This window comes from Ursus arctos, unplaced genomic scaffold (assembly GCF_023065955.2).
Source record: "Ursus arctos isolate Adak ecotype North America unplaced genomic scaffold, UrsArc2.0 scaffold_12, whole genome shotgun sequence".
Lineage (NCBI taxonomy): Eukaryota > Metazoa > Chordata > Mammalia > Carnivora > Ursidae > Ursus > Ursus arctos.
This window is the reverse complement of record NW_026622786.1, coordinates 6,752,568-7,034,170: the sequence shown is the minus strand read 5'-3', so window position 1 is coordinate 7,034,170 and position 281,603 is coordinate 6,752,568. Positions and strand designations below refer to the sequence as shown.

At 44.5% G+C, this 281,603-nt stretch overlaps 4 protein-coding genes, 2 long non-coding RNA genes, 2 other non-coding genes and 3 pseudogenes across 8 annotated transcripts; 5 read left to right on the top strand and 6 right to left on the bottom strand.

Moving 5' to 3' along the window:
• Positions 1-60,779: 60,779 nt before the first annotated feature.
• On the top strand, positions 60,780-64,356 carry LOC125281922 (uncharacterized). Its single transcript, XR_007189003.1, has 3 exons — positions 60,780-61,000; positions 63,791-63,875; positions 64,133-64,356. It is a non-coding gene; the product is annotated as an uncharacterized LOC125281922 (long non-coding RNA).
• A 15,823-nt stretch (positions 64,357-80,179) lies between these two features.
• On the bottom strand, positions 80,180-100,726 carry LOC125281918 (neuroblastoma breakpoint family member 26-like). The gene is made up of 12 exons (XM_057310744.1): positions 100,644-100,726; positions 99,171-99,346; positions 98,008-98,059; positions 97,014-97,247; positions 94,914-95,147; positions 92,814-93,047; positions 90,684-90,947; positions 88,614-88,847; positions 86,514-86,747; positions 84,414-84,647; positions 82,284-82,547; positions 80,180-80,447 (listed from the first exon to the last, which is right to left on the bottom strand). Exons 1-12 carry the CDS (start codon positions 100,724-100,726, stop codon positions 80,180-80,182), a joined length of 2,511 nt encoding a protein of 836 aa, XP_057166727.1.
• Positions 100,727-101,785: 1,059 nt separating this feature from the next.
• LOC125281751 (neuroblastoma breakpoint family member 11-like) lies at positions 101,786-107,422 on the bottom strand. The gene is made up of 6 exons (XM_057310743.1): positions 107,332-107,422; positions 107,109-107,283; positions 105,228-105,341; positions 104,247-104,461; positions 103,165-103,216; positions 101,786-102,349 (listed from the first exon to the last, which is right to left on the bottom strand). The coding sequence occupies exons 1-6, from the start codon at positions 107,420-107,422 to the stop codon at positions 102,097-102,099; spliced, it is 900 nt and encodes a 299-aa protein (XP_057166726.1). The 3' UTR covers positions 101,786-102,096.
• An 8,240-nt stretch (positions 107,423-115,662) lies between these two features.
• LOC125281741 (ATP synthase-coupling factor 6, mitochondrial-like) lies at positions 115,663-121,204 on the top strand (annotated as a pseudogene).
• Positions 121,205-130,851: 9,647 nt separating this feature from the next.
• Positions 130,852-131,013, bottom strand: LOC125281763 (U1 spliceosomal RNA). The gene has a single exon (XR_007188881.1). It is a non-coding gene; the product is annotated as a U1 spliceosomal RNA (small nuclear RNA).
• A 4,799-nt stretch (positions 131,014-135,812) lies between these two features.
• LOC125281906 (myomegalin-like) lies at positions 135,813-270,012 on the bottom strand. The gene is given in 48 exon segments (XM_057310775.1): positions 135,813-136,880; positions 137,550-137,601; positions 138,345-138,371; positions 138,629-138,675; positions 138,973-139,111; positions 140,165-140,308; positions 141,460-141,686; positions 142,259-142,375; positions 144,783-145,007; positions 148,005-148,129; positions 149,623-149,812; positions 151,435-151,554; positions 152,251-152,382; positions 153,352-153,603; positions 156,856-157,041; positions 158,974-159,004; positions 159,007-159,131; positions 159,783-160,006; positions 161,060-161,111; positions 162,138-162,373; positions 164,013-164,511; positions 165,122-165,171; positions 165,173-165,227; positions 166,108-166,300; positions 167,150-167,585; positions 170,984-171,216; positions 176,594-176,682; positions 187,171-187,298; positions 188,469-188,581; positions 189,400-189,537; positions 189,908-190,024; positions 193,418-193,509; positions 196,439-196,520; positions 196,685-196,852; positions 199,515-199,709; positions 201,560-201,739; positions 202,434-202,571; positions 202,756-202,869; positions 203,783-203,941; positions 204,797-205,009; positions 205,149-205,241; positions 210,529-210,701; positions 228,182-228,329; positions 231,841-231,934; positions 237,704-237,850; positions 241,367-241,460; positions 253,743-269,035; positions 269,926-270,012. Coding segments are annotated over 42 exon segments (6,354 nt in total). The 5' UTR covers positions 210,649-210,701; positions 228,182-228,329; positions 231,841-231,934; positions 237,704-237,850; positions 241,367-241,460; positions 253,743-269,035; positions 269,926-270,012; the 3' UTR covers positions 135,813-136,782.
• Positions 206,412-207,267, bottom strand: LOC125282358 (ATP synthase-coupling factor 6, mitochondrial-like; annotated as a pseudogene).
• Positions 208,281-224,903, top strand: LOC125281911 (putative neuroblastoma breakpoint family member 5). The gene is made up of 7 exons (XM_057310776.1): positions 208,281-209,161; positions 211,121-211,197; positions 219,498-219,701; positions 221,608-221,704; positions 222,471-222,685; positions 223,716-223,767; positions 224,581-224,903. Exons 3-7 carry the CDS (start codon positions 219,524-219,526, stop codon positions 224,831-224,833), a joined length of 795 nt encoding a protein of 264 aa, XP_057166759.1. The 5' UTR covers positions 208,281-209,161; positions 211,121-211,197; positions 219,498-219,523; the 3' UTR covers positions 224,834-224,903.
• Positions 228,319-231,783, top strand: LOC130543493 (uncharacterized). The gene is made up of 3 exons (XR_008958873.1): positions 228,319-228,657; positions 229,435-229,607; positions 230,663-231,783. It is a non-coding gene; the product is annotated as an uncharacterized LOC130543493 (long non-coding RNA).
• LOC125282361 (small nucleolar RNA U3) lies at positions 258,129-258,341 on the top strand. The gene has a single exon (XR_007189527.1). It is a non-coding gene; the product is annotated as a small nucleolar RNA U3 (small nucleolar RNA).
• On the bottom strand, positions 269,042-277,391 carry LOC125282359 (notch homolog 2 N-terminal-like protein A; annotated as a pseudogene).
• Positions 277,392-281,603: the final 4,212 nt, after the last annotated feature.

Genomic DNA, 281,603 nt, shown 5'->3' with positions numbered 1-281,603 from the left:
TAATACGCACCTGTTTAGAAGGGGGGAAGTAGCACAAATACTAGCAAAAGAAGAACCAACATGGAGTTCCTCCTTGCATATTTCCCTCTTCTCCTGAAGGCCTGGAGTGAACCCATAGCATTGCTCTAGAGGTGAGAGAGAAGCACCCTGAGGACACCTCCCCGAATTCCCTCCAAAGAATTAAAAGTGCCCCAGTGCAAATCAGTTCCCTCTATCATAAATATTTATGGATAATAATAACATTTATCACATTAATAATGATAATGGCAGGAAACATTAATGGAACACTGTCTGTTGGGCACTTCACCTGCTTTATTGTTTGTAATGCTCCAACCAGCTTATCAGTAGGTATGATGATTCCCACGTCACAGGCAGAAAGTGAAGCCTGAGAAGTTGCCCAAGAGCACACAGCTGCTAAACAGAGGCACAGCCCAGGTCCATCTGGCCACCTCCAGTGGCACACAAGTGACTTCTGCAAAGTGTATATGCCTGCCCACAGGTCTCTGCCTCAGAGATTCAGTCCCATCCATCGTTTGGACTACTCGCCTGAGCACGGAATAAGTTGTCCACTAATCATTTATTGTAAGCCTGGTTTCCCAAGTTTATTGAAACAAGGGCTTCACCTCATACCTCCTTTGTGCTCCCCTACAGCGTGATGCCCAATCTCTTGCTTGCCAGCCTCCGGCCCTGGAACAACTCAAGGATTTCAGGTCTTTGCCTCTACCACTCGGATGAGAGAAGCTCAAACAATTCTATAGGTTGGTTCCACACTACAACTTTTTATTTTGAAATACTGTCTTCTAAACATACCTAATAAAAGACAAAGGCAGCAGGGAAAGAACCAATTCTATTTATTTCCATATTTTAAAAATACATATATATAATTATATATTTTTATATAAATATAATTTTATATATTTTATATAAATATATAATATATTATATGTAATATATATAATATATAATATATAAATATATATTATTTATATATATTTTTTAAATTAAAGGAAAATCCCCTATAATACCATTGCTAATAACATCTTGATATATTTTATTCAGGTGTTCCTTCATAGTCATCTTTCAGAGTCGTAATCATGATATACATACAGTTTGTATCCTGCTCTCTCAGCTAATTCATATATCATAAATCTTTTCCTGTGTTGCTACATGGTTGTCCTATGTAATATTGTTATTGTCTGCATTATATTCCAGCATTGATGATAGGTAGAACTAGAATGCTTTCTGTGTTGGTATTGGGATCTGTATCCAGTCTTCCATTGCAGAGGCAGTGCCTGAAGACAGTCCATTCATACTGCTTCCCTTGCCAAAGACAGTGGAGTGAATGGGTGGGCCCTGCAGCACCTCTAATGGATCAGCACCAAAGAGTACCCCCCACCCACACTGCTGCTCTCTAACCTCACTACCCCACCTCCTACCTCTAAGGCATGTGCAGGCCTTTACCACTCTCCTTGGGCCTCTTTCCCTCTTTCTGTTCCCTGTTTCCTCCCCAGCAAAAGGCCTCACTTCCCACTTCAATAAATACACCTCCTAGCTCAAATATCCCCTCCCCTGTAAAACTGTCCCTAGCCCTCCCTGTTTCTATACTGGCAGACCAACAAAGAGCTCCCCAACCTCTCTCCTTTAACCTCACAGCTTAGCTCTATGCTCCCACCTTTCCTTCCTGCCCTTACTATATCTCAGAGAAAAGTCTTTCCTTTATTCCAATGCTAATCCTTCTGCATTGGCCATGGATTTCATCCCCTTCTGACTTTCCAAGGCCATCTTGCCATTCATTATCCATCTGCCCCCACTCTCACTGTCATTTATTTCTTCCCCTCTATAGGCTTAATCCTCTCAGCCAGCAATTTTCATCCAGCCTTAATGCACACATGTGTGCACACACACAATTACTTTCTATTGTAGGCTCAAACAAATTTCTCTTTCTTTCACTCATAAACCTCTTAAAAGAGTAGTTTCTCCCTTGCTGCTCTTACTTCCTCAACCCATTACAGCTTTCTTTTTCTACATTTATTGAGCATCTACTATGTGAAAACAATGGGGAAATAGATGAACAAGGCAGTCCCTGCTCCTGAGGAGCTTCTAGCTAGTGGGGAAGACAGTAAATCAAAGAACACAATAAAATAAATGCCATAATAGGGATATGTGCAAAAGGAGCCATAGAAGGCCTGCCTGGAGGAAATTAGAAAGACTTCCTAGGGAGGTGGCATTTGAGTTAGGCCTTGAACAATGAGTTCAGATTTTCCAGGTAGAGACTATACATGTATCTATACAGAGAGAAAGTTGTAAGAGCATACAATTGGTGGAGAGAATAACTTACTCAGAATGCTGAGAAACCATGATATTGATGAGTATTTAGGGCATCAGCTCAATTTTGGAAGAGCTGGTTCCTGATAAGACTGCTTAGAGAAGAGATGGAGAAAGACTTCTTCAGGCCAGTAGTTCTCAAACTTTGGCATGCATCAGAATCACCCAGGAGGGGGCGCCTGGGTGGCTCAGTCATTAAGCGTCTGCCTTCCGCTTAGGGCCTGATCCTGGAGTAGTGGGATCGAGCCCCACATCAGGCTCTTCCCATGGGAGCCTGCTTCTTCCTCTCCCACTCCCCCTGCTTGTGTTCCCTCTCTTGCTGGCTGTCTCTCTCTCTGTCAAATAAATAAATAAAATCTTTAAAAAAAAAAAAAAAGAATCACCCAGGGGGTACTCCTCTCCCAGAGTTTTGTAGTGAGGTATGGGATGAGGCTGGGTAGTTTGCATTCCTAGCAAGTTCCCAAGTGATGCTGATGCCTTTGGTCTGAAGACAACAATTTGAGAACCACTGGCTTAGCAACTTGGCTTCTGCTTAAATTATTCTAGTGAAATTACTTTTAGGTGTCACCAAAGACCTTCAACTGTCAAATGCAATGAACTCCTTCTCAGTCCTCATCCTCCTTGACCATTTTCAGCATTTGACGCAATTGATGATTTTCTCAACTGGTCTTCCAGCTGTCAGTCTCACCTTCCTTTGTACATTCACTATACTGCAGCCCACAGAACGATCCAAAATATAAGTATAATCCTATAACTCTGTACTTAAAACCCACCAGTGGCTCCCATTCCCTGTAATTGGCACCCAGTCTCCATAGGCTGACACAGAAAACTCCTGGCATTCTGGCCACATTTACCTCTTCTCCCTGCCCCAGTGTTGCACAGCCTATGTTCCAAGAACGTCAGACTATAGGCCAATCCCCAGACACACTGTGGGCTCATGTGCTCTTCAGCACTACATAGGCACTTTCCTTTGCAGGGCATGCCCTTACTCCCTTCTTTCCTCCACCCCATTCTCCCCTCGATCTGTGAAATCCTAGCTCTAGGCCTAGCTCAAATGTCATCTCCTCTGTGAAGCCTTTTTCAGATTTGTTGTGCCTTTCCCTGAGTCCCTCTATTGTTGGTTTCTGTGTATTATACACACCATTTAACAATTAGTTGATCATATGACTGTGATATTGGGACTTTGTTGAGTGTGTGGTCTATTTATTATTTTTGTTATTTTCATACAAGACATTCAATATAGATGTGTTGAATGAATGTTGGGTACATAGGACACACTCAATAAATAAGTAGTGATTTAGGTAGGCACCCACTGCCTACCCAGTGGAACCTAGCAGTGGGTAGGCAGGCAAAGAGGAAGAGGACATAAAGACAAACTTTGTTAATGAGCAAGAGTCAAATGTGCTACCTCACAACCACCTGACTCTCTGACCGAGAGGCTGAACCACAGGCTTTTATTTCGCGTGACTCTCTCTTTCTTTGATGACAGGCCAGTTTGTCAGCTCCATGGACTGGGCAGTTATGCAGCTGCCTTTCTTGCTTTTGGCAAAATACTCTCCAAGGGACTTATCCAGAGCTAAGGATCAACATCTGTGGAGACTGAGCAGGAAGCACTTTGGTTACTTGGCTTGGTGAGCATACCACCAGCAGGCAACTATTTACCTTTTATTCCTGTCCTACTGCTAAAGGAATGCTGGAGATTCTCTGCCTTTAGGAAGAAGAGATCCTTTCCATGCTTCTCTCGCTCTTGGTCTCTCTCTCCCTCCTTTCCTTCCTCTCTCTTTCTGTTTCTCCCTCTCTTTCTGCTTTATCCCTGTACATTCTGATCGCTGTGGTGACCAGAAATAAAACAGGCCTGGATTTCTATGTGACCAGCTTGCATTCTCCTCGTTCTCTCATACCATCATGTTAAGGAAGCATCTAGCAGCTAATGAGCTCAGAACCTCCAGGCCTTTTGTCACCTAGCCTTTTCCCATCTCTGGATGCAGATACCCCTATGAGAGTAGCCATTTTTCAGTGATTTGTATGTGCTAGGTGTTTTGCCCACATGATCCCATTAGATCCTCACAACATTCCTGCAAGGTAGGTGTCTTTATCTCCATTTAACAAATAAAGATGTAACATCATGTGTCCAACTACACTCAAAAAAATTTTTCTTTTAAGGCACGCAAATAAGTTAAGCCACTCAAAGAAGTTAAACAAATTATCCAAGGTCAACAAGCTAATAAGCGGTAGGGGTAGGATGAATAAGTGGTAGGAGTAGATGAATCCATATTGTAATAATTCCAAAGTCTCTATGTTTTCCATTATTTATGTCATCTTGGAGAAATGAAAAGGCTATAAGTTATAGAGTCAGCCAATGTCACAGCAGGAATTAAGTTCAGGGTGTCCTGATTTCCAAGACAGCCTACAAATATCTACTATATTGAAGGAATTGTTCAAATGGGTATGTTTGATGTTCCAAGAATTTACAAAACTTAAAAAATATATTGAGGCTATGATGTGAAAATGACCCAGATCTGGAAAAGCTGTCTAATTAGCCACCAGTGTCCCTTGTCTCAATTCTCCTTGTAGTCAATCGTCCCTTTCAGTTGCGAGCACCTAAGGAGACCTGCTTCCCTATCCCCTAAAGTAACATTTACCTGTGGTTCAGACTCCCACTCGAAGCAGTGTTTTAAAAATCTTCCCTTCTTCTTTTCCTTCTGGAGCACAAAGTATGACCAAAAAGGAGGGATAAGACCATGACTACAGGCACAACTAGTTTGACAAAATATAAATGATTGTTTATTTATAAAACAATGCCAAATTCAATAAAACAATGATGTTTCTTTTTTCTGGTCAACTTGACACTTAAAGAGTAGGTTTTCCTGAATATTTTCCTATTCAACTGGTGCTCTTGGCATTGTGAATAAACAGAGCTGATGATAACATCCATCAGAGAGCTAAGCACACAAAGTGGGTGATAAAGTCAACAAGAAGCTGAAAACAAGATTTACCACGGATAAGCTGCCAAGAGTTGGCGCTAGATTCTAAGTGGACACTGTCTCATCCATCTTCCCCCGTCAGCTTTCCACCCCAACAGTGTCATCTCTGCTTCAGCACTCATGACAAGAGAAGGAAAGCAGGAGAGGAGAGCTTAGGGAGTCAAGCACAGGGGATGCATACATAGCATAGACAATCTGACTAAGATAAAATGCAAAGACTTGGTGATAAATTCTTAATGAATTATATAAGAGAACAAAGAAGAGTATTTTAAAACTCAAAACAATCAACCAAATAAAGGTCATACTCTAGGAGAGCAAGTAGACACAAATGATTGCTGGGCTTCCTTTGAGCAACATTTTGTTTCCTGTCCTAGCCTACCTCAAGCCCAGCTAAGGAGGTTTTAGAGTCTGTCTATTGTTCAAAGACTTGGAGTTGTTTTCCTTGGATTATTCCCAATCCTGTATTTTCCTTGCCTCTCTTTTCAAAAGTAGGTTAAGGATGTTCAGATTTCCCTCAAGCATCTTAATGAGTTAGTCATGATTACAATTGCATCTTTTAAATTGCCCAACCCGTTGAAAGGCTGCCATGAAAGGAGCTTCTACAAACACAAGTGGACTGTGTTTTTCATTTTCTTATGTTGCAAAATGTGAATGAGGAGTTACCTCCAAGTGTGTGATTAGCATAAAAGGTGCTGAAGCAGAGAGGAGGTAGGTGGGCTACTGTCTCAATGGAAAATGTTGCTATTGTTCCTGCAGGAAACAGTAAGTTGAGACTCAAATAAGGAGAAGCTTTCTGCTAACGAATGTGAAAGGGTTTCACATAGCTCAGGGCACATACTAAACGCTCAAAATTTGTTTGGTAGGTTGGAATCTTCTCCATGATCTACTCAGTCAAGTAACCAACCTTGACTGTCTCTGTTTCCTCACTATCCACACTTCTTATGTTCCTCTCGTAGCTTGAATTTCAGCTTCATTACCTAACATGGTGTTTCTGAATCTTTTTTTCCCATTATTGCCCTCCTAAAGAGTCTTTTCAGACATTTTTTAATCGCTCTCCCACATGACATTTTAATACCACAGACAAATTGTTTTATCAGTTGATGTTCTGTGTTTATATCTGTACTTTATACATTAAAAAAATTAAGTTGCTTTTCATCCCCTAAGAACCATTCTTACTCCTGTTGAGAATGCATGCCCTGTCAGAACAGAGTAGTTTGATTTGGGACACAACAGAAGCAGATCTCAGAACTAAATGCTAGATGAAATCAATTTGGGAAGAAAATCCAGGAAGATGGCAGACATAAGAGTACGTCTAGATTAAGCTTAGCATGGGTCAGGACAGACAGCTGGCCATAAAGTTTAGCCAAATAGGACATAGGTTGGAAAAGGCAGTTTTGGTGGAAAACAGGAGAACATGGTTCAAGGCAGGCAGAGGCAGGAGAATATTGGTCCACTGGGTCAGAGAATGCCTCATACAGAGAAATCCCGATATCCAGAAAAGCTCCGTGGAAGGGAAGTTCCTCTCAGGTCTGTAGCCAGACTAGACATTTGCCTTTAATTCTAAAGTGCCCTTAGACTGCCAAGCTGAATGTGCCCCATTGATGAAAATCTCTGATTATCATAGGGGAACATGTCAAGTTGGTCCCTGTATTCCTTGAGAACCACCCACATCTCCCAGTACTTTGATCCCTCCATATCAGATGAAAGAACCAAGACTTTCAACCTGACCTGGAACGGTGCTAAGGGGTTTATGTCCTCAGGCATTCATCAGGGTGATCGGATAAGTCTGATTTTCCTTTTCCTCAAGTCATTTATCTTCTGGAGATCCTTCCCCTCCTGACCTAAAATCAGGAGCAGATCCAGGGCCCTGACTAAGCACTCTCGAAGCTGTGCTTCCTAAAGCACTTAGGATCTCTTAAAGGTCAAGTCCAATAATCTTTCTCATTGATTTCCCAGGTCAGCATCTCAGTGGCATTTGGTACAATTGCTCACACTCTCTTCTTTAATTAGAGGTCAGTCATTCTGACTCTGGTCTTCATCACACTCTGCTGCCTTGAGTCTTCTGAACATGCTTTACCAGTGTCTTCTCAGTCTTCTCCTCCCTCCTTCCCTCTACTCAAGAGCATCCTTTATCTTTGGTTCCTTTCTATTGCCTTCTATGCCCATCCCCTCCATGCTTCAATTTAAGTTAATAAACATTTGAGCCCTTGTTATGAGTCTAATACTGGTATAAACAGGATATGGTCCTTGCATACTCTTGTGGAGGAACAGACGTGTATATAACCAAGTGAAACACAATTTGAGATATGAAATAGAGATATTTACAAAATATTTAAGCAACCCAATTGAGGAGGTGATTAATTCTGTCTTGAAGAGATCACAAAAGACATCACAGAGGAAATTTTCTTTTTAACTTTGTGCCTTGAAGAATGAATCAGGATTCATAAAACAGAATAGTTGAAAGAAGAGCATTACAAATGGTTGAGGATGGGAAAGGAATGGCATGATCAAGAGGGGTTAGGAAGTCCATGTGACTTGAAGGGAAGTAGGAGCACGTCATCACAATGCCTAGCACATTCACTTTTTAAAAATAAACATAGCTCGTATTTACTTTATGTCATGCACTGTGTTAGGAGCTAACGATACAAAGATAAATAAGCTTCTCCTTCAAGAGCTCAAAGTATAGTAGGGAGACAGACATGTTCAAAAAATTAATATATGCAATACAAGCTAATCCATGCAGTGATGGTAACATGTATAGGACACAAAATAAACAGTGACTGGCTCTGAGTGGAAGGATTAGCAGAGGATTCTTCAGAAAAAAAAAGCATTATCTGAGCTGAGTTTTAAGGGATGAACTAAAGCTTCATGGTCTGGTAAGCAGAATAATGGCCCCCCAAAGACACCCACATCCTAAACCTATTAATATGTTACCTTACTTAGTGATAAGGACTTTGCAGATGTGATTAAATTCAGGGAAGATGAGGGGCACCTGGGTGGCTCAATCAGTCAAGCATCTGCCTTTGGCTCAGCACATGATCCTGGGGTCCCTGGATCCAGCCCTGTGTTGGGCTCCCTGCTCAGTGGGGAGTTTGCTTCTCCCTCACCCTCTGCCCCTTCCCCGCTCGTACTCTCTCTTTCATGCTCTCTCTCAAATAAATAAATACAATCTTTAAAAAAATTTCAAGGAAGATGGAAAGATTACAGATTATCCAGGTGAACTCGAAGTAATTATAAGCATCTTTATATAAAAGGGAAACAGCAGTGTCTGAGGCAGAGAAGATGTGACAACAGGAGCAGGGGTTGGAGTGACATGGCCATCAGCCAAAAAATAAGAGAAACCTCAAGAAGCTAGAGAAAGCAGAGAACAGATTCTTTCCTAGAACCTCCAGAAGGTGTACAGCTCTGGCAACACCTTGGTTTTAGCCTCATAAGACTCATTTCAGACTTCTGATTTCCAAAAGAGTAAGATAATAGAATTGTGTCATTTTTAAGCCACTAAGTTTGTGGTGATTTGTTACAACAATAAAAGGAAACTGCCACAGATGGAGCAGCAGGCAGGGTGCAGGGGTGGAGAGCATTTCAGGCAAAAGGAATGGCATCAATGAATCATGGAACACATCAAAAACTAAGGATGTACTGTATGGTGACTAACATAACATAATAATAATAATAATACATACATACATACATACATACATACATACCCAAAAAAAGGAATGGCATAAGCAAAGGCACAGAGGCACAAACTATCATGGCACACCCTTGGGGCAGGAGTTGCAAGTAGTTTAGTGTTGCTTAGGTTCAAGGAGCAGAAGAAAAGACTGGAATGTGACGCAAGTACTGGATGATATAGGGCCTTGTAAGGTGCTACCCTACCGTGGAGCTGAAGTACTGCTTATGCTTAGAAGATAAATCAGGAAGCATTCAAGCGTATTAAACAAAAACATAAAAACACCAGATTTTCAATTTTGGAAGAAAGGGTGAATGGGGAAGAGCCTGGGACAGGGTGACTATTTAGGAAGCTGTTGCAAACATCTTGGGGAAAGTGCCCCAACTTGGACTAAAGCAGTGTGAATAGGAGAAGTCAGAATAAAGAGATATTTAAGACTCAGAGAGTGACAGAATACTGGTGACAAAGACAAAGGGAAGAGTCAAGGATAAACCTAGATTTTTGAGTTGCATCTTAGTGGATAGCTGGGCTGCCTACTGAGATGGGAAAAACTGGAGGATCCTCTCAATAATTCTTAGATTCATGTTTTCTTTATTCCTGTGTGCAGTAGGCTGATTAGCCCCATCAACCTATATTTAGACTGTCTTTAAGTTCTCCTAGCCACATTTTCTAATGCTAACCTTTCTCTTCCTTAATCCATTCTGTATGTTATAGTTAGAACAACTAATTTCATATTCAACAGACATTTATTTAATGCCAGGGACTATTACAGACCTTGGGGATATTATAATGAACAAAGCAATTTAAAAAATAGGGGCGCCTGGGTGGCACAGCGGTTAAGCGTCTGCCTTTGGCTCAGGGCGTGATCCCGGCGATCTGGGATCGAGCCCCACATCAGGCTCTTCTGCTATGAGCCTGCTTCTTCCTCTCCCACTCCCCCTGCTTGTGTTCCCTCTCTCGCTGGCTGTCTCTCTCTCTGTCAAATAAATAAATAAAATCTTAAAAAAATAAAAATAAAAAAAATAAACTAGCCTACATTCAATCTAGGAGGTCTTTAGAAGGTAACTTCAGAATTTTCTAGCACTAATTCACATCTTCTGCTAATTTCCCCTGACTTTATATCTAGATTTTTGGGTGTGTGCTCAAGCTGTCAACTAGCTTGTCCCAAGCTAAGTATAAGAAGTCTTACAAGCGGGTTGTGATCTAAAACAGTGCTTCTCATACTATGTGTGGGTTGTTGGGGGGTGGGGGGTTCTTAAACATTTCCCAACTATTGTGGTCTGATACCTGGTCTTCCTGCACATGACTAGTGCACAGGTCATGCACAACCCATGTGACTCCCTGTGTGAATTTCACAGCACTCAAACTCTTCTATACCCACTTGGTGACATGAGTCCACTGATGATGTGCTTATATGTCACAGCATTCTTTATTTGTTCTGAAAACATCTAAGCACTTTTTTGATTTCTGTACTCTCAATTTCAACACTACCCACAGACCACCCTTCAAGTCCCCACATATAGTAAATCCCTTAGTAAAACAGTTTTGAGGAATTTGGAACAAATTATATGGTGATTGCATTACTTACTAGCCCACTGAAACCTATATTTGCCTTGCTAGCTTATAGTTTTCCTAGAAATAGACCCTAGAGTATGTGGAGGTAGGTGAATGAAGAGCTCTTCCACTGCTGTTTGGAACATACTTATTTCCTCTTCTTTTTCATGTTTTCCTTTTACTTCTTTCATCAGCTACCTCCTTAATCTATCCCTAACTCATACATATTAAGAAGAAAATGTGAAAGCTCTTCAATTCTTTATCATGTTCTTGGTGGAGAACCAAGATATAAAGTCTTGGCTCAACCACCTCAATTTCATTAGCCCTAAGTAGATGGAGCTATTTAGCATAAATCCTATGTTAAGTCAACTTCAGGCTTATGAACTGGATGAGACAAGGAAATAGAAGGAACCTTTGTCTCTGATTCACTGGCCCAATGCTGATGCGGCTTATGCTGGATTTCCTCCAACCACCACCAACTACATTTAACAGCCTTATATTACAGCTCTTCCAGGATTCTTTTTCAATCCTCATTATCCTCATCCTTTCTTTGGTTTTGACACTATTAATTCTTTCTTCCCTGTGAATAATCTCTCTTTGCCTATGGCTTCCATGACTCCACGTTGGATTTGTTCCTACTTCTTGGTCTATTCCAGTTTAGTCCTTAAAATCTCCTTCTCCCTCTCCTCCTTTCCCAAGGGCCTCATCCTAGACCTCTTTTACTCACTCTCATGATCTCCAGATGATCTCATCCTCTCCCGTGGACTCAGTTATCAACTAGATATACTCACAACTTCTGAGTATAAGACTCATAATTCCAACTGCTTTCTCAACATCTTCATGTAAGTATCTCACAAATGTCATGAACTCAACTTAATGTTATTTTCCAAAAACCTCTTCTTCCTGCATTCCATATCAGAACACTGCCATCCATTTAAACATTCAAGATAAGTGCTTGAAAGCATCCTTGACTCTCCCCTTTCCCTCATTCTTCATCTTCAACAAGTCACCACTCACTGTTCCAACACTGTTGTGCTTGCCCAATCATTCTCTTTGTCTCCACCTTCACTGCCTTGTTTCAGGCTCTCTCACTTCTCACCAGGACCATTCTCAGTTCTCCAAACCCACATATCAACAATGTCATACCTGGACTCAGAGATGTCAGTCCCACCCTTTCTAGAGCAACCTCTACTCAGTTGCTGCATTGCCCTTTCTCTTGACAGGCACATCCAGTCATTCATACTCTGGAATATTGACTTTCATGTCTCTTCCTTCTCTAGCTCCTTATAATCCAATAAAAATTCCTTTCTGTAATGGATTACCAGGACTTTCACACAGGGGCCCTGACTGACTTTTGTAGACTTTTCTAGTTTAACAATGAACAAATCACCACATATCAAATGTGCCACCTTTTCCACCATTTCTCAGGCCTCTGTACCTTTGTGCATTCTATTCTTGCCAGCAGGTATGAACCAACCCCTGCCCTCTGCCTTGATAGGGTACTGCTCATCTATGACTTGGCACCTATGCTTTCTCTCCTCCAAGCATGGGCTGGTGCACCTTTCATTACATTGCCATAGTACTTTGCAAGGCCCTCTGTGGGAAGTTCCCTCAAAGGAGTTTTTATAGCCAGATGCTGGACTATGTTCTAAAGGTACAAAGAAGATGGTCCTACCATCAAAGAGAGTCAATTAGTAGAGAAAGACATAAGTGTAAATAGCAAATACATTATTGATTTTTAAGAAGTCAATGTTACAAATTGTACAGGTGCTGTAGAAGTATAGACAGCACACAGTGGACAATAAACAAAGGCAGAAATAGCCAATTCTAATTGTGAGATTGGAGATTGGAGGAGAGTAATGTAAGGAAATACATCATAAAAGAGACAACCCTCCTGGAAGATGATGAGAAGAGGGCTTTGCAGGCAGAGGACAGCATGAGCAAAGCCCTGGCAGGACAAAACAGCATGTGCTGTTTAGGGAGAAGCAATTGGTCCTCTATGGCTGATCTTGGGCATCAGCATAGATGCAGTTAGACAGGAGGTTGGAGAACAAGTAAGAGGATTTTCCATATAGGCAAAGAGGAGCTACTGCAGGGACAGACAAAATGTTTCAATTCATATTTTTAGAAAGATCATTCTACCAACAATTTAAAGAGTGCAATATAATGTGCTTTTTTTTCTATTGGATTTGAGCTCCTTGATGTCAAGTATTATGTCTCTTTCATTTTTATCTTCCCAGTGCCAAACGCACACAAGCAAATGGGAGAGAGGCTACATGGTGTTGGTGCTGCAGTGTGAGTCTGAGAGTCAAGGGAACTGAGCTCTGGGTCAGGCTCAATGAGACATCAGCAAGTCACTCTGTGCTTCAATTTCCTCATCTATAAAATGGTGGCTTACTCAAGATCATTTTTCAGTTCTCTTTTGCTCTAATATTCTGTAATGCTATAAGGGAGGTTCCTTTTTTAAAGTTTGCAGTCAATATTTGGCAATACAAATAACAAATCTGTCTCCAGTTTATAGAGGTGAGTGTCAAGAGCTTAGTGCACCATGAAGCACAAGTTGAACCAAAGGTTATATAAACCACTCTCTGAACAGTGGGCAATGATTCCGGTTAAATTGTTCACATGGTAAAAGGGCAGGTTCTTCCTGTTGTAGAGGGGCAGAATTATGTCCTCAAATGTATATTCCTTTTTTAAGGAAAAGAATCAGGACTTACACTACTATTATTATAAGCCTTTGAGTGATAAGATAAATACATTTTGAAAACATTAGAAGCTTGAGGGGAAACCCAATGATTTAATCTACTTTAAATTAGTTGTTCTCTATTAGCCCAGAAGAATACACGAGGCTCTATCAGACTCTCCATGTCCCCTTCATAATTTTTGTATCTCTTTGACTTAGCAGAATATGCTCTGACTTTTCTGATTCATCAGTATCAAACTGATCTCCATAATTTAAAATTCAGGATCATAGCAACAGAGTCAATTTCTATTGAAGAAAAAACAAACAACAACAACAACAAAGCACAAAGGCTTCTCTTAGTCTTCATATTTTTTGATCTTTATCTTGACGAGACTACAGCCTTCAACTCTCTTATAAAATATCTTTTTTTTCTGATATGATTTTATTATCATTTACCCAGAGGTTTTTGTTTTTAATTAAAAAACAAATTTCCTTAATGTATTTCCCTACCATGATCTTTGGAATTCTCCACCACTGATATCGGAATATAATTATTTAAATTGAATTTATTAGAGATTTCATTTTTTAATTTTAAAGTTTAATGTCTTACTAGCTTATTTCTAAGAAATAATGCACTATCTAGTCTTACACTCAAATACATAAGTTATCCAATTTCTTAATACACTATCTATTCAGGGGGTGCCTGGGTGGCTCAGTCATTAAGCGTCTGCCTTCGGCTCAGGGCGTGATCCCGGCGTTATGGGATTGAGCCCCACATCAGGCTCCTCCACTGGGAGCCTGCTTCTTCCTCTTCCACTCTCCCTGCCTGTGTTCCCTCTCTCGCTGGCTCTCTCTCTCTGTCAAATAAATAAATAAAATATTAAAAAAAAATACACTATTCACAAACAGAAAAAAAAATTCTCACTTTGACCATATTCTCATAATAAACAATGTCCATGAGTTTCAGTCTACTGTAAAACACAGCTGATCAATCTGTGCCAGGGCATCATTTTATAGAGTGGCTTGTAAACCAGCCACAGTAATTTGAAGGCACAAATGCTTCAACTGAGGTGCACCTCCTTTATAACAAGCCTTTAGAGAGGGAAAGAGGTGTGTTTATGAGTTTGGTGGACACAAAGTGGTGGCACCACCCTTCCCTTCTTGTCTCACAGACACTCATGCTCCAGGTAGGCAGGTGAAGCCTGTGATGCCAGTAACCCTGTGGGCTTTGACTTAGCTAAGCATGGACTCTGTTTTTAGTTGCTTGGTTTGTTCTTAAGAGAAGAAGCTAACAGGGTGGATTGCGGTCTCAGGATCTCCTCTAAACAAACAAGATGTGTAGTGTAGCAATTCCACCTCTAGGCTCAGCCTCCTGAAATGCTCCTTTCTCCACCCCTCAGCGTGCCCATCCCTGACTGGTCCATCTCTCTGAAGCTGTTATTTAAAACGGGGCTTGTTCTATTGGCTCATTTACCCCCGAACCCATTAAGAGCATCTAATTTTCATTTGTTGAACTGCATATAAAATATATTTGGGGACATAAGATTAATAGTCTTTAGGAATCAAAGTCTTCTGGCTGGGTCACCATGACACAACAGAAAGTTCTCAAATTCATAGCACATTTTGAACCAAAATACACTATCTAAAATTTAAACAGAGTATAATTTATGTCATGAATAAAGTCGAAATAACATTCTTTAGGAAAATTCCCAATATACAGGCTGAACTTGCTGTCCCTTTCCTTATCTCCAAAGTGAGATGATTACAAGAAAAAATTTTGGTACCTTGTGCAAGAAATAATAATGGGAAGAAGAAGTGTTGTCACTGGAGATGAGTTTCTCCTCCCAATCACAGACCCAGAAGCTGAAGAAAAGAGCATGATAAGAGTTACTGCAATGTTAAGATATCATAAATTATTAAATAGTCTGAATGCTTTACCATCCACTTCTTTTTCCCAGTTTTTCCTAAGGGTATCAAGTGTGTAAAAGCTAGTGTTACATCAAACTTGGAAGAAATGAGAGGGAATTATGTACTGATGAGAAAAATGGCAGATGAGAAAAATGAAAGAGGGGCGCCTGCGTGGCTCAGTCAGTTAAGCATCTGCCTTTGGCTCAGGTCATAATTGTGGGATCCTGGGATCAAGCCCCGCGTTGGGCTCCCTGCTCAGTGGAGAGCCTGCTTCTCCCTCTCCCTCCACCGCTCCCTCTGTTACTGCCCCTGCTTGTGCTCTCTTCCTCTCTCTCTCTCTGCCAGATAAATACATAAAATCTTTTTAAAAATTTTTTTGAAAAAAGGAAGAAAAATAAAAGATACCATTTGTCATAGAAGAAGATTTTAGTGCACACAAATAAATTTTATCTTTTCTTCATTGGTGTATAGGTTGCCTTCTCATTACTGGCAACTGATACCTGTTAAGAACAAGGTAGGGCAATGCTGGCCCAGCTTATGTGAGAATGGTCCTCCACCATTTGTCCTCACAGAAGTAACTCTACACTTATTTCATTTCTCAAAAAGTTACTATACAAACAACCATGTCTTGTGGAAAAGAGGGCAGAAAAAGATGATTTTTACCACAAAGCTTGCCATTTTTAGAAACAAAGTTAACAACTTTTAATGAATAATAGGCAATGGCCCACAACAAGAGTACCAAGTATTTAAACATCTAAGAGTTGTTTTAAGAAACCAGGTACTTGGAAATGTGTAGTGGGATGACTAACTGTGCAGAACCGATGGAGCATGGTGACTGCAGCAGTGGCCTCCAAAGTCACGCTGCCTGGGCATGAATTCTGGCCATGAACTGTGTCGCTCACTAGCCGTGAGATCTTGGACACATTACTTACTCTCTGCCTCAATTTCCTCATCTGTAAAATGGAAATAACAATGACATCTACCTCATAGAGTTTTAAGAGGTTTGAGTGAGTTAGTATGTATAAAATGATTAGAAAAGTGCCTGGCATAGAGTAAGCAAATAATAAATGTTAAGATTGAATTACACTGATTGATTCTGCTTTAAAATTCTTTGTAGCAATGAATGGCCTAAATTTTGAAGGGGGTATAGGATTGAGACTGAAATAATACAGACCACAAATCTAGAAACTTTTAAAAGCGACTCCTAAAATCTTCTGTCTCCTGGAATCCTTATTGTTGACATCAAAGCAGAGACTGAAATCTTTTCAGCTAGAACCCATACCTATAATCATATAGCCAAAATTAAAGCCAGTTAAATAGTGAACTTTCATTTGGGCCCCTCCTCTTGTTTAGTTTCCTACTCTTGTCCCCTTTTTCTATGGTGTAACATTTTCTTCGATTAATATAATTTGAGTTCCAGTTATAGTAAAGATGCTGGGTGAGGTGCTATATAGAAATCAACTATACACATATACAGTATTCAGAGTTAGACTATTAACAGAAATCTTCTAATTGTGCCCAACAGTGTTGCTAGGGAAAACACATTCCACTAAAGGCAAAAAATTGAGTATTCAGCTCCATTCTATTAAATAAGTAAAGGGCCTAGGATTGTTGATGACACCAGTTCTGTTTCATCAGTTACCTTCCAGTAACTGAAAGGAATACTCTTACCTGGGAAAACAGGGCTGATCTGGTGAGCCTACTTGCAGGCTGAGTGAAATGGGGTACGCACCCCAACTTGGGAAGTTTATCGCCAGCTTCCCCTTATGAGTTAAGGGCAAGTGTTGTGTCTTAAAGGGTTATGGGTGGGATCATCTCTCCAGACATCTGCACACTGACCTCTACTCTTGTAGTGATTCAAAATCCTTACATTCTACTGTGGTTTCCCCACTATGATTCATAGTTTGGCCTTATAGGAGAGATGGATCATGCCCTCTCCCCTCTTTGCTGCTTCTACTGATGATTTGAAATGCCCTTGTTTTAGGTGATTGTCAAAGGCAGCAATTTAGGCACACTGTTGCTTTTAGGACTGGAAATCAAAAGCCCTCTCCTCCAACCAATGCCATAACTGTGTATCTAGAAATTATTTATAAGAAAACATAAAGTAGTTAATTTGCTTATCAAATATAAGTAAATAGTGCCAAGGCAAGCATAGAAAATAAACACAAATAAAAGTATTGTATCAGCCAGGTCATGCTGTCCCCAACCTGACCCCTCTGCCCAAGCTGATGTCTGCCTCCTACAGATGCAGCCCTGCCCAATCCTTGTGGCAATGAGAGCCAGATGTTATTCTAGTTCTTGCTCCAAAAGAGAGGGGAGAAATCAAGAAATAGTTTATTCATACCTCAATTCCCAGCACCTAGTCCAATGCCTGGCATAGTGCCCAGCACATAAAAAACACTCAGTAAATACTGCTTGAATGAATAAATAGGCTGCCACTCCCATAAACAATATCCAGTGAGTTGGGTTGGACCTATCCTCCTAAGGCTTCTTGGATTCATTAATCTTCAGTTTCCTTACCTGCCTCTCACCATGTATGGCTGACCGTCTTGGCTGGCCCTTCTGATCCAGTCCTCTGACCCTGGTTCCCCTTCCAAAATCCTTGGGTGGATCACAGCATAGCCTGCAACACCAGCTGATGGGCCAGGGGTAGGGGGATGGTGGAGGTGGCCAGACCTTCTTTACCCCTGTCCTACAGCTCCCTCTCCCTAAGCCAAGGCCTGTTGCAAGGGTCTCCTATATTGCCCAGGAACCTCCTGATTAACAACCCTGAGTCGTAACATTGAGTATCCCCTCTCCCCAAGGCTTTGCACTGCTTCCTGACTCATTCCTTGGACACAATTGCCACAGTCTTCTCCATGTCATGACTCAACTTTGACTCTTTTTGCAATAAGTCATCTTACTCTCATCTGTTTTGCAGTTAAAATCCAAATATGAAATCCACATTAAGATAATTTTGTCATGGATTTGCTCAAAGTTGCAAGGACTTGACTTAAGCTGGTCTGTTTCTTTCTTGTTTTTCAACTAGCCAATCTTGTCTTTCTGAAAGAAATTGAAGTTACTTCCCTCTTAGAAGAATTTTCCTGTCCTCATCTGATTTTTATGGGCTCCTTCCAGCAGTGTATTAAACACTCTCTCCCATGCTTCTTATCAATCTGTACAGTTTCTTTCCTTTCCAACCCTTTGTTTTCCGATCCCTTTTCTACCATATCGATTAAGGCTTTCGTTAACTCTTGACTAAGCTATAGAAGGACCTCCTATATGGTCTTCTTACTTATTACCCCAGTTTATAATAAGGCCCTTGACCTTGCTATCTATGGGGTCTGGGCAAGTTCCTTTTGCTCTAATTTGTTCTTCATCTGTAAAATAGGCTTATTATAGTAAATGCATTATAAGGTTATTATAAATATAAGCAAATATCCCAAGTTCTCACAGGCTATAAATCCAGATGCTAATTAAAAATCTTAAAATGGTTCTCATCCTCCCCCAAATATTTTCAGGAAACCCACATAATGGACCAACTCAATGAATATTAAATGTTCTGTGCCAATCACTCATCTAGGCTCTGGGGGACACAGCAATAAACACATGGATACTACTTTCATGGAGTTTACATCCTAGATAGGAAACGTGACAATTTGTTTTAAAAGAAGAAGAGGGAAGGGCACCTGGGTGGCTCAGATGGTTAAGCACCGATTCTTGATTTCAGCTCAGATCATGATTTCAGGGTCCTGAGATTGAAACCATTGTAGGGATCTGTGCTTAGTGCAGAGTCCACTTGAGATTCTTTCTCTCCCTCTGCCCCTCCCTCCTGCTCACTCTCACTCTTTCAAAAAAAAAAGAAGTAGAAGAAATAAGAAAAATTATGGTATGTGAAATGGTGATGAGTGCTGTGCAGAGAAGATTGGGGTGGGACAGCGGGACTAGGGGTGTTCAGTTTTATACAGAGTGGTCTCATTGAGAAGGTGTTGTTTGTGCAAAGACATCGAGTGAGTCATTAGTGCACAGATGTTACCTGTGTTCTTGAATCATTTATTGTCACAGTTAGCTGGACGCCATGATACTGGCTCTGGCAGCACCACCGTGAGCTAGAAGCCCACAGCAGTGCCTCATTCGAGCCTGCATTGTTCCTCTAGTCAATGATGCTTTGAAAAACAGGAAGTAAGAGAGTCCATTTTTGTCAGACTAATTAACGTTCAAGGTAAAGTGTTACTGAGCTAACGGAGGTCACGTACTGTTACCTTACTAACAAAAACTTCTTCTGCCACCATGGTTGGCCCTGTGATGCTAGTTTTGTGGGAAATTTAGAGCTGGATAAGCCCTGTGATGCCTGTCAATATCTTCTTTCCAAGTGAAAAAGGAAAAGCTCTCTTCCTGGAGATGCTACACTCAGTTACCCACCGGGTAATAGGCCCTAGGGCATTACGGAGCTTCACTAAATGACTCTTTCTATTACACAGAGGCCCTTCTTTATTTTCTTCTGGGAAGATGCATACAGGGAAGCTGAATTAGGCCCTACCCCATGACAGCCAGACTGGCCATGACCTTCCAGGACTAAGCCCAGCCTTACCATTGCATACTCCCTGCCTCAACAGGCTGTGCTCTCCCCCCACTATACCTGCCAGTAATCTGCTTACCTCTGGAACTCCCCCTGGACATGTCCATGCATGACTAAAACCCTACCGAAGGCTTTGAGTTTTCCCCTCAGCAAATTTCTCAGCCCTCTTGTAAATCAATGGATACCAGTCATTGCTTGAGGGGAAATGATATTGTCTTTCTCTGTATCACAGACATATTTGTCTTAATTCTGGCCCAGCTGGGACTTTGTATTACACAGTAAATAGAAGCACTATTCATACAGTGACTAGCAGAATTCCTCTATTTGGTAGGTGCTCAAAAATTAATAACTATCATAATTATGTAGGTAGTTAAATTATGAGGGATTATAAATTTAGTCTTTATGATTTTAATTTTTCAAAATGTTTTACAACATTATGTATTATATAATCAGAAGCAAATTCTTAAAATAATAATAAAAAATCCCTCTTGACACCTATCTGTTTTCTTCCCCTCCTTTTCATCTAAACTTCTCAGAAGAATAGTCATATAGTCACTATTTCCACTTCCTCAACTTGCTTCTGTCTGGTTTCTGCCCCAACCATTCCTCTAAAATTGCTCTCACTGAAGCCACCAACTATTTCTTAATGTCATTCCCTCAGGAATATGTGGGTGGGCTGGGAAGGGAAGGCACCCTCAGATAAATGACAACTTTGAGCACAGTGGATTTGGGTAGAGGAGGGGAGTGGCAAGGGAGCAAGAAGTGAGGCAATTTACATCCAAGCTAAAAGCATGATCCAGAACCAAAGTTGAATCCAAACACTCACCATATCCAAGAGTCAAGCAGTCTAGTTGGAAGCCAACTCACCTAAGTAGAAGAAAGAGTCCAAAAAACAAGCCAACTCCAAACAGGTAATAAGCTGACAAACCAAGGTAGTTCCAGAAGGAAGAGTGCAAGGAGATGGCAGGCCCAGAACTCCAAACTCAGCAAGTCACCAGCTGCATTTAGCTGGGCTTTCCTGGGAGTGCCTGATGAAAAGTCCTAACTTACAAAGTCACTTTTCAAAAATGAGAGATGGGCTCCCAGGAGCACTCCTATACTGGATATGTCAACAAAGTGCCTGCCACACCCAACTTCCTCTTCAAGATGAAACTGCCCCACCCACAGCCCCCTGCTCTGAGAAGCAGAGCTAGGTTGTTCTTTACCAAGGGATGGCTCCTGATTGGACCAGGGATTGGCCCCTGACATTAGGGCTGCCCCTCCAAAAATCAGAGCTCAAATGGAAAAGATGAATTGGGTGTATCAGATTCTCTTCTTCTAGGATTTGAATTGGGAAACATGGAAATAATAAGGTCAGTTAGCATGGACTCTGAAGTTGAAAGGATGTCATATAATGGAGTAAGGGCAATGGAGGGTCATACAAACCAAATCTATGAGGAGGCAGAACAGTCTGCTAAGAAAGCAGAATTTATGAATAAGCAGCAATCATGCAGTAGAAAAATACATGAATAGTAAACAGAATTTGTTAGTTGGAATAGGATAGAAGGAAGCAAACCTGCAAAGAGTAGCTCAGAAATGGTGCACCAGTGTTACAAAGATCCTGTCATCTGGCTCAACTAAAAGCCACTTTTCTGCCACCTAGATTTACTAATGCTCCTGTGTTCTTCATCAGGCAGCCCCAACTTCCTGGATTCCTTTGCTAAAGCTTGTTGGGCACCTACTATTAGCTAGGCATGGTTCTAGGTGTTTGGGATCCAACAGTGAACAAAACAGGAAAGTAGTTACAACAAACACCTTATTACTTCAGGTAGGGTCTCTGTTTCAAAGGACCAAATCAAAACAATTCCTCATGCCCTCACTTCTTCCCATGGTCAGTTGGTGACCTCAGTCATGGTGTCATAATGAGTCTACCCCCACTTGGGAATTCAATTCATGTTTATCCTCCCTTGTCATTGGGGTAGTGGCTAGAGAATTAGGAGAAGAGAAAAGAATTGAAGAAGCTGGGAGACTAGGCATGGGGGAAGTCAGCTGATGCTGGCATATGACAATGACAGCAGAGCGGCTGAATGCCCAGGCTTTCAGTTAACTGAGATTGGAAATTTGGCTCTACCACTTACTCATTTGGTAAGGCCAATTTTCTCAGCTGTAGATTGGAGGTAGAACATTATCCTCCTTATTGCGTTATTGTGAGGATTAAGTCAGAAAATATATGCAAAGCATTTAGCACAGTGCATGGCCCAGAGTAAGTGCTCAGTAAGTGACAGCTGTTGTTGCTGGCATTCTTATTATTAGCAGTCCTCCAGGTTTCACATTCAGCAGATAAGATGAATATGCTATGGGAAAGCTGGATGGTATCCTACAGGCAAACCTTCTCTTGAAGTCCGCTGCCAGCCAGAAGTTCGTATGCTCATACGAACGAGCACAAGTTGGTTCACCCCTTCCCGGGTTCTCTCTAGTGTGAGGGAAAAGGGCACAAGAAGATGATAAGGATGAAGACTATTGTTGCACAGAAACGCAGTCCTGGAAGGAGGGAAACAATAAATTCTGGAAGCAAAGTCTGCAGCAGTGACAATAACAGCTCTCTTTGGGAAGCGCAGCTTCTCTTTACTTGAGGTCCAGGTGTCATCATGGTAGCGTACCAAAACACACATCGGACAGGGCCACAGGTTGTGTTTTAGTAGCAGAACAGGTAGGTGGCAAAGCTAATGCTGCATCAGGCTTTCCTGTGGGATGTGCACCACCCTACTCTTACAGAGGCCTTACTAGTATCTTACACCTCTATAAGTTGCTTCCAAGAGGCCCTAGATGTGGATTAGGACCATATGTAGATGTCTGAAAGACAGTTTGGACTGAATGACTGAAATACTCAAGCTAGAATCTTCCAAGGTTGAGTCTCTCTGTTACTCCCTTATACCCAGGCTTACAACATAGACCATCTGCTCTGTGGTTCTGTTGCTGTATGTGTTGCTTGATGGAGCACCCAAGGCTCATAAGATAAGGCAGGCCACCCTGCATAGCATGAGCTAAGCTTCTAAGTTTTTACTAGCTGTTCCAGGATACTGTGGACTGAGTTCTATGCAGACTATCATGTCTTAGGCCCTCTAGGCCTTGGAGACATTGTAACAGCAAGCCATTCTCCTTCCCAAATGAGGATAACAGAGGACAGGCTAGGGCTCCTCCTCAGCAGGATGGCCTCCTCCATCATGTTGGCAGCATTGGTCCCAACAGGGTAAGGTTGAACCAGAGTTAGCTGGCTAGAGTTGCCACACGGGTTAGGAGGACAGACTCTGGATCTGGATTGCCCACATTCAAATCTCGGCTTCTACTTCTGAGCCACTTTTTTACCTGTGTGACCTTAGAGGAATTACTCTATCTCTCTCTCAGTTTCTTCATCTCTAATACAGCAAAAACAACAGCACATGCCTCGTAGGGTTATTATAAGCATTAAATTTGTTAATATAATTAAAGTCCTTAGACAAATATCTAGCACATAGTAAGTGCCTGCTGGTGCTATAATGGAGCAGAGGTGAAGGGAGTCTTGGGTTGTCCAAAAAATAATGCCAAGCTCAGCAAATCAGGCCAACTTCCTTCTCTTCCTTTAGGAGGTCATTACTAGGTCAGTTGCACAGAAAAGGACAAAATGGTATCAAGAATGTTTTGGAATGTTTAGGTGTCCTCAAGTGACCAGAGGATCTCTTACTCTAGAATCATAGACACCTGGCTACACCAAACTGGAGTAGTCTGGAGACTGTTTTGGAGGTGCTAATGCTTTAGGTAACCCAGGATTCCTGGACTAGAGGATTATATGAGGCACAGCTGGGCAGTGTATGTGTGGAGTTGTTTTGAGGATATGTTAGGACATTGTCCAGGAAGTGCAAAAACCTTCCCTAGAAAGTCATGCATGATACTGATCATTTGGTGCTGCCACAGGTCAAGGAGCAACATGATCTCTCCAAACTCTCTGGATACTTCTAGAAAGCCATCTTCCAAATGCAACTGATAAAAGGAAACAAGGTTATAGGCACTCAGAACATCTAATTTCATGGACCCCTAGAGCTGGCCCAGGACTGTGAGGGGACCAGACAGGTTCAGGACCCCAGTAGTCCTAGCAAAGATATATTTCCTGTTTTTCTTTTTTCACAAAGTGCCCCAGTGCCCTCTTGGGAGAAGTAGAGGTCCACTCATCCCAAGCCTATGACTTCCTATTGCGTTTCAGGTTATGGATATTGTGATGCCCATGGGGTTGCCAGGTAAAATACAGGACACCTAGTTAAATTTGAACTTCCAATAAACAGTGAATCATTTCTTAGTGTAAGTATGCACCAAATGTTGTGTGGCTATACTTATACTAAAAATGTATTTGTCGTTTATCAAAAATTCAAATTTAACTGGGTATCCTGTATTTTTATTTAATAACTCTGATAACACTTGTTGGGGGGGGGGGTTGTGATGGATATGCACAAACTCCAACTGACCACAAAGAGCAAGATGCTAGCTGGTGCCCTCACCTCAGAGCAGTTCATTCAGTTCAAGTGTCTGGATACTTAACCACTGTAATGTTGTAGTTGGCTTATTCCATGGACATCAAGGGCAAGAGCCACTCTATGGACACCACTGGGACTTTCTCACAGCCACAGTTGGACAGTTGTCCAGCATCCTGCTTTCCAAGCAGAAAGGAGAAATCTCATTTCATAAGTGTCCTCTTGTGACCACAAATAAATCTTATATCTTCATAAACAGCTGGGGCTGGATTAAAAAGTGTGACAACTTGGAGGCTCACCTGAAGACAGAAAGTCTCTTCTAGGAGGCAACCCTGTCAGGTCCCCTCCCTCTTCAGGAGCTTTGAACTTATTACTCAATAAACTTTGCTTTGCTCTCCACCAGAAAAAAATAAGAATAATAAGTCTGCTCTGACAATAGGCTTTGCAAGGTTTGGCAAGGTCTGACCAGCAACCTATGATCTCAAAACCAGCAGCCCCATTGTCAGTAATTTGCCACATCTACAGAGCAGATACAGTGGCCACCGTCTGAGACCACAAATCCTCATTTCCTCTCTGGAAGCCAAATTACAGAAAATTAGCAGGAGACACAGCCTTATGAATTGAGGGACAGTGTTCAACCTCACTTCATCAAGATGGGAGTAGTAGTAACCAAGAGTAGGGATGTGGTGTAAGGTTGGGTTTTCTAAGCTGAGAGAATCGTCCAGAACCTCAGACAAGTACACACAGGTACGGAGTGTAAAATTCAGGTCACCGAGACCCGGAAACAAAGAACTACCCAAACAGGTCAAAAAGTCAAGGCAGTCTCTGGCGGCAGAGTTCAAAAAGAGTGAGCCAGCAACAGGTTGGTGTTTCCAAAGTCAGCTTGTGACTAGCCAACAGTGGTTCATTTTTCATTCCTGGCATTCCAAGTGGGGAATACAGCTGGTAATAGACACTTCCGTGAGGTTAGTTGTACTGCCAGGGACTAGGCCTAACTGTCAACATCAGTGGACCTTTCTCAGTCCAGCTCTTCAAGTATTCAGCTGTCCCTGTTAGAAACTCTGTTTGGTGTCACTCTACACATTTGGCTTCTGAAGCTTTGTAATCTTCTGATCTCCTCCTACCTGCTCCTTCTCTGCCTTCTTCAAGCGCTCTTCTTCTTTCTGATCCTTAAATATTCATATTTCTCAGGGTCCTACCCTTGACCCCCTGCCCTTCTCTTCCCTTTCTTTCCATAGTGCCTGGATGCTCTCATTTGCCATCATTATTCCAGCTAAGCATAACTGGTTGAAACACTGGTTGTGAAGACAAAGCACCTGGGTACTTTTTTCCTAGCTGTGAGACTTGAGTGAAGTTTTGTGGGTTTTTTTTAAGCTTCTTTAGGTTTAATATCCTTACCTACATAAAGAGGATAAAAAACACCAACTAGCTCGTAGGACTGTAGAATTAAATAAGAAAATTTATTTAAATTGCTTTCTACAGTGCCTGACATAGTAAGTGCTCAATAAACATAATCATAATAGCTATTATTTAGTAATACTTATATACTGCTTAATCTTTGATCTTTGTAGCTCAGTACTCTCTCAGGAGCCATTTCCATATATTCATTTGTCTGCTATAGATTTCTACATGGTTGTTCCAACGACACCTCATGTCCATTGGGTCAAAACAAAAACTGGGCTTTTCTCCTAAACCTTCTCTCCAGGGTGCCTGGGTGGCTCAGTCAGCTAAGCATCTGCCTTCAGCTCAGGTCACGATCCCAGGATACTGCGGTCGAGCCCCGCTTCAGGCTCCCTGATCAGCAAGGAGCCTGCTTCTCCCTCTAACTCTGCTGCTCCCCTTGCTTGTGCTCTCTTGCTCTCTCTCTGTCAAATAAATAAAATCTTTAAAAAAAAATAAACCGGGTGATTGGTATTAAGGAGGGCACGTGTTGTGATGAGCCCTGGGTGTTGTACGCATCTAACGAATCATTGAACACTACACCAAAAAGTAATGATGTACCATACATTGGCTAACGGAACATAATAATAAAATTGTTGAGAATATTTGCTGCCCCTGCCTATGGAGCCTATGGGAGGGAAATACATTTCTGCCCCTTTGATAATCTGGCTTGGCAGTTGACTTGCACTGACCAGTAGAATGTAAGAATATATGACATATGCCGGTTCTGAGTAGTTGTAAGCAATTGTGAGTGGAAGCTGTAAAAGTCATCACATGTTTCCACCATTGCTCTTTTCCCCTCTGCTGTGACACCACCATGTCCCAAATAGGGCCTGCTCCTTTTGCCTAAATCATGAATGAAAAAGATGAAACAGGGCAGCAGTCAATTTGTGATGTATAGGAATGTGAACAAGAAATAAATCTTTTTTGTTGTTATGATATTAGGATCATTTGTTACTGCATCATAACCTAGCATAAACTAACTGATACAACCCCTTTCAGGATTATTCATAGAGTCTTTGAAGCAAATGTATGAAGATACGGAAATCAGCGAGTCATAATGATGTGAGGCACAGTGTTCTCCAGCAAGGTAACAGAGGTAGATGTGTCACCACATCTAGGTAAAGTAAATTGTTGCCATTTTGAAGATGTCAGTAGCTAAAGGAGTTTCCAGAAGGGGCCAAGAAAATTAGATTTAAAAAAATTTTTTTTGATACTTACATAATGGGGGGGATGGGGGTCAAAGCAGGAGCTGACTGAACCGAGAGATATCAGGAATTAATAGAGTTGCATGCTGAAAGGAAATGGCATGGCTGTGAGCTTATTTATGACCTACTTCAACATATTGGAAGAAATGTCAGCAATTTGGAGGTCGGTGACATTGCTTGACAGAAAAACAGCTTCAATTTTCTAACTCTACCACAAGCCCCAAATCAGCCTGACCATTTCTAGGGCACATCTGCTTTGCCTGGCAACAAAAAGAGTAACAATAACAATAGGTAATAACCAATGACTGCATATACTGAACTGTGTTAACGGATTAATAGATGTTAAACAGGGCATTACTTTGCCATTCTATGTGACAAGTGTGTGTATTAACAGGGTCCTTCAAGACTACTTTAGTCAATAGTAAAGCAGTTTCTAAAGCTGAGCCTTTTAGAACAGATCATTCTTTGTTGTAGGGACCGCCCTGTGCCATGTAGGCTGTTCAGCCGCATCCCTCGCCTTACGCATTCGATGCCAGTAGCGCTCCCACAGTTATGACAACCAAAAATGTCTCCCAACATTGCCAAGATGTCCCTGAGGTGTCTTCCTGCCGTAAAGGGAGACTCTAGTGGTGGGAAGTTAGAAACCACGGCAGAGTAAACTGAAGAGATTTTTGAGTGGACAGGCCTTTTGATTTACCTAATTAGTTCAGGTGGTTGATTAGCACTACGTTTTGCTTATAAATCAAGCCAGTCCTGCCCTAATTCCTCACAACAGTACCTACTGTGGATGGTAAATACAATCGGCATAGTCGGTCTAACATGGAGATTAGGCACCTGGCTCTGGTGTCTTACAGCCTGGGTTGGAATCCTGGTTCTGCTCTTTGTTTGCTGTGTGACCTGGGGTCGGTTTCTTTACTTCTCTGCCGTTGAGTCTTTATCTATAAAATGCAATAACATAGCATATATGAAATAACATAGGGTTGTTGAGAATTCAGTAAGTCAATGCACATAAGGTGCTTAGAACTGAGCCTAGGGTATAGAAAGCAGTCAGCTGGTCTTTACTGTTATTCTCAGCTCTGCAACTTAGATGACGTTATCGCCACTTTATGCATATGGAAGCGAATATTCAGGGGAAAATCACAGTTCAAAATCACACAGCTCGGAGGCACATGGCTGGCAAGGAAGAGGAAACAAGATTCAAAAGTCCCAAGACCAAAGTGCTTCTCCCTACACCCCTGCCTGAGTGGAAGACGGATTAAAGCCAGGTTAAACCTGGAAGGAAGAGCTCTCTTTCAGGGATAAAACTCGGAACCTGTCTGCCTGGCTTCTTGTGTTCGCGTGGAGTAACAGAAAGCCCACTGAACAGGAGGTGGGAAAACGGTCTTTACCACTGACTAGCTGTGAGAACTTGGGCAAGTCTGTCGAACATCCTGAGGCTGTTTACTCATCTGCAAAATGGACACAAAAACACCTGCTCTGCATTCTTCACGGGTGGTGGTCAGAGAGATGTGAGAAAACCTACGCAGCAGAGCATCATAGAGCTAGACCGCGCTCCCCAACGTCAGCGGAGCCGCCGCTCTGGGCAGAGCTGTGCTGTGCGTCGGCACGTGTGAGACCTCGTCTGTCCGTGGCTGTGTCCAGCAGCTCGGCCAGCAGCTCTGCGGGAGCCACAGGGCCCCGCAGGCCCCGTGCGGGCGGCGCGCAGGAGGGCTTCTCCCGCCTGGTTCCGGGGCGGGCGGTCTGGGCGGTGACCCCAACCTGGATGCGGCAGCTGCTGCTTATCTGCCGGTAGTCAGCGACCCAGACAGATGAGGTGTCCGCAGCGACCTTCCTGCCTCCCTGAGTGTGGGAACTCGGGGCTTCCCAGGGCTGCGGGGTGGGAACGTAAGCAACACGGGCCTTGCTGACGCTGGGCCCCCACGTCCTACCTGGGCGCTGCCCTCACCCAGGAGGAGGCGCGGGAGGTCACCCAAACACCGCCCGGAGAGTGCCCACGGAGGACAGAAGCCGGGGCCCTGGGGTACCCGGCGGGCTCTACCTCCCGGCCTGATTAGGACGCTTCCTGCCAAAAGTCCCACCACCGCCGCTTTTCACTGTCAGCACGGAGAATCGGAAGTACATCCACCGGGTGGAAACCCTCCTTCCCTCCCTGTGGCCCTCGCGGGCTTATTCCTGGAGTCCCTATGTCTGTAAGTTCCTGAGCGCTTTGTAAAGGCGGCATGTGAGGCAGTTTGGGAGAAAGGGCTCCTTCTCAGCCCCCTTTCCTTGGTCTGCAGAAGGCTGGGCCCAGCCCTGGCCTCTCTAGCATGAACCCCTGCGATTGTTACTCTTCACATTGATTGGCTTCTCCATGCCTTTCGTGTGTGTTGGAGTCTTTCTTAATTCCTTCCACTTGTCTGCTCTGCATTTCCTGGCTCCTCCCAAGAACGCCGCTCAGAGTGATTCTGTGGCAAGATGGAAAAGCATTTTACGTTCACGTTCATGTCTTCTCGTTTTTTTCTTAGTCTTCTGCTGCTGCATCTTAATATTGGCCAGCACCTGCTCTGCATTTAACAGACGGGCCAGACCACAAAGATCCTGAGGATACATCGGCCAGCATGAAAGACAAAGGGGATGACTTCTCTTTGCTTACATTCTGGATATTAGACAAGTATTCCTCAAAGAAGTCAGGGGGCTGTGGGCGCCTGTATCAGTAGGTACAAACCCAGACCAGGCTCAAGAAAGCCTCCTTGAAGCGATGTTTGGGTTGAGCCTGGACACGTGAGCATTGTTCAGGTGAAGGGTCGAGAAGAGGGGAAAGACAGCAGGAAGGAGGACGGCATATGTGAGGGCTCTGAGAGAACACAGCATCTGGGGAAGCAAAAATGAATCGTACAGCTGCGCGTGGTTTGTGACTTGGGCCTCCCCCTCCCCCTCCCCCTTACGCAGTGTTTTGTCCCTAAACACTTCTGCCTACTCACCAACCATAAAACCTGTCGTGTAAGCTCTTTGAGGCTCTGCTTTCTTCCTTCCATGATCGCAATCTCAACCGATAATTTCCTAAAATGGTCTTAGAGCCTGGAGATTTCGATTTTTAACTGAATTCGACCACTTGACTCTACCTACTTATCCTGAGCAAGTGACTTAGCTTCCCTGAGCTGTGGTTCCTCATTGGTAATATGGGCCAGTGACACTTAATCATGTCTGTAGTGATGCTAATCGTAACATTTAATAATGTTTTCTCTGTGCCAGCCCCCAGTACTAAGTGCTTTTTGCAGTCGGTTGCATTTAATCCTCACAAACACCATGAGGTAGGTAATATTTTTATTGCAAAGGATTCTTGGGAAGTCTGAGTGCGATCCCCATCATGAATGTGCTCTGTAACCATTAAGGGTTAATGTAAAAACGAAATAGTATCACCACGGTGTTCGATAAGTGCACATGTAATAAATAAATAAATACATTCATTTGTATCTGTCTCCTGAGCAAACCAAACAAATGCAGTGGCCAGAATGCAGTGGTGTCATCGCGAAACTGCTAAGTGCATGTAATGCCCAACCGCTGAAGGGAGACTTCCATAGAAGTGACCCTGACTCTCCCAAGTTTACAGTCTGACGACCACCACTGCCTGGCACGCATACACAGACCCCTGAGTGAAAGCTCAGGATCAGTTCATGAAGAGGCACTGACATTGTGTCGGACTTACCGCCCACCAAGAGTGAGGGTCTTTCAGGAGCCTGAATGCGCTGGGAGAAATTCATAAGCTTATTGCAAAATTCAGGGTTGGAGCTGAAGCCAATGAGTCTGAGTCTTGGTATTCTCCTTAGTACATGTGTCTCCACTTTCTATCACTTTATCACAGCATTTTCTCTACTCCAAACCTCAACTCTGGGAAATTATTTATTCCCGCTGTATGCACTGGCTTCAGAATGACGGATTCTTAAACTGTCAGTGTCCAAAACCGTGGATGTGTCTAACAAACGCACGTGAATAGGTACTTGTGCGCGCCTGTGTGTGTGTTTATGTGTGTGGGTGTTTGTGTACATGCTTATGAGTGTGTGAGAGTGGCTTCCTACACTTACACTCCCCCACTTGGCAAGAAGCGGCTCTGGCTCCCCTCAGTGCATCCAGTGTGGGAGGGGACCTGACACCAAAACAAATGAGGTGAAAGAGGATAACTGTGGTTTGATGCTCTCAGATCAGATGAGAAGCAATGAATAAGAAAGTCAATGAGCTGAAAATGACTTGAATAGAGGCACCGCCTAGGGATTATGTCCCCTGTAAATGACTGTAATAAACAGTTGGTTAAACTTCATGAAAGTGCTTTGAGCTTTACTATCCACTTTCCCATTCCCAATAGAGGCAGCCTGTCTTGGAGGTTAAGAGCACAGTCTGGGTTCAATATCCAACTCTATCAGATTCTGCCACTCACTAGCTGAATGTCCCTGGGCAAATCGCAATACCTCTATGCCTCTCTTTGTTCACCTCTGATACGGAGAGAGTACTAACTAGTTACCTCGTGGCATTATTACAAGGATAAAGGAAAATGAAATGTGGTCATTGATTTGCAACCAATACTTGATGGTATTTTACAGGTGACAACACACATGCCTAGAGAAGTTAGCTTCCTCTTCTGGGTCCCCCCAGCTAGTGAGTGGTAGTGCCAGAGGAGCCGGGCATCCTATCCCTGTCCCAGGTCCTTTCCATTCCGGCGCGTGGATCGCCTGTCCCACACTGACATAATTGGCAGGTTACAAATGATTTTTCATGCATAACTACCTTGATTTGCACTTGTTTGCCAAATCCACACATTAGCAAGCTCAGAACCCTAGGGAAAATGTTTACATAGGACCTTCTGAAAACTAGTCTAGATCTAGGATGGCCTGAAGGAGACCCAAAGGGTTATGTGGGTGAAGGAAAAAAATGACACCCTGTCACTCCCCCCCCCCTCGGGGACATATGGATGACTTACTTTGTGGATTAATGTGACACAGTAATCCCACGCTGTCTATGCCTGCCGCTCCCTCCACCATGTGGGGCGTGCGTTCAAGCAATGCAAACTCAGCAGTCAGTCTGCTTTTTACACCTGCCACTCCGCCTACTTTTTAAAAATTTCATCCCCCTTGAGCTTTAGAAAAGCAGAGATAAATGTGTTTTCAATGATCGTTGCTCAACTCCCACTATGAAAACAATCGAAAGCCAGTTAGATGAGAAGTCAGGAAGCCAGGGGCTTTCGTCCAGGTAGGACACTGGTCAATCTTGGGCCCTCAGGCACCTTGGGTCGGTGTTTCAGCCTTTGGTTTTTAATCTGTAATACAAAAAGAAGAAAGGAGCATTTACAGAGTGCCTACTCTGTGCCAAGGGCCTTCAATTATGTCACTTTATTTAGTCCTTTAAAAAAAAAACTCTACTTGATAGGAATTTTTATCTGTGTTATGCAATTGAGAAAATAAAGGGACAGGAAAGCTAAAAGAAATGAATTGCCCCAGGCTCAGGTGGCAAAGAGGAATCTGAGCTGAAATTTGCACATAGGACCATCTGACTCCGAACTTTATTTACGCTTGGACTAGTAATCCAATGCAGTCTGTAATGCTCCTTTTTATTCTAATATTATGCTCTTCTGTAAGCACAGTTAATCAATAGTTGCCTGAGTTTGTTACAGTGAGTCATTCCATGGGGTCTTATTCTGAGGAGTCAGAGGCCCTGAGGAGATCCAGTACATCCCTTATTTGGTCACCGTGACATTAGCTAGCCCTCCTGACATTCTAAGAAGTAGTTTTATTGCCATCAGGAGAAATCTGATACTTGCCTTCATCTTACATGCCTCTTCCAATAAGAAAAACATTTCCTTGGAGGCCCTTCACTTATCCTTCCTTAGAAACTTAATGTTTGCATAACTGACTTTACCTTCAATTACTGAAAACTGTTTATCAACGGAGCAAAGATATTTCACTTTATATATTTGAAAGATTCTAACCCACCTAGACTCAGGAAGTAGTATGAGAGGTACTTGCTTGATGAGAAGAGAGACGATGAGAATATTGGTGAGGAAGGAGCCCAGGGCACGGAATAACCAGCTACTCATTATTGTAGTGGAGATTGGTCCTTCCGCCTCCTGTTCACTGAGGTGCCCCTGAAGTCCAACTCAAATAAGAACCTAACAGGCTTCAACTGCAAGCTCACTGTATAACAGCTGGGAGAGGGGGGTACGGTGGTGTGCACCCCACTCTATGGGAGGAGAGACAGGAACACGATGTCTTACCTTTTCTTTTTGTAGTGAGACACGTATATCATCAAGCCTGGTCCTTTTACATTGTACTTATGCTCTTTAAAGATAAGGATGATGTTTATTTTATTTGTTGTTGCATCCTAAGTCTAGCCCCGTGCCTAGTGCATTGTTGGTGTTCGATAAGTATGTGTTAAATAAATGAATGGGCCAATAGGGAAGATAATTAGGGGAATCCAGGCCATCACTGGATTAAATGTTAGTTAGCGAAGCCACCTAAATCATATGATATCAGCTCCTTGAGACCAGTAACCGTGTTATACTCATCTTTGTGTTCCCTAGGATTTAGGCTTGTGGAGTAGGGGCTCAAACATTTCTCTGGAATCGAATCAGCTTTAGAGACCCCTATGATCATGTAGTAAAAACACCCTAGAGAATGATATGGTGGAAGGATGAAAAAAAGGCTAAGTGATCTGAAGTTGAGAGTGATAAGAACAATAACAGCGACCACATAATCAAACTTGGTAGTGACCAGAGGCAAGGACACTCGCAGGAAGGAATGACGCCAGAGCTGGTGACAGAGTTGTCCAGGGAAGGGCTATGGTGGCTGGGTCCTGCATGCCAAAGTAGAGTCCATTCGCATTTGCACTTTAGCAAAGGTGACTCCCCCACACAACACTCTGCTCAGCAGTTGCCCCATCATCTTCCAATGGCCCAAAATAGCATAACCCTCACTAGTCAGGTTATTTTTTCTTTTTCCCTGTTCTCATATGCAGCCACTTCCCAAGTATATGAGCACTAAGATGAATTCCAGCTTCTGCCTTCCTGGACCCAGTACCACATTCCTCTTCCTCTCCAGGGACAACTCACAAAAGGGTCGAGGGGTTCACTATACCAATGACTCCTGAAGATGGCCATGCTCACTGATTCCAAGGGGATTCCCTGTTCTACACTGTGACTGCCATGGCTGACAAACTATGTCTGTTAAAGAGGAGTGAAACATGCTTTTTAATCTTTAGTGGGGCCCCTCCCCTGTTTAAGAGAGCATCTGGTTATATAAAGCCCAAGAGGGGGAGAACAGAGGACTTAGTGATGCTTCATAGGTTTCTGGCAGGAGGGTCAACTTAGAGATTGACTCAAAGCTGGCAGGAATGGGAATGAATTAATGGCTTTTGTGGGGGGTGAGTAAGGCTGTTTTAAAGCCCAGTGGGAGAAGTGAACTACGTGGATGAACAAGACAGACAGGAAATATTCTTGAATGGAACAACAATGCGGGAAATATTTGGATGAGAAAACTGAGACAAAATGAAGAAATGCAGAGAGCTTTTATGTCCATCCTGAAGGTCTGGAGACATAATAAGAGCAAACATGACCCACTCAGCACTCTTCTAAGCTCTTTAGATATTTTACTTTATTTAGTCTTCACAACAAGTCTTTGAGGTAGATATTAGTATTATATCCACTTTACATGTAAGGAAACCAAGATTAAAACTATGGAGTAACTTACCCAAGGCTACATACAACTAAGTGGTAAAGAAAGCTGGAATGTGGGCGCCTGTGTGGCTCAGTCAGTTAAGCAGCTGCCTTCAGCTCAGGTCATGATCCCAGAGTGAAGTCCCAGGATCGAGTCTGCATCAGGCTCCCCACTCAGCAGGGAATCTGCTTCTCCCTCTGACCTTGCCCCATCTCATGCTCTCTCCCTCTCTCTCAAATAAATAAATTAAATCCTAAAAAAGAAAAAGCTGGCATTTGAAGCTTCAGCTCTATCCTATACTAACAGTTATTCAGCACTCTGTACTAGGTAGTATGCTTTAGTCTAGATCTGGGGTGACCCCAGGAGACCTAAAGAGCTATGGGTGAGGGAAAAATATATATCCTGTCACAACCCCTCCAATTAATTAATCTGTGAATTGATGTGACACAATCTTTAATCCTATGTTTGTTTGGGTTTTTTTTACATGTATCCTTCCCACAAAATACTTGTATCTACACATCTAAGTGTGTATATGGTGTGGTATTTATGTACTCCTATGTAATTCACCGTCAGTCCCCAAGATCATGCCTCATTCTTACCTCTAGTTTTTAGCATGGTTTCCATTACCAATTCCTGAGAGGAAATGAGCCAGTCCTTCCAGTTTACAGACGGTGAAAGTGGTTTGGAGGAAGTCATTGGCTTGAGCAAGGTCACAGGTCAAGTTAGCGGCATTTGGCTTAAATCAGGATCAATAACCTCTGTCTCCCCAGCCTGATCCTTAGAGGGGCTGCCTGTCCTGGGACCTGGGCCACATTCCAAATTGGGTAATCCGGTGCATGCTGCCTGTCTGAAATTCCCCTTGTGGTTTTGCTCACATCTGGTGTTTTTCACTTCTCTTTCTAAACACGTGCTTTGATCCTACTGCTGCTACAGCAGAAAGATGTCCATGGTTCCAAGGAGCATAGTTAATCTGCTGAGAGGTGAAAGATACTCCTCTCAACAGGACTTCTAAAAATAAACAATATCAGAGCCTCACTATGTCATGCTTGAAGCACTTCCCGGAAACCCCCACGTTTTGTTAAGTCTACAGTCTCCCTACAGCTCCCAAACCTCTAATGTGCCTGGAGTCTTAGCCTCCCCTCCCCAGGTCCCCTCGAATGCCCAAAAGGTTTGAAGTCTCATGCTGTTCTTCCTTTGGGTCATTCCCAGAGTAGACAAGGGTGACACGTGGTTAAATGTCTTCCATGAGCATTCTGTGGTCGTATTTCTCCATCAGTTAACACACGTTGGGCTAAGAGCTATGTATATTTACTTCCAGAAAACCTTATCTACAACTAGATGACTTGTTTTATTTATTTTGTCAAACTTTGATACTCATTTGCCTCTTACCTTATCTTTGTAAGTCTGTTTCTTAATTATAAAAGTATTTTTCCATTTCATGAAAATCTTTAGGGAAATAGAGAATAAGAAAAAAAATCCAAAATCCTGGTACTCGTAACATAACCATTATTAATTTATTAATTATTCAGGGTTTTTTACTTCCATATGCTATTTTCTTTGTATGTGTGTATGTGTATTTTTTGTTTGTTTTTACATGGCCAGAATCATAATTTACATGCAATTCTTGCATTCTTCTTTTCACTATTTAATATTATATTAAATGTTGCTACATAACTAGCAGATAAAAAATGAAAGAAACATGTAGACTTTGGCAAGGGGAGAGCCAGAAGCCATCCATGACCTCCCATAAACGAATGGATTATGAATATGATTTGTGGGGACACAACTCTTCCCCAAGTTGCTGAGGTTTAAAATGGGGATAGAGAAGGCATAGCTGACCACAAAGAAGCAAAGCAGCCCAGAATTTTTGGAGACGAAGGATTAATTTGAAGTCACAAATGGCCGGATTCAAGATTCAAGACAACCCCCCTGTTAAGTCAGAGGCAAGGCTAAATGCTTTGGTAGCACCTGCCTAGACAGTCTCCAGAAAAGAGCACCTTATCACAGATATGGCCAGAAAGAGGGGTGTTTGGGGAGCACTGCTCCTCGGGAAGGAACATTTTCCCATGCGCTGTGGAAAGTTATAATAAGTAAGTTACATTACCCATTCCATTCCCGGAGAGTTTTCAGAGAAGAAATGAGGAGGCAGGGCATTCTTTATTCCTGCTGGAGGGAATTGTTTGGCTTCCTAGCTGTGTTTCCTACTTTCTCATGCTTCTTCTTTCCTTTTCAATTGCCCCATCAGACCCCCCTACACCGAACTAAGAAATGTTACCCCAAACAGATTAAGCTGTCCTCATGTTACCAGCCTTTCCCCAATCCACCTTCCAACCTCTCTTGCTTTCCTTCTCAGACCCTCCCAAACCCCAGGTGTCCAGCCAGCTCCTCTGCACCGGCTCACTCTCCACATCCACCCCTGCCTCACACAGAGGCCAATGGCAAGTGGCGCCCACATGCCCTGCTTAGCAGCCAGGGTGAAGCCTTCTCGTGAGAACGGAGCTATCGCCTAATGAGAGGTAGGAGAACACAGCTATTATGCCCTGCTTTACTTCTTTGGAGCTGCTCTCTATCCCCATTTTAAACCACACCAACTGACCAGCAGCCAGGCACGTCGGGCACCTCATGCCTCACGACAACGCTGGACGATTGGTATGGCTATTCTCCAATTACAGATGAGGAAACTGAAGCCCAGAGATGTGTGCATGTACTCATATAGAATACTGCAGGGACGTAAGGGAACTGATGAAAAACCCAAAGGTGCAGAGAAAGGTACAAAGCAAAATTACCCATCACCCACCCTCCCCTCGGAGCCACTGTTCACTTCTGTTTTTTTCTTTTTTAAGATTTATTTATTTGAGTGACAGAAAGAGCACAAGCAAGGGGAGAGGCAGAGGGAGAAGCAGGCTCCCCACTGAGCTGGGAGCCAGATGTGAGACTTGACCCCCAGACCTGGAGATTATGACCTGAGCCAAAGGCAGATGCCCAACCATCTGAGCCACCCAGGCGTCCCTGTTCACTTCTTTATATACTTCCTTTCACTGTGTGTGTGTGTGTGTGTGTGTGTGTGTGTGTGTGTGAAAGAGAGAGAGAATAATCCATGACATATATGGGGTTTGTTTTGTTTTACAAAATTGGGATGATACTACTTTTATTAGTTTGCTAGGGCGCCACAACACAATAATGTACCACAAACTGAGTGGCTTAAACAACAGAACTCAATTCTCTCCGGTTCCAGAGGCTAGAAGTCTGAGACCAAGGCATCTGCTGGATTGGTTCTCCCCAGGGCTGTGAGGGAGACTGTGTTCCAGGCTCCTCCCCTAGCGTTGGGGGCTGGGGGGTTCTGGCCATCTTTCCTGTTCCTTGGCTTCTTCTCTGCCTTCACCTTCACCTGCTCTTCTGTCTGCCTGGCTCTCCACATGACAGTATTTTTATAAGGACAACAGTTGTATTGGGTTAGGGACCCACCCTACTCCACCATGACCACATCTTCACTTGAATAATTACAATTACAATGACCCGATTTCTAAATAAGTTGGCGTTCCAGGGAACTGGGGGTTAGGACTCCAACATATCAGTTGGGGTGGGGAGAACACAATTCAACCCATAACAACTATTTACACAATATTTCATCTCTATTTTTTTTCCACTCACCATTCTATTGTGATCATTTTCTGGGACAGGTGCGTTTTTGTCACGGAAGGGGACTGGAAGTTGCCCAGGGCATATGTGGGCAGGGTGGAAGGCCTGGGTGGGGCATCACCCTGGGGAGCAATCTAAAGCCACGGGGGAAGGCAGGAAATGGAAAGAACATATAGAAAGGTCAGGAGAGCTGTGAGAACATGGACCATCATCATGGTTTGCCTACCTCACAGGGTTTTCTAAGTACTTCCCAGAAACAGGTGTTAGAAAAGGAAAGCTGCCAGGACCTCCAAGGCCCTCCAGGCCCAGCTCCCCGCCCATACCCTCATCCTGCCTGGGAGAGCTGCAGAGACGCAGACAAGAGGGAACGAGTGTGAGGAAAGTTCGGGAAGGTGAGTGTACAAGGTCTGTCAGCTAGGAAGCACTGCGGTATGGTCATTAAGAAGTCCCACACAGACTCAGAGAAATGTGTTTTCAAATTCTAGCTCTGACTCTCGTGTTTCTGTACGATCTCGGGCATTACTACTCAGTCTCTCTAAGTTTCAGTTTCCTCGGCTGAAAATGGGCCTGATTATAGTACCTATTCACAGGGTCGCCGTGAGAATAAAAACGAGGTGATACGTGTAAAGGGCTTTCTGGGGTGCCTGGCCTGAAGAAAGCCCCTCATGCACGCAAGCCACAGATACTCCCCGTCTGCGGCTCCTGGGGGCTGCACTGATGCTAAGGACGCAGCAGGAAACGGAAGTGACACAGCTCCTGTCCTCACACAACGTATGTCCTGGAGAGAAAGGTAGATACTGAAGGAAAGAAATACACCCCTGAAGCCTGTCATTAGAAACTAAGTAAATAATTTGAAGGAAAAAATGATTTCTGAGAGAGAAGAGTGGGGAAATGGATTTAGTTTTGTGGGGATGGGAAGGGAAACGCTGAGGCGGGGGCACTCTGAGGAAATGACAGTGGCCGAGACCTGAAAGTCAAGTTGGAAATGGCCAGAGGGAGGGTGGAGGTGGAGGGGCGGGGAAGAGGATCCCAGGTAGAGGGAATCAACCAAAGGCAATGAGAGCTGGGTGTCCTAAAGCAACCCAATGGAACCTGAGTTCCTGCTGGAGACCCAGGCAGATACCAGATCTTGTAGGGGGTCAGGAGATCTCTGTGGCTGCCTGTCCTGCCCAGGCAGTCACAGGGGAGAGGACAGTCAGAGAGAGGGTAGGAGAGGTGAGAACACCAGGAAAGAAGAGGGACAGGGCCCAGGTGCAGAGGGGGGATTTAGAGAGAAGGATTTGACAGCTGAGAAGTCCTGTGAGGCCTCTGACTGAGGTCAGAGTGAAAGCTAGCTTACACGGGGTCAAGAAGCAGCGTGTGGGGAGGAAGTAAAGGAAGAAGAGGAAGTTAGCATATATTCTTTTCAGAAGCACTATGATGAAGGAGAAGAGAAAATGGGGGGTGATAGCTAAAAGGAGAATGGCTTTATTTTTCTTTTAGATGGGGGCATTTTTGAGCATTTTTCTCGGCTGAGGAGAGGGATCCACTGGACAGACCTCCAAGATAGGAAGAGAAAGTAGGACTAAGTCAGCTTTCAGGAGCCCTCATTCCTGCGGCTGTCTTGCCTGCGATCAGAAAGTGGTAGACTCTGGTGTCTTTATAGGGCCACAGACCTAAAACAGTGCAATTTCAGTCAGCGATATGATTAGTCAAAAACTCTGCACACAGCATTTCCGTGGTTTTTTTTTAATTAAAACTATACATTAAAATAGTCATATTTTTAAATTCTGGATTTCAAGGCAATAGGCATTTAAAGTAAAATTTCAGGAAATTCATATCCAGACACAATTAAGAATTGATCCCAATAACACTTTAGTGCAATTCATGGTCCCCTTAATGTAATCTTGGCTTTGGTTTTTAATTTAATAGAATCCTTTCTTTGCATTTACCTTGGATCGCTTCCTTGGGTCAGAACCCTCCAGGGCAGCCCCAGATTTCAGGTCAGTTTGGCACCAACAGCTCTTTTCAATATTTTAAGTCTTAATTTCCCAGTTGCTCAGAATTCTTCTTCCTGCCTTAATGGGAGATGGAAAGACAATGGTCCTGCTGGACTGACGGACCCAAGGAACAAAAAAGTCTCACGTTACCTTCTCAGCTTCTTATCAGCTAGGAAGGATCTACATTCGCCGTCTTACTTCCTCCCTTTCTCAGGCAGCAGAAGAAAAAAGACAAATTACTGATTTTAATTTATATCAAAACTAAACATGCACAAAGTCGACAGAATCGAGTAGTTCTATATTAATAACTAGTAGTTCCCCACTCCACCCTTTCACCACATCCTGGGGATTCCCTTCATCTCTTATGTTGAGTATTCTGGTTCCTGAATTCCACCTCTTCCTCTTTCTTATTCACACCATTGTTTTGGTGGAGCGCATCCTCCAGTAGCTTCCTAAGAAAGAAAGCAGGGAAGACGTAACACACCACCACACCACAAGAGCCCTGTCAATATTCTCCTGGCACCTGCCACATCCGGGCAGTCTAAATTACCAATACAGGGGCGCCTGGGTGGCTTAGTCGGTTGAGCGTCTGCCTTCAGCTCAGGTCATGATCCCAGGGCCCTGGAATCAAGGCCCACATCAGGCTCTCTGCTCAGCAGGGAACCTGTTTCTCCCTCTTCCTCTGCCTGCTGTTCTCCCTGCCTGTAATCTCTCTGCCAAATAAATAAATAAATATCTTTTTAAAAATTACCAGTACAAATGTCTCTTTGTCTGAGGGCTTCTTCTGGACAACAAAGGTTTGCTCATGAAGAGTTAGGGATAATTAACCCCTTCTCCCAGGGAGTAGCTCTTAACCAATGAGCAATGAGGGTTAGCAGAATAAATCCCTCAGCTTGCTCAGCCCTGAGTGGGGATAACTTTGAGCCATGATTTCCATACCGGTCTCCGAGAGTCTCTGCAAGGAATCAAGTTCCAGGTGTTCACAATAACTTGCTGGATATAATAGCTTCCTTGTTTCACTTCCCCATGGTCCTAGAGGTGTTTCCCGGATCATCTCCCAAATAAACTGCTTTTGCTCTTATATCTTCTATCTTCCATGTCTTATCTTTTTGCTGTACTTTCTACTTTTCACATCCTCTGGTGAGTTTTTTTTTTCTGGGATTGTATTTAAATTTCTAAGATTTTTTTTTTGTTCTCTGACTGTTCCTTTTAAAAAATAGCACTTAATCCATTCAACTGTCAATGGACATCTGGGGTCTTTCCATATTTGGGCTATTGTGGACATTGCTGCTATAAACACTGGGGTGCAGGTTCCCCTCCAAATCACTATTTTTGTATCCTTTGGATAAAGAAGATGTGATACACACACACACACACACACACACACAGACACACACACAGACACACACACACACACACACACACTGGAATATTACTCAGCCATCAAAAAGAAGGAAATCATGCCATTTCCAATGATGTGGATGGAACTAGACAGCATCATGCTAAGTGAAATAGGTCAGAGAAAGACAAATACCATACGTTCCCTCCTATGTGGAATTTAAGAAACAAAACAGAGGAACATAGGGGAAGGGAAGGAAAAAGAAAATAAGATAAAAACAGAGAGGGAGACAAACCATAAGAGACTCTTAACTTTAGGACACAAACTGAGGGTTGCTGGAGGGGAAGTGGGTGGGGGGATGGGGTGACTGGGTGATGGGCATTAAGGAGGGCACTTGATGAAATGAGCATTGGGTGTTGTATGCAACTGATGAATCACTAAGTTCTATCCCTGAAGCTAATAATACACTACATGTTAACTAAATTGAATTCAAATAAAAAAATTTTAAAAATAAAAAATAAAATTTAAGCAAATAAAGTTAAATTTAAAATGGCATATAAAATACATATAAGTATAAAAAACTATTTTTAAAAAATAGACTATCCTGTCTCATCTCTCTGAGGATACTGATAATTTTTTGCTTTCTTTTTCTCTCAGAGATGTTGCCACTTCCAAATGATCTTTAGGGAATTTCTCCCCAGTGTGTCGGGTTCTCAGAAAATCTCCAGGCTGGGTGTCGGGGTTACAATCTATGTAAAGGAAGAAGGTAGGGGGTCTGTAAGTAATCTCCTTTTTTCTTCAGTATATTATCCTTCTCACAACTGTGCCTGGTCCTCCTTCTGTCTTACTGTCCCAAAGAATGAAAAAAGCTCCATTTTTTGGCCACTGTGGGGAAGGGTCAGTCCACTTGAGAGATGCAAGGGGAAAGGGAGGGTTGGGGGGACCTCTTTGCTTCTTGAAATTTCAACTCATCTTACTCTTTTTAGCCACAGCTTTATTCACAAAATACCATAGTTCCTGGTGCCACAAATTGCTGAGCACATAGAGAATTCTGAAGTATAAAGCAAGTGACATTAGCTTTCTCTTCCACTGGCTTAGAATTCACCTTACTTGGGTCTCTTGGTTCAGTTACCACACATTCATCTACGTTCCAGGTTTTAAAATTATCCTGCTGTTACCCTTTTCATATTCTCTTTGTCCTTGTAGGTTTAGCCTTAAAAAAAATCCATTTACTTAAATTCTTGTTTGCTTATGTATGCATGAAGTAATTCTGGAGACTGGGGCACCTGGGTGGCTCAGTTGGTTATGCATCTGCCTTCTGCTCAGGTCATGATCCCGGGGTCCTGGGGTCCTGGGATTGGTCCCACATGGGGCTCCCTGCTCAGTGAGAAGCCTGCTTCTCCCTCTCCCTCTGCTGCTCCCCCTGCTTATGCTCTCTCTCTCTCTTGCTTTCTGTCAAAGAAAGAAAGAAAGAAAGAAAGAAAGAAAGAAAGAAAGAAAGAAAAGAAAAGAAAAGAAAAGAAAAGAAAAGAAAAGAAAAGAAATCCCAGAGACACACGTAACAAACTAGTGAAAAGCTTACAAGGGACAGGAAGACAGTGGGACCCAGGCCAATGGGAGACATGGATGAGGGAAACTTTTTTGCTCTGAGCCTTTTTACATTTTTTTTGGTTTTAGAACCATGTGAATATATTACTTAACTTTGGCTTATGTTCTAGGAGGGAGTGGAGCACAATGTGTGTGTCTAATCTGTTCTCTTTACCTGGAAGGTTCAAGTGTTATTCTTCTAAATCAGCATCTTCGGGGTTGAGACCATGCAAAGCTTCCCACCAAAAGCCATTCTAAGCACGTTCGGAAGCTACAAGCAAAAATATGGACAAATTTGACTCTGTGAAAATTAAAGATTTTTGCAAGGCCCCAAACAAAATCAAATGAAATAATGTCAGAAAACCAAAAACAAATCGGGAAAAAATGTTTTCGACAAATATGAAAAAGGTACAGTTTCTTAAAATCTGGATTTCTTACAAAAGAATTAAAAACAGATTGAAATCCAATTGAGAACAATAGACAAAGGAAATCTATAGAATACACAGGTATTTACAAGTACCTTTTTTTTAAAGATTTTATTTATTTATTTGACAGAGGGACAGCCAGCAAGAGAGGGAACACAAGCAGGGGGACTGGGAGAGGAAGAAGCAGGCTCCCAGCAGAGCAGGGAGCCTGATGCGGGGCTCGATCCCAGGATGCTGGGATCATGACCTGAGCCGAAGGCAGACGCTTAACTGAGCCACCCAGGCGCCCCACAAGTACCTTTTAAGTATATGAAAATGCTCCCCCCCACTCATGGTTTAATGAATCAACATTAAAATGAGAAACCAGGTGTGTCTGGGTGGCTCAGTAGGGTAAGCGTCTGCCTTTGGCTCAGGTCATGATCCCAGGGTGCTAGGATCAAGCCCCGCATCAGGCTCCCTTTTCAGGGGGAAAGTCTGCTTCTCCCTTTCCATCTACTTCTCCCCCTGCTTGTGTGCTCTCTCTCTCTCAAATAAATAAATAAATAAAATCTTAAAAAAAAATTAAATGAGAAACCAGGAGCGCCTGGGTGGCTCAGTCAGTTAAGCATCTGCCTTCAGCTCAGGTCACGATCCCAAGGTCCTGGGATGGAGCCCCACATTGGGCTCCCTGCTCAGTGGGGATCCTGCTTCTCTCTCTCCCTCTGCTGCTCCCCCTGCTTGTGCTCTCTCACTCTCTCTCTGTCAAATAAATAAATAAAATCTTAAAACGAGAAACGATTTTTCACCTACCAGAATGACAACATTATAAAAATCTTGTAATACACACTGATGAAGTAAGGATATGGAAAACAGGGAGACTAAGACATTTTTAGTAGGATTAAAAGTTGGTGCAGCCTCTTTATAGTACACTTGGATACTATCTGTCCAAAGTTTCAAAGTTATACCCTCTGGCCCAGCAACTTCACTACCAGAAATTTGTCTTATGTGTATGCTTGCACTGGGCATTAAGACATATCAAAGGCATATTTACAAGGATATTCATTACAGCCTTATTGGTAGTCATAAAAACCCTAAGCAATGCAAATGTTCACAGAAGACTGGCTACATAGATTATGGAATCTTCATTCAGTGAAATACTAAGCAGCCATTCAAAAGAATGAGGCTCCTTTATATTTACGGAATAGTCTCCAACATAGATTAAGTTTAAAAGCAGAATAAGGAACTGTGTGCATAGAATGACCCCACTGGTCTGCATGATGGTTTTTAGAAAGTATTTTTTTTTTTAAGATTTTACTTCTTTATTTGAGAGAGAGAGATAGCCAGGGAGAGCATGAGAGGAGAAGAAAGGGAGAAGCAGGCTCCCTGGCAAGCAGGGAGCCCATTGAGGGGCTCGATCTCAGGACCCTGGGCAGAAGGCAGACACTTCACTGACTGAGCCACCCAGCGCCCCATAAAGTATTGCTTCTTACAGACATTGATAGGTTTACATACACAGAGAATATCTCTGGAGGAATATATAAGAAATTAGCTACTTTGACTACCTCTCAAGAAGGAAAGTGGCACAGTAAGAGGCCGAGAAAGGGAAGGAGATGTTGTTGTTTCTGTCTTAAATATTGTTTTTTACTTGCTCTTTTTCAATCAAGTGTATGTTTTTGAAAAATAATGGACACATTGGTCAGGGGTTTGGGTTGCAAGCAACAAAAACAAACTCCAATTAATTTAAGCAGAAGATGAATTTATGAAGGGATATCGGGTGGTTCACAGGTGCTGCAGGAGGACTGGAGACCCCAGGTTTAGAGGCGAGCCAGAAACGCCTTCTCGGAGTTAAGATCACGGAGGAGTAGGGGACCCCTTTTTCAGCTGGTCCCCTGAGTCGAGTTGAATAGGTACCAGACCAGCCTGAACATCCACAGAACCAGCCTGAGACGCAGGAAGATGCATCTGGATCTCTACAAATGAACATCTCCAGTGCTGAGTATTGAGGTATGAAGTGGGGAGCCGTGAAACCGTGCACAGATATCAGAAGATAAATGGAAGGGGGAGGGAGCCGCCACGTTCGGGCGCCGGGAAGCGGCAGCCACCTGCACGGGGGAGCGGGCGGACTCACCGACGGCACCCGCAAGAGAGCGGACTGAGACCGTTGAGCCGGGAGCACGTGCCACCAGGCATCTCACGGAACTCCAGAATCCCGGTGTGCTCATGGGATCTAGACTGAGACCGGGAGCTCCTGGAGCGCACGCGGGGCGGCTGGCGGCTGGCGGGCCACCTGCACGTGGAAGCGGGCGGACTCGCGGTCGGCACCCGCGAAACAGCAGACTGAGACCCTGAACCGGGTGCGGCCGCCACCAGGCTTCTCACGGAACTCCGGAATCCCGGTGTGCTCACTGGGCATAGACTGAGACCCGGAGATCTGGGAGCACGCAGGGGCGGCTGGTGGCTGGCGGCTGGCGGTGTTAGAAACACAAAGGACAGAGACGCGAAGGCCCAGGAAGTGAGGGCTGGGACGCCGGGTGTGGGGCGCACATCTCGGGAAGCTGCAGGGTTGAGCAGCACCAACAGAAACAGAGTTAAAGTGGCCAGAACATCAGTGAAGAATGGTCCGCGATCCCTCTGTTCTGACACAGAGGCTGAGATTTGGCCACTGCTGCTCTGACTCTCAGAAGAGGCACAGCAAACCGCCAAGGAAAGCTGCCAGAGAACAAAAGCCTGGAAATACCGGCTCACAGGGTGCCCATCCCCATCCTCCCTCGCAGGGGACACGGAGACTCTACTCAAACAGGGTTGCCTGAGTATCAGAGCGGCTGGCCCCTCCCCCAGAAGGCAGGCTGAAAATCAAGAAGCCCACATCCCTAAGATCCCTATAAAACAAGGGCGCACGGCCTGGGTCCCAGTCAATAATTTGGGCTCTGGACAACCCTGCAACCACTCCTCATCAGAATGAGGAGAAGGAGAAATCCCCCGCAGCAAAGAAAAGACAATGAGTTGTGGCCTCTGCCACAGAACTAATGGATACGGATATAACCAAATTATCAGAAATGGAATTCAGAGTAACAATGGTCAAGATGATGTGTAGACTTGAAAAAAGTATTAACAAAAAAGTTAATGAGAATATAGAATCTCTAAGGGCGGAAATGAGAACGAATCTGGCAGAAATTAAAAATTCTATGAGCCAAATGCAGTCAAAACTAGAGGTTCCGATGGCCAAGGTGAATGAGACGGAAGAAAGTATCCGCTAATTGGAGGATGGGTTAGTAGGAGACAAAGCTAAAATAGAATCTGGACTTAAAAAAATCCATGCTCAAGAATGTAGGTTACAGGAGATTACTGACCCAATGAAACATTCCAATGTCAGAATCATTGGCATCCCCAAGGGTGTGGAGAAAAACAGAGGTCTAGAAGAGATATTTGAACAAATTGTAGCTGAAAACTTCCCTAATCTAGCGAGGGAAACAAACATTCGTGTCCAAGAGGCAGAGAGGACCCCTCCCAAGCTCAACGACAATAAACCTATGCCACGTCACGTCATAGTGCATTTCGCAAATATTAGATCCAAGGATACAGTATTGAAAGCGGCCAGGACGAAGAAATTTCTCACGTACCAAGGCAAAGGTATCAGGATTACGTCAGACCTGTCTACACAGACCTGGAATGAGAGAAAGGCTTAGGGGAGCATTTTTAAAACTCTTTCAGAGAAAAACATGCAGCCAAGGATCCTTTATCCAGCAAGGCTGTCATTTAGAATTGATGGAGAGATAAAGACCTTCCAGAATCGCCAGTCATTGACCAATTTTGTAACCACAAAACCAGCCCTACAGGAGATATTAAGGGGGGTTCTATGAAAGTAAAAAGTCCCCAAGAGTGATACAGAACAGAATGTCACAATCTATAGAAACAAAGACTTTACTGGCAACATGGCATCATTAAAATCATCTCTCTCAACAATCAGTCTCAATGTAAATGGCCTAAATGCTCCCATAATGCCACAGGGTTGCAGATTGGATAAAAAGACATGACCCATCCATTTGCTGTCTACAAGAGACTCATTTTGAACCTAAAGATACATTCACACTGAAAGTAAAGGGATGGAATACCATCCTTCATGCCAATCGACCTCAAAGAAAGCTGGGGTAGCAATTCTCATATCAGACAGATTGGATTTTAAACTAAAGACTATAGTTAGAGACACAGAAGGGCACTATATTATTCTTAAAGGATGTATCCAACAAGTGGATATGACAATTATAAATATATATTCCCCCAACAGGGGAGCATCAAGATACACAAGCCAACTCTTAACCAGAATAAAGAGACATATAGATAAAAATATGCTAATAGTAGGGGACCTCAACACTCCACTATCAGCAATAGACAGATCACCTAAGCAAGAAATCGGCAAAGAAACAAGAGCTTTGAAGGCCATACTCGACGAGTTGGACCTCATAGATATATATAGAACACTACACCCCAGAACCAAAGAATACTCATTCTATTCTAATGCCCATGGAACATTCTCAAGAATAGACCATGTTCTGGGTCACAAAACAGTTCTCAACCAATATCAAAAGACTGAAATTATTCCCTGCATATTCTCAGACCACAATGCTCTGAAATTGGAACTCAACCACAAGGAAAAATTTGGAAGAAACTCAAATACTTGGAGACTAAGAACCATCCTGCTCAGGAATGATTCGATAAACCAGGAAATCAAAAATCAATTTAAACAATTTATGGAGACCAACAAGAATGAAAACACAATGGTCCAAAACATATGGGATACTGCAAAGGCAGTCCTAAGGGGGAAATACATAGCCATCCAAGCCTCACTCAAAAGAATAGAAAAATCTAAAATGCAGTTTTTATATTCTCACCTCAAGAAGCTGGAACGGCAACAGAGGGACAGGCCTAATCCATGCACGAGGAAGCAGTTGACCAAGATTAGAGCAGAAATCAATGAATTAGAAACCAGGAGTACAGTAGAGCAGATCAACAGAACTAGAAGCTGGTTCTTTGAGAGAATTAATAAAATTGACAGACCACTGGCAAGACTTATCCAAAAGAATAGAGAAAGGACCCAAATTAATAAAATTATGAATGAAAAAGGAGAGGTCACAACCAACATCAATGAAATTGGAAGGATTATTAAAAGCTTTTATCAACAGCTTTATGCCAATAAATTAAGCAATGTGGAAGAGATGGAGGCCTTCCTGGACACCTATAAACTACCAAGACTGAAACAGTAAGAAATTGATTTTTTAAACAGACCAATTAATTATGAAGAGATTGAGTCAGTGATAAACAACCTTCCAAATAACAAAACTCCAGGCCCGGATGGTTTTCCTGGGGAATTCTACCAAACATTCAAAGAAGAAATAATACCTATTCTCCTAAAGCTATTTCAAAAAATAGAAACAGAAGGAAAGCTACCAAACACACTCTATGAGGCCAATATTACCTTGATCCCCAAACCAGGCAAAGACCCCATCAAAAAGGAGAATTACAGACCGATTTCCCTAATGAATATGGATGCCAAAATCCTCAACAAGATACTGGCTAATAGAATCCAACAGTACATTAAAAGGATTATCCATCATGACCAAGTGGGATTCATCCCTGGGATGCAAGGGTGGTTCAACATTCGCAAATCTATCAGTGTCTTAGATTTTATCTAGAAAGAAAAATGCAAAAATCATATGATTCTCTCAATAGATGCAGAAAAAGCATTTGACAAAATACAGCATCCTTTACTGATTAAAACCCATCAGAGCATAGGGATAGAGGGTACATTCCTCAATTTCATAAAAACCATCTATGAAAAGCCTACAGCAAATATTATTCTCAATGGGGAAAAGCTGGAAGCCTTTCCCTTAAGATCAGGAACACGACAAGGATGCCCACTCTCGCCACTATTATTCAACATAGTACTAGAAGCCCTTGTAACAGCAATCAGACAACAAAAAGGGATAAAGGGTATCCAAATCGGCAAAGAAGAAGTCAAAATATCTCTCTTCGCAGATGACATGATACTCTATATGGAAAACCCAAAAGAATCCACTCTCAAACTATTAGAAGTTATAGAGCAATTCAGTAATGTGGCGGGATACAAAATCAATGCTCAGAAATCAGTTGCATTTCTATACACGAACAATGAGACTGAAGAAAGAGAAATCAGGGAATCCAACCCATTTACAATAGCACCAAAAACCATACATTACCTTGGAATTAATTTAACCAGAGACGTAAAGGACCTATATTCGAGAAACTATAAATCACTTTTGAAAGACATTGAAGAAGACACAAAAAGATGGAAAAATATTCCATGTTCATGGATCAGAAGAATTAACATAGTTAAAATGTCCATGCTACCCAGAGCAATCTACACTTTCAATGCTATCCCAATCAAAATACCGATGGCATTTTTCAAGGAACTGGAACAAATAGTCCTTAAATTTGTATGGAACCAGAAAAGGCCCCGAATCACCAAGGAACTGTTGAAAAGGAAAAACAAAGCTGGGGGCATCACAATGCCGGATTTCGAGCTGTACTACAAAGCTGTGATCACAAAGACAGCATGGTACTGGCACAAAAACAGACACATAGACCAATGGAACAGAATAGAAAATCCAGAAACGGACCCTCAGCTCTTTGGGCAACTAATCTTTGATAAAGCAGGAAAAACATCTGGTGGAAAAAAAGACAGTCTCTTCAATAAATGGTGCTGGGAAAATTGGACAGCTACATGCAAAAGAATGAAACTTGACCACTCTCTCACACCATACACAAAGATAAACTCCAAATGGATGAAAGACCTTGATGTGAAACAGGAATCCATCAAAATCCTGGAGGAGAACATAGGCAGCAACCTCTACGACATCGGCCAAAGCAACCTTTTTCATGACACATCTCCAAAGGCAAGAGAAACAAAACATAAAATGAACTTGTGGGACTTCATCAAGATAAAAAGCTTCTGCACAGCCAAGGAAACAGTCAAAAAAACTAAGAGGCAGCCCACGGAATGGGAGAATATATTTGCAAATGATGCTACAGATAGAAGACTGGTATCCAAGATCTACAAAGAACTTCTCAAACTCAATATGCGAGAAACAAATAAACAAATCATAAAATGGGCAGAAGATATGAACAGACACTTTTCCAATGAGGACATACAAATGGCTAACAGACACATGAAAAAATGTTCAAAATCATTAGCCATCAGGGAAATTCAAATCAAAACCACACTAAGATACCACCTTACGCAAGTTAGGATGGCAAAAATGGACAAGGCAAGAAACAACAATTCCTGGAGAGGATGTGGAGAAAGGGGATCCCTCCTACATTGTTGGTGGGAATGCAAGTTGGTACAGCCACTTTGGAAAACAGTGTGGAGGTCCCTTAAAAAGTTAAAAATTGAGCTCCCCTATGATCCAGCCATTGCACTACTGGGTATTTACCCCAAAGATACAGACGTAGTGAAGAGAAGGGCCATATGCACCCCAATATTCATAGCAGCATTGTCCACAATAGCTAAATCGTGGAAGGAGCCGAGATGCCCTTCAACAGATGACTGGATTAAGAAGTTGTGGTCCATATATACAATGGAATATTACTCAGCTATCAGAAAGAACGAGTTCTCAACATTTGCTGCAACATGGGCGGCACTGGAAGAGATAATGCTAAGTGAAATAAGTCAAGCAGAGAAAGACAATTATCATATGATTTCTCTCATCTATGGAACATAAGAACTAGGAAGATCGGTGGGGGAAGAAAAGGATAAAGATGGGGGGGTAATCAGAAGGGGGAATGAAGCATGAGAGACCATGGACTCTGAAACAAACTGAGGGCTTCAGAGGGGAGGGGTGTGGGGGAATCGGATAGACCGGTGATGGGTAGTTAGGAGGGCACGTATCGCATGGTGCGCTGGGTGTTATACGCAACTAATGAATCATCGAACTTTACGTCAGAAACCAGGGATGTACTGTATGGTGACTAACATAATATAATAAAAAAACATTAAAATAAAAAAAATTGGAAAAACAAAACAAAACAAACATGCCTTCTCAAGTTATGCTGCAGAACAAGGGCGTGAAGGGTAACGCTGCTGGGACGGGACACCCCGAGTCCAGATGCCCATCCCCGCTGCTTGAACCTCCAGCACAGAAAACTACCAATGTCGTCTATATTCGGGGCTGCTTCAAAGCATGACGGGAACTCCAAAGTCATCCAGTCCAACCTCATTTGTGGATCAAGAACTGAAATAGTTCTGGGGGTGGGGGGAAAGCAGGTGGTTAGAGGCTTCACCCAAGATCGCCAAGCCAGGAGAGTAATAGAGCTGGTACTTCTCTAAGACCCGTGCTCATCGCGTTGTGTTGCTTTCTGCAACTTTAAGAGGAAGAGGGAGGGCAGTGTTCTCTTTGTAAACACTCAGATGTTCAGATCACACTCGATTTCTCAGACAGCAGGGCTGGTGCTCCATGCCTGACTTGCTGCCTATGAGCTCTGCCGTGAGGTTTTACTCTTGCCTTCTGCACGCCTTTCTAACCTCCTTTAATTCTTCTTTAATTTTAATTCCGGTAGAGTTAACATACAGTGTTATTTTAGTTTTAGGGGCAATATAGTGATTCAACAGTTCACTGTATCAGTGCTCATCGTGATAAGTGTGCTCTTAATTCCCTTCACCTAGTTCACCCATCCCCCCACCTCCCTCTGCTAACCATCGATTGTTCTCTATAGTTAAGAGAGTCTGTTTTTCAGTTGGTCTCTTTTTTTTTCCTTTGTTCATTTGTTTTGTTTCTTAAATTCCACATATGAGTGAAATCATATGGTATTGGTCTTTCTCTGACTGACTTATTTCATTTAGCATTATCCTCTCTAGCTCCATCCATGCTGTTGCAAATGGCAAGATTGCATTCTTTTTTGTGGCTGAGTAATATTCCATTAACTCTTTTCTGGGACTACCAGTTTTGCACTTTCCAATCTTCTCATGGCAATTTGTATTACTTCTCAAACCTGGCTTTATTACTTGCTGATGTCTTGGGAAAATATTGAATAAGACATAGTATTAGATGGATGACAAAAGGAGAAGAAACAAAGAAAGACAAGTTCATGTAGGTGCCAATCATTTATTTGGGGAATGGTCATTTAATGCTAGATAATGAGGACAAGGGTGAACTACAAATCAGAACTAGATATATTTCTTGCTCTGTAGAAGCTTACTTTCTAGAACAGTTGCTCCAAACTCTTTTCATCATGCCACTCAAGCCAAAAAAAAAAAAAAATCACATACCCAACAACTGCATATTTATTATAAATAATATAAGCTCTACTGTACTGGTTTTTGAATATTGGTAAAGCTTAATTTTCTTAGTATCTTAAAGAATAATAAAAACAAGTGTTCACATATTGTCTTCCCACACCTCAGTATATCACCTTTGGCACCCCCTTGAGCATGGTTCCAATAGGGGAATCAGATGGATACCCCAAAATACTATACCACAAAAAAGTGTGAAGAGGCCTGTCACATCAGAGTGAGCAGAGTATTCTTAGAGGATTGTGGAAGCATTGCAAAAAGAAAGGAAAGCTGAGAATATTCAAGGGCTCCTGACCTAGATCCTGAGCCCAGCTTGGGCCACGCATCAATCCGGGCTTCAGTTCCTTGGCTGGTGTTTGTGCAAAGACTGCTTGATAAAAAGGCTGCGAATGGGGGCCTCTGTCCCCTCTGAAGCATCCATTTCCCAGCACCTCAGGCTGGGAAACATGCCATCCCGTGATGTTAGGGACAGACACGTCTGACACATGGCCCAGAACTACCTTTGACTGTCCACACAATCAACAGCGGAGTGGCAAGTGCCATGGATGTGGAGGCAGGACACTGAATCCTGGCTCTCTTGCTAACCAAAGGTATGACTACAGTCCCTCAGCTTCTCTGAGCCTCAATTTTCTCATCTGTAAAGTGGAATAATAAATGCCTTCTAGGATAGGGTGCCTTAGTGGCTCAGTCTGTTAAGTATCTGCCTTCAGCTCACAGGTCCTGGGATCAAGCCCTGCTTTGGGCTCCCTGCTCAGTGGGGAGTCTGCTTCTCCCTCCCCCTCTCCCTCCCCCACCCCACCCGTGCTCACTCTTGCTCTCAAATAAATGAATGAAATCTTTTTTGAAAAATGCCCTCTAGGATATTAACAACTGCTAACATGTGTTGGGTTTTTCATTGTGCAATACACGAATCATCTCATGAACTCCTCATGACAACGTGATGAAGTAGATGCTATGATCGTTCCCATTTTGCAGGTGTGGAAACTAAGCCCCTACTCTACCCACTGCGCTCCCTGCTGACCGCCCAGTGCTGCCCGGGGGTGGACAACTAGGTAACGTGAACCCTGAGGTACGCACAAGGTACCCTTACACATCGTGTAAGATGTAGTCATTGTCCTCAAGTCTAAATTCAAACTATGCTTCTCTACACAGCCTTGAAGGTCAACAAAGTAGGATCTGGTTGGAAAGAAAAGGTGGAGAAAGAGAACTTTAAAGTTACCCTCGCTATTTTGGGTGTATGAGTCTGGGAAGAGCGCCAGGTGAAGAATAAGGAGACCAGCTCTGTCCGCACTTACACGCTGCGAATCTGGACACATCATTTGAGCCGAGGTTCCTTGTCTCTTAGGGATCCTAATAAACGAGCTCTACAGGGTCTTCTTGTTGACTATTTGCTAAACGCGCCGCAGTCTGGACTCTCCCTGCTGTCGGGGCAAGCGGCTGAGCGCGGCAGGAACACTGGAGGCGCTGCTTGGGTCGGTGGGGGCTCACTCGGACAAGGCCGTATGGAGGCCCCAGTGACAGTGGATGGCGACTCCAGCCAGAGCTCTGGTGGGCCGGGCCGGTAATTACAAGGAAACATTGCAGAGAAAGTTTCTGTTGTGGTTGTTCCCTCTGTTGACTTTGGGCAGTTCTGTCATTTTTGAACTGACCCTTCCCAGATGAGATCGTCCGTTTTCAGCTGGGTAAAGCCAGAGCCTTGCAGCTGATGGGGTATTTGAATCCGCTGTGGCTCGGCCGCTGGAGGGAGGCCAGGGCAGCTGACCCCCCCCCCACCCCAGCTTCAGGGAAGTGAGGCCAGGGCTGCAAACTTGCTGACAGTGGCCAGCGGCCTGCAAACCCAAACATCCTCCTCTCCTCCGCCTCAGGGGGGCAACCCGAAGAAAACCAAACCACTAGCTTTCCAGAGCAGGGAGTCTCCAGCCGAGCCCCCTCCCTTGGCTCACAGCCTCTTGGGGACAAGGTTACAGTTACCAATTGAGAACTGCTGATGTCTCCTTTTTGGTTGTTGCTTTAAAAACAAAACAAAACAAAAACCAAAAAAACAAAAAAAAACAAAAACCACACGTACGCTTTCCTTCATGACTTAAAGCTCACATAGCTGATTCAGACCCAAAGGTATATATTTGCCTGCTTTGCTTTTCTTGTTTTCTTAAGTTTGAACAGTATGAACGCGGCCGTTTAGGAGTCAGAGAGAAGGAAATCTCATCTGCGTAGAACTTTTTCCTAAACTTTCCAGTTTCTTTTGGCCTCTGAAAGCCAAAGAATAGAGTCTTTTATGCCGAAGATTAGAAACATCTGGCCCTCACGTTTGAGCAAGGCTGGGCTGAAGTGCGCAGAGCCAGGTGGAATGGCCTGCCTATTTGAACTATGGAATTTAAAGCCTCGAGAGGACTAAAAGTTACTAAATTCAACCGCCTCGTCTTATAGATAAGGAAACAGGCCCAGAGAGGTTAGGACTTGCTTAATGTCACATATCTTGTGAGTGTCAGAGGTGAAGCCAGACCCGGAGATTAACTGGAGGAAACTTGCTCCCACCGACCGCTGCTTACATAGACCCAGGCACGGGGAGGAAACGAAAACAGAAAGAAAATGTGTATAAATATGCTTAAGCACTCTGTTTAACTATTTCCACTTGTGCCTGCTTCCGCTCAGTTCTCATCCACGGGCTAGCTGTGCTTCCTCAGGAGAAGAAAGGGATTCAGTGTTCCCAGAGCACCTACTATGTGGCAGGTGTTCGCGAGATTATTTCGTGGTGGAATTTTCACAACACCATGAGGGAGGCATTATTATACCTGTTTTGCAGAGGGTGAAACCGAGAGGTTAAGTGCACTTGACCAAGGTCACACGACTCAGAAGCGGTGGGGTCAGGATTCGAATCCAAATCTCTCCAATGCTGCAGCCTCCAGACGGCCTGACACCACATTGCCGTAGTCACTGCGCGTGTCACAGTTTTTACCTTTATACTTTCCCGCTTTCAAAATCACAACCTCATTTTCATAAGTATTACTTTTGTGGACATAATCATTCATGCAACAAATATTTATTAAACAGCTTCTCCACGCCAGGCACGATCAAGACGCTGAGGCTATAGCTGGGAGCATTGTGCACGGATCCCCGCTCCTGGAGAGCACAGCTTCTATGGGCGGATGCAGTCGATAACCCAAATCCGTAAGTCAGTCTAGGTGACAAGTGCGAAGGCGCGAGGCGGGGCAGCAGGGGTGGGGGGAGAACAAAACAAGGCTGGGGAATAGGAAACGTTGTGAGCCGGGGGTGGGGAAGGATAGCAATTCTAAATGGGATGGTCAGAGAAGGAAAGTCTCCTCTGTGACATCTGAGCAGATCTGAAGGTGCTGAGGGAACAAGCCAAATGGGTATCTGGGAGAAGAGGGAAGGGCAAGTTCAAAGTCACTGAGGCAGGAGAAGGCCTGGTGTGTTCAAAAACAGTTAGGAACCCTTAGGGCCGGAGTGGAGTGCGCAAGAGGAAAGAGTATCAGATGGAGTCAGAGAGTAAGGGGGGCCAGATGAGCCAGGGCATGGGACCAAGAAAAACACCAGCTTTTCTGCTGAATGAGAAGGCGGCCGTGGAAGCTTTTGAGTGGAGGATCGACACATTTTCATTTTCAAAACGATCCCTGTGACTACGGCGTTGAGAGTAGACCAGGGGATGGGGAGCGGGGCGGAAGCAGAAAGACACGTTGAGAGGTCGTTGCAATAATTCGGGTGACAGACGGTGTGACCGGAACCTGGGGAAGTGAAGGGTGCAGTGAGGAGCGAGGCAACTCAGGGTGTATGTTGACAGTGGGACCAGGGTGATCACCTCCTGTCTCACGTGCCCGGGTGTCGCAGAGCATCTATTGTGGGATCTAGGTGTCCCAGCGGGCATTATCACAGATCATCTTTCTATTCACATTGCCACTCACACTCTTTGCATGTCTTCTTTCCTTAGGATGAACTCCTGGAGCTGGATCACTGAGTCAGAGAAGGGGACCACTGTTATGCCTCTTGTTCCATACTGTCTCCTCCTTAGTAGGCTCCGCCAGCAGGGCCTGAAACATCCTTCATTTAAGATGCTCCGGAATTCCTCTCCTATCGCCAGCATCTCTCACCCTCTCTCCCACTAGGGTTTTCTTCTTTTTCGCCCTCTCCTCCTTCTCCTTTTGAGGAACTTATAAAGGGGAAGGGTAACAAAGATAGACAAAGTTTAGTGCTCGCTACGGACAGAGGTGAGCAAAGACATGGAGGGATTTCTTCATTTTTTTTCTTCATTTTTCCTCAGGGTCTTACAGCCCTGAGAAAGGGCCAGCTGCTTCCCTCAGTTAGATGGAATCTTCTGTAAGAATCAACAAACTAACAATACTGCTGACTTGGAGACCCCCCCTTTTTTTTCCTTCTGGGGAGATCAATGGACTTAACAATTTCAATTATCTTCCACAATGTCCCCTGGTGCTAGATCAAACTGCCTCCCCTGAACAAACATTCCTCTCACCAGGGTGGGAAGTTCACAAACTTTTTGACTCGGTTTATTCCCCTCCCCCATCCGTTTGGTTCCCCTGTCAAAGGATGCCCTTGCTTTCTAGCATTCCAGAGCGGACTTGCTCAGTCTTCCTTATCCAATTTCATTCTAAGTATGGAAAAAAATTTTCATTATGTATTAGGGGCAGATGCATTCTTATGGACTGCAAGACCAGTTTGTCAATTTCTGCTGGTCCTAAATTTCATACAGAATTGCAAGAAACTCAGAATAGCCAGACGATCTTGGAAATGAACAAAGTTGGTAGACTCATGCTGAAAGACTACAGTAATCAAGACGGTGTGATACTGGCATAAGGATAAACATTTGGATCGATGGAATGATTTAAGAATCCACAAGTAAACCCTAACAATTATAGTCCGTTGATTTTTGACAATGAGGCCAAGAAAATTCAATAGGAAAAGAATAACCTTTTCAACAAATGGTGCTGGAACAACTGAGTAAACACATGCAAACAAACTAAGCTGGACCTCTAGTAAATATCACACACAAAAATTAACTCAAAATGAATCACAGACCTAAACGTAGGGGCTAAAACGGTAAGACTTTTATTTTTTTATAGATTATTTATTTATTTATTTATTTATTTATTTATTTATTTATTTTGACAGAGAGCGCGAGCACATGAACAGGGGAGAGGCGTAAAGGGAGAGGGAGAAGCAGACTCCCCACTGACTCTGGGATCATGACCTGAGCCCAAGGCAGACGCTTAGCCGACTGAGCCACCCAGGTGCCCCAAAACTATCAGACTTTTAAAAGAAACCTTCAGAGTAAGTCTTTGTGGTCTTGGATTGGGCAATGGTTTCTCAGAGAGAACACCAATACAAAAGGTTGATGTGTTGAACTTCATCAAAATTAAAAGCTATTGTGTTCAGAGAATGCCTTGAGAAAAGCTGAAAGGACAGCCCAGAGAATGAGAGAAAATATTTGCAAATCATAAATCTGATAAGGGACTTGTATCTAGAATATTTAAAACTCTTACAATTCAATAATAAAAAGACAATTCAACTTAAAAATGGGCAGTTACAAGAGACTCTTTTCCAAAGAAAACATACAAATGACTAATAACACAGAAAATCATTAGGGAAATGCAATTTCACCCACTAGAATGGCTAAATAAAAAAAGGCAGACAATAACAATTTTTGGTGAGGATGTGGAGAAATTGAAATCTCATACACTGGTGATGGGAAAGTAAAATGGTGTAGCCACTTTGGAAAATGGTTTGGCAGTCCCTCTCAATGCTAAAAATAGAGTTACCATATGACCTAGCAATTCCAATCCTGGCTATCTACCGAAGAGAATGAAAACATATGCCCACACGAAAACTTGTACGTGAATGTTCATAGCAGCTTTATTCACATAATAAAAAAAAGGAAATTACCCAAATGTACCGCAGCCAACAAATGTATAAACGAAATGTGATACAGCCATACAGTGCAATACTCTTTGGTAATAAAAAGCCACGAAGTACAGAAACAGGCTACAATATGGTGGAGCTTCAGAAACATTTTGCTAGGTGAATGATGCCGGGCACAAAAGACCACCTATCGTGTGAGCTCATCTATATAAAATGTTTAGTGCAGGTAAATCCATAGAAACAGTAGATTAGTGGTTGCCTAGAACTAGGGAGAGCAAAAGGGGGGTGGGGGAGTGGAAACGGTGTGTGAGTGCTAACTGGTACAGGTTTCTTTTTGGGATAATGCAAATGTTCTAACATTAAGGTGATGGGTGCAAAACACTATATACTAAAATCATTGAATGGTGTACTTTAAAGGGGTGAGCTTTACAGAATATACATTTTATCTCAGTACAGCTATTTCTAAGAAGTGGCTGCTTGTTCTGGGAAAATGACACCACATTGTTCTGTTCAGTGCCCTCAAAAAATTAGTTCGTGTAATGCATGAAGGAACATGGAATGGGACTGGCCTACAGGGTCGCTAGTAATAAAAGCTGGAGACAGAGAGGGGCCAGGGGAAGAGGAGGACAGCATAAGGGACGGGGGAGGGATGATAAGGAATAGGCAAAGAGATGCACCCAGAAATGAAGACATAAATCGTCCTAAGGTTGGAAAGCCGGGCAGGAAAGGGAGAGGAAATGTGGGAATGGAATTTGCAGGGTATCTTTACGCTATAGGAATGGAGGTGGGATGGTTCAGAGCAAAACTGCAAAGCAAATAATTAAAAGAATAAAAACTTCACTGATTCGCTATGTGTATCATGCTGTGTAGAGCTGATGGAAATTACTCCGTGAACGTATGTGAGCACTGTAGATAATTGGGAAAGGAATCATGCTGCTGTTGCCAAATTTGTATCAAAGCACAATTATAATGCGATTCTGCAAATAGCCAGAAAAGATAAAGTGTTGACCCTTCTTAACAAAGCTGTGAATTAACATGAGGTAACTTTTAGGAAACTGCTTCTTTGTCTAAGCAGAAATCCACGTTTATAATCCTATTTGTATATCTCTTGCCTCTCAAGAAGGGTATTTTTAATTTCTAAAAATGTTTTCCCTAAATCAAAGCTTTTTAGAGAGTTGTTGGATCTGAAATGTGTCCATTTTTTTAAATGAGGATTTTAAAATAAGAAACTTGTTGTATCTAGTAAGATGCACACACTCGTGGAGGCAAACACTGTCTCCCCAAAGTTCAAAGCATGGCGAGATACAGGTCACACCACTATTAGCCTGTCCCTGTCAGGTCGTGGCCTTGCCGACTCAAGAGCCCACCTCCTCCTCACAGTGCGTCACATAGGGTAGAAAAGCCCAAGACAGAACAGCTGTGACCAGGGCTTACTCATCTGTACAGACGCTAGATGATGATAGTTATAATAATTAGCATGTGTAAAGGGCTTTGCAGTATAAATGCCACCACCGTGCATTTGATTTTCATTTAATTTTAATCTTCAGAGAAACCTCTTCTTTTTTCTCCCCAGGGGAGAGAATCAAAATTTAGGAATGAAGTGAGATCTCTCCTCAAGTATGTAAACATACCTAAACCTCTCTCGGTCTAAAAAAATGAAATCCATTCTTTACTTCACGTGCCCTCCAGCCAACTCATCTCTCTCCTCCTGAGGAAGCTTTTTCAAAAGCAGCTCACACTCATCATCTCCCCTTCTTTGCACTCATTTTGTCCATTTCCCTGTGTAAGTACTGTAGTGTGGCAGGGCAGGTCACAAGCTGACAGCACCTGGGGAGCACGGTCAGCCCGCTCTGTACAGCTTGGAACATGCCTGGTTATTAAACACAACTTGTGGGTTTAACAGAATGAGTCCTTGACCACTCAAGTCAGTGGGCAACCTCTGGGCAGGCAGTCTGGCTTGGGAAGCTTGTAGCATTCCTCTGAGCTTCAAGGAGCTTCCGATTCTTGGCTACTTCCCCGTCCTTCCTCTCTGAAAGGGAGGAAGAAAGGAAAGAAGGAGGGAGGGAGGGAGGCAAGGATCGTCTCAAAGCAAAATCATCTGACTACAGACTCCATTCCCTTTTTCCTTTATTAGGATCCATTCCAACTCACTGCTGTTGGGACTGCTAAAACAGAGACCACGTTTTTGCCACTTTAGATCTGGCCTTGTAAGAGAAGAACTCTTTCCCTCACCTCACCTCCTATCAAAGTACCTACCATTCCTCCATTGAAATTTCATTAACGATCTAGATCTTGGAAGATTTTCTGGGACGAAGAGAACACAAAAGTGGAGCCTATCAGCAGAGGTGAGCCAGCAGAAGGGAAGGGGGTTTGCCCAAAGGCATGCTTCACCTGCTCCCCAGTGCTCCCAGGAGTCAGTCCTGGTCACTTACAGGAGAGGAAAATGGGGTGAAAGAAGGCCATGAGTGAGTTCACAGCCTTGGTACACAGTGAGTTCTCTCTCCCCTCCCAGCTGCACGAACCATATTTCCTGTTCTCTTATGTGAAGTGTGAGTCTGGCACTCTGTGAAGACGCAGTGCCCACTTTCAGCCAAGCAAAGCAGCCTTTCCTCCAGATTGAGATGGCTGTGCCTCTTCTCAGTGCTCTGCTTCTCCAGCTGCAGAAGCAGGGCCCGGCTCCCACCTCCCCAGATCCAGAGGGAATGAGCCACTATGAGGCTCTAGCAGTCCACGGAGTTCCCAAACTTACCAGCGTTTCAAATCTAAACATAGCTACTACCCACTTCCCTGCACTTTCCACCCGCTTCCCTATAATTCAGGCTGCTGAACAATCAGTACCTCCTTTGACAACAAAGGGGACAAGTGTGAAAAGCCAGGGTAGGCGATGGGCAAACTCAGAAAGTAGGTGGAACATTTCTCTGATGTGCCATCTCGTTCCTTTCTCCTGCTCCCTCTCCTGAAGTCAGCAAAGAGTCTGCAAATAGTCATGTGTACGTGAGTGTGAGTTTCAAGTTCTCAAATGGTAGCTCATAGGGACTTGATCTTTCCTTATAAAATAAAACAGTTTCGGCCACCATGAGAAACAGCTTGTCAGGCAGGTAGCCAAAGGACTTTTAGGGACCACGGGGTCCTTCATCTGACCATCCCACACAGAGAGCTCCTTCAAAACATGCACAGAGCTGGACCAGGTGGAGCGTCTGAGACGGAAGGTCCACAGTCATTCATTTCAGGGACTTTCCCCCAGCCTCTGCCTCTCTGGTGGCTTTGCTGTCATCACCCACCTACTTAGGCCAGACCTGGAGACACTCATGGGTGACCCAGGAAGGCTGGTTCAGGGGAAGTGGAGGACAGACTGTGCTGATGATTTATTAAACGCTGTGGCTTCTTCCTCCTCCACAAGGCTCCTCATCAGAGGGTGCGGCTTGGGTCATGCTGGGCACTCAGCAGCTTTGTGGTGGGTATCGGTTTGTGCTTCCTCCCCTTTGCTTTCGATTCAGTGCTTTCCTGTTGCAGTCTGAGCAGTTCTATTTAACCACAGCCCCACAGCAGCTACCGCTGCATGCAAACTGGGTCCACCGGGGGGCAAGTGTAGGGCAACCCGAGGGGAAGAAAGGGCTGAGAGGTGAGAAAGGAGAGTGGTGTAAGCCAGCTGGAAATGAAGAAAAAAATTCCCAAGATAGAATGCCATGATGAATAACAATCCAGAAAACATTCCAGTAATTTAAAAAATATGTTCCAGCTCACATTCAGCTATGGTAAAAGTCAATCCTGATCTAAGTTAATCAGCTCAAATATATTTTCATTGGAACATACCTTTGGAGGTATTTTTCAAAGAAATAAGAAATCTATAGGTGAGATGAGGTGAACTGGGGTTTTAATTCAAGAAATAATTTAAAATTAAGTATCCAAATTCAGGTCTGATTCAGGAATAAGATAAATGACAATTTGGGGGTAGAATTTAAATTAGACAGGTTTGAAGCCCAGGCAAAGGAACAAGAGTTTGTGAAGGCCTAGAAGCAAGAGAAGGCAGCGTGTGTTTGCACCACGGGAGGCCAGCATGAGTGGAGTGCAGGCTGATGGCAGCTAGGCAGGTGACTGATCGTGGAGAGCTTATGAGCCATGCTAAGACGTTTGGACTCTAGCCTAAGGATAGTGGGAAGCAACTAAATGATTTTAAATGGAGGAGGTGAATTTACCAGAAGTGCATTTATAAAAAAAACCTTTCTCGTAGCTGGTGAAAAATGATCCAAGGGGAGAAAAACTAGAAGCAGGAAACCAGCAAAGACTTACAAAAGTCCAGAGGTGACTGCTTAGGCCAGGTGAGGATGAGAATAAGTGGGTAGATTCAAAGAAGTCGATTTTACTGGACTTGGTTATTGATTGAATGGAGAGAGTGAGCAAAAGAGAAATCAAAGATGAATCCCTGGTTTCTAGCTAGGGCAACTGGGTGGATGTTGTGGCATATATTAGGAAAAGGAACATCAGAAGAGGAATAGTCTGAGAAAGTGAGTTGATTAATATGACTTAGGAATATCCAATCAGAGAGGTTCCAGAAGGTAGTTGTTATATTAGTGTGGAGTTCAGGGGAGATGAGATTTGGGAGTCAGCGGCATATAACTCTCATAAAGCCATGGAAGAGAGGAGATTTCTCAGATGACGTGTAGAGGGAAGACAGGCTGACATAGGACAGGGTCCTGAGGAACACCAACACCTAAGGAGTTGGTAGAGAGCTTGCAAAGGTGCCTAGGATCCATGAGGAAGGTAGGGGGGAATAACAGTGTGTGGAAACCACAGGAAGACGGTGAGTCTATCGAGGAGATTGATGGTGTCCATTTCTGCTCAGTGTCAGGTAAGACAAAGATTGATATAGCCACCGGGTTTAGTAATGGGGGACATTACTGTCCTTCATGAAATCCCCGTCTGTACAGTGGGAGTCGGTGCCAGATTAGTCTGTGTGTGAGAGAGGGAGAAGTGAAGAATTAGAAATAGCAAGGCATGCCGACTGTTTCCTCTCCCTCAAATGCCCTTCCACGCTTTACCTACTTGGTAAAATCTTCCTCCTTCCAGGGTAGGGGTGAAGTGAAGGATATTTATAAGCAAGCAAACACAAATCCAAGGAATATTTTCTTTTCCAGATGCAAATTCAGCCAGGGCTGGAAGTCAGGAAGTGGGTGACTTACTCCATGCTCACCAGACAAGAACTTTCAACCAATAAAGGAGGTCTGTACACTCCCTGGTGCCAGTGTAGGGGTGTTGGTCTACATTAAGCCAAGAATGTGAGGCAATTCTTAGGAACAGGAAGAGGTTTAGCTGGGATGGGACGAGGACTCTGACTTGAGGGAGGTGGTAGAGGGAGTGGAGTGGGAAACAGAGTAGGTTTTTTTTTTTCAAAGAGCAGAGCTAGCAATGAGCTGACAAAAGCAGAAGGGATTGAAAAACTATACCTGAAAGCCGTTCTACCCCATCTCTAATTACAGTAAAGCACACAGAAAAAGGATCAGATTCAGAATTGCACCACCTCTTGTACCACCTATTAGGGGAGAGAAAATACTCACCTCAGGACTCTCTTGCCACAAGGGACCCCCGCCTGCACTTTTCTCTTCAAGCAAAGAACAGCTATTCTAATCACAGATGAGAAAATTTATCGGTAAGATGGGGATAGTGGCTATCAACATACATGATAACATGTAGAAAAGCACCTTACATGCTATTTAAGAACAGTTCACAGTTGCCTGGGTGGCTCAGTCGGTTAAGCGTTCAACTCTTGATTTCAGCTCAGGTCATGATCTCAGGGTCCTGGGATCGAGCCCCACGTTGGGCTCTGCACTGAGCATAGAGCCTGCTTGAGATTCTCTCTCTCCCTCCCCTCCATCCCTCCCCTCACTCACACTCTCTCTCTCTCTAAAAAAAAAAAGAATGCAAACAATGAATCATGGAACACTACATCAAAAACTAATGATGTACTATATGGTGACTAACATAACATAATTTAAAAAATTAAAGTAAAAAATTTTTGAAAAGAACAGTTCAAATGTTAGCTGCTGATGTTCTTACAAGGTATACAAGCACAAGCATATTTTTAAACAAATTTGAATAAGAAATATTAGATACAGATGACATTTGCTCTGAATGACACAGATGCATGTTATGGCAGACGTTTTTAGACACTGTTGGGAATCTTTCTTTGGACTTAACCAGTCATCTTAAATGGAAAGAATCAGCCCTGAACAACTTACTTTCTTCATGCTTAAAGAAAATTATTTAAGAATTGGTGCTTTGTGAGATCTAAAAATCTGGGGTTAAATGGAAAAACATGGCCAGAGGTTTTTGGTTGTACAGGTCAAATCATTAAACTGAGATTAAGGAAATAGCCCAAATTATTTTCCTCAGAGGACAAAGAAAAGGCAAACAATTATTTTAAATGAGTGTATTTTTGTTATGGTATTTATTTATAGCAATGAGATTTGCCTTGTCTGTCACATAAAGACCATAATTTTTTAAAAGCTCTTCTCTTTTCAGTATAGTTGTTTTCCAAACACTACATTAGACACTTTGAGGAAGTGGCAGTCTTCAGACTGGAGTTTTGCTGCCCTCTTCTGGGAACATGAAATCATAGCCCGAGAAATAGCCCGAGAAATGGACCTGAATACTGCCACACAACCAGACCAGGCAGAAAACGGCCCCATCAGTAATAAAATGATCACAAAGGAAGGTCGTTAGTTTCCAGAGGAACGAGCAGAATTGCATTGATGACCACTGCTTTCCTTGAACAGTTAGAATAGTCATGATAATAGTGATACACTGTGGTACTTAGAGATCCCTTCATGGCTCATAAAATCTTCACGACTGTTATTGCATTTTTACCTGCTTTTATCCTCAAATAGTCCACGTGAAGTGGGTGAAGCCGGTCTCATTCCCACTTTCCAACCATAGGAAACTGAGGCACATGGTACCTCGGTAACCTTAAGCCTTACAGCTACAGACTGGCAAGCTGGATTTAGAAACCAAGTCTCCTGGCTCTGGGTTCAGTATTTTCCAGCCTTCCCCACCACGTTCCCCACAGACCACTGCTGCATGTGACGGCGGTAGTTTGTCTCTGTTGTGGTTTCATATAAATCGCTATCCTTTTCCAGTAATGTCCATTTTACACTACGCTGTTTACCTGATGAAAATAAATATACTGTTCTGTATAATTCTAGCAAGGCTACACTGCTATTGCAGCAAAAAGGACAAAAACAAACATATCTACATAAATCCCACAAGCAAGTGGATGGGCTGTAGCAGAACTTCTTAAACTTTTGCTCAAAAGTTCTTTAGTGTTTTGTTTTGTTTTTAAGAATCTTCAGCAAGCAGACTTCTGCAATAATAAGTCCCAACTCTGCTATGGGGAAAACTGAGTTTTGAGAAAGATGAAAGAAAAAATAATGATGAAAAAAAAAAAGATGAAAACAACCAAGAAAAACCAGCTCGAGAGTCAACGTACTTTCATTCTAAAGTTCTAACTGTGCAAATAACACGCTTTCCATATTAATGTAAATGGCCGAACAAAAGGCATATAAATATGCTCTTCAGTCCTCACTTTTATAGGGCTTACTACCTGCCTCTGCATGCCCAGCCCAACAAACCTCACTGCCTACCCACACTACTTGCAAGGGCGTCACTGGGAGTTTGGCAGGTGCAAACTGCCATCGGTTGCTCACAACTAAGCCTTAAACCAGTTTTTTTTTAAGTTCTTTTTTTAAGATTTTATTTATTTATTTATTTATTTATTTATTTAGACAGTGCACACAAGCAGGAGAGGGGCAGAGGGGGAGAGAGAGACTCTCAAACTTTGCACTGAGCCCCACACTGGGCTCAATCTCACGACTGAGATCATGACCTGAGCCGAAATCAAGAGTCGGGTGCTTAACTGACGAAGCCACCCAGGCCCCCAAACCAGTTTCTTAACTCTAGCATGGTAAAATATGTCTTACTTTATATGGCATGGTGGTCAAGGTATTTATAATTGAACTGGAGTCACTTTTTCAGATGGCAATTTGGCAAGGGGTTGAGTGACATGAAAAGCTCGCTTAATATTATCCATACAATATACAAGCGTGATGCCTCTGTGGCCAACTGAAAACATCCCCAGACCGATATCTGCCAGTCTATTTGACTTTTGTACTTTCTCTTCAAGTCAAATTTGTCTCCACATCTTAATCTCTTCTCCCTCTTCACCTTCTTACTTCCAATTGTTTCTGCCCTAAAGAATCAATTTCATTTGCTGTATTATCTCTCTTCCTTTTCTCCGATGTCTTCACCATATATTGCTAGAATCTTCCTGTTTTTCCTTTATTTTGTTTTTCTGTTTCATTTGCCTTTTCCCCTTCCCATCCCTTATTTAAGGTGGGGGGGGAGGGGGAGGCAGGGAGGGCCAGAGGGAGAGAGACAGAATCTCAAGCAGGCTCCACACCCAGCACGGAGTCTCAGTAAAAACTCATTGTGCAAGTACTTTCTATTCAGCCACGATGTCCGTGTGTGCAGGTAGTAGAAAAAGAGTATTCAATACACAACACTCAGGGAGTCCTGATTCCATCACTAGGAGTCTTTGAAGGTGAACTTCACCCAACGAGAGATGACTGGGAAATTTTGGCTTTCGAACAGCTGGTCACTGTTGAATAGACTCAATTGTAGATGTAAAACAAAAATCTGGGAGTGGAGCAGGTGGGAAAAATAGGAATAAGCAGCATCTGTTTCACTGGGTGGAAACAATAGTGTACGAAGAGTCAGGTTAAGATGGAGGTAAAGAGAAAATAGAATAATGTCAAACGTTTGAGGTTGAGGGGTCACTTACAACTTAGAAACTGAATGTGAAAAGTTTGACAAGCTAATACGGAACCAAAGATGTCCAAAAACTTTTGGTGCAATGTTCAGCCCTAACTCTACAACCTTCTTAAACACCACACTCACATATAGGCACACATAAGAAGAAAAGAAAGCAAATACCACAGAACGACAAACAGATGAAATTTCTCCCCCATAAGTTAACTATAGCCTAAAAGAGATGGAGACTCAGTGTTAAATATGGCGAGGAGAACCAAGACGATTTACTTTACTGTATACCCTGATACATCAAATCAACCATGATAGTAGGGATTAGAGCACCAGATGCAAAAAATACACGAGTCGAATTGTTGAACGCTACATCAAAAACTAAAGATGTACTATATATTGGCTAATTGAACATATTAATTAAATAAAATTCACAAGTGCACAATGATTGTCAAAACAAATACTTTAATGATATAGAATGGGGAGGAAATATTCTTTTCCACAGCACAATGCCAGCAAATACACATTGTATAGGAAGGATAAAGTTAGATAGAATTCTTCCAATGTACAAACACAGATGCGGTTATGATGCACCACAGGGATCATTAAAGATGGCAAAATTTTAGAAAAAGACTTTAGAGAAGAAGATCTTCATACATTCTCAGAGAACCCCTTGCCAAAATGCTAATTTTAGGAAGAAAATCATGTGTCCTGCTATGAACAGATCTGATAGGCCCTCCATAGCAAAGTAACCAATGAAGCTGTCACAAGAATGGTGATGGGCAAACTTGGACCCTCTTGGTCTCCGGGTGGGCTGAGCTGGGACACACACAGCGTTAACTATGGAGTGTCCTGGCCAGAGGGTTAGGCTGAATTTAGTCAGGAGGAAATGATCAGACAACTTCAGGATGTAGACCCTTAAGCCAAGACATCTGACTGTCCCCTACAAACAAGGAAATGTCAGCACCAGCAGACACAGCCACCTAACGGTGAGGAGATGTTTTGGGTTCAAAAGGACTAAAAAAAAAAAAAAAAAAAAGGAACACATTCTTTTTAGTCCTTTGGAACCCAAAATATCTCTTCTCGCTTGTGTTGTCTCTTCTATGTGGTGACACTGACTGTTTGAAGAAAGTCCAGTCATCTTGTTCAATGATCTACATTCTCAAGTTGTCTGGTAACTTCCTCATGCTCAAATTCAGGCTAAACCTTTCCAGCAAGAACACCGCATAGTTAATGCTGTCTGCTCCTAGCGCAGCCCATCTGGTGGCCCAGAATGTCCAGTTTGACCTGTGGTCTTTTTCCATGGTGCTCCTGACTCAGGTTCTCTGCAGGGTGGAATTGAGAGCAGCAAGACTTAAGGTCTGTCAAAACTGTGTCATCTAGTCAGGCATTGGTCTCCTGAGGGATTTCTCACAACTGGAGCTGAAGGCTAGAATCTCTCTCATCAAAGCAGTCTTTTGCAGTCAAAATCACAGAGAATGGCTTGTGATTGTGATGTTGATTCTCAGCAAAGGATCCCACCTGTGCTGTGTTTGGGCTTTAAGTTGATTTGCTGTTCTAGATTTCTTTTCATCAAGTGGAAAATGATGGGGTTTTGTGATGGGGTTTATGATGGGGTTTTCTTCACATGAGGAATCTCTTAGTTTCTGAAGTACTTGGTATCTGAGAGAGAAAGAGAGAGAAATCAAATGTGAGTCTTGGTCAGATGGCTGAGCCTGGAGGGGTGGCTACCTGGTGACAGATGTCAGGAGCAAGCTGAACCCCTGTCCAGAAGGAGCCTAAAGGGGGGAGCCGCAGGCAGCCTGAGGGGGAGAGTGAGAGCCACAGGTCAGAAGTAATACCTCACTAAACTGAGCGTCAGCCTGTGTTGCAGGATCCAGGGACCCCTGTGCTCCCCCACCCCCCAGCGGGAGCCTGGTGATATCCCAGCTCAAGGCTGCTGTGAGCTTTGGCCAGATCCCAACTACCCCTTCCTCAGTAGCCACTTCACTCTTGAGCCCCCTTCATCAGAATCCCAAGTGATGGCTTTCTCACACCTCCCAGAGAGGGATGCACCTAGCACCCAGCACACACGTTCAGAAACAGACTGCTGTAGGAAGGAGGGGACCCTTGGCCGACAAACACACCCCCTTCTCACCCTTGTCCCCGTCTTCTGAGGAGGAGGCCAGGCTATGGAATGAGTCCTAGAATGTCAGAGCCAACAGGGGCCTCAGCCTATCTCCAAGTTCCTTTCTGCCATGTGCATATGAGGACCCCCTAAAGCCATGTGACCTGTGTCTGAAAACCCTGGCCTGAAACCCTGGCTCAGGCCCTGTGCAAACATGTGGGGGAAGGGAGAGGAAAACCTCTGATCTGGAGGTGTGGGCAAGCAGTAGACATTCTTGGTCACTTGGCTGGAGAGGAACAAGCCCAAAGGGGCAGAGGGAAGAACTCAAGGAGGAGAAACTCAAAGGGGAATTCACAAAAAGAGAGCAGGGGTGTTACCATGGCCCTAGTCATTTTCACTCAGGGACGCCAACATTCTCTGAAGGTAATCTCACACAGGATAGCCCTTAGGGCATTTCTAGGACTATTCTCAATGCAGAGACTCACCAAACTCTGAAGAGAAAATGAAAAGGCATTCGTTTTAGCTCTCTAGATTCTCATCCCTTCTTTTCTAAAGTTTCCCTAAAGAAAGAGTCTCTCAGTGTTTACCCTGGTATACAGAAGGACCTGCAAATGGGTTAACATAGGAGAATGAGACCTAAGGTTCTTTACTGAGATGTTGTATAAGGACAAAATTTGATTAAAATATTTTTTTTTCAGTCTGCAGTGAACGTGCAGGGGGCTGTGAAATCCACTCAGTGACTAGTGAACTGTCGATTTCATTGTCATAGGAGTAGAGCACTAAATTCTTTGACCTTTGATCAGGGAAGAGATTCTGTTTTGGACTCTGGGTATCTATGTAATATTTATTTTTTTCTTGTCTTTTTTTCTTTTTTTCTTTCATTTTCTTTTTTTACTTATTATTCTGTTTCGTTAGCCAGTGTATGGTACATCATTAGTTTTTGAGGTTGTGTCCAATGATTTATCAGTGACGTATAACACCCAGTGCACATCACAACACGTGCCTTCTACATTATAGGGGCTGAGGAGAAACCTAACTCCAGGCAGTCCGGTGTGGCACTCCCAGCTGTGACAGGTTCTCATTTAGTTTTTCTCATGGGGGCTCTTTCTCCTCAGCTTTAGCACTTCTTATTCACATGGAGAAGTTGAGGGTTACGTGTCCTCCTAGGTCAGATTCCCTGAATGACCCAGGAGGAGAGTCCTTTTGCAAGTGACTCATTAAAACAGTGCTCCTGGGAGGATGAGGCCTCAGAGTTGGGCAAGCAGGGAAGGAAGGCAAAGAAGCCGAGAAAGTGTGTGATTTCCGGCAAAGTTCACGTGTTTGGCGACATGTGTAACTGATGCTGCTCTGCTGAGGAGGGCCATGGGGCCTGCTTCCCCGTGGCCATGAGTGGAGGGGAGAGGGGATCTCAGGACGGCCCCAGCAGGAACACAGCAGAGTTCAGATGCAACCAGGTAATGGAGATGCCAGGGCCGGCAGGGTGGCAGTCCCTAGGGAAACAGACGGAAGCCCAGACAGAGGTAGCACCAGCTGTGGGAGTGACCAAACGAGGAAGACAAGGCAGTGTGAGTGTGTTGGGGGGTGCAGCTATCATCTGAAGGACAGCAATAGGAATCCGTGCCCCAAGAGTCACAGGGGGCGTGATTACCTCCGTTCCCTAAGCCAGAGGGCCACGGAATCTGCATGCGAGTCTCCACCGGCCAAACTGCAGTTTTCTCTTGGGCATCTTCTCTTCCATGACACCGAGGGCTTTCCTGTGGCCAAAGACTTGACACTCACACTGGCTGTCCCTCGAGGCCTCAGCGGCATCGCCCTCCAGCTTGGGAGGGTTCTTCACGCAGAGGGAAGCATCCAAACCCAGCTCTGGAAGGAAAAGCACATCAATAGGATCTGCTGTTATTCATGATCTTTCTGATCCTCCACCCACACTGACGTCAAAGGACGACATCGGACAGAAGGAGCAAGGCCATCCGAGTGTTCAGAGGGGAGGGGAAGCCAATGGACACGCTTTGATTATTTCCTGTTTTGTTCATCTCTCTCACACTACCTGCATGGATAAGAATGCCAGAAGGCCAAAGTGCTTGCAGTTGACAAAAGTGAAATCAGAGAAGCAGAATTGGTAAAAACAGAGTTCCGGAGAAGAAAAGACAAAGGCAGGGCAATCAGGCTGGAAAGAGGCTGTGCTATTGGTGAGAAGAGACTGTAGACATCAGCTAAAGTCAAAGTTGAAGGGAAGCCTTTGGGGAGCAACCAGGGAAGAGAAAGCTGGGGAGTTGACACAACACGTGTCAACACGTGGTGCACTTCATACGTGTACGCTCTGGATAATACACACACGGATTATACATCGTGTATGTGACCTGAGATACAAATGTGTGTGTCTGTATGTACGTATGTACCTAATTCAGTAAATGATTAAATAGGGATCTGGGGGACATGGAACCTAATATTCTAACCTCCCTTCTGGTCAGTTGAAATTGGAAAAAATACACAAATCCAAGGACAATGAGAAAAGGGGTGGAAGAAACAGGTAACCTGTTCAACACCACGGAGGGATTACAGGGGGAGCAGGTGGGAACAAAACAGAGTAAAACCATCTGCCATGGCGTGACAGTTTGTATTCGCCCCCAGTTCATAGGGGTGAATCACAATCCCCAATGTGATGGTTTTGTGGGGTGAGCATCTGGTCGGCATCCCCCCTAGGAGGGATCCGTGCCCTATAAAGGAGACCCCACAAAGCTCCCTCACTCCTGGGAGGACAAGGGAAGAAGGCAGCCACCTCCGAACCAGGAAGGCAGCGTCACCAGGCCCCAAATGTGCACCTGTTTGATTGTGGTTCTACCGCACCTGCAGAACTGTGAGATCACAACTTCTGTTGTTGACAAGGCAGTCTGTCTGTGGCATTTTTTTTCTCAGAGCCAGAATGCACAAAGAACCCGGCATGGAGCCTGGTTTCCTGCTCAGGCCTCTGTGGAAGTTGAGTCACAGAGAGAGGAACTGAGCCAGCGGGGTGAGTCGGGGCCACGACAGTGGGCGCCATGGAGAAGTGACAGAGAGGCTCGAGGGGGAAGACAGTAAGTACGTCAAGTTCTAAGGCCCTTGTCGGGGCTGTGCTTCCCCGAACACTCCCTGAGCTCTTTCTCTGGGGCCTCTCCCCGGTGCCATAGTCTGCTGCTTATGTCACCTCCAACTGAGAACTGCATCTCCTCATTTCTCAGGCAGTTCTGACAGAGGAGCCCCAGGCCACCCCAGGCTCCAGGAAGGGGCACTGAATGCAGGAGGTTAAGGAACGCACGACCCAGGGGAAGGTCAGAAAGCTCAGTCTTCAGGAAATCTGAGCAGAGGTGGGTCCTGATGAAGAGGAAGCTGGGGACGAGGCCCCAGAGATGAGGGGAGATGATGAACTAGACGGAGAATCAGAGGAGAGAGTGACGTGTGCACTTCATGTAAGAAAGGGGCCACTTATGTCCTTAGAAAAGGGAAAAAAGAAAAATAAGTGGGAGACAGTGTTGTGGGGCCAGTATTACCATTGTGACTGTGAGCACCGAACAGGGAAGATTGCCTTGAAGATGTCATAGGAGAGAAAACTGGGCACAGGAGCCTTTCTGAGAAAGCTAGGGAAGATGGGGTCCAGTGAATGTGGAGCCGCTGACAACTGCCCCACCCCCCATGAAACAATGCCCCGAAACCATTTGCCGAGTGCTAAAGCCCCACAGCGACCCACAAATTAGACATGACAAATTCATAGATGATGTCAAGCAATTTCTGTTGAATCAGGCCCCCCAGAATTTATGCCGTTTCTTCTTTCCCATATCGATGGAATGGAGATACTAGTTTTGCGCTTTCCGATGAAGGGACAGAGAGGAAACTAGGTAAGAGGATGAATAAGTTGGCCACTTAAAGAGCTAGGAAGTTGCAAACCCAGGACCCGGGGCAGAGCTGATACTAAACACCGGGCTCTTGCTGACCTCGCTGGATTGGAGCATCATGGGGTTCGACCTCACCCCGTTGCTGCCTCCAGCTACAAGTCTGTGACAACCAACATAGGGACCAGAACTTCCTACTCCCCGTCCCTCTCACCTTGGAAGAGCGGCCATTGGTTCCCAGAACCCATCTTGGTGTCCAGGCTCCCGATGGCAGAGGAGAGGCCGAGCCTGGCTCTGTTGTCACCACAATCCAACTGCTGTTCCAGCCGCTGTCGCAGAGAATTGGCCACCTGGGTGCTTGGCTGTGTCTGTGCTCCTGACATTTGCACCTTTGCCATTTGGAAACTCACATTTCCACTCGATGGGCCCTGGTGATGGGGAGCCTGCATCGGGGCTGAAGCAAGAAGAGATTTCAATGGGATCCACCCCAGGGCTCCTTAGCTGAGCACTCCCAGAACACCCACGTCTGATGTCCCTTCCGGACTGAGACCCCACCCTGCGAGCAGGTACAAAGGTAGACACCATGTGTATGAAGGAGATGTCAGTGTTGTGTCCGAGCCTAGGGATGCTGAAATGGTAGGTGCCCAGCCTGCAAAGTCCCTGAGGTGAAAATCACCCCTTTCACTCCACCAGGCCTTGGCATGGGCACACGAGTTCATTCCTATCATTCCGTTAGTCGTAACCTTCTTCCTACAGCCTGGAGAGAGTAGGTCCTAGAGAGTTCTCAGGGCATGGGGAGAAGGAGTTGCCAGTGGGAGCTGGGCAGCATTACAGGGGTGCCAGGCAGCCAAGTGAAGAGCCTCCTGGGCACCCCTCGTGACAACAGAAAAGGCCCGGGACCTCTCAGCTCTCATTGCTTTTGTATGGAGCCTCATGGAGACATTGATCTCTCAGAGGGGCTGGAAGAGCTACTGGCTCTGCTCACAGGACAGAGTGACTGACAGGGTCAGATGTGTGGCAGGGTCACAGGGATCTCTGGGGGCAGTCTTGCAACTTTTTTGTTTACATTTACAACTGTTTCAAATAATTTGGTACAAAAGCAGAGAGGACAGGACCAACCCCATCCCCACATAGGCCCTGACAGGACCTAGTGGAGAGTAGTGGGCAGTCTGAGCTGGTGAGGTCTGAGGTCCCATAACCACTGGCCAGGGGTCTTGGGCAAGTGACATGACGTTGCTGAGGCTCGGTTCCCTTGGCTCTCACAGGAGATGCCACACCGACTGGAGAGTGACCTGTGAGGACACGAGGGGCTCCAGCACAACAGCGCTGCTGCTGAGCGGGGACGGAAAGGGACGTGGGGGACAAACGAAGCAAAGTAACTGTGTGTTTCATTTCTGCTTCCTGAATTGCTGTAATCCTGAGGAGGCCTTTACTTCTTGGCCCCTCCGAGAGGAATGGGAAACAGGGGAGAAGGTGGTCCTAGGGTGGAGAGACTGTTAACTGACCAAAAAGATGAAGGAACAAAATGTTTCATGGCCAATTTCACTAGACAACATTGACACAGTGAGGAACATCATACACTCCTTGCTGCTCCTACAAGGTGATTTGATGAGCAAGGAAAGTCGGCTAACAACGCAAACGCTTCTCCCAGAAGCAAAGTCCGAATTGTAGCCTGAGTGGGAAGAAATGAGAATTGGGTGTTAGCCTCCACTCCTGTGCGAGTGTGATCCAAGGGGGTCTTGCTGAGCAGGCAGCACTTTTCTGAAGATTCTGGAGAGGGAACAACTCTGCTTTGCTTCAGAATGAGGCCAATACCCACGGCAGGTGCACGGACCATTGATCCTTTACATGACATTATGCTACCGAGAGCAACACTTGACGGGGAGAAAAATCACTGAAGCTGCACACAGGGTAGAAAGGACACCATCCGTGGAGGATGGAAAACCAGGGCTAGAGCTTCGGCTTCACTGAAACCACGGGGTCCAGCTAGGACTGGGTGCTCAGGATCTTCTATCTAAATGCTGAGCATTCTGGGCTCCCCAGAAGCCAAAACTTTGAGCTCAGCAACAATATCACAGATGCTGCAAATATGGAGCACATGCAAATCTGTGTGGAGAGCCAGACAGTTTGCAGGACACTACAACAGATATACAACTGGCAATAGAATCTCATGAGTAGCAGAAGTCTGTTCTTACAAAAAAAGAAAGAAAGCAAGAAAGCAAGAAAGAAAAAGGAGAGAAAAGAAAGAGTCCTGTTACCCAGATATCTACAGTTGACATAGTGGTGGCTGAAGGTTTGCTCTCTTCCCTGCATTTCTCCTCTCTAAACTGACTTGGTACCAAGGGCCTGCACTTGGGAGGGGGCTTGGTGGCAGAGGGAAGTCTGGGACAGAAGGAAAGGAAAATTGTCTGACCCACATGATGCCTTTTCTTTTTTTTATACACTCCCCACCCAGTGTGGAGCCCAACGTGGGCCTTGAACTCACAACCCTGTGATCAAGACCTGAATGGAGATCAAGAGCTGGATGCTTAACTAACTGAGCCACCCAGGTAACCCAGTGTTTTTGAAATGATATCCAAGAGCAGAGTTCAAACCAGTTTGAGTCTCCAGGATCTGTTGGCAGGGATGCACATCTCAGCCAATTTAGGTTGTTGGATACAGAGAAGACAGGCTTCCTGAACTCCCCTCCACCCAGGAATGTTGTGCCCCTCACAATGGGAGTACTTACCATCCACATCCAGACCCAAGAAGGTTTCCTGCTTATCAAATGTGAATGAAGCACTTGTGTAAGGTCTGCAGGTGTCTGGCGGGTCATGGCCAAATGAAGAAGTCAAATAACAGTCATCCAGGGAGTCCTGTGGGTCTTCATTTTCTTCTGTCACGGGCAGCTCCCTGTGGAGCCTCGTGTGACAGGCAGGACTGGAGATGCAACAAGAAAGTTGAGTCAACATGGAGTCCCAGCTGCTTTGGGCGGCAGGGAGGAAGCACTGGGCATAGAAAAGAAATGCGAAGTCTTCTTCCCATGAACCTTTCTGCCTCCATCTGGGGCCAGAGTGTGGATGTACCGGGGATAGATGAGGCAGGCAGGGAGGGAGCAAGAGCTGGAGGGGCCCAGAGCATGGCCAGAATGGGAGACTAAAGGGAAGGAGTCTGAACCACCCCAGCACACAGCAGTCACAACACACAGCACACTCAGAAAACAATAAAACCAGCATCAACACTTTTGCATACGTTTTGTTGACATTTACAGAAAGCACCAAGACAACCCCAGACTGGCAGCATTGTAGATTCCTAGAAAGCTCGTGTGTCCGAGGCCTACTTGTCTAAATACTGAGATATGAATTTTTTTACACACTTTTCTTGCCATGAATTCCTGCCAGCGTCATAATGTGAAACGAGCAGAGACAGATGTGCATCTTAGGCTGGACTCAATAGAAAGAGAGACCGTGAGAATGCAAGAAATCCTGTGATTGGTTAGTATACCTGTGTCAATGGCCTGAGCCTCCAAATTTGGGACGCAGAAAGAAAGGGTCCTATACACGTACCACAGTGAAACAGAGAACATTGCTAACGGACCATTTTATGGGTGTCTGAATGGGTGAAATAGGTACATTTAGCACTTTCTAGATTTTCCGAGAGCCAAGATCCCCAGACATCACCACTGCATTAAAGCCCATGATTCTTCAGAGTTACCTGGCATAAATCCGTCCTTGGTCTTCTTCCTCCACAAGATCATTATGACTGTCTACAAATAAATACAGACAGGGCCAGTCACGTTCAACAACACCATGTGTACATTCCAATTAAGTATCCGATACAACTAGCACATGGACTGTGTGCCCCTTAGCGGGGCAGCAGGATATTGTGAGAGTAACCATCCAGGAGGCCTCAGGTAGTGTCTTGGGAATGTGCCTTGGTCTGCTTTCCTGAGCCATTGGGCATGAGCTCCCTGCTGTGGTAGAGCCACATCTCAAGAGTCTGTGTACAGCGTGAAACGTGTGTTTTGCCACAGATTCTGGGGAACAGCTTACCTACATTCTAAAAACTTAGTGCAACCTTCTCTCATTACCTTATGCCATGAGATAAATGGTTTAAGGGAATTTAGACACAGAGACCAGACTGATGGATGGAATCTGCAAACCCTCATGTCAAAAGAAACCTTTTGTGTACAATTCTTTGTGCTTACAGACATATGAGCCATGCATGGGAGGGGCAAAGGCCAGAATCAGCTGTGCTTCAAGGAAACCTACAGCAAGCTGATGGTAGAGGTGTTGATGACCTGATACTCTGATGACAACTCAGTGTAGACAGCCAACATAGAGGACACAGACACTGGGAGTCAGAGCAGTCAGGCAGGAAAACAACAAATCGAAAGATGTAGGTAAGGCTGCCAACATCTTTGGACAGGCACAAAAATTCAAGAGACAATATTCAGCTATGAAAATGAGAACATTGCAGATGAAGAGAGTATTTAATGGAAATCAGGAACAAAGACAGAGACCTCTGCATGTGGAGCACAAGTGAGTGTGAGCTGTCAATCTGCCTTGAATCGAATGTCCTAACTTCTGTCAGAAGCCATAAGCATGGCCTGAGATGAGGAACAAAGGGCAGGTGCCTGACTCACCTGAGGTTTGTGCTAAAAAGTGTATCCTAGAGCCTGACTCAGATCCTTATGTCTACTGGGCTTCTACAGAGCGATGACACATTTCTGCACAACCAGAGGTTGGGATAGCAAAAACAGGGGGTCAGCTTGGGAGTCCAGTTGGAGCTTTATCACCTTGACAATGGAGGACTCACTAGCTACTTCCAGAGCAGAACAGATGTCCAGATCTTCGAATGAGGTGATGTCAGCCTTCCTACAAGTCCCGAGGGAGTCAGACAGGTCAGGAAGGGCCGAATAAGTCAAATAGCATTCATCCAGAGAGTCACATGGGGTATCCTCTTCCACCTCTGGCAGCTCTGCGGTGAGCCTGGGAGGGTCGGGAAATCTGAAGTTTAACACAAGAAAAGTAGACACCCCAGCATCCTACTGGTTTTGATGGGAGGCCGAGAAGTATACTCATAACAAAGGGGCACAGCCGTGATTAACAGCAAAAACTATCCTCCTGTTACAGGGACAGAGTGTGGCTGCTGTGGGGGCAGTAGGGACAGATAGAGAACAAAAGGTGCTCAGGATAGTGGCCACAGAGCTAAGCTTCTGAGCAACAAACTGAACGACTATGGAATGGAACACATAGCTCACAGCGCACATGGGGAATCCTAAAGGTGGCTTCAACACTTTTGCTTAAATATTGTTGATACTACCTTGGGTGACCAAGTGAACACAGGCTTTAAAAGACAACATCAACATGGAGAGACCTTGTGTCGTCGGTGCCTCTTTCTCATCCTGTGACATGACGTGAAATTTTTTTTAGGTATTCTTTGGCTATAACATATCCTCGGTGTGGTAACACCAAACAGGGAGAGGCAGATAGGCCTCTCACTCTCGTTTTACCAAAAGGAGTGAACAGGTGAATGCAGAGAATCCCAGTGACTGCTAATTCACGAAGTTCCACCCCCTGCAGGTTATTGAAGTGAAGGGGTCAGTAAATGGAACTTAACCATGTAACATGTGAAGCCACACTTCATGGTTAAACAAAGGTACTTTGTGATTGGAGAACGGATAAAACAGGCATGTCTGGCAGTTTCTGTTTCTTCCTTGAAATGCAGTTTAACCACTGAAATAACAACCCAGGATTCTTCAGAATTACCTGGGGCCTATCGGGTCTTGGTCTTCTTCCTCCTTATGAGAGATCTGATTTTCTGTAAATACATAAAGACAGGGCAGTCATTAAGCAGATCCTGCTCGGTACATTAATAATCTAGTGTCTAATGCTAGCCAGGCACTCAGATGTGCTCAATGTGAGAACAGGTTAGTCAGAAGAATATTCAGGGTGCTTCTGATATTGTCTTATGATAAGTGGCTTGATTTCCTGGCCTGAGGCATTGGGGAAAATTTCCTTTTTCTAGGAGATCATCATCACGGTTGCCCTTGGTTAAAGTCTGTGCAAACACTTTACTTACCTTTTTCATACAGATCTGGGGAGCCAACCTCCATGCATTCTAAAAGGATTACTGCAGAATTCAGCCTCTGCTCATCAGAGAGCCTGCTTGTTAAAGACGTAGTGGAATTTATACACTGAGAGTGAACAAATGGAATGCAAAGAAAAACCCTCAAATGAAAGTGAGTGTTTGGTGCTACACAGAACATTGTCTCAATTCATGTGGTGGGGAAAAGCACAGCACAGCTCTGCTTTGGGAAACATAAAAACAAGCTATCAGTGGAGGGACTGAGGGTGGGTTTTCAAACAACTGTTTAGGAAGACAAGTCAACCCAAAGGAAAGACAGAGCAGGGCTTGGAAGAGCAAAACCAGTTAACCCAGGACAAGAAAGTCAAGTGACAGTGTCAGGCATATATTCGTAAAGGACGTGGCTAAGAGATGAAACGTAGAGCTTATTGGAGGTGAGAAGAGAGGTTTCATCCAAATTAGGTCTGACAGACACCTTCTGCGCTCATCTTGCTCAGGTGAGTTGAGTGTGGCCCAATGACCTGACAGAGAAGCCAAGATGACATGGGCATGCCCTGGACTAGAAGAGAGCAAAGCTCCCTGACACACCTGACATTTGCGCTGAAAACTCAATCCTAGAGCCCAGTTCAGATCAATATGTCTCTACAGGGCCTCCCCACAGGGATGACCTCTCACGGCACAGCAGAGGTCTGGGGTACAAAGAACAGGAGATCTATGTGGGTGTCCAGTTGGAGCTTTATCACCTTGACAATGGAGTACTCACTGGCCACTTCTAGAGAGGAACAGACTTCCAGGTCCTCAGGTGAGAAGATGGCGGCGCTCCTGTAAGGCCGGTAGGAGTCAGACAGCTCGGGAAGAACTGAATATGTCACGTTGTGATTATCCGGAGAGTCCCGGGAGCCGACGTGCTCTACCACCTCTAGCAGCTGTCCGCTGAGCCTGCAGGGTGGGGACAACCGAAGATTAACCTGAGAGGGATCTGAAATCCTATGTCCTGTCTGGCTTTGATGGAAGGGACAAAGGAATGGTCAAGAAAGCAGAGAGGCTGACCCATACAAGAGAGAAACAACTCTTCTTGTTTGAGTGCGACAAGCTCTGTTTGTCACAGGAGCAGCAGATAGAAAGGACAGTAAGTGCTCAGCGCACAGGCCAAACAGCAAGCTTGTGAGGAAGGAGCCTCAATTATCTCTGTGCCATCCAGTCATGACTCACTACATACAGAGTCTCAGAATGGTGGCTTTCCCCCTTCCTGTCAAATGGCAACCAGTTCTGCATGGAGTGGCCAAGCGACTGTCCCAGCTATCTCATCCAGAAAGGCCTCTTTCTCTCCATATCTGGCACGATAGTATATGTTTGTCTTCTTGCTGTGATATGTTCTTGCTAGGAACACATGTCAACGTGATAAATCTAACAGGCAGAAAGAAGACATGCATCTCTCAAAAAAGCACAGAGGAGAGAATGAGCGAGCACAGCGATCCCTGGGACATATTAGTTTACCTGGGTTGGCTGACTGTGGGTTACTCAACGAGAGAGGTAACTAAGAAATGGGAAGCAATCCAAGTACCACAAAAAAACGGAAAGCATTGTGAAAAAGGATAACTTGTCATGGACCGAATAGATAATATAGTTCTCTTCAGCACTTTCTGCTTTTCCCTGGGTGCCACTTCTGAATTCACAGCCCCCAAGAACTCAGAATTACCTGGGGGCAACTGACTCTTGTCCTTTCGGTCCCTCCTGATCAATTTGGTTTTCTGCAAATAAAGGAAGAGAAAGAGTTACATGACACAGACTCTCCTTCACAAATGCCCACTCTTAGGTCCCATGTAGCACAGGAGAGCAACAGAAGCAGATTGAAAACAGGCAACCGTGAGAGAACTCATCCAGGAGGGCTTAGGAGGGCCCTGCAAGCAATCACTGGCATTGCGCTCTTAAGCCATTAAACAAGTGACCCTGGTATGACAGGCCATCATCAGAGCATCCTGTCTTGAGTGTAGGCAAACAACACGTTGATTCTTTTCCCCCCGAGATCCCGGGGAAGAACCCGGTTGCTTCCTAGACGGTTGCTGCAATATTCAGGCTTTCTTCCATCTGAAATGCTGTTGGTGAATGGTTGAGAGGAAGAAGCCATTGAGATTAAACCCATGAATGGAATCTATACACCATCAAAGCAGAACAATCTTCAAGGCTGCATAGATACTGGGGCCTTTCATGGGGTACGTCTGTTTCAGGATAGTGCGCGGCTCAAGGGAAACATACACTGTCCGATAGCATTGGTCCGGTTCTGGTTCTCAGCTAACTTGAGAGGAGGGAAGATAAACAAAGAGACAGACTAAAGGAAGGGAACGCACCAGGGGAGTGACACCTCCAAAGATATAGGAAAGCCTGCCAAGGCTGTCAGGCATCAAAGGAGAGAGACAAGTGGGGTTTAGAATAGCAAAACCAGTTACCCCTGGACAAGAATGCCAACTGACAGTGGCAGGCATAGATTCGTAAAGGACCTGGCTCAGAGGTGAAACGTAGAGCTTATTGAAGGTGAGAAGAAAGGTTTCATCCAAATTAGGTCTGACAGACACCTTCTGCGCTCATCTTGCTCAGGTGAGTTGAGTGTGGCCCAATGACCTGACAGAGAAGCCAAGATGACATGGGCATGCCCTGGGACTAGGAAGAGAGCAAAGCTCCCTGACACACCTGACATCTGTGCTTAAAACTCAATCCTAGAGCCCAGCTCAGATCAATATGTCTCTACAAGGCCTCCCCACAGGGATGACCTCTCACGGCACAGCAGAGGTCTGGGGTACAAAGAACAGGAGATCTATGTGGGTGTCCAGTTGGAGCTTTATCACCTTGACAATGGAGTACTCACTGGCCACTTCTAGAGAGGAACAGACTTCCAGGTCCTCAGGTGAGAAGATGGCGGCGCTCCTGTAAGGCCAGTAGGAGTCAGACAGCTCGGGAAGAACTGAATATGTCACGTTGTGATTATCCGGAGAGTCCCGGGAGCCGACGTGCTCTACCACCTCTAGCAGCTGTCCGCTGAGCCTGCAGGGTGGGGACAACCGAAGATTAACCTGAGAGGGATCTGAAATCCTATGTCCTGTCTGGCTTTGATGGAAGGGACAAAGGAATGGTCAAGAAAGCAGAGAGGCTGACCCATACAAGAGAGAAACAACTCTTCTTGTTTGAGTGCGACAAGCTCTGTTTGTCACAGGAGCAGCAGATAGAAAGGACAGTAAGTGCTCAGCGCACAGGCCAAACAGCAAGCTTGTGAGGAAGGAGCCTCAATTATCTCTGTGCCATCCAGTCATGACTCACTACATACAGAGTCTCAGAATGGTGGCTTTCCCCCTTCCTGTCAAATGGCATCCAGTTCTGCATGGAGTGGCCAAGCGACTGTCCCAGCTACCTCATCCAGAAAGGCCTCTTTCTCTCCATATCTGGCACGATAGTATATGTTTGTCTTCTTGCTGTGATATGTTCTTGCTAGGAACACATGTCAACGTGATAAATCTAACAGGCAGAAAGAAGACATGCATCTCTCAAAAAAGCACAGAGGAGAGAATGAGCGAGCACAGCGATCCCTGGGACATATTAGTTTACCTGGGTCGGCTGACTGTGGGTTACTCAACGAGAGAGGTAACTAAGAAATGGGAAGCAATCCAAGTACCACAAAAAAACGGAAAGCATTGTGAAAAAGGATAACTTGTCCTGGACCGAATAGATAATATAGTTCTCTTCAGCACTTTCTGCTTTTCCCTGGGTGCCACTTCTGAATTCACAGCCCCCAAGAACTCAGAATTACCTGGGGGCAACTGACTCTTGTCCTTTCGGTCCCTCCTGATCAATTTGGTTTTCTGCAAATAAAGGAAGAGAAAGAGTTACATGACACAGACTCTCCTTCACAAATGCCCACTCTTAGGTCCCATGTAGCACAGGAGAGCAACAGAAGCAGATTGAAAACAGGCAACCATGAGAGAACTCATCCAGGAGGGCTTAGGAGGGCCCTGCAAGCAATCACTGGCATTGTGCTCTTAAGCCATTAAACAAGTGACCCTGGTATGACAGGCCATCATCAGAGCATCCTTTCTTGAGTGTAGGCAAACAACACGTTGATTCTTTTCCCCCCGAGATCCCGGGGAAGAACCCGGTTGCTTCCTAGACGGTTGCTGCAATATTCAGGCTTTCTTCCATCAGAAATGCTGTTGGTGAATGGTTGAGAGGAAGAAGCCATTGAGATTAAACCCATGAATGGAATCTATACACCATCAAAGCAGAACAATCTTCAAGGCTGCATAGATACTGGGGCCTTTCATGGGGTACGTCTGTTTCAGGATCGTGCACGGCTCAAGGGAAACATACACTGTCCGATAGCATTGGTCCGGTTCTGGTTCTCAGCTAACTTGAGAGGAGGGAAGATAAACAAAGAGACAGACTAAAGGAAGGGAACGCACCAGGGGAGTGACACCTCCAAAGATATAGGAAAGCCTGCCAAGGCTGTCAGGCATCAAAGGAGAGAGACAAGTGGGGTTTAGAATAGCAAAACCAGTTACCCCTGGACAAGAATGCCAACTGACAGTGGCGGGCACAGATTCGTAAAGGACCTGGCTCAGAGGTGAAACGTAGAGCTTATTGAAGGTGAGAAGAAAGGTTTCATCCAAATTAGGTCTGACAGACACCTTCTGCGCTCATCTTGCTCAGGTGAGTTGAGTGTGGCCCAATGACCTGACAGAGAAGCCAAGATGACATGGGCATGCCCTGGGACTAGGAAGAGAGCAAAGCTCCCTGACACACCTGACATCTGTGCTTAAAACTCAATCCTAGAGCCCAGTTCAGATCACTATGTCTCTACGAGGTCTCCCCACAGGGATGACCTCTCTCGGCACAGCAGAGGTCTGGGGTACAAAGAACAGGAGATCTATGTGGGTGTCCAGTTGGAGCTTTATCACCTTGACAATGGAGTACTCACTGGCCACTTCTAGAGAGGAACAGACTTCCAGGTCCTCAGGTGAGAAGATGGCGGCGCTTCTGTAAGGCCGGTAGGAGTCAGACAGCTCGGGAAGAACTGAATGTGTCACGTTGTGATTATCCGGAGAGTCCCGGGAGCCGACCTGCTCTACCGCCTCTAGCAGCTGTCCGCTGAGCCTGCAGGGTGGGGACAACCGAAGATTAACCTGAGAGGGATCTGAAATCCTATGTCCTGTCTGGCTTTGATGGAAGGGACAAAGGAATGGTCAAGAAAGCAGAGAGGCTGACCCATACAAGAGAGAAACAACTCTTCTTGTTTGAGTGCGACAAGCTCTGTTTGTCACAGGAGCAGCAGATAGAAAGGACAGTAAGTGCTCAGCGCACAGGCCAAACAGCAAGCTTGTGAGGAAGGAGCCTCAATTATCTCTGTGCCATCCAGTCATGACTCACTACATACAGAGTCTCAGAATGGTGGCTTTCCCCCTTCCTGTCAAATGGCATCCAGTTCTGCATGGAGTGGCCAAGCGACTGTCCCAGCTATCTCATCCAGAAAGGCCTCTTTCTCTCCATATCTGGCACGATAGTATATGTTTGTCTTCTTGCTGTGATATGTTCTTGCTAGGAACACATGTCAACGTGATAAATCTAACAGGCAGAAAGAAGACATGCATCTCTCAAAAAAGCACAGAGGAGAGAATGAGCGAGCACAGCGATCCCTGGGACATATTAGTTTACCTGGGTCGGCTGACTGTGGGTTACTCAACGAGAGAGGTAACTAAGAAATGGGAAGCAATCCAAGTACCACAAAAAAACGGAAAGCATTGTGAAAAAGGATAACTTGTCCTGGACCGAATAGATAATATAGTTCTCTTCAGCACTTTCTGCTTTTCCCTGGGTGCCACTTTTGAATTCACAGCCTCCAAGAACTCAGAATTACCTGGGGGCAACTGACTCTTGTCCTTTCGGTCCCTCCTGATCAATTTGGTTTTCTGCAAATAAAGGAAGAGAAAGAGTTACATGACACAGACTCTCCTTCACAAATGCCCACTCTTAGGTCCCATGTAGCACAGGAGAGCAACAGAAGCAGATTGAAAACAGGCAACCGTGAGAGAACTCATCCAGGAGGGCTTAGGAGGGCCCTGCAAGCAATCACTGGCATTGCTCTCTTAAGCCATTAAACAAGTGACCCTGGTATGACAGGCCATCATCAGAGCATCCTGTCTTGAGTGTAGGCAAACAACACGTTGATTCTTTTCCCCCCGAGATCCCGGGGAAGAACCCGGTTGCTTCCTAGACGGTTGCTGCAATATTCAGGCTTTCTTCCATCTGAAATGCTGTTGGTGAATGGTTGAGAGGAAGAAGCCATTGAGATTAAACCCATGAATGGAATCTATACACCATCAAAGCAGAACAATCTTCAAGGCTGCATAGATACTGGGGCCTTTCATGGGGTACGTCTGTTTCAGGATCGTGCACGGCTCAAGGGAAACATACACTGTCCGATAGCATTGGTCCAGTTCTGGTTCTCAGCTAACTTGAGAGGAGGGAAGATAAACAAAGAGACAGACTAAAGGAAGGGAACGCACCAGGGGAGTGACACCTCCAAAGATATAGGAAAGCCTGCCAAGGCTGTCAGGCATCAAAGGAGAGAGACAAGTGGGGTTTAGAATAGCAAAACCAGTTACCCCTGGACAAGAATGCCAACTGACAGTGGCGGGCACAGATTCATAAAGGACCTGGCTCAGAGGTGAAACGTAGAGCTTATTGAAGGTGAGAAGAAAGGTTTCATCCAAATTAGGTCTGACAGACACCTTCTGCGCTCATCTTGCTCAGGTGAGTTGAGTGTGGCCCAATGACCTGACAGAGAAGCCAAGATGACATGGGCATGCCCTGGGACTAGGAAGAGAGCAAAGCTCCCTGACACACCTGACATCTGTGCTTAAAACTCAATCCTAGAGCCCAGTTCAGATCACTATGTCTCTACGAGGTCTCCCCACAGGGATGACCTCTCTCGGCACAGCAGAGGTCTGGGGTACAAAGAACAGGAGATCTATGTGGGTGTCCAGTTGGAGCTTTATCACCTTGACAATGGAGTACTCACTGGCCACTTCTAGAGAGGAACAGACTTCCAGGTCCTCAGGTGAGAAGATGGCGGCGCTTCTGTAAGGCCGGTAGGAGTCAGACAGCTCGGGAAGAACTGAATGTGTCACGTTGTGATTATCCGGAGAGTCCCGGGAGCCGACCTGCTCTACCGCCTCTAGCAGCTGTCCGCTGAGCCTGCAGGGTGGGGACAACCGAAGATTAACCTGAGAGGGATCTGAAATCCTATGTCCTGTCTGGCTTTGATGGAAGGGACAAAGGAATGGTCAAGAAAGCAGAGAGGCTGACCCATACAAGAGAGAAACAACTCTTCTTGTTTGAGTGCGACAAGCTCTGTTTGTCACAGGAGCAGCAGATAGAAAGGACAGTAAGTGCTCAGCGCACAGGCCAAACAGCAAGCTTGTGAGGAAGGAGCCTCAATTATCTCTGTGCCATCCAGTCATGACTCACTACATACAGAGTCTCAGAATGGTGGCTTTCCCCCTTCCTGTCAAATGGCATCCAGTTCTGCATGGAGTGGCCAAGCGACTGTCCCAGCTACCTCATCCAGAAAGGCCTCTTTCTCTCCATATCTGGCACGATAGTATATGTTTGTCTTCTTGCTGTGATATGTTCTTGCTAGGAACACATGTCAACGTGATAAATCTAACAGGCAGAAAGAAGACATGCATCTCTCAAAAAAGCACAGAGGAGAGAATGAGCGAGCACAGCGATCCCTGGGACATATTAGTTTACCTGGGTCGGCTGACTGTGGGTTACTCAACGAGAGAGGTAACTAAGAAATGGGAAGCAATCCAAGTACCACAAAAAAACGGAAAGCATTGTGAAAAAGGATAACTTGTCATGGACCGAATAGATAATATAGTTCTCTTCAGCACTTTCTGCTTTTCCCTGGGTGCCACTTTTGAATTCACAGCCCCCAAGAACTCAGAATTACCTGGGGGCAACTGACTCTTGTCCTTTCGGTCCCTCCTGATCAATTTGGTTTTCTGCAAATAAAGGAAGAGAAAGAGTTACATGACACAGACTCTCCTTCACAAATGCCCACTCTTAGGTCCCATGTAGCACAGGAGAGCAACAGAAGCAGATTGAAAACAGGCAACCGTGAGAGAACTCATCCAGGAGGGCTTAGGAGGGCCCTGCAAGCAATCACTGGCATTGCGCTCTTAAGCCATTAAACAAGTGACCCTGGTATGACAGGCCATCATCAGAGCATCCTGTCTTGAGTGTAGGCAAACAACACGTTGATTCTTTTCCCCCCGAGATCCCGGGGAAGAACCCGGTTGCTTCCTAGACGGTTGCTGCAATATTCAGGCTTTCTTCCATCTGAAATGCTGTTGGTGAATGGTTGAGAGGAAGAAGCCATTGAGATTAAACCCATGAATGGAATCTATACACCATCAAAGCAGAACAATCTTCAAGGCTGCATAGATACTGGGGCCTTTCATGGGGTACGTCTGTTTCAGGATAGTGCGCGGCTCAAGGGAAACATACACTGTCCGATAGCATTGGTCCAGTTCTGGTTCTCAGCTAACTTGAGAGGAGGGAAGATAAACAAAGAGACAGACTAAAGGAAGGGAACGCACCAGGGGAGTGACACCTCCAAAGATATAGGAAAGCCTGCCAAGGCTGTCAGGCATCAAAGGAGAGAGACAAGTGGGGTTTAGAATAGCAAAACCAGTTACCCCTGGACAAGAATGCCAACTGACAGTGGCGGGCACAGATTCGTAAAGGACCTGGCTCAGAGGTGAAACGTAGAGCTAATTGAAGGTGAGAAGAAAGGTTTCATCCAAATTAGGTCTGACAGACACCTTCTGCGCTCATCTTGCTCAGGTGAGTTGAGTGTGGCCCAATGACCTGACAGAGAAGCCAAGATGACATGGGCATGCCCTGGGACTAGGAAGAGAGCAAAGCTCCCTGACACACCTGACATCTGTGCTTAAAACTCAATCCTAGAGCCCAGTTCAGATCACTATGTCTCTACGAGGTCTCCCCACAGGGATGACCTCTCTCGGCACAGCAGAGGTCTGGGGTACAAAGAACAGGAGATCTATGTGGGTGTCCAGTTGGAGCTTTATCACCTTGACAATGGAGTACTCACTGGCCACTTCTAGAGAGGAACAGACTTCCAGGTCCTCAGGTGAGAAGATGGCGGCGCTTCTGTAAGGCCGATAGGAGTCAGACAGCTCGGGAAGAACTGAATGTGTCACGTTGTGATTATCCGGAGAGTCCCGGGAGCCGACCTGCTCTACCGCCTCTAGCAGCTGTCCGCTGAGCCTGCAGGGTGGGGACAACCGAAGATTAACCTGAGAGGGATCTGAAATCCTATGTCCTGTCTGGCTTTGATGGAAGGGACAAAGGAATGGTCAAGAAAGCAGAGAGGCTGACCCATACAAGAGAGAAACAACTCTTCTTGTTTGAGTGCGACAAGCTCTGTTTGTCACAGGAGCAGCAGATAGAAAGGACAGTAAGTGCTCAGCGCACAGGCCAAACAGCAAGCTTGTGAGGAAGGAGCCTCAATTATCTCTGTGCCATCCAGTCATGACTCACTACATACAGAGTCTCAGAATGGTGGCTTTCCCCCTTCCTGTCAAATGGCATCCAGTTCTGCATGGAGTGGCCAAGCGACTGTCCCAGCTACCTCATCCAGAAAGGCCTCTTTCTCTCCATATCTGGCACGATAGTATATGTTTGTCTTCTTGCTGTGATATGTTCTTGCTAGGAACACATGTCAACGTGATAAATCTAACAGGCAGAAAGAAGACATGCATCTCTCAAAAAAGCACAGAGGAGAGAATGAGCGAGCACAGCGATCCCTGGGACATATTAGTTTACCTGGGTCGGCTGACTGTGGGTTACTCAACGAGAGAGGTAACTAAGAAATGGGAAGCAATCCAAGTACCACAAAAAAACGGAAAGCATTGTGAAAAAGGATAACTTGTCATGGACCGAATAGATAATATAGTTCTCTTCAGCACTTTCTGCTTTTCCCTGGGTGCCACTTCTGAATTCACAGCCCCCAAGAATTCAGAATTACCTGGGGGCAACTGACTCTTGTCCTTTCGTTCCCTCCTGATCAATTTGGTTTTCTGCAAATAAAGGAAGAGAAAGAGTTACATGACACAGACTCTCCTTCACAAATGCCCACTCTTAGGTCCCATGTAGCACAGGAGAGCAACAGAAGCAGATTGAAAACAGGCAACCGTGAGAGAACTCATCCAGGAGGGCTTAGGAGGGCCCTGCAAGCAATCACTGGCATTGCGCTCTTAAGCCATTAAACAAGTGACCCTGGTATGACAGGCCATCATCAGAGCATCCTGTCTTGAGTGTAGGCAAACAACACGTTGATTCTTTTCCCCCCGAGATCCCGGGGAAGAACCCGGTTGCTTCCTAGACGGTTGCTGCAATATTCAGGCTTTCTTCCATCTGAAATGCTGTTGGTGAATGGTTGAGAGGAAGAAGCCATTGAGATTAAACCCATGAATGGAATCTATACACCATCAAAGCAGAACAATCTTCAAGGCTGCATAGATACTGGGGCCTTTCATGGGGTACGTCTGTTTCAGGATAGTGCGCGGCTCAAGGGAAACATACACTGTCCGATAGCATTGGTCCGGTTCTGGTTCTCAGCTAACTTGAGAGGAGGGAAGATAAACAAAGAGACAGACTAAAGGAAGGGAACGCACCAGGGGAGTGACACCTCCAAAGATATAGGAAAGCCTGCCAAGGCTGTCAGGCATCAAAGGAGAGAGACAAGTGGGGTTTAGAATAGCAAAACCAGTTACCCCTGGACAAGAATGCCAACTGACAGTGGCAGGCATAGATTCGTAAAGGACCTGGCTCAGAGGTGAAACGTAGAGCTTATTGAAGGTGAGAAGAAAGGTTTCATCCAAATTAGGTCTGACAGACACCTTCTGCGCTCATCTTGCTCAGGTGAGTTGAGTGTGGCCCAATGACCTGACAGAGAAGCCAAGATGACATGGGCATGCCCTGGGACTAGGAAGAGAGCAAAGCTCCCTGACACACCTGACATCTGTGCTTAAAACTCAATCCTAGAGCCCAGCTCAGATCAATATGTCTCTACAAGGCCTCCCCACAGGGATGACCTCTCACGGCACAGCAGAGGTCTGGGGTACAAAGAACAGGAGATCTATGTGGGTGTCCAGTTGGAGCTTTATCACCTTGACAATGGAGTACTCACTGGCCACTTCTAGAGAGGAACAGACTTCCAGGTCCTCAGGTGAGAAGATGGCGGCGCTCCTGTAAGGCCAGTAGGAGTCAGACAGCTCGGGAAGAACTGAATATGTCACGTTGTGATTATCCGGAGAGTCCCGGGAGCCGACGTGCTCTACCACCTCTAGCAGCTGTCCGCTGAGCCTGCAGGGTGGGGACAACCGAAGATTAACCTGAGAGGGATCTGAAATCCTATGTCCTGTCTGGCTTTGATGGAAGGGACAAAGGAATGGTCAAGAAAGCAGAGAGGCTGACCCATACAAGAGAGAAACAACTCTTCTTGTTTGAGTGCGACAAGCTCTGTTTGTCACAGGAGCAGCAGATAGAAAGGACAGTAAGTGCTCAGCGCACAGGCCAAACAGCAAGCTTGTGAGGAAGGAGCCTCAATTATCTCTGTGCCATCCAGTCATGACTCACTACATACAGAGTCTCAGAATGGTGGCTTTCCCCCTTCCTGTCAAATGGCATCCAGTTCTGCATGGAGTGGCCAAGCGACTGTCCCAGCTACCTCATCCAGAAAGGCCTCTTTCTCTCCATATCTGGCACGATAGTATATGTTTGTCTTCTTGCTGTGATATGTTCTTGCTAGGAACACATGTCAACGTGATAAATCTAACAGGCAGAAAGAAGACATGCATCTCTCAAAAAAGCACAGAGGAGAGAATGAGCGAGCACAGCGATCCCTGGGACATATTAGTTTACCTGGGTCGGCTGACTGTGGGTTACTCAACGAGAGAGGTAACTAAGAAATGGGAAGCAATCCAAGTACCACAAAAAAACGGAAAGCATTGTGAAAAAGGATAACTTGTCCTGGACCGAATAGATAATATAGTTCTCTTCAGCACTTTCTGCTTTTCCCTGGGTGCCACTTCTGAATTCACAGCCCCCAAGAACTCAGAATTACCTGGGGGCAACTGACTCTTGTCCTTTCGGTCCCTCCTGATCAATTTGGTTTTCTGCAAATAAAGGAAGAGAAAGAGTTACATGACACAGACTCTCCTTCACAAATGCCCACTCTTAGGTCCCATGTAGCACAGGAGAGCAACAGAAGCAGATTGAAAACAGGCAACCATGAGAGAACTCATCCAGGAGGGCTTAGGAGGGCCCTGCAAGCAATCACTGGCATTGTGCTCTTAAGCCATTAAACAAGTGACCCTGGTATGACAGGCCATCATCAGAGCATCCTTTCTTGAGTGTAGGCAAACAACACGTTGATTCTTTTCCCCCCGAGATCCCGGGGAAGAACCCGGTTGCTTCCTAGACGGTTGCTGCAATATTCAGGCTTTCTTCCATCAGAAATGCTGTTGGTGAATGGTTGAGAGGAAGAAGCCATTGAGATTAAACCCATGAATGGAATCTATACACCATCAAAGCAGAACAATCTTCAAGGCTGCATAGATACTGGGGCCTTTCATGGGGTACGTCTGTTTCAGGATCGTGCACGGCTCAAGGGAAACATACACTGTCCGATAGCATTGGTCCGGTTCTGGTTCTCAGCTAACTTGAGAGGAGGGAAGATAAACAAAGAGACAGACTAAAGGAAGGGAACGCACCAGGGGAGTGACACCTCCAAAGATATAGGAAAGCCTGCCAAGGCTGTCAGGCATCAAAGGAGAGAGACAAGTGGGGTTTAGAATAGCAAAACCAGTTACCCCTGGACAAGAATGCCAACTGACAGTGGCGGGCACAGATTCGTAAAGGACCTGGCTCAGAGGTGAAACGTAGAGCTTATTGAAGGTGAGAAGAAAGGTTTCATCCAAATTAGGTCTGACAGACACCTTCTGCGCTCATCTTGCTCAGGTGAGTTGAGTGTGGCCCAATGACCTGACAGAGAAGCCAAGATGACATGGGCATGCCCTGGGACTAGGAAGAGAGCAAAGCTCCCTGACACACCTGACATCTGTGCTTAAAACTCAATCCTAGAGCCCAGTTCAGATCACTATGTCTCTACGAGGTCTCCCCACAGGGATGACCTCTCTCGGCACAGCAGAGGTCTGGGGTACAAAGAACAGGAGATCTATGTGGGTGTCCAGTTGGAGCTTTATCACCTTGACAATGGAGTACTCACTGGCCACTTCTAGAGAGGAACAGACTTCCAGGTCCTCAGGTGAGAAGATGGCGGCGCTTCTGTAAGGCCGGTAGGAGTCAGACAGCTCGGGAAGAACTGAATGTGTCACGTTGTGATTATCCGGAGAGTCCCGGGAGCCGACCTGCTCTACCGCCTCTAGCAGCTGTCCGCTGAGCCTGCAGGGTGGGGACAACCGAAGATTAACCTGAGAGGGATCTGAAATCCTATGTCCTGTCTGGCTTTGATGGAAGGGACAAAGGAATGGTCAAGAAAGCAGAGAGGCTGACCCATACAAGAGAGAAACAACTCTTCTTGTTTGAGTGCGACAAGCTCTGTTTGTCACAGGAGCAGCAGATAGAAAGGACAGTAAGTGCTCAGCGCACAGGCCAAACAGCAAGCTTGTGAGGAAGGAGCCTCAATTATCTCTGTGCCATCCAGTCATGACTCACTACATACAGAGTCTCAGAATGGTGGCTTTCCCCCTTCCTGTCAAATGGCATCCAGTTCTGCATGGAGTGGCCAAGCGACTGTCCCAGCTATCTCATCCAGAAAGGCCTCTTTCTCTCCATATCTGGCACGATAGTATATGTTTGTCTTCTTGCTGTGATATGTTCTTGCTAGGAACACATGTCAACGTGATAAATCTAACAGGCAGAAAGAAGACATGCATCTCTCAAAAAAGCACAGAGGAGAGAATGAGCGAGCACAGCGATCCCTGGGACATATTAGTTTACCTGGGTCGGCTGACTGTGGGTTACTCAACGAGAGAGGTAACTAAGAAATGGGAAGCAATCCAAGTACCACAAAAAAACGGAAAGCATTGTGAAAAAGGATAACTTGTCCTGGACCGAATAGATAATATAGTTCTCTTCAGCACTTTCTGCTTTTCCCTGGGTGCCACTTTTGAATTCACAGCCTCCAAGAACTCAGAATTACCTGGGGGCAACTGACTCTTGTCCTTTCGGTCCCTCCTGATCAATTTGGTTTTCTGCAAATAAAGGAAGAGAAAGAGTTACATGACACAGACTCTCCTTCACAAATGCCCACTCTTAGGTCCCATGTAGCACAGGAGAGCAACAGAAGCAGATTGAAAACAGGCAACCGTGAGAGAACTCATCCAGGAGGGCTTAGGAGGGCCCTGCAAGCAATCACTGGCATTGCTCTCTTAAGCCATTAAACAAGTGACCCTGGTATGACAGGCCATCATCAGAGCATCCTGTCTTGAGTGTAGGCAAACAACACGTTGATTCTTTTCCCCCCGAGATCCCGGGGAAGAACCCGGTTGCTTCCTAGACGGTTGCTGCAATATTCAGGCTTTCTTCCATCTGAAATGCTGTTGGTGAATGGTTGAGAGGAAGAAGCCATTGAGATTAAACCCATGAATGGAATCTATACACCATCAAAGCAGAACAATCTTCAAGGCTGCATAGATACTGGGGCCTTTCATGGGGTACGTCTGTTTCAGGATCGTGCACGGCTCAAGGGAAACATACACTGTCCGATAGCATTGGTCCAGTTCTGGTTCTCAGCTAACTTGAGAGGAGGGAAGATAAACAAAGAGACAGACTAAAGGAAGGGAACGCACCAGGGGAGTGACACCTCCAAAGATATAGGAAAGCCTGCCAAGGCTGTCAGGCATCAAAGGAGAGAGACAAGTGGGGTTTAGAATAGCAAAACCAGTTACCCCTGGACAAGAATGCCAACTGACAGTGGCGGGCACAGATTCATAAAGGACCTGGCTCAGAGGTGAAACGTAGAGCTTATTGAAGGTGAGAAGAAAGGTTTCATCCAAATTAGGTCTGACAGACACCTTCTGCGCTCATCTTGCTCAGGTGAGTTGAGTGTGGCCCAATGACCTGACAGAGAAGCCAAGATGACATGGGCATGCCCTGGGACTAGGAAGAGAGCAAAGCTCCCTGACACACCTGACATCTGTGCTTAAAACTCAATCCTAGAGCCCAGTTCAGATCACTATGTCTCTACGAGGTCTCCCCACAGGGATGACCTCTCTCGGCACAGCAGAGGTCTGGGGTACAAAGAACAGGAGATCTATGTGGGTGTCCAGTTGGAGCTTTATCACCTTGACAATGGAGTACTCACTGGCCACTTCTAGAGAGGAACAGACTTCCAGGTCCTCAGGTGAGAAGATGGCGGCGCTTCTGTAAGGCCGGTAGGAGTCAGACAGCTCGGGAAGAACTGAATGTGTCACGTTGTGATTATCCGGAGAGTCCCGGGAGCCGACCTGCTCTACCGCCTCTAGCAGCTGTCCGCTGAGCCTGCAGGGTGGGGACAACCGAAGATTAACCTGAGAGGGATCTGAAATCCTATGTCCTGTCTGGCTTTGATGGAAGGGACAAAGGAATGGTCAAGAAAGCAGAGAGGCTGACCCATACAAGAGAGAAACAACTCTTCTTGTTTGAGTGCGACAAGCTCTGTTTGTCACAGGAGCAGCAGATAGAAAGGACAGTAAGTGCTCAGCGCACAGGCCAAACAGCAAGCTTGTGAGGAAGGAGCCTCAATTATCTCTGTGCCATCCAGTCATGACTCACTACATACAGAGTCTCAGAATGGTGGCTTTCCCCCTTCCTGTCAAATGGCATCCAGTTCTGCATGGAGTGGCCAAGCGACTGTCCCAGCTACCTCATCCAGAAAGGCCTCTTTCTCTCCATATCTGGCACGATAGTATATGTTTGTCTTCTTGCTGTGATATGTTCTTGCTAGGAACACATGTCAACGTGATAAATCTAACAGGCAGAAAGAAGACATGCATCTCTCAAAAAAGCACAGAGGAGAGAATGAGCGAGCACAGCGATCCCTGGGACATATTAGTTTACCTGGGTCGGCTGACTGTGGGTTACTCAACGAGAGAGGTAACTAAGAAATGGGAAGCAATCCAAGTACCACAAAAAAACGGAAAGCATTGTGAAAAAGGATAACTTGTCATGGACCGAATAGATAATATAGTTCTCTTCAGCACTTTCTGCTTTTCCCTGGGTGCCACTTTTGAATTCACAGCCCCCAAGAACTCAGAATTACCTGGGGGCAACTGACTCTTGTCCTTTCGGTCCCTCCTGATCAATTTGGTTTTCTGCAAATAAAGGAAGAGAAAGAGTTACATGACACAGACTCTCCTTCACAAATGCCCACTCTTAGGTCCCATGTAGCACAGGAGAGCAACAGAAGCAGATTGAAAACAGGCAACCGTGAGAGAACTCATCCAGGAGGGCTTAGGAGGGCCCTGCAAGCAATCACTGGCATTGCGCTCTTAAGCCATTAAACAAGTGACCCTGGTATGACAGGCCATCATCAGAGCATCCTGTCTTGAGTGTAGGCAAACAACACGTTGATTCTTTTCCCCCCGAGATCCCGGGGAAGAACCCGGTTGCTTCCTAGACGGTTGCTGCAATATTCAGGCTTTCTTCCATCTGAAATGCTGTTGGTGAATGGTTGAGAGGAAGAAGCCATTGAGATTAAACCCATGAATGGAATCTATACACCATCAAAGCAGAACAATCTTCAAGGCTGCATAGATACTGGGGCCTTTCATGGGGTACGTCTGTTTCAGGATAGTGCGCGGCTCAAGGGAAACATACACTGTCCGATAGCATTGGTCCAGTTCTGGTTCTCAGCTAACTTGAGAGGAGGGAAGATAAACAAAGAGACAGACTAAAGGAAGGGAACGCACCAGGGGAGTGACACCTCCAAAGATATAGGAAAGCCTGCCAAGGCTGTCAGGCATCAAAGGAGAGAGACAAGTGGGGTTTAGAATAGCAAAACCAGTTACCCCTGGACAAGAATGCCAACTGACAGTGGCGGGCACAGATTCGTAAAGGACCTGGCTCAGAGGTGAAACGTAGAGCTAATTGAAGGTGAGAAGAAAGGTTTCATCCAAATTAGGTCTGACAGACACCTTCTGCGCTCATCTTGCTCAGGTGAGTTGAGTGTGGCCCAATGACCTGACAGAGAAGCCAAGATGACATGGGCATGCCCTGGGACTAGGAAGAGAGCAAAGCTCCCTGACACACCTGACATCTGTGCTTAAAACTCAATCCTAGAGCCCAGTTCAGATCACTATGTCTCTACGAGGTCTCCCCACAGGGATGACCTCTCTCGGCACAGCAGAGGTCTGGGGTACAAAGAACAGGAGATCTATGTGGGTGTCCAGTTGGAGCTTTATCACCTTGACAATGGAGTACTCACTGGCCACTTCTAGAGAGGAACAGACTTCCAGGTCCTCAGGTGAGAAGATGGCGGCGCTTCTGTAAGGCCGATAGGAGTCAGACAGCTCGGGAAGAACTGAATGTGTCACGTTGTGATTATCCGGAGAGTCCCGGGAGCCGACCTGCTCTACCGCCTCTAGCAGCTGTCCGCTGAGCCTGCAGGGTGGGGACAACCGAAGATTAACCTGAGAGGGATCTGAAATCCTATGTCCTGTCTGGCTTTGATGGAAGGGACAAAGGAATGGTCAAGAAAGCAGAGAGGCTGACCCATACAAGAGAGAAACAACTCTTCTTGTTTGAGTGCGACAAGCTCTGTTTGTCACAGGAGCAGCAGATAGAAAGGACAGTAAGTGCTCAGCGCACAGGCCAAACAGCAAGCTTGTGAGGAAGGAGCCTCAATTATCTCTGTGCCATCCAGTCATGACTCACTACATACAGAGTCTCAGAATGGTGGCTTTCCCCCTTCCTGTCAAATGGCATCCAGTTCTGCATGGAGTGGCCAAGCGACTGTCCCAGCTACCTCATCCAGAAAGGCCTCTTTCTCTCCATATCTGGCACGATAGTATATGTTTGTCTTCTTGCTGTGATATGTTCTTGCTAGGAACACATGTCAACGTGATAAATCTAACAGGCAGAAAGAAGACATGCATCTCTCAAAAAAGCACAGAGGAGAGAATGAGCGAGCACAGCGATCCCTGGGACATATTAGTTTACCTGGGTCGGCTGACTGTGGGTTACTCAACGAGAGAGGTAACTAAGAAATGGGAAGCAATCCAAGTACCACAAAAAAACGGAAAGCATTGTGAAAAAGGATAACTTGTCATGGACCGAATAGATAATATAGTTCTCTTCAGCACTTTCTGCTTTTCCCTGGGTGCCACTTCTGAATTCACAGCCCCCAAGAATTCAGAATTACCTGGGGGCAACTGACTCTTGTCCTTTCGTTCCCTCCTGATCAATTTGGTTTTCTGCAAATAAAGGAAGAGAAAGAGTTACATGACACAGACTCTCCTTCACAAATGCCCACTCTTAGGTCCCATGTAGCACAGGAGAGCAACAGAAGCAGATTGAAAACAGGCAACCGTGAGAGAACTCATCCAGGAGGGCTTAGGAGGGCCCTGCAAGCAATCACTGGCATTGCGCTCTTAAGCCATTAAACAAGTGACCCTGGTATGACAGGCCATCATCAGAGCATCCTGTCTTGAGTGTAGGCAAACAACACGTTGATTCTTTTCCCCCCGAGATCCCGGGGAAGAACCCGGTTGCTTCCTAGACGGTTGCTGCAATATTCAGGCTTTTTCCATCTGAAATGCTGTTGGTGAATGGTTGAGAGGAAGAAGCCATTGAGATTAAACCCATGAATGGAATCTATACACCATCAAAGCAGAACAATCTTCAAGGCTGCATAGATACTGGGGCCTTTCATGGGGTACGTCTGTTTCAGGATCGTGCACGGCTCAAGGGAAACATACAGTGTCCGATAGCATTGGTCCGCTTCTGGTTCTCAGCTAACTTGAGAGGAGGGAAGATAAACAAAGAGACAGACTAAAGGAAGGGAACGCACCAGGGGAGTGACACCTCCAAAGATATAGGAAAGCCTGCCAAGGCTGTCAGGCATCAAAGGAGAGAGACAAGTGGGGTTTAGAATAGCAAAACCAGTTACCCCTGGACAAGAATGCCAACTGACAGTGGCAGGCACAGATTCGTAAAGGACCTGGCTCAGAGGTGAAACGTAGAGCTTATTGAAGGTGAGAAGAAAGGTTTCATCCAAATTAGGTCTGACAGACACCTTCTGCGCTCATCTTGCTCAGGTGAGTTGAGTGTGGCCCAATGACCTGACAGAGAAGCCAAGATGACATGGGCATGCCCTGGGACTAGGAAGAGAGCAAAGCTCCCTGACACACCTGACATCTGTGCTTAAAACTCAATCCTAGAGCCCAGTTCAGATCACTATGTCTCTACGAGGTCTCCCCACAGGGATGACCTCTCTCGGCACAGCAGAGGTCTGGGGTACAAAGAACAGGAGATCTATGTGGGTGTCCAGTTGGAGCTTTATCACCTTGACAATGGAGTACTCACTGGCCACTTCTAGAGAGGAACAGACTTCCAGGTCCTCAGGTGAGAAGATGGCGGCGCTTCTGTAAGGCCGGTAGGAGTCAGACAGCTCGGGAAGAACTGAATGTGTCACGTTGTGATTATCCGGAGAGTCCCGGGAGCCGACCTGCTCTACCGCCTCTAGCAGCTGTCCGCTGAGCCTGCAGGGTGGGGACAACCGAAGATTAACCTGAGAGGGATCTGAAATCCTATGTCCTGTCTGGCTTTGATGGAAGGGACAAAGGAATGGTCAAGAAAGCAGAGAGGCTGACCCATACAAGAGAGAAACAACTCTTCTTGTTTGAGTGCGACAAGCTCTGTTTGTCACAGGAGCAGCAGATAGAAAGGACAGTAAGTGCTCAGCGCACAGGCCAAACAGCAAGCTTGTGAGGAAGGAGCCTCAATTATCTCTGTGCCATCCAGTCATGACTCACTACATACAGAGTCTCAGAATGGTGGCTTTCCCCCTTCCTGTCAAATGGCATCCAGTTCTGCATGGAGTGGCCAAGCGACTGTCCCAGCTATCTCATCCAGAAAGGCCTCTTTCTCTCAATATGTGGCGCGATAGTATATGTTTGTCTTCTTGCTCTGATATGTTCTTGCTAGGAACACATGTCAATGTGATAAATCTAACAGGCAGAAAGAAGACATGCATCTCTCAAAAAAAGCACAGAGGAGAGAATGAGCGAGCACAGCGATCCCTGGGACATATTAGTTTACCTGGGTCAGCTGACTGTGGGTTACTCAACGAGAGAGGTAACTAAGAAATGGGAAGCAATCCAAGTACCACAAAAAAACGGAAAGCATTGTGAAAAAGGATAACTTGTCATGGACCGAATAGATAATATAGTTCTCTTCAGCACTTTCTGCTTTTCCCTGGGTGCCACTTCTGAATTCACAGCCCCCAAGAATTCAGAATTACCTGGGGGCAACTGACTCTTGTCCTTTCGGTCCCTCCTGATCAATTTGGTTTTCTGCAAATAAAGGAAGAGAAAGAGTTACATGACACAGACTCCCCTTCACGAATGCCCACTCTTAGGTCCCATGTAGCACAGGAGAGCAACAGAAGCAGAGTGAAAACAGGCAACCATGAGAGAACTCATCCAGGAGGGCTTAGGAGGGCGCTGGAAGCAATCACTGGCATTGCTCTCTTAAACCATTAATTAAATGTCCCTGATAGGGGGCGCCTGGGTGGCACAGCGATTTACTGTCTTCCTTCGGCTCAGGGGGTGATCCTGGCGTTATGGGATCGAGCCCCACATCAGGCTCCTCCACTATCAGCCTGCTTTTTCCTCTCCCACTCCCTCTGCTTGTGTTCCCTCTCTTGCTGGCTGTCTCTATCTCTTTCAAATAAATAAATAAAATCTAAAAAAAATAAATGTCCCTGATAAAACAGGCCATCATCACAGCATCCTGTCTTGAGTCTATGCCAACAATAAGTTGATTCTTCCCCCCCACTCCAAGATCCTGGGGAAGAACCCGGCTGCTTCCGAGAGGGTTGCTGCAACCTCTACGACATCGGCCACGGCAACTTGTTTCATGACACATCTCCAAAGGCAAGATAAACAAAAGATTAAATGAACTTCTGGGACTTCATCAAGATAAAAAGCTTCTGCATAGCAAAGGAAACAGTCAAAAAAACTAAGAGGCAGCCCTGGAATTGGAGAATATATTTGCAAATGACACTACAGATAAAAGACTGGTATCCAAGATCTACAAAGAACATCTCAAACTCAATACACAAGAAACAAATAAACAAATCATAAAAGGGCAGAAGACATGAATAGACACTTTTCCTTTGAAGACATACAAATGGCTAACAGACACACGAAAAAATGTTCAAAATCATTAGCCATCAAGGAAATTGAAATCAAAACCACACTGAGATACCACCTTACGCCAGTTAGAATGGCAAAAATTGACAAGGCAAGAAACAACATTTGTTGGAGAGGATGGGGAGAAAGGGGATTCCTCCTACATTGTTGGTGAGAATGCAAGTTGGTACTGCCACTCTGGAAAACAGTGTGGAGGTCCCTTAAAATGTTAAAAATGGAGCTACACTGTGATCCAGCAATTGCCCTACTGGGTATTTACCCCAAAGATTTTACAGACGTAGTGAAGAGAAGGGCCATATGCACCCCAATGTTCATAGCAGCATTGTCCACAGTAGCTAAATCATGGATGAAGCCAAGATGCCCTTCAACAGATGACTGGATTAAAAAGAAGTGGTCCATATATACAATGGAATATTACTCAGCTATCAAAAAGAACGATGTCTCAACATTTGCTGCAATATGGACGGCACTGGAGGAGATAATGCTAAGTGAAATAAGTCAAGCAGAGAAAGACAATTATCATATGCTTTCTCTCATCTATGGAACATAAGAACTAGGAAGATCGGTAGGAGAAGAAAGGGATAAAGTAAGGGGGGGTAATCAGAAGGGGGAATGAAGCAAGAGACTATGGACTCTGAGAAACAAACTGAGGGCCTCAGAGGGGAGGAGGGTGGGGGAATGGGATAAGCTGGGGATGGGTAGTAAGGAGGGCACTGGGCTTTATATGCAACTAATGAATCATCGAACCTTTCATCAAAAACCATAGATGTACTGTATGGTGGCTAACATAATATAATCAAAAATATTATTATATAAAAAAAAGAGAGAGATACAGTGAAAATTAGGAGGTCTTGAAGTGACCTCCTGTTCCTGGGCTGGAGAGGTATATGAGTCTGGCAGGGCCACCTTGAGAGCAGTGATTGGCAGTGGCCCAGACATAAAAGTGCTGTGACTTAGACAGGAGTTGAGCAAAGCTCACTGACTCATGGAATGTCTTATATCAAACTCAGTCCTACAGCCTGGATCACAACAGTTTGTAAGGATAGGATCTACTTATGGGGATTAAGACTCTGAGTCTACACAGGGTGTGAGGAACAAGGAATAGGGACACTACCTTGGGAACCACATGGAGTTTCATCCCCTTTGGTATGGGACCATTCTCTGGCTACATCCAGAGCAGAGCCGATTTCCTGTTCTTCAAATGGGAACTCACCATCACTGTAAGACTGGTCGCTGTCACACCCTTCTTCCAGAACCGAAGGGGTCAAATCACAATCATCCACTCTGTCCTGTAGGACTTCCTTCTTTTCGACTTCTTCCTGCTCCACGCTGTGCCGGGTGAGACAGGAATGACAACAGATCAAACCGGGGGGATCAGACATCATGGCTTCCTAGCTGGTTTTGATGGGAGTTATAGGGAATGGTCACTAGAAGCAAAGGGCCATCGCCTGGAGAGGGAAAAAGCTATCCATCCTACAAGAGGCAAAGTGTGGCTGCCAAGATGGGGGATGGGGGGAGAGTAGCAGCAGCAGATACGCAGAGCACTGCCCACAGCAGGGCTGACGAGGAATGAGACTCTACCACCCCAGTATGGTACAGTCACGGCATGAAGCACAGATGGAGAGCAGGCCCGGGGCAGCCACCACGTGCCTGAGTCGTGTTGACTTTAACATAGATTGACCAAGTGGTTACAGCTCTGGAGTCACTGCAGACTGCAGAAATGTGTGGCTGCTAGGCACCTTTGTATTAATAGTGTCACATGACACCCCATGTGTTTGGTTTTGGTAAGTTACTTCTCTTGCTGGTTAATTTTGCTAGTGTCTGTGTACCAATTCCTTTGCTGGTCACCTTCCTACCAAGGCCCTTACAGAACTGTGTAGGAAGTAGATACGCATCTCCTGGTGTCCAGTCACAGGAAAGAATGGGTATTGTGTCCATACGGGGAGTCCCGAGGCTGGTGAATACATCTTGGTTTACAGCACCACAGAGACAACAGGCAACACGGCCATTCTTTGCTGACCACCTACAGTTTTGCTAATCCTTGCATCTGACATCTGTGACTCTCTTGACCTCACTTCCTTTTCTTTCTGAGACCCTGTCCATTTTTACCCACACATTACCGGTTCCTGAACATTCATTGTCACCTGGGGGTCCGTGTTTCTTCTTCATGTTCATCCTCCTCCTCATCATAATTTTCTGCAAATAAATTCAGAAATGTCCCGTCAGCTATTCCCACATCACCACTATGAACACAGTGGCCTCTATGGCCCGAGAGACATAAGTGTCCTTGCATGACTAGGCATCCACTGCATTTAGGGCACTGTCTTTAAGAATTGCTGTGGCATGGCTTTCTGATGCATCAGGCAGTGTGTCTCTGATTCTGAGGATCAGCATCACTGACCCTGGGCAACAGCTTCTACTGTCTCTTGTTGTCCATATCAGGAGATGCTTGTCCAGTTTCAATCTTGACTTCTGCAAACTGTGTCTAGCAGCGTGCCACGAGTCGCACCACAAGAACAGACTCTCTGTGCGATCACAGCTCTCACATAGAGCCTCCTCCTTGTCCTGAGGACAGGACAACCACCCTGTCCCACATCGAACCACTGGGGACTTCATGGGCCCCCGCGTGGGCTCCAATGTTACCAAGGGGTCATCTATGAAACGTGTTCCTGTCTAAACAGCGTTCCCACCTCCAAGTCCTACTGCATCAAGTTCCTCATCCAACTCCACACGGTCAGGGGCTCTACTTTGTCTGAAGTGCATTCATGAATTTTCCGTATCTGCTCACTACAGTGACAACAGGTTATTTGATATACATTACAGATGAGGAGACAGATATGGACGAAGTAAACTTCACTCTCTCACCCACATTTCATACGGACGGGGCTGAGTCCGGGAACCTCCCACTTAGGCGGGGATCCTAGCACACTAACTAGCTGCCTCCTGTCACAGTCTCCTTTCCGGGATCTAACACTGGTGGATGCTGCCTCCTGCCCCAAGGGCTGCGTTCCCTCAGGGAGGAAGCAGACATGTGGAGCACTATGACCTCCAGCCTGTGCATTTCTCCTCTCTGTTACCACCTTCTAGTCCTGGTCCTCTCATGGCCTTGCGCACAATGGGGAACACAGGAGAGCTGCTACAAACAGTGTGAGGGCAGGTGGGAAGACTCTTGTGAGCCCAGGGCCTTGCAGCAGCTCAGTGCAATCAGGGCTTGTTGCTGCCTTACCTGAGCTGAGCTTTCGGGCTAGGCACTTGGCCAGCCTGCGTCCCTCAGCCAGTTGCTCTTGGAAGCCCTGTCCTTGGCAATGCTCAGGGTCATCATGGGAGAGGAGGTCCTCGAGGTGTTTATCAAGGAGTTGGCAAACATCTCTCCCTTCGCGTAACTTATCATATAAACGGGTCAGCTCTTCAGTCTGGTCTTTGATCAGCAGATGGCACTGTCTACGGTGGGACAGAGAGAAAACTTAACAATGCAGAGAGTGGATCAATAGATTATAAGAGCTTTTGGGGAGATTTCTGGGAGAATTTCCCACAAGAAGCCGCCGAAACAAATTTGTGCACATGTGTGGTTACCTGCCTGTGGCAGAGAAAGAAGAAAGTAAAACAAGGCCTCCTCTGTATCAGAGAGTGTTCCTGTGAGTCCCCTTGACATCCCTTGCATCTTTTTCTTCTGGAAACAGACCCAGGGATCCTCCTTAGAACATGTCAGAGACATGTCCCTCAGCTGCTCACTCTGGGCACACCCATTTCCCTGGAAAACTCCATATAGTGCATCGTGCAGCGAATGGACACACTGGCAGACACAGAAGTGTGGACCGTAGGGCTGGTGTTAAGTCCTGAGCTTAGGAGAATGGCAGGGTCAAGAGGACAGCATTTGCTGAAGGAACGGATGACAAGCTGTAGTCAGCCAGGTCGTGACTGTGTGAAAGGGAAATGAGGTAGTGATCTCACAACACTGTGAATGTGCTAAATGCCACGAACTGTTCCCTTGAATTTGGCGACCTTGATATTTTTTTACAAGAGAGAATGAGGCTCTGAGTCACTGGAGTCCATCATTTACCAATCACTGTTGTCTTAGTTGTTTTAGACATAGTTGTGGAACGTGCCTGCCGTGAGGGTTTCTGCCCTTCTGGCCCAGACTTGTTGCTGCCCCAGGTCAGAGATGCCCACAGCTTCCCTCCGGCCTCCCACACAGAGCCCTGCTTACCTGAGCTTCTCAGCCAACGTGTCTGCCCGCTCCCTCTTCTCCAGCTGCCCCTTCTCCCCCAGCACGGATTCGATGATGTCGCTGGACTCTTCGCACTCTGAGAAACAGAGATGCCTGTCTCAGTGGAAAGCTGGATATGCTGTGGTGCTCGCTGTCTTCAAGGGAGGAGATGGGGTCCATTCCAGCGCAAATGGAACCCTGGCAACCAGGCTCTGCACGGGGAGCTCCACTTCTCATTCCTCAGCCTCCTAACTACAGGACATTCGATTCCTCCCTGTTTCAGAGCCCAGGAAAGAACAGCCCCAAAGCTCAGAGGGGAAGTAGACGTGGTGAGTAGCAGGTATTTGGCAGAGTCAGGATTTGTATCCCCTGACACCAACCCTGACCATGGCCACTCTAGCAAGTCTTGTGGCCTCTTAAGTAAAACACTAAGCAGGGACATGACGTAAGGCCCCCAGGACTCCAGGACCGATGGGTCCCCTGAACTAGGATTTCTATACTGAACAAGTATCTCAAAGGTAAAAATTCACCCAATACACTCGTGTGAACTAGAATGCATAAAAGCAGAAGGACCTGAAAGGAATATGGCCAAATCCTAATAAAGTGTGTGTTATTAGAAGCAGTAGAATTATGAACAGAGTTTACACGGTGCCAGGCTCTGCTGTTAGAGCTTTACAAGGAACTACTCAGTATTCATTTCGACTCAGAGAACTAGGACCCGCGAGAGTAGTAGTTTAACAGAGGAGGAATCTGAGGCACAGGAAGATAGGCAGTTGGATTTGAGTCCAGGAAGCCTGGCCCAGAGCCCATGCTCTTCACCCCTGTGCTGTGTTACCTCCACCGCAAGCCCTCGGGTGATACCTGTTTTCATCATCTTCACAACTGCTTTCCCAGTTAATGGGATGATTATTGGGAATGTTGTAAATAAAACTTTGTTTGTCCTTCCCTGAAAGCTCATCACCTCTTCACTTTCCTAAATAACAGGCTTCAATTTTTACTTTTGTCTGCATGAATCGTTTTTAATTATACCTCCCCTTGTTATATTGAAAGCAGATTGTGAGAAAATGAGAAAACTTCGGGCTCAGAGTTGTCAGGATTCCTTCCTATCGCTCGGCTGTGCACGTGCCCCATTCTCATGATTCCTCGGGCACCGCAGCCCCCTCTTAAAAATAAGGCCACCGAGCTCCTTATTTCAGGCTTACTGTGGGGGAGAGCCTACCCCACGCACTGGCTTGGGTGGTTCCTGGGGCCGTGGTCTCCCCCACTCACCCTCATTCTCTCTTGGCCACATGTCTCATGGCCCAGGCCTCAAACTGTTGGGCTCCCTACATCATTGAAGGTTCCCCAGCTCAGGGAGATACAGAGGAGGTAGCAGAGGTTGTCTGATGTTCCCGGAAACACGCTCAGCCTTATCACAGGGTATCAAATGGCCTCTGTGGAGCCAGGAAGCAGAGCCTGCATGGGTTCCCTCTCACCAGGGGAGTCACTGTGTGTGGATGGCGTCACTCATGGATACCACAGTTTCAGAGAAAGCAGAACCCACCTCTATCTCCTTGAAAGCAGGTCATGTCACCTGCTACCCTCCCCCCATGTGTACCATCAGCATGTTTCCCCAGTGTCACTAGCTCGGTGCTTTGCCAGTGGGACATCAGAGGAACCTGACCTGATGGAGCTCTGGAGTCACTGTGATGCAGGATCTGATACAGCACAGAGACAATCCTGAGAAGACCAGGCATTTCTGTGTCTGCACCAGGAATCAATAACTGGGATGTGAACTCTAACCCCACCCTACTTGTCACAGCTAGCCTGTGGAGGTTGCTAACCTATTTGTCTTCAGTTTTCCCATCCTCAGCAAACTGAGGGTAAAATACCCACCTCTACCATTCCTGGATTGTGGTCAGAATGAAATTTATCGTGACAGTGGAAATAGAAAGGACAACATCTGCAGAGGGTTTTAGTTTCTCAGAAGGAATACAGACAGCCATCGCTTTGGTGTGCATGACCTTGTAGGACTTACTGTATTTCTGCAGCTGGTTGGCCAGGGAGTAGGCAGTAGCTTCGGATATAAGGAATTTCTCCTTGAGGTCTCAGAAGTCCTGCTTGCTTTTCTCCAGCTGGGACTGAAGGTCCTGGTTGATTTTCAGGAGGCTCTTTTCTGCCCCAGGATCGGAAAGAGGGCCAAGAGGTGCTGCCATGGTGACGTGTGGCAGAAGAGGTAGAGCTGGGGAATGAGCAGAAGAAACCCAAACACAGGATGGGTTAAAACCCAGTGAAATCAAGTAGGTTTAAATCAAGACTGAGGGTTGAGGATACAGGAATTCTCTACTTACTGTTGGGAACAATTTGAACAACACCCCACAGCACTTGAGACTCAGTAACCACAAAAACAAGGTTCAAGATGCCAGAGCTGATAGCTAAAGGCCCTGCCCCAGCTCAGACTCCAACCGGAATGACAGAGGGAGCACCCAGAATGCCAGGTAACGGTCTGCACTTGTAATAACAGATTTGGAACGTTGGGTCTTTCAATGGAACCCGGGGAGCCACTGCCTTCCAGTTGCCGAGGCTGTGCTGATACACCAGGCTGCCTGGTCTCCCCTGAAGGTCATCACTGATGGGGACCCACCCTCAGTGGCCACTCTCAATAGTTGTCCACCCTTGTGCTGAGACCACAGTTCCCATCTCTTTCTAAAAAATGATGTCAGCATAGTTCTCATTCTTCATTCTTATGTATGTATAAAATCACCAAGGCACAAATAGCTTCCCATGAAGTTTCCCTTTTTTTTTTCTTAAAGATTTATTTATTTGAGAGAGAGAATGGGGCATGGGTAAAGGGAGAGAGTGAGACAAGGGGCTCAGTCTCACAACCCATGAGATCATCACCTTAGCCTAAACCAAGAGTCAGATGCTCAACTAACTGCACCTCTCCCAACAGGTATTCTTAAGGGCTGTCATGAACTCATCCCACTTGTCTTTAAGGTAAAACAGATCTTAAGGGAAAGATTCAAAGTCGCAGACTATCACGATGTTCTTCTCTGTGTCTTCTCTAGTTTTTTTTTTTTTCTCTAGCCATTAAAAACACGAGAAACATGCTAGTGCTTTAGTTATCTTTAGTTGCTTTGTATTTGAAAAGCTTTTAAATTTATTTGGATCTTCCTCTATTTACATCACATTTTTAGGATGTATGTAGTAAATAAAGTTTTCTTTAAAGCAAAACAAACAAACAAATGACAAAAAACCAAGAACATAAGAGAAAAACCAGAGTTAATCTATGCAATGAAGTTTGGAAACTGTTTCCTGTCCCTGCTCTCTCAGTGTTCTTCTTCCTGCATCTCTGTGTTATGTAGGCTACTCTTCCCCTTCTGTGGACATGTATTTTCAATTTTCTTAGCTATATACCTAGGAGTGGAATTGCTATGTCATATGTAACCCTATGTTTAACTTTTTGAGAAACTGCCAAACTATTTTCCACAGCAAAGCGACGACACCATTTTACACTCCCACTAAGAATGTGTAAGAATTCCATTTCTCTACAAGTCATACTAGTGGGGTGAAGTGATATCTCACTGTGCTTTAAATTTGTGTTTCCCTAATGACTGATGATACTGAGCACCATTTCATGTGTTCATTGTTGCATTGGTATTATCCTTTAGAGAAAGTCTACTCAAACTCTTTTTCCCATTCTTTTTTTTTTTTTTTTAAAGATTTTATTTATTTATTTGACAGAGACAGAGACAGCCAGCGAGAGAGGGAACACAGCAGGGGGAGTGGGAGAGGAAGAAGCAGGCTCATAGCGGAGGAGCCTGATGTGGGGCTCGATCCCAGAACTCCGGGATCACGCCCTGAGCCGAAGGCAGACGCTTAACCGCTGTGCCACCCAGGCGCCCCTCTTTTTCCCATTCTTAAGTTGGCTGTCCTTTTATGGCTTAGTGTAAGAGGCTATTTTGGGTTTTGGGGTTTTTTGGTTTTTTTGTTATTGTTTTTTGTATTCTAGATAGCAAACCTCCATCAGATATACAATTTGTAAATATTTCTCCCGTTGTGTGGATTGGCTTTTCACTTCCTTGATAGTGTCCTTTGAAACAAAAACCTTTTAATTTTGATGAAATCCGGGTTATCTATTTATTCTTGGGTTGCTTGTCCATTTAAGAAACTGGCTTCTAATCCCAAATCATGAAGATTTATAACTACATATTCCTCAAAACATTGCTTTTGTATGAGAACTTTCCTGGGTTTTAGGGGGTGGTGGACATTATTTAATAATGTTTCTTGTCTCTTGATTAATTGTCTGTTGATTGATATCTCAATTGATATTCTTGTGCTTGTTTTCCCTCCTATGGAGCATGCCGTGGCCTATAACAGAGATTTTGAAAATGGTATCTAATGATATCCTGGCCTTGATTCAGGGGAGAGTCCTGGTTATATAGTTGAGTTGGTCTACACCTCATGCATAGATTCACAAATTGCCAGGGCCTATAGTGGTGAGTAGTTGATTATTTTTCTGAGGAACACTTGTCCGGTAGTCCAGATCATTCTAGGGCTAGGGTGGACTTTCTCAGTCCCCTCCAGACCGAGAAGACTGCAGGGGTTGGACCTAGTCAAGAATTTCATCTCTGGTCTTCGTGGAAAGTAGACATGCCTCAGGGTTTGGGGAAAGTTGTTCAATACAAATGGGTTCCCCTCCAATCTTCATATTATATACATGATTTCTTTGTAGAAAAGGTAAAAGGTGAAAAAAACTAAGATGCAGCCCTCAGAATGGGAGAAGATATTTGCAAATGACACTACAGATAAAAGACTGGTATCCAAGATCTATAAAGAACTTCTTAAACTCAATACACGAGAAACAAATAATCAAATCAAAAAGTGGGCAGAAGGTAGGAACAGACACTTTTCCAATGAAGACACACAAATGGCTAACAGACACATGGAAAAATGTTCAAAATCATCAACCATCAGGGAAATTCAAATCAAAACCACACTGAGATACCACCTTATGCCAGTTAGAATGGCAAAAATGGACAAGGCAAGAAACAACAGATGTTGGAGAAGATGTGCAGAAAGGGGAACCCTCTTACAGTGTTGGTGGGAATGGAAGTTGGTACAGCCACTTTGGAAAACAGTGTGGAGGTCCCTCAAAAAGTTAAAACTAGAGCTACCCTATGACCCAGCAATTGTACTCCTGTGTATTTACCCCAAAGAAACGGACGTAGTGAAGGGAAGGGCCATATGCACCTCAAAGTTCATAGCGGCATTGTCCCCAATAGCTAAATTGTGGAAGGAGCCAAGATGCCCTTCAACAGACAAATGGATAAAGAAGATGTGGCCCATATATACAATGGAATTTTACTCAGCCATCAGAAAGGAAGATTACCCAACCTTTGCAGTACCATGGGCTGGACTGGAGGAGATTATGCTAAGTGAAATAAGCCAAGCAGAGAAAGACAATTATCATATGGTTTCACTCATTTATGGAAGGTAAGAAATAGCAGGGAGATTGGTAGGAGAAGGAAGGGAAGAATGAAGGGGGTGTAAACAGAAGGGGGAATGGACCACAAGAGACTATGGACTCTGGGAAACAAACTGAGGGCTTCAGAGGGGAGGGGGTGGGGAGATTGGGATAGGCCGGTGACGGGTATTAAGGAGGGCACATATTGCATGGGGCACGGGGTGTTATGCGCAAACAATGAATCATGGGATGGCGCCTGGGTGGCTCAGTCGTTAAGCATCTGCCTTTGGCTCAGGGCATGATCCCAGAGTCCTGGGATTGAGCCCCACATCAGGCTCCTCCTCTGCTGGGAGCCTGCTTCTTCCTCTCCCACTTCCCCTGCCTGTGTTCCCTCTCTTGGTGTCTCTCTCTCTGTCAAATAAATAAATAAAATATTAAAAAAAAAAAAACAAAACAAAAACAAAACACACACGCACAAAAACAATGAATCATGGAACACTACATCAAAAACTAAGGATGTACTGTATGGTGGCTAACACAACATAATAAAAAATTTTTTTAAAAAAGTAAAGGTGAAAGGATATTTATTTTAGAACAACTTGTCTGTTCTTCGCCAATTGTCTGTGCTTTTAAAAATGTGTAAAGGATCATTCAAGGTCAAATACCTTCTTAGCAAAAGTACAGTTCTTGCACCCTACCAGGTGATTATACTGAATCCTATGAATCGTCTTATTACTCAGATGTTATCCTTTTCCTGATGAGAAAAAAAAAAAAAAAACCTGAGAAATATTACAAAGCTTCCCAAGGCCACATATCTAGTGAAGAGAGGAGGCAGCATTAGAAACCATTTTGGGGGACACCATCCAACTCTTGACCTCAGCTTAGGTCTTGATCTCAGGGTCGTGAATTGGAGCCCTGTGTTGGGGTCCACTTAAAAAAAAAAGGCAACCAATCTAGCAGATACCCCATTGTGTTTTCATATGCTTATTATCATTTGGATGTCTTCTTTTGGGATGGGCTTTTTAAAATATTTCTGCCCATTAATATACTAGGTTTTTTTCTCATTTTCTTTGTGATTTATAAGAGTTCTTGATATATTTTGGATGAGTGTTTTGTCAGATATATGTATTGAAAATAATCATTTCTGGTCTATAGATGGCCTTTCATTTTTGAAGGATGTCTTACAGTATACAGAAGCTTTTAGTTTTCATGAACAACAATTTAATTGAATTTTTTATGGTGAGTGCTATTGTGTCCTGTTTTAGAAATATTTGTCTATGCCAATATTGTGAAAATACTTCCTATTTTTCTTTTATAAGCTTTGGAATTCTTGCTTTCATATCTCCAATTAATTTCAATATGTAGTGGGAAGTGTTTGTTAATATTTACTTTTTAAAAAACAAATCATCTTTTGCTCTATTACCTTTAACAGAAAAGTCTTCCACTTCCCCAGTAAAGAATATTAACATATACACACACGTATACAAAATCAAATAGCTGTGCATATGTGGGTATATTTTTGAATCGCTGTTCTTTCACTTTGATATATTTATGTCGGTTAAGTGTCTGACATGGATTCTGGCTCAGGTCATGATCTCATTGGTGGTGAGATCCAGCCCCAAGTAGGTCTCCATGCTCAGCAGGGAGTCTGCTTGATATTCTGTCCCTCTCCTTCTCCCTCTACTGCTCCCCCACTCACTTTCTCTCCCTCTCTCTCAAATCAATCAATTTTAAAAACAAAACAGAATTTCCAAACTATTTTCTAGAGTAGTTGTAGAATTTAACATGCCCATCAGCAGTGTACGAGAATTCTAGCTCCTACACATCCTTGCCAATACTTGGAATGGAGATTCTTTTCATTTTTGCCATTTTAATTGGCAGATAGTGGTTTCAATTTGCATTTTCCTAAAGTAATGATGTAGATCTTGGCATGTCCTTATATGCCTTCCGTATATATACTTTGCTTTGCTGAGCTGTTCACAAATCTTTTACCCATGTTATCATTTTATTTTATTTTTTAAAGGTTTTATTTATTTATTTGAAATAGACAGAGAGCAAGAGTGGGGGGGGTGTGTGGAGGTGGGGTGGGGAGGGCAGAGGGGGAGGGAGAAGAACATTCCCTGCTCAGTGGGGAGACTGACAGAGGGGGTAGGGGCTAGATCCCAGGACCCTGAGATCATGACCTGAGCCAAAGGCAGCTGCTTCACCAACTGAGCCACCCAGGCACTTTTCTTTTACCCATTTTTCAATTGGATTGTTTGTCTTCTTCTTAACTTTTGAGAGTTCTTTCAACGGTTCTATTAGGAGATCTTCACCAGATATGTAATTTATAAATATATTCTCCTTCTATGTTTTCCCCTGATTTTGCATTCTCTCACCAATGTCTTCTGAAGAGCAGAAGTTTTCAATTTTGATGAAGTCCAAATTTGTTCTTTCATTAATCACAATTTTGGTGTCATATCTAAGAAACCATTGTCCGGGGGCGCCGGGGTGGCATAGTCGGTTAAGTGTTGTGATGCCAGGGTCCTGGGATCTAGCCCCACATCGGGCTCTTTGCCCAGCGGAGGGCCTGCTCTTCCCTCTCCCTCTGCTGCTCCCCTGCTTGTGCTTTCTCACTCTGTCAAATAAATAAATAAAATTGTTAAAAAAAAAACAGAAAGAAATCATTGTCCAACATTAGGTTCTAAACACTTTTTTAAAGATTTATTTATTGGGATGCCTGGGTGGCTCAGTTGGTTACTCATCTGCCTTTAGCTGAGGTCATGATCCCAGGGTCCTGGGATTGAGCCCCCTGTCAGGCTTCCTGCTCAGCAGAAAGTCGGCTTCTCCCTCTCCATCTGCCTGCCCCTCTGCTTGTGTTCTGTCTCTCTCAAATAAACAAATTCTTTTTCAAATTATAGATTTATTTATTTAATTTGCGAGAAAGTGACAGAGAGAGAGCAAGTAGGGGGAGGGAAAGAGGGAAAGAAATTGAAGCAGACTCCCCACTGAGTGCATAGCCAACTCTGGGCCTGATCCCACCACTCATGAGCTCAGGACCTAAGTCAAAATCATGAGTCAGATGAGCCACCAACTGTGTCACCCAGGTGCTCCTAAAGACTTTTCTACTACGTTTTTTTCAAAAAGTCTTAACATTTTAAGGTTTCTATTTAGGCCCATACTCTATTTTAGGCTAATTTCTGCATGGTGTGAGTTATGATTCCAATTTATGTATTTATTTTCACATGCATATACATAGGTCATATCCATATTCATGTGCTGAAAATATTACACTTGACCACTTAGTGAAAGATTATACATTTTTTTAAAGATTTTATTTATTTATTTGACAGAGAGAGAGGCAGCCAGCAGAGAGAGGGAACACAAGTGGGGGGAGTGGGAGAGGAAGAAGCGGGCTCCCAGCGGAGGAGCCTGATGTGGGACTCGATCCCAGGACTCTGGGATCACGCCCTGGGCCGAAGGCAGACACTTAATGACTGAGCCACCCAAGCGCCCCAAGATTATACATTTTTAAAAGATTTGTTTATTTATTTCGGGGAGGGAGGGGCAGAGGGAGAGAGAGAGAGAATCCCAAGCTGACCCCCTGCTGAACATGGAGCCTGATGCAGGGCTAGATCCCAGGACCCTGAGATCATGAGCTGAGCCAAAATCAAGAGTTGGACACTTCACCAACTGAGCCACCAGGACCTCCAAAAGATTATACTTCTTCTTTTTTTTTCTTTTCACAATTTGTTACAATTTATTTTTAAGGCCAGTTATGTGTTTTTATTAAGATGATTTGCTTTTGATTAAAATGACTATAAAGTATATTAAACACTTTTCTGTTTTCATAGAAGGAAGGCACCCAGGTGCCCAGCTACCACTTCCATGTGCTAGTCTCTGTGAAGAAGGCAGAGGATATTACTTAAGCTACTGCTTTAAGTCAAAAGATTATACTTCTTACAATGCTTTGCTTCTCACGTTTATCAAAAACCTTTTCTCCGTATAGGTATTAGTTTCTTTTTGGAATCCGTAATCCATTTTATTGATCTGCTTACCTGTCATATGCCAATACCAATCTGTTTCGATTACTATAACTTCAGAATAGTTCTTCAAATTAGGTACAGCTAGCCCTCAAACTTGGTTCTTTGTTTCACACGTGTTTTGGCCACACTAGGTCATTTACAGTTTTCTATGAATTTTAAAATCAACTGGTCACTTTCTACCAAGGATAAAGGCTGAGATTTTGAGAGTGATTCAATTGAGTGTCTATATATCAGATGGGGGAAATTGATGTTTGAACAGTACTGAAGCTTGGGACCCATGAATAAGAATTTCCCTTCATTTTCTATGGCTTCATTCATTTCTCTGTGAAATATTTTGTGATTTTCACTCAGACTATCCCTCAGTATTTCAGGCTTCATGCTATTATCAATGGTATCACTTTTCATATTTCAGTTAGGCATTGCAATCACATAAAACACACCTGAGTTTTATATGTAGATGTTTTTTTAATGTTTTTTTTATTATATTATGTAGTCACCATACAGTACATCCCCGGTTTCCGATGTAAAGTTTGATGATTCATTAGTTGCATATAACACCCAGTGCACCATGCAATACATGCCCTCCTTACTACCCATCACCAGTCTATATGTAGATGTTTTATCTTGATACAAACAAATGCTTTTCAGAGTCAAGCTAGATCTGCCAGTGACCATATCTTTGGAGATTTAGGTATTTGCCAGGTGACAAGAATCTTATTCCATTCACTTGGAGTTTTCTCAGCAGCCCAAAGAAAAGGTAAATAGCTCTACAAAGAGTCTTGTGGACCAATGCATGTGAAATGCTTTGTATGTTCATTAATAAACTTTCCTTAAGAGTAACCACTCAGTTGGTAAGGCTGCTAATCTATCTTGTGTTTAGATGCGATACCACAGTTGCAAAATTTAAGGGCCAATGTTTTCTCTTATTATTTTACTTAGTCTTGAATAATCTACTGCCAGCACTATGTACTACCAGAAGCCTTGGGACGGTATGCAATGATATATCCATCAAATACCATGAATGGTACCCAAACCTGATTCGTCTTCTTTCTGATGTGATCTATTATAAAATGATACCAACAGCATTAAAACAATTAATAGTGGCAGGCTGAGGGCTGTGTGTGACTCAGTTGTGTGACTGAGTTACCGTTGGAGACAATGGCTCCTACTTCAAATCTGAAGTAGGTGTCCACTCCCATGAGTCTGTAAGCGTCAGGTCCTGATTCTGCAACAGAAGCTGTAGTCCTTTGCGTCAGCTTCATTCCCCCAAGGAAGAGAGAAAGATCTTTGGTTTAAGTCGTGAGTGGTGTGTGTAGCATATTTAAGTTACCTCTTTAGGCTTTGAACTTAACATCCTATCAGGCAAAGCTTGCTCACCTCTGTGACTCACAAGTTCAAATTCCCAGTGGCTCAGGTGACATGTCTCAAAAAAACCAAAGCATCCATTCAGTATTAGGTGTCTCTCCTAAAGTTCACCCTTGATGGCCTAAAATGTGGCACACAAACAGCTTTATATGTGTTTGATTCATGTTTGTCTAATGGTTTTCCAAAGTCTAAGTATGCAAATGACTTTCGGTCCAGTTTTTGTTTCCCAATGCTCTGCCTATTTGACAGGGCTCAAGAGTCAATATAAACACAGATTTATTTCAATTTGTTTATAACCAACCAATCATTGTGTACATGACATATAATTCTATACATTCCTTCTTTTACCTGTTTACATTTGGATGTTGAGAGGATAGAATGTTACTCGCCTCTTCCACTGACATCCTGAATTACAGTTCTGCTCTCTGTTAAAACAAAACAAAACAAAACAAAACAAAACAAAAAGCTGCTTGACTTGTTATTCATCAAAGTCATCATAGGATGTGTTTAAATCTCATTATTTCTGAGCGTCATTAATTTTTAAAAGATTCTATTTATTTTAGAGAGAAAGAGTAGTGCGAGCTGGGAGAACAGAGGGGCAGACTCCGAGAGGGAGCAAGAATCTGAGGCAGACCCTGGGCTGAGCGTGGAGCCCAACTCGGGTCTTGACCTCACTACCATGAGATCATGACCCGAGCTGAAACCAAGAGTCAGACGCTTAACTGAATGAGCCACCCAGGTGCCCTTTGGTTTTCTAAGAATGGAAAAGTCATTTTTGGCTCAAGCCAACAGTGGATAATCTGTGAAAGAATGATTGCAGTGCTCAACTTCAACTTACTCACATATTATTTTAATCTGATTGTTTTAGGTGCTTTCCCCAGACATTCTCAATTGAGGCTCTCCTGAAATCAATCTGTCCTTATGGAAAACATCAGAAATCTACGCCCAAGTAACAGGCAGAATTTGAAGTTTGTTTCACCATTCTGTACCATCATCTAATATGCCCAGAGGGAACCGTCAACAATTCTGGATACACCTAGAGGTAACTTGTACTTATCCTTACCTAGCTAATCCAGTCTCTATTCCTACCATATTTTCTTTTTTTTAAATAATATTTTTATTATATTATGTTAGTCACGATACAGTACATCCCTAGTTTTTGATGTAAACTTCCATGATTCATTACTTGCGTATAACACCCAGCGCACTATGCAATACGTGCCCTCCTTCATACCCATCACCAGCCTATCCCATTCCCCCACCCCCTCTCCTCTGAAGCCCTCAGTTTGTTTCCCAGAGGAGAAAATTAACTAGATACAAAGAAGTAGAGTGAATTGATGACCTTCCTCAGTACTAATGAACAGCTTCCAACAGTAGGCCTTGACTCTTTGCATTTAAAGCATATTTGTATTTGGGAATTTTTAATTTGGGGGGAACATTGTATGCATTTTCACCTTAGCATGTTTTTCTTCAACTTCCTTTATAGTATATGGTTAACAAGGCTTCTGGACTAGTCAATATCCCCATAATTTCATGTTGAAAACTAGTACAGTTTTATAAATCAATAACCAACCAATACACAAGGCTACTATGGTTTTCTCATTGCCCTAAGGAACCGAAGTATACTGTGTCAATTATGTACTTCAAATCTTAAACAGACTGTCACATAAAAAGTATTTAAGATAATTAACTTAAGAGAAAATATTCAACTTCGACAGTAATCAAATAACAAAGTACAAAAATTAAAATAATCATTGCATTAAAAAAAAGAATTATTGCAGATCATGGACTAAATTTTTAGTGTCCATCGAATCCAAAATTTTGCTAGATATGTTTTCTCAAGACGGTGTAATGTTACTATGAGCCAGCTCACCTGTAACTTCAAAAGCCCCAACCCTTTTTCTCCACCACCTAGGGGATACTGTCACAAACTCAGCCCAGCCCTTTCTTCTGCCACCAGCCAGGTGATCTGATTTATTGCATGACCCTCCTGGCAGAGCAACTTTCCAGCATGTTATGTGCCTTAAGGGCTTCCTGTTTCTCTACGACCAATGCAAGAAAGTGGTTTGCTTTGTTATTTGGCATCTAGAGCCATGATTAGCGTCAGCTTTGTTTCCCCGGAAGTCATCAGGTGCTGTTAAATGCAATAACTTTTCTCCCACTACACTACACTTGACTCCACTCAAATATTATATTCCCTAAACCTTCACTTTCTGAGTAGATCCTTGACCCTTTCCATTCATGACCCCCAGGCAGCATTATTAAGAATATTATTAATATCATGTGGCTTCAGATGCAATGGTCCACTACCCTGGGCCTCCCTGACCTTAGGGCAGAACTATCTGCAGTGAGAATGGACATTTACAACCCTTATCCAAACATCATTGATCCCTCTAAGCCCACACTTACGTGGAGGACATCGACCATGAGGGCAGCTCCAAGGTCGAGGCTAGGCTTCTGGGGCAGAGCCTCATGGTCACATCCTCCTCCTCTTGGAATTGGTGCTTCCCAGCAGTTCAAACCAAGCCCGCTCCATCCTGTGGGGCTCTTCGGCAGGTGCACAGGTTCACTGTGGCCTACGTTACTCTCTTAGTCCTCCTTCCTTGCAGAGTTGGAAGCTGCTGTATGCATTCCGTGGTCTCCCCTGATTTCTCTGAACTCAACTTGTCCTTCTTCTTACCGCCTGCGCCAACCACCTGCTCCACCATTGCCTTGGACATCGTTGGGTTATTCTCATCCTCCAAACGTGCTGCTTTTCTGTCTTTCATCGGCTCCCTCCGTTCTCTGTTTTCAGTGTGGGCTCAGCTCAGGCTCCTGCAGGAGACACGCAGAGAAGAGACCAAGTCAGGTCTCAGCTGCAGTCCCCAGGGCTGCTTAACAGGCATCTCAGTCCCTCATGCACTCACAGAATCTGAGCAGGAGGTGACTTTGGAGAATTTGAATAACAACCTTATCTTACAGATGAGGAAACTGAGGCCCCGGGAGATTAAGACATTGCCCCAAACTCCTTCATCACTTGATGGCAGCAGAACCCCCACACTGGCCTTGGCTGCAAGCTTCCCTGTTGAGGCACCTAACACACCCTCGAGAAACCCACAACAGAATTTCAGGGGACACTGAAATTAAAAGTTCCCCTTAAAAATGCATAAGTAATTTTCAGGAGACCTTGGATTAAATGTAAGCATTTCCACTGTTAAAAACACCAGAAGGCCTATTTGGGGACAAATCTTTTCTCACAGCGATATAGTTCTCTTCCTTTTATTCACTTTTAAATCACTGGCTAATAGACCAGGATCACAGAACACAAGTGTATCACGTAACACTCATCATGATCACAAATAAAATGCACTTACGTGATTATCAATCAGATATCTGACTCCTGTGCCAACATTCATTTTCCTGAGAGCTGGCATCAGTCTGCCTTGCTCAGCCATGTCCCCAGTGCCTCCATGACAGCCTGCCAGGTGAAATATTCAGTAAATACTTGTCAAGTGGATAAATAACAGTTACCAGGAATGACGAACTTTTACTGATCTCCAGTCCGAACTATATTTCCGTTCCAACCCTATCCCGGGTCTGTGCTGAAGCAATAAAAGCACAGCCTTCAGAGAAGCTGTCCAAGAGTCCGATACCAGCTTCACCACAGGTCACATACGCTTTACTGGATCATTTAATTGTCTCTTTGAGCATATGTATCTCCTGTATGATAGAAAATGTATACTATAAATTAGGAAAGCCAGCATGAGCCACTGGAAAGTTAGATGTGAACTGGGACATCATGTAGCAGACAGGGCTCCAGTCCCTGGGCACCTGCTGCAGAGCTAAAGGACACCTACATCAGAGTCACTGTGGTGCTTGTTAGAATCCCCTGGGAATAAGGCAAAGAAGCTGCATTTCAGACAAAAACTCCAAGGAGATTCTCATGTATGAAAAAAAGCCTATTTCAAACAAAGAGCCTAGGATGGAGATTCTGACGCCCCAGTGCTCACAAGACTGACTCCGGTTTGAGCAGACCACGTCCCTCATCCAAGGTGGCTTTCAACGGAGAAAGGGGACATTTCCGGGAAGGGCTCCTACCTGATGTGGGTCCTGCTTCCATGATTTGGGTTTTTAGGGCGTTTCCTCCTCGGCTCCAATTGCTGGGGGATGTCAGCCCTCATGGGAGTCATTTCTTTATGAAGACCTCTGTCATTTATTCTGCCCCTGGAGAAGAGACAGCAGAGATCAGTTCTGGGCTCCACAGTTCTAACCTTCCTCCTAAGCCACCTGGGTAAACTGAAAGCATGATGACAGACACAAATCAGGGTCAGGGAAGAGGATCCCAGAGGAGTGAGATGGTGAGGGCAGCCCCTCCTGGGAGAGAGAACCACAACAAGGTCACTATCAGACGGCTTCGTGTGGGGACGACATACTGACCAATTCTGTGAGCAGAGAACCCAGCCTCGTAATTCCAGACTCCTGAGCCATAGGACTGTGAGGTAACAAATGCTCTTCATTGATTTAAACCACCAGTTTTCTAATTTGTTAATACTATCAGTAGAGAACTAGTTCAGATGCTTATCTCTACTCTCCTGGGTTTTTAATCTTTAGAAATATGTAGGCTTATCTCTATAAAGAAAAAAAATCGGTAACACCTTGAGATCCTGGGAAGGCGGGTGAGGGCTGAGCCAGGGCCGGAAGCAGAATTGTGGGAGCAGCGGAAGCTCTGGCCTCTGCGGACTGAGTGCAAGGAAGACAATCTCCCTGATTTTTCAGAGGCTCTTCAGGTTCTCTTCTCTCATTCGGTCTACAGGCTCAGTGCATTTGAGGAGCAACACTGGTGTTCCAGCAGTGGCATCTGATAAGGAGCTTGATCCTGTACAGAAACTCTTTGTGGACACGGTTAGAGACTACAGAACGAAGCTTCTGGAGGACATGCTGATACTGGCCCAGAGCTCCAGCAAGACCTAGAGAGGGAGCCCTTCAAGCTTAAGCAAATGTATGGTGGAGCAGACATGAATACATGCCCGGACTTCAAATCTGAAGATCCTAAATTTGAAGTCATCGAAAAGCCCCAGTCCTGAAGAAATAATGTAACATTTATTTGGTAATTTGACCTAGATTCGTTGTACAACTGGATCAGAATAAACATACATTTCTCAACTGTCACGTGTTCTTTGAATTCTGATTCCAAATGAATGATTTGGTGATGTTGGGTGTAAAAAAAAAAGAAAGTCAAAGAAAAACAGTAAAAATCTATTCAACACGTTCACATGATGTTCCCTAACCCTTGTAACATGAAGGACACTGTGAAGGGCATTTCCTATCTACAATAGGTTCTTTCTAACGCTCTCTTCCTGAGACCAAGGGGGGTGTTCTTTCTGGCTGCAAGGAATAAAAGCCCCAACTTGTTTCATGGGAGGTGTGTTCCTGGCGATTTGAGTTAAGGGAATTGTCATCAGCTAAGGCCATGCCAAGGATCAATTTTTCACCCAGATGTGGTGTGACAAATTTCCCAAAAATGAACAGACCATTTCAAGGTAAGATTGCTCCCTGTACTTCATCTTTTCTTATCCCTGCTGTATTTGTAACTATGGGAAATTGTATAAAACAAGATAGAGAGTTATGATAGATGGCATGTGGGATTTAATAAGAGCTGTTGGGGCACCTGGGTGGCTCAGTCGGTTAAGAGTCTGCCCTCAGCTCAGGTCAGGATCCCAAGATCCTGGGATGGAGCCCCGCATTGGGCTCCCTGCTCAGCGGGGAGTATGCTTCTCCCTCTCCCTCTGCTGTTCCCCTGCTTGTGCTCTCTCTCTCTCTGTCTCAGTCAAATAAATAAATAAATAAAATCTTTTTAAAAAAAATAATGAGATCTGTTATAATCCTGAACTAACAGGGAATTGATGACAAGGACTACAAGGTAGCAGGGAAACATCCCTGTGGGCTTTTGGAGTTGCAAATGGGCACGTGCAAAAGAACGATACATGGTTTTGGAAGATACCTTAGCAAAAAATTTGGCCATAATGGCCATGAAACATTTAATCCATGATCCAACAGTTACTCTGTACACAGATTATCCTGCCTTAACTTTGGCCAATGGCAACTATTTCAAGAAAGACCAGAGAATTGCATAAGAGCACATCCAACAAATATGGGGATGATAGAAAGGGTTGCTTTGCCAAATCAGTTGCCCCAAATCATAAATCTTAAGCACTATCAAGTTTTACTCACATTTTCAAGGGTAAAATTATGAGGTACCAGCAAAGCAACTGAGACCACCAACACTAACTGCAAGAACCTGCTTCCCACATGAGGACATGTTCTGGCACAGACGAAACATATATGGTCTCAAGTGATGTGTGAGCTCACCACACAAAGTGGAGCTGTTTGGGGTGATTTCCCATGGCTATGCTTACATAGCTCTTGGGACCAGTTCTAGGGAATGAAGCCATATTAATCCACAGATTCTAGGTTTGGTTCTCTAAATAGTTTTATACACGTCAGATACACACTCCTGAAAGCATGTCATGGAGGGACCCTCCGAACAGTCACCACCATTTGGGTGTTTACCAACTGGTTCTTCACTAGATGTTTACTAGGAAAATTGACCAGGATACATTCCTTCTTTCCTTCCTTCTTTCCTTCCTCGCTCCCTCCCTTCCTCCCTCCCTCTCTTTCCTTCCTCTTTCCCTCTCTCTCTTTCCTTCTTTTCCTTCCTTCCTTCCTTCCTTCCTTCCATCCATTCATCCATTCATTCTTCCTTCCTTCTTCCTTCCTTCCTCCCTCCCCTCCTCTCTCTCCTGCTTGCTTGGTTTCTTTCTTTTTTCTTTCTTTCTTTCTTTCTTTCTTTCTTTCTTTCTTTCTTCCTTCCTTCCTTCCTTCCTTCCTTCCTTCCTTCCTTTTTCTTTCTTTCTTTCTTTCTTTCTTTCTTTCTTTCTTTCTTTCTTTCTTTCTTTCTTTCTTTCTTTCTTTCTTTCTTTCCAGGCCACCTCCACTGAAGGGAAATGAGTAGCTGCAAGGAACGCTGTTTCCCTTCTTTTCCCCACATTGCGTAGGTGTAACTTCTAAATCAGCAAGAGGCCAACTTCATTTCCCTGGGCAAAGGTATGTAAGGAAGGAAAAGTTCCTCCTTTACCCTTCAAGGTCTTCCAACTAAACTAAAAATTAAGTTTATCTGAGACATTGCATGCCTACGAAGAACTGATATTGAAATGGAGACCTTTAAAGAAATATAAAGTATTAAGGCAGTTTTTATGTATTTTAGACAAGGACACAGTACATTTCTGAGGGATGTTTGGGAGTTTTAATTTGAAGGGAGTTCTAAGCAGAATTTAGAATCTCTGCTTTAAAGTCCCTGGTGAGAAGGAAAATTTTTTACTTCTTAGTACATGAGATGCCTTTTATATACGGGAGATTGGTTTCCTGCATTCAGGAAGACAGAAGAGGGTTCGAGTGTCCTTGCACCAGTTGCTCTTCAAGTAGCTTCAATTCAAAATAATCAATATGCCACTGTGTTACATTTTGACCCATCTGACCTTGGCGCCTATGGGTACCATGGTTTCTCTCAGCATTGCTCAATACTCAGTGCCCATTTCAGAGAGAACACTAAACATATTATTCTTAGAAATTCCAAGGGGCAACCGGGTGGCTTAGTTGTTGAACCCTCTGACTCTTGATTTCAGCTCAGTTCGTGATCTCAGGGTCGTGGGAACAAGCCCCAGTTTCGGCTTCATGCTCATTGCAGTGTCAGCTTGGGATTTTTCTCCCTCTCCCTCTGCCCCCACCCTTCCTCTACTTAAATAAGGAAATAAAATCTTTAAAAAATGGAAGTTAAAAAATAAATACCATGATCTTACCTGAAACTAATGTAACACTATATGTTAAGTACACCAGAATTTTTTAAAAATTATTTTAAGGGGTGCCTGAGTGGCTCAATTCGTTAAGAGTCAGTCTCTGTCTCAGGTCAGGATCCCAGAGTCCTGGGATAAGCCCCAAGTCCAGCTCCCTGCTGGGTGGGGAGTCTGCTTCTCTCTCTCCTTCTCCCCTCCCCCACGCTCTCTCTCATGTTCTCTCTCAAATAAGTGAATAAAATATTTTTTAAAAAGCAATGAAATGGCCCTCTCTGGAATCAACCCACTTATAGGCATACTTTCTTTCTGCTGACCCCAGTGCCCCCATTTCTCTTTGTTACCTGTCTGACCTATATCCTTCCCTCAGTGATGGAGCCTGCTCAGATGTTCTGCTTAAGCTGTAGATGGGGCCAAAGAGAAGTACACATGGGCCAGAATGGGCTGCCTTCAGAATCAGTCAAGGTAAATACAGGCAGTCAGAAAGGAGCCTAAACTACCGTTAGGAATGAGCACTGGCACATATAGTGGTATGGATTTTAGGTGAGGTATTGATATCCACTTCCTTGTACAAATATGCTTAGATACAAGCATGAGACCCTCGGATCAGACAAAATACCGAAAACTGTGTCAAGTATGAAGATACTAAGTTACCAAAGTTATTCTGAGTTGTATAATTGCTTTGTCCCGTAGTCTCCCATTTCCACCTGCAGAACCTAGAAAATGTTCAACAGTCTGCAATTGCCATCAAATTCAGTCTGAGGGCACAATCATTTAAACTGTTAACCCAAACTTTCCATTTTTTTCATAACCTGTGTTGCATACCAGGGATTTCGAATGCCCAATCCCGTTTTCAGTGAGGCTGCAGTGCGGGCAGAGAGTAATGTGGTGCATCCAGGTACTCTTCCGTTTCTTGGTCTACTTCTGTACTTAGGGTGTCAACTTTTGTCTGCCAGTGGACCTCAGGCCACACACGGGAAACCCAACAAATATTAAAAGTGCAGAGTCTCTGGGTTGATCTTGGGAAAAGTCAGGCAACGTTGAGGATTCTCCAGCTCAGCATGGCTCTTGATCTGCAAGGACCGAGGTAGCTGTCCCATCCTTTCCTTAGAGGGAGTAACTCTGGATTCCTGATGCATACACCTGCGTATTTTTTATTTTTTAGTATTATTATTTTAAATTTCAGCTAGGCTCCATCACCAACATGGGCTCCAACTCATGACCCTGAGATCAAGAGTTGCACATTTTCCCCCACGGAGCCAGCCATGTGTCCCTCCAGGCACCTTTGATGGTCCGGCACACACCATGAATTTCAGGTTGGCAAAAATAGTTCAAACTCTGGGAAATGCCTCCAATCTGCTCCACTCCCTTTGGACCTATTTCCTGAGTTCCTGCTGTCTGCGAGTCCTCTTTCCCACCTACCCATAGAAGACCCTCTAGAAACCCAACCCAGATCCCCTGGGATCCCTTGTATCCTTTCTGTGTAATCTTCTCCTGCTCTCAGTGTGTTTGGGCTCCTAAAGACACCTCTGACTAGGACTGCCCTGGGGCTCTTGGAGCTCCTCTGTACCTAGTCCCAGAGAATGGGGAGTATACGTAGTATGGGACCACCAGCCCCATTTATCTCGCCTCCCCAAAGGTACTCAGCCCATCACTAACAGGTGCAGGAAGGTGAAATCCCCTTTCCTGGCCTGGGGGAGATTAACCTGTAGGTGGGGCCAAGGAGAGGAGTAGGACTGCCCTGTACACACAAGCTACCTCCAGGTTACCTCCAGGTTCTCCTGCACCTGGCAGGACAAAGCTCCCCCACGGCTGTTGCTGGAGATCACACCATACACAGCAATGAACTCAAACTGGCCACAGAGCTAAGTGTAAGAGGCAAAACAACCATTCAAGGGGCACACATAGGAGAAAATGGTCAGGAGTTTGCATTGGGCAAAGAGTTCTAAGTCACTACAGCAAGAGCACAGTATGGAAGAGAAAAGCTTGAGATGAACTTCTTTGCATCAGAAGATACCACTGAGAAAAGGAACAGAGAAGCCACTGATTAGGAGAAAATATTTGCAGATTAAATACCCAATGAGGACTCACATTCACAAGAGGCAAGAGTACTTTGAACTCACTCAATGGGCAGAAGCTACACACTTTTTAAAGCCAGTAGAACACTTGAATACACACATTACCAAAGAAGACCAATAAATGGCTCATAAGCACACAAAAAAGTAATCAACCTTATTAGTCCTCACGAAATGCCAGTAAAACCAGGTACCACTTTACACCAACTAGTGCGATTATGTTCAAAAGACAGTGCCAAGTGTTGCTGAGAATGTGGAGAAACTGGACCCTCCTATATTGCTGGTGGGAACGTAAAATAAAAGAACCGCTTTGGAAGCCACCTTGAGAGTTCTTAAGAGTGAAACACAAGCTTTCCATAGGCCCCAGCAATTCCACAACTAGAAATCTATCTGAGAGAAATAAAAACAGTTGTTCACGCAAGCCTCATTCAGAAAGATTCGGGGCAACATTATTCACAATAGGAGAAAACCTGACAGCAACACGAAGCGCCATCGACTGGTGAATGGACAAACAAAATGTGGCCTATCTGTACCATGGAATCTATTCAGCAACAAAAGGCAGAGAAATCTGGTCCAAGCAACAGCGTGGAAGAACCCTACAAGCATGCTCAGAGAAAGAAACCAGTCACCAAGAACTACGTGTTGTCTCCTTCGATTTCTGTAAACTGTCCAGAAAGGAGCACTGTATGGAGACAGAAAGCAGATCAAGGTTGCTTGGGGCTGGAGGACGGAGTGGAGATTGTCTGCAGAGGGGCTGGAGGGGGTGTGGGAAGGGGAAGGAGACTCTAAAACAAACTAGGGTACTAGCTGAACAACTGTGCTATCCTAGGGGACTTCCACAATGGGTGAACGTGATTGCATGTAAATTTCACCAAAAAGAAAAAGAAAAAGAAAAAAGGTAACAGTCCCACATCAATGGGTCCTTGTGTCCCCAGGCAAACACTCCCTGGTGAGGTGCCACATCCTGGAGTCCCAGCAGGGGTTGACTTAGAGCCTGGTTTCTGATCTCACATTGGAGTCAGGGATTCAGGGCCTATGCCTTCAGCCTCTGGCCCTGGCAGTTCCCCTGGAATCCACAAGGGGGCAAGCGACCTAAGGGAGGAGACCTCCAGGTGGCACAAGGAGACCAGGGGGCAGAAGGCAAAGACAGCGGATACCCAGCTGGCTGGAGATTTGGGGAGAAAGTGAGAGCTGCAGGACACAGGAAAGCAGCTGGCAAGATCTGGATGACTTTTTTTTTTTTAACATTTCTATCTTTATTTATTTGACAAACAAAGAGAGACAACAATCAGGGGGAGCAGCAGGCAGAGGAGAGAGAGAAGCAGGCTCCCTGTGGACCAGGAAGCGCGATGGGGGGTTCCATTCCAGGACCTTAGGATCATGACCTGAGCTGAAGGCAGACGCTTAACTGACTGAGTCACCCAGGTCCCCTGGGTGGATCTTAAGTAGACTTGGTCCCCTGGGTGGGCTCTTCCCACCGACCTTTAGGTCAACAGCTAAAGGTTCCCTTTGATGCTCCCTCCTGCACTGGCACTGAGGCTCCCCTCCCCCCATCAGCGTAGGAAAAAGAGCTTGTGGCACCATTAACCTTCTCCTATGTCTAAGTCAGGGAGTTGGGACCAGGCTGGGGACCTGCCTTTTTCTGGACATCTATATAGGGCCAGCTCCTAGGTGCTGAGCCATCCCTGCAGGGGTCTAGAAGGGTCACCCTGGTCTTTCAAATTGGTGCTGGGCTTGCAAAGAATGGTTCCTGCTCATCTGTATTTCCCTGGCCTAGGCTGAGCATCCTCGTCCAAGATCAGGGGCTGCCATGACCTAACATAAGGAACCTCTGGTCTGTCACTGCTTCTCTTTGGCAAAGTCCACAGGTGGCCCGCGGTAGTGGTGGGTTGGGGGGGAGGGCATAGAATTTTACACTCTGTCAAAACATCGTCCACGGTGAGGATTTTAAAAAATGTTAAGAGGACAGAGATCACATTATATACTCGGTGGTACAGGAACAGCTCTGCATGGTGACAGAGAGTAGCTACACATCTAATGAGCATAATATAATCTGTAGAGCTGTCCAATCACTGTGTTGTCATGTGAAACTGACGTCACATGGTGTATCAACTGTAAATCAATTAAAAAAACCCTGCAGGTGAGGGGAAAACATTTGAAAAGGAACCAATAAAACTGTCATTGACTGGGGAATAACGTGGGTTTCAATTGAACAGAACAATGTGTATGCACTTAGAGGTGGAATATTTTTTTAGATAAATACAGTATAGTAGTGTCGATGTATTTTCTCTTCCTCGTGATTTTCTCAATGACATTTTCTTTAACTCGCTGTGGTATAAGAATAAAGTATATGATACAAACAGCACACAAAATATGTGTGAATCAACTGTTTTGTGATCAGTAAGGCTTCAGTGGTAGTTATGTTTTGGGGGAGTCAAAAGTGACACACAGATTTTCAAGTGTGGGAATCTGTACCCCTAACCCCCAGGTTGTTCAAGAGTCAAATTGTATCTGTATTGGCAGATACCATGCCCCTATTTAGAGAAAAATCCAAACACACACACACACACACACACACACACACACACACACACACACACCCCAGCTACTAGAGTGCATAACTTAATTCCGCAGAGTTGCAGAGCACAAGACAGACAAAATCAGGTGCTTCTATACCCTAGCAATGAACAATCCGAAAAGGGAATTAAGAAAACAATTTCATTTCCAACAGCACCCACCAGAATAGCATCTAGGAATAGTCGAGTCAAGGAGGCACAAAAGCTGTACACTGAAAACTACACAGCATTGCTGCAAGAGATTCCAGAAGACCTAAACAAGTGGAAAGACATCCTGTGCTCACCGATTGGAAGGGTTAAGGTGGTTAAGATGGCAACACCACCAACTGCAGACTCCGCAGGATTCCTTTCCAACTTTTTTCTTCTGCCTTCTCTAGTCGCCGTCAGCCCCTTGCAGTATGTTTCCTTCAGTCAGGGTGGTTTTCATCTCTTAACGTGAGATTAGATCTTTTTTTTTACATTTTCCATGAATCTGATGACTCTTTTGAACCGATGGGATGCAGTTAAAACAAACGCTTTCTGGTCCTTCTCTGGTGAGTCTCACCTTGGTGTCGGCTCTGCGTCATTTTCAGAGGAGTGATCTGTCTCCTCCAGGAGGCTCATTTCCCCTGCTTCTCTGCATACCTCAGACTGTCGGATGGAATGCCAGACACTGTGAATTTACCTTGTTGGTTGCTGGCTATTTTTGTGTTTTCTATAATATCGAGCTTTGTTCAGAGATGCATTTAAATTACTTGGGAACAGTGTGGTCATTTCTGGTGTTGCTTTAACGATTAGTTCAGTGGTCCAGAGCAGTGCTCCGTGGAGGGCTAACGATGAGCTCCCAGTACTGTGGCAAGTCCTCCCTGAGTCCTCCACCCTGTGCCTCGGGAATTAGGAGGGTTCGCCTTTTGCTCAGTCTGTCTGTGGGGCACAGGCTCTGCTCCCAGCGCTGTGTGAGCACCAGGCCCTGTTCAAAGGATGGCCGCCTGACTTGCTGGCCTTGCCTCCATGGAGGCCCTGAGCAGGACCTCACTGCACACCACCCTAGGGCCCCAACACAGCTCTGGCTAGGTGACTTTGCACAGCCCTGTCCTCCCCGTCTCTCCTCTGTCCAGGCGTCTCTCAGACCAGTGTCCTCAACTCTACGAGGTCCGCAGGGCTCCTCTTCAGCAGCCCTTCCCTCCGGTGCCTTGCTTGGAAACTCTCTGGAGGCAGTACCTTGGAGCACTTGTAGGGCTCCGCTCCCCTGGGTGTTTCCACGTGTCTGGGATGGCTGTCCTCTTTACCTGATGCCCAGGATCTTGGAAATCTGCATTTCGGGCATCTTGTGTGGTGCTGTTGCAGTGTTGCTTTGTTGCTTCAGGTAGAAGAGTAACCCAGTTCCTGTGAGTCCCTATTGGTGTGGCTCTGCTAAGAGAAAAAGTTGGAACAGGTCAGTGTAGATTCTGAACAGAGGCTTTTACTGAGTAGAGAAAAAGCCCCAGCTCTGGCGAAAGCATGAAGCCAGAAACCTCTTCCAGCTCGGAATTGCACAACAATGCAGGTACAGCTCTAAGGACAGTCTTTGCTTGAGCCCGAGAGCATGCAGAAGCCCCATGGCCCCTTGCCCAAGAGCTAGCCTGCTGCTTGGGAAACGTCTCTGGTGCCACCCCAATGGGTCCTTTGCAAGTGGACAGACTTCCCTCTTCCAAAGCCCCTCAAGGGGCGCCTAGCTGGCTCCATTGGCAGAGCACAGAACTCTGGAGCTGGTTTCGGGAGCCCAATCCCTACTTTGGGTGTAGAGATCACTTCCACAAGTAAACTTACAATAAACGAAGTAGGTCAAGCTGGACCATCTCTAGTCTCCGAAGGGTCCTCGGGAGGAAGGCTTATCTTGGTAGGCTACAACGTGGCCTCATTAAGGTCAGGAAGTCTGGGCATTGGATGAGGCTTTGTAGGGTGACTGGCCAGGTATGTGGGAAGGGCAGAAAGGAGAAGGAACACTGACCAGTGTTCCATGGGAAGTGAAAGAAAGCACTTCTGCAGGATGACAGGTCTGCAAGCCAGCTACTGTATAAGCAGAGATAGTAAAGAGCACTGGTGGGCACCTGGCACCTCGCTGCAGGAAGAACAACAGCATGAAAAACCCAACACCCAAAATGTCAGGCAAGTGAGAGCTGTGGACAGTCACTGACCACCATGCACTCTTGATGAGCAACAGCAAAAGAGAATATTACCCAACACTGAGGTCTGAAGTCTCCAGAATCCACTGCTTGGTCTGACCAGAAGACCAAACAGAACAAGACAGCAAACAAACAAACAAAAAACTTCTGTTACAGAGCTAGCACCAGGGGAGAGTGCGGATGGAGTCGCCCACTGTCACAAATTATGTAGCCGAGCTTCTGCCATTTGGGGAAGTTACAGGAGTCAGCACACCTGCAGTACAATGGGTGAGCCTCAGCCTGGGAAAACTAAATGCTTGATCATGGTATTTCTTCTGCCAGGTAAGTATGACTCCCGCTGCCACCAAACCACTCCAGCCACACCCGCCTTTCACCTTACACACAAGCTCACTCGCCTAGCCACACCCCAAAACCCTCGGCACCCACTCCTGTCCCAAGCATCCTCACCCTCCACCCAGTTCTTCCTAATACCTTGGAAACAACAGCGCTGCTACTTCTGCTACTTCCACAGCCCTGGCAATACAACCGCACAGAACCGCACCTAAACGTTGCCTGATTTACATCGGACACGCCCCGTCCGTGACGTCACGGCTCTCCTCTCAGTCGTCGCCTTCACAGTCTCCTCCACCTCCTTCCCTCCACCCTGATTTGGTTACCACTCCTCCACCCTCTCCCTGCAGCTCTGGCTCCCGACCCCTCCACACTCCCATTCAGACACACACACACACACACACACACACACACACACCCCTCCCCCCAGCGCCCAGCACAGGGAAGGCTGAGCCAGCCTGGGAGGAACAGAGGGAGGAATTGCCACCAGCCCTCCAAGAGCCGATACGTCTCCCCCCGCCCTCTCTCCCTCTCCTCAGAACCTGGTTTGGAGGAAACCGAGAGCGATGGCTGCACCTCAGGAGCTCAGCCTCCAAGCCAGCCGCCCCCCTCCAGGTCTGGACACCCCGGGGGTGGGGGGCCCGGGGAACAAAGGTCCGCCTCCTCTGGGCACTGGGGCTGACACCTGTTGGCAACATCCCACAGGCTGAAAACATCCCCGGGCCTGCTGCTTCACCTGGAGGGCTCCTAGGGCAGGGTCTCGGCGCCCCCTCCTGGCCGCCCGGGGTAGGCGCCCAAGGATTCCGCAGTCCAGGGCAGGGCCAGAGGAAACCATTCCTTCTACTCACTTCCTCAGGGCTGAGTTCACAGCAGGGGCTTGGTGGGGTCCCAGGCGCCCCACTCTGCCACTGCCTTCCGTCCCTCCACCGCTGGGCGCTTCCCCTTCGATGAGATTTCTGCAGTCAAAGTCGGCCTTTCAAGGGAAAAAAGCCAGGTCTGGAACACAAAGCAAAACAAGTACTCTCTGAACACACTAGTATTGGGCAATTATAGGGTCATGGATGGAGTGCGCTAGGGGTCTGATCTGCCTTTGCCTTGATTGCGCCTTGAGGTAGTGGTTTACTTTGACCGGACTGTTGAAATTAGAAAAGATTGGGGGGCGGGGAAGGGGCGTCCAACTGTACTTGTCACCTGACTTCATGGTGTGGTGGTGGGCAGGATAATGCCCCCTCCCTAGGAGGTGCCCATGCTAATGCCAGGAACCTGGGCACCCTGGAATGACAAGGGAGCCTTAACACTGGAAGAGGCAGAGAAGGAGGTCAGAAGGATGCTGTGTGAGGAGGACCCTGCCTGCTGGGGCTGGGGCTGGGGCTGGGGCTGAGGATGGAGGAGGGGCCTCTAACAGATGCAACAGGCAAAGAGACACACTGTCTTGTGAACCTAAAGAATAGACACCGCGTCGATTCGTGGGGAATAAAAGGGAAAGGCGATCTGGGACAAACCAGCTGTGGCAAAACCATATTTGAGTTCGGAGAACAAAGGGGAGGTAAGCTCTTCTTTTTGGAGCAAAGGGGTCAGTTGGGAAGGCTGTTCTAAAAGTCCATCAGGGTAAACCGTAAGTTGCAAGTGTGCTGTGTGCTGGTGTCTCCTTGGGGGACGAGGCTAGCGTTTCTTCCTCTGGCGGGGTTAGTGGGGGCGTATCCATGTGCAATGTCAAGTCCCTGTCAGGTCAGATCAGTCTCTTCCCCTTGGGGCTGCAATGCCCTAGGAGGTAAGGAGGGCAGAGGAGCTCCCTTGCTAAAACCTCCTGACTGCATGTTAGTGAGGCTTCCCCTGACCAATTTCCACCCTCTCCTAGAGCCTCCAGAAGGGAAGGTGGCCCTGTGGGCATCTGGATTTTAGTCCAGTGAGATCCTTGTTGGGACTTTGCACCCTCAGAACTGGAAGATAAAAAATGTGTTCTCTTTAGGGCGCTACGTTTCTGGCGACTTGGTATCACAGGAATAGAAAACCAATGTAAGGGTCTACCTCCTTCAGCTCAGCGGTAAATAGATCTGGGGGAGGCAATAAATTCTCTACAAATTCTGCAGGTTGTCTGTCTTAGGTCTACAGGTCAAGGGCTAGTTTAATTAGTGTTTACGTGTTACGCTTAGGTACCTGCTGATGCGATGTGGGCCAGGAGCGAACGGTCAGCAAAGAACTCTTGAGGCGTCTCCGGGGCAAAAGGGTGTTGGTACTGAAGCTCCGGGATGGGACCCCTGGGCAAGAAGAGCTGCCCTGGGATTTTGAGGAGCAAATGATCATATCCTGTACATTGGGGGCGGAGGGTAGAGATAAGGAAGTTTCCAAAGGGATTTCTAGGTGTTCAAGGAGACTTCCAGGGTCCTGGAGGTCTGGCTTCTGTCCAGCAGAGGTTACTTTTTACCTCCAGCAAAGCATTACCAGTAGTGCACTTGTGAGTTCCTGGAGGACTGTCCTGCTCTGTCTAGGCTTTGTACTCATGGGCTGCAGGTGCCAAGGACATTTACTTTTCTCTACATTTCATTGGCCTTTGTTCTCCCCATCACCTGCCGTCTTTTTTCTTTCCATTCTTTTCTGTGGGACTCAGTCTCTTCCCTGCGGGGGCTCAGCAAGCTTCTTACGTGAATGATGCAAAGTGGAAGCCATTGGTGTTCACCCAGAAGGATTTTTAATTTTTAAGAGTGGGCTTTGTTCACAGGGAGGGGTAGGATAGACCTTACAGAAAGGTGAATATTGGATGATTCTCCCCTCAAAGGTCCGTTTTTGTTGCAACGAGGTCTCTTAAGGCACAGACCCACTGTTCCACCTTTCACAAAGGGTGAAATGCAACAGTTTTAGGGCTTTTCCCCAAAAGAGAGCTGTGACTGGATCCTGAGCAGAGTGAGGTTTATATGAGGTCATATGCTATTGCTTTCCTAAATGTTATGTACCTCAAATGAATTTTGTAGAAGCACTATCTGTGTTGTCCATTGATTGCTGACGATCCCATCAGTGAGCACCAGCCCTGGTGGCACAGGGATGGAGGAGGAATTGCTGGGGTGCTGGCATAAGCACAGGGCAACATGGTCTCCCACTTGGTTTCCTTGTCTTCCTTTTTCTTTTTTTTTTTTAAGATTTTATTTATTGGGGTGCCTGGGTGGTGCAGTCGTTAAGCATCTGCCTTTGGCTCAGGCCGTGATCCCAGTGTTCTGGGATCGAGCCCCGCATCAGGCTCCTCCTCTGGGAGCCTGCTTCTTCTTCTCCCAGTCCCCCTGCCTGTGTTCCCTCTCTTGCTGGCTGTCTCTCTCTGTCAAATAAATAAATAAAATCTTTTTTTTAAGACCTTTTTTTTTTAAGATTTTATTTGTTTGTTTGATAGACAGAGAGAGAGCACAAGGAGCCGGAGCAGGAGGTAGAGGGAGAAGGAGGCTCCCTGCTGAGAAAGCAGCCCAATGTGGGGCTGGATCCCAGGACCCTGGGATCGGGACCACGGGCTGAAGGCAGACACTTAACCCACTGAGCCACCCAGGTGCCTGCTTTCTTTGCCTTAATAGTTTACTGACATTCATCCATTCTGCTGATCGGGCCAGCGAGTTCCTCTATATGGACAGCCAAAGGCCTTCATGGAAACACTTGAACAACAGAGCATTAGGGCAGATGCGGGGTCACTCCATCCACTAGAAAAGTAGGAGGCATTGCTCCCTCAAATGGGTCTTTTCTTGGGTCTTCTTGTTACTGGTGGTCGTGGTGATGGTTGTGAGGAGAGTGTTTGAGGGTTTTGTTTGTTGTTATTGGCCGTGGTTTTAACACTTTCTAGGAAATAATTGATAGCTTAATAGTAATTCTTGGAAGGCAAAAGGACATAAGTAAGGCCACTTCCCGGGGAATATTTGCAGATCTCTATGCCAACATTTATGGAAGGACTTACACACTTTTCTTTTTCTTTCCTTTTTTCTTTCTTTCTTTCTTTCTTTCTTTCTTTCTTTCTTTCTTCTTTCTTTCTTTTTTTAAGATTTTATTTATTTATTCGACAGAGGGAGAGACAGGGAGAGAGGCAACACAAGCAGGGGGAGTGGGAGAGGGAGAAGCAGGCTTCCCACTGAGCAGGGAGCCTGATGCAGGCTTGATCCCAGGACCCCGGGATCATGACCTGAGCCAAAGGCATAGGCTTAATGACTGAGCCACCCAGGAGCCCCCTACACTTTCAATGAAAGGTTATCGATCAAAGTAATACAACTGGGGACGCCTGGGTGGCTCAGTTGGTTAAGTGTCTGTCTTAGGCTCAGGTCATGGTCCCAGGGTCCTGGGATCAGGCTCCCCGCAGAGCTGGAGCCTGCTTCTCCTTCCCCCTCTGCCTGCCTGTCTCCTTCTTGTGTTCTCTCAGTGTCAGATAAATAAATAAAATCTTCAAAAAGAAACCTGTGTTTACACTTTTGGGTGACTGTTAGAGTACAACAGTTTTACAGCGTGGTCTGCAGCCCACCTGCATCAGAATCACAAGGGTATTAACGTAAGAAATGCAGATTTTGGGCACCCACACCAAGGAAGTCTCTTGGGATTGGGACCCAGGAAGTGCCTTCTGTGATCTCCACTGCTGATTCTAAGGCTCTCCAAATCTAAGAACCACTCTCTTATATTTTGAGATTGGGGATTTTTACAAAATGAGAGAGAAGGCAAAAGTTCTCCTTTTAAAGTTAGACTTGAAGCGTTAGACTATGACCTTCTGAGGGACAGGGTGTCTTTCCTACTCTTACACATTCAGCCTAGAGACTGGTGCCAAAATCAGAAGCAGAGCAGGTGAGGAAGAACGTTTTATCTCTTTATACACATTTTACTTTCATAGCCACCAAAGAGACTGTGTTTCATTTTCTCTAACAGATCCTGTCCACCAGTTATGCTGCCCTTGACATATTGCCATAGCAACATAGATAAATATCTATCGTACATTTATACACACGTACACACCTTCTCAAAACACTGTCAGGACACAGACTAGGCTTTCCCATAACTGGGGGCCTCTCAGGTGCCACTTCAAAATGATCGCTGGCTTGTCTTACACAGGACTTTCACTGGCCTTGGCCTGGCCATGAGCCCCAGTTCCCCAGAGAGGAGCTAGGGTGATGCGAGGGGACAGCATATTTAGACTGAGGTGGCCACACTTCAGAGAGCATAAAAGAATGGAAATAGGAGGTGCTAGGCTAAGCAGGAGATGGCATGTGGGAAGCCACCACTTTCACCACGTGGATCCAAAGCACTCAGGAGCCCCGGTGTAGACTGACGCCCAGGCTGACGGTGGCCCGGCTAAGCTGGCCCCGGCGAAGCGTGGATCTGGGGGTGGTGCGGGCTGAGCCCCACTGGCCCTCAGGCCACTGCTGTCACTCGTGGGCTTCAGAGTGGGCCCAGGAGCTCCGTGTGGAGACCAGGTGTCCCATCTGTAGGAAGCAGGGTCCTGTGTCCCCCGAGCTGGCCATCTGAGGACAGGCGCTAGAGCGAGAAATGGCCATTTGCAGTTCCCAGCCCAGTGTGGTGCTTAGAAGCAGTGTCACGAGCTCCTCTACAAATCCTGCGTGTTTTGCTCAGGGCTGGGCTGAGCAGACCCTGGCGGATGCTTTTCCTCAGCCGCAGGAGAGGCTGTCTGCCCTTCACCCTCCTCCACCAGGCTGGCCTCTGACTCCTCCTGGACACTCCAGCAGGTGTGGAGAAGTGGGGTCCAGGTCTCCTCAACAGATTGGGGTCTGCACAAAAGGGGGGCAGGCCCAGCCTTCCTGCTATTTGAAGGACCTCTGGTGGCTCCTCTTCTTGCGTGGCTCGTGGAAGGCAAGGGTCACAAGACTGCGGTGCAGGGCAGGGCCCTTAAGAACTTCACCTGGAGACAAAAATGCAACAAGGTGAGAGGCTACTGTCAGGCCCTGCTGGTGGCTCCCAGAGCTGCAGTGAGCAGTGGGCGGTGGCAGAGCCAGGAGCTCAAGGAGAGCCTGTCAGGAGGATGTGCCCAGGGGAAGGGGTGCAGTCCTGAGGAGCCACTGGTGCCACCAGGTGAGAAGGAAAGTTCCCCACCACGTCGGGCGGGTGACGGCCCTGCTCAGAGCCACTGCACACGAGGTGCCCGCATCCCACACGCCCTCTTCAGGGGCCAGGTCACTCCCCAGTTCACTCAGAGCAAAATGATGGCTTCTGTGACCTCCCAGGAACCGAAGCGCTTAGTATGAAACATGCCCACGTAGAAGCAGCCTGTTGCAGGAAGGAGAGGACATTGTACAGGGAAGTCCCCTGTTAAGTTCATGTCCCCCTTACTTGATGTGGAGAGGGAGGGGCCCAGGCAGCAGCGAGCTCAGAGACTCCCTGCGTCTAGTGCCACCTCTTTCAGATGAGGGGTGGTGGGCTCATCGTCCCTGAGGGGTCAGCCACAGGGTCGGTTAGTGACAAGCCCGGGATTAGAACCCAGGCCTCAGGCCCTTTCCATTGGTCTCTGGGAAGTGCAGAGGAAACTTCCAAACACAGGGAAGCCAGTGGGTGTGTGGGGCTGTTGGGTTACCTTTGCTGGGACAGGAATAAGGCTTTACAGAGGCCATCTTGTAAGTGTTCTTCTAAAGAGGCTCAGGAAAGAAAGGAATCATCAGAGAAGAACAAAAGGGAATTAGCCCCCCCCCCACAAAAAAAAAAAAAAAAAGAAAGAAAAGGAGGGTGAAGGCATGGTCCGATCCGTTTTCACGCTGTGGGATCAACACGTTCTCAGGTTACATGAGGAACATTCCCAGGAATAGGCCCAACTGCTTAGGGCAGAGCTTTAAAATCCAAGTGAAAGGCTTGGTTTCTTTCTTTATTCTTTTGAAAGAAATCTCCATGCCCAGCGAGAAGCCCAACACAAGGCTTGAACCCACAACCATGAGATCAAGACCTGAGCCAAGATCAAGCAGATGCTCAACTGCCTGAGCCCCCCAGGTGGCCCGAAAGGTTTAGTTTCTGATTTATAAGCTATTTGCTACACTTCAGCTTACTGCTAGGGAAAGTGTTAGTATTATACGTAAACGTACAGAACACCTGCCATACAGATAGAATGTTTCCCTTCAAGTTTCATTTTTATTTATTATCAAATTCTCCTTTAGGTCAAGAAGACCCAGTGGTTTTCTTTGGAGAAAGATGTGTGAAAATTGAATTGCTCTTCTCTGAGTGTGCAGTAGAATCAACCAATAAGATTGCATCTCGGGTTTATTTTTTCCTGAACTGAAAAGTGCTACAGGAGACACTAGAGCTGGCCAGAGAGACCCTTTCCTGGAAGGTAATTCAGAGGCGGACTCCCCATGTCTTCTGATCTTGGGAATCTACTCACTTGCTTTCCTCGGACTCCTGCCTTGGCCTAAAGGAGGGAAGAAGTGGGGTGAGGAGAGAAGAGGGTGATGATGTGACAGGGAGATGAGATGGCAGGGGAGGGACTGGGATGGAGAGGGGATGGGGAGCGAAGCAGAAGGACACTTAATGAGGACCCGAGTCCTAGGAGTGGACCAGAAATCTTCTCTTGGAAGGTCAGAGTGGGTCGGTGATATTCGCAGACTCTGAAGACAGGTGGAGTTGGATTTGGGCTGGGGTCTCTGGTGGGTGCAGTGGTCTCCTTACCTCCAAATTAGTCCTTGCCTTCTTCAAAACATCATGTGTCCTGGTCACTGAAACAATAAAACAGCCCAACAGGCAGCAGTCACCAGCTGGGCCCATACTTGCCTGGTGTGTTCTAAAGTGTGTCTTATTGGCCGCTCAGCTCAGGGTCTCCTGCTGCCTCCATGCGCCCCTCCCTCTGCATCCACAATTACTCAGGGCACAGGAGGTTTGGGGACATGACATCAGTGTGCACCCCCCACCTCCAGTCTGTTGGGTCACCATCCATCTGTAGCACAAGTGGGCAGTCTGGAAGTCCCCCCCCTTCCCCAATTTCCTCTCCCATCCCCTGGCTCGGGGGCACCCACACTGGCTGAAGATGAACTGCTCCATGCTCTCCTTCTGCTGGTTGGCAGTCTTCAGACGCTCTGCTGTGCTCTGAAGGAGACTCTCCTGTTTGGACAGTTTGGTTCTCAGTTCCAGAAGTTCCCTTCTCATGGACTGTCCCTGGGGAAGGGAAACAGGCTGTCAAAGGTCAGAAGGCCTAAAGCACCCCATGCTCTGTGGCTCTTGAAAGTCACAAGTGGGATTCTACAATGTTCTGCACTATTTCTGGACTGAAGTCCCTCCATGAAAGCCTCTAAAACCCTCCAGCTGAGGCCAGCTTAGAATGAGGCCATTCGGTCGGAACACGGAGAACCTGGGAGCCCCCATGCAGAGGGACACAGGCCTCCACTCCTGTTGCGGAAGAGAACCTGACTCCAGGGCAGCACCAGGACTCCCAGCGGTGGAACAAGAGCTCACATGTACTGCCCCATTAGTTCTAGCACCCTGGCATCACAGATCAGACTTCTAGCTGGGAATGTTATGCCTGGGGAGACAGTCTGCCATGTTGTAAATCTTGGGACCAACTTCAAGATGGCAAAACAACCTCTCCCTTGGAACTGGCATAGTTTGGGCCCATACGGTGTCAGTAACTTTAATCTGGCCTAGAATTCTGGGGGTGGGGGTGTGGAGGGGGAGGAGGGCAGATTGAGAAAACTTCCTGTCCAGGCTCCCACCAACCAGAGTCCAGGCCTCATATCTGAGAGCACCTGATGGGTGGGGAGGCTGACTCTCCCAGGCCTGGCCCCAAGATGTGGAGGGAAGCTGTGTGTTGGGATGCAGTGGGTGGCTAAAGGAGGCTGGTCATCTCATGGTGACATTCTGTGGGGGTGACATAGGGGGAAAGGACATGTTAACACTTTCACAGGTCCCTAAATTTTTCAGCTCAGCTAAGTTCAGAAAGTGAAAGAACCTGAACATTCCTGGTGGCCAGGGTTCTCATGTGTCTTCCCTCTCCATATTCTGTCCTTCCCTCATTGCTGGGGGTGGGAGAAGGGATGTCATCAGAGCTGTACTGCCAGCCGCCAGCATGGATGACAGGTCTTCCTCTGGGAACAGTCCCCTGAGGCCCCTCTGTCCCAACTCAACTCTCTGGCTCCTGACCTTTAGGACTTGTGGGACGGAGGAGGCAGAATGGCATTTGGGGCAGAAGCGGTGAAGGAGGCTGCCACTCACCGTGTTGCCAGACAGGGCAGGGCTCAGGGAGCTTGGCAGGGCTGCTCGCCAGAACATGGTGAGGAGGGAGGCTGACTCCTCCAGCGTGTGCAGCAGGGCCTGGGCACTTCTCCCAAGTTCATGAATGCCTTCGCTGCCCGGCACCTGGGAGAAGGGGGAGATAGCCCTGGACACCACCGAGGCTGAGAGATCACTCTCTCCCACCCCCACCCCCCGCTCCCACAGCACAGGGCTCAGGTTTCCTTGGTGAGTGAGGCACAGGCATGGGCCTGCTTGACCCTGTGAAACCCTTTTTTAACCTGGAAGCCCAAGATCTCCACCTCAGCAGTGACCTCCAACTTGCAAGAATCACTAGATTCTGGCTTCTCTCATACTCTCCGTAAGCTTCTAGTCCTACTCCATGCTCTCAAGTCTACGGTCCCTGATTTTTGCACTGGCACTCCCATGCAAATCTCTAAATCCTACTTTCTGCTTCAACTGGGCTGAACCATTTGTAGCTCCAAGGACTGAGAAGCCATTCCCTTTACCTGGAACGCTCTCCTCCATCACTCAGAGCCTGCATGTCCCCCTAGGGGTTCCTCTAAGGACTCTGGGACTTTCCTGGCCTGGCACAATGACCCCTTCTGTGTCTGTGCACTCACAACTCAGAGGATGGCTTCTGGTACTAAGCCCAGCCCCCTGTTGCCCTTATTTCCTTGGATGTGTGGGCTTCTCTCTGGAGTGGGGGCTTTTGGGGACAGGGCTGTCCCTGCATGTCCATGCATCTCCAGTGGCTCAGCACAGTAGCTGGTAGCTGTTCTCTGAGTGGGGAAATACTCTGAGAAGGCATGCTGCCCACTTGTCTTCCCTGCTCAGTCTGCACAGAGAAATCCCATGGCTGCCAGGCTTCTCAGCCCTTCCAAAACATGGGGTTCATCTGGATGCAAATCTTGAATTTCCAGCCACATGATTAAGTGACTTTACTCTGCCCATTGATGACCATGTGCCGGGGTGACGGGACCAGATAATAAGTGACCAAAGGGTACTCAGAAGAGCACGACACATAAGCCAATACTCAGCAAATGCTCTACATATGAGGATGACAATGCTCCTCAGGCTTTTCTGTGTTTCTGAGAGCAAATAACAGTTAGAGCAGAGTGGACAGAGAAAACAGGAGATGGAGAACAAGGGCCTGGCTGGGCGTAAGCAGAAGATGTAGCCTCAGCTGTGGGAGATGGCCAGTGGGAGAAGAAGCTACAATCAGAAGGAGAAAGGGCACAAGGAAAAGGAGCCCCTAAGACCTACAGCGTGATTACCTCTGTGCCCTGAGTTTCCAGGCCAGGGAAGGTGCAGGCTGATCTCACAAGAGCTGCTATCTTTTTGATCAGCAGTTTGCCCTCCCGTATCTGCTGTCTTAGGGCACTATAGTCATCAATGTGGCCAATGACATGGCGGCCATGCTTATTGGCAAAGGAGCCATCAGTAGCTTCGCCCTCCAGCTTGGGAGGGTTCTTCATTACTGGAGAAGCCACCAAATCCAGCTCTGAAAAACAAAACCAGAACAACGTAGAATCCACAGTGATAAGCATACCCTCAGTCCACTTCATTCTAAAATAGACATCAAATAGTGAAAGAGGCCAGGAACAGGAAAGGCACTCTGGGAAAGTACAAGCAAGGTGTGAAGTCCATAGATTGCTGGGTTCTATGTTTTTATAATCTTTCTTACATCATCTCATAATGACAAAATTGCCAGGAGGCAAATTTTATCCTTACTGACAAATGAAATATCCAGGACAAATATTATTTTAATAAAAAAATTTTAATTTCCGGTTAAGAAGACACAGAAAGAAATTAATTAAGCTGGACACAGAGAGCACTTCCAAGGAGGGAGAGATCACTGGGCAATGAAGCACAACAGAGCAATAGGAAAACCACAGGAGGAAGAATAATGGCAAGAAAGGTGGCCACAGAAGGTGCAATGAGTAGGGCTAAAGACCTTGGGACCCAGGGAGAAAAATGTCTACAATCAGATAATGTGTCCATTAGTAACCAAAGGTTACTTGCATTGGTAATTTTTCATCATCAGTCCCTGAATCGTTCAGTTGCCATATTTACCATTTGTCCTATTGAAAGTGGCGGTCTCTGAGCCAGGAGCAGCAGGAGAAAGGCTGGGGAACACGAGCGCTGGAGAATTCAGGCCAACATCTCGGACTGGAGGGGAAGCAATGGAGTCTAGGGCATAAAGACAAGAACAATTTTCAGCAACCCTGGAACACTGCTCACCAAGCCCATGCACAGCTTAGTCTTCACCAGCAGAGATCTAAGGCAGTGTGGTTTGTCTCTTACACAGTCATCACTCCCAGACCGTGATTGTAAGCAACAGCAAACACATCCCTTAGCTTGGAACAAACACATGTTCCTTTAACGGAAGCGTGTTCCATGAGAAGCGACTTTTGGTTTGAAAAATTATTAGGTGCATTTTTCTAACCTGCATTTTGAATATAATTATGTGTGCAATTTCTAATACAATGCCTTGTAACTAAATATAAATATGCATACCATGAGGTGGAGAACAAAGGCAAAAGGAAATGTAGATAAAGTTAAATTTCCTTATAACCTACAACCCATTGACAAATACTTGAGGCAGGCAGAGTAAGACATTACTTCAGGAACTCCCAACTGTCTTAATGACCTACTAGAGGGAAAAACAGTCCTAGCTTGACAACAGCCAGGCTTCCAGTATCCCATGAGTCTTCTTTAGCATATTAAAGTCCTTTTGGAAACTTCCCTTTGCCTGTACCTCCCCCAACTCCAAAGCATGTAATCAATGGCTCCTCACCACCCCAGTGTAGTTCTTTCTGCCCATAGGTCCTGTCCCTGTGCTATAATAAAAACACCTTTTCGCACCGAAAATGTCTCAAGACATTCTTTCTTGGCCGTCAGCTCTGAACCCCAATATTTCCACATCACATATGTGGGTATATGTGTCAAAAATACTGAATCAAAGGATGAATGGACTTGTGGACAATTAAACTAGCATTCCAATCACCATTCTGATGAGTTAGTGCTGGAAAAAATGTAGTAGGAGGAGAAGAGTAGAGACAGAGGGCGTGGAGGGTTAGAGACATCCCCCTGCAGACCAGGTAGCAATACCAAGACCTGGTATTGGAAAATACCAGAGAAGACAGGAACAATCCCGCTCAGGCAAAGGTGGCTTAGAACCAGCTCTCCAGCTCAGGCCTCTCTGGTGGGCAAGGAACAGGAGCAGTGGCGGAGTCACCGGGGCTGAGTCCTGTCTGGGGTCGTGGGGACGCAGTGAAAAGGGAAAGCCGGGTAGGATGGCAGAGCAGGGAGTCCTAAGTGAACACTACAAGCATCACGGCAGCCCGGGTGGAGCCTGGCATCCACCTATTGTGGTCAAGCAGTTTCTATGGGCCACAGTCCACGGGACACTTTCTTATCTAATGGCCACAACACTGGATCTTGGGAGCCTCACATCATTTGACAAGTGAGGTCACTGTCTAATCAATGACAATCTAGCAGGACCAGGGGGACAAACTAAGATTAACATGCCCAGGAAAAGCAGGCATGAACGCGTTTGAAACTCCGCTTTAGATAATCCTGAGCAGAAATGCCTCCTATTGAAACACAATTGAAAATAGGGCTCTGGAGGTGAGAGGAGATGGTGAATTAAAAAAAGAAAAGAAAGAAGAGGAAGTTGAAATGAGTGTGTCAAGATGGGGGGGCAGTATTAACATTCAGACTGAAGCTAGGCGAAGGGGGCTGGATGAAGGACTTTGAGAAGAGAGGGAGAGAGCAGGCAAGGCAGTATCTGGAAGGACTGACAAAGAGGGTAGGGAAGGGGATGACAGCCAAGGGGAATAAACGAGGCTGTCCTCCCTCCCCCCCTGCTTTCCACAGCCAGCACCGCCTCCAGGACAGGAACAGTTTCCACTCAGCTGAGTTCCCCTCAAATCAGGGAATGGGAATCTGGAAGGCCAGCGAGACCGAGACAGAGCAAGAGCATAGTGAGGAGGAGGGACAGGGGCTGGAAACCAAAACATCTGGTTTGAATCCTGGGTCGGTGTCTTAGCTGCTGCAAACTTTAGTGTCCTGGTTAATGTCTCAAGGCCGAAGTTTTCCCACATTGAAATACCGAGAATAAAACCTCCCTTACCTCGGATAAAACAGTTTGAAAAATTGTTTGAAAATTCATGGTAAATTGTAAAGCACTCCACAAATACAAGGAATAGATATTAACATACACAGCTATTAACTGTTGAGCCATCCTTATCGTGTCAGACACTTGTAAATTATTTCACTTAATGCTCCAAATGACCATACAACATCTATATGATTATTATCCTCACCCTGAAGATGAGGAAAGTAAGGCTTAAGTACCTGAGACTTCAAACACCTTGCCCAAGGCAAGCAACCTATATGCCCAGACTCCGAATCTGGAGCCCAAGCCAGCTGTGACCCAAAATTTGCCCTCTCACCCAAGGCTGTAGATTGAAAGGCCTCCGATTTCACCCTGACCCTAAGGAGCGTGGAAGAGGGAAGACAGTCCCTTCCACCACAGACATCCTGGCCACCACCCCACTGGCTACGGGCTTCCTGGTCCCGTTGTCCTTCCTACCTTGGAAGACCGGTTGCTTGTTTCCGGGGTCCTCCTGGTTGGCGGAAGAGGGGCTGAGGCTGGCTTTGCTCCCCCCGCCCTCCAACTGCTGCTCCAGCTGCAGTCGCAGACAGTTGTTCACCTGGATGCTTCGCTCCAGCTGCCCTCGCAAAGCTCGAATCTCTGCCACCAGGTGGCTCAAGTCACTGCTCAAAGGGACCTGGTGACAGGCATCCCAGGTGGAAGCTGAAAGAAGAGAGAGGTGGGGCCTGGTGGCTCGGATCCAAGCTTTTCCAAGCATTGGTCAGAACACTCCGCTGGGACATTCCACTGGCCTCTCAGGGTCCCAGGCAACACACCTGGGATAGAGCTGCCACTTTCCCTGTGTGGGGCCTGGCGCACACTGAGTGAGATACCACACACTGGAATTGCCCCGAGGCTCACCTGCATCTAGAGAGCCTTTGATGAGAAGATGGGGTCAAGGCCTATTAGTATTCTACTTCCACGGTAACCCTAGTCCTACAGGCCCAAGAGCAAGGTCTTCCGAGATAGGGGGTCAGCACTGGACTAGAGAAGGGCAGGGGATGAGGGAGAAGGACAGTTGATGCCCCCATGTTCAGGAGTCCCCACGGAGAGGAGACGAGGGCACCAGGCCTTTGGCAGCGTGTAGGAACAGGAGTCTCCACTAGAGGCCAGGGTCACAACTCACTGAATTGTTCCACTTCACCATGTTTTTTTACCTCCATTTGCCACACACAGTCCATTTCTTCATACTGGGAATGAAGAGAGCTAAGAAATACTCTACAAGACCACATATTTTTTCTGAAATCTTGAAGCCAAATGTATTTCAAAAAGTAGAATTTGTTCTGGCATTTAGGAAAGCAGCAGGATCCGTATGCCATCTATCATGTAGCACACGCACCGGGATGCACCTGGGCCACAGGCCTTTAGTCAAATACAGTCCTATTTCTGTGATGAGCTGGGTGAACGTTATCACTGAGTGGGGTAAGTGACGGCTGTGAATACCCTTCTGGTCAGTTCAGACAGCTTTTGTGACCAATTGAGTATATGAAAGAGATATCACAGAATTCATGGTTCTCATGCGATTATAGAATTAAGGATAAGACACCATGGGGCTTTAGTGGTAGTTTTGAAATGACTCCTAAAACACCTATAAGAAAGGAGAAAGGCATGAAAGAAAATGTAGTCAGGATAAAGTGGTTTCTAGACACTAATCCCAAAGCTCCATGAAGCTCCTTCCTGTTTCTTTCCCTATATCCAAATTCTCACAAAGTTTTGCTTATTTTTAAAAAATGTTGTCCATCTATCCATTCTTCTTTATCTTCCCAACAGCACCTTGGATCAGAGTCTCCTCACGTAAATGCCCTATAACTGCACCCATTCAGTGGTTTCCCTGATTCGAATGTCTCCTGACTCCAGCGTGTCCCAATAGTCCTACCATCTGACAGTTCTGCTCCCACCAAGTACCTATTTTGCTTGGAAAAACGTACTCATTTTCCATGGCTTGCAAACTTTCATCGTACTTCGTAGGTCCTCTATATGCTGGCGGCTGTCTCGTCAACTGACCTGACTTCTCACACTCCCTGTTACAAAGCTCTCCCACAGGCAGGTTGAACCCGACGCTCCCAGGAGCCCAAGTAAGCTATTCTCTCAGTCTGCGGTAAGCCTAATACTTCTTCAAGTTCTAGTTCACCTTATCATCAGCAAATGAGGAAATCCATATGGTACACCTGATACTTCTTCAAGTTCTTGTTCACCTTCTCATCAGCAAATTAGGAAATCCAATCAGGTTTTATGAAAATTCAAATTTGGCTGAATACTGAAAATTCCATATTGCTTAAGGAATTTTTAAACATATGATCAAAAAAAAATTACAATTGAAAGGCTTAGAGAGCTAACATCCCATCCAAAGCAAGAGCTGCTTCTATGGGATCCTTGACAAGTCATCCTTTTCTATTTAAAGGAGGCTTGGATGGGAAGCTTATTCCTTCACAAACTAGCAATCCATCACTCGAAGGCTCTAGTGGTAAGGAAGGCATAATTGTTAAGTCCAAATTCCGCTGCCCTTCATCCTCTGACCCTTCTTCAGCCTTCTAAAGGGACACCAAACACATCAGCTCTTTTTCACCTGATAATTGTTCAAATATTTAAAGCCAGTTCTCATTTCCTTGTGATCTTTTCCAGGCCTAAAATTGTTAGTTTCTTTGACAGTTGAAGATTTCTGGTCCCTTGGCGTGGAGGGACCTCCTTCACTATGGTCCCTGGTTTGCCAATGTCTCTTTTACAAGATGGTGCCCCACAATCTAACAATATTTCCAACATGGTCTCTCCATATGGACACCACTCTTACCCTACTGCGGTCTCAAGTTGAATTGCCTTTTGTAGCAACCTTTGCCTACAAGTTCTTTGTCCCAGCGGGTTTTTAACTAACTCCGCATCCTCAAGCCCACGAATGGCTCAGGCCTCCCCATCCCCTTACCTCTACCACTGATATTTTTAACCAAGATCAGGGTTGTTTTTTTGTTTTATCTTTTCTAAATTTCATCATATTGACTTCAATCCTCAGTTCCAGCCTGGCTGGAGTTATTAACTTGATGTTTAGAATCCCCCCCCCCATTTGAACAACAAGGGGGAAATAGAAGCAGATTTTCCAACATTAGAGCAGTATTTTAGCAGGTGGCAAAAGTCCTCAATATAACAGTTTAAAATTTAAACCCAGTCTTGAAATTTAGATCCTATTAGAGGCATTTCTGTAAATTGTTTTGCATCTTTTAATTTTCTCCCTGGGGGAGAAAATGGGTCAGGGTGGGAGCTGGTTGCCTGCTGTACTGGCTGCATGGGTGGCCAATATGATTATTCACAATATTCCAGACCTTCTCACATGATGGTGCCGTCAGAACAGTTCTCTGAATTAAAAATAAAAATCACTGTATAATTTGGACTTCGATCAACTTTTCTCTGGCCATCTAGGTAGGTAGAGTTGGACTCTTGTGGCCTACTTTTAAGGATGTCTTGGCTGGATCTTGCTCATGTCACCTACCTTGGGCTTTGCACATGAGAGAACCCCTCTCTTCTTATTGGGAGCCCTAGACCTGGCTGGGAGTTTCTGAGGCAGAACTCTGTAGCTTTCCAGAGCTCTGCAACTCCCAGGGTAAAGACCTCACCAATATCCTAAGCAAGGGCAGGGAGCTCATGGGGGAGGGGAATAGGGAGAACACATACCTTTCAGCCCCTTCTTGGAATTGCCATAAAGCGCCTCGTAGATCTGTAGCTCTGACTGGAGAGACTGGAAGAGCTGCTGTTTCTCTTCACATTGTTGCTGCAGGAGGGCCAGCTTATGCTGCAGCCTGCAGGGGAGAGACAAGGGCCTGCTGAGAGGCCAGGGCCCCTGGGCCACTCCAGGACAATCAGCTGTCAGCCAGCCTTTGCATCACAATGTATTAGCCCTAGATGCCAACGCAGGGGTCATGAAGACCATTACTTTTACTTTACAGATATGGAAACAGAGGCTCTGAGAGGTGAAGTAACTTTGCTTGAAGTCATGCCATTAGCTACATTAGCTGAGAGCAGACCCACTAGCCCTGTATTCTTACTGCCCCTTGCTGCTCTTCTCAAGGTGACAGACAGTTCTAGGGTTTATGCTGGGGATGCTCATGACAGAGGGTGTGGATGCTTCCTACACCACGGTGAGACTAATATCCTTAAACTAACTGGAAGGATGAGAACATTTTTTTCTCCAGGATCTGATATGCTGAAAACTTTTTTTAATCTTTGTTAAATTTTTTTATTTATTGTTATTTGTTATCATTAAATACAAAAGCCTATTAATAGCACAAGATAATACACATTTTTTTGGAAGCAAAAAGCTACATTTTATTGTAATCATTGCTTAACCCTTTCTGATAATGTGATCTGATGGTCTGGTTTTTAAGCTCAATTTACTTAGAATCTGGGTTTTATGGCTAATATAGCAGAAAGAGGTGTAATACAAAAATTCAAAGCTCTAAATAGTAGTTCATCAGTGATTATTAACTGAATTATGATTCCAATTTTTTCTATCTTATGTACCAAATATCCCAAAATTTTGTTGAAATTTGGCTAGCAAATTTTCTTCTAATGGGAATTCTTTATTCTTTTAACAAATGAATTCAAAAGCCCTGAAACTCTTTATTTGGAAATTTTTTTAACAGTTTAGATTTTTCTATTTCTAAGTATTTTAAGTGTTCACACATAAGAGATTTTGATATATGGGCATGTTGCCATTACTTTGGGCCACAAAAATCACAAAACAGTAGAAAAATTTTCAAACCTCTATCTATATTTTTTATTTATTTTTAAGAGAGAAAGTGTTGGGGGGAGGGGCAGAGGGCGAAGGAGAGAGAATCTTTTTTTTTTTCACATTACTAACATTTATTATGATTTAAAAGATTTATTTATTTATTCATTTATTTGAGAGAGACAGTACATGCTTGCAAGCAGTGGGAGGGGCAGAGGAGGAAGGAGAGGAAGAGGGAAAGAATCCCAACCAGACTCCAAGCTGAGCACCAAGCTCGTTCTCAGGACCCTGAGATCATGACCTGAGCTAGACACAAAACTGACGGAGCCACCCAGGTGCCCCTGATATGCTGAAGCCTTCTAAAACAGGGTGTTACTCTCCCAACTCTGGCATGAAAAAGGCATTCCCAGAGAAGTCCTTCCCTCTGCTCAAAGTCATCCATAAATCAGGACTAGCAGAGGGGAAACTGAGAGTCCCCAAAGGCGCCAATACCTGTCTTGCCAATATCCCTTCTTCTAAATCTGCAAACAGGGCCACTTTCCTTCTTACTGGGCTCCCTCTTACCTGGAATCTTTCTCCTGGAGGGACAGGCGTTCCTCCTGGAAATGCAAGATCTCCTGCTGCTTCTCCTTCAAGTCTTCCAGAAGCTGCTGCCTTTCCCCCTTTTGGTGGTCCAGCTCCATCTCCAGCTCTTGAAGCCGTGATCGAGAGGACAGCAGAGCCTCCCTCAGGCATTCTGTCTCCTGGGAGCGCTCTGGTGAGCAGAACACAGGAGGATTTCTACCGTGGGGCCAACAGTCATCAGGAAGAGAAGCCCAGGCTCGCCCATCCTGACACAGAGAACTAAGGCAACAGGAGGGCAGCTAATGCTGCAGCTGCTTAGGGAGGCAGAGGGTGTCAGGTCACTACATCCACACTCCCTGGGGAATGGGGAGCCTCCATCTGGGCAATGCTCTTGATCTTCTGATTTCATAAGGTCTACAAGGTCTACCCTGCTTTTGGAGAAAATGCTGCAGTTTCTTTCTTTCTAAGATTTTATTTATTTATTTGAGAGAGACAGACACAGAGCAGGAGCAGCAAGGAGGAGGCAGAGGGACAGAGAGAAGCAGACTCCCCTCCCCACTGAGCAGGGAGCCTGACACGGGGCTCAATCCCAGGACCTCGGGATCATGACCTGAGCCAAAGGCAGATGCTTAACCAACTGAGCCACCCAAGCGCCAAAAACGCTGTGGTTTCTAATGCTCACTGTTTTTAAGTTCACACACCCTCTGTGTGATAATCCGTTCTTGAATTTTGCCAAAAAGCAACATCAAGATTTCTTGTCTACGGTTTTTAGAATGTATTATATTCGTCAATTTGAAAATGGGGACATCTGTTCTTTTCTGGGCTTGTGGCATCTCAATGATCTACATGATTTCTCAGAGACTAAGGACAGGCACGCTGAGAATCAGGCTGTAGGTGCTGTCAGTGGTCCGGCGGGAAGTCCCTGGGCCTGGTCGACTGTGCTTGCTCACATCTTAGTGTCTTCTCCCCTGTGAGGTCTGTGCTAGCCTGTCCCGGCATGCAATGGTGGTTTAGCAGTTGTGCCTTCTTTCTTATCTGTGACGACTCGTTACTTCCCCATCAGTGACCTTTCCCCTCACATCTTCCTGCTCTGAAGAGGCAAATTTAGAAATACCACTTGATGTCTCTTCCTGTTTCACAAGCATTCTTTCATTCTGGGTTTAATCCTTTAGGAAACTATTAGTCTTTTATGGCTATTCAATAAATATTTGCAGATAAATGTAATTTGTTATTGATCATATATTGATTTGATCAAGTCAATTGACACTAAGGTCAGCTGCCCCCCAGGTCACAGAGGAAATGATGCCCTCTCCCCTTGGATGCCCATCGAATAGTGCTGGGAAAGCTCTGGAGGACATTTGGCTGGTGCCTCCAAACACAAAGTCCTGAGGATTACTGAGCAGAGAGGAGCCCGAGTGGGTGAGTAAGGGGAGGTAGTGAGGAGATGGGGATGGCAGCTCAGTACCGGGAGAGACACATGAGGCTGCAGTGAAGTCTGGACAGGTAGAACAGACACCCAACTAGTATCCAGTTTCATAACTAATGACTGAATATCTGAGTATCTATGGGTTGCACAGAGGTTGTGGATTTCCCAGAGCTATTTCTGTCCCTAGAGACTTGGAGTGTGAGGGCCCATGGTTAGGACCTCTCAGGAAGCAGCCCCTTCTAGACTGAGGACAGCCATGGGACTTTGGGTTGGCGGATCTGGTTAGCTGTTGTCTCCACCTTCTTCTCTTGGCTTCAAGTCATGATTGGTGTGCCCAGGGGGAAAGGGACCGGGAATGAGCACAGTGTGTGGCTTTTACCACCCACCTCTAGAAACATGACTCAGCTGAGCCTGAAGCCTCCGGTTTTCTTCCTTAAGGAGTCTGTTCTCATTGTAGAGCTGGGATGTGGCTTCCAGGCCAGGACCATAGAAATTAGAGCTGGATCCTGTCCCAGAAAGTGCAAGCAGACAAGTTACACATTTGGGTAAAGAGACACTTTCAAGAAGCTACCCATTCTGTGCCTCCAGAAATACTGTCCCAACCCAGCAGCAGTGCTTGGGTACTCGAGGCCTGGACCCCAAGCCTGGTGGGCCAAATGCCTGGTTTCTGTGTGCCTCCTACCAGTGGGTTCTGTGCAGGCCCCACCACGTGCCCTAGCTTGCAGCTGTTCCAGAGGCTCTGGCCCCGCAATAGCAGCTTCTGTGCTGCGGGCAGGATGAGGGTGTGTGGAAGGAATGGCCTCCAAGGGACAGCAGAGAGGAGAGTAGCGGGAGAAAGGCCACCTCAGTGAGTGGCTGGGGGAGGGCGCCCACTGACCTGGCTCTACCACCTGCCAATCACATGGCAACGCACAGGGAGGTCAGTAGGCACTTATATGAGAAGATTAAGGATGGGATGAGAAGTCAGACACTATGGACATACCTTGTTAGTTCTGCCAAGAGGAAAGTTCTCTCTTAGCTCCAGTCTATCTACAAAGTGAAGATAAGAGGATGGGCCCCACCTGCCTTGGCAGACTGTTTGGAAGGGGCAGGTAGAGAAAATCCTAGCACGGTGCTTTGAAAAGCGTGAAGCTCAGCTTAAGGGCCCTCCCTTCGGAAGTTCCCCAGTCGTGACAGAAGTGGGCAGCTCTGGCCTCTCCTACCATTCCCACGGGCCGTGCAGCTGAGCCGGTGTTCGAGCTGCTCCCGCAGGCGGTCATTAATGCAGATGGACTCCTCCAGCCGCTGACGCAGGTTCCGGATTTCACCAAGATGTTCTTCCAGCAGGTCAGCCCCTGCAACCATCCCACCAGGACATGGAAGAGGTGGGAGGTGGGGAACCTGGTCACTAGTGGGGCCCAGGTGGGGGTGGGGTTCAGCCAGCAGCTCCTCAGCAGGATCCCTAAACATCCCCATCCTTCCACTAACTGCATTCTCTCACATGGGCACTCGGGAACATGGGGACTCTGCTCCAAGACTAAACTGGCTTTCTGCCCCAGGACTGCCTGGTGCAAAGCCTCCTCCTACACACAGTAAGCATGAGGGAGTTTTAAAGATTACTTATTTATTTGAGAGAGAGAGAGAGAGCATGAGCAGAGCAGAGAGGCAGAGAGAGAGGGAGAAGCAGGCTCCCCGCTGAGCAGGGAGCCCAATGTGGGACTCAATCCCAGGACTCTGGGATCATGACCTGAGCTGAAGGCAGATGCTTAACTGACTGAGCCACCCAGGCACCCGAAAGTGTGAGGGAGTTTTAAATATAAGTGTGCAGTGACCAGTGTAACTGGTGCGAGGGAGTTCCACATGGTTTAGAAAAATAACTGAAGTATCTGGAAAGGTGTGGTGACCTAAGTGTGACTTTCTCTCCTGAGTGCATTAGGGAAGACCTCACTCTGCCCTGATACCGTTCCTCTTACTGACTCTTGACTGAACATTCTTTAATGAGGCATCAAGCCCTTCCTCCAGCCTCAGAAAGGAGATAAAAGTCCATGGACATGAACTTCTCCCATGTGGCTAATGACATGAGTGTGAGAGCACAAGATGTGTCCCAGACTTTCCCAGTCCCCTGAATAGCACTGAGGCCCTGCGCAGGGTGGCCGAAGGGGGCCACTTAGAAAGGTCCAGCATGGATAGGGCCCTTTCACTTTTTCCCCACTCCGTGAGCCGGGGACTAGAGAGATGAAAAATGCCCCTGCCCAGGTAGGAGAGGGGTAGACTCTCAATGAGATTTCGTTTCATAGGCTGACCCGTTCAGCTTCATGTTTTACCTGTGGGTTTGGAGTCAAGCTGACACACAGAGGATCCTGAGGACAGGTTGCCTGATACACTCCCTTTCTGAGGCCTCATCACATCCCACTGGCTGCCGCTGCCCAAGTAGCCAGGCTCCAGGATTCTGCCCGGTGCTGTGCTGCCCCTCAGAGGAGAGTGGGGCTGGGCGGGATTGAGATAGTGGGAAGAGGTGGCTTCTAAATGGTTGCTTGGCAATGCAGCTGGGGAAGGAGGATGGACGGTGCTGACACCTGGGCAGAAAGAAACCGGAGTGAGGAAGAGAGGATTGGAAGGGAAGGACCAGCAACGAAGTGTGGGATTGTTAAGAATGGACACTAAAGGGGACATGTGCGATGTCGGAGATCCCAGTATGTTGCAGAATACCAGTTAGATGAAGACCATACCCTAGAGGCCATAACTTTCACCCCATGTATTTGCTGGTATGAGACACCAAGAGGCAGAGGATGGATAAAGTATCTGAAAGTCACCAGGAAAAGGAAAAGTCCAGTGGCCCCACTCCTGGCTTCTATTATAATTCCTCCTGATAGAGCCCAGGAAAATTCCAGGAGAACTCAGTCCCAAAGACAGGGGATATAGCACATTCCTATTTACAGATGTGCTCAGTGCTAGCATCCATGGAGGGATGTAGGACCTTTCATTTAACATAGGCTTATGCTTTCATAGATCTTGGGAAATCATCGGCCTTCCCCTAAGCCAAATCATCTCTGCTTCTATGTAAAAAGAAGTCTCTGGGAGAGACAGAGAGAGATGGGCAGGGCTGCAGTTTAGGATATTTACATTCAGAAGACTGCTTTCTTTTAGGGATTATCAGCATGGACAGCAGAGTAAACAGATAGCTCACCCGAAGCAAAGAGGAAGAGGTCATCATTCCTTCCAACCAAGCCAAACTCCTCTGAGGGGATAATGCAACTGGCACTTGTCAATTTTTATCTCCAGTTGTAACTGGCTCTCAAATTTGGCTACATATTAGAGTCACCTTGGAAAATGTAAACAAATATACACTGAAGCCCAGACCTCCCAGAGATTTTGACTTAACTGGGGGTACAGCTTAGGCACTGGATGGTTTAAAGTTCTCCCAGGTGATTCTAATACGCAGCAAAGTTTGAGCAGTACTGTCCTGGGTCTCTCCCTCCACAATTTGCAAAATACTAGATGTTCATTAGGATCACTGGGAATTAAAGAGAGCGATGAGAAATGTCAGCACCTGAATTTTTTTTTTTTTTAAGTAAACTCCATGCCCAGTGTGGAACCCAACGTGGGGCTTGGACCCATGACCCTGAAATCAAGACCTGAGCTGAGAACAAGAGCCAGATGCTTAGCCAACTGAGCTATCCACACGCCCCTCAGCATCTAAATTTTAGTTGGGATTCAGTAAAGATGTGATTTCCTACCTCTTCCACACCCCCTTCCTCCCCAGCCCAACACAACGCAAAGGGTTGTGTTGACAGCTTACTTTTTAACCAAGGTCGTAGAAGGTTCCAAGTCTATCAGTAACAGCAATCAGTATTCTCATGTTCCAGTTTGCCCTGGTCACACAACATAGAGCACATGCCCTAAACCATGCAAAGACACTGGACAGATTCTAGCACAAGGAGATTTTTGCCCCACGGTGACCCGAGAAGCCGCCATGCACCACTGTCCACATGGAAGCTTTGTTCAAAGCAAACAAGGAACACTGGTAAGCTGTAGACCCTCAGAGAGAGCTGTGCTTCAGGTCAGACAGACAAGACAGGGCTATAATCTTGCTCACCAAAGCTGGGACCATCCAAACTCTGGTCAATGGCTCCGACTAGGTATGACTTCAACACATATCAACAGACCCTTTATCATGTACAGATGTGTCCTATTTTTCCTTTGGGACAAAGACAAACTGACAAGTATGGAAAGGTAAAGGAAAAGAAAAGTAAGCTAGAGAACATTCTTGCCCTTTTGATATGGGACAAATTTGTTATCCATCAACTGTTGGTTCCAGAACTGCTAAAATAACAAGTTCTAGATCAGAGACATCAGAACCTTCTACTGATCTCTAAAGAGAAACAGAAAAGGTTGTTACAAGGGGCTTCCAGAATCTGTCGAGCTTAGCTCTGAGCAGGATGGTAACAAAACCATCCTAGGCAGAAAAGGTATCATGGAAAAACAGGACTGGGAGCAGAAGACCTGGATTCAAGCCCGTCTCTCCCACTTACTAGTAACCTTCAACAAGTAGCTCTACTCCCCTAAGCCTTAGTCCCCTACTCTGACTCTACCTATCACGCAAGTGGTGTGAGGCTCAGGGAAGAACAGGTTCGTGTTGCTGGGTAAGCCTAGACTGCTACCCCTGCGTGAAGCTGCAATAAGCAGGAGGCAGTCTTCTAGACTTCCCTGCCTGAAAAAAAGGAACATGTGCAAACTCTCCTAAAAAGGGTTTTACCTAATTGGTTCTGGGAATCAAAGTGGAACAGAGTAGACTAGACAGTGTATTCATTTTCAGCGTTGACAAAAGAAATAAGGTGGGGTAAATGACAACTGGGGCTTCAGGTGTATGACTCTCAGCTGTGGTCTTAGGTTACTCGACACAGCACCTGGTGACCCTTACCATCAATCTCTGGCTCACCTGAGTTATTTTTTTTTTAAGTCACAGAATGTGGTTTTAAGGTTACCTTAAAACCACACAGCATTTCTAGGTGCTGTTTTTGTTTTTGTTTTCGTTTTTGCATTACTAGAGAGCAAATTCCTCATGTGAGGGTTTTCCTTATTTTTTTTCTAAGCTATAATTGATCACACACAAAATCTTTATGATGAGGCATCCAGCCCATACATATATCAAAGCCTTTCCAAAAAGCTGACTGACTGCACATAGTCTGTAACTGATAAGATCAATGATCTCTGGGAGTCAGAGGACAGAATTTACAATCAGGTATCACAGTCTGTGCTTCTGGTTCTAGCCGCCCACATGTCACCTGTCCAGGGGTGGAAATGAACCTTGTGCCATAGGAAGAGGGGCTTAGTCACCTCTTCTGAATCTACTACTACTACTACCCTTTTGGCTCTCCACCTGATGATGTCAGGATCTCACCTTGATTAAGAGCATTTTTCACAGGAGGAGAATATAACAGGCCTGGAAAGGATTCCCCGGAAAGTGGCCGTCTTTCTCATGGCCTCTTCGTCTCACATAGGCAACACAAAAGCTGTGGCCCATGCCCTGCCTACAAACACATCACCGGCGTGTCAGGCCTTCAGCATACTCGTTGGTACCCCACACTGTCAGCAGCAGGAGAGGAGCAGCTCTAGGGCCTGGTGAAGCGATGAGACACACACACCAGCAAGACAACAGTAAATATATTTCCCAAAAAAAGCAAGCTGGGCCATCTGTCAACCATCTGCTGGCAACGTGTACACCCTATGTTCTTTTTAAGAACTCTGCCACCAAGCCAAAGCCATGCAGAGCCACGCAGGGTGGGGCTGCCATGCCCAAGCACACAGATGCAGCAGGAAGTGCTCACTTTCTCCCAACTGTTTCTGCAGCATCTGCAGCCCCTGCTGAGCCTCTGCCAAGGAGACCACGGGTGTCTCACCGCAGCCAAGGAGGGGAGGGCCAGTGGAGCTGAAAGGCAGGAAGCTGGGGGGAGCTGAGGGCAGTGGTGCCTGGGGAAGTCTAACCAGCGTGGGTATGGAGGGACAATGAAGGCCTAGACTTGGGAAGAAAGGAGACAAGTCATTAGAAAGAAAGTGAGAGAAAGGAACGGGGAAAAGATGGAGAAGATGAAACTATTTCTTGTGCAGATGTCTCCCTGCGGGGTGGCTATCATTCCGCGTGGTGCTGGCGGACAAGGCAAAAGGCAAGCATTGCTATCCAAGAGGCTGGCTTAGTTGACCGCTCCTCCTTCTCCCTTGCCAGGGATATCCGGCATACATATTCTATGCTCATCTTGGAAACCACTGGCTCTAGAAGGCAAGGTGGCAGAACTGTAACCCAGGCAGCTATGGGAGCCACTCCCAGCCATCCCAGGTACGGATGGGTCAGGACGGCTGTGCCTCAGTGTTCTCAAGTGCCCCGGGCATGAGTCGGTCCTTGCTCCTGTGACAAGACTCCCGACAACTAGAACTCCTCTGAGAGCATGAAGGCTCACCCTGAGGAGGGCAGGAGCGGGCTACCACTGTGGGGAAATGTGCATTCCTCATGCATGTAATTCAAGAGCAACATGGAAACAAACCTCAGAATCTCAAATCAATGGGTTCATTCACCAAATGAAAAATAAAGGTCTTGCTGCAGTGACTCAGACACAATAGCTTGCATGCCTGCTGGGCATTCACATCCCTCAGGAAAAATTCTTAATACGTGCAGATTCTTCAGGCCCTGATCTACTAAGTCATAAACTTTGGGAGGGGGGCTTAGAAATTTGCATTTAAAATAAATCTTCACAGATGAGCATGATGCAGCCCATCTACAGACAGGTCTCTAGGGACCCTGCGATGTTCTGATGTTTGAATCCGTCTCCTCTTTCCTAAAAACAGTTATATGGCAGGTAGCCCTCGGAGGGAGCAGAAACCAAGGCTGACCTGCGGAGAATGCCTTCCAAGGAAGAGAATGAATACATTCTAATCACATCCCTCGCCCCAGAATGCTGACACGTTATCAGAGCAGCATGGCAAGGACACCCACATTGCCAAGTAACACAGGCCAGGCATCCTTCAGGGAGGCGTTCTGATTTTAAAATCCCTGGCCTTCTGCCCTGTTTGACCCCAAAGCATTTACACAGATGTCTACAGGGCTAGGCAAATAGCTTTTCCCCATGACTTCCTGGGCCAGCTGCTGTCTACTCTGGCCCAGAAACATTGAGCCCCGGCTCAGAAAGAGCCAGACACAACCCCTTCTTAAGATTTTGGCTGACTTGTTCTCAGGAGAGACAGGGGCAGCAGAAGGAAAGCACCGTGTTTCTTCGGGCACCTTACCACAAGCCACACTGAAGGCATCCAGCTGGTGATGGCAGGAGGTAGGAGGCGAGGACAAGGTTTGCCTTTGCCCTGCCATCACTGGTGTGGGGCCCTAATTAACAGCAGACCCCCTGGCAATTCGGTTGGGGCAGGTAAATGAAATGTATCCCTCCAACTGGCTGCAGGACATGCACTAGGTACATACCAAGGGCTGCCAGCCAGTTCATAAATCCGTGAGTGATCGTGTGATGTGAACAGAAGCTAGTCTGAGGACATGGACATCCCGAGCTGCTGCAGAGACCCACCGTGCAGATAAAATGGGTAATTCTTAGAGGCGAGCAGCAGAAGGGACTTTCTTTTTGTTCTTTGGCTACTGAAATCCTGGGAGAAACATTTTGCTCCCCAGAGTGAAATGAAAGAATGAAAATGTTTACTTTAAAATGATTTGCCAACTACTGGTCAAAATTGGGATGCAGATCCAAGTCTATGTGGATCTCTGATTTGTCTACAATATTTAAAACAAAGAAAACGCAGACACAGTTGGTGAACTATGATGGCCTCTTGATTTCGTCTAGGATTTGCTGCAGAGAAGCCCCTGACAGTGGAAACATTCGTCCTTGAAGAAGAGTCAAACAGGCTGCTGAGGAAGAGGAGACAAAGCTCTGGCCGTGTTGGCTGTCGCATACCTGGATGGGCCTGGCTGGCCTCCTGGGGGGGGGGGTGTTCTGGGGAGCTGGCAAGCTGATGGGTTTGCTGCTGGGTTCGGCCTTAACCCCCTGAGGTGCACTGGTTGCTGATGACTTAGAAGACAGTACAGCGGAATGACTCAAATGATGGATGGAATCTACAAAACCCATGAATGAAAGAAAATGTTTGGTGGTCGACAAAGAACTGGAATCTGGCCTTATATTTAACCAGCGGTACCAGGGCAGAGCCTTGCTTTCTGGGAAAGCACCAAGCACAAGCACTGTGAGCAGGGTTCATTTCCTTGTTTGCAGATAGCTTCTTGAGGGAAGCAAACCACCTTAGAGGTGAGAGTGGGGCCCAGACATGGAAACCCATGGAAATGGCGTTTCCAAGAATACCAGGTGGAACCGACAGCATCTGTGGCCACTGACAGATACTCAGGGGATACTGGCTCAGGAAATGGAGTGAGCAAGGCCACTGCAGGAGGGAGAAGATGTCCCATTTTAAGAAGGAAGTCAGCAGTCTATGCTCATGAAGCAATGGGGAAGAAAAGCCTTCCAGGATCTTCTCCTTCTTCCTATTGCAGTTCCCCTTGGGTCTACCAGCATGCACATCCAGTGGAGACCCAGTGACACCCTGTGGAGTCAGGAGCACAGCAAAGATCCTGAGCCACTGGGGCGTGTGCTTGGTGCTTGGTCCCAGAGCCACATTCAGCCTGATACACACCGAGGTGGAGCTATAAGGCCTGGCTACAGAAGTCTCCTCTCCGCCTGGAGAAAAGTGGTACCACCCAGAAAGCAGAGGCTACCTGAGTGGCCAGGCAGAGCCTTCTTCTCTTCATAGTGCGTGTACTCGCTGGCTACATCCATGTCAGAGCAGGCTTCCAGCTCATCAGACAGGAAGGAGGAGCTGCTGGGAGAGCGCTGGGAGTCCGATAAGGCATGGCTACTGAAGGGCGTGAGGGACCGGGCATCCACCTTGGCCTGCAGGACCTCAATCACTTTCTCCTTCTCCTGCAGCTCCCTGCTGAGCCTATTAAGGTGAAGGGGGACAACAGGTGAAGCCAAGGTCACTGGACCAACTAGTCCTGACTAAGGCACACGGGAAAAGCTGCAGGAGTCAAGGGAACCTTTCTGGCATAGAACGATCAAAATAACCTATCACTGATTAGGGGCGGAGGGTAGGTGGGGTGCAGAGGGAGGAGGAGGTGCAATAGCCACCCAGGGCACTGGCCCCGTGAGATGCTGGGGACTAGCGGAGCCCCAGCCAGCCCTCTAAAGCACAGCTGCTCCAAGTGTGGCCCCAGCAGAGCTGCTGGTTATCAGTCTCCAAGAAGGTAAGTACAGTAACTGAAGGTGAGCAGTGAGAAACATACAGCATCTTGGCATTGCCACTGACAACCAAGAGCAGGATGTGTGGAATCATCTGGCTGATTGAGGGTACAGCCCACATATGTGTCTGTGATGGATCAGAAATGAAAACAGAACCAAAACACTTTGCTCTTCATGACAGGTATTCTGAGAATGGTCTAAAAAGTGGTCTAAAGCACACTTCTGACACAGAGGGGCTTGAACTGGTGGCTACAACAGATTTTGAGCCTGTATTTTACTACACATGATAAGAGTCTATGCAGTGATTCATGGAAAACTGGTTCCTGAGATACTGCAGCCTCCCAGGCATCTGCAACGTCCAGGCCTTTCCCCCCTAGGAACTGTACTGTGGTTCTTTGATTCTTTTTTTCCCCCAAGGAAATTGAACGATTATTAAACTAGCTGCCAACTCAACTCAGGGTAAGCCAACTTAGTAGCACAAAGGAGGAAAGCAGAGGAGAACTCTGGGGGTGCCAAGGGCCCCTGGACCCTGGTTAGTTTACTGTTGGGTCAGACCAACTCTAGTTTACCAAGCCTGGAGAATAAATATGCAAATAGAAATCAACAGAATTATGGCAAAAGAGCGTAAAGAATTAGGCTAAGGTGTTCCATGAATAAATGAATTCATTATAATCAGCATTTCCCCTCCCTGATCTGCAAAGTTGCAGTCACCCTGGACCCCTTGGGCCTTGTTCCTGATCCTATTTCAAATTACCTGAGGGCCAGCGGTTCAAGTCCACCCTGATCTTTCTCACTTTTATGATCCTCTGTAAGCCAAATTCAGAAAGAAATGGTAAGAAATTAAACAGGTCCCACTTCCCACATTATAAATGCACAAGTACAGAATGGTGACTCCTCTGTGTATGTCCAGGACATGTAGGAGAATTACTTGGGAAGGCTGCAGACTGTATCCTCGGAGGGGAGACCTTTAGGCTCTCTTGAGCTCACCAGGCAGACCTCCCCTGACCTGGTGAACAGCATCATGACTTCCTCTGCCCTAAATCAATGCAAAGAAGTTTAAAAGGCACTTGCCCAGCTTCTCTCTGGACCATTCCAGCTTCCAAGCCTGCCACAGACTGACTCGCAGATGTATGCTGTGTGTCCCATCACAGCATTCATGTGGAACCCACTCTTGCTCCGAGGAGATGACAAACCGCCCTGTCCCACCTCTGCACCTGCCACCAGCATGTGGGATGTCTGGCCCCCAACTCGGATCCTGCTGTACTCCCTGGGTTACTCCCAGGAAATGTTTTCTAAGTAAAGAGCTCCAATGATAACCAACATTCCTAGCCCTTGCACTATGACATTCAGTGTCCAAATCACATCCAAAGGGCAGGGTGCTTTCACTATATTGGGGTTATATTCATGTACGACACCATGAAATAAACAAAGAGACAGACACTGAAAGGCTAAGTCATTGCCCAAAGCAAGTTAATGGCGGCATCCAGGGCACAGCTTGAGTCTTGCAATTTTCAGGTCAGACTCTTTTCACTATGATGAGGTCCTCCAATCTCTTCTCCCTTTCTCCCCCTTAGCACTGGATGGACACAGCCTGCTTTCCTAAAGGCCACTTGCCACGAGTGCTCCAGTTTCTGCCATTGCAATCATGACCTCCCCAACCCTGTGTTCCTCCTCAGTGCTCCCCACCAGCCAGTCCCGATCCTGCGATGGCCCCAGGAAATGAAGTGGAAGCAGGACCTGGGTGAAAAGGCTGTGGTGGAGGTGTGGTGGCCACCTGGGCCTGGAGCTGTGGGAGTGACTGAGTGTGTGCCAAAGCTGTATGGTCAACTTACTGGTGCTGAGTTTGCTGGTAAGCCTCTCTGTCAGCTGGCTTCCCTGGGTGAGCTGCTCCCGGAAGCTCTGCCCCAGGTAGTAGTCAATGTCATTGCTCCCAAGAAGGTCCTCAAAAGATTTTACTGTATCTTTGGCATCCTGGGTGAGAAGATAACAGATACCTCTGCCTTCTCGCATCTTTTGGCGTAGGTTCGACAGCTCTCGGGCCTGATCCTGAATCAGGGAGTCATATTTCCTAATACAGGAGACAAGAGGAAAAAATAGGAATGAAAATGAGTGAATGTTAAATTATGGGCCTTCAATAGAGATTTCCGTGAGAACATCTCTAAGGAGGTCCCCACGCCAAATTCTGGCACAGAAACCAAAGAAGGTACTTAAGAGTAAATCCTGCTCTGATACGCGACATCAATTTAGTGTGCCATCATTCTTATGCTGTTTTATACGTATTAGTCATATGTCCAGAAGAATCCTAAGTCCTGTGGACGTAAATACAATGCCAAATTTTACATTCCTCACAGGACTAGTTGAGTGTAGATTCACCGTTGATACTCAAGAAACACTAAATGTATTTATTGAGTAGATACTCAACAAACACAATAAATAAAAATAAATTCAACGATTAGAATCACTTAATCCTGGCACACCAGGCTGGCTCAGTCAGAAGAGCACACGACTCCTGATATCAGGTTCGTGAGTTCAAGCCCCACATTGGGTGGACAGCATATGTAAAATAAACAAACAAACCAACATGGGGGGAGGGGAAGGAATCACTTAATCCTAAGTCTAGATAGGATCTTTCGTGCCTTCTATTTGGAAGACCGTCTATATTACGGCAGACTGTATTTTGCCAAGATGGCCGTTACGCAAGTTCCTGTTCCACATGATGTTTTGTAAATGTGCCTTTGCCCCTTCTCTCATTAGCAGGTAGAGGCTGTTCTCCACCTCCTTAAATTTGGGCAAGCTCTGTGACCACCACGACCGAGATAATGATGGAAGCGACATTGTGCCAAGCCCAGGAGTAGCTCTTAACTGTCTTGGCAACTTCTACTTCCTGTCAGTTGGAAGCCAGCTGCCATGTAGAAGTGGAACCACCCTGGGACCACCATACTGTGAGAGGCCCACCCCAGGAAGAAAGGCCCTGGAAGACGAGAAGCTAAGGGTGGAAAGGGAGAAGCCAAGGAGCACCACATTGCCAGACACATCAAGGAAGAAGCTATGTCCATCTCCAGCCACCACTGGACAGCAGCCCCATGAGAGACCCCCAAGTGAGAGCCACTCTGCTGAGCCCCGTCAATCCACATAAATTATTGTTTGAGGCCACTAAGCTGTTGGATGGTTTGACATTCAGTGCAAATAACAAGGACAGATACCTAGATAGAAGTCTACCCAGTGTTTTTCAATACAAAGTATCAATAACAGTATCAGTTATGGTAAGTAGTACTGAGAGCTTAATATATGTTAAGCAATTATAAGCACTTATACTAATTCATTTAAACCCAATAACTACCCTTTGAGATAGGTTCTCTTACTCTCCTCATTTAATAGGTAAGGAAAGAGGCCCAGAAAGTCTAAGTAAGTTATACAGTTAGGAAGTTCCAGAGCTAGGATTCAGACCCAGGCAGTCTGGCTCCAGTCTTACTACGACACCACATATCCGGTCGCTTTACTAATAGATTCCTGAGAGGAGATCTCAGAGACCTGGTGTCTCCCAGCAGGGCCTACTGACCTGTCTTCAGATCTAGGCCTAGCATTTAAGCGGGTGTTCTTCTGATTGCCCTGATAGGTTCTCTCTTCTACCTGCCTGGGCTAGCCCACCTCCAACACAAACTTAGACATCATCAATCAAATAAGGGTCCAAAGAGTGCCCCTCTTACCCAGGCCATGAGGCTGATCTCAGCTCCTCTGCCAGCTTCCCTTCCACTCCAGTTTTCGGGAGCTGGGCCACTCTCTGGATCAGACTCTCCAGATCCTTTTTAGCCTGAAGCCCCGGGGGGTAGAAAGCCCCAGTGCCATCAGAGAGCCACCCCTCATCCTCATCAGTGACACTGTGAGGTGAGGATCCCTCGAGGGTGCCAACGGCCTTCAGCTTTCGAGGTCTCTCCAGACTAGATGAATAATCGCTTGTAACTGAGAGGGACCGGACCTGGCTCTTGAGGTTTTGAATGATCTTGTTGGCATTCTGCAGCTGGGCCTTCAGGTCTCTGATGTCCTTATGTAGGACAGAGATGTCTTCCGACTTTCCATATGCCTGGAACTCCTCCTGCTTCCCTCGAGGGCTCTCCAAGGGCTTCTTCCCTGGGGAGCTGGCCGCTGGGGAGCCCAGGTGCCCCTCCATCAGGATGGTTTCCCTGAGGCTGTTATGCTCCTCACACTCTGAGAAAAGACAAAGACATCCTCCTGAATAAAGCTATGCATGCTGCTGTAGCTGGAGCAGCTTTGGTGCTGGGGATAAGAAGTCCTAGAGAAAAAGTTGAAGCGGGACTTTATTCAGCCCTGCACGTTACTAGCATTCAAACCTGGTATTTCTTATCCACTCAACAGCCCTGCAGATGAGGCACAGTCACCTTCTACTGCACGGAGTGTTTTTTCTTTTCTCGATTTCAGTTTGGTGGGTGTCCCTACAGTCAAAGTCCTTTAATGATGGAAAAACAGGTCTTTTTAGCTGAGGGTTTGCATATCTCCGAAAGCTCATCTGGTTTCTTCATGAAAAAGTCAGCCTTAGACGATCATCTGTTGGATAAAACTTTTCTTCTCTTAATTAACAGAGTATGTTGAAAACTAGAGACATTCCAACTCACACTCAGCCTCACATTGGATAAGACTTCTCTGCCAAACTTCCTGTGCCTTGCTAGTCCTGGGGTCCCCTTCAGTCTACAGCACCCCCTCAGCCCTACTCCTCATCAGGTGTGGGACTGGTTAACAGCTCCTAGATGTGAAGGGCGACTCCAGGGAGGCCAGGTGAGCCCTTCCCTTGTGTTCCTACCGGGACTGGTGCTCTCCTCCCGCTCAGCCTCATTCTCACTTCGGCCACAGGTCCTGGAGGTCCACCTGCACCTGCTTGCTGTCCTGCTTCACCAAGGATTCACCTGCGTGGGAAGAGACAGAGGGTATCACGGAGGCTCTGAATGTCCCACGTACCCCCTCAACCTCAATGGCATGTGCCCTAGCCCTCAGGGGACAGGGAGGTCAGAGCCAGAGTGGGATGGATGGTTCTTTGGACTCAAGTGGGAGAAAAGACCACCCACTCCAGGCAGGACTTCCTTGCACCAGGATGAGCCTGTTTGCCACTGATGATCTCACCTCCAACAACTGAGACTTTGTAGGGACCAGACATCTTTAAGTTGGGTATTATACAAATCATCATCCCTAGAAGCCCCAGTGAAACCAGCAACTGCTTTATCCACAGAGGCTCAGTAAATACGTGAATGGAGCTGAACTAATTTAGAGTCCTAAAACATCGAGATCCATACTGTTCTATAAGATAGCTATCAGCCACATGTGACTACTTCATATTAAATTAATTAAAATTAAATAAAACTCCCAAGTTGAACTAGCCACATTTCATGTGCCCCATAAGCATTTCCATCACCCCAGAAAGCTCTACTAGAAAGCATGGATTCTAAACCAACGGTGATGACATATTTTTGAAGAATATGGTTTGGTGCCAAGAGGAGGAGAGGAACTATCAGTATATGTTGAGAGATGTAAAGCATTTTGCTGACTATACCAGAAATCAGCAAACCTAAATGTTGGCCCATTTCCTCCCTATATGCTCACTGCAAACTTGCTTTGTTCTTTATTCTTCTCTGCCAGGTGCAAAAACTGAAGTTAAATATGCATTTCCACAGTTCTAGGACCTGGTCAGGATTAAATTTGTTTTGAGGCTGGGAAAGAAAAGGGAAGTCTGCAAAGCATGTAGTTTCTCAGGGAGAAGACAGACACCTTGGTGATGGTGAACCTAAGACTTACTAAGCATGACTCTGTATTTCTCCAGCTGGTTGGCCTGGGCAAAGACTGTGGCTTCTGATATCAGCAGCTTCTCCTGGAGATCCTGATAGTGTTGTTTGCATTGGGCCAACTGGGAGCGCAGGTGGTTGGTGGATCCAGGAAGGCTAAATTCTGACTGAGGCCCAGGGTCTCGGGCCTGGGGCCGGTTATCCAGCTGTGAAAAGAGCCAGCACAGGGACCAGCCAGTCACGGCTCCTTCCCTTTCTGAACCTGTGGACTTTACTCATGGGTTTGTTACAGCATTCCTCATGGCCTTTGGTAGTGGCTTGCTTTCCAGCTCCGAGCTCCTGCAGAGCTAGGATCGTGTTTTATTCATCTCTGTATCTACAGCACATACTACAGCGCCAGTAGAGTCCAGTGAGGAGCTCTCAGTATATGTTGGTGCAGTGGTTGAAAAGAGGAGTGTAGACACCTCTCCTCATCTCTCCCTGTGCTCCTGCCCCACCCTTGTCCCCCCCCCCCCAAATCCTCTATATTCCCTATTTACTCAATACTCAGCAAAGCCCCTCCCATTATGAGGATCCTGACAGCCCCTCCTGTGGCTCAGGAACAGACACCTGGGATGAGCTGTGATGAAAATGGCAGGGATAAGGAGAGATGTCATTACACACCACTTGTCTGGGCTGCCTTAACCCCCAGGCATCCCTATACCACATCCTATTGAAATGATCTGTTTTGTGCCATCTTTCCCCACCGTACTGCGTACTTACAGGGCAGAGACCAGGTCTTACTGCCTGCTGCCCAATGCCTACTGTGTCATCTGGAAAATTAAGTGCTGAAGAAATATTTATGAAAAAGTAATCACCCAATTAATATTTATGAGATAAGGTTGTAAAAGCTTTTATAAAGGCTGAATGTGTATACAATATTATTACCACCGCTTGGGGGCAAAGGTGCCCTTCCTCAGACCCTCATGACCCATGGGGCAGAACTGTTTAAGGTAAACACTGTTACCACCAGCCCTTCTCCACAGGTCTTTCATTCCATCTAATCCCGCACTTACTTGGTGGCCATCCACTATGAGTGCAGCCCCAAGGTCAAGGCCCTGGGGTCTGGGGCAGGGCCTTATGGTCACGGGCTCCTCTTCTTGGCGTTGGGGCTTCTCAGGAGAACAGACCAGCGCTGTATTCATTCTGTCAATCTCCCGGGCCAGGCGCGCAAGGAGCTCTGGACTAAGTTTACTATTTCCGTCCTTGCTGCTTAGCACCAGCTGTTCTTTGAGGAGGTTGATGATGTTGTGGGCATTCTTCAGTTTTCCCTGGAGCTTTCTGAACTCAGCCTGAAGGCTATTCTCACTCAGACCCCCTCTGGCTACCACAGTTTCCACTGTCACCTCGCCCTTCTCCTTGTCTTCCTTGATCTCCCATCCATCAGACATTTCTTCTCCCATCTGCTCTTTCAGCTCTGCATTCTCAAGGCAAAGGCTCAGCATGGTGTTCCTGCAGGAAACACACACACAATGAGGGGCTGGCTCCGCTCTTGGCCTCGCTTCCTGTAGTCCCCATCTTGGTCCAGCAGAGACTCAGAGATACCCCCAAAGCACGAAGCCACCTCAGAGACCAACAAGGACTCCCTTATTTGATAGACAAGGAAACCAAAACTCAAGAAGAGGAGAGACTTGCCCACACTTCCATAGCCACCTGGTGACAACACAGTCCCTAAAAATCTTGGACTCAACACACCGGTCTAGTTGTCTTTACCCTGGTCATTCAGCCTCATGTTTTTTTTTTTTTTAGATTTTATTTATTTTAGATAGAAAGAGCACAAGTGGGAGCAGAGGGAGAGGGAGAAGCAGGCTCCCGCTGAGCAGGGAGCCCAACGCGGGGCTCAGTCCTAGGACCCTGGGATCATGACCTGAGCTGACGATCGATGCTCAACTGACTGAGCCACCCAGGCATCCCCTCAGCCTCATGTTCTAATTTTCAGTGGCTTCTGGAATAAACAAGGGTACTTACAGTGTTAAGGAAGACAAAACAATAAGAAAGACCTTGCCTAGACAAATTTATTATGGATTCTACAATTCTATTAGTTATCATCAGTCAGTTTTCAACCACTGGATGAGAAAGTGGGACCTAGGAACAAAAGAATTAAATAATACCAATCTAGAACTACAATCAATTGCACTTCTGTAATTCTTTGCTTTATGTCTGGCTCTTGTGATGGATCATCTTCTGTCCTGTTCACCTGTATCCCCAGAGCCTTCACAAATCCTGCCACATAGAACATTCACATTTGCAGAAGAAATAAAATGGATAAACAACTAATTTTCACCAAGACATTCTAGATTCCATCCTTACTTCCCACCATACCCTTCACCAAGTTTGGATGGAAATGATTAAAAAAAACAACCATGGCTTTAACAAGGCAATTCATTTAAGTAGGCAGTTTGCTTAACCTCTTTGAGCCTCAGTCTCCTTTTACATAACATGAGGATAACTCGTACCTAGTAGAGTTACTGGATGCTTAAATGAACTAGCATATATGGTCTGGTAAGCTCAGGGTCTTCAACAGAGCAGTCCTTTTATTCTGCTGTACTAGCTTCAGACCTGAAAAGTACTACCATCAGAATCCTATGAGGTGCTTAAAAAAAAAAAAACAACAACTTTAGAGCTAAGGCTTACGGATCTACATTTTACTCAGGTTCTCTGGGTGATCCTTAGCACGCTACTTTGAGAACCGCTGACTAGAAGAGGCAAAGAAAATAAGTGATTCACACCTGGAAGGATGCACAGTTAGATTAGAATCCTGAAGTCTTGGAACCAAGAGCAGGGCTTATCTAGTGTGAATCAAGGAAGAAAATACTTTAGGACACAGGAATCAGATAGACTATCCAGGAGAGAGTTTCCTCAATGGAGAGGAAGGGCGACATTTTGCCAAAACTGAGGTGTCAGATGGAGAGAAGGCAACACATGTGTAGTATGGAAAAGAATATTTGATATTATGTTCTAGCTTCATGTTTTGGGGAAAAACTCCGCTGTTTTCACGACACAAACCGATGAAAGCAAAGCTCAACAAAGTGTCCTCAAAAGATAGGCTATTCGTTTGATAGATTCTGTCTTCCACAGTATCTGTGATTCTTAAGGTTGTGTGGAGAGCTCAGAGTTTCAGCTTAGTAACTCCGGAGAAAAAAGAAAATAGTCCATGGAGGTATCTGCATTTGGTTTGATTGTATATTCAGCTGTATGATCAAAAGAGATGTACTGTTCTTACCCATGAGCTTAATCAAGTTTACACATAAAAAAAGTTAAGCAAAACTTTGCTTGTGGCACCTGGCTGGTTCAGTCAGTAGAGCACACAACTCTTGATCTCGAGGTTATGACTTCAAGCCCCATGTTGGGCATAGAGCTTATTTTAAAAACAAAAACAAAAACCTTACGCTTTCGCTTAAGTAGAATTTCACTTCAGTAGAAAGAAATATCATGGGGGTGACTCAGTCAGTTAAACGTCCAACTCTTGATTTCAGCTCAGGTCATGATCTCAGGGTTGTGAGACTGAGCCCCACATCAAGCTCCACACCAGGCATGGAGCCTGCTTAAGACTCTGTCTCCTTCTCCCTCCACCCCTCCCCCACTTGAGCTCTCTTTCTGAAGAACAAGAAGGAGGAGGAGGAGGAGGAGGAGGAGGAGGAGGAGGAGGAGGAGGAGAAGAAGAAGAAATATCATGGTAATTCAGAGTGAAAGAACCAGCATGAAGGATGATCACAAGAATACTTCCAAGATTGTTTGACAAAGTATATAGCATAGAAGAAAAGGCTTAGATATTAAAAATTGGGAGGCAGGGGTCTAGCCATGGACTAATATGCAACTTTGAGCAAGTTGCTAGAACTTTTTAGACCAGAGTTTTCTTGACTTTGAAATAAGGATTAGGCTAGACGCCAAGGTCCTCTTCAGCGCTAAGATTATTCTATGACGTGGGGATGTTTAAGTGGCACATAATAGGAAGGGAAACAATAGGGCATGGATTTAAATTTGTACTTTTGCACTGCTGTGTTCTAAACAACAGGCCACAATGATTATGACCCTCAGGGATGAATGAAGGAGTGAATGGATTAGCCCTACATTATCAGCATGCTCCCCAAGCATCTTTTGAAAAAATGGCTTTAAAAACAGAGTAGCCAGGGGCACCCAAGTGGCTCAGTTGGTTAAGTGCCTGCCTTCGGCTCAGGTCATGAACCTAGGGTCCTGGGACTGAGCCCCACATCGGGCTCCCTGCTCAGCAGGGAGTCTGCTTCTCCCTCTCCTCCCCACCTCTGTTCACCCTATCTCTGTCTCTCTCTTTCTCAAATAAATAAATAAAATATTTTAAAAAAACAGAGTGGCCAATCTAACCAATGAATCAGCTATATACCACTTTTGTAAAGTTAACAAAACAGCAGAGATTATTAACATTGCTATTCCATGATTTAGGGATTCATGCTGCTAAGAGAGAGCTGAGTGGAAACAAAGGGGCCCCTGTAAAAATCCTCCTCCCTCATGGAGTATTTGGGTTCCACACACAGCAGTGAAGCATCATGGGTAGTAGGAGATTTCTCCTATGTTCCAGTCAATGCAAAAGAGCAACACCTGTCATACAACTGGGAGATTTTCACTCATGAATACATGGCTAATAATGGGCACTATTGTACTGAATTAAGACCAGATTTAAATAATTTGAATGATCACCATTATCCAATATTATTGAGTTTTCTCTAAAGAATTTGAACCATTAACACATGGAGCTTGGGATGTGGACCAAGAAGCCCTACAGCAGCACAAATGCCTTGGCTGCAGCAAGGTGAACTCCTTGGCTATGGTGGCCTCTCGGTGGACAGGCCTTCCTTCTCTGGGTGGTATCCTACCTGATGTGGGCCACAGAGGAGAATCCTGCTTCCTCAATTTGAGCCTTTAGCTCCTTCATTTCCCCCTCAGCTCTCCTCTTCTCCTCTAAGTGCTGGTGGATCTCAGCCCTCAGGTGGAGCATTTCCTCCTGAAGACCTCTGTTATTGTCCCCTCCTGTTGAGGAAGGGGGGGGAAGACATACATTCTGGGTCTCCACAGCTGCCAGGCTCTTCTCCAAGGCCACCTTGATGATCTGAAAGAAAATCATAATTTAAAGAAGTTAGGTCAGGAGAGAGGATCCAAGAGGAACATCAGATTGCAAAGGCAGCCTTTCATAGGAACAAAAAAGGCAGCCCTAAAATGAGCTCGCCCTAAGGACTTCCTCAGCCATAAGGGTTCTGGAGACTGGTCTGGGTGGGGAGGACACAAGAGGGCAGGGGGGACTGCTGCCATGGGCAGGAAGAGCAGCATCCAGATGTTGGTGAGAAAAAAACACAAGCACATCATATATCAAAACCCAGTGCAAACACATGAGGTTTACACAGGACTGGAGAGTGTGGATGCTGTGATTCTTCTCTTCCTGGGAGACAGAGTCCCCTGAGAGGCTTCTTACAAGATGGGAAACTTCCTTGACTCCACAACATCCGAGTCCTTGACTACAAAGACCTCGGCTTGAGACACCAGCTCTCAAAGCCTAAGGCCATGTCTGCCCCTCAGGCCCTAAAAAGGAAGACGAAGACAGAAGGCACTCAGCTACAAGTAAAACAGCAGCTTAATTTCACTGGCAGCAGGAGAATCACGCCCTATAACTACAGAGAAGGTAAAGTGAGGCCACCTGCCCACGTGTTGGTTATCACCCTTGTGCTGACGCTGCCAGGCAAATTCTCTCTACAAATCTAAGCACCTGAGAAGAAAACAAGGTGGAAATAACTTCCCAACACCTTTCTATGTTTTGGGGATAATCCTGAAGTGACTCTTCAGTGCGTCAACTCAAGGAGATCATGTAGCTTTTCCTCAAAGAATTTTTTTAAGACTGTCTTATTGTTCATCTTGGGCTCCTCTCCAGTTTCCCCCACACTTTTAAAAGTATAGAAACTAAAACCTGAGTATGAGAACGCACTCACTGTATGACTAAGTATTTTGGTGCAAGCATTTCTTGTCCATCCATCCAATATGAATTTTAATACATCCCAAAGCCATGTGGCTTCTTTCTCCGCTCTGTGACTGCACTTTGGGGTTCTACTTAGCTTCGGGTCTATTTTGATCTCCCAGTTTTCCACCTCTCTCCCACATATATTTCTAGCTCTTGCTGTTCCTTCTATCTGTATTAATAGTGTGACTTGTACTTGTTGCTGGCAAATGCATTCTGGCTATCCAGAATCATTTCTCAATGATCCAAGTCCTCAAAATATTTTATGTGGCTCTCCATAAATCAAGTAGTACCCACTCAGTTGGGGATGATTTGTAGAATTAATTATATGCTTTGTATCTTCATTCAGGTCACAAATATATTGAACAGAACAGGGCCCAGAGCAGCTTAAACGGATCTATGATTGACAGAGCTGCTTGGCCTGGCACAAAGCCATACACTTTTGCTTGTAACTGAGTGTAGTAAGACGTAGGCTGTATGGGTGGAGTTGGTTCATGGCATGTATGTGCCATGGCATTTAATAGCACAGCAGTTGAGGTTGCAAAGAAAGAGAATGAAGAAAGATGCATAGACACAGTTGCTCATTTCCCAGGCATTCCTAGGGCTCTGAGCCTGACATTTGTCTCCCTGGCTCTGCTGCTGGGCTCAGTTACACTGTCCTATCTCCATATGTGCCACCAAGCACTTGGGACAAAACAAAGAACGGGAGACTGGATAAAACCACTTTTGAAAATTTAGGACCTCAACCTCTCATTAAAACTATGTGATGTCACCTTTCTGTATAAACCCTTTCCAACTAACTTAACTGAAATAAACATTGCCAGGGCGCCTGGGTGGCTCAGTCGGGTAAGTGTCTGCCTTCAGCTCAGGTCGTGCATGATCTCAGGGTCCTGGGATTGAGCCCCACATTGGGCTCCCTTCTCAGCGGGGAGTCTGCTTCCCCTTCTGCCCCTGCTTGTGCTCTCTCTCTCTCAAATAAATAAATAAAACCTTTAAAAAATAAATAAATAAACATTGCCATCAGCTTTGAATATGGGCACTTTATATCTCTCTAAAACCTAAGTGTTCCTTCTCTTTAAAAATAACATCTCATCTCGGGGTGCCTGGGTGGCTCATTTGGTCAAGCGTCTGCCATTGGCTCAGGTCATCATCCTGGGGTCCTGGGATTGAGCCCTGCATCAGTATCCCTGCTCAGCAGGGGAGTTTGCTTGTCCCTCTCCCCCTACCCTTACCCCCTGCTCGTGCTCTCTCTCTCTCAAATAAATAAATAAAATCTAAAAAAAAAAAACCCTCACTTTAATGATACCTATCTTTTTTTTTTTTTTAAGGTAGGCTCTACACCCAGTGAGGAGCCTAACGCAGGGCCTGAACTCATGACCCCGAGATCAAGACCTGAGTGGAGATCAATAGCTGGCTGCCCAGCTGACTGAGCCACCCAGGTGCCCCAGCTGTACCTATCTATTTTTAAACTTCCTTCTGCATCTATGTGATATTCTATTGATTTAAATATACCTAGTTTCTTTAAAAAGAAAAAAAATAAGAACCACAGAATGTCAATACCAGAAAGGGCCTGAACGTACACCTGGTCTAATTTCCCACTTTAAAATTAGAATATAGAGCTATGATTTGTTTCCAAGCTAATTTGGGTTCTGTGTCAAAGGGAGCTTACTTTGGCTATCTTTAAAATTAAAATGTAAATGCATGAAAAATGATTCAGAATCTAGCTTTTAATCAGTTTTTCTTTCTCATCCATGGAAAGTCGATATTTCTACATTTTCCCCAAATAAAACCCCAGGGCTTTCAGTATGTGGTGGTAGGATGAATCCTTTAGGTCTATTGTTAATCATATCTCTTACAGGTTCCTCCCCACCGGCCATTTCCTAATTCATCTGTTCTAGTGCTTCCATGGCATAATTAAACCTTTTTTGTGTGTACTGGGTTTCCTTTGACCCTACACGTCTGATCTCTTATTTGAATTGAGTTGTTTTCTTTTTACCCTATGACATAGGTAAATGTAAATCAGTTCTCACACCCATGAAGGGCATTAATGATTTTTTCTCAAGTTCTTCACACTAAGTCTACTGACTTTTTTCTCCTTCATTGCATTTGAATCTTGATTCTTGATTAACTTTTTTCCACTGCAAAAGTTCAAAAGAAGAAAGGCAATGCTTGATTCGTTACACAGGCATTTCCTAGTTATTACAGACCTTACATTTGCTTGAGAATGGGATTTTGTGGGAGATACTTAGGGAAAATTACCAACATAGCCAGACCTGAGACTTCCTCATGTAAATGAGTCTAAAAATAAGGAGGGCACGTATTGCATGGGGCACTGGGTGTTATACGCAAGTAATGAATCATGGAACTTTACATGTATGGTGACTAACATAACATAATAAAAAATTATTATTAAAAAAAAATAGGGATGAAGCAACTTGCTTTGGCCAAAAGATAGCTCTTGCTGTGGAAGGAACACCAAGTGGGATGTGTTTGTGAGGGGAAGTCTGGGTAAGCCCGAGGTAGGAAGGTAGCTTGGTGTTGAGTAAAGTTTACCTTCCAAGGACACAGCAAGGAGGAACTCAGAGCCTGATTGTAAGGGACTATTTCCCCAGAAACCAGCACACACAGTTTTGAGAATCTGGACACAAAACAGTTACAGCAAAACAAGCTTTATTTATCTGGCAGCAGGAGAGTCACGCCCTCAAACTCCAGAAAGGTTGAAGTGAATTTACAATGATATCATACACCAAGGTTCCTCCTACCCAAAACTAGAGATTGATTTTCAAGGAAAGGTGATGGAAAGAAAATGATGCTTCCCCAAGATATTCTTCATCTGGCAGGTACCTAAATTTGTTTATCATGAGTCAAGCCCTCATAGAAAGGTGGACTAATAATTTATTAAGTATCTCGGCCAAGTAATAGGGCAGACATTGCAAGGGAAATACACATGCCCCAATGTAAAGGTTTATTCCAGGGTTGAACTGACCTTCTCAAAATGTGGTCTGGTCATTTGCTCCATGCTACGCTATAGGAAGATGCTTCACATCTGTGTCTCTTGTTCACTTTTTCTGAAGCTAATCCTGTCCACAGCAGCAATAACCACCAGTGACCACTGACATCCCAATCTAACTCTTGGAGTGGACATTTGCTTATCTTGCAGATCCCTCTCTTCTCCCCAAAGCTCCTCAGTAACATTAAGGAGTGCGAGGCAGAGGGATCTGTCCAGAGGGGTAGTAGTTTACATAATTAAAGTCACAAGCATTGGTTAGGAGGACTTAGAAGAAGCTGTTCAAGCAAAAAGAGAAGTAGAACTCATGTAAGAATTTAAGGAGAAGTAAGGGTCAGGTGTGGCTAGAGCAACAAAAGGGGGATCTTGGTAGAAGGTAAAGAAATGGTGTTGAGGACGTGAGGTATCCCAGACAACTAACTACTCATGTCCTCAAGAGCCAAAGACTGTGCCAAGTCCTATGAGATTTAAGGAATGTTCATGTAGGTTCTTTTTGTTGGTCTCCTCTTTTTCTTCTACAGGAGGTATAGAGGCAGACCCAGAAAGCCTCATTTTCCCAGCAGTTTTCTTAATAGCTCCAAGGAAGCTATTACTGGAAAACCCCAGCTACTTCTGCAGAAGAATGGATACCAATGATCCACTTTCTCCTTCATAACTCAGAGATTCACAGGCATGATTCATCCAGGAGACATGATTGCTAAGTGTCACTGAGCAAGGTGGAGACACATAGGAGTGCCAGTGAGTGCAAGGGGATCAATGTCGGTGACTTAATCTCTGAGGTCCAGGATATTCAACTCTTGAGCTTGTGAACATGCTGCTTACACCTTCACTGATGGCTGGTGGGAATAGTGTTTCAGCCTTGGGTACCAAGTTCTGAGGTTTGATGGGGGCTTGCTCTTGAAGTGTCACCCGCTGGTCACTGATGTGTCCCAACCTGGGTGGTCTGTCAGGTTGCCCAACGGAATTCTCTTTTGTGTAACGAGATTTCACCAAGACAGATCCCTGCTTTGGAAGCATTCCAGTCCTCTTGGAGGCTCTCAGAGAGCACTCTCCTGAAGCAGGTCTTAGGCCTGCCACCTCCCCAAGCAGCCCTCCGATGACTCCCTGGCTTCTGTGGTGTGTTTCAAATACAAAAGCCCAAGAGGGGAACTGTCCATGGTCTTGTTGTAAGTGAAAATTCTTCTGAAGCTATAGCTATAGATGGTACATAGGGGCAAAGGTGGGAAGGAGGAACAAGAGATAGAAGGAGTAAAAAGAAAAAAAAAGGTGGATTGGAGAGAAAAGTGGAGTAAGGATAGGGGTTGGCTGGTAAGGTGGCTGGGAAGCTCAGGGAGGGCGGAAAGAAGACTGGGAAGTGGTTTTTATAAAAAGATAGCTTCTTACTCTAGGCTCACAAGGGCTACAGGAGACCACCAGACCCCAAAGGGCTATGAGCCTTCCACCCTGGGAACCCAGAACCTGACTTGGACTTACTTGCTGGTGGCTATTGTGTGCAGCCTCCTCCTCAATGCTGTCCGTGAACTCGGTGCTAGCATCTTCGGTATCGTCCCCTGCAGCAGCACCTGGAAGTGAGTCCAGAAGAGAAAGTGATTCCCTTTACAGGTGGCTTCCAGACAGCAGCTAAAATTACACTTTTTGCCATCTGCCTCTGATTTCTTCCTTTCCCCATATGCATGGCCCCCTAGCCAGTAGGGCTGAAGGTGGAACCAGTGTGCCAGATCTGTAGAAAAGCCTTATATCACTAATACTTTCTTACTAATATTGAAGCTTAAGCCTTAGAACATTCACTGGCTTTGACTGCACAGACCTGCACTAAGGAGCTGGCTGTTAGAGTGGTTACCCCTCTCACCTACTTCCAGAAAGCCTGAACTATTTCTTGTCCTGCCAATCTGGCTGTCACGACCTTCTCTTTTGAAACATGGGCCCAACATGACTAACCTTTTCCCCACCATCAAGTACTGAGAGGGTCCCTGGTTTCCTGGGGATTAAGGGAGACCTCCTTTTCTCATACTTTTCCATCTCCGGGATCATGGGGTGACATTACCTCTCTAGGGGCTCTGTGTCCTACGGAAGCTCAGGACTAGTTAAGACTCAAGGCACAGAATGGTTTGGGTGTTTCCTAATTCCTTCCTTTAACCTCCCCATCTCTCTCAAACTCTTGTTCAATGCCAACATCTTTTGCCTGAAGGGTGTCTTATATTTCTTTGTCCAAATGAGTTTTAATACATTCTTTCATTCCTTAAAGATGGACACAGTCACCCGAGGGCACACATATCTATGTCTTGCACTCAGGGAGGACAAATAACTGCAGTTTGTGGTCTGGGCAAAGGTGTGAGACAGTGTTGACCAATAGAACTTTCTGCAACTCTATGCATGTGCTGCCCAATACAGTAGACACATGTGGCTACTGAGCACTTGAATGCGCTAGGATGATTGAGGAACTGAATTATTTAATTTAATTTAATTTAATTTAATTTAAATTCAAATTCAAATTTAACGAGCCACACATGGCTCATGGCTACCATATTGGACAGAACAAAGCTGCGGCATTTCTTCCTCTCCACATCTGTTACAATAAAAGACTGTCCATCGGATTTTAGGTTAAGACCTGTGGCCCACATTACTGATTTCTTCTGAAAATGGAGGAATTTATGATGGTTAATTCATTTTAACACCAAAGAAAATCCACCATGATACTCTACAGAACAGGTCTTATAGAACGTGCCCAAGTTAATGAAGCTTGAGCTCTAGTTCTGACCCTGGCCTCAGCAACCAACTTTTAAAACTCCTCTTCTGACCACTGAGTAACCTGTGCCCGAAAAAATTAGGTGGTTTGTCCAAGGTTATACAGCTAGTCCTGACAAGAGCTGTGCCAAGGAGTCAAGTCTCTTGACCTTCAGACAGAGGCAACTCACTGTTCCTTCTGGTGACAAATCAGATCTTTATCTTTGTCTCTTCCTCCAAGACCAAAGACCTGCTCCTGAGCTGAGACATCCGTGGATGAATAATGAGCATCCACTACCCTCTCTGTAGGTAAGGTGAACAGGAGCAGCTCACACCTTCATTCCATCTCTTGTCATCTGCCAGTTCATGCCAGAGTATTTGCAATGACCCAGGCCAATCTTATTAAAGTACTAAAAGGTAGTAAGCATGTTGCCCTAACAACTTAATCTTATGACTCATTCCACAAATGTTGTATTAACTTTGCACCACGTTCCTGTGCCCTCTTCAATAAGGTCCTACCTACAAGGAGGTACCTCCACCACTCAGCATTCTTAGGAATTCCCTGGCAAACAGTGTACAATAGGGGTTTCCCACACTTTTTCAAACAAGCCCCAGAACCATCTCATTCACAATACTGGCTGCAGAGAGATGGATGAACATACTCCCTAAGCTTTGGTAACTCACTGAAATCCAGGATGCCAATTCACTTGTGGACCTCCATATCTTATTATGTTTATTTTGGAAAATCTTTCCCTGCACAACAGTAGAGATCAGAATCTTTCATTTTTTTCTGGCAAAGAAAATGACTGTCCCACTCAATGACAGATTAAGAAAACATAGTTTTCACATTGTTTCTCCCCTGAGATCTGGGCTAGAGCAAGATCCTGTGGTTGAAGAAAGCTCAGCTGGATGAGTTGAACTCATCTCCATTATCATTCTCAGTGGCTTGTGTGGCCAGGCTGCCCCACATCCCAAGAGGATTCCTGTGCTAGGTTCCAGGAGTAAGGTAATGGATGACTGGAAAAAGTGACTGTCATTGGTCTTGAAGGCTTTCATATCATACGTTCTGCCCTCCACTTACCTTTGTAGCTTTCTGATGCCACATCTGCATTTTTAGATAATGTTCTCTCTTTAATTCACTCAGGGACACAATACCATGGTTTTGACTTCATCAGGAGTTAAATGGAGACCAAGTTAAGAATGCCCATTTCATCCCAACATTCTAGTATGTAGGAGTTTTGCTTTCCTTATCTATTTTTAGCTAGCTTAGTCTGCTGTAGCTCCTTCAGGGGAGTTCAACAGCTGCTCAGTCTTTCACCAATGTGAATTAGAATGCTGAAGGCTGTGGGGGGAGGCGGCTAGAATCAAGTTGAAAAAATCTTATAGAAAACATTGGAATGAATAAGTTATCCCACATGAAGCCCTGTAAGTTGACACTAGACACCCTTCTGTTACCATTTTTTTAAAATCAATGACAATAAAATAATTTCTCTTTTGTGAGGGAATACCCTTTTCTAAGCTTTTACAAGGCAACAAAATGCTATCTTCCAAACTAACTTGTAATGTTCCAAATTTATAATTTAAAGGTACTATCCTAAAAAAAAAAAGTTAGAAAAAAAGGTACTATGCTTTATATTGGTGGGTCTTCTGGTTATTATTTCAGATTCTCTGGAAACTAAGAGCCTGTCACTTCAAATTTCACTTTCTCGTCTCCAGGTTTTATCTCCAGATTAAGTTTTACAAGTCAGACTAGAAGTTTTTTTTTTTAAGATTTGAGAAAATGAGTGGGGGGGGGGGTGGACTTAGTCCCAGGACCCTGAGATCATGACTTGAGCCAAAGTCAGACACTTAACCGACTGAGCCACCCAGGCACACCTAGACTAGAAATTTTATTTAAATTTTTTTTTACTTGAGGTTTTGATGGTGGTTCCCAAATTGTGGTTCTTGCAAATTTCTAGGCTTGGAGCCATATATATAATGGAGGTGGTATCCCAAATCCCTTTTAGATTTAGAAAATTATTTTCCACCAGCTATCTGACTTGATAAAGTACACAGAAATAAAAGCCTCTAAAACACTACAAATCCTTCTGTGAAAATTTAACTGTTATGCACATGTTTTCTTTTAATCATTGATATAAAAATTGATAGTTTGTGGAGATTTTTAGTTGAGGAAGGCAGAATTATTAAGAACATGGACCCTGGAGCCTGATTGTCTAGGTTTGGTTTCTGCTTCTGCCATTAGTTATATGACTTTAGGCAAGCCACCACCTTTCTGTAACTCAGTTTCCTTACTTACTAATTAGGGTTAACAGTGATATCCACGCCATACAGTTGTTCACTAGTGAACTTCAAAGGCTTCACTGCATTTGAAGTGCTTAGAACAGTGCTTGGCACACAATGTATACTCAATAATATTATTGTTGTTGGTAAGCAGACATGGTCTATGAGCTAAAAAAAAAGGTGTCCACAGATCCTAAGTGTAATCGGCAGAGAGGAATTTAATACCTAACATTATAACCGGATGATCTCGATTGCATCTATCTGCACTGCCTCACTTCTGAATATCTGTTTCCCCCAATAGGAGGCTTGAAATAATACTTTTTGGTCTCTCTGCTTCATAGGACTGTTGAAAAAACAGAGTTGTCAGTAAAGTAGGATGAATTCTTTTGAACAGGTGTTTTACAAACAGAATTCATCATTATTACATTATGACTGCCTTAAAACTCCATCATGTATGAATAAGCCTTAGAGGAAAAGTCATATAGTGTTATGCTAATTCTTCAATAATGAGCCCAAACTGGGTTATGACAAGACCCTTTTCCCTGAATTCTACTCTAGTCATTATTGTTTCCCCTTTTAGCTATTTATATTCAACCAACAGAAAAGGAGTGATATTTTCCATATAGTTACTCAGAACATAGCAGGAGTCCTGTTTGACTAATTTGAAAGGGGATTCAAAGAACGAAAACTGTACAGCATGGGTAAGCATGTGGTGCCAAGCTCCCGGCTGGTCTTCCCCTCAGGGCCAGGCTCTCAAACCAGATCCTCTGGGCCATCTCCCACTCTCTCTTAGGGACCTGCCATGTGCTCATTATTACAAGAACACTCACACGTTCATGTCACGAACCAACTAAACTATCCCTGATTTAAATAGTATGATGCTGTATGACAGATTCAAACAAAAAAGGTCTCCTGTCAAACTCTGCATCCATTCCCTTCTGGACCATAAAAGAACTTTAAGATTTCATATAGTCCTCCATAAGCTTCTGCTGAGAAATAAAATTCTTCCACTAGACAGATTCTGCTCCGGGAACAGAGGTAGCTAAGGAAAGAAAACCGCAGTCTGCAGTCAAGCCCCTTTACGGTGTATCTTTGTCTTTATATTGCAACATCTCTAAGGCAGCTTTCCAGCCTGTACTTTATTCAGAAAGCAATTTTCCAGGGACTTAAAATTCTGTAATGTCAAGGAGTTCTTCCTGCTCATGGCCTCTTTTTTTCCCTCAAAGAACACAAGCAGCAGGCCTTTCCAGGAACATTTTATGGGAGTAGCACCACTGACCGTAACAGGTGTCTCCTCAAATCTCCGTCCTGCTTGCTACTGCTCTCCCACAGCAAGGAGAACAAGAAAGAGTTTTTAAGCCTAAGGAGTTCATTTCACATTTCTGGGGGAAGTGCAATGCTTTCTTTAGTCTCACTTCTTTGAGGGAAGAATAATGCAGTTTCTTCCTCTTCCCTCCTCTAGTTAAATAAATTACAAAAGCATTCACTCATTCTGGAGCCTTCACTTCCACTTGGATTTTTAGTACAATGATCAATAACACTGGTTCTCCTATAAGGAAACAAACAAAAAAGACATGAGCTTTCTCTACTTCTCATCAATCTTTTCAAGAATGAAACCAAATGGTTACTGTTTGGCCTTTGATACTTTTATTGGATCAGTAACAATTTTCTGTGTCTCAACTAAAGTAGCTGAAATTCTAACACTTATGTATTAAAAAGAACACTCTCCATTTTAGCACAAATGTTAACACAGTTTAACACAGCACAGTGCCAGGAAGAAATGAATTTCCAGAGGAAAATATACAGCTTATTTTGGTGGGAATATAGTCCTATAAATAATCTAATGCCAAGTTATTGGATCACTTGTCATTTCCTTCTTCATTTAAATTGGTAGGAAATCACTTTACTTTTTCTCGACGGCCCTAGGACCAAAATTTTAAGTGATAGAAGTAAAACTGCTTTTATTGTCAAACTGAATACTTCATGGAAACAGAAATTCATGAATTATAGAACATACTTGTACACACACATGCCTCTAACGTTTACAGATTGAGAGGTTGGTATTTTAGAGCAATGATTTTGGTAATTGCAAAAGGAAGCAATACTCATGTTATATACGAAAGGCAAAGCTACATGCATATGCTAGACAACTATTATGAGTTTTTAAAGGGAACAAGGAAGCCGACTTAGTTCATCTACTTAACACCCCTATTCTTCATATTATTCTCTATCGAACATCTTCTTGCTGAACTTCCTTCTTTATCCTTCCAGGCTTAGCAAAAGGAAAACAGTATGATAAGTAAAAAAATTTTATTTCTGGAATTTGACATTAAACAACATAAAGGGAAAGTAATGCAAAAAGAATTAGTACATCACTTCGTAAGTTTAATCATTCTTTTTTGAAATCTGGTAAAATTGGTATTGTCAGCTTTACATGTTATGTTTCCCTTCCACTTCTCATCCTCTACTGGAAGCAAATTACAACACAGATTTTTTATTTGGGAAACTCGTCCTGGCTCATGTGATTATATAGAAAGAAGTTGACGACTTACCTTTTGTCAATACTCAGACTACTTAAAAGCAACATGCCTGTCTTCTAATTATAAAAAAGTTGTTTAACAAAGTTATTACTCTAAATGTCTAGTGAGAAGGTGCCTTAAATCCATATTCCAAAATGTTCTAAGACTCAAAAATTATTAACGTACAGAAATCACTCTGACATGCTGTCCCAATGACTCATTCCTTCTATTTTTTATTACCAGGTTGCCTCATATAAGCTCCATACTCCTAACTACTCTTTCTACAGTACGGATGGTTCTTCAGGACCAAAGGGAGAAGAAAAGCTCTCTAAATTTTAACCTTAAAGAAAAGAGGATGCTTTTCTTTTATATGCTTGGTTCTCACAGGATGTTAGCATCTGAAAAAGAAAGCTAATTTCATTTATTCTACCTCTACCATCTCTACAAGGCAAGATGGAAATTGGACTGTCAGGGCGTGGGTCACTACTATTTCTTCCTAGCTTCATAGGACGACTGTCCCAAGGCATTGGCTGCATACCCTTGGAATTACTACTGGGGCCCTCGTTGAAGAGGCAACTTGAGTTTTTCAGGGACATCAAATGTGGAGATTCTATGTCTTTTTCATATAAAAAGACCATGAGGGGTGCCTGGGTGGCTCGGTCGGTTGGGTGTCTGCTTTACGTCAGGTAATGATCCCAGGGTCCTGGAATCAACCATCAAGTCAAGTCAGGCTCCCTGCTCAGCGGGGAGTCTGCTTTTCCCTCTCCCTCTTCCCCTGGCTTGTGCTCTCTCTCTCTCTCTCAAATAAATAAATAAAAATAAAATCTTAAAAAAAAAAAGACCATGAAACCAGAAAACAACAACTTTATCCTAAGAAACAGGAACTAGAGTTTGCTAATATTAGTTGCTCAAGGAAAGCAAAGGAACTGAAGTATTGTCCCTTTAAGATTAGCAGTCTAAAAGGAAGTGACTGTAGGTAGGTCAATTTTTATTCCTCAATGAAAGGAGCAATTTTTTGGTATAGTCTGACCTGCTTCTCCTTTCCCTCATCAGAAAACCCTAGATTAAACTGGAAGAGAGACAGAACTAACATCAATTTTCTTGAACTGTTTTGAATCTGTGAACCAAACTTCCCAAGACCAGATACCAAATTAGCACAAATAAGCATGAAAGTGAAAGGTCTTTTATGTGTATCTGTGCCAGAGGTCACTTAGGTTTAAATTATGCAAGTAGCTTCCCTCCAGGAAACTTTTTGTGGCTAGGATCTAATATCCTATACAGGTCACAATTTTCTTAATCTTTACATATCTCTTACTGTATATAATGACACTGACAAATCTTTTAAAAATATGAATAAGGAAGTAGAGGTACCAACAACACCCCTGCTGTCCGCAGTGAATGAAGAGAAGTGGGTGTGGGAGAGGGGTCCGTGAGATTCAGGATAAGCACATACCTCTCAGAGCAAAAGGCTGACAATATTAAAAGAGCCCAGTTGTGCCTTTAAAAAAAAATGATAACTTGGCTAAATAGCTAAGAAGAAAACACCAGAAAAACGTTGACTTTTACTAGGCACTAATAATCGTCAGACTTCTGCAACAGAAAAGGGTAACGGAAATATCTATCAAAAGGACTTCCATTTCATTTATTAAAATAAATGTTCTGGGAGGTCCTTTTCAAGTCTACAGCTCCAAGAACTATAGACTTCATCTCCCCTGACTCTCACAACCATTACTTTGCATATTTGCTATTATCCAAAAAGGAAATGTAAGTAAAAACAAATCTACTGATATGAATTTTTCACAAATTAAGTTCTATGCTCCTAATTAATCATGGCCTGGGTTTAATTCATTCAAGATTTTTTTTTTTTAATTCAAGCACAAGGTTCTACAAGCCCATGATGCTTTCTCTAAAATTATTAAGGCTGAAAAATGCCTGAAAAAGGTCAAATAATCCCATAAGAGAAAGGGTCTGTGCTCCTGAGGAGAGAATGGAATCATATGCTATCATGGTAGATGGAATTCTGTGAGTGATGTGGGTAATCACAGCATCATCTGTCTGTGGGTTATAGAACAAAATTCATCAGAGTCGAGTTCTCTAATAAGATGCCACATTAGCACACAAACTTGTTAGGCTGGCCAGCTCTCTCCAGGCAGCACTGTTCACAAGCCTCACTCCAGGACATGAGTAGCAGATTCCAGTCACATCTATAGTGTCAGGATCAATCTCTTAAGTTTATCTTTTGCCACAAAAATCACTTATTATCTAAAATGTTTCCCAAGGACCAATATTAAAGGTGATTAACCGTAGCACAAGTCAGTCTGTCTCTTTAGGATCCAAATCAGGACCAGCATTCACTTCCTTTTCCCCACTAATCTATTTTGATCATTTTTCAATAGGAAGTTGGGTTCCTCATTATTCGGGCAGCTACCTTAAAATTTCTAACACTTAGTAACAGTTCAAGACACCATGGGAAATTCCTACTGTTGGAGGATGATAGAAGCAGGATTATAATTAGAAATTAGTATAATCACTATAAGGCATTAGAATCCAAGAATCACCAATGGTTGAATCTTAACAGGACACTTATAAAGCTTCCTTGGTCTGTTAGCAAAATAAAGGGAAAACACTTCCTAAATGCCGTGTAATCATATGACAGACTAGTCTTTGCCGGGTTGACATTTCTGTAAGTTCAATTACTCCCTCTATCCTTTTCCAGTTACAAAAAGCTTTGTGTAGGAAAGGGTCTCTCAAGATTGGAAGACGAAGAAAGTGGATGGTTCTGCTTATACTTCCTATGCCCCTCTTAAATGACTCCCCACCCCAAAGCGCATGAAAACTGGAAAGCATTTCATTAAGAGGAAGGCTTATGGCTATCAATCTTTTACAAAATACTTCATCAGAAAATCCCAGGGTGCTTCTCCAGCAGAATATTTTCTTCCCTATCCACTTTGGTCTGACTGATGCTCTATCTGTTGTTACAGGCACGGGTAAGGTTACAGAAAGTTGGACAGAATTGAGAATGTAAGGCAACCCATGTCAACAGATGAATGTGAAAGAAATTAGTGTCATGTGAATAATGGAGGGAAAACAGAAAACTCATTGTGCGCCCCCTCCTTGAGAAAGAGTACTCAGTCACCTTTATGATGCTGGAAAGCCTCAATCCCTGTTCAGCAAAGTCCATGTTTCAAACTTGAAATCTCAGCTTCTAATCTAGGAAATTTATAACCAACAGAAATCTGAAACCTCATGGTGTTGAACCGCAAAGCTCCAAAGTAATCCTGATTACTTTTTATACTCTTGACATTTAGCTAGCAGAAATACAATCTCCAGGACCCCTTTCTTATGCCTGTCATGCTGCCATAAGAAAGCACCGAGACAACGGCCCAAACCTACCAACCCAGATCTACAACATTTCTTCCTAAACTATTCAAACACCTCAAAGCCTATTACTTATTTTAATGGAGTAATGTTTAAGCACTAAAACATGAAAAACACAGGACTCCACCTCGTGCCACTACCAAATGAAAAACCAGAAGCAATACTTTCCTCTGGCTGCAATAAGCAATTTGGTGAAATGCTGAATTTAAAGGGAAACATTACATTTGAAATTATCTTTTTACATAAAGAATCATGACTCTGAAAGACATGTGGGAAAGCCTCAATCCCTGTTCACCAAATTCCATGTTTCAAAACTGAAAGGAGTCTTTATTGAAATCGTGTTCTGACTACATAAAACCCTTGGTTTAAAGGAAAAATATTAATGGAATTTAATCTGCACCTAATCTAATTTCACTATCACTATTACTGAATTATCACGTCTGAAACACTTTCAGAGGAGAAGGTTTACTGTGAACACTTCAACTATCTTTGCCTCCTCTCTCTGACTTGACCCTTCCAATACTTGGAGTCTGCTAATGGCAAGACTTGGCTTTGATTACCTTCTGATAAGGATTATACCACTTTTGCAAAGTCATTCTTATAGACATTTAATCTCTCTCTCTCTTTCACCCTGAAACTTTTATTTGATTAAAAAATCAAGTCAAATCAAAGTTTAATTCTCTCAGTCAAAGAGCAGGAGTTGGCAGATGGCAAAAATAATACACGTGCATGCGTTTATGACATGATATGGAACATATGAAATGGACGGTGAGAGCAAGGGAGTAATAAACTTTATTGGCCCATGGGAAGAGATGGGGGAACAGGGAGGGGCCAGGGAAAAGAGTGAAATGGTGGGAAAACGGAAATGGAATGCTTTAAAAGGTGCACATACACTTTGTAACCTCCACCATTCAACTCCGAGATAGATATGTACAGCGCCATACAGGTAGACTAAAGTAAGTTTCACTTTGTAGCTGATGCTACTTGGCAACAGTTCTACCATTAGCAAGTCACCATTTTAATTCTGCCAGAGTCAGACAAGGCTCTCGGGTTAGCGCAAACAAGGTTTTCCATCCTGGGCTGCAGGATGACCCGCCAGTGCTCAGAAGGCATGCTTGTGACGAACTCGCACACTTTCTAGTTCCCCACCTCCAATGGCGGCCAGGGTCTCCAGCCTGCTTAAGCGCTCCAGGCTTCTTCCAAAAACTTCTTCTAGCCGACCGCGTATCACCTGGGCCCCTTCTAGTTCCACCTGCAGAGTTCGGTCTCTCTCAGAGCTGAGTAAACATCCCATATGGAAGGAAAACGGATTAGCCATCAACTGTAATGAGTCTACGTATACTTCCGAAGAGCCATGAGACTTTCTAAAGGATGCTCTCCAGGACACAGTAATTGAGCACGGTCTTTGTTTGGGCACTGTTATCCTTCACTGCAGACAGATCAGCAAGGCCTGCTCCTTTCTTTAAAGCTTGTCATTTTATGCTAGATTGTGAGCCAATGTCACATAAAAATTATAGTTCCTAAGACTTATCTCATACCCTTATAGCCAACATAAGAGAAATTTTACTTTTTGACAAGTATTAATTTCTGAAAAACCAAAATCCAGGAAGAGCTAAATGCAAACCGAAGAAATACTGAGCCAAGTACGACGGCTACTGAAGATGTGTTCTCTCATTTGGTAACCAGACTGGACAAAGCTCTGAAAAGGAATCCAGTCAGAGAGACTAAAGATCCAGAAATTCTTTAAAAAGTAATACAATCAACTGGTCCTTCTTGTATCTTTCCTCTCCCTTCATTTCTTTGAAGTAGAAAGAAAAATGATGCTTAAACTGAACAACAAACTAGAAGAAAATGAATAGTAAAAGAATAAAAATTAGGAAAGAGAAAAAGGGACAAGGGGAGAAGGCAGAATGAGAAAAAAAAATAAAGGGAATATAAAATGAACCAGAACGACATAATATACATGACCAAAAGTCAAGAGGTACCAGCAAATATATTCACCATGATGGCTATCAGTGATCCTGGGTTGATACTAGCCATCGTGGTGAATATATTTTCTTCAATGATACTTGGCGAGTATCAATACCCTTCTATCCTCACTCTTGGAACGGAACAGCCCTTACCCAGGACATGGAGCAGAGGAACGAAAGGAAAACACTGAGTGTTTACTATATGCAAGGCATTATTTTAGTTTATATTCCAATGACTTACTTGCTGTCTTCGATTTCCTGACAAGTCTTCTCATTTGATCACTGTGTAGCTATAGGAGATAGGCACTATTCCTGACTTAAGATGTAAACACTGGGCTCTGAGAGATCCACACACCACAAATGACAAACTGAGTAATCCTAGTAATTGTCTCTCTCTCTTTTTCTCCCTGCTTTGAGATCAGAAGCATCTGCTCCTAGAGAAGAATGGAAGGGTAAACACTGCCGTCACTCTCCTACCTGTCTGGATGGGCGTGGAACTTCACCAGACTGCTATAGAGCTGTCTCTCTGCTTGCAAAGCCTCATTGAGCCGACTCCGTTCATCCACCAGCCCTTCGAGCATCAGCAGCAACTGAAGAAAGAACAGAAGCAGTACGCAAACGGACGTGAGACATGAAGCCACAGGGATCCTGAGAAAGCAGCCAAAGGAATGTACTCACATGTACTATGACCAAAAAAGCTCACCATCTTACTACTTGCTTAAACTTCCTATTATACAGTTTTCAAATCAATGTCACATTATCTTTTTTTTAATCTTTAAAACTCTATAGGGCAGAAGTCAAACATGGAAGCAAGAAGAAGAAAAGAGGAGAGAGAGGCCAGAAGCGCAGCAAAGAGCTAAGAGAAGGGAGTGGAAGGGAAAGAGAGGAAGTGCCAGAAGGACACATACAGTAGGACTTATTGGTATTCTTCATTCATTCAGTCAATATTTATTGAGCACATTCTATGTGCCAGGCTCTGTTCTAGGGATCAGCTTACTATCTAGTGGGTGGAGGAGACACCATCAATCACAGACCTGTGTCGCAGAGAGCTCTACAGTAAGTGCTGTTAACAACATGAGCCACGACGTACGCAACCAGCAGAGAGGTCTGTTTAAGTGAACTGCTCGAGTTAAAAGCCAGGACTGGAGTGAAATGAGTAGTTAGTGAGAGAGATGATAACAGGGAGTACAGGCAATAGGTCGTTTTTAAATCTGGCACTGAAGAGAGGTCAGCTATGGAGGAGCAGCTAGAAAGGAATGACAAATGTTAGGGGTATCTCTTGCTGCTGCTGACCAAGGCAGCCAACTTTAGAGCACAGAGATCTCTCCCCTTCAGAGATCACTGAGATCGACAGCTTTTCCAGTGTTTGTTTCACAGTAAAAATAAGGTTTATAGTCCAATGACTTACCTGTTGTCTTCGGTTTCCTAAAGTTTCTTGACCCTGTGACTCTACTGAAGCAACTTTTTCCCGAAGAAGTAAGACTTTTTGGGTCAGGCGTTCCATAGCTGGTATGTCCTCAGGATCAACCAGCTGCATCTGCAGGTCCTAAAGGTCAAGAAAAAAATCAATAAAAATGTGGGGCGGCTCAGTCAGTGGAGCATGCGACTCTTGATCTCGGGGCTGCAAACTGCTATTTAGCAGAGGAGCAAAGGAGCAGAAGTCCCTGAAACAGTCTGCTGTACTTTCAAGTGGAATATTGATAAGCCATATGAAATAATACACTCTTTGTGAAATCTCAGCAACTCTAATACAAGTCAAAAAGGATACGGTGATATGAAGAGGCTCAAACCGACAGTGCATCAAGGAAATAAGTACTGGCCAAGGGACTCAGGGTATCTAAATGTTGTCTGAAGATGCCCTGCAGGTATTCTGAGCTGTAATCGTTTCCAAGGATCTTGAAAGAGCTTTGAAGGACCTTTATGAGGTCTTCCTTAATCTGTATGTTCCTGGTCAGGGACTCCATGTCAGCAGCCTGCACCTGCAGCTCTTCCTCTTGAACGGCCACCATGGACTGTAGTGCAGAAAGTTCCATCTGTGGAGAGAAGAAGTCCTGAAGTCAGTGTGCAGAGGACACAGTATCTGTCACATTCATATTTGAACCCCTAGGCCAAGGCTCTTCCATATTGTATCACCATCAGCCAGGAATGCGAGTGCCAACCAGAAGTTGAGTTACAGTGTTCTGGTGGATCACATCAATAAACCACACGGTGTGGTACCAAAGGGTGTTGCATGGGAAGCTGTAACGGTAGCCTTAAGGATGTCCTCCACTTTAGTCAGCACTATGAAACATTTCAAATTTGCTTAATGAATGAGTTTATTGTGCTGCTTACAAAATGGGTCACCATTAGCAGATGAGTGAATCCTCACCAACCCAACAGAATCACTACTCTTTTATTCCCCAGTTTACAGAGAGGTGACTGAGGCAGAGAGAAATTAAGGAAACTGTTCAAAGTCACAGAGTGAGGAAGGGGGAGATCCAGAATGTGAACTCAAGGAAGCAGACTCAGAACACGAGGTTATAATGCCTTTCCTGCAGATTCTAACACATCCATATATTCTTTATCATGATGGCAAGTTATTTGTAAATACACATTGTAATGAACTATTTTTTTTTTAGATTTTATTTATTTATTTGTCAGAGGGTGGGGGGAGAGAGAGCACAAGCAGGGGGAGCAGCAGGCAGAGGGAGAAGCAGGCTCCCTGCTGAGAAGGGAGCCCAATGTAGGACTCTATCCCATGACCCTGAGATCATGACCTGAGCTGAAGGAAGATGCTTAACCGACTGAGCCAGCCAGGACCCCCACGTAAGGAACTATCTGGAGATAATTAAAGGAAATAGGTGTGACAAAGAAGAGAGATGACACAAACCTAGTTTAAGGTATAGTCAAGCTTCCTAAAGAAAGCAGCACCTGTTTCTTTAAGATATAAAATGTAAGTTAGAAGCAGTAAAAACTACTTCGAATTCCATCAATGCTGATAGTTCACTATGTGGTGATGACTTATAACTCCACAAAGTTATTTGATGCTCTGGACTCCTGTGGCATGTTAGGAAGAAATGCTTCTCCTTCCATTTCCTTCCATGTTGAAGGACCTCAGTTAGTGTGACTCCTGACATTTCTCCACCCCTTTAGTCAGCCCCAGGCAGGTAAAGTGACTTATCTTAATGGTATGTTGGGGAGGAATAAACCAGGCATGCTTGACTTGGCTCCATCTTCCTTCTTTCTAGGAGGCACCTGCCTGCAGGAAGCCTGTTTTTGGCACTGCTTCTCTAAGAGCAGGCTCTTCCTCACCATGTGGAGTGGTCTGCCAAGGCCCAATGTCGTCTGTGACTAGGTAGGTAAGTCTGCCTAATTCTGGGGATTGGCTAGCAGGCCCCTTGGTTCTTGCATTAGGTTCTCTACCTAAGCCTTTATCAGTAATGCAGCCAATGAAATACCAAACTCTCTGCCACTACTTTATTTCTCCGTTTGTTCAGACCTTGCTTACGGGAAATGGAGTGCTACTTATGAGGCCCTCTTCAGAGACCTCTATCATTATATAGCCGGGTATCGGCTCCATGGAAGAAAAACTCAAACATGAGGAAAACATTAGTGCAGCAAGATAAAGGTCTACAGCCAGGCAGACATGAGTTTTGGGTTTTAAATCTTGGCATAATCTCTCTACATTGTATTTAACCTGAACTTCATTTCCTGAATTGTAAAACGGAAATAAAACCTCCTTTTTAGGGCTATGTGAGAATAGAGAAAATATATTTAAAAGTGCCTGGTAGCCAATCAGTGAATGTTAACTATTCTTACCACTACTGCTATGATTTCAAGACAGTAGAGGGAATGCTTAAAATTCAGGAAAATCGACATGGCTTTTGGTATAAACCTAGCATCCGAGGGAATGCGACAATGAATATATACGGTATTGAACTGAGAGGCTGGTAATTGATTAAGGACACAAAAGTAAGCAATATAGCTAAATATACCTCACTCAAAATAACCATTCATAGTCCTAATTTTATGATCCCCCAAACAGGACAGAACCCAAAAGTAACATTACTCTGAATAAAGTATAGATGAGAAAAACAGGAACAGCATACGGAAACGGAAATATCTGACATGAGTAATCAGATAATGGCTAGGGTGGAACCCAAAACAAGGGAGGGGAGCCAGGGGATTTTTAAAACTGGTATTTTTAAAATGCCACACAATTTCATATCCTCAAAACTTGAGTTATATAACAGCAGTCTGGCTGTAAGAAGAAATACAGTAATGGGAAGAGAAATTAAGAGGTACAATAAGATAATTTTATCACAAATATGAATACAGGTCTTACATTCTAGATCTAACTCTGGCAAAGAGGTGGAACGAATCTGAGAAGCCAAGTAGACTAGCCGGGTAAACTTAATATACCGCTGACCCCCTAAAATAGATGTCATGGTAACATAAAGTCTTTCGGTTTTAGTTGGTAACTCTGTTCTGTGGCCCTAATACTTCTTCCATATCACAGCTGGACATAAAATCTGCTGTAAAGGGAGGGAAAAAGAGAAGGGATTCTGTAAGGCCAAAAGGCCTCTTCTAAGAAAATTCATGAAAACTCTATTGCTAGAAATACAGCATAATGCAAAAATGATCTACTCCAAGTAATGACTTCTTAGCAAGTATTCTGAGTCACAAAAGACCTAAATTTAAATCTTAGCTTTGGTATGTCTTAGTTATATGACAATTCCCCACCTCCACAGTTTTGTTAAATTTTGTTTTTTGAGAGAGCTTGTGTAAGCAGGTGGGGGTGGGCGCAGAGGGAGAGACAGAATCTTCAATCTCACGCCCCGAAGATCATGACCTGGGCTGAAACCCTAAGAGTCAGACGCTTATCCGACTGAGCCACCCAGGCGCCCCTTCCTACCTCCATGTTTAAAAAAAAAAAAAAATCAGCATTTCACCTTCTTCATCTATAAAATAGGGCCAATACCACTTAGTTTGCAGAGCTGTAAGCCTTAGTGCTAATTTAAGTAACCAGTACAGTACACTGCACGTAGCAAGTATTCAATGAACATTCTTGATCATTCCCCAAATTCTTCCGTTCCATGTTTCTAAAACTAATTTCATGGATCTAACATCGTAATTCCAAGCAGCGATTATACAGTATCTCATTTTTTCACAAGTCCTTTACAATTATTCCAGTTAGCAATGAGCAGAGAAAGTGGCCTTTGTCTTTCCAGCACTTAAAAAGTTTAATGGTCTCCATTTATAAAAATAAAAGCATCTTTTGAGAAAATGTGTACATAAAGCAATTTGTAATTTTCTCCACAAAGAAAAAAGCCTTACTTTGCATTTGGACCTAGATATTATACGTGGACAAGTGTACTCTTTTAAAGATAAACTATGTTGGAAGAAAATCATAGGAATTTTGAAAGTAGGCTCACTAGAACACTCACCCGACTTTCTCTTCCTTTTTTAGCCATGAGCTCAAGTTCCTCTTTGGCATTACTCAGTTCTTTTTCCAGCCCTGTAACTGTTTCCAAGTCTCCTGAAAATGAACACATAGCACGCGTCTTCATCACTATAACATCATATGACCTCCGGTGCGTGGTTTCTGAGGAATTTAGTCCGAATACACAATCTCACAACAACAACGAAAATATGTGCCAGATTGTTCTTTGCAGCAATATTTGTAATAGCAAAATATACAATCAACCTACATGCCTGTAAAAAGAAGACTGAATAAACTACGGTATATCCATGCGACGAAATACTACATACAACTGTCAAAAAGAATGAGGAAACAACTCTTTATGAACCTATATAATAAATAGATAATATAAGCACCCAGGAAATAAAAAAATTAATCCAAATGATTTCTTGAACTCACTGTTCTAACTCTATACCCTCAGTGGGAAATAGTCTAAGGATTAAAAAAAAATAAAAAATCTTAAACGTTATTTATAAATGACTTACTGTTGATAGTGGTATTCATGTAGCAATTCTAAACTACTTTTGTATATTGTGTGAATAGGTTCATATATTCATGTTAGAGGTAACCAGGTTTCTCAAGGTCAAAAAAAGGCAGATACAAATAGAAAATAAGGGAAAGAAAGAACTTGTGGTGTTAAATTAGAATTAGAGAAATGAGTATCAAGTACGCACACACGTTACCCCCCCCCTTAGCTCTGTTCACCTAAAAGAACCTAGAAGCAAATGACATACGTGTGGCTATGAACCCATCTCATGCCCAGATTACTAGTACCTACCTAAATGTCATTAACCACTTTAGGGAACCAGAGCTCCTTGAAGGAACGGGCAGTTCCAGGGCTGAGGCAGGGAAAGGGAAAGGTAATCACAGAACATCTTACTGTGCCAGCAAGTGTGGGAGTGCTGAAAAACTGATGGCGACATATTCAAAGGACAGAGGAACAGCTTGGAGGGGCTCCAATTGTCCAGATTGGGGGTAACTTGGGCATCAAATGGAATAATGACAAAAACAGAAATGCAAAAAAAAAATGATTTTTTTTAAAAAAGAATACATTACAATGTGTAATTACAACACACTGATATAAAAAAATGGAGTGGGAGAGAATAGGGAAAGGGCAGCTCTTAGTGAAAGAACACGTGCTAATAAACAAGGAAGAAATTTTAAAAATAGAAATCACTTTTTTAAACTACCAACCTCACAGCTGCTTCGGGAAAGGCTGAAAGGATGCTAGAACCCCTGGGTGAGTGGCTGTAGGGAGACGGTCAACGTCTCAGGGTGTTGGGCGGCAGGTCACCCACACAAAGGGAGGAATGAGCCTTCACAATGGAGAGGTCTGGCAAATACAACCTTAACTAAGGAAAATACAAACTGCTATCATGTGCTCCTGACGTGGTGCACTGAGAAAGACCTCACCCTTGTAAGTATTCTTGCCAAAAATGTTTAACTTCAATCGAACCATGAAGAAACAATCAGAGCCAGATCGAGGGCCATTCGCTGGCCCAGAGTTTTCAAAAATGCCAATGTCAAAAAAGACAAAAAAGGCTAGAAAACTTTTCTAGACTAAAAGAGACTAACACGACATGACAACTAAATGGATGCATGGTCCTGGAGGGGGAGACCCAACCATCTGGAATGTTCCTGCGACACAGGAACTCTGGATATAAACTATACATTAAGTACCAGGACTATTCCAAGGTTAAATTTCCTGAACATGATAATTACACTGTAGTTATGTAGGAGAATGCCATTGCTTTTAGGGAATACATAATGAAGCATTTAGAAATGAAGTGTCATGACATCTAAGTAATTTTTAAATGGCTTAGAAAAAACATTTCATCTGTGCATGTGCATGTGAAGAAATGGTGTAAATGTGGCAAAATGTTAATAGGTGGTGAATCTTAATAAAAGCCTATATGGGTATTCACCGCACAATTTTTGCCACTTTCCTAGAAGTTTGAAATTTGCAAAATAAAAAATTGTGGAAAAGTAATTTTTGAAAAAAGGTAAAGAGGGAGTAAATTAAACAAATCCAGTATTCTTTACTCTTTGACAAAGTTTTCCTATGAAAAAATAACTACTCACATGACTTACCTATGGAATTCCATAACACCTTATACTATAAAACAGACACAAACTTTCTACATCCTTTTTCTTTTTTTTTAAAGTAGCTCCATGTAAAGCCCAGCGTGGAGCCCAACACGGGGCTTGAACTCATGACCCTGAGATCAAGACTGGAGCTGAAATCAACAGTCGGATGCTTAACTGAGCCACCCAGGTGCCCCTTTCATTCTTAATATCATCAAAAAAATCATAAGTTAATTCTCCAAGTCCATAACGTTTCTTATACCATTATAATCACCACTTCATTAATAATGGTGAGCCCCTATTTCTACAACTCACTGGGTAAATCTCTTCCTTGAAGCCACCCTAGATCCCAACCTTTTGCTCTGTGCAAGTCAGAGACTCTAATGCCCAGCACTCATTTAAGTTTTGCTCCGACTCTTCACAGAATTCATTTGTTTTTAGGGAGTTCAAGGCCTACAATCATCTCTTAGATGGCTGTGATCTTGGCAAATAACTTAATGTATACTGCCTCCCCCTCCCAACACTGTAATGCAGGTTATGTCAAGTTACCATAAGTAGCCTCGGCCCGCTTGAAAGATACCCAGGAGAAGGTGTCAGCCCCATGGTCCTGTTGTAGAGGTTTGGAAACAATAGCCTCCTGCATTTCTGAACCCCTGCAAAGCTATCTGGAAAGTATAATCAGGAGGCAGTCTCCCTGAGCCAAACTGTGTACCCAGAACAACAGTCTCAATTCAACATAATAAGGGTAGTTCTTTCTAGCATAGACATGTCTTCAGCCTTTCAAGGGGAATCTAAGCTTATTTTTTTTCCAGTAGGAAAAGAGAGCCTTGGCCAAGCCTATTAGCAGAATTACAGAAAGAAAGACAGAAGATTCCTTAGTGAAATTAAATTTGATACTTACCTAATGAGGACCTGGGTATACTGGTATCCCCTTTGGCAGTCAACGAAATGCTATCATCTTTGGAGGGTATATGCACAAAACCCTAAAAATTGGAAGAGTCAGGGGATTTAGAAAGGTACAGGAACCATGATCACAATGACAAGGACCCTGGAATGTTCTCACACAATTTGGTATTAAAATGATCAAACTTATGCCTCAAACACAGAAAGAAAAGGCAGTTGGCATGAACATCCACACAGTTCTTACTTGATCAGTCTGCTCTCCCAGGTGGGGGCTGCTGGATGTAACTTCAGTGGGTTGGTTAGAGATGAGTGCTTGGGACACCATGAAGTCTTTCCCTCCTAAATACTGGCGCAGGGCTTGTAATTCTGAAATTCTTTCTATTAGGGCTTGTACCATCTTCTCTGCAGCGGCCTAGTAAGGAAATCACACATACCATTAGAAAGATACTCTATAAAACAAAATTTGTGTTCTGAAGTTATTCGTTAAAAGTCAACTGTTTATGAAAAGCCAGTGGCCCCCCCACCAAAAATAGTTTCCTTGCTTTCAGTTTACAGGGAAAAACAGCTGAAAAGAGTCTCTCAGAGGAAGAACACTGGAGAAACTGAATATAAACATATCTATTACAGATGAAACAATCCAAAATTGGCCCTGCCAGAACTCTATCAGGCTAAGGTATTAAGATTCTGGTTTGAAGTGGGATAGCAGATGTCCTTTACTCTGGGATACATGTGCCTTTGGCCTGGATTTCTTTACCCAAATATTCATTTGGTTTGCTCCCTTTATATCTTTGCCTACTGATACCTTATCAGATTGGCCTCCTCTGCATCTCCTATCTAAAACAGCTGTCTTTTCCCTACTCCCAGTTCTCCTTGTCCTGCTAAGTTTTTACAATGCACTTACCGTTATCTGATGTATGTCCATTGTCTGTCAACTGGGTGTAAGTTTCCTAAGGGCAGTTTCTATGATATTTCTTCAGGGATAAATCACAAGCACCCAGAACAGTGTCGGGCACATAGTAGGCATTCAATGCATATTTATCGAATGAGTCAATTACACGCAAACATTTTTATCAGACCATACATACAATCAGGAGAATCTGAACCTCAAAACCACCAAACCCAATTTATTTAATTTCAAGTCCCAGTTTTCTAAGACAGACGATATAGCGCAATAAGGAAAAGATCTAGAACATTATTTGTGACCATTACCACATAGAAAGTCTGCATTTAATCCGAAAATCCAGAAACAATAAACTAAGACTAAAATTACTAGGGGGAAAAGATGATGAATCAGGACTATATTAGCCGTATCAGCATCAACTGGGGACAATCACTACTGTTTTAATGAGAAGCTGAGCTCTTGTCATAATTTCTAAGGGAAATAAAAGAATAACCTTACATTTTTAGTAAGTAAAATTTGGGCCCTTTAGGGATTTGGACACAACTATCTTAGAGATAACAGTACATTATTAATTTGCCTGAATAAAAATCTATAGAAGTTGCTAGGGTAAAAATCGTAATAAATAATACACACGATCTCTTATGTATATGTATATATGATCTATCTGGCATGGCATTCTTCTAGCAGTGTTGTTTGTAGCAGTGGTCCTCGAAGTGTGGCTCATGAACAGGTAGCATCACCATCACCTGAGACCTTTTAAGAAATGCAAATTCTTGAGTGCTATCTATACCTCCTAATTTCTGTCCCCTAGGAGTAAGCCTGGGAATCTACATTTCTAAAAAGCTATCCAGGGGAATTTCTCCTGCATATAAAATTTAAAAAGCAGATCTAGAAGAATACAACCATTACTCTTTTTCTTGAGTTAAATCAATCTTTTGTAATTTCAGTCATCTGCTAGCTTCTACTCTTTTACTATCAGCAGTGTATAATATTTCTTTCTGGAGGTGAAATAAACTAGCTCCTTCAAGTTACAAAGGGGTTAAAAAGAGCACTCAAACAAAAACTTTTGTTAGCCTTCTGCCAAAGACTTAAATAATTCACAGTGATTTTGTTAGGTCTACTCTAGAAGCAATTTCTGCAACTCATGGCAGCATGTTTCTAAGGAAATGTATATTCACTTCAGTGGGCCTGAGGACTAGAAGAGACAACCATCCCATAATATAAAGGAAGCATTAGAGAATATTATGGTCAAATAAAAAAGGCAAATGAGAAGAATCTAGTCCTCCCTGAAACTGGCTGGGGGGATTCTGAGCATCTGGCCTCTGAAATACAGCACATATCTCTAGCCTTGAGTAGAAAGATACCTGGGAATGAAGATAAATTAAGAATGATTTTGAGGGGCACCTGGATGGCTCAGTCAGTTAAGCATCTGCCTTCGGCTAAGGTCATGGTCCCAGGGTCCTAGGATCGAGCCCCACATCGGGGGGGGGGGGGGGCGTGGGTCCCTGCTCAGCAGGGAGTCTGCTTCTCTCTTTCCCTCTGCCCTTCCCCACCGCTCATGTGCTCTCTCTCTCTCTCTCGAAAAAGTAGATAAAAATCTTCAAAAAAAAAAAAAAAAAAGAATTGGCTTTTGTAATACCTGTGTACCAGTATTTTAAGATTAATATATTCCATGTTACTATAAGATTATTTATTCTAATTACAGCCTTTGAAAAAAAACACCATCTTTTTTCCTCTTAAGATGATTCAGATTTTATAAGAATTAAGAAAAAATATGTCAAGTGTAAGTTTTCTCATACCTTGGCTAAAAAATAGAAAATACCCCTCAAGTCTTGAGAATTTAGAATCAAAATCAAAACACTCTAGAACCCTGTACTCCCTTCTGTCAAAGTTATCAGATTAAGGAAAGAAAATGTACAGAATGAAGTTAATGAGTACATGTATTGTTTAGGCACCCTTCTCAATGCAGAGGCTCTAAAAATATTGCATGCTCCTGAGGACGGAGGTAAAAGTATAGGCTAGGTAACAGACTGAAGGAAGAAACCCTAACACAACGGACTGTAAAATCACACACACACACACACACACACACATACACACACACGCCACAATGTTCAAATGCTCCCTATTCAGACTATAAATGCAGCGACACTCTCTGTGCATCAGTCCTTACTTGGCTCTCCTGCTCCCTGGTGCTCATAGACCGAAGCAGGCCTTGAATCTCTACTTCATGTTCCACTGCTTGTTTGTTTCGATCACTCAGCAGTTCCTGCAGCATCCTTTCCTTTCGCTGTAGACGCTGGCACAGCTCCTCTGCTACCTCACTCTGCCCCGGTCCGAGTTTACAGAGCAACGTGGCACTAAGATCCTAAAACAGAAGGGACACTGTAAGTTCTGGAGGAAAGAATCCCCCCTACTACATATCAAGGAGTTTATAAGAATCTGTTATAGAAGAAAGAGCTATGAGAGTCTGGAGAACAGCTATCATGTTTTATTCACTTTTGTTTCCCCAGATCAAGCACAGGCCTGGCACACAGAAGACTACATGCTCTGCTTAACCTATGCTCTGAAGTTGCTTCTGTCTACACCATGGTTTCTTTCCGTGGGCTTCTTGTTTTGTCTAAGTTTTGCATTTGGGCTCCTGGTGGGGATCACAAGGAATGTTTCAAATGGAGATTGGTTTCCTAGATTTTTCAGATGGGAGTGCTCCACAACCCTGATTTGCTGTCTGACCCCAAATTAAATACTCTGTATTCAGGCTAGTAATTTACTCTGAGATGCTTAGGAAAACACGAGTAGGAGACCTTGTACAATATTGTAATTGTTCCTGTTTTCTAGGGGAGCTAAGTGAATGAGTAGAATCAGGCTGTGGAAACTTCCAGGCCCTCTGCTCTCCAGGTAGGCTCTGTCCCCTTCCTGACCTGAGACACTTACCTGTTGGAGTTTGTTTTTTTAAGATTTTATTTGAGAAAGAATGAGTGGCAGGTGAGGGAGAAGCAGACTCCCCACTGAGCAGGGAGCCGGATGGGGCCTCAATCAATCATGACCTGAGCCACCCAGGCACCCCTTCCCTGTTGGAGTTCTTGCCTCCAGCACCCAGCACTGGGAAGTTGGGTTTTGGTATGGGAAATACCGGTTACTTAACTTGAATCTGCTTCATTTAACTTTGGTAAAGTAACAAGTTCATCCCTCCATCTTTCCATACAGCTGAAGGGCTAGGGGCCTCTGGCTCTTGATAGCTCTTGATTTTGGCTCAGGTAGTGAGATCGAGGCTCCATGCTGTATGGAGTCCGCCTGGGAGTCTCCCTCTGCCCCTCCCCCTGCTCACGTGCATACTCTAAAATAAATGGATGTTTTTTAAAAATAGAGCTGAAAGGCTCATCCAAAGCATAAATAGAATGTACCTCAAAACAAGTTTGAGCCATGAACAATATACAAGATTTTCACCAAAAAAAAAAAAAAAGAAGACTACATGCTCAACAAAAGAGCACTAACAATACAGAAAAATACTTATAATGGCAACTCACATATTGTTTTCTGAAGTAGGCCCTTTCCCTATTTGCTCGGGGTACATAATAATTAATATTAGATGAAGATAAATGGATACACAATCCATGTATTTATTTTCTCCCCAGTATAACTTGTATAGGGGAAACACAAAATGATAAGCTGAGAAAGAATAATGAGCACTATATTTATGACTATGGTGATGAAGTTCCTACTTTTCTCCTGAGGGGTTGTAGCTGGTGGTTAAAACTGTGGAACCCCAGTGCCTGGGCGGCTTACTTGCTCTGTCACTTATTAACTATGTTACTCTGCACAAGTTATTTCATTTCAGAAGTCTGTTCCTTGTCTGTCAATGAAGGATAATAACATATACCTCATAGACTTGTCAGGATTCAATGAGTTAGCATTCTTCAAGCAATTATAACAGTGCCTAACAAGTGTGAGCACCATCACTAATAAAAGTTAGCCATCATATTATAGGTGCACGTTTTAGTTCTCATTAATTCTCACATGACCTATTTGAGAAAGATAATTGTCACCTTGAGTTTAGAGGTGGAGGGAAAAAAGTCCCAGTAAAAGCCAATGACTCGCCCTGGCACAGGATGGAATTTAAGACTTGGGTCACTGGCCCCCCAGACCTAAGGAGTCCCAATCCAAGACTGAGATAATGTAATCACTGAACAAATTGCCTTTAATTAACTAAAGCCTTGCCTCCACTTCTTTGTTCCTGTCATGCAGGGATGTCTGTAACTGCTGAATGATACGTTCTTGTTCCTTCTGCCAATGGCTAAATTTGGTTTCCCTTTCTTCTTTCAGCCATTGAAGGTTTTGACAGGTGGCAGATAACTGCTCTACTTCTAGGCTTTTGGCCCTCAGGAGACTCTCCATACTCTACAGTAACAAAGAAAGCAACTGTAAGTCAAAGGACCACCCCACACTCTGTAGGATGAACAAGAAACTTGATCCGCCTTCAAATCATCTCATAAAGTATCAATTTTTTGCAAAAGTAGAAAACTTAGTATCTAATCTAACAATGCCATACTACTCTTTTCTTTGGTTTTAGAAACTCTCCTCTAATTTGTTTAGAAAAATAAATATATTATAAATGCAGTATTTTTGAGGAGGCAGGCTATGCTACAGAGGAAGTGAAGGACTTCTTTTAGAAGTGGCAGATGGTTAAATATAAAAGCTCTAAAATACATATCCAAAAATAGTCCACAGTAAATATTAATAATCAAGTGTTCTGTGACTATACAGGGATATGCATATGTTAATGAGAAAACAACAGTGTAACAGCTGTACCCTGACAATGCTTCTGTACAAGTATATAGATATTGACAAAGATTAGAAACAAATCAGAAAGTAGGTCTAGAAATCCATATTCACTATAAAGTCCACAGCAGAAGTACTAGCTCTTCTCACTTCCTCATCTATAATGACGGATAACTACGTTTGCTGTTGTCATATTTTTTTCCTTATAAAGCAAATACCTTGGTTTTCAGAAAATGAGGGAAAGGGCTGATGCTTCAGGCTTAGCATCCAAGTGGGACAAGGGATATCAAGTCATGGCAGACTGTGCTCTTACCTGCATGGTAGCTTCATTAGAGGAGAGAATACCACGCAATCTCTCTAAGTCATGATCTCGCTCTCGCACGGCAAGATGAAGTTGACGCAGTTCTTTTTCTTTCTCTTCCAGAGTGGAGAACTTTTCATCTATAGCCCGCTGCAAGGAAAGCAAGGATCCTAAAGCTCCTTAGGATTCACTATTGTGATCACACTTATTCAATAAAAATAGAAAGGAAGGGAAGACCAACTCCAAAAAGCAGCAAATGAAGTAGACACAAATTTCTAAGCACCTATGTGCAGAGAGTAATCCATAGTGCCGTAAATAAAATTAAGGTGCATACCTCTAGAGCAACGTCTCGGTCCTGTATTCGCTGCCGAAGTTTCTCAAGCAACATTTCCTCTGCTTCAAGGGTTTTGTCCGACTTATCTCGATATTGCAGGAGCTCCCAAAATTCCTAATGAGACCAAAAAATATTTCCCTTTATTCATTTATGCAATATGCACTGAATTCCTCCACTTCGCCAAACAATGTGTTATTCAGGATATAAAACAAAATGTGATCACGCTCAAGGAAAACACAGGTCAGCAGAGATAACAGACATACACACAAATTGTTAACTATTGCACACGGGTGTATATGTGTGTGTGTGTATACATATGAGTATGCATATACACATTATGCATATACGGGTGTGTAGGTCTGCTAGCTAGCTACTAGGGGAATACAGGATGCACTGTCTAAATCTACCTGAAGGTGTCAGTAAAGAGCTCACAAAAGAGGTTACATTTGCTCAGAGTCTTAAAGGACTGGGAGTTTCCCAAGTGAAGAGCAGGTGGGGGGGGGGGCAGTATTTCTATCAGAGAGAAAATGTATGCACAATACATGCACACTATGAAAAAACTGTATGCTCATCAGAATGTAAGGGATTCAATGCGACAAGCTTAGGGCAGGAGACCGGTCACAGTCTTCAGTGTTCCATTTTTCCCTCCAACGTTCATTTTATCACATAAGTAACTGGAAATTTCTATACAGATGTCTTCACTTACTAGACTTGAGAACAGTGGTCATATCTTCTGTCTTCCCAGCACCCAGCATACTATCGGGTTCAGAGAGGTGTTTAGTAACTACTTGCTGAATATTTATTGCTTATGTCTTTCAGGTCTCAATTTTTATTTCCTACACTTGCTGGTTAGCATTGCGGTTCATGAATTGTACTTTCTACTTATTTTGAATCCTCCTGGTTCCCATCTCTCAATGTTCTACATGTAACGGGTACTCAACACAGGTGGACTAATCTGAGATTACATGAACAGAACTTTCAGAGCTCTGTGAGCCCAGTTTCAGTTAAAATCATTACATAGACTCACCTGAAGCAGTTGCTCTTTGTGACTCAGACTGTGGTTTAGGTGCTGAATGTGTTGCTCATGGGTTCTAATCTCATTGTATTTTTCAGTCTCCAGGGTACGAAGCTGTTGGCTCTTACTCTGCAATTCTCCTTGGAGCTGCAGCAAGGCTTTTCGTAATTCCTGAATTAAACAGATTCCCTTTTGCAAACAATCTAAAATTTTCACATCGTTACTAGATTGGGAGGCCTTAAAATTTTTAAGGCATACGGAATAAAATACAAAGTAGCAGAAAAGTGCCATTCTTACAGTTACTCTAGAAACAATATACACGAATCAAATAGGATAAGGGAAATTGTGGGAACGGTGAACGGCAAGAAGATGTAAATTTCATATTACATAGTTCAATACTTACTCTCTAGTTTAAAAATCATAGATCTATATAACTACTAAGCAGAACTCTGTTCCACTGTAACCATGGATAAGCTCAAGGATAGAATATTCCTATCATCCTTTTACATCTTAAAAAAAATGGATAGCATATGCTCTAACCTAATAAGATAAAGGAACCACTTAAGAATTGTTTTATTTTTTTAAAAAGATGTGGCTAATTGTGCATGCCATTCCTTTGCCCTTGGTGGTTGTTCCCCACTATTCTGTCTTGCTAACCTTTACCTACCCTTCAAGAATAACCCCAGATAGCTCCTCCTTCATGAAGCTTTCCCTGCTTCCCTTCCTCAGCCCCTCCTGTATATTCCTACAGGACCCAAACATACCTCATTTCGGTATTTACACTAAAATTCTGTTTATGTGACTGTCTCATACTCACTACAAATAATAGGAAAGAGCTTGTGATATTGACTCTTGTATTTCCAGAACACAGCCCAGTCTCTCGCACATGGTATGAGGGCAATAAATGTCAAACAGAATTACTTAGATTAAGCAAGTGACTCAAGGATTCAACACAAACTGTCCTGATAAAAAGTTATTATCAGGGCAAAGTCAGCATCTCTGACCACAGAACGACTGCTGATTTACCTGGTTATGTCTCCAAGATGCCTCTTTCTGCTGTTCTCTTTCTTGGGCTGCAGCCTCTACAAACTGCACACATCCTTTGGCATCAGCCAGCTGGCGTTCTTTTTGACGCACTGCCCTCTGGAGTTTCTGTAGTTCAAGCTGGCTGTAGAACAAAGCACTCTGAAGATCAAGCAGAGCCACCTGTTGCTGAGCTGGAGACGTACCCTCTGAGTTCTGGAAAAAGAGTAAAAATCATAATCACAAGGAGGACAAGCGCCGAGCAGCTGAGAAGACCAACAAAATCAGAACTGTGACCGAAAAGGGCACTTCCTCAACAGAGTCTCGCCTCCTGCCCTATGTCACCCTCACATACATGAAGTTGTCCCAGCTGGCTTTGGTGCAGCATTTCTCGAAGCTTTGCCATTGTGTCATCTTGACCTTCAATCACCTGGTACAACTCCTCGGTCTGAAATGAGACAGGGAGTACCAAACACATTAGTAAACTGAAAATAAATTCCATGATCTCATCTGTACAGATTTTAGAAATACCAATTCATATTACACTACAGTTTCTCTAGACTAACATCTGCCTCTTCCAGTGTTAAGGCCCCCTTGTCATTCCAGGGTGCCCAGGTTCCTGGCATTAGCATGGGCACCTCCTAGGGAGGGGGCATTATTCTGCCCACCACCACACCATGAAGTCAGGTGACAAGTACAGTTGGACGCCCCCTCCCCGCCCCCCAATCTTTTCTAATTTCAACAGTGCGGTCAAAGTAAACCATTACCTCAAGGCTCAATGAAGGCAAAGGCAGATCAGATTCCTAGGGCACTCCATCCATGACCCTATAATTGCCCAATAGTAGTCTGTTCGGAGAGTACTTGTTTTGCTTTGTGTTATAACAGATCTCATTATTTTTTTTAAAGATTTTATTTATTTATTTATTTATTTATTTATTTATTTATTTATTTATTTGACAGACACACAGAGAGAGAGAGCACAAGCAGGGGAGCAGCAGAGGGAGAGGGAGAAGCATACTCCCCGCTGAGCAAGGAGCCCAATGCGGGGCTCCATCACAGGATCTTGGGATCCTGACCTGAGCTGAGGGCAGACTCTTAACCGACTGAGCCACCCAGGCGCCCCAACAGCTCTTATTAAATCCCACATGCCATCTATCATAACTTTCTATCTTGTTTTATACAATTTCCCATAGTTACAAATACAGCAGGGATAAGAAAAGATGAAGTACAGGGAGCAATCTTACCTTGAAACGCTCCGTTCATTTTTGGGAAATTTGTCACACCACATCTGGGTGAAAAATTGATCCTTGGCATGGCCTTAGCCGATGACAATTCCCTTAACTCAAATCGCCAGGAACACACCTCCCATGAAACAAGTTGGGGCTTTTATTCCTTGCAGCCAGAAAGAACACCCCCCATGGTCTCAGGAAGAGAGTGTTAGAAAGAACCTATTATAGATAGGAAATGCCCTTCACAGTGTCCTTCATGTTACAAGGGTAAGGGAACATCATGTGAACGTGTCGAACAGATTTTTACTGTGGTTCTTTGATTTTCTTTTTTTTTACACCCAACATCACCAATCATTCATTTGGAATCAGAATTCAAAGAACACGTGACAGTTGAGAAATGTATGTTTATTCTGATCCAGTTGTACAATGAATCTAGGTCAAATTACCAAATAAATGTTACATTATTTCTTCAGGACTGGGGCTTTTCGATGACTTCAAATTTAGGATCTTCAGATTTGAAGTCCGGGCATGTATTCATGTCTGCTCCACCATACATTTGCTTAAACTTGAAGAGCTCCCTCTCTAGGTCTTGCTGGAGCTCTGGGCCAGTATCAGCGTGTCCTACAGAAGCTTTGTTCTGTAGTCTCTAACCGTGTCCACAAAGAGTTTCTGTACAGGATCAAGCTCCTTATCAGATGCCACTGCTGGAACACCAGTGTTGCTCCTCAAATGCACTGAGCCTGCAGACCGAATGAGAGAAGAGAACCTGAAGAGCCTCTGAAAAATCAGGGAGATTGTCTTCCTTGCACTCAGTCCGCAGAGGCCAGAGCTTCCGCTGCTCCCACAATTCTGCTTCCGGCCCTGGCTCAGCCCTCACCCGCCTTCCCAGGATCTCAAGGCGTTACCGATTTTTTTTCTTTATAGAGATCAGCCTACATGTTTCTAAAGATTAAAAACCCGGGAGAGTAGAGATAACATCTGAAGTAGTTCTCTACTCATCATATTAACAAATTAGAAAACCGGTGGTTTAAATCAACGAAGAGCATTTGTTACCTCACAGTCCTATGGCTCAGGAGTCTGGAATGATGAGGCTGGGTTCTCTGCTCACAGAATTGGTCAGTATGTCATCCCCACACGAAATGGTCTGATAGTGACCTTGATGTGGTTCTCTCTCCCAGGAGGGGCTGCCCTCACCATCTCACTCCTCTGGGATCTTCTTCCCTGACCCTGATTTGTGTCTGTCATCATGCTTTCAGTTTACCCAGGTGGCTTAGGAGGAAGGCTAGAACTGTGGAGCCCAGAACTGATCTCTGCTGTCTCTTCTCCAGGGGCAGAATAAATGACAGAGGTCTTCATAAAGAAATGACTCCCATGAGGGCTGACATCCCCCAGCAATTGGAGCCGAGGAGGAAACGCCCTAAAAACCCAAGTCATGGAAGCAGGACCCACATCAGGTAGGAGCCCTTCCCGGAAATGTCCCCTTTCTCCATTGAAAGCCACCTTGGATGAGGGACTTGGTCTGCTCAAAGCGGAGTTAGTCTTGTGAGCACTGGGGCGTCAGAATCTCCATCCTAGGCTCTTTGTTTGAAATAGGTTTTTTTTCATACATGAGAATCTCCTTGCAGTTTTTGTCTGAAATGCAGCTTCTTCGCCTTATTCCCAGGGGATTCTAACAAGCACCACAGTGACTCTGATGTAGGTGTCCTTTAGCTCTGCAGCAGGTGCCCAGGGACTGGAGCCCTGTCTGCTGCATGATATCCCAGTTCACATCTAACTTTCCAGTGGCTCATGCTGGCTTTCCTAATTTATAGTATACATTTTCTATCATACAGGAGATACATATGCTCAAAGAGACAATTAAATGATCCAGTAAAGCGTATGTGACCTGTGGTGAAGCTGCTATCGGACTCTTGGACAGCTTCTCTGAAGGCTGTGCTTTTATTGCTTCAGCACAGACCCGGGATAGGGTTGGAATGGAAATATGGTTCGGACTGGAGATCAGTAAAAGTTCGTCATTCCTGGTAACTGTTATTTATCCACTTGACAAGTATTTACTGAATGTTTCACCTGGCAGGCTGTCATGGAGGCACTGGGGACATGGCTGAGCAAGGCAGACCGATGCCAGCTCTCAGGAAAATGAATGTTGGCAGAGGAGTCAGATATCTGATCGATAATCACGTAAGTGCATTTTATTTGTGATCATGATGAGTGTTACGAAATACACTTGTGTTCTGTGATCCTGGTCTATTAGCCAGTGATTTAAAAGTGAATAAAAGGAAGAGAACTATATCGCTGTGAGAAAAGATTTGTCCCCAAATAGGCCTTCTGGTGTTTTTAACAGTGGAAATGCTTACATTTAATCCAAGGTCTCCTGAAAATTACTTATGCATTTTTAAGGGGAACTTTTAATTTCAGTGTCCCCTGAAATTCTGTTGTGGGTTTCTCGAGGGTGCGTTAGGTGCCTCGACAGGGAAGCTTGCAGCCAAGGCCATTGTGGGGGCTCTGCTGCCATCAAGTGATGAAGGAGTTTGGGGCAATGTCTTAATCTCTCCGGGCCTCAGTTTCCTCATCTGTAAGATAAGGTTGTTATTCAAATTCTCCAAAGTCACCTCCTGCTCAGATTCTGTGAGTGCATGAGGAACTGAGGTGCCTGTTAAACAGCCCTGGGGACTGCAGCTGAGACCTGACTTGGTCTCTTCTCTGCGTGTCTCCTGCAGGAGACTGAGCTGAGGCCACACTGAAAACAGAGAATGGAGGGAGCCGATGGAAGACAGAAAAGCAGCATGTTTGGAGGATGAGAATAACCCAAAGATGGGCAAGGCAATGGTGGAGCAGGTGGTTGGCACAGGAGGTAAGAAGAAGGACAACTTGAGTTCAGAGAAATCAGGGGAGACCACGGAATGCATACAGCAGCTTCCGACTCTGAAAGGAGGTGCCTGAGCTGAGGAATGAGGACTAAGAGAGTAACGTAGGCCACAGTGAACCTGCACACCTTCCGAGGAGCCCCACAGGAAGGAGCGGGCTTGGTTTGAACTGCTGGGAAGCACCAATTCCAAGAGGAGGAGGATGTGACCATGAGGCTCTGCCCCAGACGCCTAGCCTCGACCTTGGAGCTGCCCTCACGGTCGATGTCCTCCACGTAAGTGTGGGCTTAGAGGGATCGATGATGTTTGGATAAGGGTTGTAAATGTCCATTCTCACTGCAGATAGTTCTGCCCTAAGGTCAGGGAGGCCCAGGGTAGGGGACCATTGCATCTGAAGCCACATGATATTAATAATATTCTTAATAATGCTGCCTGGGGGTCATGAATGGAAAGGGTCAAGGATCTACTCAGAAAGTGAAGGTTTAGGGAATATAATATTTGAGTGGAGTCAAGTGCAGTGTAGTGGGAGAAAAGTTATTGCATTTAACAGCACCTGATGACTTCCGGGGAAACAAAGCTGACGCTAATCATGGCTCTAGATGCCAAATAACAAAGCAAACCACTTTCTTGCATTGGTCGTAGAGAAACAGGAAGCCCTTAATGCACATAACATGCTGGAAAGTTGCTCTGCCAGGAGGGTCATGCAATAAATCAGATCACCTGGCTGGTGGCAGAAGAAAGGGCTGGGCTGAGTTTGTGACAGTATCCCCTAGGTGGTGGAGAAAAAGGGTTGGGGCTTTTGAAGTTACAGGTGAGCTGGCTCATAGTAACATTACACCATCTTGAGAAAACATATCTAGCAAAATTTTGGATTCGATGGACACTAAAAATTTAGTCCACGATCTGCAATAATTCTTTTTTTTAATGCAATGATTATTTTAATTTTTGTACTTTGTTATTTGATTACTGTCGAAGTTGAATATTTTCTCATAAGTTAATTTTCTTAAATACTTTTTATGTGACAGTCTGTCTAAGATTTGAAGTACGTAATTGACGCAGTATACTTCGGTTCCTTAGGGCAATGAGAAAACCATAGTAGCCTTGTGTATTGGTTGGTTATTGATTTATAAAACTGTACTAGTTTTCAACATGAAATTATGGGGATACTGACTAGTCCAGAAGCCTTGTTAACTATATACTATAAAGGAAGTTGAACACAAACATGCTAAAGTGAAAATGCATACAATGTTCCCCCCAAGTTAAAAACTCCCAAATACAAATATGCTTTAAATGCAAAGAGTCAAGGCCTACTGTTGGAAGCTGTTCACTGGTACTGAAGAAGGTCATCAATTCACTCTACTTCTTTGTATCTAGTTAATTTTCTCCTCTGGGAAACAAACTGAGGGCTTCAGAGGAGAAGGGGTGGGGGAATGGGATAGGCTGGTGATGGGTATGAAGGAGGGCACGTATTGCATAGTGCGCTGGGTGTTATACGCAAGTAATGAATCATGGAACTTTACATCAAAAACTAGGGATCTACTGTATTGTGACTAACATAATATAATAAAAAAATTATTAAAAAAAAAGAAAATACGGTAGGAATAGAGACTGGATTAGCTAGGTAAGGATAAGTACAAGTTACCTCTTGGTGTATCCAGAATTGTTGACGGTTCCCTCTGGGCATATTAGATGATGGTACAGAATGTGAAACAAACTTCAAATTCTGCCTGTTACTTGGGCGTAGATTTCTGATGTTTCCCATAAGGACAGATTGATTTCAGGAGAGCCTCAATTGAGAATGTCTGGGGAAGACACCTAAAACAATCAGATTAAAATAATATGTGAGTAGGTTGAAGTTGAGCACTGCAATCGTTCTTTCACAGATTATCCACTATTGGCTTGAGCCAAAAGTGACTTTTCCATTCTTAGAAAACCAAAGGGCACCTGGGTGGCTCATTCAGTTAAGCGTCTGACTCTTGGTTTCAGCTCGGGTCATGATCTCATGGTAGTGAGGTCAAGACCCGAGTTGGGCTCCACGCTCAGCCCAGGGTCTGCCTCAGATTCTTGCTCCCTCTCGGAGTCTGCCCCTCTGTTCTCCCAGCTCGCACTACTCATTCTAAAATAAATAGAATCTTTTAAAAATTAATGACGCTCACAAATAATGAGATTTAAACACATCCTACAATGACTTTGATGAATAACAAGTCAAGCAGCTTTTTGTTTTGTTTTAACAGAGAGCAGAACTGTAATTCAGGATGTCAGTGGAAGAGGCGAGTAACGTCCTATCCTCTCAAAATCCGAAAGTAAACAGGTAAAAGAAGGAATGTATAGAACTATATGTGATGTACACAATGATTGGTTGGTTATAAATAAATTGAAATAAATCTGTGTTTATACTGACTCTTGAGCCCTGTCAAATAGGCAGAGCATTGGGAAACAAAAACTGGACCGAAAGTCATTTGCGTACTTAGACTTTGGAAAACCATTAGACAAACATGAATCAAACACATATAAAGCTGTTTGTGTGCCACATTTTAGGCCATCAAGGCTGAAATTTAGGAGAGACACCTAATACTGAATGGATGCTTTGGTTTTTTTGAGACATGTCACCTGAGCCACTGGGAATTTGAACTTGTGAGTCACAGAGGTGAGCAAGCTTTGCCTGATAGGATGTTAAGTTCAAAGCCTAAAGAGGTAACTTAAATATGCTACACACACCACTCACGACTTAAACCAAAGATCTTTCTCTCTTCTTTGGGGGAATGAAGCTGACGCAAAGGACTACAGCTTCTGTTGCAGAATCAGGACCTGATGCTTACAGACTCATGGGAGTGGACACCTACTTCAGATTTGAAGTAGGAGCCATTGTCTCCAAGGGTAACTCAGTCACACAACTGAGTCACACACAGCCCTCAGCCTGCCACTATTAATTGTTTTAATGCTGTTGGTATCATTTTATAATAGATCACATCAGAAAGAAGACGAATCAGATTTGGGCACCATTCATGGTATTTGATGGATATATCATTGCATACCGTCCCAAGGCTTCTGGTAGTACATAATGCTGGCAGTAGATTATTCAAGACTAAGTAAAATAATAAGAGAAAACATTGGCCCTTAAATTTCTCAACTGTGGTATCGCATCTAAACACAAGATAGATTAGCAGCCTTACCAACTGAGTGGTTACTCTTAAGGAAAGTTTATTAATGAACATACAAAGCATTTCACATACATTGGTCCACAAGACTCTTTGTAGAGCTATTTACCATTTCTTTGGGCTGCTGAGAAAACTCCAAGTGAATGGAATAAGATTCTTGTCACCTGGCAAATACCTAAGTCTCCAAAGATATGGTCACTGGCAGATCTAGCTTGACTCTGAAAAGCATTTGTTTGTATCAAGATAAAACATCTCCATATAGACTGGGGATGGGTCATAAGGAGGGTACGTATTGCATGGTGCACTGGGTGTTATACGCAACTAACGAATCGTTGAACTTTACATTGGAAACCGGGGATGTACTGTATGGTGACTACATAATATAATAAAAAAACATTTAAAAAAATCTACATATAAAACTCAGATGTGTTTTATGTGATCGCAATGCCTAACTGAAATGTGAAAAGTGATACCATTGATAATAGCATGAAGCCTGAAATACTGAGGGATAGATCTGAGTGAAAATCACAAAATATTTCACAGAGAAATGAATGAAGCCATAGAAAATGAAGAGAAATTCTTATTCATGGGTCCCAAGCTTCAATACTGTTCAAACATCAATTTCCCCCATCTGATATATATACATTCAATTGAATCACTCTCAAAATCTCAGCCTGTATCCTTGGTAGAAAGTCACCAGTTGATTTTAAAATTCACAGAAAACTGTAAATGACCTAGTGTGGCCAAAACACGTGTTAAACAAAGAACCAAGTTTGAGGGCTAGCTGTACCTAATTTGAAGAACTATTCTGAAGTTATAGTAATCGAAACAGATTGGTATTGGCATATGACAGGTAAGCAGATCAATAAAATGGATTACGGATTCCAAATGGAAACTAATACCTATACAGAGAAGAGGTTTTTGATAAATGTGAGAAGCAAAGCATTGTAAGAAGTATAATCTATTGGAGGTCCTGGTGGCTCAGTTGGTAAAGTGTCCAACTCTTGATTTTGGCTCAGGTCATGATCTCAGGGTCCTGGGATCTAGCCCTGCATCAGGCTCCATGTTCAGCAGGGGGTCAGCTTGGGATTCTCTCTCTCTCTCCCTCTGCCCCTCCCTCCCCAAAATAAATAAATAAATAAATCTTTTAAAAATGTATAATCTTTCAGTAAGTGGTCAATTGTAATCTTTTCAGCACATGAATATGGATATGACCTATGCATATGCATGTGAAAATCAATACATAAAATTGGATCCATAACTCACACCATGCAGAAATTAGCCTAAAATAGAGTATGGGCCTAAATAGAAACCTTAAAATGTTAAGACTTTTCGAAGAAAACGTAGTAGAAAAGTCTTTAGGAGCACCTGGGTGACACAGTTGGTGGCTCATCTGACTCATGATTTTGACTCAGGTCCTGAGCTCATGGGTGGTGGGATCAGGTCCAGCGTTGGCTATGCACTCAGTGGGGAGTCTGCTTCAATTTCTTTCCCTCTTTCCCTCTCCCTACTTGCTCTCTCTCTGTCACTTTCTCGCAAATTAAATAAATAAATCTATAATTTTAAAAAGATTTTGTTTATTTGAGAAAGACAGAATACAAGCAGAGAGGCAGGCAGAGGGAGAGGGAGAAGCAGACTTTCTGCTGAGCAGGAAGCCCGACAGGGGGCTCAATCCCAGGACCCTGGGATCATGACCTCAGCTAAAGGCAGATGAGTAACCAACCGAGCCACCCAGGCACCCCAATAAATAAATCTTTAAAAAAGTGTTTAGAACCTAAAGTTGGACAATGATTTCTTTTTTTTTTTTTTTTTACGATTTTATTTATTTATTTGACAGAGTGAGAGAGCACAAGCAGGGGAGCAGCAGAGGGAGAGGGAGAAGCAGGCTCTCCACTGGGCAAAGAGCCCAATGTGGGGCTAGATCCCAGGACCCTGGCATCACAACACTTAACCGACTATGCCACCCAGGTGCCCCCGGATAATGGTTTCTTAGATATGATACCAAAATTGTGATTAATGAAAGAACAATTTTGGACTACATCAAAATTGAAAATTTCTGCTCTTCAAAAGACATTGGTGAGAGAATGCAAAATCAAGGGAAAACATAGAAGGAGAATATATTTATAAATTACATATCTGGTGAAGATCTCCTAATAGAACCATTGAAAGAACTCTCAAAAGTTAAGAAGAAGACAAACAATCCAATTGAAAAATGGGTAAAAGAAAAGTGCCTGGGTGGCTCAGTTGGTGAAGCAGCTGCCTTTGGCTCAGGTCATGATCTCAGGGTCCTGGGATCTAGCCCCTACCCCCTCTGTCAGTCTCCCCACTGAGCAGGGAATGTGCTTCTCCCTCCCCCTCTGCCCTCCCCACCCCACCTCCACACCGCCCCCGCTCTTGCTCTCTATTTCAAATAAATAAATAAAACCTTTAAAAAAATAAAATAAAATGATAACATGGGTAAAAGATTTGTGAACAGCTCAGCAAAGCATATATACGGAAGGCATATAAGGACATGCCAAGATCTACATCATTACTTTAGGAAAATGCAAATTGAAACCACTATCTGCCAATTAAAATGGCAAAAATGAAAAGAATCTCCATTCCAAGTATTGGCAAGGATGTGTAGGAGCTAGAATTCTCGTACACTGCTGATGGGCATGTTAAATTCTACAACTACTCTAGAAAATAGTTTGGAAATTCTGTTTTGTTTTTAAGATTGATTGATTTGAATGAGAGAGAGAAAGTGAGTGGGGGAGCAGTAGAGGGAGAAGGAGAGGGACAGAATATCAAGCAGACTCCCTGCTGAGCATGGAGACCTACTTGGGGCTGGATCTCACCACCAATGAGATCATGACCTGAGCCGGAATTAATGTCAGACACTTAACCGACATAAATATATCAAAGTGAAAGAACAGCAATTCAAAAATATACCCACATATGCACAGCTATTTGATTTTGTATACGTGTGTGTATATGTTAATATTCTTTACTGGGGAAGTGGAAGACTTTTCTGTTAAAGGTAATAGAGCAAAAGATGATTTGTTTTTTAAAAAGTAAATATTAACAAACACTTCCCACTACATATTGAAATTAATTGGAGATATGAAAGCAAGAATTCCAAAGCCTATAAAAGAAAAATAGGAAGTATTTTCATAATATTGGCATAGACAAATATTTCTAAAACAGGACACGATAGCACTCACCATAAAAAATTCAATTAAATTGTTGTTTATGAAAACTAAAGGCTTCTGTATACTGTAAGACATTCTTCAAAAATGAAAAGGCCATCTATAGACCAGGAATGATTATTTTCAATACATATATCTGACAAAACACTCATCCAAAATATATCAAGAACTCTAACAATTCACAAAGAAAATGAGAAACAACCTAGTATATTAATGAGCAGAAATATTTTAAAAACCCCATCCCAAAAGAAGACATCCAAATGATAATAAGCATATGAAAACCCAATGGGGTATCTGCTAGATTGGTTGCCTTTTTTTTTTTTTAAGTGGACCCCAACACAGGGCTCCAATTCATGACCCTGAGATCAAGACCTAAGCTGAGGTCTAGAGTTGGATGGTTTCCCCCGAAATGGTTTCTAATGCTGCCTCCTCTCTTCACTAGATATGTGGCCTTGGGAAGCTTTGTACTATTTCTCAGATTTTTTTTTTTTCTCATCAGGAAAAGGATAACATCTAAGTAATAAGACAATTCATAGGATTCAGTATAATCACCTGGTAGGGTGCAAGAACTGTACTTTTGCTAAGAATGTATTTGACCTTGAATGATCCTTTACACATTTTTAAAAGCGCAGACAGACAATTGGTGAACAATAGACAAGTTGTTCTAAAATAAATATCCTTTCACCTTTACTTTTTTTAAAAAAATTTCTTATTATGTTGTGTTAGCCACCATACAGTACATCCTTAGTTTTTGATGTAGTGTTCCATGATTCATTGTTTTTGTGTGTGTGTGTCTTTTGTTTTTGTTTTGTTTTTTTTAAAGATTTTATTTATTTATTTGACAGAGAGAGAGGCTCCAAGAGAGGGAACACAGGCAGGGGAAGAGGGAGAGGAAGAAGCAGGCTCCCAGCGGAGGAGGAGCCTGATGTGGGGCTCAATCCCAGGACTCTGGGATCACGCCCTGAGCCAAAGGCAGATGCTTAACGACTGAGCCACCCAGGCGCCATTCCATGATTCATTGTTTGCGCATAACACCCCGTGCCCCATGCAATATGTGCCCTCCTTAATACCTGTCACCGACCTATCCCAATCCCCCCACCCCCTCCCCTCTGAAGCCCTCAGTTTGTTTCCCAGAGTCCATAGTTTCTCGTGGTTCATTCCCCCTTCTGTTTACACCCCCTTCATTCTTCCCTTCCTTCTCCTACCAATCTCCCTGCTATTTCTTACCTTCCATAAACGAGTGAAACCATATGATAATTGTCTTTCTCTGCTTGGCTTATTTCACTTAGCATAATCTCCTCCAGTCCAGCCCATGGTACTGCAAAGGTTGGGTAATCTTCCTTTCTGATGGCTGAGTAAAATTCCATTGTATATATGGGCCACATCTTCTTTATCCATTTGTCTGTTGAAGGGCATCTCGGCTCCTTCCACAATTTAGCTATTGTGGACAATGCCGCTATGAATATTGAGGTGCATATGGCCCTTCTCTTGACTACGTCCGTATCGTTGGGGTAAATACGCAGGAGTACAATTGCTGGGTCATAGCATAGCTCTAGTTTTAACTTTTTGAGGGAACTCAACACTGTTTTCCAAAGTGGCTGTACCAACTTCCATTCCGACCAACAGTGTAAGAGGGTTCCCCTTTCTGCACATCTTCTCCAACATCTGTTTTTTCTTGTCTTGTCCATTTTTGCCATTCTAACTGGCATAAGGTGGTATCTCAATGTGGTTTTGATTTCAATTTCCCTGATGGTTGATGATTTTGAACACTTTTTCATGTATCCGTTAGCCATTTGTATGTCTTCATTGGAAAAGTGTCTGTTCCTACCTTCTGCCCACTTTTTGATTTGATTATTTGTTTCTCGTGTATTGAGTTTAAGAAGTTCTTTATAGATCTTGGATACCAGTCTTTTATCTGTAGTGTCATTTGCAAATATCTTCTTCCATTCTGTGGGCTGCCTCTTAGTTTTTTTCACCTTTTACCTTTTCTACAAAGAAATCATGTATATAATATGAAGATTGGAGGGGAACCCATTTGTATTGAACAACTTTCCCCAAACCCTGAGGCATGTCTACTTTCCACGAAGACCAGAGATGAAATTCTTGACTAGGTCCAACCCCTGCAGTCTTCTCGGTCTGGAGGGGACTGAGAAAGTCCACCCTAGCCCTAGAATGATCTGGACTACCGGACAAGTGTTCCTCAGAAAAATAATCAACTACTCACCACTATAGGCCCTGGCAATTTGTGAAACTATGCAAGAGGTGTAGACCAACTCAATTATATAACCAGGACTCTCCCCTGAATCAAGCTCAGGATATCGTTAGATACCATTTCCAAAATCTCTGTTATAGGCCACGGCATGCTCCATAGGAGGGAAAACAAGCACAAGAATATCAATTGAGATATCAATCAACAGACAATTAATCAAGAGACAAGAAACATTATTAACTAATGTCCACCACCCCCTAAAACCCAGGAAAGTTCTCATTCAAAAGCAATGTTTTGAGGAATATGTAGTTATAAATCTTCAGGATGTGGGGTTAGAAGCCAGTTTCTTAAATGGACAAGCAACCCAAGAATAAATAGATAACCTGGATTTCATCAAAATTAAAAGGTTTTTGTTTCAAAGGACACTATCAAGGAAGTGAAAAGCCAATCCACACAATGGGAGAAATATTTACAAATTGTATATCTGATGGAGGTTTGCTATCTAGAATACAAAAAACAAAAACAAAAACAAAAAAATCAAAAAACCCCAAAACCCAAAAATCCTCTTCCAACTAAGCCATAAAAAGACAGCCAACTTAAGAATGGGAAAAAGTTTGAGTAGACTTTCTCTAAAGGATAATACCAATGCAACAATGAACACATGAAATGGTGCTCAGTATCATCAGTCATTAGGGAAACACAAATCTAAAGCACAGTGAGATATCACTTCACCCCACTAGTATGACTTGTAGAGAAATGGAATTCTTACACGTTCTTAGTGGGAGTGTAAAATGGTGTCGTCGCTTTGCTGTGGAAAATAGTTCGGCAGTTTCTCAAAAAGTTAAACATAGGTTTACATATGACTGAGCAATTCTGCTCCTAGGTGTATAGCTAAGAAAATTGAAAATACATGTCCACAGAAGGGGAAGAGTAGCCTACATAACACAGAGATGCAGGAAGAAGAACACTGAGAGAGCTGGGACAGGAAACAGTTTCCAAACTTCATTGCATAGATTAACTCTGGTTTTTCTCTTATGTTCTTGTTTTTTTGTCATTTGTTTGTTTGTTTTGCTTTAAAGAAAACTTTATTTACTACATACATCCTAAAAATGTGATGTAAATAGAGGAAGATCCAAATAAATTTAAAAGCTTTTCAAATACAAAGCAACTAAAGATAACTAAAGCACTAGCATGTTTCTCGTGTTTTTAATGGCTAGAGAAAAAAAAAAAAACTAGAGAAGACACAGAGAACATCGTGATAGTCTGCGACTTTGGAATATTTCCCTTAAGATCTGTTTTACCTTAAAAACAAGTGGGATGAGTTCATGACAGCCCTTAAGAATACCTGTTGGGAGGGGTGCAGTTAGTTGAGCATCTGACTCTTGGTTTAGGCTAGGGTGATGATCTCATGGGTTGTGAGACTGAGCCCCTTGTCTCACTCTCTCCCTTTACCCATGCCCCCATTCTCTTTCTCAAATAAATAAATCTTTAAGAAAAAAAAAGGGAAACTTCATGGGAAGCTATTTGTGCCTTGATGATTTTATACACACATAAGAATGAAGAATGAGAACTATGCTGACATCATTTTTTAGAAAGAGATGGGAACTGTGGTCTCAGCACAAGGGTGCACAACTATTGAGAGTGGCCACTGAGGGTGGGTCCCCATCAGTGATGACTTTCAGGGGAGACCAGGCAGCCTGGTGTATCAGCACGGCCTCGGCAACTGGAAGGCAGTGGCTCCCCGGGTTCCATTGAAAGCCCCAACGTTCCAAATCTGTTATTGCAAGTGCAGACCGTTACCTGGCATTCTGGGTACTCCCTCTGTCATTCCGGTTGGAGTCTGAGCTGGGGCAGGGCCTTTGGCTATCAGCTCTGGCATCTTGAACCTTGTTTTTGTGGTTACCGAGTCTCAAGTGCTGTGGGGTGTTGTTCAAATTGTTCCCAACAGTAAGTAGAGAATTCCTGTATCCTCAACCCTCAGTCCTGATTTAAACCTACTTGATTTCACTGGGTTTTAACCCATCCTGTGTTTGGGTTTCTTCTGCTCATTCCCCAGCTCTACCTCTTCTGCCACACGTCACCATGGCAGCACCTCTTGGCCCTCTTTCCGATCCTGGGGCAGAAAAGAGCCTCCTGAAAATCAACCAGGACCTTCAGTCCCAGCTGGAGAAAAGCAAGCAGGACTTCCGAGACCTCAAGGAGAAATTCCTTATATCCGAAGCTACTGCCTACTCCCTGGCCAACCAGCTGCAGAAATACAGTAAGTCCTACAAGGTCATGCTCACCAAAGCGATGGCTGTCTGTATTCCTTCTGAGAAACTAAAACCCTCTGCAGATGTTGTCCTTTCTATTTCCACTGTCACGATAAATTTCATTCTGACCACAATCCAGGAATGGTAGAGGTGGGTATTTTACCCTCAGTTTGCTGAGGATGGGAAAACTGAAGACAAATAGGTTAGCAACCTCCACAGGCTAGCTGTGACAAGTAGGGTGGGGCTAGAGTTCACAACCCAGTAATTGATTCATGGTGCAGACACAGAAATGCCTGGTCCTCTCAGGATTGACTCTGTGCAGTATCAGATCCTGCATCACAGTGACTCCAGAACTCCATCAGGTCAGGTTCCTCTGATGTCCCACTGGGAAAGCACCGAGCTAGGGACACTGGGGAAACATGCTGATGGTACACATGGGGGGAGGGTAGCAGGTGACATGACCTGCTTTCAAGGAGATAGAGGTGGGTTCTGCTTTCTCCGAAACTGTGGTATCCATGAGTGACACCATCCACACAGTGACTCCCCTGGTGAGAGGGAACCCGTGCAGGCTCTGCTTCCTGGCTCCACAGAGGCCATCTGATACCCAGTGATAAGGCTGAGGGTGTTTCCGGGAACATCAGACAACCTCTGCTACCTCCCCTGTATCTCCCTGAGCTGGGGAACCTTCAATGATGTAGGGTGCCCAACAGTTCAAGGCCTGGGCCATGAGACATGTGGCCAAGAGAGAATGAGGGTGAGTGGGGGAGACCACGGCCCCAGGAACCACCCAAGCCTTAGTGCGTGGGGTAGGCTCTCCCCCACAGTCAGCCTGAAATGAGGAGCTCGGTGGCCTTATCGTTAAGAGGGGGATGCGGTGCAGAATGGGGCACGTCACAGCCGAGCGATAGGAAGGAATCCTGACAACTCTTAGCCCGAAGTTTTCTCATTTTCTCACAATCTGCTTTCAATATAACAAGGGGAGGTATAATTAAAAACGACTTATGCAGACAAAAGTAAAAATTGAAGCCTGTTATTTAGGAAAGTGAAGAGATGATGAGCTTTCAGGGAAGGACAAACAAAGTTTTATTTACAACTTTCCCGATAATCATCTCATTAACTGGGAAAGCAGTTGTGAAGATTATGAAATCAGGTATCACCCGAGGGCTTGCGGTAGAGGTAACACAGTACAGGGGTGAAGAGCATGGGCTCTGGGCCAGGCTTCCTGGACTCAAATCCAACTGCCTATCTTCCTGTGCCTCAGATTCCTCCTCTGTTAAACAACTACTATTGTGGGTGCTACTTCTCTGAGTCGAAATGAATACTGAGTAGTTCCTTGTAAAGCTCTAACAGCAGAGCCTGGCACCGTGTAAACTCTGTTCATAATTCTACTGCTTCTAATAACACACACTTTATTAGGATTTGGCCATATTCCTTTCAGGTCCTTCTGCTTTTATGCATTCTAGTTCACACGAGTGTATCGGGTGAATTTTTACCTTTGAGATACTTGTTCAGTATAGAAATCCTAGTTCAGGGGACCCATCGGTCCTGGAGTCCTGGGGGCCTTACGTCATGTCCCTGCTTAGTGTTTTACTTAAGAGGCCACAAGACTTGCTAGAGTGGCCATGATCAGGGTCGGTGTCAGGGGATACGAATCCTGACTCTGCCAAATACCTGCTACTCACCGCGTCTACTTCCCCTCTGAGCTTTGGGGCTGTTCTTTCCTGGGCTCTGAAACAGGGAGGAATAGAATGCGCTGTAGTTAAGAGGCTGAGGAATGAGAAGTGGAGCTCCCCGTGCAGAGCCTGGTTGCCAGGGTTCCATTTGCGCTGGAATGGACCCCATCTCCTCCCTTGAAGACAGCGAGCACTGCAGCATATCCAGCTTTCCACTGAGACAGGCATCTCTGTTTCTCAGAGTGCGAAGAGTCCAGCGACATCATCGAATCCGTGCTGGGGGAGAAGGGGCAGCTGGAGAAGAGGGAGCGGGCAGACACGTTGGCTGAGAAGCTCAGGTAAGCAGGGCTCTGTGTGGGAGGCCTGAGGGAAGCTGTGGGCATCTCTGACCTGGGGCAGCAACAAGTCTGGGCCAGAAGAGCAGAAACCCTCACGGCAGGCACGTTCCACAACTATGTCTAAAACAACTAAGACAACAGTGATTGGTAAATGATGGACTCCAGTGACTCAGAGCCTCATTCTCTCTTGTAAAAAAATATCAAAGTCACCAAATTCAAGGGAACAGTTCGTGGCATTTAGCACATTCACAGTGTTGTGAGATCACTACCTCATTTCCCTTTCACATAGTCACGACCTGGCTGACTACAGCTTGTCATCCGTTCCTTCAGCAAATGCTGTCCCCTTGACCCTGCCATTCTCCTGAGCTCAGGACTTAACACCAGCCCTACGGTCCACACTTCTGTGTCTGCCAGTGTGTCCATTCGCTGCATGATGCACTATATGGAGTTTTCCAGGGAAATGGGTATGCCCAAAGTGAGCAGCTGAGGGACATGTCTGTGACGTGTGCTTAGGAGGACCCCTGGGTCTGTTTCCAGAAGGAAAAGATGCAAGGGATGTCAAGGGGGCTCACAGGAGCACTCTCTGATACAGAGGAGGCCTTGTTTTACTTTCTTCTTTCTCTGCCACAGGCAGGTAACCACACATGTGCACAAATTTGTTTCGGCGGCTGCTTGTGGGAAATTCTCCCAGAAATCTCCCCAAAAGCTCTTATAATCTATTGATCCACTCTCTGCATTGTTAAATTTTCTCTCTGTCCCACCGTAGACAGTGCCATCTGCTGATCAAAGACCAGACTGAAGAGCTGACCCGTTTATATGATAAGTTACGCGAAGGGAGAGATGTTTGCCAACTCCTTGATAAACACCTCGAGGACCTCCTCTCCCATGATGACCCTGAGCATTGCCAAGGACAGGGCTTCCAAGAGCAACTGGCTGAGGGACGCAGGCTGGCAAAGTGCCTTGCCCGAAAGCTCAGCTCAGGTAAGGCAGCCAGAGGCCCTGATTGCACTGAGCTGCTGCAAGGCCCTGGGCTCACAAGAGTCTTCCCACCTGCCCTCACACTGTTTGTAGCAGCTGTCCTCTGTTCCCCATTGTGCGCAAGGCCATGAGAGGACCAGGACTAGAAGGTGGTAACAGAGAGGAGAAATGCACAGGCTGGAGGTCATAGTGCTCCACATGTCTGCTTCCTCCCTGAGGGAACGCAGCCCTTGGGGCAGGAGGCAGCATCCACCAGTGTTAGATCCCGGAAAGGAGACTGTGACAGGAGGCAGCTAGTTAGTGTGCTAGGATCCCCGCCTAAGTGGGAGGTTCCCAGACTTAGCCCAGTCTGTATGAAATGTGGGTGAGAGAGTGAGGTTTACTTCGTCCATATCTGTCTCCTCATCTGTAATGTATATCAAATAACCTGTTGTCACTGTAGTGAGCAGATACGGAAAATTCATGAATGCACTTTAGACAAAGTAGAGCCCCTGACCATGTGGAGTTGGATGAGGAACTTGATGCAGTAGGACTTGGAGGTGGGAACGCTGTTTAGACTGGAACATGTTTCCTAGATGACCCCTCAGTAACACTGGAGCCCACGCGGGGGCCCATGAAGTCCCCGGTGGTTGGATGTGGGACAGGGTGGTTGTCCTGTCCTCAGGACAAGGAGGAGGCTCTATGTGAGAGCTGTGAATGCACAGAGAGCCTGTGCCTGTGGCGCGACTCGCGGCACGCTGCTAGACACGGTTTGCAGAAGTCAAGATTGAAACTGGACAAGCATCCCCTTATATGGACAACAAGAGACAGTAGAAGCTGTTGCCCAGGGTCAGTGATGCTGATCCTCAGAATCAGAGACACACTGCCTGATGCATCAGAAAGCCATGCCACAGCAATTCTTAAAGACAGTGCCCTAAATGCAGTGGATGCCTAGTCATGCAAGGACACTTATGCCTCTCGGGCCATAGAGGCCACTGTGTTCATAGTGGTGATGTGGGAACAGCTGACGGGACATTTCTGAATTTATTTGCAGAAAATTATGAGAAGGAGGAGGATGAACATGAAGAAGAAACACGGACCCCCAGGTGACAATGAATGTTCAGGAACCGGTAATGTGTGGGTAAAAATGGACAGGGTCTCAGAAAGAAAAGGAAGTGAGGTCAAGAGAGTCACAGATGTCAGATGCAAGGATTAGCAAAACTGTAGGTGGTCAGCAAAGAATGGCCCTGTTGCCTGTTCTCTGTGGTGCTGTAAACCAAGATGGATTCACCAGCCTCAGGACTCCCTGTATGGACAAAATACCCATTCTTTCCTGTGACTGGACACCAGGAGATGCGTATCTACTTCCTACACAGTTCTCTAAGGGCCTTGGTAGGAAGGTGACCAGCAAAGGAATTGGTACACAGACACTAGCAAAATTAACCAGCAAGAGAAGTAACTTACCAAAACCAAACACGTGGGGTGTCATGTGACACTATTAATACAAAGGTGCCTAGCAGCCACACATTTCTGCAGTCTGCAGTGACTCCAGAGCTGTAACCACTTGGTCAATCTATGTTAAAGTCAACACGACTCAGGCACGTGGTGGCTGCCCCGGGCCTGGTCTCCCTCTGTGCTTCATGCCGTGACTGTACCATACTGGGGTGGTAGAGTCTCATTCCTCGTCAGCCCTGCTGTGGGCAGTGCTCTGCATATCTGCTGCTGCTACTCTCCCCCCATCCCCCACCATGGCAGCCACACTTTGCCTCTTGTAGGATGGATAGCTTTTTCCCTCTCCAGGCGACGGCCCATTGCTTCTAGTGACCATTCCCTATAACTCCCATCAAAACCAGCTAGGAAGCCATGATGTCTGATCCCCCCGGTTTGATATGTTGTCATTCCTGTCTCACCCGGCACAGCGTGGAGCAGGAAGAAGTCGAAAAGAAGGAAGTCCTACAGGACAGAGTAGATGATTACGATTTGACCCCTTCGGTTCTGGAAGAAGGGTGTGACAGCGACCAGTCTTACAGTGATGGTGAGTTCCCATTTGAAGAACAGGAAATCGGCTCTGCTCTGGATTTAGCCAGAGAATGGTCCCATACCAAAGGGGAGGAAAGTCCATGTGCTGCCCCAGGTAGTGTCCCTATTCCTTGTTCCTCACACCCTGTGTAGACTCAGAGTCTTAATCCCCATAAGTAGATCCTATCCTTACAAACTGTTGTGATCCAGGCTGTAGGACTGTGTTTGATATAAGACATTCCATGAGTCAGCGAGCTTTGCTCAACTCCTGTCTAAGTCACAGCACTTTTATGTCTGGGCCACTGTCAATCACTGCTCTCAAGGTGGCCCTGCCAGACTCATATACCTCTCCAGCCCAGGCACAGGAGGTCACTTCCAGACCTCCTAATTTTCACTGTATCTCTCTCTTTTTTTTATATAATAATATTTTTTATTATATTATATTAGCCACCATACAGCACATCTCTGGTTTTTGATGAAAAGTTCGATGATTCATTAGTTCCGTATAACACCCAGTGCACCATGCAATACATGCCCTCCTTACTACCCATCCCCAGCCTATCCCATTCCCCCACCACCCTCCCCTCTGAAGCTCTCAGTTTGTTTCTCAGAGTCCATAGTCTCTCATGCTTCATTCCCCCTTGTGATTACCCCGCCTTACTTTATCCTTTCATCTCCTACCGATCTTCCTAGTTCTTATGTTCCATAGATGAGAGAAACCATATGATAATTCTCTTTCACTGCTTGACTTATTTCACTTAGAATTATCTGCTCCAGTGCCGTCCATGTTGCAGCAAACGTTGAGACATCATTCTTTTTGATAGCTGAGTAATATTCCATTGTATATATGGACCACTTCTTTTAAATCCAGTCATCTGTTGAAGGGCATCTCGGCTCCTTCCATCATTTAGCTACTGTGGACAATGCTGCTATGAACATTGGGGTGCATATGGCCCTTCTCTTCACTATGTCTGTATCTTTGGGGTAAATACCCAGTAGTGCAATTGCTGGATCACAGGGTAGCTCCATTTTTAACTTTTTAAGGGACCTCCACACTGTTTTCCACAGTGGCTGTACCAACTTGCATTCCTACCAACAATGTAGGAGGGATCCCCTTTCTCCACATCCTCTTCAACAATTGTTGTTTCTTGCCTTGTCAATTTGCCATTCTAACTGGTGTAAGGTGGTATCTCAGTGTCGTTTTCATTTCAATTTCCTTGATGGCTAATGATTTTGAACATTTTTTCGTGTGTCTGTTAGCCAATATTATGTCTTCAATGGAAAAGTGTCTATTCATGTCTTCTGCCCGTTTTATGATTTGTTTATTTGTTTCTTGTGTATTGAGTTTGAGAAGTTCTTTGTAGATCTTGGAAACCAGTCTTTTATCTGTAGTGTCGTTTGCAAATATATTCTCCCATTCCGTGGGCTGCCTCTTAGTTTTTCTGACTGTTTCCTTGGCTGTGTAGAAGCTTTTTATCTTGATGAAGTCCCACAAGTTCATTTTATCTCTTGTTTCTCTTGCCTTTGGAGATGTGTCACGAAACACGTTGCTGTGGCCGATGTCGTAGAGGTTGCAGCAACCCTCTCAGAAGCAGCTGGGTTCTTCCCCAGGATCTCGGGGGAAAAGAATCAACTTGTTGTTGGCATAGACTCAAGACAGGATGCTGTGATGATGGCCTGTCATATCAGGGACATTTCTTTAATGGCTGAAGAGAGCAATGCCAGTGATTGCTTCCAGGGCCCTCCTAAGCCCTCCTGGATGAGTTCTCTCACGGTTGCCTGTTTTCACTCTGCTTCTGTTGCTCTCTTGTACTACATGGGACCTAAGAGTGGGCATTTGTGAAGGGGAATGTGCTTCATGTAACTCTTTCTCTTCCTTTATTTGCAGAAAACCAAATTGATCAGGAGGGACCGAAAGGACAAGAGTCAGTTGCCCCCAGGTAATTCTGAATACTTGGGGGCTGTGAACTCAAAAGTGGCAACCAGGGAAAAGCAGAAAGTGCTGAAGAGAACTATAATATCTATTTGGTCGACAACAAATTATCCATTTTCACCATGTTTTCTGATTTTTTGTGGTACTTGGATTGCTTCCCACTTCTTAATTACTTCTCTAGTTGAGTAACCCACAGTCAGCTGACCCAGGTAAACTAATATGTAACAGGGATCGCTGAGCTCGCTCATTCTCTCCTCTGTGCTTTATTGAGAGATGCACGTCTTCTTTCTGCCTGTTAGATTTATCATGTTGACATGTGTTCCTAGCAAGAACATATCACAGCAAGAAGACAAACATATACTATCATGCCAGATATTGAGAGAAAGAGGCCTTTCTGGATGAGATAGCTGGGACAGTCACTTGGCCACAAAATGCAGAACTGGATGCCATTTGACAGGAAGGGGGAAAGCCACCATTCTGAGACTCTGTATGTAGAGAGTCATGACTGGATGGCACAGAGATAATTGAGGCTCCTTCCTCACAAGCTTGCTGTTTGGCCCGTGCACTGAGCACTTACTGTCCTTTCTATCTGCTGCTCCTGTGACAAACAGAGCTTGTCGCACTCAAACAAGAAGAGTTGTTTCTCTCTTGAATGGGTCAGCCTCTCTGCTTTCTTGACCATTCCTTTGTCCCTTCCAACAAAGTCAGACAGGACATAGGATTTCAGATCCCTCTCAGGTTAATCTTCGGTTGTCCCCACCCTGCAGGCTCAGTGGACAGCTGCTAGAGGTGGTAGAGCAGGACGTCTCACGGGACTCTCCAGATAAACACTACTTGACATATTCAGTTCTTCCCGAGCTGTCTGACTCCTACTGGCCTTACAGGAGCGCCGCCATCTTCTCACCTGAGGACCTGGAAGTCTGTTCCTCTCTAGAAGTGGCCAGTGAGTACTCCATTGTCAAGGTGATAAAGCTCCAACTGGACACCCACATAGATCTCCTGTTCTTTGTATCCCAGACCTCTGCTGTGCCGAGAGAGGTCATCCCTGTGGGGAGGCCCTGTAGAGACATATTGATCTGAACTGGGCTCTAGGATTGAGTTTTAAGCACAGATGTCAGGTGTGTCAGGGAGCTTTGCTCTCTTCCTAGTCCCAGGGCATGCCCGTGTCATGTTGGGTTCTCTGTCAGGTCATTGGGCCAAAGGAGGCAGGACAAACTCAACTCACCTCAGCAACATGACCACAGAAGTTGTCTGTCAGACCTAATTTGGATGAAATATATCTTCTCACCTTCAATAGCTCTACGTTTCATCTCTGAGCCAGGTCCTTTACGAATCTATGCCTGCCACTGTCAGTTGGCATTCTTGTCCTGGGTTAACTGGTTTTGCTATTCTAAACCCCGCTTGTATCTCCCCTTTGGGTTGACTTGTCTTCCTAAGCAGTTGTCTGAAAACCCACCCTCAGTGCCTCCACTGATAGCTTGTTTGTGTGTTTCCCAAAGCAGAGCTGTGCTTTGCATTCCCCCACCACACGAACTGAGCCAACATTCTCTGTAGCACCAAAGACTCACTTTCATTTGAGGGTTTGTCGTTGCATTCCATCTGTTCACTCTCAGTATATAAATTCCAGTAAGTCTTCAACAAGCAGGCTCTCTGATGAGAGAAGGCTGAATTCTGCAGTAATCCTTTTAGAATGCTCAGAGGCTGGATCCCCAGAATCTGTATGAAAAAGGTAAGTACAGTGTTTGCACAGACTTAAGACAAGGGCAACCGTGATGATGATCTCCTAGAAAAAATAAATTTTTCCCAATGCCTCAGGCAAGGAAATCAAGCCACTTATCATAAGACAATATCAGAAGCACCCTGAAATAGTCTTCTGACTAAACCTGTTCTCACATTGAGCATATCTGAGTACCTGGCTAGCATTAGACACTAGATTATTAATGTACAGAGCAGGATCTGCTTAATGACTGCCCTGTCTTTATGTATTTACAGAAAACCAAATCTCTCATAAGGAGGAAGAAGACCAAGACCCGATAGGCCCCAGGTAACTCTGAAGAATCCTGGGTTGTTATTTCAGTGGTTAAACTGAAGGACTGCATTTCAAGGAAGAAACATAAACTGCCAGACATGCCTGTTTTATCCGTTCTCCAATCACAAAGTACCTTTGTTTAACCATGAAGTGTGGCTTCACATGTTACATAGTTAAGTTCCATTTACTGACCCCTTCACTTCAATAACCTGAAGGGCATGGAACTTGGTGAATTAGCAGTCACTGGGATTCTCTGCATTCCCCTGTTCTATCCTTTTGGTAAAATGAGAGTGAGAGGCCTATATGCCTCTCCCTGTTTGGTGTTACCACACTGAGGATATATTATAGCCAAAGAATACCTAAAAAAAGCACTCACGTCATAAGAAAGAGGCACCAACGACACAAGGTCTCTCCATATGGATGTTGTCTTTTAAAGCCTGTGTTCACTTGGTCACCCAAGGTAGTATCAACAATATTTATGCAAGTGTTCAAGCCACCTTTAGGATTCCCCATGTGCGCTGTGAGCTATGTGTTCCATTCCATAGTCGTTCAGTTTGTTGCTCAGAAGCTTAGCTCTGCGGCCACTATCCTGAGCACCTTTTGTTCTCTATCTGTCTCTACTGCCCCCACAGCAGCCACTCTCTGCCCCTGTAACAGGAGGATAGTTTTTGCTGTTAATCACGGCTGTGCCCCTTTGTTATGAGTATACTTCTCGGCCTCCCATCAAAACCAGTAGGATGCTGGGGTGTCTACTTTTCTTGTGTTAAACTTCAGATCTCCCGACCCTCCCAGGCTCACCGCAGAGCTGCCAGAGGTGGAAGAGGATACCCCATGTGACTCTCTGGATGAATGCTATTTGACTTATTCGGCCCTTCCTGACCTGTCTGACTCCCTCGGGACTTGTAGCAAGGCTGACATCACCTCATTCGAAGATCTGGACATCTGTTCTGCTCTGGAAGTAGCTAGTGAGTCCTCCATTGTCAAGGTGATAAAGCTCCAACTGGACTCCCAAGCTGACCCCCTATTTTTGGGATCCCAACCTCTGGTTGTGCAGAAATGTGTCATCGCTCTGTAGAAGCCCAGTAGACATAAGGATCTGAGTCAGGCTCTAGGATACACTTTTTAGCACAGACCTCAGGTGAGTCAGGCACCTGCCCTTTGTTCCTCATCTCAGGCCATGCTTATGGCTTCTGACAGAAGTTAGGACATTCGATTCAAGGCAGATGTGACAGCTAACACTCACTTGTGCTCCACATGCAGAGGTCTCTGTCTTTGTTCCTGATTTCCATTAAATATCTCTCTTCATCTCCAATGCTCTCATTTTCATAGCTGAATATTGTCTCTTGAATTTTTGTGCCTGTCCAAAGATGTTGGCAGCCTTACCTACATCTTTCGATTTGTTCTTTCCCTGCCTGACTGCTCTGACTCCCAGTGTCTGTGTCCTCTATGTTGGCTGTCTACACTGAGTTGTCATCAGAGTATCAGGTCATCAACACCTCTGCCATCAGCTTGCTCGTAGGTTTCCTTGAAGCACAGCTGATTCTGGCCTTTGCCCCTCCCATGCATGGCTCATATGTCTGTAAGCACAAAGAATTGTACACAAAAGGTTTCTTTTGACATGAGGGTTTGCAGATTCCATCCATCAGTCTGGTCTCTGTGTCTAAATTCCCTTAAACCATTTATCTCATGGCATAAGGTAATGAGAGAAGGTTGCACTAAGTTTTTAGAATGTAGGTAAGCTGTTCCCCAGAATCTGTGGCAAAACACACGTTTCACGCTGTACACAGACTCTTGAGATGTGGCTCTACCACAGCAGGGAGCTCATGCCCAATGGCTCAGGAAAGCAGACCAAGGCACATTCCCAAGACACTACCTGAGGCCTCCTGGATGGTTACTCTCACAATATCCTGCTGCCCCGCTAAGCGGCGCACAGTCCGTGTGCTAGTTGTATCGGATACTTAATTGGAATGTACACATGGTGTTGTTGAACGTGACTGGCCCTGTCTGTATTTATTTGTAGACAGTCATAATGATCTTGTGGAGGAAGAAGACCAAGGACGGATATGCCCCAGGTAACTCTGAAGAATCATGGGCTTTAATGCAGTGGTGATGTCTGGGGATCTTGGCTCTCGGAAAATCTAGAAAGTGCTAAATGTACCTATTTCACCCATTCAGACACCCATAAAATGGTCCGTTAGCAATGTTCTCTGTTTCACTGTGGTACTCATATAGGCCCCTTTCTTTATGCGTCCCAAATTTGGAAGCTCAGGCCATTGACACAGGTATACTAACCAATCACAGGATTTCTTGCATTCTCACGGTCTCTCTTTGTATTGAGTCCAGCCTAAGATGCACATCTGTCTCTGCTGGTTTCGCATTATGACGTTGGCAAGAATTCATGGCAAGAAAAGTGTGTAAAAAAATTGATATCTCAGTGTTTAGACAAGTAGGCCTCGGACACACGAGCTTTCTAGGAATCTACAATGCTGCCAGTCTGGGGTTGTCTTGGTGCTTTCTGTAAATGTCAACAAAACGTATGCAAAAGTGTTGATGCTGGTTTTATTGTTTTCTGAGCGTGCTGTGTGTTGTGACTGCTGTGTGCTGGGGTGGTTCAGACTCCTTCCCTTTAGTCTCCCATTCTGGCCATGCTCTGGGCCCCTCCAGCTCTTGCTCCCTCCCTGCCTGCCTCATCTATCCCCAGTACATCCACACTCTGGCCCCAGATGGAGGCAGAATGGTTCATGGGAAGAAGACTTCGCATTTCTTTTCGGTGCCGCCCAAAGCAGCTGGGACTCCATGTTGACTCAACTTTCTTGTTGCATCTCTAGTCCTGCCTGTCACACGAGGCTCCACAGGGAGCTACCAGTGTCAGAAGAGAATGAAGACCCGCAGGACTCCCTGGATGACTGTTATTTGACTTCTTCATTTGGCCATGACCCGCCAGACACCTGCAGACCTTACACAAGTGCTTCATTCACATTTGATAAGCAGGAAACCTTCTTGGGTCTGGATGTGGGTGGTAAGTACTCCCATTGTGAGGGGCACAACACTCCTGGGTGGAGGGGAGGTCAGGAAGCCTGTCTTCTCTGTATCCAACAACCTAAATCGGCTGAGACGTGCATCCCTGCCAACAGATCCTAGAGACTCAAACTGGTTAGAACTCTGCTCTTGGATTTCATTTCAAAAACACTGGGTTACCTGGGTGGCTCAGTTGGTTAAGCATCCAGCTCTTGATCTCCATTCAGGTCTTGATCATAGGGTTGTGAGTTCAAGGCCCACGTTGGGCTCCACACTGGGCGGGGAGTGTATAAAAAAAAAAAAAGGCATCATGTGGGTCAGACAATTTTCCTTTCCTTCTGTCCCAGACTTCCCTCTGCCACCAAGCCCCCTCCCAAGTGCAGGCCCTTGGTACCAAGTCAGTTTAGAGAGGAGAAATGCAGGGAAAAGAGTAAAACCTTCAGCCACCACGATGTCAACTGTAGATATCTGGGTAACAGGACTCTTTCTTTTCTTTTTTCGTTCCCGCTTTCTTGCTTTCTTTCTTTTTTGTAAGAACCGACTTCTGCTACTAATGAGATTCTATTGCCAGTTGTATATCTGTTGTAGTGTCCTGCAAACTCTCTGGCTCTCCACACAGATTTGCATGTGCTCCATATTTGCAGCATCTGTGATATTGTTGCTGAGATCAAAGTTTTGGCTTCTGGGGAGCCCAGAATGCTCAGCATTTAGATAGACGATCCCGAGCACCCAGTCCTAGCTGGACCCCGTGGTTCAGTGAAGCCGAAGCTCTAGGCCTGGTTTTCCATCCTCCACGGATGGTGTCCTTTCCACCCTGTGTGCAGCTTCAGTGATTTTCTCCCCGTCAAGTGTTGCTCTCAGTAGCATAATGTCATGTAAATGATCAACGGTCCGTGCACCTGCCGTGGGTATTGGCCTCATTCTGGAGCAAAGCAGAGTTGTTCCCCTCTCCAGAATCTTCAGAAAGTGCTGCCTGCTCAGCAAGACCCCCTTGGGTCACACTCGCACAGGAGTGCAGGCTAACACCCAATTCTCATTTCTTCCCACTCAGGCTACAATTCGGACTTTGCTTCTGGGAGAAGCGTTTGCGTTGTTAGCCAAATTTCCTTGCCATCAAATCGCCTTGTAGGAGCAGCAAGGAGTCTATGAGGTTCCTCACTGTGTCAATGTTGTCTAGTGAAATTGGCCATGAAACATTTTGTTCCTTCATCTTTTTGGTCAGTTAACAGTCTCTCCACCCTAGGACCACCTTCTCCCGTTTCCCATTCCTCTCGGAGGGGCCAAGAAGCAAAGGCCTCCTCAGGATTACAGCAATTCAGGAAGCAGAAATGAAACACACAGTTACTTTGCTTCGTTTGTCCGCCACGTCCCTTTCCGTGCCCGCTCAGCAGCAGCGCTGTCGTGCTGGAGCGGCTCGTGTCCTCAGAGGTCACTCTCCAGTTGGTGTGGCATCTCCTGTGAGAGCCGAGGGTGCTGAGGCTCAGCAACGTCATGTCACTTGCCCAGGACCCCTGGCCAGTGGTTAGTAGGATCTCAGACCCGCACCAGCTCAGACTGCCCACTACTCTCCACTCGGTCCTGTCAGGGCCTGTGTGGGGATGGGGTTGGCCCTGTCCTCTCTGCTTTTGTACCAAATTATTTGAAACAGTTGTAAATGTAAACAAAAAGGTTGCAAGACTGCCCCCAGAGATCCCTGTGACCCTGCCACACATCTGCCAACTCCCACCCTGTGAGTCACTCTGTCCTGTGAGCAGAGCCAGGGGCTCTTCCAGCCCCTCTGGGAGATCAATGTCTCCATGAGGCTCCATCCAAAAGCAGTGAGAGCTGAGAGGTCCCGGGCCTTTTCTGTTGTGACGAGGGGTGCCCAGGAGGCTCTTCACTTGGCTGCCTGGCACCCTTCTAATGCTGCACAGCACCCACTGACAACTCCTTCTCCCCATGCCCTAAGAACTCTCTAGGACCTACTCTCTCTAGGCTGTAGGAAGAAGGTTACGACTAACGGAATGATAGAAATGAACTTGTGTGCCCATGCCAAGGCCTGGTGGACTGAAGGGGGTGATTTTCACCTCAGGGACTTTGCAGGCTGGGCACCTGCCGTCCCAGTATCCCTAGGCTCGGACACAACACTGACATCTCCTTCATACACGTGATGTTTGCCTTTGTACCTGCTCGCAGGGTGGTCTCTCAGACCGGAAGGGACATCAGACGTGGGTGTTCTGGGAGTGCTCAGCTAAGGAGCCCTGGGGTGGATCCCATTGAAATCTCTTCTTGCTTCAGCCCCGATGCAGGCTCCCCGTCACCAGGGCCCATCGAGTGGAAATGTGACTTTCCAAAGGGCAGAGGTGCAAATGTCTGGAGCACAGACACAGCCAAGCACCCAGGTGGCCAATTCTCTGCAACAGCAGCTGGAACAGCAGTTGGATTGTGGAGACAACAGAGCCAGGCTCGGCCTCTCCTCTGCCATCGGGAGCCTGAATGCCAAGATGGGTTCTGGGAACCAATGGCCGCTCTTCCAAGGTGAGAGGGACAGGGAGTAGGAAGTTCTACTCCCTGTGTTGGTTGTCACAGGCTTGTGGCTGGAGGCAGCAACGGAGTGAGGTCGAACCCCATGATGCTCCAATCCAGCGAGGTCAGCAAGAACCCGGTGTTTACTATCAGCTCTGCCCCAGGTCCTGGGTTTGCAACTTTCTGGCTTTATAACTGGCCAACTTATTCATCCTCTTACCTAGTTTCCCCTCTGCCCCTTCATCGGAAAGCGCAAAACTAGTATCTCCATTCCATCGCTACGGGAAAGAAGAAACGGCATAAATTCTGGGGGGCCTGATTCAACAGAAATTGCTTGAGAACATCTATGAATTTGTCGTGTCTAATTTGTGGGTCGCTGTGGGGCTTTAGCCCTCGGCAAATGGTTTCGGGGCATTGTTTCATGGGGGACGGGGCAGTTGTCAGAGGCTCCACTTTCACCGGACCCCATCTTCCCTGGCTTTCTCAGAAAGGCTCGTGTACCCAGTTTTCTCTCCTATGACATATTCAAGGCAATCTTCCCTGTTCGGTGCTCACAGTCACAATGGTAATACTGGCCTCACAACACTGTCTCCCACTTATTTTTCTTTTTTCCCTTTTCTAAGGACATAAGTGGCCCCTTTCTTACATGAAGTGCACATGTCACTCTCTCCTCTGATCCTCCGTCTAGTTCATCATCTCCCCTCATCTCTGGGGCCTCGTCCCCAGCTTCCTCTTCATCAGGACCCACCTCTGCTCAGATTTCCTAAAGACTGAGCTTTCTGACCTTCCCCTGGGTCGTGCGTTCCTTACCCTCCTGCATTCAGTGACCATTCCTGGAGCCTGGGGTGGCCTGGGGCTCCTCTGTCAGAACTACCTGAGAAATGGGGAGATGTAGTTCTCAGGTGTAGGTGACATAAGCAGCAGACTATGGCACCGGGGAGAGGCCCCAGAGAAAGAGCTCAGGGAATGTTCGGGGAAGCACAGCCCCGACAAGGGCCTTAGAACTGGTGTAAGGTGGTATCTCAGTGTGGATTTGATTTCAATTTCCTTGATGGCTAATGATTTTGAACATTCTTTTGTGTGTCTGTTAGCCATTTGTATGTCTTCAAAGGAAAAGTGTCTATTCATGTCTTCTGCCCATTTTATGATTTGTTTATTTGTTTCTTGTGTATTAAGTTTGAGAAGTTCTTTGTAGACCTTGGATACCAGTCTTTTATCTGTAGTGTCATTTGCAAATATATTCTCCAATTCCAGGTCTGCCTTAGTTTTTTTGACTGTTTCCTTTGCTATGCAGAAGCTTTTTATCTTGATGAAGTCCCACAAGTTCATTTTATCTCTTGTTTCTCTTGCCTTTGGAGATGTGTCACGAAACACGTTGCTGTGGCCGATGTCGTAGAGGTTGCAGCAACCCCTCGGAATCAGCCGGGTTCTTCCCCAGGATCTCGGGGGAAAAGAATCAACTTGTTGTTGGCAGACTCAAGACAGGATGCTGTGATGATGGCCTGTCATATCAGGGACATTTATTTAATGGCTGAAGACAGCAATGCCAGTGATTGCTTCCAGGGCCCTCCTAAGCCCTCCTGGATGAGTTCTCTCACGGTTGCCTGTTTTCAATCTGCTTCTGTTGCTCTCCTGTGCTACATGGGACCTAAGAGTGGGCATTTGTGAAGGGGAGTCTGCGTCATGTAACTCTTTCTCTTCCTTTATTTGCAGAAAATGAAATTGATCAGGAGGGACCGAAAGGACAAGAGTCAGTTGCCCCCAGGTAATTCTGAATACTTGGGGGCTGTGAATTCAAAAGTGGCACCCAGGGAAAAGCAGAAAGTGCTGAAGAGAACTACATTATCTATTTGGTCGATGACAAATTATCCATTTTCACCATGTTTTCTGCTTTTTTATGGTACTTGGATTGCTTCCATTTTTCTTAATTACCTCCCTAGTTGAGTAACCCACAGTCAGCTGACCCAGGTAAACTTAATATGTCACAAGGATCGCCGAGCTCGCTCATTCTGTCCTCCGTGCTTTATTGAGAGATGCACGTCTTCTTTCTGCCTGTTAGATTTATCATGTTGACATGGTTTCCTAGCAAGAACATATCACAGCAAGAAGACAAACATATACTATCATGCCAGATATTGAGAGAAAGAGGCCTTTCTGGATGAGATAGCTGGGACAGTCACTTGGTCACAAATGCAGAACTCGATGCCATTTGACAGGAAGGGGGAAAGCCACTATTCTGAGACTCTGTATGTAGAGAGTCATGATTGCATGACACAGAGATAATTGAGGCTCCTTCTTCACAAGCTTGCTACTTGGCCCGTGCGCTGAGCACTTACTGTCCTTTCTATCTGCTGCTCCTGTGACAAACAGAGCTTGTCGCACTCAAACAAGAAGAGTTGTTTCTCTCTTGAATGGGTCAGCCTCTCTGCTTTCTTGACCATTCCTTTGTCCCTTCCATCAAACTCAGACAGGACATAGGATTTCAGATCCCTCTCAGGTTAATCTTCGGTTGTCCCCACCCTGCAGGCTCAGTGGACAGCTGCTAGAGGTGGTAGAGCAGGACGTCTCACGGGACTCTCCAGATAAACACTACTTGACATATTCAGTTCTTCCCGAGCTGTCTGACTCCTACTGGCCTTACAGGAGCACCGCCATCTTCTCACCTGAGGACCTGGAAGTCTGTTCCTCTCTAGAAGTGGCCAGTGAGTACTCCATTGTCAAGGTGATAAAGCTCCAACTGGACACCCACATAGATCTCCTGTTCTTTGTATCCCAGACCTCTGCTGTGCCGAGAGAGGTCATCCCTGTGGGGAGGCCCTGTAGAGACATATTGATCTGAACTGGACTCTAGGATTGAGTTTTAAACACAGATGTCAAGTGTGTCAGGGAGCTTTGCTCTCTTCCTAGTCCCAAGGCAAGCCCATGTCATGTTGGGTTCTCTGTCAGGTCATTGGGCCAAAGGAGGCAGGACAAACTCAACTCACCTCAGCAACATGAGCACAGAAGTTGTCTGTCAGACCTAATTTGGATGAAACCTCTTTTCTCACTTTCAATAAGCTCTACGTTTCATCTCTGAGCCAGGTCCTTTACGAATCTATGCCTGCCACTGTCAGTTGGCATTCTTGTCCTGGGTTAACTGGTTTTGCTATTCTTTTTTTTTTTTTTTTTTTAAGATTTTATTTATTCATTTGACAGAGATAGAGACAGCCAGCGAGAGAGGGAACACAAGCAGGGGGAGTGGGAGAGGAAGAAGCAGGCTCATAGCGGAGGAGCCTGATGTGGGGCTCGATCCCAGAACGCCCTGAGCCGAAGGCAGACGCTTAACCGCTGCGCCACCCAGGCGCCCCTGGTTTTGCTATTCTAAACCCTGCTTGTGTCTCCCCTTTGGGTTGACTTGTCTTCCTAAGCAGTTGTCTGAAAACCCACCCTCAGTGCCTCCACTGATAGCTTGTTTGTGTGTTTCCCAAAGCAGAGCTGTGCTTTGCATTCCCCCACCACACGAACTGAGCCAACATTCTCTGTAGCACCAAAGACTCACTTTCATTTGAGGGTTTGTCGTTGCATTCCATCTGTTCACTCTCAGTGCATAAGTTCCAGTAAGTCTCAACAAGCAGGCTCTCTGATGAGAGAAGGCTGAATTCTGCAGTAATCCTTTTAGAATGCTCAGAGGCTGGATCCCCAGAATCTGTATGAAAAAGATAAGTACAGTGTTTGTACAGACTTAAGACAAGGGCAACCGTGATGATGATCTCCTAGAAAAAATAAATTTTTCCCAATGTCTCAGGCAAGGAAATCAAGCCACTTATCATAAGACAATATCAGAAGCACCCTGAAATATTCTTCTGCCTAAATCTGTTCTCACACTGAGCATATCTGAGTGCCCGGCTAGCATTAGACACTAGATTATTAATGTACCGAGCAGGATCTGCTTAATGACTGCCCTGTCTTTATGTATTTACAGAAAATCAAATCTCTCATAAGGAGGAAGAAGACCAAGACCCGATAGGCCCCAGGTAACTCTGAAGAAGCCTGGGTTGTTATTTCAGTGGTTAAACTGAAGGACTGCATTTCAAGGAAGAAACAAACTGCCAGACATGCCTGTTTTATCCGTTCTCCAATCACAAAGTACCTTTGTTTAACCATGAAGTGTGGCTTCACATGTTACATGGTTAAGTTCCGTTTACTGACCCCTTCATTTCAATAACCTGAAGGGGTGGAACTTCGTGAATTAGCAGTCACTGGGATTCGTGCATTCCCCTGTTCTCTCCTTTTGGTAAAAGGACAGTGAGACGACTATCTGCCTCTCCCTGTTTGGTGTTACCACACTGAGGATATATTATAGCCAAAGAATACCTAAAAAAAATTCACATCACGTCACAGGATGAGAAAGAGGCACCGACGACACACGGTCTCTCCATATGGATGTTGTCTTTTAAAGCCTGTGTTCACTTGGTTACCCAAGGTAGTATCAATAATATTTATGCAAAAGTGTTGAAGCCACCTTTAGGATTCTCCATGCGCACTGTGAGCTGTGTGTTCCATTCCACAGTCGTTAAGTTTGTTGCTCAGAAGCTTAGCTCTGCGGCCACTATCCTGAGCACCTTTTGTTCTCTATCTGTCTCTACTGCCCCCACAGCAGCCACTCTCTGCCCCTGTAACAGGAGGATAGTTTTTGCTGTTAATCACGGCTGTGCCCCTTTGTTATGAGTATACTTCTCGGCCTCCCATCAAAACCAGTAGGATGCTGGGGTGTCTACTTTTCTTGTGTTAAACTTCAGATCTCCCGACCCTCCCAGGCTCACCGCAGAGCTGCCAGAGGTGGAAGAGGATACCCCATGTGACTCCCTGGATGAATGCTATTTGACTTATTCGGCCCTTCCTGACCTGTCTGACTCCCTTGGGACTTGTAGCAAGGCTGACATCACCTCATTCGAAGATCTGGACATCTGTTCTGCTCTGGAAGTAGCTAGTGAGTCCTCCATTGTCAAGGTGATAAAGCTCCAACTGGACTCCCAAGCTGACCCCCTATTTTTGGGATCCCAACCTCTGGTTGTGCAGAAATGTGTCATCGCTCTGTAGAAGCCCAGTAGACATAAGGATCTGAGTCAGGCTCTAGGATACACTTTTTAGCACAGACCTCAGGTGAGTCAGGCACCTGCCCTTTGTTCCTCATCTCAGGCCATGCTTATGGCTTCTGACAGAAGTTAGGACATTCGATTCAAGGCAGATGTGACAGCTAACACTCACTTGTGCTCCACATGCAGAGGTCTCTGTCTTTGTTCCTGATTTCCATTAAATATCTCTCTTCATCTCCAATGCTCTCATTTTCATAGCTGAATATTGTCTCTTGAATTTTTGTACCTGTCCAAAGATGTTGGCAGCCTTACCTACATCTTTCGATTTGTTGTTTTCCTGCCTGACTGCTCTGACTCCCAGTGTCTGTGTCCTCTATGTTGGCTGTCTACACTGAGTTGTCATCAGAGTATCAGGTCATCAACACCTCTGCCATCAGCTTGCTCGTAGGTTTCCTTGAAGCACAGCTGATTCTGGCCTTTGCCCCTCCCATGCATGGCTCATATGTCTGTAAGCACAAAGAATTGTACACAAAAGGTTTCTTTTGACATGAGGGTTTGCAGATTCCATCCATCAGTCTGGTCTCTGTGTCTAAATTCCCTTAAACCATTTATCTCATGGCATAAGGTAATGAGAGAAGGTTGCACTAAGTTTTTAGAATGTAGGTAAGCTGTTCCCCAGAATCTGTGGCAAAACACACGTTTCACGCTGTACACAGACTCTTGAGATGTGGCTCTACCACAGCAGGGAGCTCATGCCCAATGGCTCAGGAAAGCAGACCAAGGCACATTCCCAAGACACTACCTGAGGCCTCCTGGATGGTTACTCTCACAATATCCTGCTGCCCCGCTAAGCGGCGCACAGTCCGTGTGCTAGTTGTATCGGATACTTAATTGGAATGTACACATGGTGTTGTTGAACGTGACTGGCCCTGTCTGTATTTATTTGTAGACAGTCATAATGATCTTGTGGAGGAAGAAGACCAAGGACGGATATGCCCCAGGTAACTCTGAAGAATCATGGGCTTTAATGCAGTGGTGATGTCTGGGGATCTTGGCTCTCGGAAAATCTAGAAAGTGCTAAATGTACCTATTTCACCCATTCAGACACCCATAAAATGGTCCGTTAGCAATGTTCTCTGTTTCACTGTGGTACTCGTATAGGCCCCTTTCTTTATGCGTCCCAAATTTGGAAGCTCAGGCCATTGACACAGGTATACTAACCAATCACAGGATTTCTTGCATTCTCACGGTCTCTCTTTGTATTGAGTCCAGCCTAAGATGCACATCTGTCTCTGCTGGTTTCGCATTATGACGTTGGCAAGAATTCATGGCAAGAAAAGTGTGTAAAAAAATTGATATCTCAGTGTTTAGACAAGTAGGCCTCGGACACACGAGCTTTCTAGGAATCTACAATGCTGCCAGTCTGGGGTTGTCTTGGTGCTTTCTGTAAATGTCAACAAAACGTATGCAAAAGTGTTGATGCTGGTTTTATTGTTTTCTGAGCGTGCTGTGTGTTGTGACTGCTGTGTGCTGGGGTGGTTCAGACTCCTTCCCTTTAGTCTCCCATTCTGGCCATGCTCTGGGCCCCTCCAGCTCTTGCTCCCTCCCTGCCTGCCTCATCTATCCCCGGTACATCCACACTCTGGCCCCAGATGGAGGCAGAAAGGTTCATGGGAAGAAGACTTCGCATTTCTTTTCGGTGCCGCCCAAAGCAGCTGGGACTCCATGTTGACTCAACTTTCTTGTTGCATCTCCAGTCCTGCCTGTCACACGAGGCTCCACAGGGAGCTACCAGTGGCAGAAGACAATGAAGACCCACAGGACTCCCTGGATGACTGTTATTTGACTTCTTCATTTGGCCATGACCTGCCAGACACCTGCAGACCTTACACAAGTGCTTCATTCACATTTGATAAGCAGGAAACCTTCTTGGGTCTGGATGTGGATGGTAAGTACTCCCATTGTGAGGGGCACAACATTCCTGGGTGGGGGGGAGGTCAGGAAGCCTGTCTTCTCTGTATCCAACAACCTAAATCGGCTGAGACGTGCATCCCTGCCAACAGACCCTGGAGACTCAACTGGTTAGAACTCTGCTCTTGGATTTCATTTCAAAAACACTGGGTTACCTGGGTGGCTCAGTTGGTTAAGCATCCAGCTCTTGATCTCCATTCAGGTCTTGATCATAGGGTTGTGAGTTCAAGGCCCACGTTGGGCTCCACACTGGGCGTGGAGTGTATAAAAAAAAGAAAAGGCATCATGTGGGTCAGACAATTTTCCTTTCCTTCTGTCCCAGACTTCCCTCTGCCACCAAGCTCCCTCCCAAGTGCAGGCCCTTGGTACCAAGTCAGTTTAGAGAGGAGAAATGCAGGGAAAAGAGCAAACCTTCAGCCACCATGATATCAACTGTAGATATCTGGGTAACAGGACTCTTTCTTTTCTCTCCTTTTTCTTTCTTGCTTTCTTGCTTTCTTTCTTTTTTGTAAGAACCGACTTCTGCTACTCATGAGATTTTATTGCCAGTTGTATATCTGTTGTAGTGTCCTGCAAACTGTCTGGCTCTCCACACAGATTTGCATGTGCTCCATATTTGCAGCATCTGTGATATTGTTGCTGAGATCAAAGTTTTGGCTTCTGGGGAGCCCAGAATGCTCAGCATTTAGATAGAAGATCCTGAGCACCCAGTCCTAGCTTGACCCCGTGGTTTCAGTGAAGCCGAAGCTCTAGCCCTGGTTTTCCATCCTCCACGGATGGTGTCCTTTCCACCCTGTGTGCAGCTTCAGTGATTTTCTCCCCGTCAAGTGTTGCTCTCAGTAGCATAATGTCATGAAAAGGATCAACGGTCCGTGCACCTGCCGTGGGTATTGGCCTCATTCTGGAGCAAAGCAGAGTTGTTCCCCTCTCCAGAATCTTCAGAAAAGTGCTGCCTGCTCAGCAAGACCCCCTTGGGTCACACTCGCATAGGAGTGCAGGCTAACACCCAATTCTCATTTCTTCCCACTCAGGCTACAATTCGGACTTTGCTTCTGGGAGAAGCATTTGCATTGTTAGCCGACTTTCCTTGCTCATCAAATCACCTTGTAGGAGCAGCAAGGAGTCTATGAGGTTCCTCACTGTGTCAATGTTGCTAGTGAAATTGGCCATGAAATATTTTGTTCCTTCATCTTTTTGGTCAGTTAACAGTCTCTCCACCCTAGCACCACCTTCTCCCCTGTTTCCCATTCCTCTCGGAGGGGCCAAGAAGCAAAGGCCTCCTCAGGATTACAGCAATTCAGGAAGCAGAAATGAAACACACAGTTACTTTGCTTCGTTTGTCCGCCACGTCCCTTTCCGTGCCCGCTCAGCAGCAGCGCTGTCGTGCTGGAGCGGCTCGTGTCCTCAGAGGACACTCTCCAGTCGGTGTGGCATCTCCTGTGAGAGCCAAGGGAACCGAGCCTCAGCAACGTCATGTCACTTGCCCAAGACCCCTGGCCAGTGGTTATGGGACCTCAGACCCACACCAGCTCAGACTGCCCACTGGTCTCCACTCAGTCCTATCAGGGCCTATGTGGGGATGCGGTTGGCCCTGCCCTCTTTTTTTGTACCAAATTATTTGAAACAGTTGTAAATGTAAAGGAAAAGGTTGCGAGACTGCCCCCAGAGATCCCTGTGACCCTGCCACACATCTGCCAACTCCTACCCTGTGAGTCACTGTCCTGTGTGCAGAGCCAGGGGCTCTTCCAGACCCTCTGAGAGATCAATGTCTCCATGAGGCTCCATCCAAAAGCAATGAGAGCTGAGAGGTCCCGGGCCTTTTCTGTTGTCACGAGGGGTGCCCAGGAGGCTCTTCACTTGGCTGCCTGGCACCCCTGTAATGCTGCACAGCTCCCACTGGCAACTCCTTCTCCCCATACCTTAAGAACTCTCTAGGACCTACTCTCTCTAGGCTGTAGGTAGAAGGTTACGACTAACGGAATGATAGGAATGAAGTCATAGGCCCATCCAAACGCCTGGTGGACTGAAGGGGGTGATTTTCACCTCAGGGACTTTGCAGGCTGGGCACCTGCCATCCCAGCATCCCTAGGCTCGGACATAACCCTGACATCTCCTTCATACACATGATGTCTACCTTTGTACCTGCTCGCAGGGTGGTCTCTCAGACTAGAAGGGACATCAGATGTGGGTGTTCTGGGAGTGCTCAGCTAAGGAGCCCTGGGGTGGATCCCATTGAAATCTCTTCTTGCTTCAGCCCCGATGCAGGCTCCCCGTCACCAGGGCCCATCGAGTGGAAACGTGACTTTCCAAAGGGCAGAGGTGCAAATGTCTGGAGCACAGACACAGCCAAGCACCCAGGTGGCCAATTCTCTGCAACAGCAGCTGGAACAGCAGTTGGATTGTGGAGACAACAGAGCCAGGCTCGGCCTCTCCTCTGCCATCGGGAGCCTGGATGCCAAGATGGGTTCTGGGAACCAATGGCCGCTCTTCCAAGGTGAGAGGGACAGGGAGTAGGAAGTTCTAGTCCCTGTGTTGGTCGTCACAAGCTTATGGCTGGAGGCAGCAACGGGGTGAGGTCGAACCCCATGATGCTCCAATCCAGCGAGGTCAGCAAGAGCCCGGTGTTTAGTATCAGCTCTGCCCCAGGTCTTGGGTTTGCTACTTTCTGGCTCTATAACTGGCCAACTTATTCATCCTCTTACCTAGTTTCCCCTCTGTCCCTTCATCGGAAAGCGCAAAACTAGTATCTCCATTCCATCGCTACGGGAAAGAAGAAACGGCATAAATTCTAGGGGGCCTGATTCAACAGAAGTTGCTTGACAACATCTATGAATTTGTCATGTCTAATTTGTGGGTTGCTGTGAGGCTTTAGCACTCGGCAAATGGTTTCGGGGCATTGTTTCATGGGGGGCGGGGCAGTTGTCAGTGGCTCCACCTTCACCAGACCCCATCTTCCCTAGCTTTCTCAGAAAGGCTCCTGTGCCCAGTTTTCTCTCCTATGACATATTCAAGGCAATCTTCCCTGTTCGGTGCTCACAGTCACAATGGTAATACTGGCCCCACAACACTGTCTCCCACTTATTTTTCTTTTTTCCCTTTTCTAAGGACATAAGTGGCCCCTTTCTTACATGAAGTGCACATGTCACTCTCTCCTCTGATCCTCCATCTAGTTCATCATCTCCCCTCATCTCTGGGGCCTCGTCCCCAGCTTCCTCTTCATCAGGACCCACCTCTGCTCAGATTTCCTGAAGACTGAGCTTTCCAACCCTCCCCTGGGTCATGTGATCCTTTCCCTCCTGCATTCAGTGCCCCTTCCTGGAGCCTGGGGTGGCCTGGGGCTCCTCTGTCAGAACTACCTGAGAAATGAGGAGACGCAGTTCTCAGGTGGAGGTGACATAAGCAGCAGACTGTGGCACCGGGGAGAGACCCCAGAGAAAGAGCTCAGGGAATGTTCGGGGAAGCACAGCCCCGAGAAGGGCCTTAGAACTTGACGTACTTACTGTCTTCCCCCTCGAGCCTGTCACTTCTCCATGGCGCCCACTGTTGTGGCCCCGACTCACCCCGCTGGCTCAGTTCCTCTCTCTGTGACTCAACCTCCACAGAGGACTAAGAGGGAAACCAGGCTCCATGCCGGGTTCTTTGTGCATTCCGGCTCTGAGAAAAAAATCCCACAGACAGGCTGACTTGTCAACAACAGAAGTTGTGATCTCACAGTTCTGCAGGTGCGGTAGAACCACAATCAAACAGGTGCACATTTAGGGCCTGGTGATGCTGCCTTCCTGGTTCGGAGTGGCCGCCTGACTCCCTTGTCCTTCCAGGAGTGAGGAGCTTTGTGGGGTCTCCTTTATAGGGCACGGATCCCTTCTAGGGGGGATGCCGACCAGCTGCTCACCCCACAAAACCATCACATTGGGGATTGTGATTCACCCCTATGAACTGGGGGCGAATACAAACTGTCACGCCATGGCAGATGGCGTTACTCTGTTTTGTTCCCACCTGCTCCCCCCTGTAATCCCTCCGTGGTGTTGAACAGTCACCTGTTTCTTCCACCCCCTTTCTCATTGTCCTTGGATTTGTGTATTTTTTCCAATTTCAACTGACCAGAAGGGAGGTTAGAATATTAGGTTCCATGTCCCCTAGATCCCTATTTAATCATTTACTGAATTAGGTACATACGTACATACAGACACACACATTTGTATCTCAGGTCACATACACGATGTATAATCCGTGTGTGTATTATCCAGAGTGTACACGTATGAAGTGCACCACGTGTTGACGCGTGTTGTGTCAACTCCCCAGCTTTCTCTTCCCTGGTTGCTCCCCAAAGGCTTCCCTTCAACTTTGATTTTAGCTGATGTCTACAGTCTCTTCCCACCAATAGCACAGCCTCTTTCCAGCCTGATTGCCCTGCCTTTGTCTTTTCTTCTCCGGAACTCTGTTTTTACCAATTCTGCTTCTCTGATTTCACTTTTGTCAACTGCAAGCACTTTGGCCTTCTGGCATTCTTATCCACGCAGGTAGTGTGAGAGAGATGAACAAAACAGGAAATAATCAAAGTGTGTCCATTGGCTTCCCCTCCCCTCTGAATACTCGGATGGCCTTGCTCCTTCTGTCCGATGTCGTCCTTTGAGATCAGTGTGGGTGGAGGATCAGAAAGATCACGAATAACAACAAATCCTGCTGATGTGCTTTTCCATCCAGAGCTGGGTTTGGATGCTTCCCTCTGCGTGAAGAACCCTCCCAAGCTGGAGGGCGATGCCGCTGAGGCCTCGAGGGACAGCCAGTGTGAGTGTCAAGTCTTTGGCCACAGGAAAGCCCTCGGTGTCATGGAAGAGAAGATTCCCAAGAGAAAACTGCAGTTAGGCCGGTGGAGACTCGCATGCAAATTCCATGTCCCTCTGGCTTAGGGAACTGAGGTAATCATACGCCCTGTGGCTCTTGGAAACAGGGATTCCTATTGCTGTCCTTCAGATGATAGCTGCACCCCCCGACACACTCACACTGCCTTGTCTTCCTCGTTTGGTCACTCCCACAGCTGGTGCTACCTCTGTCTGGGCTTCCGTCTGTTTCCCTAGGGACTGCCACCCTGCCGGCCCTGCCATCTCCATCACCTGGTTGCATCTGAACTCTGCTGTGTTCCTGCAGGGGCCGTCCTGAGATCCCCTCTCCCCGCCACTCATGGCCACGGGGAAGCAGGCCTCATGGCCCTCCTCGGCAGAGCAGTGTCAGTTAAACATGTCGCCAAACACGCGAACTTTGCCGGAAATCACACACTTTCTCGGCTTCTTTGCCTTGCTTCCCTGCTTGCCCAACTCTGAGGCCTCATCCTCCCAGGAGCACTGTCTTAATGAGTCACTTGCAAAAGGACTCTCCTCCTGGGTCTTTCAGGGAATCTGACCTAGGAGGACACGTAACCCTCAACTTCTCCATGTGAATAAGAAGTGTAAAGCTGAGGAGAAAGAGCCTCCATGAGAAAAACTAAATGAGAACCTGTCACAGCTGGGAGTGCCACACCGGACTGCCTGGAGTTAGGTGTCTCCTCAGCCCCTATAATGTAGAAGGCACGCGTTGTGATGTGCACTGGGTTTATACGTCACTGATAAATCATTGGACACAACCTCAAAAACTAATGATGTACCATACACTGGCTAACGAAACAGAATAATAAACAAGTAAAATAAAGAAAATGAAAGAAAAAAAGAAAAAAAAAAGACAAGAAAAAAATAAATATTACATAGATACCCAGAGTCCAAAACATAATCTCTTCCCTGATCAAAGGTCAAAGAATTTAGTGCTCTACTCCTATGACAATGAAATCCACAGTTCACTAGTCACTGAGTGGATTTCACAGCCCCCTGCAGGTTCACTGCAGATTGAAAGAGAACATTTTAATCAAATTTTGTTCTTATACAGCATCTCAGTAAAGAAGCTTAGGTCTCTTTCTCCTATGTTAACCCATTTGCAGGTCCTTCTTTATACCAGGGTAAACACTGACAGACTCTTTCTTTAGGGAAACTTTAGAAAAGAAGGGATGAGAATCTAGAGAGCTAAAACGAATGCCTTTTCATTTTCACTTCAGAGTTTGGTGAGTCTCTGCATTGAGAATAGTCCTAGAAATGCCCCAAGGGCTATCCTGTGTGAGATTACCTTCAGAGAATGTTGGCGTCCCTGAGTGAAAATGACTAGGGCCATGGTAACACCCCTGCTCTCTTTTTGTGAATTCCCCTTTGAGTTTCTCCTCCTTGAGTTCTTCCCTCTGCCCCTTTGGGCTTGTTCCTCTCCAGCCAAGTGACCAAGAATGTCTACTGCTTGCCCACACCTCCAGATCAGAGGCTTTCCTCTCCCTTCCCCCACATGTTTGCACAGGGCCTGAGCCAGGGTTTCAGTCCAGGGTTTTCAGACACAGGTCACATGGCTTTAGGAGGTCCTCATATGCACATGGCAGAAAGGAACTTGGAGATAGGCTGAGGCTCCTGTTGGCTCTGACATTCTAGGACTCATTCCATAGCCTGGCCTCCTCCTCAGAAGACTGGGACAAGGGTGAGAAGGGGGTGTGTTTGTCGGCCAAGGGTCCCCTCCTTCCTACAGCAGTCTGTTTCTGAACGTGTGTGCTGGGTGCTAGGTGCATCCCTCTCTGGGAGACGTGAGAAAGCCATCACTTGGGCTTCTGATGAAGGGGGCTCAAGAGTGAAGTGGCTACTGAGGAAGGGGTAGTTGGGATCTGGCCAAAGCTCACAGCAGCCTGGAGCTGGGATATCACCAGGCTCCTGCTGGGGGGTGGGGGAGCACAGGGGTCCCTGGATCCTGCAACACAGGCTGACGCTCAGTTTAGCGAGGTATTACTTCTGACCTGTGGCTCTCACTCTCCCCCTCAGGCTGCCTGCGGCTCCCCCTTTAGGCTCCTTCTGGACAGGGGTTCAGCTTGCTCCTGGCATCTGTCACCAGGTAGCCACCCCTCCAGGCTCAGCCATCTGACCAAGACTCACATTTGATTTCTCTCTCTTTCTCTCTCAGATACCAAGTACTTCAGAAACTAAGAGATTCCTCATGTGAAGAAAACCCCATCATAAACCCCATCACAAAACCCCATCATTTTCCACTTGATGAAAAGAAATCTAGAACAGCAAATCAACTTAAAGCCCAAACACAGCACAGGTGGGATCCTTTGCTGAGAATCAACATCACAATCACAAGCCATTTTCTGTGATTTTGACTGCAAAAGACTGCTTTGATGAGAGAGATTCTAGCCTTCAGCTCCAGTTGTGAGAAATCCCTCAGGAGACCAATGCCTGACTAGATGACACAGTTTTGACAGACCTTAAGTCTTGCTGCTCTCAATTCCACCCTGCAGAGAACCTGAGTCAGGAGCACCATGGAAAAAGACCACAAGTCAAACTGGACATTCTGGGCCACCAGATGGGCTGCGCTAGGAGCAGACAGCATTAACTATGCGGTGTTCTTGCTGGTAAGGTTTAGCCTGAATTTGAGCATGAGGAAGTTACCAGACAACTTGAGAATGTAGATCATTGAACAAGATGACTGGACTTTCTTCAAACAGTCAGTGTCACCACATAGAAGAGACAACACAAACGAGAAGAGATATTTTCGGTTCCAAAGGACTAAAAAGAATGTGTTCCTTTTTTTTTTTTTTTTTTTTTTTTAGTCCTTTTGAACCCAAAACATCTCCTCACCCTTAGATGGCTGTGTCTGCTGGTGCTGACATTTCCTTGTTTGTAGGGGACAGTCAGATGTCTTGGCTTAAGGGTCTACATCCTGAAGTTGTCTGATCATTTCCTCCTGACTAAATTCAGCCTAACCCTCTGGCCAGGACACTCCATAGTTAACGCTGTGTGTGTCCCAGCTCAGCCCACCCGGAGACCAAGAGGGTCCAAGTTTGCCCATCACCATTCTTGTGACAGCTTCATTGGTTACTTTGCTATGGAGGGCCTATCAGATCTGTTCATAGCAGGACACATGATTTTCTTCTAAAATTAGCATTTTGGCAAGGGGTTCTCTGAGAATGTATGAAGATCTTCTTCTCTAAAGTCTTTTTCTAAAATTTTGCCATCTTTAATGATCCCTGTGATGCATCATAACCGCATCTGTGTTTGTACATTGGAAGAATTCTATCTAACTTTATCCTTCCTATACAATGTGTATTTGCTGGCATTGTACTGTGGAAAAGAATATTTCCTCCCCATTCTATATCATTAAAGTATTTGTTTTGACAATCATTGTGCACTTGTGAATTTTATTTAATTAATATGTTCAAAGAGCCAATATATAGTACATCTTTAGTTTTTGATGTAGCGTTCAACGATTCGACTCGTGTATTTTTTGCATCTGGTGCTCTAATCCCTACTATCATGGTTGATTTGATGTATCAGGGTATACAGTAAAGTAAATCGTCTTGGTTCTCCTCGCCATATTTAACACTGAGTCTCCATCTCTTTTAGGCTATAGTTAACTTATGGGGGAGAAATTTCATCTGTTTATCGTTCTGTGGTATTTGCTTTCTTTTCTTCTCATGTGTGCCTATATGTGAGTGTGGTGTTTAAGAAGGTTGTAGAGGTAGGGCTGAATAGTGCACCAAAAGTTTTTGGACATCTTTGGTTCCGTATTAGCTTTTCAAACTTTTCACATTCAGTTTCTAAGTTGTAAGTGACCCCTCAACCTCAAACGTTTGACATTATTCTATTTTCTCTTTACCTCCGTCTTAACCTGACTCTTCGTATACTATTGTTTCCACCCAGTGAAACAGATGCTGCTTATTCCTATTTTTCCCACCTGCTCCACTCCCAGATTTTTGTTTTACATCTACAATTGAGTCTATTCAACAGTGACCAGCTGTTCGAAAGCCAAAATTTCCCAGTCATCTCTCGTTGGGTGAAGTTCACCTTCAAAGACTCCTAGTGATGGAATCAGGACTCCCTGAGTGTTGTGTATTGAATACTCTTTTTCTACTACCTGCACACACGGACATCATGGCTGAATAGAAAGTACTTGCACAATGAGTTTTTACTGAGTTTTTTAAGTATATTGCCCTATCAGGGAAATACGAATCAAAACCGCAGCCAGATACCACCTCACAGTGGTCAGAAGGGCTAAAATTAATGACTCAGAAAACAACACATGTTGGCAAGGATGCGGAAAAGGGAAACCCTATCACGTTCCTTCTGGGAATGCAAACTGGTACGGTCACTCTGGAAAACACTATGACGTTTCCTCCAAAAGTTAAAAATAAGAATGCCTGGGTGGCTCAGGTGGTTAAGTGTCTGCCTTTGGCTCAGGTCATGATTCCAGGGTCCTGGGAATAAGTCCCGCATTGATTACCCTTCTCAGCAGGGCACCTGCTGCACCTTCTGCCTGCTACTCCCCTTACTTGTGCTCTCTCTCTCTCTCTGGCAAATAAATGAAATCTTTTAAACAAATTATAAAGTTAAAAATAGAGCTCCCCTATGAACCAGCAATTGCACTGCTAGGTATTTATCCAAAGGATACGAACATACTGTTTTGAAGGGACACCTGCACCCCGACGTTTATAGGAACAATGTACACAATAGCCAAACTACAGAAAGAGTCCAGAAGTCCATCGACATATGAATGTATAAAGAAGATGTGGTATATACAATGGAATACTACTCAGCCACCAGGAAAATGAAATCTTGCCATTTGCAAAGACCTGGTTGGAACCAGAAGGTATTATCCTAAGTGAAGTAAGTCAGTCACGAAAAGACAAATACCATGTATTTTCACTCTTAGATGGTATTTAAGAAGCAAAACAGAGGAACATAGGGAAAGGCAAGGAAGAATAAGAGGAAAAGGAGAGAAGGAGACAAAGCATAAAAGACTCAACTACAGAATACAAACTGAGGATTGCTGGAAGGGAGGTGGATGGGGGGATGGGGTACCTGGGTGATGGGCATTAAGGAGGGCATCTGATGTCATGAGCCCTGGGTGTCATATGCAACTGACGAATCATCGAATTCTTTTTAAAAAACATTTATCTCTTTGAAAGAGAGAAAGCATGAGAGAGAGAGAACACAAGCAGGCGGGAGGGGGAGAGGGCCAGGGAGAAGCAGACTCCCTGCTGAGAAGGGAACCCGATATGGGACTTGATCCCAGGACCCTGGGATCATGACCTGAGCCAAAGGCAGACGCTTAACTGACTGAGCCACCCAGGCACCGTGAATCACTGAATTCTACCTCTGAATCTAATGATACAGTATATGCTAATTAAATGGAATTTAAATTAAAATTTTTAAAAGAAAAATATATATTGCCTTGCTTTGTATGTTTGATTGGGATAGAGAATGTAAATTGATTTTCTTTCCATTGGATATAAATTGGTCTTTTTTGGTGGTTGGGGGGACCGGTCCGTAGCTTCAGAGGAGTTTTCTTCTTCTTCTTTAAAATCTTTTAGTTCTGTGAGGATAGGTTTTAGTGTTGGCTCCTCTGCTTCTGTCTCCTCCAGGCATCCATGACTTTCTCTCTGATCCTTTCTCAGTATCTTTTATTCATTTCTGTTCTCTTGGCTGCTTTCTTTTCTGTATTCAGTGTCCACTATCCTTCTGCACAACTGTTGCCCTGATGAATCTTGTTGACCAGCCTCTTTTCCAGAGTATTTTTCTTCAGTTTTTTCCTACTTCTGCCAATTCTGGATTCTCATTTCTTATTTCTTGCCCACTTCTCTTTGGAGTCGTGTGTGTGTTAAGCGAACTTTTACCTTTGTCATGTCTACAAATGCTTTGTTAGGTACACTTAATTCAGGTCAGGATGTCATTTTACAGTTTCCCTATGTTTTGTGATTGATTTTAAGGGGTAACGTCAGTGAGCTGAAATGTTTGACTCTCTATTTCTGTTTGTTTTGTTTTCTTCTGTCACCTTGGAATACCGGTCTGCTCTATCATTTTCTTTTTAACACGCCTGGGTTTGGTGGAACGAGAAACAGAAGTTCCACGTAGGAACAAATGAGTGCTATGAGTAGCTTGGTGGACTTCGGAGGTCTGGATCCTCTCTTTGGTGTAATCATTCTAATAGATGTAAAGGTCTGGGGAGAGGCGCGGTGTGTCTTCTGCTTCTGGGATCCTGTTTTCTTCCAATAGGTCCTTTCATTTCTATCAGTGGCTTCATTCTTTCTCTTTACCACAAGCCTCCAAAGGACGTTACCTTCTTCCAGGTCTGCCCCTTTGCACCGACGACTGTGCCTCCCCCAGCTGCCACCTCTGATCCTCTACACTGTGCAGCCCCTTTCCTTCAGATCCAAGTAGCTGAAGCTGTAGTCCGCAGGCCTCAGGCATATTCTGAGCCATTCGCGCTCTCTTTCTGCCATAATGCCCCTGTGTTCCCTGCTGAGTTGCCCTCCCTGAAGTCTTCTGCTCTAAGTGCATGGTCTGTGCTAATCCCTCTGCTGTGTCTGGCTCCCAGACCTGGCTAAATACTAACCATCCGGAGTCCGCAGTATTGGCTGGCCCCTGGCTGTTTGGGGGCAGGGTTATGAGTGGTGTTACTGACTCTCTCGGTTAATCCCTAACCCTTTAAAGTATGTGTTGAGAGGTTCTGCTGCCATTATCCTCAGTGGACTTGTACTCTTCATCACTCTTTTCTAGATGCAGAATGTCGGGAGTACACACAAGTAGACAGAATTGTATAACAGAACATCCCCATCCTCATCAGCCAGTCTCAACAATTATCAATTTATGGCTGAACTTGTTTTACTACAATCCCACCCACTTACTTTTTCCTATATTATTTAAAGCAAAAGCCAGACATCATATTTCATTTGCAGTTTTATCTGTATGTTCCCTAAATGAGAACACTTTTTGAAAGGATTATCATTGTAACCTTCGAAGTATTCATCAATAAATTTACAATATGTACTTTCATAAAATACACAGTGTTCACATTCCCCATTGTTGTCTTTAAGTTGTTTTCTCTAGATCAGGATCCAAACAAAATGCACAAACTGTGATCAGTAGGACCTGTCTTGAAGCCTCCTAGCAATGTGTAGATTTCTCCTCAGTTTCTCCCTTTCCTTCCTCCTCCCTCCCTCTCTCTCCCTCTGGCTCTCAACCTGCTTCTCTCTCTCTCTCTCTCTCTCTCTCCAGGTCTTGCTCTCTCCTTTTTTGTTACCCATTCTTGGAAATACTGAGGTGTTTGTTCTGGAGCATTCCCACAGACTGCATTTATAGCCAGATAGACTATAACACAATCCACCATACGTCCTCTCAGTTCGTGGTAGATTATGGAACAGTGCTATTAGAGAGAAAATGCAAGCCCCACATGGAATTTAAGATTTTCTAGCTGGAACAGTGAAAAGTAAAAAGTATAAGCGCACAACAATCAAAAATAAGCTTGCATCTTGCCGCTTAATGCTTCACATTAAGGGAAACAGAATTCGCCCAGAGTAATAAAGTTGTGTTTAATAGAAAAATAGTCACTATTTCTTCAGTTTTTAAGTTTACATTTATGGGAGCTGAAAATCAAATATAATTAAAATGCAACTCTGACAAAAGAGGTCCTTCTAACCTCATCCAAATAGTCGGTAGCCCCTTGTTTCTGACTGCTGTGTTGGAGCTGGCAGATGTAGAAACTGATCAGTCTGAGGTTGGACGTATTGGCAAGACTTCCTCTCAAGTGCTGTGTGCTTTTCCATCAGGATGCACCTCGTATCCGGGTGTTCTAATGATGCTGGCCGCCCTCATGTTCAAGGCCTATCCATCAATTGATTCTGTGGAGCACAGTGATGATATTCCATCATCATGTTTTGGGTCCTAGAAGACTTGTATAAACACCTGTATTAAGAGAAATTTCCCCAAATACTATTTACCTGGTGGTACAGTTTGTAGGGAAAACTGCAGCTAAAGGAGCTGGTCCTCTAGCATCTCTAATGGTAACCCATAAGTTTCTTTTCCTCTTCATTTTTTTTTCTGTGTTAATATGAAACCAAGGATGCAATCATATCCAAGTGTTTTAAACCATCGTATTATGGTCTTATGATTGCTCCATTTAACCTCTCTTTCAGCAGTGAAAGTGACTTCAGGTTGGCTTCCATAGCCTTTCAATAAAACCCTCATAGCTTTTGAGACCTTTCCTGCTATCTGTATGATGAGGTGTTTCTGTCTCATGTTGAAGATTTGCTGCCTCTGGCCTGGCCTCAGCCATTTCTCTAAGAATCTGTGGTTCATTTCATGGGAAACCATGCTCCCAGATCATAACGTGTATCCTTAGGCTCTCATTGCAACTGGTATTTCTAGGCCTTTGTAGTGGACAGAGCTGGGAAATGGCATATTTGTATTCATATATATTCATATATTCACAGACATTCACAAACACTGCCAATTACAGAGTCGTAGACTGTCATGATGTTCTTCTCAACTTTTTTTCTCTATCCATTCAAAAATATAGGGTGAGGGGCAGAGTATAAAACTAAGTGAGTACATTATTAATTTTTCAAAATGTTTTGTCTTGACTCACTATTCTTCTGGCTGTATTCCTATGTTAGGAGACTTCTTTTGCCTTACTGGGACACCATTTTGCCTTGTCATTAAACTGATGCTTGACATCCCTATGTCCTAGACGCCTCCTCTCTGTGTGAATTGCTTTCTTTGTTGTTTTTATCATGTCACTAAACACCACATTTCAGGTCACTTATGGATTTCATTTGCCTCTCACGAGACTTCTTTTGAAATTGTCAAATGGTTAATTTATGCTTAGTAATATGCATCATACATGTAATGAACACCAATTTTGGAAAGATTTGTAACCTTACTGCCATTTTGCTATGCTTATTTGGTTTACCCTCGTATTTAATGCCTGGATATTTACTCCCAAAAAGACATAAACACTAATTTGCAGGAATACATGCACCCCTATGTACAGCAGCATAGCCAAATTATGGAAAGAGCGTAAAGACAATGTGGTGTATATATACCATGGAATTTCATTCAGCCATAAAAAAAAGAATGAAATCTTGCCATTTGCAAGGACACGGATGGAGCCAGAGTGTATTATGCTAAGTGAGATAAGTCAGTCAGAGAAAGACAAATACCATATGATTTCACTCCCATGTGGCATTTAAGAAACAAAACCTATAAGCAAAGGAAAAAGAAAAGGGAGAGAGACAAACCAAGAAACAGACTATAGAGAACAAACTGGTGGCAGCCAGAGGGGAGTGGGGCTGGAGGATAGGTGAAGGTGATGGGGATCAAGAAGTGCACTTGTGGTCATGAGCACTGGGCAATGTCTACAAATGTTCAATCACCATATTATACACCTGAACCTCATGTCACATTGTAAGTTAACTAAAATTAAATTTTTAAAAAATATAAAAACAATTTTAAAAAGATGGAACAGCGTTGGATAGAGTTCTTTGGGTTGACCTCATATCATTGACCTGCGGTTGTATTCCTCTAACCACGCATGGGAAGTTCCAGGGCATGGGTCAGTGATGGATGATATCCACAGTGGATGTGTGCAGTGGTGTTCAGTGACATAGAAGCTGAGGTTGAGAAGAGAGAAACAGGGAGGCAGGAGAAAAGGATGCCCTGAAGCACCTCCTCACTTCTTCAGCACACGTTCCCACCTAGATCTTATGAGCCAGAGACTTAGGAGGTCACTGTAGCACTAATACAGGAAATTTTCAACTTCTACTGTTTGTGGGTCCTGCTCCTGGCTCCCAAGGAAGCTATGCTTTCACATTTACCAAGGTCAAAATGAATCTACAAAAACTCGAAGCATGGGCTCTATTTCTGCCCCAAGCACACATTGTACCTCTGCTTTCTTAAAGAAAATAACCCAAAAGGAGCATTCCGGAAAAGATAAGAAAAAGGAAGACACTTCCCTGGTTCCCATAAGACTGAAGTCATACCACCCTTCATATACTAGAAACTTAAGATCTGGAACTGCAGTGTCTTTCTACAATGTCTTTTGTATGACAGTTTGTAACTTTTCATGTAAAAATGTATACAACGCTACACCAAATGCTCCTTTGCCAGAACACTCCCTTCTTTGTGAAGACTGCCTATCCCAGGCGGCTGTCTTTTTTTTTTTTTTTTTAAGATTTTATCTATTTATTTGACAAAGAGAGACAGCCAGTGAGAGAGGGAACACAAGCAGCGGGAGTGGGAGAGGAAGAAGCAGGCTCCCAGTGGAGGAGCCCGATGTGGGGCTCAATCCCAGGACTCCAGGATCACGCCCTGAGCCGAAGGCAGACGCTTAATGACTGAGCCACCCAGGCGCCCCATCCCAGGCACCTGTCTTAATTTGGGCTCAAATAGAACTCTCTTCCTTGGTTTTTTAGAAATTCTTAAAGGTTCATTTACTTTACATTGACAGCATCAAGCTCTTCAACTTAGTGGCTGGACTTGGCTGAGATCAAGGTGCAATGGGTGTGGCCAGGTGGCACTGAGCATTCAAGGGAGAAGACATGGGATTGGATCAACCACTTCTGAAAGCTCATCATCTCCCCACCCCATTCTAGTTTCCAACCATACAACATAATGATACTGCTGTGTGAGATTCAGCAAAGGCTTTATTTTTTTTTTATTGCAAGTTTTTACTTAAATTCCAGCTAGTTAACACAGGGTATAATATTAGTTTCAGGAGTAGAATTTAGTGATTCATCACTTACATACGACAAACACCCAGTGCTCATCACAGCAAGTGCCCTCCTTAATGCCCATCACCCATTTCACCCATCCCCCTGCCCACCTCCCCTCCAGCCACCATCACTTTATTCTCTATAGTTCAGAGTCCGTTTTATGGTTTGCCTCTCTTTCCTTCCTTCCTATGTTCATCCGTTTTGTTTCTTAAATTCCATATGTAAGTGAAATCATACAGTATTTGTCTTCTCTGACTGACGTATTTCTCTTAGCATCATACACTCTAGCTCCATCCACATCACTGCTACAACAGATACACCAATTCGGTAAGTTGCAGGATTCAAAATCAACATATAGGAGTCTGTTGCATTTCTATACACCAATAATGAAGCAGCAGAAAGAGAAATCAAGGAATCGATCCCATTTGCAATTGGACCAAAAACCATAAGATACCCAGGAATAAACCTAACCAAAGAGAAGAAAGATCTCTGAAAACTACAGAACACTTAGCAAAGAAACTGAGGAGGACACAAAGAAATGGAAAAACATCCCATGCTCATGGATTGGAAAACCAAATATTGTTAAAACGTCTATACTACCCAAAACAATCTACACATTTAATGCAATCCCTATTTAAATACCACCAGCATCTCTCACATAGCTAGAAGAAACACTCCTCAAATTTGTATGGAACCACAAAAGACCCTGAACAGCCAAAGCAATCCTGAGAAAGAACAACAAGGCTGGAGGCATCACGATTCCAGACTTAAAGCTGCATTACAAAGCTGTAGTCATCTAGACGGTATGGTACTGGCACAAAAACAAACACATAGATCAATGGAACAGAATAGAGACCCCAGAAATGAACCCACAACTATATGGTCAGCTAATCTTTGACAAAGCAGGAAAAAAATCCCTGGTATTTAGGACAGGTTATGGGGAAACATTGGAAGTTTGGGTTTGCAGTTCAGCTTAGAATGTCCAGTATGAAGCAGAATAACGCTGATTTGATATTCCAACAATATTGAGTCTTCTAATCTACGAATGTGATATATGTTTTTCTATTTATTTAGATTTCCATTAATTTATCTCAGCAGTAGTTTTCAGGGGTCTTTGTTATATGTGTTCTCATGCATTTAATGATGGCGGACATGAATCTCTATTGTGTTTGTCAAATTTCATTTCCTTTTTTTAAAATTTCATTTTCTAAATGTCCACTGCTAGTATGGAGAAACAGATTACCTGTTACTGTTACCTGTTACTGAGGTATAATTTAGGTACAGTAGACTGCATCACTTGAAAGTATACAATTGAGACTATACTTTCAGGGATCATTTCTATAGTTTGTTACTAGAGAAGTTCCTCTGAACGTGTAGAGTACCCGAAACCATGAGGAGGAGGCACAAGGTTCTCTCCTGAGCCAGAGGCTAGCTTTAGATGTTCTTTCCACAACTGCCAATTGCCACTGATGCTCCTCTTGTCCTCCTTTGGAGGAGTAAGAAGAAGAGGATGCAGTGTGAGTGCTTTCACAACAAAATAAAATTAAAAAAAAAAACTTAACTGTACAGTTAAACACATTTTCACAGAGGGACATACAATGGAAACTACTGCTCCATTCAGGACACAGGGTATTTCTTCTAGGTCACAACTTCCCTTGGGTGGCACCATTGAAGCCCATCACTGCTTCCATCCTCAGCCCCAGGCAACCACTGGCATCATAGGTGGGCTTGCATTTTTAACAACTTTATGTAAATGGAACTCTTTCATGCCTACATTCCTTTGTGCAGCCTAAGGATTCGAAAATCAACCCCTATTACTACATGGATCACCACTTCAGTCTTTTTCATTGGTAGTAGTCTTCCTCTGTATGGATATATTCTGTCTGTACCTTCACCTATTAATGGACATCTATGTCGTTTCCAGGGTTTAGCCATTGTGAATAAAGCTGTGAGGAATATTCGTGTGCATTTGTTGTGTGGACATATTGTGTAAATACTTAGGAGAGGAATGGCTGTTCATGTGATTGGTAAATGTCTATCTGTGGTTCGGCTTTTCTAAGTGGCTGGACCATTTTTCATTCCCACAAGTGTAAGAAACTTCTAGGTACTTTACATTCTCACCACATATGTTTAGAGCCTTCGTAATTTTAGACACGGCGATGGATGTGTAATGGTAACTCACTGTCTTACTCATTTATCTTCCTGATGACTGAGTGTGCTGTGCAAAACTGACCTCTGTGCTACACGGCCAAAATATAAGACGAAGACAGAGTTTGGAAAAATGAGGAACAACAGCTTCATTGCTGTCCCGGGCAAAGGAGGCTACAGAAGGCTAAGGCCCTCATAAACTGGGAGCCTCATGGAACACTACATCAAAAACTAAGGATATACTGTATGGTGACTAACATAATAAAAAATCATTATTTAAAACAACAACAACAAAAACAAAAACAAACTGTTAGCCTAGTCCCCTTGGAGGAAGGGGCAGAGGGGGGGTTTATAGGGTAATATAGGATCTAGCCAGTTTTGACAGAAATGTTGTGGGTGCTGGCAGCTCCTTCATCATGTCTTTCGGGTGGTACCAGGTTCCTGAAACAAAAGGCTAAGAAAGGAGGAGCAGAGGTTTGCAGAAGAGAAGAAAAAGGCTACCTAGTTCACAATTGAGCCTTGCAGAGACATTAATGCAGCCATTTTGATTTTTGTTCAACTTTATGCTTTTAAGTGGTTTAAGTGGAGCATCTTTTCAAGTGCTTTTTGGCCATTTGTGTATCTTCTTTGGTGAATCATTTCTTCTTCAAGTCTTTTGACCAGTTCTCTTATTGCTTTGTCTTATCGGACACAATATGTGTCAGAACATTACACTGAAAATAGAAACAGAAGGAAAACTACCAAACTCATTCTATGAGGCCAGTATTATCTTGATCCCCAAACCAGGCAAAGACCCCATCAAAAAGGAGAATTATAGACCGATATCCCTGACGAATATGGACACCAACATTCTCAACAAGATCCTAGCTAATAGGATCCAACAATACATTAAAAGGATTATCCATCATGAACAAGTGGGAATCATCCCTGGGATGCAAGGGTGGTTCAACATTCGCAAATCGATCAGTGTGATAGATCGTATCAACAAGAAAAGAGTCAAGAACCGTATGATCCTCTCAATTGATGCAGAAAAAGCATTTGACAAAATACAGCATCCTTTTCTGATTAAAACCCTTCAGAGTGTAGGGATAGAGGGTACATTCCTCAATCTCATGAAAACTATCTATGAAAAGCCTACAGCAAATATCATTCTCAATGGGGAAAAGCTGGAAGCCTTTCCCTTAAGATCAGGAACACGACAAGGATGCCCACTTTCGCCACTATTATTCAACATAGTACTAGAAGTCCTTGCAACAGCAATCAGACAACAAAAAGGGATCAAAGGTATCCAAACTGGCAAAGAAGAAGTCAAAATGTCTCTCTTCGCAGATGACATGATACTCTATATGGAAAACCGAAAAGAATACACTCCCAAACTATTAGAAGTTATAGAGCAATTCAGTAATGTGACGAGATACAAAATCAATGCTCAGAAATCAGTTGCATTTCTACGCACAGACAATGAGACTGAAAAAAGAGAAATTAGGGAATCCATCCCATTTACAATAGCACCAAAAACCATACGTTACCTTGGAATTAACTTAACCGAGACGTAAAGGATCTATATTCTAGAAACTACATATCACTCTTGAAAGACATTGAGGAAGACACAAAAAGATGGAAAAATATTCCATGCTCATGGATTGGAAGAATTAACATAGTTAAAATGTCCATGCTACCCAGAGCAATCTACACTTTCAATGCTATCCCGATCAAAATACCGATGACATTTTTCAAGGAACTGGAACAAATAGTCCTTAAATTTGTGTGGAACCGGAAAAGGCTCAGAATCTCCAAGGAACTGTTGAAAAGGAAAAACAAAGCTGGGGGCATCACAATGGCGGATTTCGAGCTGTACTACAAAGCTGTGATCACAAAGACAGCATGGTACTGGCACAAAAACAGACACATAAACCAATGGAACAGAATGGAGAACCCAGAAATGGACCCTCGGCTCTCTGGGCAACTAATCTTTAATAAAGCAGGAAAAAACATCCGGTGGGAAAAAGACGGTCTCTTCAATAAATCGTGCTGGGAAAATTGGACAGCTACATGCAAAAGAATGAAACTTGACCACTCTCTCACACCATACACAAAGATAAACTCCAAATGGATGAAAGACCTCGATGTGAGACATGAATCCATCAAAATCCTAGAGGAGAACATAGGCAGCAACCTCTACAACATCGGCCAAAGCAACCTTTTTCATGACACATCTCCCAAGGCAAGAGAAACAAAAGATAAAATGAACTTGTAGGACTTCATCAAGATAAAAAGCTCCTGCACAGCAAAGGAAACAGTCAAAAAAAACTAAGAGGCAGCCCACGGAATGGGAGAAGATATTTGCAAATGATGCTACAAATAAAAGACTGGTATCCAAGATCTACAAAGAACTTCTCAAACTCAATACACGAGAAACAAATAAACAAATCATAAAATGGGCAGAAGATATGAACAGACACTTTTCCAATGAAGACATACAAATGGCTAACAGACACATGAAAAAATGTTCAAAATCATTAGCTATCAGGGAAATTCAAATCAAAACCACACTGAGATACCACCTTACGCCAGCTAGAATGGCAAAAATTGACAAGGCAAGAAACAAGAATTGCTGGAGAAGATGTGGAGAAAGGGGATCCCTCCTACATTGTTGGTGAGAATGCAAGTTGGTACAGCCACTCTGGAAAACAGTGTGGAGGAGGTCCCTTAAAAAGTTAAAAATTGAGCTACCGTATGACCCAGCCATTGCACTACTGGGTATTTACCCCAAAGATACAGACGTAGTGAAGAGAAGGGCCATATGCACCCCAATGTTCATAGCAGCATTGTCCACAACAACTAAATCGTGGAAGGAGCCGAGATGCCCTTCAACAGATGACTGGATTAAGAAGTTGTGGTCCAAGTATACAATGGAATATTACTCAGCTATCAGAAAGAACGAGTTCTCAACATTTGCTGCAACATGGACGGGACTGGAGGAGATAATGCTAAGTGAAATACATCAAGCAGAGAAAGACAATTATCATATGATTTCTCTCATCTATGAAACATAAGAACTAGGAAGATCGGTAGGGGAAGAAAGGGATAAAGAAAGGGGGGGTAATCAGAAGGGGGAATGAAGCATGAGAGACTATGGACTCTGAGAAACAAACTGAGGGCTTCAGAGGGGAGGGGAGTGGGGGAATGGGATAGGCTGGGGATGGGTAGTAAGAAGGGCACGTATTGCATGGTGCACTGGGTGTTATACGCAACTAATGAATCATCGAACTTTACATCAGAAACCAGGGATGTGCTGTATGGTGACTAACATAAGAAAAAAACATTAAAATAAAAAAAATGTGGTGAGCACTGAGTAATGCATGGGATTGTTGAACCAATGTTTACACCTGAAACTAATATAACATTGTATGTTAATCATACTTCAATTTTTAGAAAGTAGGCGAAAATGTGGTAAATCTACAATGGAATATTATTCAGCCATGAAAGGAGTGAAGCACTGATACCTCCTATAACATGAACGAACTTTGAAAACATTAGGTGAAAGAAGCCAATCACAAATGATCACATATGTTTCCATTTATATGAAATGTCCAGAACAGGCAAATCTATAGAGACAGAAAGTAGATTAGTAGTTCCCTGGTGCTGGGGGAGAATTAGGGACCAAGGTAATGTAACTACTGATGGTACAGGGTTTTTTCTGGAGTGATAAAAATGTTCTAAAATTGATTGTGGTAATGGTTACACATATCTGTGAATACACTGAAAACCCCTGAATTGTACACTTCCAAGAGCAAATTATATGGTATGCAAATTGTATCTCAATAAACCTATTACATTAGGGGGGGATACACTTAAAACAATGCCTGATGCATAATAAGTGATCTATACATATTAGCTAATACTATTACATATGAGTAGAATCCAAACAGCCCTTAGAAATTATCTACTCTAATCCCTTCATGTTAAAGATGAAGAAGTTGAGGGCCATATGGCTGACTTATCAAGTTTATATGGCTAGTAGGTAGGAGTCAGTACTGAACCAGTTTTAATCACTATGCTGTCTGGGACCCCAGAGTTCCCTAGCAAAAATCTGCAAAACTAACCTAAGGATAAAATCTCCCATGTCTGAGAAAACTCAGGCCAAATCAGTTCTCCTCCAGAGTTAAGACAGGAGTTATGCTTTAAAAATAGAGATCCAGACCTCTTTTTGGAAATAGCTAGTAAATTCTTGTAAGAAAGTCCGCCCAAGGAGGGGAGGTGGTGGTAAGGGTTATATGAATAAGTTACAGTGCAGTCACTTCTTAAAAATGTATTTTAAGGTTCTAGGGGAAAGGGAAACAGACAAGTCTCCAGACCTGTGGGTGGGATGGGTATAGCAGGCTTACAAAGAGGCTCACATGATCATACTAAAAGGTCTACTGCTTAAAGCCAATTCACATCCTTAAAAGGCCAAAAGGAGAGAAATTAAACTTAGAAGGAACATTTTAAGACCGTGCTGTTATAAAACCATGGCCCACGTAACTGATAAATGATGACCGTGAGGGTGGGGAGCAGAAAAGAATCTTTTGAACTTGTCATCCCACACAGAGAACAGTATCTCTCAAGAAAGCATCCACATCTTTCCATTTTCATACACCGGGATGTGTGAGGATGGAAAGCCTTATGGAGAGACACAAAGAAGAGAGCAGACAGAGGAAGATAAGATGACACAACTAGGATTCTCTTAAAGCTTTTTTTTTTTTTAAGATTTATTTATTTATTTATTTGACAGAGATAGAGACAGCCAGCAAGAGAGGGAACACAGCAGGCAGAGTGGGAGAGGAAGAAGCAGGCTCCCAGGGGAGGAGCCTGATGTGGGGCTTGATCCCAGAACGCCGGGATCACGCCCTGAGCCAAAGGCAGACACCTAACGACTGCGCCACCCAGGCGCCCCACAACTAGGATTCTCTAGGCTAAAAGTCCTCCGGAAGAGCTTTAGTCCACAGCGATGAAAGAGTGAGGGAAAAAACAGGAATGTCTGAAACTGGACAAAGGCAAAAAAAGCTACAAGTCTACTTTCTCCTCCAAGCCCCCAAGAAGAAATCTGTCACAAAAGCAAACCGCTCCCATATCTGTCCAGTTGGTTTTCTTGGCCAACATCTTCCATTCTCCAAATGGGCCCAGATGAGCTTGCTGACCTCATGACTGGCCCATGTATCCCTGGGCCCTACCACCCACCCAGGCTGCTGCTCCTACATGCCTCTCTTGATATCTCCCTAATGATCTCCACTCTTCTGAATTCATCACCGAAAAAGTAAAAGAAATAAATAAGGTGAATCAAAAGAAAGAAATTCGGTATATATATTTAAATTATGGAATACAATAATTCTCTTTTCTATCACATTCAATTCATTCATTTGTCAGATATTCACTGGGTCTAAATTTTGTGCCACACACTAAGTTGGTACTGGGAGGAAGAGTTAAAATGAGAGCGTCTACTGGGAAAGATGAACAAATAAACAATCAGTTTGATACGTGCTGTGCTAGAGGTATACAAGTTACCAAAAGACCTTGGGGAAAGTCTCCAATCCCCATGGGGATTGGGAACATAGAAGGCATTTCAGTGAAAGAGGTGCCTTTGACACATCATAAAGAATAAGCTCTAGGGGCACGTGGGTGGCTCAGTCAGGTGAGCATCCAACTGTTGATTTTGGCTCAGGTCATGATCTCAGGGTCGTGGCATGGAGCCCCGTATCAGGCTCTGTGCTCCGGGTGGAGTCAGCTGGAGATTCTCTCTCTTTCTCTCTCTCCCTTTGCCCCTCCCCAACTCATACTCTCTAAATAAATAAATAAATAAAATCTTTTTAAAAAAAAAGAATAATTTCTATATAAAAAGGCAAGGTGGGCAGGGGAAGGTGACAGAAAGCTAAGGAGATAGCATTGTCCAAACTACTGAGCATAGGAGAATTGGAAAGACTTCCAGGAACATCAACTAAAACTGGCACTAAAATAATGCACCCTGGAAAGTGGTATGATCATTTCTGCCGCAGCTCCAGAGAAATCTGCCAAAGTATGACTAGGATAATACCCAAGAGAAAGTTACATGCCCCTGCATATGAGAATACAAAAGGGAATTATTTCTAACAGTTTTTAAGCTCAGACACAAAAGCCACAAAATGGGCTTAAGCTTTATTTTAATGATATGGGGGTATCACGTATAATCAGCCTGTAAAGTACAGAGGTAGTTCACGAAGAATAAGCCTCCATTGTTTGGAGAGGACAGATCAGACAGCTTCTTAGGAAATTTTTTAAAAATCATAAAGGAATAGACAGGTATAGCAGAGAAAGAAAAGTAAAGTACATTGAGGACTGGCCAACCCAAATGCGAACTCACAAGGCACAGCCAACAGATCCAAACAATCTACTGTTCTCTGACCATCTGTGCTACTTTTTAAAATACTCACAAACACAAAAACAGCCTAATTCATTCTCTCCCCACTATTTGGCCCTAACCCAAAAATACTGGGAATTGATGATCCAATAATTTATTTTCTATGTTGCTCTTACATTAAAATTATTCGGGCTGAGTGTCCCTCTTCAGGGCTTCTGCTAAAGACTTATTTAATGGTAGCCCACAAAGGATCTGGATTATTAACAGCTGATCATCCAAGGAGAAAATGAAATATGGTTCCTTGGTTTGATTCGATTAGTTCCCTCTTGAATATATTCCTTTTTTCTTCCCTCAGTGGAGAAACACTTCTTTCTCTGTTACACAAGATGAGTCACTTTTGCAGTTTTTATTCCCTCTCCATGAGTCTTACGGTAATACTCAAATACTACACTCATATTACTCAACCATAAAAAAAAGAGATCTTGCCATTTGTGACAACATGGATGGACCTAGAGGGTAAAAGAAATAAGTCAGACAGAGAAAGACAAATACCATATCATTTCACTTATATGTGGAATCTAAAAAACAAAACAGACTCTTAAATATAGAGAACAAACCAGTAGTTGCCAGAAAGGAGGTAGGGGTGGGAAGATGGGCAAAAGAAGCAAAAGGGATAAAGAGGGACAAACTTCCAGTAATAAAATAAATACATCACGGAGGTGAAAAGAACAGCAGAGGGAATATAGTCTGTAATATCGTAATAGTGTTGTATGGAGACAGTGACTACACTTACTGTGGTGAGCACTGCATAATGTATAAAATTGTCGAAACACTATGTTGTACACCGGAAACTAATATAACATTGTATGTCAACTATACTTCAAAAATAAAAATTTAAAAATCAACTGACAGTAACTATAGTGTCCTTTGCAGGAAAACAAGTATAACGTGACCATTTGAATAGTCACTAACTTATGTGTGGTTCACTGACTTTCAGAGTTGAAAAGGACTCTGAAATTCTTATCCAGTACCAGAGTACACAAGAACTAAAGGAGAAGCCACACTAAGTCTAGGAAGTATGGTACCAGGAAGAAAAGGAGAAGACCAAAATTACATTCTCAATACTATGATATTACACTAAACTCACTTGGTTGATAAATATTTGTGTGCCTCTTATGAACTTGGCACTGTTTTGGGGTGCTTGGGATACATCACTAAACAAAAACAAAGATTCTAGCTTTCACTCTGAAGAGGGGAAGGGGCGGCAGAATTTGGAAAAGACAGACAATAAACAATAGACATAATGAAGTATATTATATAGTGCAAATTATATACTAAGCAGATGATAAGTGTTACAGAAAAAGAAAAGAAAAAGTAGACCAGGGCCAATAATCAAGGGGGGAGGGAGATGGTTACTATTTGAAATAGGGTGATGAGGGTAGGCCTCAATTAAAAGTGCAACGACTTGAAATGTGGCAGGAAGCACACATGGAAGTTGCTCAATACCATAACAAGCCTTTGTCCCTCCTGCTGACTTGGTTTCTCCATTTTTAGAACTGAAACAATGATTCTCTTCAAATAAGGGTGTTATTTACATGGAGATAGTGATTATTACTTTAAGTAACATTTTAGTCTCTTGAATAGTGTGCAGCACAATGGAAGGAGGGGCAAGGAGAATGGTATTGCATTATGAAAAGGACTTTCTCAGAAAAAATAATCTCCAGGCACTATTTCCCTATATGGAAATAAAGTTAATACTTTCCAAACTCCACCTGGGACATAAAAACAATGAGCATAAAATCTTACAAACTGTGTAAATACATACTGCATCGTCTATTGTTTTGAATTCTCTTTAAATTTCTTTGTATACATTGTCTAAGCTGATGTCATCTGTTTTAGATCATGCGACCCCAAAAGGCAAGAACTAGTCTACTTAAGTATCTTAAATGTCTGCATGGTGCCATACATAGGCTGATAGGTAACAAAGAGTATTTGATCATAATTAGAAGTATCTCCTACTTTTTTTTTTAATCCAAACATGTCAAAGCATTTAACAAAAAGTGTCACACATTTTCAAAGTACCTTCAGGGATAGACAAGCAGTGCATTACGATGCAGTAAGACGTAGAGGCTTTAGAAATAACGTCTCTGGTTTTCAGGCCTCAGCCTAACCACATGTTAGCTGTGCGACTTTGGGTAAAACTTAACATCTCCAAACTTGAACTATGGGTAAATCACTTAACATTTCCAAACTTGAGCTATTTCACCTGGGAAAACTAGAAAAATCATACCTTTCCCCAAGGTTTTTGTATAATTGAGCTAATGGAGGCAGAAGTACCTGGCACAGTGCCTAACTCATAAAAGGCATTGGATAAATGTTAGTTTTCTCTTTGCCAAATCTTCTCCCCCGCCCCACATCCCCATCCCGAACCCCAACACAGACACACACACACACACACACACACACACACACACACACAGGCCCACTTCATTAGTGAGTAAACAAATGTCTTGCTTTAAAGTACAAGCAGAGCGTAAAAGACAGCCAAGATCTCCTTACTTCATCCCACGAGCCCTGGCAGCCTCTCAGCTGTGGAATCCCTGGTTATTTCCTCTCTCAAGGAGGAGATACTATTCTGGTTTGACAGATCCTTTCCTGGACACACTCTCAGAATTCCCTAAGGTTCTTATCGTGGCTAATGGATAACAATGCAGAGACTATGGGAGTGAACAATCACTCTCTCTTAGCTAAAAACTTCCTTTATTGACTTCTCTGACTTCCCGTCAGTATTTCTCTGCCAAATCAACCTCTTGTTCTGGGCAACTATTAAAAATAATTTTCTTGAAATGAAAAAACACATTTAGCTTTCGATAATAAATCATGCTAATCTCAATTATTAGCCACTTAGACTATTAAGATCATTATAATACATGTAAAATTAAATTGTTTACATTTGTCTCCATCTTTAACCCTTAGCATATGGCCAACAAATATGGGAGTGAAGAAAGATATCTTTTAGTTATTTCTTCTACAAGATAATGTGGATGACAATAATACTCAGTCAATAAAATTCACTTAGTGTCTACAATGATAGCGTTACCTAGTCTTCATTGAAAGAGAAACCGAAAGCAATACAATTAATAGCTTGTTCTTGCGGCTTACAGTTAAATGGGATGAAGTTTTATTATGTGGCAGCATCCTGTATCACTCTTTTCCAAGCACATAGCACAGTGCCCAGAAAACAAGTGGCAGTCGATAAATTTTTACTGAATGAAATGAATTAATTACCATTGGGTTTTATACCAAGAACCAACATACGACCTTTAACCCCCAAAAGATAAAACACGCAGTCCCATTATATGTGAAACACATCCACGACACCAGAATCTAAGATTCTCATTTTCCGAAAGAGCAGCTAGAACAACTGCTTTCTGAGGCACTTCTGCTTACTTAGCACTTTATTCCCCCCTACAGTTTTCCTTCTTTTGTTTTTGAACTAAGGATATTTGTATAAAAACGAAATCTTTGGGGGCGCCTGGGTGGCACAGCGGTTGAGCGGTTGAGCATCTGCCTTCGGCTCAGGGCGTGATCCCGGCGTGCTGGGATCGAGCCCCACATCAGGCTCCTCTGCTGTGAGCCTGCTTCTTCCTCTCCCACTCCCCCTGCTTGTGTTCCCTCTCTCGCTGGCTGTCTCTGTCTCTGTCAAATAAATAAATAAAATCTTTAAAAAAAAAAATGGAATCTTTGTGGCTTAGTAATTCATCTGCTCCAGCTGCTTGTGTTCTGTTCCCAATCAAAATTCTCGGTTTTCAACCTCCTCATCATTTTTACAAGGGGTTAGCGAATTGGCTGGGCTTGCTCCTTTCTCCATCTCTACAGAATCCTGGGCCCCAAGCTCCCATGTATTGCTCTTTTCTTGACTTCTATCTTGTAGTTATGTCTGGATGTGACATACCTTATCTATCAGCATGCATCAAGAAGTACTCATTGAGTAACACAGCATTACCCCAGTTCCAAAATTCTCTAGCTTCAAGTCAGAGCAAGGTTACTCAAAGTCAGAGAGGGTACATGGAGAGGGCCAGGAGCCCAGGGAACGTTACAAAAGAGTACGAGGGTGCATTTAGGTAGGTAGGAAAATAATCTATTATTCCTTCAGAGGTGAAAGCATATAGGAAAGTTGATCACCTACTATTACTGTCAATTCAGTTTAAAGCACTTTACTAATCACACATATTTTTCAACAGCTAATTCTCATTGTGTTCCCTTCCATTCCATAGGCCTATCTGTCTCTTTCTCAGAGCTGTTTCTCTTATTTCTTGCTGTTCCTCCAAAAAGGACAATAAACAATTTCCTAGCCACTCATCATCATAAACTCTGACATGTTAAATTACCCCCTACTCAGTTTATGGACCCTATTAGCTCATAAAACTCTTCCCTCACCAGCAACCCACCCCACACAAAATCCTTATTTCCCCTTCTTCCTGCTCAGAAGGATATTTCCTAAAGGAGCAACTGAGCCACTCCCACCACCTTCCTTCTGCACTGAAGGTGTTTTCCCCCAACCCCAAGACACTAGGGGCTGTCCTTACCTGGAAGGCAGTTGCATTCAAACGTGAAGTCACCAGTCTGCCGGCAGGTGCCACCACTGACACAGGGGGAGGGTGCACAGGGCATGTAGGGGCTGTTACAGTGCTGGCCTGTGAAGCCTTGGGGGCACTGGCACTGATAGGAACCTGGTAGGTTGAGGCAGGTGCCACCATGCTGGCACTGTCCTGGAATGTCACACTCATTGACATAAGTCTCACACTTCTGTCCTGTGAAGCCTGTGAGGCATTTGCAGGAGAACTGGTTGGCCACAGTGGTATAGGTACTTCCATTTGCACAGGGATGAGACAGGCAGGCATCAGTCCACTGGCACAGCTTACCTATGGAAGGAGAACAGAACTCAGTGCTCCCCACTGAAGTGGGAGCCAGCCTCAGCCTCAACATTCCACGTCTCCCACCCATCCAACAGCTCTACTGTGCGGAGACTCCCTAAACTCACTGAACTTCACAGGAGGCCCAAATCAGAGCCTCCTCAAGATCACCTGATATAAGGGCGCCTGGGTAGCGCAGTGGTTAAGCATCTGCCTTCGGCTCAGGGCGTGATCCCAGCGTTCTGGGTTCAAGCACCACATCAGGCTCCTCCGCTAGGAGCCTGCTTCTTCCTCTCCCACTCCCCCTGCTGTGTTCCCTCTCTCGCTGGCTGTCTCTCTCTGTCAAATAAATAAATAAATTCTTTAAAAAAAAAAAAAAAAGATCACCTGATATTGTCACTCCCTGGCACCCTCGGGCAAATACAAAGACTTAGTGGAGCACATTGCAGGGACTGTAGGCTAGTCATATGAAGCCCATCCTTGCAGGATTCCAGCCATCCCTTCAGGGGCAAAGAAGGGTCTGGATCTCCCTACTGTCTCACACCTTGTCTTTGCATAAGCTGCGCCTCTCGTTGGAATGCCATCTTCCTTTTTGTTTACCTAATGAACTTCCACTTGACAACTCTACTCATAAGTTACCTTATTGCCCTTCTCAGCTCCCTAAATCATTCTCTCTCACACACATATCTGCACATGTATATACACAGCCCAAATTTGCTGTTTCCATTTATATCACCCATAACATGGGCATGCGCTGGATCCCTGTAGTACGCTCTCAAAGCATGTCTTCTGAGTGAATAAAATGCATTGACCTTTTCCACAATATACAATCACTAACAGACCTCTTATATGATAGAAACAAGTCAATGCTACTTTTATTTTCTTTAAACACAACCCACACACGTATTCTGGGAAACATTTTATTAATTGTGGTCTTGCTATAAATACTGCTTGATGTGTTTGAAGAGGATGAAGAATCTCTGGCTACTTATCTATGAAAAAAACTAGAAGCTGTTATGAGAATAAAGGTCTAGAAAGGTACGTCTTGTGGACTCTGAAGTAGGAAAATATAAGAGGAAGCCCGAAGACTCTGATGTGTTGGATCCTAAGGCACGTCTTTGAGGCAGAAAGACAGAGAAAAAAGAAAAATTCCCATGCTATTAGTAAATCTGGTATTCATATGGATTTTTGTTTTCATTAGCTTAAGCTTTTTGTTTTTACCTAAGATTACGAGAACCCCCTGAACTTGTTAGTATTCCAATTGGTTGTCTAGGTAAACATCCAAATATCTGACCCCCATAGAAAAACAAATGAAAGCCATGACAGCTTTTCTAAAAGGAAGAAGGAGGTGACACATGAGCACGCAGAAGTGTTCTCTATCAAGGAATGTCACATCAAAGGGGAAAGGTACATTAAAAATTTGGGCACAGCAGGGGCGCCTGTGTGGCTCAGTCAGTTAAGCATCTGCTTTCAGCTCAGGTCATGATCCTGAGGTCCTGGGATCAAGCCCCATGTCCAGCTCCCTGGTCAGCAGGGAGTCTGCTTCTCCCTCTGCCCCTTCCCCCACTTATGCGTGTGCACGCGAGCTCTCTCTCTCCCACTCTCAAATAAATAAATAAAATCTTAAAAAAAAAAAAAACTGGGCACAGCACATGTATCTCAAGATGTTAAGCAGAGAGAAAAAGAAGGAACTAAAATTCTTCTTCCTATTTTTTCTTCATTCCTCTGAGAGGAACTTACCTACAATAGGGAAGAGATAAAAATGGTTCCTTCTGGCAACTGTGTATATAGAGTATTTGCCTACAACTGAAACAGAAAGGTCCCTGAACCTGTGCTACGTACAGGCACTAACTTCCCACCTCTGCTTCTTCAACTATGAGTGGAGATAAACCCAAGAAGGTCTGACTAGGTGGGGTATAAGGGCTACCACAAAACCAAAAGGGTAAACTTAACTGTTGTAATTCCTAAAGACAGACAAAAGTGGCAGATGTGTGAAAATAATCAGAGCCCTGCAAAACACCAAGAAGAGATCCTTTTAAGGGCAAAGGAAGAAGTTTTAATATGGAGATCATTTCAGAGTAACATCTTAATTATTAAGAAGACATTATTGCCATTTTCACTAGTCAGGATTAAAATGTTTTAAATGGCTATGCCTTCCCTTCGCCTGTGGAACAAAACAATTCAAAACTGACAATCACGAAAAAATTATTCTTTTAACCACCAAATCTCTTCAATGAATCACAATTCTGTCATGGTCGTGATGAAGATAATGGACCATTCTAACTATCCTCTACCACCACCAACATCTTTTAATGAAAAATCAATAAAACAAGTGTTCCAAACTAACCAATCCAGTCTAGTTTACTGAGTACATTTTTAATTTTTGTTCATCAGATTTACAGAATTGCTAGTGTAGCGGGCAACAAGATATTGAATGGTTCTGCTTTCCTCATCTAACTTAATAAACATCTATGGTTCATTTTGAATAAAGCTCAGACCCACCTTTGAAGAACTCACAATCTAGTCAGATGAGAGACATATAAAAAAATATTACAATAAAATGTGATACATAAGATAATAGAACATAGAGACTGCTTAAAGGAATCACACACAAAAAAGTCACTAAGACAGAATTTTAAATAACATTGGGCAATCACCAATTGTAGAAGAGGGCATTCCAGGCAAAGGGGTGTGCAACAGCATGGAGGCAACAGGAAATATGACATTTTCAGGAAATGATGAGAATGTTGGTGTGACTAGAGCTAGATGCTTGTGGGAAGTAAAGCTATAAAAAGATGTAAGGCCGAGACCATGACAGGCTATGGAAGCCATGTAAAAGGGTTTGCAGTCGACTCTACAGATGATAAAAAGTCATTAGACATTGTAAGCAGGTGAGTTTGTGAGATGACTGGCATCCACGATCAAAGATGTGGCAATGGGACAGATGAACAAGATAGGGAGAAAGTAACAGCAAGGAAACCAGTTAGGAAACAACTGCAGAAGCCCAGGTGAGGGCTGACCTGTCACCAACGTGGACAGGGTAGACCTCAACTGCAGAGCAGGAGAGGAAATGGAGAAGAGTAACAGGTGAGAGGTGCTTCAGGGGCTAGGTTAGGGGCCTGACTCTAAGTGGGGTAAGGGAGAAGGGGGATCTAGTTTGAAATACACGGACTATACATCACTACCACCCCATTTATATCAACATGTTGAATGTGAGGTACTTGTCAAGTTTCCAAGGATAATATGCAGCACATAGCTAGAAATATGAGCCTGAATGTAGGGTAGGGGGGGAGTGAAATGGATGACTAGAAGAGTCACCAGCAACTGATGAAGATAATGACAGCTGAAGCCACTGGAGATAGCTGGGGGACCTGTGATAAGGCTCAAAAGAGGGCTCAAAACAGAGTTCCAAGGAACACAAAAATTTCATGGATGAGGACAAGGCAATGCAGAAGCTAAAGGAATAGTCAGAGTACAGAAAACCAGAAAACCAGGGCCCTGAATGTCTAGGGAGAGATTTCAAGCAGCAAGTAATCAATAGCACAGACAGCTTTTCTTCTAGGGATGGTGAAATAAAGTTCTGATCCCCAATCTTGACATATATACTTTAGGCAGTCAAATATTTCTGCCTTTCTCTTTCTCTCCTCTTAGAAATCTCAAAAGGAAGTTAAAGATAGTTGTCTGGAACACTCTAGTTCCTTATCATAATGTTAAACATACACCAGAGTTAGAGGATCCTTAAGAACTACATGTCAAGATCTAAGAGATGCTAAGGAAAGGTATCTGCTGAGAATAGGAAAATATAGCCCAGAGTCACATTTGTTACCTGGGAAACCAACTTGGCAGGTGCACTCATAGTCATCCCAGCTACGCACGTGGCAGGTGCCTCCATTCAGGCAGGGGTGAGAAACAAAGCAGGGATGAGCGGTCGAGTACTGGCAATCATCTCAAGTGAACCCCAGGGCACATCGGCATGTGGCTTTCCCCAACATGGCCTGGGCCACACACGTGCCACCATTTTGGCAGCGGTTCTTCTCACAGGGGTCTCGATGTTGACAATATTCTCCCAAGAAACCCTCCTGACATCTGGAAAAGAGAGGAGGAGTCCATGAAAACACCCGACTTCTTGTAAGTCCAAAAATTAAAAGATAACACAGTGCATTCAAGAAAACACTAGACTGTGAACTGAGAGACCTAAAGGTGCAACCTATAAAACTGCCTTTGTTCAGAAGCACAAAAGACTATGGACTCTAAGAAACAATCTGAGGGCTTCAGAGGGGAGGGGGGTGGGGGAATGGGATAGGCTGGTGATGGGTAGTAAGGAGGGCACGGATTGCATGGTGCACTGGGTGTTATACGCAACTAATGAATCATCGAACTTTACATCAAAAACCAGGGATGTGCTGTATGGTGACTAATATAATATAATATAATATAATACAATAAATAAATAAATAAATAAATAAATAAATACTAAGGCTGGGGTGCCTGGGTGGCTCAGTTGGTTAAGAGTCTGACTTCGGCTCAGGTCATGATCTCTCTTGGGAGGAGACCAGCATCAGGCTCTATGCTCAGCGGGGAGTCTGCTTCTCCCTTTCCCTCTCCCTTGGCCCCTCCCCCTGCTCCTACTCTCTCTCTCTCAAATAAACAAAAACTTAAAAAAAAAAAAAGTGCTTAGAGAACTTAACCACACACTCTCCTGTCCTTTCAAGTCTTGGTAGGTGACAGAATACCAGGTGGGTGACCCAGCATGGTCTGCCATGGCCGGTCAGCATAATCTTTATCAAGGGAAAATGCAACCACAGCTTTTCTCATGTAGGTATAGGCTGGTATGGTGTACCAGCACTTTTTTGTGCAGCATTGTTGATACTTGTCTGTTTAAATTCATTACCTTTCTCATTTTGACTAAGTCATTTGTTAGGATTAAGACATTCACGTGATAATGCATGGACTGACCCACTTCTCCTCTCCAATTTAGAATATAGAAAATATCATGCACTTTCTCTCAATTAAGCACTGAGAAATAGTAAGTTCTTTTCTTGTTTCTATTGAGACATCAACTGGCCTGTATCTAGATTTCTGGGTTATGTTCAGGGGATACATTTCTCTACGATGGAGAAAGAAAAAGGCGGTACAGGAAAGGGGAAGGATTCAAAGGAGCTTTTTAAAAACTTAAATCTGTTCAGATATAAATAGCAGGCAGCTTTTTTTAACCAAATAAAAAAGCACAAAATATAATGAAAATAACACAAAAATATCTAAGGTACCATGCAAATGCCAAAGTGAAGAAGAGAAAACAATTCAAGAATAACATTCTATAACATTCTCCATGTGGTGTGTTGAGGAATCTTTTTATATGCACCCATTGATTCATAAGATATGCAACCATCCCAAATTGTGTGTAGTATTTACAACAATCCTACATTCTCTAAACAGCATTAAAAAAAAAAAAAAGGCATGGATAGTCCCATTTTCCTAATATAGAGGTTATTTAAATGAGACCTCTAAGAAGCATTCAAACGTAACACAAAGACTTTGATTCTAACTATAAATTTTACCACGTGGCTGTCACCTCAGATATTTGGTTAAACCTATTTCTCCATTTTACATTTTGGAGGATAGAAAACTAGGTCTACAAGACTGCTCCATCATTACCTCAAAGATGACACACTTAAACCAATAAAACTCCCCCCCTCAAAACCAGCTCCCATCACCCCTCCCTATGTGCAGATCCTATGTCCTGATTCTCCCTATCGCCCACACTTAAAGCACCGGGGTTGTGTTTTCCTCCTTCCTATCTTTGCCGAATCATATCCAAGATGTTTCATTAGGCACTGGTTGGCAAGGTGAGGTCTTCAGAGGTCCCAGTTATTGAGAAAAGGAGGGGGACCAGATATTAAGGAACTAAGACAGAACACGCCCAGAAGAATTGTGCAGTAGTTAACATGGCTGGAGGAGGAAACAGAGCTGGTAGGTAGCTCCAGTGGTAGTGATGTAACTGGTGACATACTCCTCCCCTCTTCCTAGACCTGAATACAGTAAGCATGGCAGAGCCAGGAGCAGCTCGAGTTCTGAGCATCTTCATGAGCAGGTGAAGCTAGAAATGGAGAGGCAGTAAGGAGGGGGCACAGCACTAAAACCAAAGGCTGGCTGAAGTGTCTGTGAGGCGTCTGCATCTCATACAGTCAGAAGGTCTGTTTGGAGTGAGTCCTGGTGCTGTGACCTTAGACGTGTTACTTAACTTCACTGTTAGTTCTCTCACATTTTAAATAGTTAATAAAGCTACCTACATTGTTGTAAGAACTGAACAAAATCAAGTATGTGAAGAGCCGTATGTTAAAAAGTTTTGCAAATGAAAAACATTTTTTCTCTCTTTAAACTTACTGAGGAAAATATGATGCTTTATTCAAATCACAGCTTGATTTGATAATAGGTTATTTTCTGATTTTTTTAAAGGAGAAGAACAAAAACTGTGAATGTAGCATAGCCAAAATTATCCCTGAGCTATATTATTAAAAGTATTTGTAAGTTATGTAAGAAGTCTGTTATGGATGATGTTAAAAACTGCAACACAATTCTCACTCACAGTGGCAGTCCTATGGGCGTTAAGCCTGGCTGACAACTCTAGATTCACCCATATGGAAATTATTCACCTTATAAATAATGGCAAACTTTTAAACCTGGGTGGGCTTTTCCCAGCTTTGCTCCTGGACTATTACACCACCACCACCTCCCCAACACTATCAGATGGCATCTGCTCAGAGAATGCAAGTTTATTTAAATGTTAGTATCATAAGCATGTAAAGAAAACATAAGGTTCCCAGGAAAACAGAACTGAAACAATATGAAACTTTCTGGAACCAAAGAAGAATATTCCTGAATTATACGTCACTAGGGTTTAATCTTCATTGTTGTTCCCTACCAAGTACAGGAAAATAAGTTTCAACTAAGGTATGTTTAAGAAACCAGTAAAAGCAGGAGCACCTGCGTGGCTCAGTCATTAAGCGTCTGCCTTCAGCTCAGGGTGTGATCTCGGCGTTCTGGGATCGAGCCCCACACCAGGCTCCTCCTCTGGAAGCCTGCTTCTTCCTCTCCCACTCCCCCTGCTTGTGTTCCCTCTCTCGCTGGAGTCTCTATCTCTGTCAAGTAAATAAATAAATAAAATCTTAAAAAAAAAAAAAAAAGAAAGAAACCAGTAAAAGCAGAGGTGGGCAAATACAGCTTGTAGACCTACTATGGTCCACTGCCTATTTTTGTATGGCCCATGAGCTAAGAGTAGTTTTCACATTTTTGAATGGTTAGAAAAATGCCAGAAAAAAAAGATAATATTCTGTGACATTTGAAAATTATGTAAAATTCAATTTCAGTGTCCATAAATAGTCATACTGGAACACAGTCACACTCATTCATTTATGGATTGTCTATGGCTACCTACACATTACTGAGTTAAGTAGTTGTGATGAGACCATTTAGCCTGAAAAATATTTACTATATGGTGCTTTATAGAAAAGTTTGACGGGTGCCTGGGTGGCTCAGTCGGTTAAGCATCTGCCTTTGGCTCAGGTCACAATCCCAAGGTCCTGGGATCGAGTCCTACCTTGAGCTCCCTGCTCAGCGGGGAGTCTGCTTTTCTCTCTCCCTCTACCCCTCTCCCCACTTGTGCTCTATCTCTCGCGCTCTCTCTCTCTCAATTAAATAAATAAAAGAAAATAAATAAATAAAAGAAAAAGAAAGTTTGCCAACTCCTCGATAAGAAAATATATGATGCCCAATGCTATATAGAGCATCCAACATGCTTATTAATAATGATGTTAATGATGACAAAGAAGAATGTTCTCATTTCAGTTTCTTCAAAGAATATTGCACTCATTCATTCATGAAACAAACATTTAGTAAGTGCCTATTATGTGCCAGATATTGTTCTAGTGCTAGGAAAGTCCTTGAACTTGTGGAGTTTAAATTCTAGTCACAGAAGACAAAAAATAAGATTAGTAAGTAAAATACATAATTTGTTTGGTAGAGTTAAGTGCTATGAAAAAAATAATAAAACAGGAAATGGGGGATGGGAAGGGATGGAAGTGGGAACAGTAGGATGTAGTTAAATGAAATATTTTGATTTTAAATAGGAAAATCAGAGAAGGCCTCACTGAGAAGGCACATTTCAGTCAACACGTAAATGAGGTGAAGGACTAGCCATGCAGGGGAAGTGTGTTCAAGGAGGAGGGAACAGCAAATGCAATGGACCTAAAATAGGAAACAGTCCTGGCATGTTTGGGAATAGCAAGGAGACCTCTGTGGCTCTCCCAAAAGGATTAAGAAAAAGAGTAGCAGATAAATGGATGAGAGCCGTACTGTGAGGCAGATCATGAGGAGTCTGTAGACCACCATGAAGAAAGCTTGAGGTTTTTACTCTAGGTAAGATAATATAACGTACAACTGACTTACTCTCCCAAAGTCCATAAACAGAACTAGATCTTATTTCTATGTGAAACTAAACCTACTGTTAATATAACAATACTCAGTTTCTTATTTAAAATGTTCTAGAGGGCTAGACATCAATCAGCCTATTCCTTTACCTTAAAACATGTACAAATCTCTTTTAACCTAGCAAATCTCTTAAATTAACAAATCTCTTTTAAAATGTTTTAGTGAACATTTTTCGCTAAGCCCTATTTCCCTTTCCAAATTCTTCTTCCATCACAACCAAACTCCTGTAACTGCGGCCTAATTTTACAGAGAGTTTCCCTTTCTCTTCCATCTAGTTCTTACTTGTCCCTTTACAACAAAACTTTCATTCTAATTATCACCCAGAAATTATGCTCTCAGAGCAATGACTTTCCCTTTGTCAAGTTGAGTCTGAAATTTCATCATAAAGAAATTCTCTTTCCTGGAGCACCTGGGTGGCTCAGCTGACTCTTGATTTCGGCTCAGGTCATGATCTCAGGGCTGTGAGAGAGAGCCTCGAGTTGGGCTCCTCCAAGCTGGGCGTGAAGCCTGCTTGAGATTCTCTCTCTCTCTGCCTCTACCCCTCCCCACCCCTTCTCTAAATAAGTTGATTAATTAAGAACAAACCTAAAAATATTTAAAGAAATTCTCTGTCCTATAGGAGGTGTCTCTGACCACACCTCCTATCATTTTAATCTTTTTACATTTGGTTTCTAGGACTCCCTCTATCTCAAAGCTTGGTAAATTCTTAGTCTAGATTGCTGATTCCTCTTCTCCTTCTTCCCCATCAATTATGGGGAAACTTTAAGTTTGGGATGCACTGCTCTTTCCTCTCATATGCATTTCTTACTGTTGTTGCTGTTGATTTGGTTCTGAAGAACTACCTTCATGTACCCACATGAACAGCTCCAGCTCCATATGTTCCGTTTACTAAACGTCATCTACCTACCCTAATATACTCTGCAGTACTTGAAACTGAACATTTGAAAAGTAGGATCATTTTCACATGAAACTTTAATTCTTCCATTTTTCTAAGGTCTCCATTCACAATCTCAAAAGCCACTTTTGGTTACTGCTTTTAAGTTATATGTAACATTATCATATTCTGACAAGTCTTATTAAGTGAATTCCTACAACACTCCCCATTCATATTTACAGTTTCCTTTTTGATATCAATTCTGATCATCTTAAAAGCCTCAGGCCAGATATTATCCTTGGAATAACAGAATCTTGGGACTCAACGCACCCTAAGGTAATCTCTACCCAATGAGATAATTCTTTCTAAGATATCCTTAGAAGATGATTGCCAGTCTCTACTTGAATGTAAGCAGTTAAGCATGGTGCCTGAGTAGTAGTAAGAATTGAATAAATGCTTGAAGTTATTATTGTTCTTGCTATTGAGAGTACAGATTCTAGAACCAGAGCACATGGATTTCAATTACAGCTCCACATTTACTTGATGTGTGACCCTGAGCAAGTTATTAAACTTCCTTGTTGTAAAATGGATTTAATAATAGTGCTTACCTCATAGGGTTTTTAAATAATTGTAAAGTGCTTAGAATGGTATCTGGCACCATGCATTTGTTAAGTAAAATAAAATTAACGGCTCACTACTTCAACAACAGAACAGTTTTCAGTGTGGGTGGACTGCATTATCAGAAAGCTCTTTTTGACTCTTAATCATAAGAAACAAACTGAGGGTTGCTAGAGGGGAGGGAGCTGGGGGAATGGGGTAACTAGGGGGATGGGGTAGCTGGGTGATGGATATTAGGGAGGGCATGGGATGTAATGAGCACTGGGTATTACATAAGACGGATGAATCACTGACCTCTACCTCTGAAATCAATAATATATGTTAATTAATTGAATTTAAATTAAAAAATAAACAAATGAAAAAGGAAAAAAAAGAAAGCTTTTTCTTTCTGATGTCTTAAATTCTGCCTCTCCTCCTTGGTATATACCCAAGATAGCTAAAAATGTAAGTCCACACAAGAATTTGTAAAGAATATTCATAGTAGTATTAGTCATAATAGCAAAAAGTAGAAACAACCCAAATGTCCATAAGCTGATAAATGGATAAATAAAATTTAAAAATGGATAAAAAAAATGGATAAGTGGATACATAAAATGTGGTATATCAATACAATAAAATATTATTTGGCCATGAAAAGGAATGGTGATCTGATACATGCTATGACATGGATGAACCTTGAAAACATAATGCTAACTGAAAGAACCTGGACACAAAACACCACATGGTGTATGATTTCATTTTTAGGAAATGTCCAGAATAGGCAAATCCACAGAGTTAGAAAAGAGATTATTGTTGCCAGGGGCTGGGAGGAGGGGAAAACAGAAACCACAGAGAGCTTCTTGAGGGTGGGGATAATAAAACACATTTTGAAACTAGATACTGTTGATGGTTACACATATCTGGAATATACTAAACACCACTGAACTGCACACTTTAAAACGGTAAATCTAATACTATGTGAATTATATCTCATCTAAAAATTTTTTTGCCTCCCTAAAATTTTCACTTAGTGGCTTTCACCATTCTCTAGAACAAAAAATGAGCCTCTGCTTCTCTAACATGTAGTCCTTTAAGAACTTAAATATAGTTATATTGACCCTTTGGTCTTTTTTACAGGATTCAGTACTTTGGACTATTTCTTAGTATAAAATTATTTCCAGATCTCCTCACCATTTTAGGTGGCTCTTCTATGCTTAAGTTAATAATAGTAATAACAGTGACCAACATTTTTAAAGCACTTACTGTGTATTATGTATTTGCCACGCATTTTATAGCTATTATCTCTTTTATTATTCCCTATAACAGTATTGGTATATTATGATCCACATTCTGCATATGAGGACCTTGAAGCTTAGAAGGATTAAGATTTCAC

What these genes read in the sequence shown, in the direction of transcription:
- LOC125281918 (XM_057310744.1), bottom strand. Translation starts at nt 100,726, where the DNA reads ATGAAACAAGTTGCCGTGGCCGATGTCGTAGAGGTTGCAGCAACCCTC. An exon ending in GACACCCACATAGATCTCCT is followed by an intron (nt 84,648 to 86,513) that starts GTTCTTTGTACC and finishes CCCACCCTGCAG; the next exon opens with GCTCAGCGGACAGCTGCTAG. An exon ending in GACACCCACATAGATCTCCT is followed by an intron (nt 82,548 to 84,413) that starts GTTCTTTGTACC and finishes CCCACCCTGCAG; the next exon opens with GCTCAGCGGACAGCTGCTAG.
- LOC125281911 (XM_057310776.1), top strand. Translation starts at nt 219,524, where the DNA reads ATGGCAGCACCTCTTGGCCCTCTTTCCGATCCTGGGGCAGAAAAGAGC. An exon ending in CAACCAGCTGCAGAAATACA is followed by an intron (nt 219,702 to 221,607) that starts GTAAGTCCTACA and finishes TCTGTTTCTCAG; the next exon opens with AGTGCGAAGAGTCCAGCGAC. An exon ending in ACGTTGGCTGAGAAGCTCAG is followed by an intron (nt 221,705 to 222,470) that starts GTAAGCAGGGCT and finishes GTCCCACCGTAG; the next exon opens with ACAGTGCCATCTGCTGATCA.
- LOC125281751 (XM_057310743.1), bottom strand. Translation starts at nt 107,422, where the DNA reads ATGGCAGCACCTCTTGGCCCTCTTTCCGATCCTGGGGCAGAAAAGAGC. An exon ending in TCAGTCCCAGCTGGAGAAAA is followed by an intron (nt 107,284 to 107,331) that starts GCAAGCAGGACT and finishes TTATATCCGAAG; the next exon opens with CTACTGCCTACTCCCTGGCC. An exon ending in AGCCCGAAAGCTCAGCTCAG is followed by an intron (nt 103,217 to 104,246) that starts GTAAGGCAGCAA and finishes ATTTATTTGCAG; the next exon opens with AAAATTATGATGAGGAGGAG.